Source organism: Pholcus phalangioides, unplaced genomic scaffold (assembly GCF_987345545.1).
Source record: "Pholcus phalangioides strain wild (caught in Gottingen) unplaced genomic scaffold, Ppha-v1.0 ptg000011l_1, whole genome shotgun sequence".
Lineage (NCBI taxonomy): Eukaryota > Metazoa > Arthropoda > Arachnida > Araneae > Pholcidae > Pholcus > Pholcus phalangioides.
Window position 1 is genome coordinate 16,391,350 of NW_028301604.1, and position 239,876 is coordinate 16,631,225.

Below are 239,876 nucleotides of genomic sequence, written 5' to 3' on the forward strand. Positions count from 1 at the left end.
CCCCCTCAATATCGAATCACACCTAACTAACCTTAACTATGGAATCACAGTTAACTGCCCGTCGCTATGTTATCACACCGAACTCGCCTTCATTATGGAATCACACCTAACTGCCCTTCACTATAGGCTCACACCTAACTCGCCTTCATTATGGAATCACACCGATCTCCCCTTCATTATGGAATCACACCTAACTCCCCTTCATTATGGAATCACACCCAACTCCCCTTCAATATCGAATCACACCTAACTAACCTTAACTATGGAATCACGGTTAACTGCCCTTCGCTATGGCACACCGAACTCGCCTTCATTATGGAATCACACCTAACTGCCCTTCACTATAGGCTCACACCTAACTCGATTTCATTATGGAATCACACCTAACCTCCCTTCATTATGGAATCACACCTAACTCCCCTTCATTATGGAATCACACCCAACTCCCCTTCAATATGGAATCACACCTAACTGCCCTTCACTCTGGAATGACAGCTAACTACCCTTCACTATGGAATCACACATAATATCCCTTCACTATGGAATCACACCTAACTCGCCTTCATTATGGAATCCCACCTAACTCCCCTCCAATATGGAATCACTTCTAACTCCTCTTCATTATGGAATCACTTCTAACTCCTCTTCATTATGGAATCACTTCTAACTCGATTTCATTATGGAATCACACCTAACCTAACTTCATTATGGAATCACAATCAACTCCCCTTCAATTTGGAATCACACCTAACTAATCTTAACTATGGAATCACAGTAAACTGCCCTTAACTATGGAATGACACCTAACTGCCCTTCACTATGGAATCACACCTAACTCACCTTCATTATGGAATCACTTTTAACTCCCCTTCATTATGGAATCACACCTAACTCCCCTCCAATATGGAATCACTTCTAACTCCTCTTCATTATGTAATCACTTCTAACTCGATTTCATTATGGAATCACTTCTAACTCGATTTCATTATGGAATCACTTCTAACTCGATTTCATTATGGAATCACTTCTAACTCGACTTCATTATGGAATCACACCTAACCTCCCTTCATTATGGAATCACGCCTAACTCCCCTTCATTATGGAATCACACCCAACTCCCCTTCAATATGGAATCACACCTAACTAACCTTAACTATGGAATCACACATAATTGCCCTTCACTATGGAATCACACCTAACTCGCCTTCATTATGCAAGCACTTTCAACTCCCCTTCATTATGGAATCACTCCTAACTCGAATTCATTATGGAATCACTTCTAACTCGATTTCATTATGGAATCACACCTAACCTCCCTTCATTATGGAATCACTCCTAACTCCCCTTCATTATGGAATCACACCCAACTCCCCTTGAATATGGAATCACACCTAACTAACCTTAACTATGGAATCACAGTTAACTGCCCTTCGCTATGGAATCACACGGAACTCGCCTTCATTATGGAATCACACCTAACTGCCCTTCACTATAGGCTCACACCTAACTCGCCTTCATTATGGAATCACACCGATCTCCCCTTCATTATGGAATCACACCTAACTCCCCTTCATTATGGAATCACACCCAACTCCTCTTCAATATCGAATCACACCTCACTAACCTTAACTATGGAATCACAGTTAACTGCCCTTCGCTATGGAATCACACCGAACTCGCCTTCATTATGGAATCACACCTAACTGCCCTTCACTATAGGCTCACACCTAACTCGATTTCATTATGGAATCACACCTAACCTCCCTTTATTATGGAATCACACCTAACTCCCCTTCATTATGGAATCACACCCAACTCTCCTTCAATATGGAATCACACCTAACTGCCCTTCACTCTGGAATGACAGCTAACTACCCTTCACTATGGAATCACACATAATATCCCTTCACTATGGAATCACACCTAACTCGCCTTCATTATGGAATCCCACCTAACTCCCCTCCAATATGGAATCACTTCTAACTCCTCTTCATTATGGAATCACTTCTAACTCGATTTCATTATGGAATCCCACCTAACTGCCCTTAACTATGGAATGACAGCTAACTAACCTTCACTATGGAATCACACATAATTGCCCTTCACTATGGAATCACACATAATTGGCCTTCATTATGGAATCCCACCTAACTCCCCTCCAATATGGAATCACTTCTAACTCCTCTTCATTATGGAATCACTTCTAACTCGATTTCATTATGGAATCACACCTAACCTCCCTTTATTATGGAATCAGTCCTAACTCCCCTTCATTATGGAATCACACCCAACTCCCCTTCAATATCGAATCACACCTAACTAACCTTAACTGTGGAATCACAGTTAACTGCCCTTCGCTATGGAATCACACCGAACTCGCCTTCATTATGGAATCACACCTAACTGCCCTTCACTATAGGCTCACACCTAACTCGCCTTCATTATGGAATCACACCGATCTCCCCTTCATTATGGAATCACACCTAACTCCCTTTCATTATGGAATCACACCCAACTCCCCTTCAATATCGAATCACACCTAACTAACCTTAACTATGGAATCACGGTTAACTGCCCTTCGCTATGGAATCACACCGAACTCGCCTTCATTATGGAATCACACCTAACTGCCCTTCACTATAGGCTCACACCTAACTCGATTTCATTATGGAATCACACCTAACCTCCCTTCATTATGGAATCACACCTAACTCCCCTTCATTATGGAATCACACCCAACTCCCCTTCAATATGGAATCACACCTAACTGCCCTTCACTCTGGAATTACAGCTAACTACCCTTCACTATGGAATCACACATAATATCCCTTCACTATGGAATCACACCTAACTCGCCTTCACTATGGAATCCCACCTAACTCCCCTCCAATATGGAATCACTTCTAACTCCTCTTCATTATGGAATCACTTCTAACTCGATTTCATTATGGAATCACACCTAACCTCCCTTCATTATGGAATCACTCCTAACTCCCCTTCATTATGGAATCACAATCAACTCCCCTTCAATATGGAAAAACACCTAACTAATCTTAAATATGGAATCACACCTAACTCGCCGTCATTATGGAATCACGCCTTACTCCCTTTCATTATGGAATCACACCTTACTCGCCTTCATTATGGAATCGCACCTAACTCAACTTCAATATCGAATCACTTTTATGTCACCTCTATATTGGAATCAGTCGTATCTGTCCACTTTTATGGAATCCCACATAACTCCTTTTCATTATGGAATCACGCCTAACTCACAGTGATCATGGAACCACTTCTAACTTCTCTTCATTATGGAATCACTTCTAACTCGCCTTTATTATAGAATCACACCTAACTTACCTTCATTATGGAATCACACCTAACTCGCCTTCATTATGGAATCACACCTAACCTCCCTTCATTATGGAATCACACCTAACTCCCCTTCAATATGGAATCACACCCAACTCCCCTTCAATATGGAATCACACCTAACTGCCCTTCACTATGGAATGACAGCTAACTACCCTTCACCATGGAATCACACATAATATCCCTTCACTATGGAATCACACCTAACTCGCCTTCATTATGGAATCCCACCTAACTCCCCTCCAATATGGAATCACTTCTAACTCCTCTTCATTATGGAATCACTTCTAACTCGATTTCATTATGGAATCACACCTAACCTCCCTTCATTATGGAATCACTCCTAACTCCCCTTCATTATGGAATCACAATCAACTCCCCTTCAATTTGGAATCACACCTAACTAATCTTAACTATGGAATCACAGTTAACTGCCCTTAACTATGGAATGACACCTAACTGCCCTTCACTATAGAATCACGCCTAACTCACCTTCATTATGGAATCACTTTTAACTCCCCTTCATTATGGAATCGCACCTAACTCCCCTCCAATATGGAATCACTTCTAACTCCTCTTCATTATGTAATCACTTCTAACTCGATTTCATTATGGAATCACTTCTAACTCGATTTCATTATGGAATCACACCTAACCCCCCTTCATTATGGAATCACGCCTAACTCCCCTTCAATATGGAATCACACCTAACTAACCTTCACTATGGAATCACACATAAATGCCCTTCACTATGGAATCACACATAATTGCCCTTCACTATGGAATCACACATAATTGGCCTTCATTATGGAATCCCACCTAACTCCCCTCCAATATGGAATCACTTCTAACTCCTCTTCATTATGGAATCACTTCTAACTCCTCTTCATTATGGAATCACTTCTAACTCGATTTCATTATTGAATCTCACCTAACCTCCCTTTATTATGGAATCAGTCCTAACTCCCCTTCATTATGGAATCACACCCAACTCCCCTTCAATATCGAATCACACCTAACTAACCTTAACTATGGAATCACAGTTAACTGCCCTTCGCTATGGAATCACACCGAACTCGCCTTCATTATGGAATCACACCTAACTGCCCTTCACTATAGGCTCACACCTAACTCGCCTTCATTATGGAATCACACCGATCTCCCCTTCATTATGGAATCACACCGATCTCCCCTTCATTATGGAATCACACCTAACTCCCCTTCATTATGGAATCACACCCAACTCCCCTTCAATATCGAATCACACCTAACTAACCTTAACTATGGAATCACGGTTAACTGCCCTTCGCTATGGAATCACACCTAACTCGCCTTCATTATGGAATCACACCGATCTCCCCTTCATTATGGAATCACACCTAACTCCCCTTCATTATGGAATCACACCCAACTCCCCTTCAATATCGAATCACACCTAACTAACCTTAACTATAGGCTCACACCTAACTCGATTTCATTATGGAATCACACCTAGCCTCCCTTCATTATGGAATCACACCTAACTCCCCTTCATTATGGAATCACACCCAACTCCCCTTCAATATGGAATCACACCTAACTGCCCTTCACTCTGGAATGACAGCTAACTACCCTTCACTATGGAATCACACATAATATCCCTTCACTATGGAATCACACCTAACTCGCCTTCATTATGGAATCCCACCTAACTCCCCTCCAATATGGAATCACTTCTAACTCCTCTTCATTATGGAATCACTTCTAACTCGATTTCATTATGGAATCACACCTAACCTCCCTTCATTATGGAATCACTCCTAACTCCCCTTCATTATGGAATCACAATCAACTCCCCTTCAATTTGGAATCACACTTAACTAATCTTAACTATGGAATCATAGTTAACTGCCCTTAACTATGGAATGACACCTAACTGCCCTTCACTATGGAATCACACCTAACTCACCTTCATTATGGAATCACTTTTAACTCCCCTTCATTATGGAATCACTTTTAACTCCCCTTCATTATGGAATCACACCTAACTCCCCTCCAATATGGAATCACTTCTAACTCCTCTTCATTATGTAATCACTTCTAACTCGATTTCATTATGGAATCACACCTAACCTCTCTTCATTATGGAATCACACCTAGCTCCCTTTCATTATGGAATTACACCCAACTCCCCTTCAATATGGAATCACACCTAACTAACCTTAAATATGGAATCACACCTAACTCGCCGTCATTATGGAATCACGCCTTACTCCCTTTCATTATGGAATCACACCTTACTCGCCTTCATTATGGAATCGCACTTAACTCACCTTCAATATCGAATCACTTTTATGTCACCTCCATATTGGAATCAGTCGTATCTGTCCACTTTTATGGAATCACACATAACTCCTTTTCATTATGGAATCACGCCTAACTCACAGTGATCATGGAACCACTTCTAACTCCTCTTCATTATGGAATCACTTCTAACTCGCCTTTATTATGGAATCACTTCTAACTCGCCTTTATTATGGAATCACACCTAACTCCCCTTCATTATGGAATCCCACCTAACTGCCCTTAACTATGGAATGACAGCTAACTAACCTTCACTATGGAATCACACATAATTGCCCTTCACTATGGAATCACACATAATTGGCCTTCATTATGGAATCCCACCTAACTCCCCTCCAATATGGAATCACTTCTAACTCCTCTTCATTATGGAATCACTTCTAACTTGATTTCATTATGGAATCACACCTAACCTCCCTTTATTATGGAATCAGTCCTAACTCCCCTTCATTATGGAATCACACCCAACTCCCCTTCAATATCGAATCACACCTAACTAACCTTAACTATGGAATCACAGTTAACTGCCCTTCGCTATGGAATCACACCGAACTCCCCTTCATTATGGAATCACACCTAACTGCCCTTCACTATAGGCGCACACCTAACTCGCCTTCATTATGGAATCACACCGATCTCCCCTTCATTATGGAATCACACCCAACTCCCCTTCAATATCGAATCACACCTAACTAACATTAACTATGGAATCACGGTTAACTGCCCTTCGCTATGGAATCACACCGAACTCGCCTTCATTATGGAATCACACCTAACTGCCCTTCACTATAGGCTCACACTTAACTCGATTTCATTATGGAATCACACCTAACCTCCCTTCATTATGGAATCACACCTAACTCCCCTTCATTATGGAATCACACCCAACTCCCCTTCAATATGGAATCACACCTAACTGCCCTTCACTCTGGAATGACAGCTAACTACCCTTCACTATGGAATCACACATAATATCCCTTCACTATGGAATCACACCTAACTCGCCTTCATTGTGGAATCCCACCTAACTCGCCTTCATTGTGGAATCCCACCTAACTCCCCTCCAATATGGAATCACTTCTAACTCCTCTTCATTATGGAATCACTTCTAACTCGATTTCATTATGGAATCACACCTAACCTCCCTTCATTATGGAATCAGTCCTAACTCCCCTTCATTATGGAATCACACCCAACTCCCCTTCAATATCGAATCACACCTAACTAACCTTAACTATGGAATCACAATTAACTGCCCTTCGCTATGGAATCACACCGAACTCGCCTTCATTATGGAATCACACCTAACTGCCCTTCACTATAGGCTCACACCTAACTCGATTTCATTATGGAATCACACCTAACCTCCCTTCATTATGGAATCACACCCAACTCCCCTTCAATATGGAATCACACCTAACTGCCCTTCACTATGGAATGACAGCTAACTACCCTTCACTATGGAATCACACATAATATCCCTTCACTATGGAATCACACATAATATCCCTTCACTATGGAATCACACCTAACTCGCGTTCATTATGGAATCCCACCTAACTCCCCTCCAATATGGAATCACTTCTAACTCCTCTTCATTATGGAATCACTTCTAACTCGATTTCATTATGGAATCACTTCTAACTCGATTTCATTATGGAATCACACCTAACCTCCCTTCATTATGGAATCACGCCTAACTCCCCTTCATTATGGAATCACACCCAACTCCCCTTCAATATGGAATCACACCTAACTAACCTTAACTATGGAATCACACCTAACTGTCCTTCACTATGGAATGACAGATAACTAACCTTCACTATGGAATCACACATAATTGCCTTTCACTATGGAATCACACATAATTGGCCTTCATTATGGAATCCCACCTAACTCCCCTCCAATATGGAATCACTTCTAACTCCTCTTCATTATGGAATCACTTCGAACACGATTTCATTATGGAATCACACCTAACCTCCCTTCATTATGGAATCACTCCTAACTCCCCTTCATTATGGAATCACAATCAACTCCCCTTCAATATGGAATCACACCCAGCTCCCCTTCAATATCGAATCACACCTAACTAACCTTAACTATGGAATCAGTTAACTGCCCTTCGCTATGGAATCTGTTAACTGCCCTTCGCTATGGAATCTGTTAACTGCCCTTCGCTATGGAATCACACCGAACTCGCCTTCATTATGGAATCACACCTAACTGCCCTTAACTATAGGCTCACACCTAACTCGCCTTCATTATGGAATTACACCGATCTCCCCTTCATTATGGAATCACACCTAACTCCCCTTCATTATGGAATCACACCCAACTCCCCTTCAATATCGAATCACACCTAACTAACCTTAACTATGGAATCACGGTTAACTGCCCTTCGCTATGGAATCACACCGAACTCGCCTTCATTATGGAATCACACTGAACTCGCCTTCATTATGGAATCACACCTAACTGCCCTTCACTATAGGCTCACACCTAACTCGATTTCATTATGGAATCACACCTAACCTCCCTTCACTATGGAATCACACATAATATCCCTTCACTAAGGAATCACACCTAACTCGCCTTCATTATGGAATCCCACCTAACTCCCCTCCAATATGGAATCACTTCTAACTCCTCTTCATTATGGAATCACTTCCAACTCGATTTCATTATGGAATCACAACTAACCTCCCTTCATTATGGAATCACTCCTAACTCCCCTTCATTATGGAATCACAATCACCTCCCCTTCAATTTGGAATCACACCTAACTAATCTTAACTATGGAATCACAGTTAACTGCCCTTAACTATGGAATCACACCTAACTGCCCTTCACTATGGAATCACACCTAACTCGCCTTCATTATGGAAGCACTTTTAACTCCCCTTCATTATGGAATCACACCGATCTCCCCTTCATTATGGAATCCCACCTAACTCCCCTGCAATATGGAATCACTTTTAACTCCTCTTCATTATGGAATCACTTCTAACTCGATTTCATTATGGAATCACTTCTAACTCGATTTCATTATGGAATCACACCTAACCTCCCTTCATTATGGAATCACGCCTAACTCCCCTTCATTATGGAATCACTTCTAACTCCTCTTCATTATGGAATCACTTCGAACACGATTTCATTATGGAATCACACCTAACCTCCCTTCATTATGGAATCACTCCTAACTCCCCTTCATTATGGAATCACAATCAACTCCCCTTCAATATGGAATCACACCCAGCTCCCCTTCAATATCGAATCACACCTAACTAACCTTAACTATGGAATCAGTTAACTGCCCTTCGCTATGGAATCTGTTAACTGCCCTTCGCTATGGAATCTGTTAACTGCCCTTCGCTATGGAATCACACCGAACTCGCCTTCATTATGGAATCACACCTAACTGCCCTTAACTATAGGCTCACACCTAACTCGCCTTCATTATGGAATTACACCGATCTCCCCTTCATTATGGAATCACACCTAACTCCCCTTCATTATGGAATCACACCCAACTCCCCTTCAATATCGAATCACACCTAACTAACCTTAACTATGGAATCACGGTTAACTGCCCTTCGCTATGGAATCACACCGAACTCGCCTTCATTATGGAATCACACTGAACTCGCCTTAATTATGGAATCACACCTAACTGCCCTTCACTATAGGCTCACACCTAACTCGATTTCATTATGGAATCACACCTAACCTCCCTTCACTATGGAATCACACATAATATCCCTTCACTAAGGAATCACACCTAACTCGCCTTCATTATGGAATCCCACCTAACTCCCCTCCAATATGGAATCACTTCTAACTCCTCTTCATTATGGAATCACTTCCAACTCGATTTCATTATGGAATCACAACTAACCTCCCTTCATTATGGAATCACTCCTAACTCCCCTTCATTATGGAATCACAATCACCTCCCCTTCAATTTGGAATCACACCTAACTAATCTTAACTATGGAATCACAGTTAACTGCCCTTAACTATGGAATCACACCTAACTGCCCTTCACTATGGAATCACACCTAACTCGCCTTCATTATGGAAGCACTTTTAACTCCCCTTCATTATGGAATCACACCGATCTCCCCTTCATTATGGAATCCCACCTAACTCCCCTGCAATATGGAATCACTTTTAACTCCTCTTCATTATGGAATCACTTCTAACTCGATTTCATTATGGAATCACACCTAACCTCCCTTCATTATGGAATCAGTCCTAACTCCCCTTCATTATGGAATCACACCCAACTCCCCTTCAATATCGAATCACACCTAACTAACCTTAACTATGGAATCACAGTTAACTGCCCTTCGCTATATAATCACACTGAACTCGCCTTCATTATGGAATCACACTGAACTCGCCTTCATTATGGAATCACACCTAACTGCCCTTCACTATAGGCTCACACCTAACTCGCCTTCATTATGGAATCACACCGATCTCCCCTTCATTATGGAATCACACCTAACTCCCCTTCATTATGGAATCACACCCAACTCCCCTTCAATATCGAATCACACCTAACTAACCTTAACTATGGAATCACAGTTAACTGCCCTTCGCTATGGAATCACACCTAACTGCCCTTCACTATAGGCTCACACCTAACTCGATTTCATTATGGAATCACACCTAACCTCCCTTCATTATGGAATCACACCCAACTCCCCTTCAATATGGAATCACACCTAACTGCCCTTCACTATGGAATGACAGCTAACTACCCTTCACTATGGAATCACACATAATATCCCTTCACTATGGAATCACACCTATTTCGCCTTCATTATGAAATCCCACCTAACTCCCCTCCAATATGGAATCACTTCTAACTCCTCTTCATTATGGAATCACTTCTAACTCGATTTCATTATGGAATCACTTCTAACTCGATTTCATTATAGAATCACTTCTAACTCGATTTCATTATGGAATCACTTCTAACTCGATTTCATTATGGAATCACACCTAACCTCCCTTCATTATGGAATCACGCCTAACTCCCCTTCATTATGGAATCACACACAACTCCCCTTCAATATGGAGTCACACCTAACTAACCTTAACTATGGAATCACACCTAACTGTCCTTCACTATGGAATGACAGATAACTAACCTTCACTATGGAATCACACATAATTGCCCTTCACTATGGAATCACACATAATTGGCCTTCATTATGGAATCCCACCTAACTCCCCTCCAATATGCAATCACTTCTAACTCCTCTTCATTATGGAATCACTTCTAACTCGATTTCATTATGGAATCACACCTAACCTCCCTTTATTATGGAATCAGTCCTAACTCCCCTTCATTATGGAATCACACCCAACTCCCCTTCAATATCGAATCACACCTAACTAACCTTAACTATGGAATCACAGTTAACTGCCCTTCGCTATGGAATCACACCGAACTCGCCTTCATTATGGAATCACACCTAACTGCCCTTCACTATAGGCTCACACCTAACTCGCCTTCATTATGGAATCACACCGATCTCCCCTTCATTATGGAATCACACCTAACTCCCCTTCATTATGGAATCACACCCAACTCCCCTTCAATATCGAATCACACCTAACTAACCTTAACTATGGAATCACGGTTAACTGCCCTTCGCTATGGAATCACACCGAACTCGCCTTCATTATGGAATCACACCTAACTGCCCTTCACTATAGGCTCACACCTAACTCGATTTCATTATGGAATCACACCTAACCTCCCTTCATTATGGAATCACACCTAACTCCCCTTCATTATGGAATCACACCCAACTCCCCTTCAATTCGGAATCACACCTAACTGCCCTTCACTCTGGAATGACAGCTAACTACCCTTTACTATGGAATCACACATAATATCCCTTCACTATGGAATCACACCTAACTCGCCTTCATTATGGAATCCCACCTAACTCCCCTCCAATATGGAATCACTTCTAACTCCTCTTCATTATGGAATCACTTCTAACTCGATTTCATTATGGAATCACACCTAACCTAACTTCATTATGGAATCACAATCAACTCCCCTTCAATTTGGAATCACACCTAACTAATCTTAACTATGGAATCACAGTTAACTGCCCTTAACTATGGAATGACACCTAACTGCCCTTCACTATGGAATCACACCTAACTCACCTTCATTATGGAATCACTTTTAACTCCTCTTCATTATGTAATCACTTCTAACTCGATTTCATTATGGAATCACTTCTAACTCGATTTCATTATGGAATCACTTCTAACTCGATTTCATTATGGAATCACACCTAACCTCCCTTCATTATGGAATCACGCCTAACTCCCCTTCAATATGGAATCACACCTAACTAACCTTAACTATGGAATCACACCTAACTGTCCTTCACTATGGAATCACACATAATTGGCCTTCATTATGGAATCCCACCTAACTCCCCTCCAATATGGAATCACTTCTAACTCCTCTTCATTATGGAATCACTTCTAACTCGATTTCATTATGGAATCACACCTAACCTCCCTTTATTATGGAATCAGTCCTAACACCCCTTCATTATGGAATCACACCCAACTCCCCTTCAATATCGAATCACACCTAACTAACCTTAACTATGGAATCACAGTTAACTGCCCTTCAATATGGAATCACACCGAACTCGCCTTCATTATGGAATCACACCTAACTGCCCTTCACTATAGGCTCACACCTAACTCGCCTTCATTATGGAATCACACCGATCTCCCCTTCATTATGGAATCACACCTAACTACCCTTCATTATGGAATCACACCCAACTCCTCTTCAATATCGAATCACACCTAACTAACCTTAACTATGGAATCACGGTTAACTGCCCTTCGCTATGGAATCACACCGAACTCGCCTTCATTATGGAATCACACCTAACTGCCCTTCACTATAGGCTCACACCTAACTCGATTTCATTATGGAATCACACCTAACCTCCCTTCATTATGGAATCACACCTAACTCCCCTTCATTATGGAATCACACCCAACTCCCCTTCAATATGGAATCACACCTAACTGCCCTTCACTCTGGAATGACAGCTAACTACCCTTCACTATGGAATCACATATAATATCCCTTCACTATGGAATCACACCTAACTCGCCTTCATTATGGAATCCCACCTAACTCCCCTCCAATATGGAATCACTTCTAACTCCTCTTCATTATGGAATCACTTCTAACTCGATTTCATTATGGAATCCCACCTAACTGCCCTTAACTATGGAATGACAGCTAACTAACCTTCACTATGGAATCACACATAATTGCCCTTCACTATGGAATCACACATAATTGCCCTTCACTATGGAATCACACATAATTGAGCTTCACTATGGAATCACACATAATTGCCCTTCACTATGGAATCACACCGATCTCCCCTTCATTATGGAATCCCACCTAACTCCCCTCCAATATGGAATCACTCCTAACTCGATTTCATTATGGAATCACTTCTAACTCGATTTCATTATGGAATCACACCTAACTCCCCTTCTTTATGGAATCACACCCAACTCCCCTTCAATATGGAATCATACCTAACTAACCTTAACTATGGAATCACAGTTAACTGCCCTTCGCTATGGAATCACACCGAACTCGCCTTCATTATGGAATCACACCTAACTGCCCTTCACTATAGGCTCACACCTAACTCGATTTCATTATGGAATCACACCTAACCTCCCTTCATTATGGAATCACACCTAACTCCCCTTCATTATGGAATCACACCCAACTCCCCTTCAATATGGAATCACACCTAACTGCCCTTCACTCTGGAATGACAGCTAACTACCCTTAACTATGGAATCACACATAATATCCCTTCACTATGGAATCACACCTAACTCGCCTTCATTATGGAATCCCACCTAACTCCCCTCCAATATGGAATCACTTCTAACTCCTCTTCATTATGGAATCACTTCTAACTCGATTTCATTATGGAATCACACCTAACCTAACTTCATTATGGAATCACAATCAACTCCCCTTCAATTTGGAATCACACCTAACTAATCTTAACTATGGAATCACAGTTAACTGCCCTTAACTATGGAATGACACCTAACTGCCCTTCACTATGGAATCACACCTAACTCACCTTCATTATGGAATCACTTTTAACTCCTCTTCATTATGTAATCACTTCTAACTCGATTTCATTATGGAATCACTTCTAACTCGATTTCATTATGGAATCACTTCTAACTCGATTTCATTATGGAATCACACCTAACCTCCCTTCATTATGGAATCACGCCTAACTCCCCTTCAATATGGAATCACACCTAACTAACCTTAACTATGGAATCACACCTAACTGTCCTTCACTATGGAATCACACATAATTGGCCTTCATTATGGAATCCCACCTAACTCCCCTCCAATATGGAATCACTTCTAACTCGATTTCATTATGGAATCACACCTAACCTCCCTTTATTATGGAATCAGTCCTAACACCCCTTCATTATGGAATCACACCCAACTCCCCTTCAATATCGAATCACACCTAACTAACCTTAACTATGGAATCACAGTTAACTGCAATTCGCTATGGAATCACACCGAACTCGCCTTCATTATGGAATCACACCTAACTGCCCTTCACTATAGGCTCACACCTAACTCGCCTTCATTATGGAATCACACCGATCTCCCCTTCATTATGGAATCACACCTAACTCCCCTTCATTATGGAATCACACCCAACTCCTCTTCAATATCGAATCACACCTAACTAACCTTAACTATGGAATCACGGTTAACTGCCCTTCGCTATGGAATCACACCGAACTCGCCTTCATTATGGAATCACACCTAACTGCCCTTCACTATAGGCTCACACCTAACTCGATTTCATTATGGAATCACACCTAACCTCCCTTCATTATGGAATCACACCTAACTCCCCTTCATTATGGAATCACACCCAACTCCCCTTCAATATGGAATCACACCTAACTGCCCTTCACTCTGGAATGACAGCTAACTACCCTTCACTATGGAATCACACCTAACTGCCCTTCACTCTGGAATGACAGCTAACTACCCTTCACTATGGAATCACACATAATATCCCTTCACTATGGAATCACACCTAACTCGCCTTCATTATGGAATCCCACCTAACTCCCCTCCAATATGGAATCACTTCTAACTGCTCTTCATTATGGAATCACTTCTAACTCCTCTTCATTATGGAATCACTTCTAACTCGATTTCATTATGGAATCACACCTAACCTCCTTTTATTATGGAATCAGTCCTAACTCCCCTTCATTATGGAATCACACCCAACTCCCCTTCAATATCGAATCACACCTAACTAACCTTAACTATGGAATCACAGTTAACTGCCCTTCGCTATGGAATCACACCGAACTCGCCTTCATTATGGAATCACACCGAACTCGCCTTCATTATGGAATCACACCTAACTGCCCTTCACTATAGGCTCACACCTAACTGCCCTTCACTATAGGCTCACACCTAACTCGATTTCATTATGGAATCACACCTAACTCCCCTTCATTATGGAATCACACCCAACTCCACTTCAATATTAAATCACACCTAACTGCCCTTCACTCTGGAATGACAGCTAACTACCCTTCACTATGGAATCATACATAATATCCCTTCACTATGGAATCACTTCTAACTCGATTTCATTATGGAATCACACCTAACCTCCCTTCATTATGGAATCACACCTTACTCCCCTTCATTATGGAATCCCACCTAACTGCCCTTCACTATGGAATCACACATAATTGCCCTTCACTATAGAATCACACCTAACTCGCCTTCATTATGGAAGCACTTTTAACTCCCCTTCATTATGGAAGCACTTTTAACTCCCCTTCATTATGGAAGCACTTTTAACTCCCCTTCATTATGGAATCACACCGATCTCCCCTTCATTATGGAATCCCACCCAACTCCCCTTCAATATCGAATCACACCTAACTAACCTTAACTTTGGAATCACAGTTAACTGCCCTTCGCTATGGAATCACACCGAACTCGCCTTCATTATGGAATCACACCTAACTGCCCTTCACTATAGGCTCACACCTAACTCGATTTCATTATGGAATCACACCTAACCTCCCTTCATTATGGAATCACACCCAACTCCCCTTCAATATGGAATCACACCTAACTGCCCTTCACTATGGAATGACAGCTGACTACCCTTCACTATGGAATCACACATAATATCCCTTCACTATGGAATCACACCTAACTCGCCTTCAATATGGAATCCCACCTAACTCCCCTCCAATATGGAATCACTTCTAACTCGATTTCATTATGGAATCACTTCTAACTCGATTTCATAATTGAATCACTTCTAACTCGATTTCATTATGGAATCACTTCTAACTCGATTTCATTATGGAATCACACCTAACCTCCCTTCATTATGGAATCACGCCTAACTCCCCTTCATTATGGAATCACACCCAACTCCTCTTCAATATGGAATCACACCTAACTAACCTTAACTATGGAATCACACCTAACTGTCCTTCACTATGGAATGACAGATAACTAACCTTCACTATGGAATCACACATAATTGCCCTTCACTATGGAATCACACATAATTGGCCTTCATTATGGAATCCCACCTAACTCCCCTCCAATATGGAATCACTTCTAACTGCTCTTCATTATGGAATCACTTCTATCTCCTCATCATTATGGAATCACTTCTAACTCGATTTCATTATGGAATCACACCTAACCTCCCTTCATTATGGAATCACTCCTAACTCCCCTTCATTATGGAATCACAATCAACTCCCCTTCAATATGGAATCACACCTAACTAATCTTAACTATGGAATCACAGTTAACTGCCCTTAACTATGGAATGACACCTAACTGCCCTTCACTATGGAATCACACCTAACTCACCTTCATTATGGAATCACACCTAACTCCCCTCCAATATGGAATAACTTCTAACTCCTCTTCATTATGTAATCACTTCTAACTCGATTTCATTATGGAATCACACCTAACCACTCTTAATTATGGAATCACACCTAGCTCCCCTTCATTATGGAATCACACCCAACTCCCCTTCAATATGGAATCACACCTAACTAACCTTAAATATGGAATCACACCTAACTAACCTTAAATATGGAATCACACCTAGCTCGCCGTCATTATGGAATCACGCCTAACTCCCCTTCATTATGGAATCACACCCAACTCCCCTTCAATATCGAATCACACCTAACTAACCTTAACTATGGAATCACGGTTAACTGCCCTTCGCTATGGAATCACACCGAACTCGCCTTCATTATGGAATCACACCTAACTGCCCTTCACTATAGGCTCACACCTAACTCGATTTCATTATGGAATCACACCTAACCTCCCTTCATTATGGAATCACACCTAACTCCCCTTCATTATGGAATCACACCCAACTCCCCTTCAATTCGGAATCACACCTAACTGCCCTTCACTCTGGAATGACAGCTAACTACCCTTTACTATGGAATCACACATAATATCCCTTCACTATGGAATCACACCTAACTCGCCTTCATTATGGAATCCCACCTAACTCCCCTCCAATATGGAATCACTTCTAACTCCTCTTCATTATGGAATCACTTCTAACTCGATTTCATTATGGAATCACACCTAACCTAACTTCATTATGGAATCACAATCAACTCCCCTTCAATTTGGAATCACACCTAACTAATCTTAACTATGGAATCACAGTTAACTGCCCTTAACTATGGAATGACACCTAACTGCCCTTCACTATGGAATCACACCTAACTCACCTTCATTATGGAATCACTTTTAACTCCTCTTCATTATGTAATCACTTCTAACTCGATTTCATTATGGAATCACTTCTAACTCGATTTCATTATGGAATCACTTCTAACTCGATTTCATTATGGAATCACACCTAACCTCCCTTCATTATGGAATCACGCCTAACTCCCCTTCAATATGGAATCACACCTAACTAACCTTAACTATGGAATCACACCTAACTGTCCTTCACTATGGAATCACACATAATTGGCCTTCATTATGGAATCCCACCTAACTCCCCTCCAATATGGAATCACTTCTAACTCCTCTTCATTATGGAATCACTTCTAACTCGATTTCATTATGGAATCACACCTAACCTCCCTTTATTATGGAATCAGTCCTAACACCCCTTCATTATGGAATCACACCCAACTCCCCTTCAATATCGAATCACACCTAACTAACCTTAACTATGGAATCACAGTTAACTGCCCTTCAATATGGAATCACACCGAACTCGCCTTCATTATGGAATCACACCTAACTGCCCTTCACTATAGGCTCACACCTAACTCGCCTTCATTATGGAATCACACCGATCTCCCCTTCATTATGGAATCACACCTAACTACCCTTCATTATGGAATCACACCCAACTCCTCTTCAATATCGAATCACACCTAACTAACCTTAACTATGGAATCACGGTTAACTGCCCTTCGCTATGGAATCACACCGAACTCGCCTTCATTATGGAATCACACCTAACTGCCCTTCACTATAGGCTCACACCTAACTCGATTTCATTATGGAATCACACCTAACCTCCCTTCATTATGGAATCACACCTAACTCCCCTTCATTATGGAATCACACCCAACTCCCCTTCAATATGGAATCACACCTAACTGCCCTTCACTCTGGAATGACAGCTAACTACCCTTCACTATGGAATCACATATAATATCCCTTCACTATGGAATCACACCTAACTCGCCTTCATTATGGAATCCCACCTAACTCCCCTCCAATATGGAATCACTTCTAACTCCTCTTCATTATGGAATCACTTCTAACTCGATTTCATTATGGAATCCCACCTAACTGCCCTTAACTATGGAATGACAGCTAACTAACCTTCACTATGGAATCACACATAATTGCCCTTCACTATGGAATCACACATAATTGCCCTTCACTATGGAATCACACATAATTGAGCTTCACTATGGAATCACACATAATTGCCCTTCACTATGGAATCACACCGATCTCCCCTTCATTATGGAATCCCACCTAACTCCCCTCCAATATGGAATCACTCCTAACTCGATTTCATTATGGAATCACTTCTAACTCGATTTCATTATGGAATCACACCTAACTCCCCTTCTTTATGGAATCACACCCAACTCCCCTTCAATATGGAATCATACCTAACTAACCTTAACTATGGAATCACAGTTAACTGCCCTTCGCTATGGAATCACACCGAACTCGCCTTCATTATGGAATCACACCTAACTCGCCTTCATTATGGAATCACACCTAACTGCCCTTCACTATAGGCTCACACCTAACTCGCCTCCATTATGGAATCACACCGATCTCCCCTTCATTATGGAATCACGCCTAACTCCCCTTCATTAAGGAATCACACCCAACTCCCCTTCAATATGGAATCACACCTAACTAACCTTAACTATGGAATCACACCTAACTACCCTTCACTATGGAATCACACATAATTGCCCTTCACTATGGAATCACACCTAACTCGCCTTCATTATGGAAGCACTTTTAACTCCCCTTCATTATGGAATCACACCGATCTCCCCTTCATTATGGAATCCCACCTAACGCCCCTGCAATATGGAATCACTTTTAACTCCTCTTCATTATGGAATCACTTCTAACTCGATTTCATTATGGAATCACTTCTAACTCGATTTCATTATGGAATCACACCTAACTCCCCTTCAATATCGAATCACACCTAACTAACATTAACTATGGAATCACAGTTAACTGCCCTTCGCTATGGAATCACACCGAACTCGCCTTCATTATGGAATCACACCTAACTGCCCTTCACTATAGGCTCACACCTAACTCGATTTCATTATGGAATCACACCTAACCTCCCTTCATTATGGAATCACACCCAACTCCCCTTCAATATGGAATCACACCTAACTGCCCTTCACTATGGAATGACAGCTAACTACCCTTCACTATGGAATCACACATAATATCCCTTCACTATGGAATCACACCTAACTCGCCTTCATTATGGAATCCCACCTAACTCCCCTCCAATATGGAATCACTTCTAACTCGATTTCATTATGGAATCACTTCTAACTCGATTTCATTATGGAATCACACCTAACCTCCCTTCATTATGGAATCACGCCTAACTCCCCTTCATTATGGAATCACACCCAACTCCCCTTCAATATGGAATCACACCTAACTAACCTTAACTATGGAATCACGGTTAACTGCCCTTCGCTATGGAATCACACCGAACTCGCCTTCATTATGGAATCACACCTAACTGCCCTTCACTATAGGCTCACACCTAACTCGCCTTCATTATGGAATCACACCGATCTCCCCTTCATTATGGAATCACACCTAACTCCCCTTCATTATGGAATCACACCCAACTCCCCTTCAATATCGAATCACACCTAACTAACCTTAACAATGGAATCACGGTTAACTGCCCTTCGCTATGGAATCACACCGAACTCGCCTTCATTATGGAATCACACCTAACTGCCCTTCACTATAGGCTCACACCTAACTCGATTTCATTATGGAATCACACCTAACCTCCCTTCATTATGGAATCACACCTAACTCCCCTTCATTATGGAATCACACCCAACTCCCCTTCAATATGGAATCACACCTAACTGCCCTTCACTCTGGAATGACAGCTAACTACCCTTAACTATGGAATCACACATAATATCCCTTCACTATGGAATCACACCTAACTCGCCTTCATTATGGAATCCCACCTAACTCCCCTCCAATATGGAATCACTTCTAACTCCTCTTCATTATGGAATCACTTCTAACTCGATTTCATTATGGAATCACACCTAACCTAACTTCATTATGGAATCACAATCAACTCCCCTTCAATTTGGAATCACACCTAACTAATCTTAACTATGGAATCACAGTTAACTGCCCTTAACTATGGAATGACACCTAACTGCCCTTCACTATGGAATCACACCTAACTCACCTTCATTATGGAATCACTTTTAACTCCTCTTCATTATGTAATCACTTCTAACTCGATTTCATTATGGAATCACTTCTAACTCGATTTCATTATGGAATCACACCTAACCTCCCTTCATTATGGAATCACGCCTAACTCCCCTTCAATATGGAATCACACCTAACTAACCTTAACTATGGAATCACACCTAACTGTCCTTCACTATGGAATCACACATAATTGGCCTTCATTATGGAATCCCACCTAACTCCCCTCCAATATGGAATCACTTCTAACTCGATTTCATTATGGAATCACACCTAACCTCCCTTTATTATGGAATCAGTCCTAACACCCCTTCATTATGGAATCACACCCAACTCCCCTTCAATATCGAATCACACCTAACTAACCTTAACTATGGAATCACAGTTAACTGCAATTCGCTATGGAATCACACCGAACTCGCCTTCATTATGGAATCACACCTAACTGCCCTTCACTATAGGCTCACACCTAACTCGCCTTCATTATGGAATCACACCGATCTCCCCTTCATTATGGAATCACACCTAACTCCCCTTCATTATGGAATCACACCCAACTCCTCTTCAATATCGAATCACACCTAACTAACCTTAACTATGGAATCACGGTTAACTGCCCTTCGCTATGGAATCACACCGAACTCGCCTTCATTATGGAATCACACCTAACTGCCCTTCACTATAGGCTCACACCTAACTCGATTTCATTATGGAATCACACCTAACCTCCCTTCATTATGGAATCACACCTAACTCCCCTTCATTATGGAATCACACCCAACTCCCCTTCAATATGGAATCACACCTAACTGCCCTTCACTCTGGAATGACAGCTAACTACCCTTCACTATGGAATCACACCTAACTGCCCTTCACTCTGGAATGACAGCTAACTACCCTTCACTATGGAATCACACATAATATCCCTTCACTATGGAATCACACCTAACTCGCCTTCATTATGGAATCCCACCTAACTCCCCTCCAATATGGAATCACTTCTAACTGCTCTTCATTATGGAATCACTTCTAACTCCTCTTCATTATGGAATCACTTCTAACTCGATTTCATTATGGAATCACACCTAACCTCCTTTTATTATGGAATCAGTCCTAACTCCCCTTCATTATGGAATCACACCCAACTCCCCTTCAATATCGAATCACACCTAACTAACCTTAACTATGGAATCACAGTTAACTGCCCTTCGCTATGGAATCACACCGAACTCGCCTTCATTATGGAATCACACCGAACTCGCCTTCATTATGGAATCACACCTAACTGCCCTTCACTATAGGCTCACACCTAACTGCCCTTCACTATAGGCTCACACCTAACTCGATTTCATTATGGAATCACACCTAACTCCCCTTCATTATGGAATCACACCCAACTCCACTTCAATATTAAATCACACCTAACTGCCCTTCACTCTGGAATGACAGCTAACTACCCTTCACTATGGAATCATACATAATATCCCTTCACTATGGAATCACTTCTAACTCGATTTCATTATGGAATCACACCTAACCTCCCTTCATTATGGAATCACACCTTACTCCCCTTCATTATGGAATCCCACCTAACTGCCCTTCACTATGGAATCACACATAATTGCCCTTCACTATAGAATCACACCTAACTCGCCTTCATTATGGAAGCACTTTTAACTCCCCTTCATTATGGAAGCACTTTTAACTCCCCTTCATTATGGAATCACACCGATCTCCCCTTCATTATGGAATCCCACCCAACTCCCCTTCAATATCGAATCACACCTAACTAACCTTAACTTTGGAATCACAGTTAACTGCCCTTCGCTATGGAATCACACCGAACTCGCCTTCATTATGGAATCACACCGAACTCGCCTTCATTATGGAATCACACCTAACTGCCCTTCACTATAGGCTCACACCTAACTCGATTTCATTATGGAATCACACCTAACCTCCCTTCATTATGGAATCACACCCAACTCCCCTTCAATATGGAATCACACCTAACTGCCCTTCACTATGGAATCACACATAATATCCCTTCACTATGGAATCACACCTAACTCGCCTTCAATATGGAATCCCACCTAACTCCCCTCCAATATGGAATCACTTCTAACTCGATTTCATTATGGAATCACTTCTAACTCGATTTCATAATTGAATCACTTCTAACTCGATTTCATTATGGAATCACTTCTAACTCGATTTCATTATGGAATCACACCTAACCTCCCTTCATTATGGAATCACGCCTAACTCCCCTTCATTATGGAATCACACCCAACTCCTCTTCAATATGGAATCACACCTAACTAACCTTAACTATGGAATCACACCTAACTGTCCTTCACTATGGAATGACAGATAACTAACCTTCACTATGGAATCACACATAATTGCCCTTCACTATGGAATCACACATAATTGGCCTTCATTATGGAATCCCACCTAACTCCCCTCCAATATGGAATCACTTCTAACTGCTCTTCATTATGGAATCACTTCTATCTCCTCTTCATTATGGAATCACTTCTAACTCGATTTCATTATGGAATCACACCTAACCTCCCTTCATTATGGAATCACTCCTAACTCCCCTTCATTATGGAATCACAATCAACTCCCCTTCAATATGGAATCACACCTAACTAATCTTAACTATGGAATCACAGTTAACTGCCCTTAACTATGGAATGACACCTAACTGCCCTTCACTATGGAATCACACCTAACTCACCTTCATTATGGAATCACACCTAACTCCCCTCCAATATGGAATAACTTCTAACTCCTCTTCATTATGTAATCACTTCTAACTCGATTTCATTATGGAATCACACCTAACCACTCTTCATTATGGAATCACACCTAGCTCCCCTTCATTATGGAATCACACCCAACTCCCCTTCAATATGGAATCACACCTAACTAACCTTAAATATGGAATCACACCTAACTAACCTTAAATATGGAATCACACCTAGCTCGCCGTCATTATGGAATCACGCCTTACTCCCTTTCATTATGGAATCACACCTTACTCGCCTTCATTATGGAATCGCACCTAACTCACCTTCAAAATCGAATCACTTTTATGTCACCGCCATATTGGAATCAGTCGTATCTGTAAACTTTTATGGAATCACACATAACTCCTTTTCATTATGGAATCACGCCTAACTCACAGTGATCATGGAACCACGTCTAACTCACAGTGATCATGGAACCACTTCTAACTCCTCTTCATTATGGAATCACTTCTAACTCGCCTTCATTATGGAATCACTTCTAACTCGCCTTTATTATGGAATCACACCTAACTTCCCTTCATTATGGAATCACACCTTACTCCCCTTCATTATGGAATCCCACCTAACTGCCCTGAACTATGGAATGACAGCTAACTAACCTTCACTATGGAATCACACATAATTGCCCTTCACTATGGAATCACACCTAACTCGCCTTTATTATGGAAGCACTTTTAACTCGCCTTCATTATGGAATCACACCGATCTCCCCTTCATTATGGAATCCCACCTAACTCCCCTCCAATATGGAATCACTCCTAACTCGATTTCATTATGGAATCACACCTAACCTCCCTTCATTATGGAATCAATCCTAACTCCCGTTCTTTATGGAATCACACCCAACTCCCATTCAATATGGAATCACACCTAACTAACCTTAACTATGGAATCACAGTTAACTGCCCTTCGCTATGGAATCACACCGAACTCGCCTTCATTATGGAATCACACCTAACTCGCCTTCATTATGGAATCACACCTAACTGCCCTTCACTATAGGCTCACACCTAACTCGCCTCCATTATGGAATCACACCGATCTCCCCTTCATTATGGAATCACACCTAACTAACCTTAACTATGGAATCACACATAATTGCCCTTCACTATGGAATCACACCTAACTCGCCTTCATTATGGAAGCACTTTTAACTCCTTTTCATTATGGAATCACACCGATCTCCCCTTCATTATGGAATCCCACCTAACTCCCCTGCAATATGGAATCACTTTTAACTCCTCTTCATTATGGAATCACTTCTAACTCGATTTCATTATGGAATCACACCTAACCTCCCTTCATTATGGAATCAGTCCTAACTCCCCTTCATTATGGAATCACACCCAACTCCCCTTCAATATCGAATCACACCTAACTAACCTTAACTATGGAATCACAGTTAACTGCCCTTCGCTATGGAATCACACCGAACTCGCCTTCATTATGGAATCACACCTAACTGCCCTTCACTATGGAATCACACATAATATCCCTTCACTATGGAATCACACCTAACTCGCCTTCATTATGGAATCCCACCTAACTCCCCTCCAATATGGAATCACTTCTAACTCCTCTTCATTATGGAATCACTTCTAACTCGATTTCATTATGGAATCACTTCTAACTCGATTTCATTATGGAATCACTTCTAACTCGATTTCATTATGGAATCACACCTAACCTCCCTTCATTATGCAATCACGCCTAACACCCCTTCATTATGGAATCACAACCAACTCCCCTTCAATATGGAATCACACCTAACTAACCTTAACTATGGAATCACACCTAACTGTCCTTCACTATGGAATGACAGATAACTAAACTTCACTATGGAATCACACATAATTGCCCTTCATTATGGAATCCCACCTAACTCCCCTCCAATATGGAATCACTTCTAACTCCTCTTCATTATGGAATCACTTCTAACTCGATTTCATTATGGAATCACACCTAACCTCCCTTTATTATGGAATCAGTCCTAACTCCCCTTCATTATGGAATCACACCCGACTCCCCCTCAATATCGAATCACACCTAACTAACCTTAACTATGGAATCACAGTTAACTGCCCTTCGCTATGGAATCACACCGAACTCGCCTTCATTATGGAATCACACCTAACTGCCCTTCACTATAGGCTCACACCTAACTCGCCTTCATTATGGAATCACACCGATCTCCCCTTCATTATGGAATCACACCTAACTCCCCTTCATTATGGAATCACACCCAACTCCCCTTCAATATCGAATCACACCTAACTAACCTTAACTATGGAATCACGGTTAACTGCCCTTCGCTCTGGCACACCGAACTCGCCTTCATTATGGAATCACACCTAACTGCCCTTCACTATAGACTCACACCTAACTCGATTTCATTATGGAATCACACCTAACCTCCCTTCATTATGGAATCACACCTAACTCCCCTTCATTATGGAATCACACCCAACTCCCCTTCAATATGGAATCACTTCTAACCCCTCTTCATTATGGAATCACTTCTAACTCCTCTTCATTATGGAATCACTTCTAACTCGATTTCATTATGGAATCACACCTAACCTAACTTCATTATGGAATCACAATCAACTCCCCTTCAATTTGGAATCACACCTAACTAATCTTAACTATGGAATCACAGTTAACTGCCCTTAACTATGGAATGACACCTAACTGCCCTTCACTATGGAATCACACCTAACTCACCTTCATTATGGAATCACTTTTAACTCCCCTTCATTATGGAATCACACCTAACTCCCCTCCAATATGGAATCACTTCTAACTCCTCTTCATTATGTAATCACTTCTAACTCGATTTCATTATGGAATCACTTCTAACTCGATTTCATTATGGAATCACTTCTAACTCGATTTCATTATGGAATCACTTCTAACTCGATTTCATTATGGAATCACACCTAACCTCCCTTCATTATGGAATCACGCCTAACTCCCCTTCATTATGGAATCACACCCAACTCCCCTTCAATATGGAATCACACCTAACTAACCTTAACTATGGAATCACACATAATTGCCCTTCACTATGGAATCACACCTAACTCGCCTTCATTATGGAAGCACTTTCAACTCCCCTTCATTATGGAATCACTCCTAACTCGATTTCATTATGGAATCACTTCTAACTCGATTTCATTATGGAATCACACCTAACCTCCCTTCATTATGGAATCACTCCTAACTCCCCTTCATTATGAAATCACACCCAACTCCCCTTGAATATGGAATCACACCTAACTAACCTTAACTATGGAATCACAGTTAACTGCCCTTCGCTATGGAATCACACCGAACTCGCCTTCATTATGGAATCACACCTAACTGCCCTTCACTATAGGCTCACACCTAACTCGCCTTCATTATGGAATCACACCGATCTCCCCTTCATTATGGAATCACACCTAACTCCCCTCCAATATGGAATCACTTCTAACTCCTCTTCATTATGGAATCACTTCTAACTCGATTTCATTATGGAATCACACCTAACCTCCCTTTATTATGGAATCAGTCCTAACTCCCCTTCATTATGGAATCACACCCAACTCCCCTTCAATATCGAATCACACCTAACTAACCTTAACTATGGAATCACAGTTAACTGCCCTTCGCTATGGAATCACACCGAACTCGCCTTCATTATGGAATCACACCTAACTGCCCTTCACTATAGGCTCACACCTAACTCGCCTTCATTATGGAATCACACCGATCTCCCCTTCATTATGGAATCACACCTAACTCCCTTTCATTATGGAATCACACCCAACTCCCCTTCAATATGGAATCACACCTAACTAACCTTAAATATGGAATCACACCTAACTAACCTTAAATATGGAATCACACCTAGCTCGCCGTCATTATGGAATCACGCCTTACTCCCTTTCATTATGGAATCACACCTTACTCGCCTTCATTATGGAATCGCACCTAACTCACCTTCAAAATCGAATCACTTTTATGTCACCGCCATATTGGAATCAGTCGTATCTGTAAACTTTTATGGAATCACACATAACTCCTTTTCATTATGGAATCACGCCTAACTCACAGTGATCATGGAACCACGTCTAACTCACAGTGATCATGGAACCACTTCTAACTCCTCTTCATTATGGAATCACTTCTAACTCGCCTTCATTATGGAATCACTTCTAACTCGCCTTTATTATGGAATCACACCTAACTTCCCTTCATTATGGAATCACACCTTACTCCCCTTCATTATGGAATCCCACCTAACTGCCCTGAACTATGGAATGACAGCTAACTAACCTTCACTATGGAATCACACATAATTGCCCTTCACTATGGAATCACACCTAACTCGCCTTTATTATGGAAGCACTTTTAACTCGCCTTCATTATGGAATCACACCGATCTCCCCTTCATTATGGAATCCCACCTAACTCCCCTCCAATATGGAATCACTCCTAACTCGATTTCATTATGGAATCACACCTAACCTCCCTTCATTATGGAATCACTCCTAACTCCCGTTCTTTATGGAATCACACCCAACTCCCATTCAATATGGAATCACACCTAACTAACCTTAACTATGGAATCACAGTTAACTGCCCTTCGCTATGGAATCACACCGAACTCGCCTTCATTATGGAATCACACCTAACTCGCCTTCATTATGGAATCACACCTAACTGCCCTTCACTATAGGCTCACACCTAACTCGCCTCCATTATGGAATCACACCGATCTCCCCTTCATTATGGAATCACACCTAACTAACCTTAACTATGGAATCACACATAATTGCCCTTCACTATGGAATCACACCTAACTCGCCTTCATTATGGAAGCACTTTTAACTCCTTTTCATTATGGAATCACACCGATCTCCCCTTCATTATGGAATCCCACCTAACTCCCCTGCAATATGGAATCACTTTTAACTCCTCTTCATTATGGAATCACTTCTAACTCGATTTCATTATGGAATCACACCTAACCTCCCTTCATTATGGAATCAGTCCTAACTCCCCTTCATTATGGAATCACACCCAACTCCCCTTCAATATCGAATCACACCTAACTAACCTTAACTATGGAATCACAGTTAACTGCCCTTCGCTATGGAATCACACCGAACTCGCCTTCATTATGGAATCACACCTAACTGCCCTTCACTATGGAATCACACATAATATCCCTTCACTATGGAATCACACCTAACTCGCCTTCATTATGGAATCCCACCTAACTCCCCTCCAATATGGAATCACTTCTAACTCCTCTTCATTATGGAATCACTTCTAACTCGATTTCATTATGGAATCACTTCTAACTCGATTTCATTATGGAATCACTTCTAACTCGATTTCATTATGGAATCACACCTAACCTCCCTTCATTATGCAATCACGCCTAACACCCCTTCATTATGGAATCACAACCAACTCCCCTTCAATATGGAATCACACCTAACTAACCTTAACTATGGAATCACACCTAACTGTCCTTCACTATGGAATGACAGATAACTAAACTTCACTATGGAATCACACATAATTGCCCTTCATTATGGAATCCCACCTAACTCCCCTCCAATATGGAATCACTTCTAACTCCTCTTCATTATGGAATCACTTCTAACTCGATTTCATTATGGAATCACACCTAACCTCCCTTTATTATGGAATCAGTCCTAACTCCCCTTCATTATGGAATCACACCCGACTCCCCCTCAATATCGAATCACACCTAACTAACCTTAACTATGGAATCACAGTTAACTGCCCTTCGCTATGGAATCACACCGAACTCGCCTTCATTATGGAATCACACCTAACTGCCCTTCACTATAGGCTCACACCTAACTCGCCTTCATTATGGAATCACACCGATCTCCCCTTCATTATGGAATCACACCTAACTCCCCTTCATTATGGAATCACACCCAACTCCCCTTCAATATCGAATCACACCTAACTAACCTTAACTATGGAATCACGGTTAACTGCCCTTCGCTCTGGCACACCGAACTCGCCTTCATTATGGAATCACACCTAACTGCCCTTCACTATAGACTCACACCTAACTCGATTTCATTATGGAATCACACCTAACCTCCCTTCATTATGGAATCACACCTAACTCCCCTTCATTATGGAATCACACCCAACTCCCCTTCAATATGGAATCACTTCTAACCCCTCTTCATTATGGAATCACTTCTAACTCCTCTTCATTATGGAATCACTTCTAACTCGATTTCATTATGGAATCACACCTAACCTAACTTCATTATGGAATCACAATCAACTCCCCTTCAATTTGGAATCACACCTAACTAATCTTAACTATGGAATCACAGTTAACTGCCCTTAACTATGGAATGACACCTAACTGCCCTTCACTATGGAATCACACCTAACTCACCTTCATTATGGAATCACTTTTAACTCCCCTTCATTATGGAATCACACCTAACTCCCCTCCAATATGGAATCACTTCTAACTCCTCTTCATTATGTAATCACTTCTAACTCGATTTCATTATGGAATCACTTCTAACTCGATTTCATTATGGAATCACTTCTAACTCGATTTCATTATGGAATCACTTCTAACTCGATTTCATTATGGAATCACACCTAACCTCCCTTCATTATGGAATCACGCCTAACTCCCCTTCATTATGGAATCACACCCAACTCCCCTTCAATATGGAATCACACCTAACTAACCTTAACTATGGAATCACACATAATTGCCCTTCACTATGGAATCACACCTAACTCGCCTTCATTATGGAAGCACTTTCAACTCCCCTTCATTATGGAATCACTCCTAACTCGATTTCATTATGGAATCACTTCTAACTCGATTTCATTATGGAATCACACCTAACCTCCCTTCATTATGGAATCACTCCTAACTCCCCTTCATTATGAAATCACACCCAACTCCCCTTGAATATGGAATCACACCTAACTAACCTTAACTATGGAATCACAGTTAACTGCCCTTCGCTATGGAATCACACCGAACTCGCCTTCATTATGGAATCACACCTAACTGCCCTTCACTATAGGCTCACACCTAACTCGCCTTCATTATGGAATCACACCGATCTCCCCTTCATTATGGAATCACACCTAACTCCCCTCCAATATGGAATCACTTCTAACTCCTCTTCATTATGGAATCACTTCTAACTCGATTTCATTATGGAATCACACCTAACCTCCCTTTATTATGGAATCAGTCCTAACTCCCCTTCATTATGGAATCACACCCAACTCCCCTTCAATATCGAATCACACCTAACTAACCTTAACTATGGAATCACAGTTAACTGCCCTTCGCTATGGAATCACACCGAACTCGCCTTCATTATGGAATCACACCTAACTGCCCTTCACTATAGGCTCACACCTAACTCGCCTTCATTATGGAATCACACCGATCTCCCCTTCATTATGGAATCACACCTAACTCCCTTTCATTATGGAATCACACCCAACTCCCCTTCAATATCGAATCACACCTAACTAACCTTAACTATGGAATCACGGTTAACTGCCCTTCGCTATGGAATCACACCGAACTCGCCTTCATTATGGAATCACACCTAACTGCCCTTCACTATAGGCTCACACCTAACTCGATTTCATTATGGAATCACACCTAACCTCCCTTCATTATGGAATCACACCTAACTCCCCTTCATTATGGAATCACACCCAACTCCCCTTCAATATGGAATCACACCTAACTGCCCTTCACTCTGGAATGACAGCTAACTACCCTTCACTATGGAATCACACATAATATCCCTTCACTATGGAATCACACCTAACTCGCCTTCATTATGGAATCCCACCTAACTCCCCTCCAATATGGAATCACTTCTAACTCCTCTTCATTATGGAATCACTTCTAACTCGATTTCATTATGGAATCACACCTAACCTCCCTTCATTATGGAATCACTCCTAACTCCCCTTCATTATGGAATCACAATCAACTCCCCTTCAATTTGGAAAAACACCTAACTAATCTTAAATATGGAATCACACCTAACTCGCCGTCATTATGGAATCACGCCTTACTCCCTTTCATTATGGAATCACACCTTACTCGCCTTCATTATGGAATCGCACCTAACTCAACTTCAATATCGAATCACTTTTATGTCACCTCCATATTGGAATCAGTCGTATCTGTCCACTTTTATGGAATCCCACATAACTCCTTTTCATTATGGAATCACGCCTAACTCACAGTGATCATGGAACCACTTCTAACTCCTCTTCATTATGGAATCACTTCTAACTCGCCTTTATTATGGAATCACACCTAACTTACCTTCATTATGGAATCACATCTAACTCGCCTTCATTATGGAATCACACCTAACCTCCCTTCATTATGGAATCACACCTATCTCACCTTCATTATGGAATCACACCCAACTCCCCTTCAATATGGAATCACACCTAACTGCCCTTCACTATGGAATGACAGCTAACTACCCTTCACCATGGAATCACACATAATATCCCTTCACTATGGAATCACACCTAACTCGCCTTCATTATGGAATCCCACCTAACTCCCCTCCAATATGGAATCACTTCTAACTCCTCTTCATTATGGAATCACTTCTAACTCGATTTCATTATGGAATCACTTCTAACTCGATTTCATTATGGAATCACACCTAACCCCCCTTCATTATGGAATCACGCCTAACTCCCCTTCAATATGGAATCACACCTAACTAACCTTAACTATGGAATCACACCTAACTGTCCTTCACTATGGAATGACAGATAACTAACCTTCACTATGGAATCACACATAATTGCCCTTCACTATGGAATCACACATAATTGCCCTTCACTATGGAATCACACATAATTGGCCTTCATTATGGAATCCCACCTAACTCCCCTCCAATATGGAATCACTTCTAACTCCTCTTCATTATGGAATCACTTCTAACTCCTCTTCATTATGGAATCACTTCTAACTCGATTTCATTATTGAATCTCACCTAACCTCCCTTTATTATGGAATCAGTCCTAACTCCCCTTCATTATGGAATCACACCCAACTCCCCTTCAATATCGAATCACACCTAACTAACCTTAACTATGGAATCACAGTTAACTGCCCTTCGCTATGGAATCACACCGAACTCGCCTTCATTATGGAATCACACCTAACTGCCCTTCACTATAGGCTCACACCTAACTCGCCTTCATTATGGAATCACACCGATCTCCCCTTCATTATGGAATCACACCTAACTCCCCTTCATTATGGAATCACACCCAACTCCCCTTCAATATCGAATCACACCTAACTAACCTTAACTATGGAATCACGGTTAACTGCCCTTCGCTATGGAATCACACCGAACTCGCCTTCATTATGGAATCACACCTAACTGCCCTTCACTATAGGCTCACACCTAACTCGATTTCATTATGGAATCACACCTAGCCTCCCTTCATTATGGAATCACACCTAACTCCCCTTCATTATGGAATCACACCCAACTCCCCTTCAATATGGAATCACACCTAACTGCCCTTCACTCTGGAATGACAGCTAACTACCCTTCACTATGGAATCACACATAATATCCCTTCACTATGGAATCACACCTAACTCGCCTTCATTATGGAATCCCACCTAACTCCCCTCCAATATGGAATCACTTCTAACTCCCCTTCATTATGGAATCACAATCAACTCCCCTTCAATTTGGAATCACACCTAACTAATCTTAACTATGGAATCATAGTTAACTGCCCTTAACTATGGAATGACACCTAACTGCCCTTCACTATGGAATGACACCTAACTGCCCTTCACTATGGAATCACACCTAACTCACCTTCATTATGGAATCACTTTTAACTCCCCTTCATTATGGAATCACTTCTAACTCGAATTCATTATGGAATCACACCTAACCTCTCTTCATTATGGAATCACACCTAGCTCCCCTTCATTATGGAATCACACCCAACTCCCCTTCAATATGGAATCACACCTAACTAACCTTAAATATGGAATCACACCTAACTCGCCGTCATTATGGAATCACGCCTTACTCCCTTTCATTATGGAATCACACCTTACTCGCCTTCATTATGGAATCGCACTTAACTCACCTTCAATATCGAATCACTTTTATGTCACCTCCATATTGGAATCAGTCGTATCTGTCCACTTTTATGGAATCACACATAACTCCTTTTCATTATGGAATCACGCCTAACTCACAGTGATCATGGAACCACTTTTAACTCCTCTTCATTATGGAATCACTTCTATCTCGCCTTTATTATGGAATCACTTCTAACTCGCCTTTATTATGGAATCACACCTAACTTCCCTTCATTATGGAATCACACCTAACTCGCCTTCATTATGGAATCACACCTTACTCCCCTTCATTATGGAATCCCACCTAACTGCCCTTAACTATGGAATGACAGCTAACTAACCTTCACTATGGAATCACACATAATTGCCCTTCACTATGGAATCACACATAATTGGCCTTCATTATGGAATCCCACCTAACTCCCCTCCAATATGGAATCACTTCTAACTCCTCTTCATTATGGAATCACTTCTAACTTGATTTCATTATGGAATCACACCTAACCTCCCTTTATTATGGAATCAGTCCTAACTCCCCTTCATTATGGAATCACACCCGACTCCCCTTCAATATCGAATCACACCTAACTAACCTTAACTATGGAATCACAGTTAACTGCCCTTCGCTATGGAATCACACCGAACTCGCCTTCATTATGGAATCACACCTAACTGCCCTTCACTATAGGCTCACACTTAACTCGATTTCATTATGGAATCACACCTAACCTCCCTTCATTATGGAATCACACCTAACTCCCCTTCATTATGGAATCACACCCAACTCCCCTTCAATATGGAATCACACCTAACTGCCCTTCACTCTGGAATGACAGCTAACTACCCTTCACTATGGAATCACACATAATATCCCTTCACTATGGAATCACACCTAACTCGCCTTCATTGTGGAATCCCACCTAACTCGCCTTCATTGTGGAATCCCACCTAACTCCCCTCCAATATGGAATCACTTCTAACTCCTCTTCATTATGGAATCACTTCTAACTCGATTTCATTATGGAATCACACCTAACCTCCCTTCATTATGGAATCAGTCCTAACTCCCCTTCATTATGGAATCACACCCAACTCCCCTTCAATATCGAATCACACCTAACTAACCTTAACTATGGAATCACAGTTAACTGCCCTTCGCTATGGAATCACACCGAACTCGCCTTCATTATGGAATCACACCTAACTGTCCTTCACTATAGGCTCACACCTAACTCGATTTCATTATGGAATCACACCTAACCTCCCTTCATTATGGAATCACACCCAACTCCCCTTCAATATGGAATCACACCTAACTGCCCTTCACTATGGAATGACAGCTAACTACCCTTCACTATGGAATCACACATAATATCCCTTCACTATGGAATCACACCTAACTCGCGTTCATTATGGAATCCCACCTAACTCCCCTCCAATATGGAATCACTTCTAACTCCTCTTCATTATGGAATCACTTCTAACTCGATTTCATTATGGAATCACTTCTAACTCGATTTCATTATGGAATCACACCTAACCTCCCTTCATTATGGAATCATGCCTAACTCCCCTTCATTATGGAATCACACCCAACTCCCCTTCAATATGGAATCACACCTAACTAACCTTAACTATGGAATCACACCTAACTGTCCTTCACTATGGAATGACAGATAACTAACCTTCACTATGGAATCACACATAATTGCCTTTCACTATGGAATCACACATAATTGGCCTTCATTATGGAATCCCACCTAACTCCCCTCCAATATGGAATCACTTCTAACTCCTCTTCATTATGGAATCACTTCGAACACGATTTCATTATGGAATCACACCTAACCTCCCTTCATTATGGAATCACTCCTAACTCCCCTTCATTATGGAATCACAATCAACTCCCCTTCAATATGGAATCACACCCAACTCCCCTTCAATATCGAATCACACCTAACTAACCTTAACTATGGAATCAGTTAACTGCCCTTCGCTATGGAATCAGTTAACTGCCCTTCGCTATGGAATCAAACCGAACTCGCCTTCATTATGGAATCACACCTAACTGCCCTTAACTATAGGCTCACACCTAACTCGCCTTCATTATGGAATTACACCGATCTCCCCTTCATTATGGAATCACACCTAACTCCCCTTCATTATGGAATCACACCCAACTCCCCTTCAATATCGAATCACACCTAACTAACCTTAACTATGGAATCACGGTTAACTGCCCTTCGCTATGGAATCACACCGAACTCGCCTTCATTATGGAATCACACCTAACTGCCCTTCACTATAGGCTCACACCTAACTCGATTTCATTATGGAATCACACCTAACTCCCCTTCATTATGGAATCACACCCAACTCCCCTTCAATATGGAATCACACCTAACTGCCCTTCACTCTGGAATGACAGCTAACTACCCTTCACTATGGAATCACACATAATATCCCTTCACTATGGAATCACACATAATATCCCTTCACTATGGAATCACACCTAACTCGCCTTCATTATGGAATCCCACCTAACTCCCCTCCAATATGGAATCACTTCTAACTCCTCTTCATTATGGAATCACTTCTAACTCGATTTCATTATGGAATCACACCTAACCTCCCTTCATTATGGAATCACTCCTAACTCCCCTTCATTATGGAATCACAATCACCTCCCCTTCAATTTGGAATCACACCTAACTAATCTTAACTATGGAATCACAGTTAACTGCCCTTAACTATGGAATCACACCTAACTGCCCTTCACTATGGAATCACACCTAACTCGCCTTCATTATGGAAGCACTTTTAACTCCCCTTCATTATGGAATCACACCGATTTCCCATCATTATGGAATCCCACCTAACTCCCCTGCAATATGGAATCACTTTTAACTCCTCTTCATTATGGAATCACTTTTAACTCCTCTTCATTATGGAATCACTTCTAACTCGATTTCATTATGGAATCACACCTAACCTCCCTTCATTATGGAATCACACCCAACTCCCCTTCAATATCGAATCACACCTAACTAACCTTAACTATGGAATCACAGTTAACTGCCCTTCGCTATATAATCACACTGAACTCGCCTTCATTATGGAATCACACTGAACTCGCCTTCATTATGGAATCACACCTAACTGCCCTTCACTATAGGCTCACACCTAACTCGCCTTCATTATGGAATCACACCGATCTCCCCTTCATTATGGAATCAGTCCTAACTCCCCTTCATTATGGAATCACACCCAACTCCCCTTCAATATCGAATCACACCTAACTAACCTTAACTATGGAATCACAGTTAACTGCCCTTCGCTATGGAATCACACCTAACTGCCCTTCACTATAGGCTCACACCTAACTCGATTTCATTATGGAATCACACCTAACCTCCCTTCATTATGGAATCACACCCAACTCCCCTTCAATATGGAATCACACCTAACTGCCCTTCACTATGGAATGACAGCTAACTACCCTTCACTATGGAATCACACATAATATCCCTTCACTATGGAATCACACCTATTTCGCCTTCATTATGGAATCCCACTTAACTCCCCTCCAATATGGAATCACTTCTAACTCCTCTTCATTATGGAATCACTTCTAACTCGATTTCATTATGGAATCACTTCTAACTCGATTTCATTATAGAATCACTTCTAACTCGATTTCATTATGGAATCACTTCTAACTCGATTTCATTATGGAATCACACCTAACCTCCCTTCATTATGGAATCACGCCTAACTCCCCTTCATTATGGAATCACACCTAACTAACCTTAACTATGGAATCACACCTAACTGTCCTTCACTATGGAATGACAGATAACTAACCTTCACTATGGAATCACACATAATTGCCCTTCACTATGGAATCACACATAATTGGCCTTCATTATGGAATCCCACCTAACTCCCCTCCAATATGGAATCACTTCTAACTCCTCTTCATTATGGAATCACTTCTAACTCGATTTCATTATGGAATCACACCTAACCTCCCTTTATTATGGAATCACACCCAACTCCCCTTCAATATCGAATCACACCTAACTAACCTTAACTATGGAATCACAGTTAACTGCCCTTCGCTATGGAATCACACCGAACTCGCCTTCATTATGGAATCACACCTAACTGCCCTTCACTATAGGCTCACACCTAACTCGCCTTTATTATGGAATCACACCGATCTCCCCTTCATTATGGAATCACACCTAACTCCCCTTCATTATGGAATCACACCCAACTCCCCTTCAATATCGAATCACACCTAACTAACCTTAACTATGGAATCACGGTTAACTGCCCTTCGCTATGGAATCACACCGAACTCGCCTTCATTATGGAATCACACCTAACTGCCCTTCACTATAGGCTCACACCTAACTCGATTTCATTATGGAATCACACCTAACCTCCCTTCATTATGGAATCACACCTAACTCCCCTTCATTATGGAATCACACCCAACTCCCCTTCAATATGGAATCACACCTAACTGCCCTTCACTCTGGAATGACAGCTAACTACCCTTCACTATGGAATCACACATAATATTCCTTCACTATGGAATCACACCTAACTCGCCTTCATTATGGAATCCCACCTAACTCCCCTCCAATATGGAATCACTTCTAACTCCTCTTCATTATGGAATCACTTCGAACACGATTTCATTATGGAATCACACCTAACCTCCCTTCATTATGGAATCACTCCTAACTCCCCTTCATTATGGAATCACAATCAACTCCCCTTCAATATGGAATCACACCTAACTAATCTTAACTATGGAATCACAGTTAACTGCCCTTAACAACGGAATGACACCTAACTACCCTTCACTATGGAATCACACCTAACTGCCCTTCACTATGGAATCACACCTAACTCACCTTCATTATGGAATCACTTTTAACTCCCCTTCATTATGGAATCACACCTAACTCCCCTCCAATATGGAATCACTTCTAACTCCTCTTCATTATGTAATCACTTCTAACTCCTCTTCATTATGTAATCACTTCTAACTCGATTTCATTATGGAATCACACCTAACCTCTCTTCATTATGGAATCACACCTAGCTCCCCTTCATTATGGAATCACACCCAACTCCCCTTCAATATGGAATCACACCTAACTAATCTTAAATATGGAATCACACCTAACTCGCCGTCATTATGGAATCACGCCTTACTCCCTTTCATTATGGAATCACACCTTACTCGCCTTCATTATGGAATCGCACCTAACTCACCTTCAATATCGCATCACTTTTATGTCACCTCCATATTGGAATCAGTCGTATCTGTCCACTTTTATGGAATCACACATAACTCCTTTTCATTATGGAATCACGCCTAACTCACAGTGATCATGGAACCACGTCTAACTCACAGTGATCATGGAACCACTTCTAACTCCTCTTCATTATGGAATCACTTCTAACTCGCCTTTATTATGGAATCACTTCTAACTCGCCTTTATTATGGAATCACACCTAACTTCCCTTCATTATGGAATCACACCTAACTCGCCTTCATTATGGAATCACACCTTACTCCCCTTCATTATGGAATCCCACCTAACTGCCCTTAACTATGGAATGACAGCTAACTAACCTTCACTATGGAATCACACATAATTGCCCTTCACTATGGAATCACACATAATTGCCCTTCACTATGGAATCACACATAATTGCCCTTCACTATGGAATCACGCCTAACTCCCCTTCATTATGGAATCACACCCAACTCCCCTTCAATATGGAATCACACCTAACTAACCTTAACTATGGAATCACACCTAACTGCCCTTCACTATGGAATGACAGCTAACTACCCTTCACTATGGAATCACACATAATTGCCCTTCACTATGGAATCACACCTAACTCGCCTTCATTATGGAAGAACTTTTAACTCCCCTTCATTATGGAATCACACCGATCTCCCCTTCATTATGGAATCCCACCTAACTCCCCTGCAATATGGAATCACTTCTAACTCCTCTTCATTATGGAATCACTTCTAACTCGATTTCATTATGGAATCACACCTAACCTCCCTTCATTATGGAATCACACCCAACTCCCCTTCATTATGGAATCACACCCAACTCCCCTTCAATATGGAATCACACCTAACTAACCTTAACTATGGAATCACACCTAACTGCCCTTCACTATGGAATGACAGCTAACTACCCTTCACTATGGAATCACACATAATATCCCTTCACTATGGAGTCACACCTAACTCGCCTTCATTATGGAAGCACTTTTAACTCCTTCATTATGGAATCACACCGATCTCCCCTTCATTATGGAATCCTACCTAACTCCCCTCCAATATGGAATCACTTCTAATTCCTCTTCATTATGGAATCACTTCTAACTCGATTTCATTATGGAATTACACCTAACCTCCCTTCATTATGGAATCACACCCAACTCCCCTTCAATATGGAATCACACCTAACTAACCTTAACTATGGAATCACAGTTAACTGCCCTTCGCTATGGAATCACACCGAACTCACCTTCATTATGGAATCACACCGAACTCACCTTCATTATGGAATCACACCTATCTCGCCTTCGTTATGGAATCACACCTAACTGCCCTTCACTATAGGCTCACACCTAACTCGCCTTCATTATGGAATCACACCGATCTCCCCTTCATTATGGAATCACACCTAACCTCCCTTCATTATGGAATAACGCCTATTTCACCTTCATTATGGAAACACACCCAACTCCCCTTCAATATGGAATCACACCTAACTAACCTTAACTATGGAATCACACCTAACTGCCCTTCACTATGGAATGACAGCTAACTACCCTTCACTATGGAATCACACATAATTGCCCTTCACTATGGAATCACACCTAACTCGCCTTCATTATGGAAGCACTTTTAACTCCTTCATTATGGAATCACACCGATCTCCCCTTCATTATGGAATCCTACCTAACTCCCCTCCAATATGGAATCACTTCTAATTCCTCTTCATTATGGAATCACTTCTAACTCGATTTCATTATGGAATTACACCTAACCTCCCTTCATTATGGAATCACTCCTAACTCCCCTTCATTATGGAATCACACCCAACTCCCCTTCAATATGGAATCACACCTAACTAACCTTAACTATGGAATCACAGTTAACTGCCCTTCGCTATGGAATCACACCGAACTCACCTTCATTATGGAATCACACCGAACTCACCTTCATTATGGAATCACACCTATCTCGCCTTCGTTATGGAATCACACCTAACTCGCCTTCATTATGGAATCACACCGATCTCCCCTTCATTATGGAATCACACCTAACCTCCCTTCATTATGGAATAACGCCTATTTCACCTTCATTATGGAATCACACCCAACTCCCCTTCAATATGGAATCACACCTAACTAACCTTAACTATGGAATCACACCTAACTGCCCTTCACTATGGAATGACAGCTAACTACCCTTCACTATGGAGTCACACCTAACTCGCCTTCATTATGGAAGCACTTTTAACTCCTTCATTATGGAATCACACCGATCTCCCCTTCATTATGGAATCCTACCTAACTCCCCTCCAATATGGAATCACTTCTAATTCCTCTTCATTATGGAATCACTTCTAACTCGATTTCATTATGGAATTACACCTAACCTCCCTTCATTATGGAATCACTCCTAACTCCCCTTCATTATAGAATCACACCCAACTCCCCTTCAATATGGAATCACACCTAACTAACCTTAACTATGGAATCACAGTTAACTGCCCTTCGCTATGGAATCACACCGAACTCACCTTCATTATGGAATCACACCGAACTCACCTTCATTATGGAATCACACCTATCTCGCCTTCGTTATGGAATCACACCTATCTCGCCTTCGTTATGGAATCACACCTAACTGCCCTTCACTATAGGCTCACACCTAACTCGCCTTCATTATGGAATCACACCGATCTCCCCTTCATTATGGAATCACACCTAACCTCCCTTCATTATGGAATAACGCCTATTTCACCTTCATTATGGAATCACACCCAACTCCCCTTCAATATGGAATCACACCTAACTAACCTTAACTATGGAATCACACCTAACTGCCCTTCACTATGGAATGACAGCTAACTACCCTTCACTATGGAATCACACATAATTGCCCTTGACTATGGAATTTAAAAAGCTTTTGTTTTTTTTTCTATCATTATGACTCCTGCTATGGCCCTCACAAGGTTGGGGTTGCCAGGTCTATAGCCCCGTAACTCGAGACAATTATCATATTTTTTTGTTTTTTCATGCTATAAAATTAGTATAGAAGGGTCAGTGAAAAGTCTGGCTTTGGGCAGGCCAAAGATCTCAGCCTAAGAGGCCCTGTCCTAGATGTGGGGCCTTTCATATCTATCTCCGGCTATGAGAACCAACAGATCCATAATCTGGGAATGTAACAGGATCTATATTTCTGGAGAAACTAGGATGGCCATATCACCTCTTATAACCAAAAAATTATACAGATATAACCTTGGAGACCACAATGCGTACTGCAAACGCTGATACTCATAAACAAAAATATGAGAGAATGACATTGACAAACATTTTAATGATTCCAATAATGTATATATTTACATCACATGATGACAATAAATGTCAATACCTATAAATTACAAAAAAATTTATTACAAAAATACTTTGAGAATAATAAAATAAATTCAATAATTTTAAAATATTTTGTCTTCTCTAGTTTGAAAATCGAAATAAATCAACTAAAATAAACAGTTGGTTTCAATGTGAAACTATTCAACCAAAAAATGTTCCTTTGGCCATTTGCTTTTACCAACAACAGGAAAAGGTAATTCTCCTAACGTGTTCCATATCCTATATTCATCTGACTGTTGGGAAAAACCTAAAAAGAGAAGAATTGAGTTTTTAGTTTATGATAATTATGTGTGTGTGAGAGAGAGAGAATAGGATTTTTCTTACAAATATCAGTCACATGGACTTAAAGAGCTTGAGGTGGGGAAGCACAATGACCATGATGTCAAAATGTATATGTAGGTATACAAATAAATATATTAGTTGAGTTGCACCTAGTCATTGTCCTTAGTGTGGGGGGGGGGGGCTTTCTATCTTCCCCCATGATTACAGCTGAGTAATGTTTTAGGATAGGTAGTAATGCAGAGGGTGCATAACTACCAGCACAAACCACATTTTACAGGCAAACTGCTGATCCTAGAGGCATACTTCCAATTAGAAAAAGTATCCATATAATGTGTAGAACTCAGATGCATCATTCATGTTGCAAGGGATTGTATAGTGATTAAAATAAAACAGTTAGCTTTTTATACAGACACACCTTGTGCTCAAAACCTAATGAAAAATTGTTGCCGTCTCTTCCAATGCCGAAAAAACATCATGTTCATTTTACCCCATTTATCCTGTTTTTTGAAACTTCCTGTTTTGTTAATTCAAATATCTGAGTGAATATTGCACTTAGAAACATGGATTTTTTTTTTTTTTTTGCATCAGGAGAAACAGCTTAAAAATTTTCTAATTGGGTTTTTGAGCACAGGGTGTCCGTATAAAAAGGTTTTTTTTAAATTTTAATAACTATACAATCCCTTGCAACATGAATGATGCATTTGAGTTTTAGATGTTATTTGGATGCTTTTTCTAATTGGAAGTATGCCTCTAGGGTCAACAGTTCACCAGTAATTTATGGTGCATGTTAGTAGCTACACTGCTCAAAACAATTAGGGGAGCACATGGTTTTAACAAAATTACGCAAAGATGTATACCGATAAGTAACATAAAATGAATCATCCATAATTTAAAGCCTAGCAGGAAACGGAAGAAGAAAACTTCATATGCAAATCAAAGTTCATGACGTCAAAAACCAGAAAAAGGAGATAAGGGCAGAAATCGGGATGTTGCAGAAACGTCTGTTTTACTGCCGTAACTGTGAAATTCGATTGCGCAGTATTTTTTTTTGAGACAAGGTGACTTGAGGATGTCTCAACAACGTGATTTACCGGAATCCATGGCATGGAGTGTTATAGGCAAACTGGAATCCGGCCAAACACAACGTAGTGTCGCGGACGCTATTGGAGTCGCCAGAAGTATTGTTGCAAGGCTGTGGAATCGATTCCAAGAAACAGGAAATGTTAGACGTCGGCCAGGGCAAGGTCGGCCACGTGCCACTACAGCAACTGATGACCGGTATGTACGGTTAACAGCCCGTCGAAACAGAACAGGGAATGCTACGCAGCTGCAAAGACGGTTGCTCTTGGCAACAGGACGAAGGGTGTCCAGCCAAACAGTACGTAATCGGCTTCATGAGGGAGGGCTCTATGCACGTAGGCCAATGGTCTGCATTCCGTTGACCCCACGCCACCGTGCGGCCCGAAGAAGATGGGCTGCTGAACATCGAGATTGGGAGTAACATGATTGGAGCCAAGTGCTGTTTACAGATGAGTCCCGATTCAGTCTGGAGTGTGACACCTGACGTGTTCTGGTATCGAGGGATAGGGGCACTCGAAATAACCCCGCATTCGTTCGTGAAAGGTCACAATACAGACGAGCTGGTTGGATGGTATGGGGTGGAATCAGCATAGGCGGACGTACGGACCTGCACATCATTCGGAATGGCACTTTGACAGCCCGAAGGTATGCAGACGAGATACTGCGACCTCATGTCATCCCTTACGCTGGAGCCATTGGAGATTCCTTTGTTTTCCAGGATGATAATGCCCGACCGCATAGAGCTCGTCTGGTGGAGAACATGCTTGAAGCTGAAACAATACAGCGTATGGAATGGCCAGCGTGCTCTCCTGACCTGAATCCAATCAACATGCTCGGACGACGCATTGCTGCGCGACCAAGGCCGCCTGTTACTGTCCGAGACTTGCAGATTGCACTTCTTGAGGAGTGGAACAGCATTCCCCAAAGTCTGATCGATAACCTCATCACATCCATGGCAAACAGGTGTGCAGCAGTCTTAGCTGTTTGAGGAGACCACACGCCCTATTAAAACTCATGCATCATGTCTAAACAGTACTTTTTTTTATCGTTTACATGTAACCAAATTGTTGCCCTAAATCATCTTTTCATGTTTTTTCCATATTTTCAAAGAATTAAAGCTTAATTCCAAATTTTTTTACGTCTTTTTTCTGTATTGCGCATTGATACGCGTGTACTATCCATTGTATGCCAATACGTGGCTGTCTCGCACGGTTTTTTTCACTTTTTTGCTTGCTCCCCTAATTGTTTTGAGCAGTGTATATGCGCCCTGTATAAGTAAACTAATTTTTTCAGTGTATTTTTTTTCTTTTTGTGCATTGTTTGTTCACAATAATAATATACTACACGTACACGCACATTCCCGCATGTACCGATTCATTGGGGGGGTTTTGCGGGGGGGGGGGGGGTTGCATGTGTAGTGTAGCAGTAGTAGGTAGGGGCTCAGGGATCCATGATGTTCTTAAGTCAGCCACCTCGTTGGGCAATTTGCCTGTTGTGGCGTTGTATTTGTATTTGTATTTATTTGTATATAGATAAATAATAATAATTGTAAGAATATTTGTTATTATTTTACAGTATTGTAAATTATTTTTTCTTGATCATTGCTGTTGATTGCTCATACTGAAACTATTCATCTTTTATACAATTAATTTTGAGTTGAAAACTGTGATTGCTCCTTCCATAATTAAAGCAATTTTTCAAATATGCAAAATACATTGACAATAAGGAAATTCCTATCTTTTTTTCAGACAAAAGGAAGCATAGAAAGGGAGAGACACCTTTCAAAATCTTTGCTTTATGAGCACTTGTAATTGTTCCAGACTTTGGACCAAGAGCAGAATGACTTAAACCACTGTCAATGTGCCTAAAGTTCACCTATATAAAGCAAAAAGAAAAAAAAAGATAAATAAAACCATAATGTGAAATAAGATAAAAGACAGGAGCTCAAAAAATAGCACCTCAAATGGCAGTTTATTTAGATGACTACTCTTATACATTCAGATGTTTTAATCAACATAATATTATTGGTAATGCATTATATCATGTGTGAATGACTAAAGTTTTATGCTAACGAATTTACTTCTACAAAGTTCATTAGATTACTTCGAAATTTTAATACAGCAATACTTCAAAGTTACCTGATACGTAAGACTGACAATAACCCCTATAAATTGAATTTGCATAAGTTTGGGTAGATAAAAATTTTGTATACAAATACATGGTTGATTAAGACAAAAATTTGAGATAAACACCTTTCTTTTGGTAAAAATTGCAATCAAAACTGCTTTTATTTCCCCAGCCTATACTGTAGCCCCCCTGCAAAATTATTGCAGTTTGGATGCAAATGGTATTATGATTGACTCAAACATGCCACCTTATTATCACTTAATAATCCTTACTATCTCTGTAATGGTATCATGATTATGCTTGAATCTGACGAATGCACATTTTTTACAGAAGATAATGTAACCCTGAGTTCACATAAGTCTGGATAGCGTAAGTGGGTATATTACCATGTCTTATAAACAAAAAAAAATGTTTTTCAAAAAGGAAGGTTGCAGAAAATGGCTACAAAAAGTTTTATAATGCAGATAAATATACAGGAAAGTTAAATGCATGTTGAGTCAATTGGACACAAAACTTATCTATGCTAAACGTTGTTTCAAGCTGAAATTTTTAGATGGAAGCTCAGAATTGGTGAATTCTATTATCTTTAAAAACCATCACATGTTGAGTTAAATTTATAAACACACAAATCATCTTGCATTGAAGCAAATTTAAACAATGTGTAAATCAAATTACAAATACTAGTGAAAGAGAAATTTTCATAGAAAAATTATGAAAACCAGGATCAAAGTACAAAATCAACAGTTGGTGAGAAAAATTACCAGTTCTTTATTCATAGTAGAAGGGAACATAGAGAGAGTATTTACTCTGATATGTATTCAAACTCTTAGTATTATAATATGTAAAAAGATGCAAAATAATACAAAAAATACTTAAACATATGTACATTGTAAATTAGAATCAGATTGAAACAAAATAATGAAAATATTTGATTCGTATATATTTCAATTCAAAACAAGCACACACAAGCACATTCACACATTCTATTTACCTATCTGTATTACACAAAAACCCTTAATGTTTTTAAAATATGAATATTAGGAAAAAGTAAAATACAAGTAAGGGGAAAAAACAATCATCTTGAGTTCATATTAGTAGTTAATATCAAGTACACTGCTCAAAACAATTAGGGGCAAGCAAAAAAGTGAAGAAAACCGTGCGAGACAGCCACGTATTGGCATACAATGGATAGTACACGCGTATCAATGCGCAATACAGAAAAAAGGCGTAAAAAAATTTGGAATTAAGCTTTAATTCTTTGAAAATATGGAAAAAACATGAAAAGACGATTTAGGGCAACAATTTGGTTACATGTAAACTATAAAAAAAAGTACTGTTTAGACATGATTCTTGAGTTTTAATAGGGCGTGTGGTCTCCTCGAACAGCTAAGACTGCGGCACACCTGTTTGCCATGGATGTGATGAGGTTATCGATCAGACTTTGGGGAATACTGTTCCACTCCTCAAGAAGTGCAATCTGCAAGTCTCGGACAGTAACAGGCGGCCTTGGTCGCGCAGCAATGCGTCGTCCGAGCATGTTGATTGGATTCAGGTCAGGAGAGCACGCTGGCCATTCCATACGCTGTATTGTTTCAGCTTCAAGCATGTTCTCCACCAGACGAGCTCTATGCGGTCGGGCATTATCATCCTGGAAAACAAAGGAATCTCCAATGGCTCCAGCGTAAGGGATGACATGAGGTCGCAGTATCTCGTCTGCATACCTTCGGGCCGTCAAAGTGCCATTCCGAATGATGTGCAGGTCCGTACGTCCGCCTATGCTGATTCCACCCCATACCATCCAACCAGCTCGTCTGTATTGTGACCTTTCACGAACGAATGCGGGGTTATTTCGAGTGCCCCTATCCCTCGATACCAGAACACGTCAGGTGTCACACTCCAGACTGAATCGGGACTCATCTGTAAACAGCACTTGGCTCCAATCATGTTACTCCCAATCTCGATGTTCAGCAGCCCATCTTCTTCGGGCCGCACGGTGGCGTGGGGTCAACGGAATGCAGACCATTGGCCTACGTGCATAGAGCCCTCCCTCATGAAGCCGATTACGTACTGTTTGGCTGGACACCCTTCGTCCTGTTGCCAAGAGCAACCGTCTTTGCAGCTGCGTAGCATTCCCTGTTCTGTTTCGACGGGCTGTTAACCGTACATACCGGTCATCAGTTGCTGTAGTGGCACGTGGCCGACCTTGCCCTGGCCGACGTCTAACATTTCCTGTTTCTTGGAATCGATTCCACAGCCTTGCAACAATACTTCTGGCGACTCCAATAGCATCCGCGACACTACGTTGTGTTTGGCCGGATTCCAGTTTGCCTATAACACTCCATGCCATGGATTCCGGTAAATCACGTTGTTGAGACATCCTCAAGTCACCTTGTCTCAAAAAAAAATACTGCGCAATCGAATTTCACAGTTACGGCAGTAAAACAGACGTTTCTGCAACATCCCGATTTCTGCCCTTATCTCCTTTTTCTGGTTTTTGACGTCATGAACTTTGATTTGCATATGAAGTTTTCTTCTTCCGTTTCCTGCTAGGCTTTAAATTATGGATGATTCATTTTATGTTACTTATCGGTATACATCTTTGCGTAATTTTGTTAAAACCATGTGCTCCCCTAATTGTTTTGAGCAGTGTAGATTCAAAAATAAAAATTTATTAAATTTCAAACAATTTCAAATCTTACTTTAATATAGCTATTCCTATCACAACAAAACTGGTCATTATGCTCTGGAAAAGGAGAGTTAGCTAAATCCACTTTAGCCGTAAGAAAAGCATCCATAGCCTTTGTCAAAAACTTTCCTCCTGGGAAACATAAATTAAAAGAATCCACAATAATACATCAAATACCCATTAGAGAGTGACTCAAAACTTATGAGAGCTATTCAATAAAGAATGAGAATGATTTTATTTATCAAAATATTGCCTCAAAAATACCTAAACGGGAAACACATATATTAGTAGAGTTAACTTCCATCCTTTCATCTAATTAATATAAGCATGACATCATCATTTCAGAGTGAAAACCAGCAACACATACCAAAGATTATCATTCTTATTTCACGTCCAATCAAAATGAGTGTGATTTGCAATGACCAAATGATTTAAAATCTATAAAATTTTGTTTTTCCAGTAAATGACAACAGAAATACAGAAATATAATCATTTTGTCAATGATCATTTTTGCTGCACCACTGTCATTTTCTGTACATTGGTATGACAAAAAAAAATCAATCATCATATTTCTTTTGTATGCATAATATTATATATAATAATGTTACAGAAATATATGAAATGATAAAGAAAATGTAAGATATAATGATATATTGCTTGGCGCAAAAACTTTACAATACTTGAGAAATTTCCAGAAGGGTGAAAATAAACTGAAAAGAAAGCGGTGCCATGAGTTTTTAATTGTTGTTACAGAAACCATGAATAACACAATTATGATGCGTCATTCATGTTATTATTTTTTATAAAGACCCTTCATCTAACAGTTCAAGAACTGTCTTGCACTCCAAATATTTCAGTAAGTAGTGTGTTCACAAGTATCAAACTTATGAGGCATCTTCATCCTGACAATGCTTGACCTCAGTTGGAAAATGTTTTGGCACAGTTTTGTGAGACAAAAATAGCATTAAATTTGTTCACCTTGTAGCTCTAATTAAAGTCATGACTGCTAGAAAGATTTTTTTTTATTCTAAAGCCATAATGAAAGAAGAAACGCTTACAAAAAAGTACAAAAACAAAAATTGTGATTACTTTGAAAAGAATCATTGAAGTGAAGATCTAGACTAAAAACCTTTTTGTGGAAAAAAACATTAGTTTAATTCTTCATTGAACAGCCTATGTATACTTCATTTTCAAGAAAGTAAATTATCATAGAAATACTAACCGATGTTCCATTTTAATGAATGTTTGTTATCAGAAACAGAAAGATAACCTTGTGATGTTTTGCACTCAAATGACTGTATTGGACCTCTGTAAAAGTCATATTGAAATATATATTGAATGAGAAAACTCGATTTAAAAAAACAAATATTGAACCAGTCAAACATAGCAGATATACAGGGTGCATAGGTAACAGGGTGTATGGCATTTTACTGGTGAACCATTGATCCAAGAGACATACTTCCAATTAGAAAAAGTATTCAAATAACTTGTAGTACTCAGATATTTCACTCATGTTGCAAGAGGTTGTATAGTAATTATAATAAAAAAAAAATTTATACAGTCCCTGTATGTTTAAAAACCCAATAAAAAAGTTGCTGCTCTGTCTCTTCTGGTGCCAACTAAAAAAAATCATGTTTCTATGTGCAATATTCACTGAGATATTCAAATTTGAAAAATAAGGTAAAGTTAGAAAAAAAAAACCCCGCATTAAATGCAGATAAACAATTTTACCCGAATTTTAAATCAAGCGTTTTAACTCTCTCTCTCTCTCTCTGCTGCAATCAATTACACTCAAGCGAATTGATGGATCAGGTATACTCACGTAATTGGGATGGATTCTCAAAAAACAAATTATAAAGTTGCTTTAAAGGTGAAGGCAAGGGCGGAGATCCGGGGGGGGGGGGCATGGGGCATTGCCCCTCCAGCATCAAAGGTGGAGTTGACTGAACTAATATATATGTGTATTCATAAATGTCTTGTGACCCGCCCCTAGAGGCATACTCGTATAATGTATATGGGTATATATATGAATTGACATCATCATCGTGCCCTCCCGCAGCAATAATGACTGTGCCCCCAGACTTTCCAGTCTATTTCCGCCTATGGGCAAAACGTTTAGTGTCACATTGGTGTAAAGAAGTGAGCTTCCACATTCACCACTTTTATTTAAAATATGTCAGCAGTGAAAGTGTAATATTACTGCATGAGTAATGTAACAAACAATATGAACAAAAATGAGTCATGATAAAGCAATACCTATTGAAAAAAGGAATCACCACATCAAAGAAACTGAAAGAGTTTTTAAAATGCTCATTCAGTTGCAGCTTTATATACAGTTCAATCAAGGTAGTTCCCTAAAAAACACAATAAATAAATATAAGTTATACATATGTATATAATACTTGTCTTGCAAAATAACATAGAAACCCGTAAATGCTAAGGTGAAAATTAATGGTCGCCACTCAACACGTGATAACTAAACATTTGTGAGGTTGGAGACAGACTTTTTGTTCTAGTCGCCACCAATTTTCCAAAGTCACAAAAAAAAAAAACCCATCAAATAAGAAGAAATAATTTCATGGGTCATACTACTTAACAGTGAAATTTTTTTTTTGGAGAATATGGCCATGGAAAATAAACATGTGTTCGTATGGCTCAAAAATCAGACACTGTCATGTTCTCTTAGTCAAACAAATTGTTGAAACAATATAAGACAGTGAGATGAAAGAAACATGCCAATTATTTGATCTCCCTAAAGAAAGATTACATTCCGAGTGGGAAATGCTCAGAAACATAACGCACACAAATTTTAAACCACCAATATCTTAGGAATCACTGTTGGAGACTATGACTTTTCCAAAGTTCACCAAGTTTGAGAGTTAATGAAAATGATATTGCAAATTCTATTGACGATTCCACCAAGCAAGGCCGAGGTATAAAGAGTATGGAGCAAAGTAAAAATAACCATCAACGATAGTTCAAACTCAATGAAAAAAGATGCACTAGGAAATAGGGGTTTCATAAATAAATGCTAAAATACCATTAGAGAATTTAAATCCTGAAGTAAGCATTCTATTATGGTGGCAGGATTTCATTTGAAGAAGGCATCCATACCTTAAAGATTTGACTGTGATATATTTCAGCTAATGTGTATATACTTACACATACTTATAAATGTAAGATAAAAAATAGATGAGTGAAAGTTTTTATTTGTACTTTGTTTGACTTGTTTAATATGAAAGGAATATCTGTGTGGGGTTCAGCCAACACTAAAATTACTGTTTTTTTTACTTGCGTTCATGAGTAATCACTGTATTTAGCAGGTCTAATCACTACTGGCCAGTAAGGAAATTTCTTAATTTTCACCTCTACCATATACCAATTTTCAGCATTTTTGATTTAAAAAAACACCTTTATTACAATGTTACCTTCATCCTGAATAATCCTGTGATTGGCGTTTCTGATACAGGCACACTAGCGGTATAAAGGCACAGAGTAAGCTCATTCAGTGAAGGTGTGAACCAGATTCTTTTCACAAAACCATCTACATTAAAACATGTTTACTTTATGAATATTTCACAAAAAAATTGGGAAAATTCTCAAAGTTTAATCATTCTCAGAGAATCAAAAATGAGTACCTGCACTCCTAGTAAAGGTATGAACAGATGGATGTATGAAAAAGGAGTCAATACATAGCCCTTTCTGTAAACTACCTTGTTCAAATGATACACTAATCTCATTTGCAGCATTAAGGGAATCAATTTTCATAGTGACACCACCACTTAGCTCTTGAGTTCCTCCATCCAATTTAGCATGCTATAAGAAAAACATAGATAATTTGAGAAAAGTTTCAAATTGTTTACCTAATTAAAGTCTTTGTTCACATTCTTTGCAACTTTCATTGAATAATAATAGTCAAAACAGGATCTAGCTTTGTCCTTAGGGAATATTGCCTCCACATGCAATTGAGAGTGTAAAACCTAGAAACCCATGATTATCTCTCAAACTTCCTATTTTTCTTGACAGATGTGGATGGCTTTTCTGCTTGAAAGCTGTTTTAACATGAGCTTTTGTAGCACCTTCTGCAATTTTTTACTTTTAACATATTATTGTAATGAGCCTTTCAGCTGAAATGAAAAGCAATTTTATTTGTATAGTGAGCCAATAACGTGTTAAGGGGAAATAAACTGAATTTTCTTTTTTCAAATGCTGCATATTTTTTGAGGTATTTTAATATATTATGTCTTACTTGTGACAAATTTTTTTTCTTATGAAGAATTTCATTCTTTCTCACTTGGGACATGGCATTTAACAAAATTTTTAAATTTTTGCATTGTTTATCTTTTTTGACATTACTAAGCCATATCAACATAGATAAGGTGTCTATGACAAGAAAAAGAATGACAGTACTACGGAGTGTCCCAAAAAACCACTATTTATTAGAAATTTAAATCTGCGCTCGAGTAAAATAAACATAATAAATGTAAAAAAATCGACATATACAACACTGAAATGTGCAATGCCCATGTAATGTGAATGGCTTAATTGGCATACCAATCTGAATTCAGCAATAGTGTCAAAAAGCACATACAAGAGTTTACATAAACATGGCACTTTCACTGGAACAGTGTTATTACATTATCAAAGTTTATTTTTCAAATAAAAAATCTTATAAAGCAGTGAGAAGACTGTTTTCTATGAATTTTAGTGAAAAGCGCATGCTAGCTGACTCAAAAATTAATCGAATAGTCCAACTGATATGATTGATTCAGTTAGTGCAGCCATGCTGGAACAAGTCTTTGTGAACATGATGAAGAATGTTGATGTGTGCCTAGAAGTTTGGGGAAGGCACTCTTCACATTTATAATAGTTTAGAACCAAATGAATATCTTATTTGAATTTGTAATTTTTTTTTTTAATTTACTAGCATTTTTTTTGGAACACCCTGTACATAAGGTCCATATGATCCAAAAATACAAAGGGTCAAAGTTGACCCCTTTTTTGTAAGGGCCCGTAAGTTCAAATTCTTTGAATGGGTTTTTGTATGTTTATATGAACAAGTTTTCAAATATAAAGCTATCCAAAAAACACATTAGTTAATATCTGGGGGCCTTTGTATAATAGTAAGGGGCAGCTACAACAATGAAAAACTAAATCTACATTCAATTACATCAATTATTCATGCTGCATTTTTTAGAGTAAGTATGGAAATTGAGAAAGGCCGCTATAATACCAGCCTGGTGGGTAAGGCCAGAACATTACTTTGCCTGAGAAGTAGAGTGTGACTTGATGCTTGTGCTTTGCTTTATCATAATTAAATTTTTAAGATCAATAATTGAATGACCGAATAAATGAAAAATAAAAATATAAAATAATATAACAGAAATCATTATACCTGTGCTGATCTGACACATTCAGTCATTGTCATTATGATTGAGGAAGTAGTTATGTTTGAGAGAGGCTTCCAACCATTTTGCTTCATATGAATTCAAAAGGAAAACAAAGTAAATGCATCCATAATTTAAAAATCCATAAAATATAATTTTTGAACCCATAAAATAAGAAAGAAAAATTTATACTAATAACATGCACACAGCTATATGCATACATTCATATAGATAATTATTATGCATTAAAAAATGCAATGTCTTCAGTCACTCATAACTTTCTAAGTTTAGTACATATCTACTCTTATGAATTTCTACATTTAGGCATGTACCTTTTTCGTAGGAGTGTTTTGTAATTCAAAAGTGAATGGTGCACCAAATGGCATATTGATAGATAAATAATGATCCAACTCATTAATCTTGTCAGGAAGCTAAAGAAACAGAGACAGATGAAAAAAAAAAGTATAAATATTTTTTGTATTGAAAATTTCTAATTGCAATTACACAGTGGAACACCATTTATACAATTCTTGTTTATACAACTTCCACATTCATACAAGGACATTTCATATTTATTTTGGCTTGGGACAAAGTAATTCCTATGCAATTTAATGTTAAAACAATAATAGTGTTAAAATATTTCATTTATACATTGGGCAACTTTAATTACACAATGTTTTCAACTCAACTAGAACCTCAGATTTTGGTAAAAATATTATTTCTGACAATCAAATTTTAATTTTTTTCGTAGGTGGCATGAACACATCACTTAAATCACGTTTTAAGAACACTGTCACCCAAAAGCTACAGTTTTCAACAGTTAAGATACATATTCAGATTCTAAAATTAGTTGTTTGTTGTCTCTTTTTCAGAAAAATGGATATCTGGCCAACCCTAAACAAAATGACTTTAATGCTTTGAAGGCGACCTACTATGTCTTCCTTTTAAGTTTATAACAGTAAAGTAAATGTTGAAAAAAAGCTTACTTTTTGAAAATCATCTTTAATATTGCACATACAAAATAATGGTAAAGCAAAGAGAAATGAGGAATGATGTACTCCAAGATAAATGTCAAGATATGACTAAAGATAAATAAATGTATCAACTGTGCCTCACTTGGCATATTCATATACTAGTGTATGTGCATGTATAAAACTAAAGAAGGAAAACATTTTTTTAACTACCTTATCATTTCTTGGCTCAGGGCTAAAAAACCGTGATATACCAAGTAGTACAGAAAATCCCATGGAAGCACTGGAACTGAAAAAACTTTGAATATTATAAACTGCTGAAAATATGAAAATATATATACAAGTCAACCAGGTTGTTGACATCAATATTTTATAGCTTTATAGATCTCACTTATACACTACTGGAAATTAAAAATGCAACACCTTGAATGTGTTGTGCTGAAGTTTGATATTCTTACCAGAGATAGTGAACATGTAAATGAAAAAATTATCACAAGATCAAAAGCAAATATGCTTTATTTCATGTTTTACAGAGGGCTCATTCCTAACCAAATCGATCAAAAAAATTGAAAGTCAGTTGCATATAGCCAGCTCAAATTTTCTTCAAATTCGGTACATGTACAAGTATGAAAATATCCAAATTTCAGATGACATATTCCACATATTTGTGAAGCTAGATGAATTTAAATTCTGTGACAAAACAAAACCATTGAAAAAAATGGTGGCTCATTATGGAATGAGCTCTCTGTAAAACATGAAATAAATACAAAGCCACAACAGGCAAAATGCCCAACGAGGTGGCTGAGGAAAAGATGTCCATAACAAATATGGATGTCATATTTTTCTAAAATACAACAACCCAATTGAAAATGTAATTATAAAAACTAAAGACTATATATATATATATATATATATATATATATATATATATATATATATATATATATATATATATATATATATATATATATATATATATATATACACACACACACACACACACGATAAAATATAATACAATGCCAATAAAAGATATTTATGATTGTCTTAAAAGCATATTCACTTTTAATTTTGTGATCACTCATACATATAATTCCATGGAATAACAGATAAGAAAAATATTTTTCGATCATAATATAATTTTCTGGGATTCAAATAATTTTGAAATGAATGTAAGAATAAACTTCTCATACTTATGCAGAATATGCTTGTTTTTTTCCTTGTTTGTTTTTTTACCACCAGCCAGGCAGCAGAAAAAAAGAGAATTCTAATGGGAAAGTATAAATAAATATTTGCACACACACACACACAATACAAGAATAAAATTACAAAAAATAAATTGACATGGAATCATTCAAGCTGTAGCCAATTGCCAAAGTCTGGGCACATCAAGAACTGACCATTGTTCGAATTCTGGTCAATGTGTGAATGGCCAGCTACTTCACAAAAAAGTGCCCATACTTTGGATCCAAATTTCTTATCCACATACAGTTGAGACAAAAGTTAAAAATCTTTTAGCATGCAATAAAAAAACAAAAGATTTATCTCTCTTTTGGAACAATACATAGCTGAGCTGAACAACTGCAAGCTCCATACAGATGTGTATTTTTACTTAAAAATTATTTCTTTTCATTACATTTTGTAATTGTCAGAAGATATAAAGAAAGAGATTGGCATACAAAAATACAGTTGAGGGTCTAAGAAAACTTAGCTGATTGTGACACCATTCTATTTTGTGAATAATAATATAAATTAATATATTGAGCAAGTAAAAACAAAATTCTATATAAGGTGCATTTGGATTTTTTGAAAGATTTCAAAGTAAAAAATCTTTATTGATAATGCTCTACTTTTTTTTCCATAAAATCCATAGGAGATAAAAACATACATTTTCAAAACTGCTAAAACTCGAGCTTATCTTCCAGTATATACAACACATATGCTTTTTAACCAACAAAACAGTAAAAAACTATAATTTAAAAGTTATTTCATTTAGTAGTCATTCAATAGCCTATGTTCCAGAATTTTCTAGAATACATATTTGGTACAATACTATGATGACTCAAAGGAAACTAACTGCAATTAAATGAATTTTTTTTTACAGTTGATCCAAATTTCATGATACTAACCTGTTTCATCAGCAACAATGGCTCAAGTTCCCTATCTTTTATTTTCAGGGAAATTATGGGCATAGATAAAATCCCAGATGCTGAATCTCTATGACTTAGAAACTGAGAAAAAAACAGGTAAAATTAAACTACTACCACGAAAAAAAGCTCATAAAAAAATAAATTTAATTTATGCGCAGAGAAGATGTATGTCATTTATGTTGCAAGGGTTTTTGTATAGTTATTAAAATAAAAATGTTTTAACTTTTTACATGGACACCCTGTTCTAAAAAAACAAATTAGAAAGTTGTTGCCCTGTCTTTCCGAAGGCCAAAAAAACTATTCCCCATTTCCAAGTGCAATATGCGCTGCAATATTTGAATTTAAAAAATCTGAGAAAAGTTGGCAAACAGCATAAACTAATGGACAATGCTTCTTTCCCTCATTTGTGTTATTTTTTTTTCTAACTTTTCTCCAATTTTTGAATTCAAATATCTCAATGAATATTGCACTTGAAAACAAATTTTTTTTTTTTGTTGGCCTCAGGAAATACAGGGCAAGATCATTTTAATTGGGTTTTTAAAGTTCACATTTTTATTTTAATCACTATACAACCCCTTGCAACATGAATGACATATCTGAAGCCTACACATTATTTGGATACATTTTCTAACTGGAAGTATGCCTCTAGGATCAATTGTCACAAGGGGAATTATGGAATCACCCTATATAAATTAATGGACACTTCCTGTTAGTGGACAGAAATTTTGGTCCCATTGGTGTGATTGCGCATTGCGTAATGCCACTAGAGGGCGTTGAACTTCGTTCTCCTTGGAGTATAAAACAGGTAAGCAGAGCTTGCTGGAGTGTATTTAATCGTTTGCAAAGGAAATGCTGAGGTAGACATGCAGTTACGCCGCCATCGAAGACCATATGAGCAGTTGTCAGAGTTCGATAGGGGAAGAATCATCGGGATGATGGAAGCTGGGTGGTCATCTCGGCGAGTAGCTCGTCAACTAGGCCGTTCTTATTTTACTGTGAGGAGGTGTTGGGACCAGTGGACAGAAGAGACGTCATTTACACTGCGACCAGGTTCAGGACGCCCTCGACAGACCAGTCATCGAGAAGACCGTCACATCATCCGAAACGCACGCGTAGAGCCATCTGCCTCATTGGTCGCTATCCAGACACAGGCAGCAGCTTCACTATGGGCCCCTGTGTCTTCCCGAACCATCACAAGGCGCCTGGCTGAAGGACATCTGGTATCACGGCGCCCATTACGTGTGCTGCCAATGACACCCACCCACCAACGCCTCCGTTTGGAGTGGTGTCGAGCAGGACAGGATTGGACTGCAACGGAATGGAACCAGGTCGTCTTCAGCGACAAATCGAGATTCAACTTGAGCAGTGATGACAATCGTGTTCGTGTGTGGAGGCCCCGTGGTGAACGCTTCAATCCTGCCTTCGCTTTACAGCGACACACTACTCCCACAGCTGGTGTCATGGTATGGGGTGCCATTGCTTACGATACACGGTCACTCCTAATATTGATCCATGGCACAATGACAGCCCAGCGGTACGTCCATAACATCCTTCAGCCACATGTGTTGCCACTCATTGCAGGGCTCCCAGGAGCCATTTTTCAACAAGACAATGTTAGGCCACACACAGCAAGGATGTCACAAGACTGCCTCTGCCACATTACCACCCTTCCCTGGCCTGCTCTATCCCCAGATTTGTCACCAATCGAGCATATCTGGGATCATTTGGGACGGCAAGTTAGACACCCTACGAGGTTGGTCGAACTAGAGGCGCATTTACAGCAACTGTGGAACGAGATGTCTCAGGACATCATACGGAACTTGTATGCCTCAATGCCCGCTCGTACCGCATCGTGCATTTGCGCTAGAGGGGGTCCAACAGAGTACTAAAACTTCTGTTCATCTGTACTTTTTTCTGCAATAAATGATCCTTTTTCTTGGATTTTCTAATCACTTACTCATATCAATGTAGTACTTACATGTGTAAAATTTCGTTTCATTTTGACGACTTCTTCTGGGTGCGCAAATTTTTATGGCAATGAGTGTATAAATGTGCTATATGGGAATATAAGTTTGAACCAAAATTTTCTGGAATTGTGAACAGCCTTTTATTGTACAGCAGCAATAAAAGTTGTTCACAAGACCTTTCACACATTTTTCATAAACATTATGAATGATATCAAAAATTTATTCAAAAACTACTATTAAGGACAATACAGATAATTTATAATGGATATTCTGTTGAGTTCTTTCAGTTCAATGAAAAACATTTTAGACACATTGTGTTTATGAATGGTGCTTAATTTCTAGAGCCAAATATTGGTGATGTGATTGAGTAAGTTGATAAAGTTATTTTCTTTTGTATAAATTGTGTCATAATTTAATCTTACTTCATCAGAACCCGCAGCTAAGCCAAGATGGTTCAAAAGACTTCGTAAGAATTCTTCTTCTGAAGGAAGATCAACATAGCTGTTGCCTTGCTCATATCTTGATCTTTGTTCTATAGTCAAAAATTTTCTACAGATAATAAGGTAAAAATCAGTTAAATGGCATAATTTAAGAAAGTTGGGAAAACAATGTCATTAAAAATACACTGTAAAATGCAGAAACATGAAATAGAAGAATTTAATAATAATGGATTAAAAATGAAAGTTTGAAGAGTACATGCATTAGATGGAAGAGTAGATCAACATCCCCCTGAATATATTAAGAAGTTATCAATGAATAAGGCAACTACAAGAAAAATACAAAAACTCCTAGTGCATTTTGGAACATAATGAGCATTGTCTTCAAAGGCAAAAACATCTAACCATTAATCACGCTGACCAAGGATCTCACTTGGGTTGGATACTAAATCTTAACACTCAGTTGCTCAGTGGAAAAAAGTATGTCAGTTCACTTCAAACATTGTGGTCAGAATGAAGCTGAGAGCCTCCGTAAAGACTACTGCAGCATCCTGATTAGACGCTTGCGAAATGGAGCTAAGTCTATGGAGCAATGGCATATTTGAATTTTCTTAGAATTCTTGCTCATAATGAATCTAAACCATGTTGTTGCAATCAGTGGTGTCAATTTATTATTGTTTACTAATAAATTTTTGAAGGCCCGAATACATGTGCCTTAGTGGAAATCTAAATCAACTGTGGACTTTGCGAAAAACTCTCCGCTTCCTGAAATTTAATTCTATGGCCATCTTGCCAACAGTGAGCAGTATTATTATGAGTGAGTATTAATGTCACGACAGTAATTTCCAGATTTCTTGGGAATTTTTCTCAGGATTTTGGGAACGGGAAAACATTCATTCTTCACATACACTACACATCCCCCCCCGCCCCCAATGCAAAAAAGGGACCCATGATAGAGACCAAAAAAAACAAAGGATTGTCAAAGTACCCATGAACAATGTCAAAAAATTCTTAGAACTGGTAACAGAAGGCCAATTGTAAAAACCAGTCGTGGTGAAGGAACGAAAATCGTAGTCGACTTAAGCGGAGTTAAGCCAAACATGTGTCGAGTTAGAGAGGTTTCCCTACATTGAAACTAGTATTGTGCCAACCAAGGGAATAATAGATGTTGAGTTATCCACGTGTCGAGTTACCGAGAATCTACTGTATTAGTAAATGACAATAAATCGACACCACTGATCGCAACATCATGGCTTAGATGCATTACAAGTGGGAATTCTAAGAAAATGCGAATAGACCATCTGTAGTTCCATTTCGCAAACTTCCAATCAGGATGCTGCATTAGTCTTCATGGAGGCTCTCAGCTTCGTTCTGACCACAACGTTTGAAGTGAACAGACATACTTTTATCCACTGAGCAACGAGAGTTAAGATTATGTATCCAACCCAAAAGGGATCCTCTGTCAGAGTGATTAATGGTTAAATATTTTTTGTCTGAAGACACTCATTGTGTGTTGAAATGCAATAAGAGTTTTTGTATTTTTCTCGTAGTTGCCTTATTCATTGGCAACTTCTTAATACATTCATTAGATCCATAAAATTCAAGTTTTGAAAATACACATTTGTTTACAAAAAATAAAAACATCCCAGAAACTTATGAGTGAAGATCCTTAAATTCTCAAATTGAAAAGCCTAATTTAACTGGAGGAAAGAGGTGGCTTCCACCCCTCCCATGCCATTACTAATAAATCATAAACAAAAGACAAAAAAGTGGTACTGCATATAGTTGTGCCTAAATTTTACTTTTCTGTCCTGTATTCATATCCTATTCTGATCCATAATGATTGCCATATAACGGGTGGGGTGCTCAACCTCCAACCCGTAGGCATCTACACATTGATGAAAAACACTGGTAAATTTAATTCCATAATATATGGTGCATACTTTATGCATACTTATAGTCCAGCAACAAAATCAATAATGCATTACATAATATCTATACATTTTATCTTTAACCGCACATCCTAAAGTGTATTTTGAAATAATGAAATACTTTTTCAAAATTATTTCATGGACTGAATAAAAGTCTAGAAGGGCTTTGTGTCTTTTGTGTTCCTATATTTCATTGCATATATTTTTTTATTGCGGTACATATAGTTTAATATTGTACCATACTTCTTGGAATAATCACCACATGAACGTATGCGTCGCTGTATCAGGGAAAAAAACCCATTAATATATGACATTTTGTTTATGAACTTAACATAAGGCCTGTGTCCGCTGCACATTTCTGACCTAAAATTTATTAATGCTTATTTTCAATTTCGGAAATACTTGCTAAATGCTCAGTAATGCTTATCAAATGCTTGCCAATTTTAAAAATGCTACTCTGTTAATTGAGACTTGAATATCATGTGATGCAGTAGGCATGGCCCCCATATCCTGGAGCAGGGCCCTAGACTGCGATATTTTGCGGGCAACTAGATCAGACTTTCACAGGCCCCCTTATGATGAATTTATAACGTGAAAAAACAAAAAATGATGAGAATCGTCCTGGAGCCCTGTCAGACACACCCTTGTGGGGAGCCATGACAGTAGGCTAATCTCTTGGATATTGTGTTTTTTGGTAACAACAGATATTCACTTTAAAAAAACACTTTAAACAGCTCTCTTTAAAATTTCCCTTTTGGCACATGGTGCCAATTATCTCCAATATACAGAAATAGTTCAAATCGCAAATGTAAACTGTTCACCTGTGGTATTTGCTACTCATATGAAAAGCAAGTAAGACAGTACAATATAAAGATTTCAGAGAAAAACAATTTAATTGTTGTCCCTGTATTAAGACCAGGATGTGAGCCAACTTCATATGGTTTTATATCCAAAATGAAACTAAAATACAAAATAAACATTCTTATTTTTACTTTATTTCTTAAATGAGCACAATTTATCGATGTATCATATAAAAAAATATGCGTCTTATATGCACCTTATCGAATACAAGTATTACAGAGGATTCCAAATTACCTAAGACTGAATTGTGGCGATTGTTCATAAATTATCAATAAAGAAAACTCTAACAAAATACAAAACGTATGAACTTATCAGAAATGAGTAGCTATATATTTGATATTTACTTACTTTGTTTTCATCAGGAAAGTATAAAACATAGTTTTCAAAACTTTTTGTTCCATCGCCCCCTTCTTCAGAAATTTTTTCTCTTATCGCCCCAACTCAAGTAAACTCGTAGGATCTTATGTTAAACTAGTAGCTTTCATCGCCCCTATGGACCATTCCATTGCCCACTAGGTGGCGATATTGCCCACTTTGGAAAACACTGGTGTAAAATGAAGAGGAGTTTTTTCCGTTCTGTTGGTAAACCTGCGTTTATAACCGAATGTAGTTCAGAAATACAGTATACAATTCATAAAAATATGGGTTCTGCCAACCTCCACATCTGTTCCCTTTTTTTTAGGAACTCGTCACATGAGCAGAGGTCCTTAAAGGGTCAGTAAACGGAATCGCGTGACCCCGCCTACCATTCTGTATCATGATTTCTTTATATTCCAATTAGTGACTGCAACAGTTGTTGTTCTGGATTGACCACCTTCATCTCATTTCGGTTCCCAAACAAGTTTTAAAAAATTTTATTGTAATCCAATTCATCCATTTAATTTATATCCACTTAACACTTTTCTATCCCCCCAGATGGTCAACCATAGACCAAAGACTCTCACCAAAGCCCCGACCGGCGCAATAAAAGCATCTTTGTTGCAGAAGATTCTTTCTTATATGACAGACATTGTTAAAATTAGAGGACATTTCCACCTTCCTCATATTCAGAAAACCTGCCTGTAGAATGTTCTGTCTTTTTACTTTCAAAGAGAGCCAAAATTGAGCTTTTGAAATGTTCTTTGTTTAAATATATAAACAATATGGTTTAATAGTTATATATTATTTACGATATAAATGACACATGGCACTCCTACACGTTTACGAAACGTGAATTTAAAAAAAAAATGTTTTTTCTCTTCCCTCCTTTCTATACTCCAAAATTTGCCGGCCCTCCGAATTTGCCACCCCGGGCTATAGCCTGCTTAGCCCCCTCTAAATACACTACTGGCCACAAACCACGTTGAGAGGGTGAAAATCACAAAAACTCATGCAGGCTCCGATTGACGTCAGCGGCCACCACTTCCAATAACTCTTGTAATAGTTAATCAAATAAATATTTTGTAGTTATTATTGTATTTTTTGTAGTTCTAGCGTGATGTCAGAATCTGCATGTGTTTTTTGCAATTTTAACCCTCTCAACGTGGTTTGCGACACCATGTTCTATTGCAATTTTTGTTCAGAACACCCTGTATATAGCCATGTATCACACATTGGCAATCAAAAAAATGGATTTTGTGTAGGGATGACATGAATAGTGATTTGGCTGAATAACTGAATACCAAATATTTGGCAGCCAAATATCAATTTCTTTAAAATTCATCACAATTATAAATAAAATTGGTGTTTTTAATTGAAAATAAAGTTATTGGTAATTTCAAATGGTTGTTATTGAATTTTAATTATACAATTTATTATTTAAGTAATTATTAAAAAACTAGTAATTGAAAGATTTTTATAGCCATGATATTGACAATCAAATTTAATGATGATAGTATTTTAATATTATTTACAGAATCAATTTCTTTTTCAACACTTGTTACAATTTTACATCTAATTAAGAAAATGTCAAGCATTATTTACTCTCAATTAGTAATGCATCATAAAATTTACAATTTATTTTCTTATTTTTAGATGTTCTTTGTCCCTTTTACTTCTTTCAGCCAGGGTCATCTTCAAGAGCATCCTGGGCCCCGGGCCAAGTGACTGCCCAGAAAATTCTCAAAAAATTCAACTACTTCTCATATTGCTAAGGCTCCTCTTCTCTTGATGCTCCGGGCCCATGCGTTAAGACGGCACTGCTTTCAGTAGCTCAATATATATCTTGCCTAGGTACATCCTTCAGTTTTTGAACTTATGTAATTCATGCTCACTTCCACCTTATTGCAGTAGGGTTCTATTTTAAGTTTCATGTTTTCCTTATCCTAGAAATTTAACCTGACAACCTCTTTGACAGAAAGGGATATACACCACACAATAAAATAATTGGTATAATTGGTAATATAATTGGTAAATTTTTAATTTATGGGAAAAATTCTAATTAATATAATTTTAAAAATTAGTTTGTTGCACTTAGATTTACACAGATATTTGGCTGAATACCTAAGCATTATTCAGCCAAACTGAATATTCAGCAAAAAGGACCGAATCAACCAAATACCAAATAGCAGCCAAATATCCGTTCTATCTCTAATTTTGTGCCTACTGGACCGTCTTACATCAGCACATCAAACTGGCTGGCTTAAGCCTGAATCATTTTTGAAAATCTGACTTTGGCCAAACCTCTCTGCCATTTCGCAAATCAGCCACACATCAGGCTTTGGCAGAGTCTGTTTTGGAACATTTTATCCCCAGTTAGAAGAAAGGAGAGAAGAAATAGGTAAATGTGCCACTAAGTTCAATGTACATTATGTCTTGACTACACAGATTATCTCCTTCCCTATAATCTCAATCTTGTATACATCTTTCCTTAGGAAAATCGCTAGGAAAAAAATCCATTCTCATTGGAAATGCTAAAATTTGAATATAATGCTGGAAAAATATGAAAATAAGACCTTAAAATGACCAAAAATTCATCAAAATGCTCTGTCTAGTAAAAATAGTGAAATATGCAAAATCACAAAAAATATACAGTCATAGAAATTCTAGCCCTATTCAAAGATCAACCTATCAAAGATCCTTCAAAACTAACCACAAATAAATTTAGTCCGCACCTGAAATACAACACTTTTCTTGATCTCTCTGGCAACAATTTGATTACCCACACAGCTCTCACTCCAAGCATCAGGGCTACTTGAGTAACTGATCAGTTGAAAAAGATACCTTTAAAATTGTGGTAGATAACAAATTTAGCATTAAAAAATGACACCGGTTGTTATATCTCAGTGAGCCTGGTTAAAAACACCGCTCAGTATCATTGACAAAATTTTTAATAAAAATTATTAAAAAAAAAATTCAGTGGAACACAAATTAACACAAATTAATTTTACACAAATGTCAAAGTAAAGCCAAGTTTTGGTTTCAGCGAACCAAACTATAAATAATAATACGAACGGCTTTGATCACTAAAGATAACCAGTGGGAGTAAAAAGTAACATCACGCTTCCCTATGTATTATGCGTGACCATAAAACCCCGGTTTTATGGGATATTCCCGTATTTTGACAGCTTTTAACCCTTAAAGTGGCAATCCCGAGATATCTCGGGTTCTTGAAACCCTCGGAAACGGCAATCCCGAGATATCTAGGGTTTTTAAAACTCTCTAAAACGGCAATTCCGAAATATCTCGCGAGTTCTTAAAACTCTCAGAATGTCAACCCCGAACTCAGATACCGTTGTAGCCTATCGCTGTTTCCTTCTCCTGATAACATGTATTCCTCCCCCCTCCGTCCTATTAATCAACTGCAAGTGGGCGGAGTCAGCTATACGATTATGCTTACAGCACAGGGCTGGATCTATGGAGGACAAAGCCGCTTGGAAATTACTCTTAATGCCGCTTTGATGGAGGTGATCACCCTTACAAGGGAAATGCGATAATTCATGAAATTTTCAGAACTTTTATATGATAATATTGCAACAACGAATTAAACAACAAATTCAAGAAAACTTTGACTAAAGAACGGGTAACACTGGGACACAAAAAGTCGGGATGGAGAAAAAAAACAGAAAAACGAGACTGTCACAGAAAATACGGGACAAAATGTGGGAAGTACGTACAGTCACCCCCACGTTGATACTTATTTTTTTAGGGTATTGGAAAAAAAAATATATATATATATATATATATATTCTTGAAAATAGGGAGCAATTTCTAGAAGATTTAGCGATTTCCACTGTGGCAGTTATAATGCTGATCAGGAAAATTATAAAAACCGCTTTAAGGGCTAAAAAAATTTCCCATTTTTCTACTCTGACCACATTTCCTACAGAAAAAATGGTAAATTGGGATCCCAAATACGGGAAATCGCCAATTGTCGCCAAAAATAAGCAAAGTTGCCAATTACTGCTGAGATTGCCAAAAAATCACCAATGGCGGGGAATGTGCACACACACAAATCACAGTAGACTTAAATGAATTTTACGAAAACAAACGTTACAAAAACATGGCAAATAAGTGAAATGAATATTCATATTAAAAGCAGTAATTATCATTAAAAAGTTTGGAAAATAATTTTTATTCTTGAGAGATTTCTGTAAAAAATAAAAATTCAAGTAGGCTTATATAGGGTGCTTGCAGTGAGGAAAGCTGCAATGTTTCCACTCAATACATCACGCTAGTAATGCGTGCTATATGGAATGCAATATATAGTTGTGTCAATACAAGATTCATTGAGACACTGGTTATTTGTGGAGATGAAGATTACAAGGACGAAAATTTTCATCACTGCCCCCACGGGGACTCGAACCCCGGTCTCTCACTTGCCGGACGAGTGCTGTACCATCTAAGCTATGGAAGCAGATACTGTTTCAACCTTTGAGTGTATATATATGTTGAAAGGCACCGTACATGGACGGCATCAACAATCAACTAATAGCTCTCGGCAAGCGAGAGACCGGGGTTCGAGTCCCAGTGGGGGCAGTGATGAATTTTCTTCCTTGTAATCTTCATCTCCACAAATAACCAGTCTCAGTGAATCTTGTATTGATAAGTGGAGAGGACATTTCTATATGCATAAGGCCATCTCGTTGGCCTATGTCATTCACGAGCTATCGTTGACGCCGTCCATGTACGACGTCTTTCAGCATATATATATATATATACGCTCCAAGGTTGAAACGTTCTATCTACTTCCATAGCTTAGATGGTAAAGCACTCGTCCGAAAAGCGAGAGACCGGGGTTTGAGTCTCCGTGGGGGCTTTGATGAATTTTCTTCCTTGTAATCTTCATCTCCACAAATAACCAGCCTTTCGATGAATCTTGTATTGACAAGTGGAGAGGACATTTCTATATATATAGTTGTGTCTCTGGTACAGTGGAACCTCCCTTAACGGACACTTTTCTGATCTCCAGTCCCGTGGAGAAGGGTTTTAATACATTTTACTCCCCGTTAGCGGACACTCGATCGCGGACAGTAAAATCAGACGAACTCTGATTTTTTTTAAAAACTCTAATTTGTGAATTTTTGTTCATAAATCGGGTTTTTATGTTTTGTTCATAAATTTATCATATTCAAAGGTGATTATGTATAATCAAAAGCTCGTATTGGTAAATATGATAATCCGTCAATTAATGACTTGATAACTAAACATAACTGTGGTCCAGGATGATGATTCTGAATGGTAACGTTGACGTTGGTTTTGATTGCATATGTTGATACGTGTGAAGAAAGCCAACAGTGGTAAGGGGCCGTTCAAGTATTACGTAAGCAAATTTTTAGCCATTTTTGACCCCCTCCACCCCCTTGTCAGCAAAAGTCAGCAAAACTTTGACCCCCCCCCCCTCCCCCGTCAGTAAAATTTCGTCATCAGCTCTGCCCCTCTGAATCCTAACGCATATTGGTGGGATCAGAGACGTACACCGCCCACGATCAAAATTTTATTTTTTTTAATGCAAAAATATTTATATGTTATAATCAATTTCTGTTAATTTTAATGTTATTTTGAAGGCTGTGAACTCAAAATTTATCTTTAATAAATTCGTTGCGACCCACCCTCTAAGAGCCATATAATGATAAATCGTATAAAGGGCCTTGGCTCGCTGACCAAATATGGCCCTTGAGGTTATCTGATGCGGCCTGCCCTCCTTAAACCTAATTTTGTAAAAATGAATTAAGCGGCACATTTACAGATCGCTTAAGTGTCCCGTGGTACAATTCCCAATTCCAGAACATTTAAGCGGCCCGGGGCACATTATCAGATCACTTAAATGACCCGGGACACAGTTGCAGAACACTTAAGCGATCCGTGACGCATTTAGAGATCCCTTAAGTGACATGTGACGTAGTTTTAGAGCACTTAAGTCATGGGCGGAGATACGGGGGGGGGGCGTGGGGGGGGCATTGCCCCCGCAGCGTCAAAGGTGAAGTCGACTGATCTAACGTATAAATGTATATATGAATTGACATCATCATCATCATCGTGCCCCTCAGCAATAATGACCGTGTCCCCCCCCCAGACTTCCAAGTCTATCTCCGCCTATGACTTAAGTGGCCCCCAGTGCGGTTCTACATCACTCAAGTTACAAGTACAAGTACAACGCCACAACAGGCAAATTGCCCAACGAGGTGGCTGACTTAAGACCCTCATAGATCCCCGAGCCATTCCCCCCCCCCCCGGAAAGTGAAAGGACGTGGGTTCGATTCTCCGCAGGGGCAGTTGAATTTTCTCTCTTTCCGAAATATATCTTCGCAACAGCCAGTTGTTAAAACCTTCGTATATACACTCATGTCCATAAATTAAGGATAATTCAGAATCACACGGAAATCGAAATCTAAAGTAAAAATTTCACCTGTAGAATTATCACACACATCTGCAAGAATGATATGCAAATTTCAGGAAGCCACCAGATGATGTCGATAGTCCTTCACAATGACGAGAGTGTAAGAGGGGGGTATATAAGGAATGGTGGCAAAGAAGTAAAATTGTTCACAAGAGTTCTGTAAGGCGCTCAGTGCCATAAGCGAATAGTTATGACACAGAGGACGCATGTGGATGATTTTTTACGTGGTAGAATTATCAGCCGCCTGGAATGTGGGCGTACTCAGATGGAAATATCCGAGGTACTTGGAATTGCCCAAAGTGTCATCTCTAGGCTTTGGCAACGATTCCAAGATAACGGAAATGTCAGTAGACGTTACACTACAGGTCACCCCCGAGTTACAACGCCGAATGAAGACCGGTATTTGGCAGTAACTGCCAAAAGAAGCAGACGGAGCACAGCATCCGACCTGTCTCGTCAGCTATCTGCAGCCACGGGTACCGCAGTTTCAAGGCAAACCGTGTACAGACGTTTGGGAGATATTGATCTATATGCTCGCAGGCCTGTCAGATGTGTTCCGCTCACGGCAGCTCACTGTCGGCAGCGATTAGCCTGGAATAGAGAACATGCAATGTGGACATCGTCACAGTGGGATTGTGTGATGTTTTCCGACGAGTCCAGGTTTAGCTTGCAGTCTGATTCACGTCGGACTTTCATATGGAGAATGCCAGGTACCCGTTACCACCAAGACAACATCATTGAACGACACCGTTACGGTGGTGCAGCATTGCTCGTTTGGGGTGGAATTATACCGGGTTCCAGAACAGATCTGCATGTTCAAACCGGAACCATGAAAGCCCAAATTTATCGGGACATCATTCTGGAACAGCATGTACGTTTGTTTAGGGGTGCCATGGGTGCAGAATTTGTGTTTATGGATGACAACGCTCGTCCTCACCGAGCAAACATCGTAAACGAATGCCTTGAATCTGAGGATATAACCCGTATGGAATGGCCAGCATTCTCACCTGACTTGAATCCGATAGAGCATGTGTGGGACATGCTTGGCCGACGAGTTGCAGCCCGTCAACCCCCTCCTACATGTGTACTGGAACTTCGGAGAGCATTGCTTGGTGAGTGGAGTGATCTTCCCCAAGGTCAGATCGATAATTTGATACTCAGCATGCCTAGGCGTTGTACGGACTGTATTTCATCGCATGGGAGACATACAATGTATTAACCATCATACCAACCATGTAATAGTAAGTTTTTGTAAAGGAGATATTTTTTACAATTGCTCCAGGAAGCAAAAATCGTAGTTTTTATGAATGGTATCATACATACACCATCGTTTTTGTTCTTTATCTTTTGTTTAATAAATGGACTTTATGAATAAGTAACGTTTGTTTTGTTTCTGAACCTTTATTTGCCGGAGCTGGCATTATCCTCAATTTATGGGCATGAGTGTAATTACGGATCACTTGAGTGATGCGTGGCATAGTGCCAGAGCACTTAAGCGGCCCGCACACATTTCCAGAGCATTTGGATCCGTGAAACATTTAGAGATCATTAAAGTGGCTCTGTAGGGTACTTTCAATAGGAGGGAATGTTACTTCAAGTGCCCACAAATTATCGAAAGGTTTTCTCGTTTTTGGAGCACCGAGCAAGATGCCATTAAATATATTTCATATTTTCATAAAGGGTGGTTGATAACGTAAGCATTGTCCAAACCCCCTTCCCCCTTGTCATCAAAAGTTAGCAAATGGGAAACCCCTCTCCCCCCCCCCCCCCATCGATAATGACGTAATACTTGAACGGCCCCTAACCGATAATGTTGTTATGAACGTTTATTTCTTCTTCGCACTTATTTTAATTTAATTTAATTTTTATTGCAAAATATGTGCAGTGCATGTACGGGAAAAAATAATTAATTGGTTTAATGAAGAGAAGAAAGATTATAAATTTTTACATATTTATCAGACTTTATTTGGAAATTATGCATTATCATCAGTAAGAGTGATAAATGTAGTGAAATTTAATGAAACTTTCTTTATCGAGACGATTGATGATTATGCATCACCACCGGTGTATCATTTTTACACACAGTAACATATAGGAACCAATTAAGACCAAAGCCAAACGTCGTATAAATGTGAAAGTCGTATAAACGAGGTTCCACTGTATATCGAACCTCCCCAATAGCGGACACTCCCCGTTAGCGCACAAATGTTTTGGTCCCATGGGTGCACCAGAGACACCGACATGAAGAAAACATTGAAGATGAGGCTGAAAAGTTGCTGGTTGTCCTGTATATACGGGACTGAAGTGCGTACACCGGAAAAGGAAGATGCATTGCATTGTTTTTTCAGAAATTATTGGAGGGGGATGCTCAGCCCCCTTACAAAATTTATTGGGCGGGAGGCTCAAATGACCTCAGTCCCTATCTGTGGATAACGCCCTTGTTCGTTATGCAAAAGAACCCGGGTTCGATTCCCTACAGGAGACAACTGACTTTTCTTTCCAAAGGTTCGAATCGAAAAAACCAATCAGAAAAATCTATTCTCGAGTAGACTTCGTTGAATATACGAGAAAAAGAACGAGACATATTCATAAAAATGTTGGGATGGCCAAATTACGAGAAAATACGGTAATGTTCCGGAAAATATTTATTATGTGGTTACCCTAAAAGTTTCTTAACAAAGATTACTATGTACTCTGTTCTGTAATCTTCATCGAAATCGTGTAGATGAAGATAATTTTCTCAATTTATAAATTACTTTTTTTTTTGAAGGTAATTATGAGTATAAATACAATTTATCCCTTACGATGAAATGTTGGAAATATCGTCATCTGTTGCTAAAATACTGCATAATCGTTCAGTACAACTTGCAATGAAACATAACATTAAAGTGCTATCCACTTTTAAGGAAGTAGAAGGCACCCTAGTACTACACAAAAGGGATGTACTAGAGCAGCGATTCTCAACATTTTTTGACTCGCGAAGCCCTTTCTGGTACATAATTTCTATGGCTGAGTCTAGTCCTATTTCTTATTCATTCATCAAAGTTACTGATTTATTTTTATTATTTAAAAATATTTATAATTATTTTTTTTTTCTTTCAAATTGATTGCTTTTCTTTATTTTCCTCGAGCGGTCGTGGAGCCCCTCGGGAGTGCAAACGGAGCGCTGGTTGAGAAACGCTGTAGTTCTGCGTAGTTCTATCTAAGACGCCTTCATATGAGGCGTGTATTAAGGAGTTCTAGTTCTGTGTATGTGGGGGGAATATTGTCGACGTCACGCACACGCACACAATGCAGAGTAGACCCTATAGGTGTGCGTAAGTGTCGATCTCCGCATACTGTGGATATACGTAGTATACTCTATTGCACAATTTAAAAAAAATTGTATCGGTTTTGTTTTGTAATAAAGCAAAAACGCCTTCAACTACGAAAATATTCATAAGTATTCTAAACAATGTAATGAATTAGTGAAAATTATGCGTCCCGTGCGAAGGGCACACAATTATTTTCGCAACTGGCCCCGCGTCTATATGGTAGTCCGACGAGCAAGCAGAACGATGGAAGATTTTTTAATTTGGGAAAAAACACACACACACGCTCTCTCTCTCTCTCTCGATTTTTTTTCGCAACCGAAGAGTTCATCTGAGCATGTTTCTTTAGTCTAGTCAAAAATGAATATATCTATCTTTAAAGCCAAAAAATAGTTCGTATTATTGGCGTGGTGGTTATCATTAGCTATTAGTTATTACGCGTTATTGAAGCATTATGTTTTAGGCCGGGATCACACTAGACTAAAATTTCGATAAAAGTCCTTTTATAAAACTTAGAAAAAATAGCCAATAATCATATCAATTACATTCATTCCGATATAACCAATGCGCTTATTGGTGGCATTTTTCAAGTTTTAGAAAAGAGCCTTTATCAAACTTTTATAATGTAATCCCGGCCTTAAACCGACATTACACTATAAAAGCCGCTTGACAGTTATTCTTAATGCATTCTTAAAAAAGTTACTCTTAAAAAATCCAGATCGTCTCAGGATGATGGAATACGCTGCTACGCTCATCAAGTTATCATCCCTGGATGATGGGAGTAATCTGAGGATTAAAGCTTACGGATTCCCCCGGAAATCTCCTCAGGTATTCCTGGACCCACCAGATAGAAAACACTGGATCACCACTAGTGTGTTGAGGTGCGGATGAGGAAGATCAGAAGATCATCTTCCCCCAAGAGCCGGAGAATGGGGGAAAAAATCTTTGTCCCGTTTTACGGGACAATCCTACGGACACAATAATTGTATGGCGACTCATCACCCTGAATCTGTGCCCGGTGTGATTGAGACACCTGAAACGAAACAAACTGTTCAGCATGGCCTTCACATCCTGTAGCAGGACCCTAGGCCTTGCAGTATATATTGAAACTCCGCAACGAAATTTGTAGGAGTAAAATAGAATTTTGATGCGTGAATTGCCTCTAGATGCGTATTGGCGAACATTGATTGAAAGGTGCTGCATAAGCTAAATTCTATAATAAAAAGTGTTATTAAAATTTTTTAGGGTTATTATTTTATTATGTCATTAATACATGACTTCAAAATTTTGCAAATTTTGACTCAACTAATTTCTTCCACTTAATATACAATATACCGATATACGATGTTGATTGTGAAAAAAAGGTAGAAGTAAACAAATAGAGAGAGTCTTTCCAACCTTAATACAGCTGAACACGCAAAGTTCTGAACTGACTCTTCGAGCATATCAGATTTCTTTTTGAGATTAAAACTATGTCGTTTATTTATTGTTTAAAAAAAGTTTCAATATATATCAGCGCATTTCGTGTTTAGCATTGCGTGATTTCTCATTTGTTCTTTGCTTATGCATCCATAACCATTTCAAGTATTTCAAAAAATTGGGTGATCCACACAGGGCCTTAGAATCCACACAGATCCACACTTAGGAATTTCGCGGCCCAGTGCAAAAAAATTTTTGTGGCCCCTCCAAAAAGATTTTATGCAGTCGCTCCCGAATCAAACACTGGGATTCCCAAAAATAAAAATTCTGAAACACTTGGAACTGTATTTGAAAATGTAGATTAATTTGAAATTACTACAGTATATTCCGCTCAACGTTCCCACTTAGAAAGTTCTCGTTTAGTTTTAGTACGACTTATTTTCGTTATTCTAACTTTTACTCACACTTATCGAAATTTTCCGTTTAAAGCGTTTTCCTGCCTACAACGTTTTTTTATGACGAGTTTTTGGAAAACGCTATAAGTAGGACTCGTTGTATGTGATCTATTCAATGTTATTACTTGTTTAAAACCAAGAGTTTCTTGCCACAAATAAAATCCAAGTTTGCAATCTCTATTTGAATATTCAAATTCAAAATACGCCCTGGTATAGGTTGTCGAATATTAACAACACCAGCTGCAATCAGCCTAAACCTTAGCTATAATTTATTTGATAGTAGGCAAACAAATTGTTTTGTCAGAGAATGAACTACCAAACAACGTACCCTACATCCTAAATTTTCAGACCTTTGTGCTCTTAAATGTTTTTATGCGTGAATTCTCTGTTCATGAAACAAAATATCTCTATTGCCGGTACTGTACTGAATGAGTAATCAGATTGAGGAGAAGACGTCTTCCTTTTTTTTGGAAGTTCAGTAGTAAAAATTGTCAAAATTTAGAATTTATACATTGCATATCCATCTTCCGGAATATATGACAAAATGATTCAGATGGTGGTGTTTGAAAATTTCGAAGAAGTTCTCAAGCCTCCCTAGCGAAACACCATAACAGATCAGAGGTTCCCAGGAAGGCATGCAATTAACACTCCGAAGGGCAGTGGAAGTTGCCTCACTCCGGGGCAGTCATCATCTAGAAATGTCCATGCTACAGGCTACTGTCAATAGTAGAAGCACCGCCGGATCACTTTGTGCGCACTATTAGTATCTCCCTCCAGACCAGATGGTAACTTAAACGAAAGGGACGGTTTTCAAGGGGAAAAAATTACTAGATTTCTTTTGTGATATCCCTTTTCGATTGATGCCTAAGCATGTGTTTTTCTTGGTTTGTAATATAGCCCTGTTATTCTTTAATGGGAGAAAGAAAGACTCAACTTTTTCAGTGGTAAAGAATGTGACCCCCACCTGCAGGGCCGCAACTAGATACTTTGTCATCCGGGGAAAGCCGGCATTTTGGCACCCCTTGTAATGTAGAAGTAGTAGTTAAAAGGTGAATTTTCGGCGTTATTAAAAAAATTAAGTGAAGTTAAAAAATAATCTATCGAGATTTTTTTTTTTCGAGCTAACATACTTTATCATTAGGTTTATATTCGAAAGACAAGAAATTTTCTAAAGTTCAAGGTTGGATTGGGGAACGAAAATATTTAGTCCTTTAAGCCAGTGGTTCTCAACCTTTTCAAGCCCGCGGCCCGGTTTCATTCATTTTTGTGAGTCGAAGGCCCGGTCAAACACACGACCAACGGAAAATGAATGAGGAAAAATGAAACGGCTAATCACTCGCGACCCGGTATGAATGATATCAGGGCCCGGCAGTTGAGAAACACTGATTAAGCGGCATTGACGAGACATCTCACCTCTTTAAAAAGCCTCTTATTTTAGCAATCAAGCAAGGATATTTTACAAAGTTGATTTCTCTCAATGGAACACTTTTCTCTAAAGCCCTTCGTTTTCACCAGCTAAAAATCGGAATAAAGCCTACTAAATTAAACAGATATGGCATCTTAAAGGGAATTAAGTTATTTCTGCTGTGTAGGTTGAGCTGTGCTCACCCCGTTTTGTATTAAGCTACATCCACACTCATAGGCAGCATCGCACGACTGTTTATAGACAAATCCCAGATTTTATCTGTAGACAGTCGCGAACAAATCGCAAAACGGTCTTTCGACTTCATCACGCGTCTCCACGCCTACAGTTAGTCCACAAAACATCATGAACAGTGAGATTGCTCTGCTCCTGCAGTAATTATTTTATTTTGCTAAATAAACAAAAATAAAAGTAAATCTAAAACGTCGGTGGACGTGGAATGACCATCACAACAGATTGTCTTAAATGTGGAATCAGTTTTCTTAAAAGATTAAAGGAGATTAGATTAACAGGAAAAACTGTTATGGTTTTTTCGAAATTTCACTTCACTAACTTTGAGAAGTTTCTATAACAGATAATATTATATTTTTTGGTACGATTTTAATAGTCAGCCGCTGTGGTATCCCATAAAACAAGATGCATTATGAAAATCTGTCAACATAGCAAATATGGCATAACTCGTCTGAAGTTTTCCATCCGAGATGATTAACCATAAACCTGCAATTCTGTTGAGAAGTTTCAGAACACCCGATTTAATGCACGATTGTTTATAAACAAGTGTTGCGCGATTTTGTGTGGACGTACACAAAATCGTGTCCCTTAAGGGAAAGTGCCCATATACCGTCCCCTTTAAGCAAAATCGTTAATTCTGTTTAGAGTTAAAAATAATTTAAAAACGGATTTAAGTAACTCACCTCCATTGTACTAAATAAATTTTTTCTAACCAAAAAAATAAATAAAACAACGCAAATTTTGGATTTCCATCGAAGGTGTTCTAACTCCGTCCCCCCTTTCCAGTTATTATCTACACATTTATTTTTATTGAAAACTTGATTAAAAACAGTTTAAGATCTCTTATAATAAACTTATTGAGATGAAAACATTTTTATACATAAGTTAAATAAGTTCACACATGAGTGAATAAAAATTACATCTAAATTATTTAGTCATTCAAACAGAAATCACAAAGTTTTTGATTTTTTTTTTGACAATGAATACATCTCGTGGCACCATCCATTGAAGCATTTCGAACACTAACAGTTTTAATAAATCTGGTCATATTTCTTTGGGGTTTTTTGAGAGGTTTTTGTTGATGTTCCAGGCTGATATTCATCTTCAATGATGAGACTTTTCTTGGCCTTTGATTAGAATTGTTTCTCCTTTTTTTTTTTACGTTTCACCATTTTTTTTCTTTTCCATTCAGGATTTTAGAGATGTTTCATGCGGACTTCCTGTCACCAAGAAACCAAGATTAAGGTACCGGCTCTGGATGTTAAGGCTAGATGAATGGAACTTTCTTGATGTTTCTTGGATCATACATCAATCGAAATGAGTCTAAGCAGTCAGGAAAAAATATGTATCACAAGAAAAGTACATTTTGAGTATCCTAAATCCATCCCGCGGGATGGATTTAGGAATTCAACTATAGCAAAAATTGTGACTGCTCTTGACTAAACGACTATAGCTGCACGATTATGATGATTGCAGCAGAATATTCAAATAGCTACTTAGCAATTCAAATTATAGATAGATTATAGATGATAGCAATTATAGATGATAGCAATTCAAATATATACTTATCAATCGCTAAGGGCCGTATTCACCGACATGGTTTAAACTGTAGTCACAATTTTGGATAGATCAACATAAATTGGTTAAAACCCTGAATTTAACCAATCCGTGTCGATCTCAAAAAATTGTGACTGTAGCTTAAACCATGTCGGTGAATACCGCCCTAAGTGATAGAAAAATTTTCCGTAAGGCGTAAATACAGCTGTTAACGTTGATTTCGCATAGTAATATGTTGTAACAAAAACTATTTTTGAAAAATTAAAGCGTAAATGAAGAGAGCAAAGAAACTTGTCACTGCAAGTAGTCAACCGAATAGTTCTGAAGAGTTAGTTTCCTGGCACTCTCGCAAAATAGCAGCGCTGTGCACTTTCCTCTACATTTAAAAACATGGAATTTTTTGTGAACGTTTTGAGAGCAGAGCATTATTGAAAGTTTTTCAACAGGGCCTGCATAAAGTTTTTTCAACGTATCAAATTCCTCAAAAAATTAACGTGCAGTTGTGATTTTACGATCATTATTTAAAAACATTTTGTAATTAAAATTATCAACGGCTGTAGAAATATCTCTGGACAAACAATTTAAGACAGTCAATTCGTGAACGGAGAATTTTTTTTTTTTCACTTTACACAGTATGAATTTTTTATTGAAGTTTTCTTTTGGGTAGGATTTCATTAATTTTCTCGACATTAACGGTCTCAGTGTAACTCGTTCTTGTTGCATGACTGAAAAAAAAATTGCATTTTTTTTATAATGAAAAACACACACAAGGTCAGTAATGATGATTTTCTGATGGTTAGAGAAAAAGCAAACCTTCTCTCTCCTTTTTCTCAAATGCCGATCATCAAATGAAGATTCTCGTCTGTACCTTCCGGCCAATGATTTACCGTCGTTCAGTGAAATTTCTAGAAGGAAATTCCTGACGGAGAAATTAACAATATAGTATTTAACAGTGTTATCTTCACCTTCCGCTGATTTATATCGGTTTGTTGGCGGGATTTTTGGCGAGTAGATTTGTTGCTTTCAAGATCAACGAGTTTTTAAATGCTTGCCTCATATGAAAAAGGCTGCCCAACAAGTTTATAAAGCCATTTAGTTGATCACTTCTAGCAACAAGCGTCCTTGGACTTGGTAATCTTACGGTCAGCGGCGAGTGACTAAACTGAGAAGGTAACTTTCACTTTTGTTAGTATTGTGGTGATGAGAAGAAAACTTTAATGGACGCGCGTGTTTGATGATAATGTAAAAATTTTTGTTAATGATTGATCCTTTCAATATATAATAATATATCACTATATAAGGATGGAGTTAACTCGCATAGAAATTATACATGATTTTTTCTCCTTTTGTGAAATGAATCTTACTGGATTGAAAGAAATGTATGTCCGCACACTTCTATACCTGCAGTAGATGGCTCCAAATTCGAAAAACTTGCGGTGTTAACAGGGCCGCAACTAAGGGGAAGCAAGTGAGTCTGGTGCCCTGGGTGTAGGACAAAAAAGGGAGCAAATTTAACCCTTTAACCTCTCTTTCAGCATTACAAGGGGGCGCCTAAATGCGTACGTGCCCCGGCTGACCAAGTATCTAGTAGCTGCCCTGTGTATTAGTTTTTGTAACCTTTTTTTCTAATTTTTGCTGAATAATATGAGTAGAATATGCACAAAAGTATCCACGACTTGTATGTATTTTTTACGTATGAAACACTGTGTATAATGAGCTTCTCAGTGATATAGCAGTACTAGTGACAACTTTTGAGTTACCTTTTTGAAGAAATAAGCTTAACAATTTGTATAATAAGTAATCAAAGTCCACAAATTGCCCAACGAAGTGGCTAAAAAAATTCCCATAAAAATATAGATGTTAAATTACATAAAAAAAAAAAAAAAAAAAAAAATGCACAAACATAAAAGCAATTTTTACGAAATAAAACTAATAACTGAAAAATGTATAACACACTGCCCATAAGAAATTATGGTTGTCTTCATTTAAGTATGGATAGCTTCTCAATTTAACTATGTATTAAATTACGATTTATATTTGGAGCACCAAAATCCTAATATGAAACGTGTGCGGTGAACATTTGATAAATTGCTTTCGGGGCAATCGCTGCAAGTTGATAAAAACTATCATTTTGATCTAGTAAGACATGGTAACTAATATAATGATTTTTTAAGATGTGCCTACGAGCGCTGTCTAGGTAGGATCAATATGACGTTGATTTGAAATCCCGCAATACGTTGTTGTCAATTGGAGGATAAATAATTAATAACCCTTTAGGATTTCTTCCGCTCCGCTTAAAGTCTCTGTAAAACGCCGCATCTTTTTTAATAAAGTAGGCTTTATCCCAATTTTCAGCAGGTGCAAACTAAGGGGTATAGAGAAGTGTTCCATTGAGAAATCAACTTTTTACAAAATGTCTGGATTTGTCAATGCTAAAATACGAGGCTTTTGAAGAGGCGAGATATTTCGCCAATGCCACTTAAAGGGTTAAGAGGCAATTTTCGAGATAGATTTTCTATAAAACTGCGTTTTAAATTTTGTTTTCACGAGCGATAGGTTGAAAATGTAATTGTCTATTTGGGAGAGATACTTTAGAATAGTAGAGATACTTAGATAGAATAATGCAGGGCCGTAGTGTGCCTTTTCGGGTCCCCGGGCCAGACTTTTCCTTGAGACAATTCTTGAAAGAGTTGTCATTATGCAAAATAAGTGAATTTTTTGTGGTCCTTATTTTGCTCGGGGCCCTTGGGCAGTGCTCCTGTTGCCCCAGACTAGTTACGGCCCTAGAATAATGTAAAATAATATGTAATGTTCGAGAATTCAATTTTGAAAGTTTCTCAACTTCTTTTTTTCCTCTCAATGTTGTGTTTGCCATTATTTGAGGCGTAAAGTCTCATTGTACTGCTCATAAGCGGATACAGCCCCATCTCGAATAGGGGGGAAATTTCCACCTTCGCCCTCCCGCTAATGCCAATAATAAAAAAAATACACTGGAGGGGGGGGCGTTTTTGCCCCCCTCTGTATCCACCTATGGTACTGCTCAACTCTACAGTGCTTAAATAATTGAAGGTCGCTTGCTTTTCGAAAAAATAATTGGATTATATAGAAGCGGATCTCTTACCGTGTTTAGGAAAACAAAGCTTTACCATTTTTGAAAAAGTAACATTATCTCCAAAAAAATGTGTTCCCGTATTTTTTTATAAAAATCAATTCTTGAACATCTGCAAAAAATTCCTTAGGGGAAAAGTCAACAGGAAACATTTAAAAAACTTTCTTGTTTGTATGACGTAGTTTTTTTTTTTGTCTTTTTATCAATAAATTTTCCGCATAAAAACGATAACTCTTGTCTCGAACACGTGCTCAAAAAATACGATGTTGCCTAGCTAATTGAAGTTTTATCAAATAATCTAAAATCTTATTACTGTTGCGCAATCTCAAGGTAAAGGAAAATTTTCCATGAAATTATAAATATAATGGGTACATGATAATTTCATTCTGTTCCGAAATTACGCGATTCAATTTTTAATGATTTTATTTAAAGAAAAATCCTTGTAAAGGTAAAATAACTTTTCTCCATTATCTCATGAGTCGCCACGATTCACATCAGGAAACCATATAAATATTTATAATCTTATTTAAAATCATCTGCGAATAATTAGTTGGATAATTTACTCCAACAATGCTACTCAAATACAAGAATGCGTTGTATAGTAACTATATTGATCTCGAAACTCTTGTGAAGCTTCAGTTAAATTGATTCATGCTTAAAATTTAAGGTGGTCATACATTTCTTTCGGTTATTAGAGTAGCGAAAAATGCTTTTCTTTTGGATCTGTTTATAAGTATATAGCATACTTAATCCATAGTAACGTAAGCTCAGTCGACATCTTGCCATTGGACTCCATGGGGTATACCTTTCTAACAAAAGCGAATTGCTTTTAAACAAAACTTGCATCTCGCCAATGTTGGTGAGAGGGTTATCTAAGAGCCTTTAGTTTTAACAGTGACAAGAGTGCTGCAAGAGCCCAGATACTTGTGTTGCATCGAGAAGAGAGAATCAGCTTTACAATTTTCCTTCCCCCCCACCTCCCATTTTCACCTGTTGAAAATCGGAAAGCCTGTTTCATAAAAACGTATGGTATTTTTACAATAGATTGTGATCTGTTATGCGGGTTGAAGGGTTAAGCTGTATTTTGGTTTTGAAGGCTAGCTATAGTTTCACTTCATTATTCGAGAATATAATATTGAGAAGGTGTGTGTGTATCTATCTATAAAAAAACAAATCTGTGGGGGGTTATCAGCAAGGTAATTTTCCAATGCTTAGTAGGGCTAATTAGACCGGGACTTAGATTTTAAGCCAATTCTAAACCATTGTTCGCGTACTAACCCGATCTACCGTATTTTCCTGCGTATAATCCGCATGCGAAATTTGAAGAAAGAAAACATCCACGGCAGCCTATTACCCGCAGTATTTAAAAAAAGTAAAAACCCTGTTTTTTTCAGTAATTTAATCCATTGGTACACAAATTAATGAAATTTATTTACGATGCAATAGTATTATTTACACACGAAGAAAAATTTACAGTTCAATCAAAAACCTTCAAATTCAGACTCGTCAGGCTAACATTTTTTGCAGATTGTCCGTAGCGGTAGATAATCCGCATTTTTAAATGTTTTACCACTTTTTTAACAGATAATCCGCGGATTATGCGAAGGAAAATAGGGTGGTCCAGCCTCCCCGATCGCACCGTCGCCACAGTGGTGGTCGGCTGAAGTTGGTTTTCTGTGGTTACCAACTTCGAGGTGCGAGCTAATCTCCCCGTAAAAAGTCTCGCCACAGAGAGCAACAGGACTACAACACAATTATTCAATCATTACACTTCTCTCATAGTTAGAGAAATTGATGGCAGATGGAAGCACTAAACACAACAAGCATTACACGGAAAGAAACTTTACGTCAGGTTCACTACACTACACACACATTCCAACATGTGCCAATTCGTTAGAAATTCCGCAGAGGAATATGGACGAGGTGTATGAGTGGTGTGGGCGCGGTAACCCAGGTCGATAAGATACTCGCCTAAAGTACCAAAGGATATTTAGGTGTCGCGAGTTCGATACCCGGTTCGTCCTTGTCAGAAAACTTTCCTGACACGGGTACAACAGAAACGATGACATGACCACAGAAAAAATTGCTACCGCAGGGAGGAGTCCCCCCCCCCCCATCGAGGGATTAGCGCACCGACCTTTCGATGAGTATAAAAAAAAAAAGCCTGCCGTTCGGAACCGGCAATAGATTGTAGGTCCCGGTCTAATTAGCCCTCGTGTTCAGAAAATGACCGTGGTGCAACAAAAATTATCAAATGATCATGAGTGGTGTAGTAGTAGTCTTCCCCGATCGAGAGGTTGGTGCGCTAACCACACGGACGTCAAGCGACGTTATATATAATTGGGAAGCTGATAATTCCGTCACGAATGTAGTTATTCAAGGATCATAATGCTTTTGTCAATGATCAGTGATACGATTTCCAGAGATAGCAAGCACATATTTGGACAAGTTTCTATCGGATTTTAATGCATTTTAACCCTATAATGGTACCTATACGCAAAGGCGCAGACATGAGGAAAACATTGGGGGGGGGGGGTACTAAAAGTTACTGGTTTTCCCGTATACACGGAACTCTAACACGTACGAATGAGAGAAGGTGCGTTGAATTGGTTTTTCAGAAATGATTGGGGGGACTCGGCCACCTTACAAAGGTGATTGGGGAGGGGGCTCAAATAACCTCAGCCCCTAGGTTCCGGTGCCTATGCCTATACATCTAAGAGACGTAGTTACGTATAAGTATTATTAAGCATAGGTTTTTAGGTACCATTGTAGGGTTAAAATTTTTCCATCTTTATTTTTTTAATTCTTCACAAAATTTTAAATTGCTTCATAAATGTTTTTAGTTTGAATGCTTTTTCATTTATCAAGGTTCATAAAAAAAAGTTCTGTCAGTCGGATAAATATTATCGGAAGTACCATTTCCAAATTAATATCGCTAATTATGTAAGAGTTTTATCAGACTATTATTGCCTGTTTAATAAACAAAAGTGGCTTAATCTAATCCAAAAATTACTCTTACGGTTAGTTTTATAACCTTTGGTAAAACATAATATTTTCGACCATTCTGAGTGTCTTCCCGAATCAAGTAGACTCGCATTCACTGTATTCTTGCAACCTTAAAGTTTATTCTTTTAAATAGCTTTTTGCTTTCTCAATCGACTCTTCACTTTATTGCGTTTGCAACATATTTTGATCAAAATCGAAAGATTGGACCCATGCAAAAAGTTCAAAAACAGAATTTCATGTTGGGAAATATTAATCTGAGTACATTATTCTTCTGAGTTGAAGTGTTTCAGAAATGCGAGCATAGGCACTGGAACCTGGGGCTGTGATTATTTGAGCTCTCCTATATTTTTTGGGGGCTCCCGAGCTCCCTTCCAATAATTGAAAACATAATGCAACGCATCCCTTTCGTATATGGGCTTGATCCTTCTCCAATGTTTTCTTCATGTCACGCCTCTACTTATTTTTTCTGTGCTTGAGCTTTAGGCCTGCGATACACATGTTACTTAGACAGATTCGTCGTAGCAGATGTAGTTAGGATGTGCATTGTCTACCACAAAAAAAAAAGTACATAGCTCAATTAATTGATATTGAATGATGCGTGGTAATTGTGTGTCTCGATTTATGTTCAAAAAATTTTCTATTTCTTCAACGAATGTTGAAATTTTGAACAGATTTTTTTTTTACCGTTAAATGAAAAGATCTCCGATTGCTAGATTTGTCACAATGACACTATCACAGATGTTGTCCTGTGGCATATGGAATGTCTGGATCTACAAGCAGAACAGTGTTTCTTACACGTCACATTCCTCTACGGTAGTGTTTCCCAAAGTGGGCAATATCGCTCACTGGTAGCATAGGCGGAGAAAGTCTAGGGGGCACGATGATGTCAATTCATATATGCATATATACATTAGATCAGTTGACTTCACCTTTTCACGCTGGGGGGCAATGCCCATGCCTGGTGGGCGATGGAATGGTCCGGGGAGCGATAGAAGCTACGGATAGAACTACGTATATATGCATAGGATCCTATGGATTCACTTGAGTAGGGGGCGATGAGAGGAAAATTACTGACGAAGGAGGCGATGGAACAAGAAGTTTAGGAAACTATGCTGTTCTATGGGGAATGTGTCTTTTCTTTCCTAATCATCTTCGCTTGGTATCCAGTCATTATAATTCGTATAAATAACGGAGATGTTCATCGTTTCGATGTCAGTGTTTCTTGGTCTTTTTGACCCTGCCCCGGCTTTTTGGACTATTTTCTTCTTGCTACCCCGTCTTATACAAAGCCCGCACTCTAGGAGCGAGACATTTCTATTTATTGAATAGATTTGAGTAAATTTTTAGTCTTTTTTTAATAAATGAGATCGATATTCGGATCCTTGGATTCGGTGAGCTTCCCTCTTGGGGAAGTTCTACGCAAGCTCGTCAAGACATCATGGGGGGGGGGGGGGAGCAACAAAGGGATGCTATAGGGCCCTTACCAAGCTGGAAGTAACAGATTACAAGTGAACTCTTTGAAAAGCATAGTATCAGATCTCGCCGTTTAGGTCCCCCTATGGACATGGGCTTATGCCTGGTTACGAGCCATGTGTTTAGATGCACCTGGTTCTAAGAGCAGTTCTACTGGATTCTGAAAGCAGCGAGAATTTTCCCACCATATTTCACTTAAATCTAACGTGTTCTAATTCATGACTATCTGTAGGGTGATATAGGTATGGCAGGATGAGATATTGATGCAATGTGTGTGGTCGATAGATATCGCAAAGCGTATGATGGAAACGCAATTAAATATTCATATTTTCTGTGTACAATATTGATAAGCTTCAGATAAAACTACTTTAGAGATTCATTTTGAATCTCGACTTTCCATAGAAACCTGTTATAACTGGAATTCATCACCGATGCTCAAAAGTTAATCAAAACCTATAAGGCAAGTTTTTCATATTCACTTGAACGAGCTTGTCAATTTGTCGTTTTTTAAATAATTATGGGTTGGATATTGCCTAATGAGCTAATTGTTTTATTTTTCATTTCAGATTTTAACATGCATGAAGCGTTGAGAGTGATCGGCTATGTGTTATTGGTTCTGTATCATTGGATTGAAGGGATGATTTTCAGTATCATACCAAGAAGTTTTCGTTTCAAAGACGTATCTGGAGAAATAACTCTTATAACCGGAGCGGGAAGTGGAATCGGTCGACTGATGGCACTGAGATTCGCAAATAAAGGTGCCGTCCTTGTCTTATGGGATATCAATGCCGAAGGAAATGCCGAGACAGCAGAAATGATTCGCAAGCAAGGAGGCCAAGCAACAGCTTACCAAGTAGATATTTCTGACAAAGAGTCCGTTTACAAAACTGCCGCGAAAGTCAAAGACGAAGTCGGTATTGTAACAATACTTGTAAATAATGCTGGAATAGTTATTGGTAAGAGTTTATTGGACTTGCCGGACGCTTCGATAGAAAAAACCTTCACAGTCAATGCCATATGCCATTTTTGGGTGAGTGAAAAAAATATTTTCTATAAGAAATACGTATTAAAAAAAAATTCGTTATTTGATTTCGACTTGAAACAAATTCGTTAAAAAATGCATAATCCATATTTTTTTTTTGAATTTTCAATATATTTGAACTGATCTAAATATAGAATCGCATACAACGGAATCGAAACTAAAAAGCAATCGGCAGAACCACAAGATTTCTAAAATTTCTACCATCGTGGCAACTTTAGGAACTCTATCTTGAAGACCGGGCTCGATACCACCCAAAATTGCCGTTACGCTACTCGGAATAAAGAGCAAACGGGACTTTTATATCTTCAATACAATTTTATCTACAAAATATCTCACTGAGACAGATATCCGCACGCTGTTCTCGTGCACATTTGAATTAGAGAAGGATGGGGCACATATTTTGAAACTTAACCCCTTGAACTGAAATGACGAGTCCAGCTTGCCATGAAATTCTGTCTTAGCAGTGCTGCTTGAAAATAAATTGCAGTTCAAGGGGTTAACATTCAATAAATATAACAAAACTTCACTAGTTCCTTTACGATAGATTACATTAGATTTACTTCTACCTCAAAGCGGAATAGAATACATTAATTTTAAAAAAAATTAAAATATAGAAAGTTACTTTCTAATTCGTTTCTTTCCTCCAATCCGTTACAAGTAATATTTTCTCCAGGTTTGAAATCGTAAGTATTCCGTATTTTCCTGCGTTTAATCCGCTGATTGTACGATAAAAACATTGGAATTTCTTGGTACGGGCTAATGTCGCTACTTATCTACAGATTTTTTTAAGAAGTCTGAATAGAAATGGACATTTTTAAAAAAATTCAAACTAATTTTTTGAAGATGGCGTATAAATGAGTAAAATTCTGCACTTTTTTTATTATAAACATGACAAATAACCCCTTTTTATAAATATTTTTTCAAAGTAGCGAAAGTCCTGCTGTGTCACACGCAGGAAATTGCGGTACATTTTAAATTCATATTTATATTGAATATTAAAACTTTATCTCGGACCAAATAAAAATCTGAATTCGAAACAAAGGTAAGTTATCGTTATGGCATACTTTCAACTTGCATTAACGGAAAATAGAACCAGTTTCAACAAGGGTGATACACAATGCTGTGATAATGTTCCACCATTATCACAGCATTGTCACAATTGTTTCAATTATCACATTCTTTCAATTAATTTCACATAACGATAACAATGCAAACTTTGATCTACATCTGAAACGCGCGTTATAAAACAATCAAGTTCATGACCTGAATTTCGTGAAAGCGATAAACTTTCGTTTTCGAGGTGTTTAATGAATGGTGTATTGCACCGAAGTTTCACAGCAGGGTCGGGTGGTCAATTGACCATGGAATATAATTAGATTAATACTCATTGTCGACTCTAATAGATTGCGGTTTTACCTATAACAGAATAAAGCATGTTATAATAATAAACATAATATATTTGAATGAACACATCTTGCCAGATAGCTCTATCAGATTTGTCATTCACGTTCCCTAGCACGTGTTTCACTTTTTGTTTTGGTCCACCGGGGAAAGAAAACCAGGAAACCCTTCCTTCCATTGGCCTATTTTTCCTATTCGATCAATAACGTGAATTTGAATAAGACCGCGCGTATTTCTTGCAAGAAAAACTGTTCTACGTTTACAAGTTTTTGCGCCGAAGTGATCGTTGGTTATTCTAAAATAAAATTTGTAAATTAAGCTAATTTCAATACAATTTCTCTAATTCCAGTATTGGTACGTTCCTATTATGTTCTTGGAAAATAATCGCTTTGAATATAACTTGCGTATCTGACAGCGTAAAGAACTAATCATTTTAGCAGTTAAACCGATGTCTTTATGTGACTGGAAACTTCCTTTATAACCTTGAGATAATCTTATCCGTATGCAGCTGAATGGGATCAAGTTTCTGATGACTTGTTCTGAAATTCAAGTGATGAAATCTGTATAAACTACACTAGAGTACTGAGCTAACTCTAACTTTAATCGTTATAAATTATTTTATACATATTTTTTCGTTAAATATACCGAATGAAATCAAGATGCTCACAATAAAGCTGAAAGACCACCGATGAAGATTTTGTAGAAATAACTAGTGCAGCTGAGAAAATTGGAGAGGAATAAACTAGAATGCAAGAGATTGAAATTTCTTTTTTACATATTTCGAAAGAATACATCGATACAAATACAACACAAAACTGTTTTTCGATTGAATTTTGGGTTTGAAGCCTCATACCTACATTTTCAAACCATCTTTTGAAACGACTTGTTATTTTCTGTTTTATCAGGAAATTATGATGCTTTTGGTCTTAAAACTCGATGGGGGGGAAAAACTCCAACAAATCGCACAAACCAATAAAAACCAAACGCGACAGTGAAAAGATGGTCAGTTTTAAGCTAGAGCGCATAATTCTCTGGAGGCTGCCAAATGTATTTTGCTTGCCACGTGATGCAATATGGCAAGTGCCGATTAGGGAATGAAAGTTGTCTATTATCTGGGATAGTTTTTTCAAATTTCCAGTGCACTCGCTCGCATACAGTGATGGCATGTGACGTATGACACCACTAGTCACTCGTGGGAAATTTCCCATAGCTTTAAAACATCAAACAAAAGAAAAATTTGAAAGGGAAAACATTACAGCGTAATATAACTTACATGGTTTAAATGTACGCAGTCGCTGACCAAAGGCGGGAGAAAAAATTGCTGGAATTGCATTGTTTCTTTATTCATCCAAATGGTCTGAATTTTTTTTGAATGATAAGATTCCGTTAAAACAGAAAAAACAGAACATCTTTACGAGTATCGGTAACAAGAAAATATTACTTTACTTTTAAAAATCCTGGAAAGCCTTTGTGTTCCGCGACGTTAAATTCTGCAGAACCTCTAGAAAGTTCCGTGAAAGATTTTTCATGAGTTCCTCGGAACACCAGTTAGAAACCCATGGTTAGGGGTGGAACTAGAGGGAGGGAGGGAGGGGGGGGGTGAAAACTGACCCTGAATTTTTAAGTTGGCGGCCGGCTTATGTGAAACAATGAATACTGATAAAATTATCGAATTTTAAAGTTGCGGGGGCTGCAAAACTGTTTGTCCCGGCGTGAAAAATCCTAGTTGTGGCACTGCCAGGGATTAGACGCGGGTTAATTGAATGCGAATACAGTAATATGGATTAGGCAACGCCCCTTTAGCTTATAAAGGTTTTTTATCTAAAATGTAAGGATTTTAATTAGTGAAAGTTTCTCAACGCTAATCGATTGTGAAATATTGATATTAAATGCTGTTTGTCGCCTTAAATATTTTAGTGTATAACACCAACACAGTCATATAACTTTCAATTTTAGAAACTTTACGCTGGGACCTAAACTATACATCCTGCAAATTTTAATGCATCGGTGACCGTGTGAATTTAACATCTTCACTCATAGGGTACCCTTACACTTAGATATTGTTCGAAGATTTAAAACATTAAATTGGACTCTTCTATGTTTTTTGTACCCTTTACAATTTTATGGAGATGATTCCTCCAGCTTTATTCATATCAAATGACTTCGCAAATATCTAGTAAAATGTAAACGTGACTGCATTTTTGTGTGTTCGGTTTTGTAGATCGCCAAAGCTTTCTTACCAGACATGATAGCCAGAGACAAAGGACATTTAGTTACTATTTCAAGCTTAGCCGGACTCGGAGGACTGCCCAAGTTGACAGACTACTGTGCTTCAAAATTTGCAGCTGTTGGATTTCTTGAGTCTCTAGCATTGGAATTATATTCAGAAGGAAAGCGAAATATCCATACCACCACAGTCTGCCCATTCTTCATTAACACTGGAATGTTTGCTGGGGCAAAAACAAAGTGAGTGAAGGCTTGTTAGGTCAAAAATGCAGTTTAATGATGAAATCGCATATTCAATTAGTTCATTTAAATAAACAATTTAAACATGAGTTATATTGAGCTAGAGGTGGTAGAACTTTTTTTTTAAATATAACTGCATTACAATTTTACTTTTCAGTTAATTACGTTCCCATTCAATTCTATGATTTGCAAACATAATTAAATTAGTAATTTGCAAACATCATTCTAGATTATTTGGTATGTTGGGACCAGAACATGTGGCAGATGAAGTACTAACAGCTGTCTTATGCAACCAAAATCTTGTACTGATTCCTAGGCTGTTTTATTCACTGTATACACTTAAAACGTAAGTAAATAAATTTTATAGACATTCTATTACCTTTTTAAATAGTTTGTTTTTCTGAAAATCTGACTGGCCTAAACTTTAGCGTCAATTGCTTACAAGTCAATTTTCTGTTATGTGGTCTGTAACGTATTCAGTCTAATTTAATTATATGCATACGCTTCATTTTGAAAAAGAGCATATATTTACCGCAATCGGGCGGCCGCACAGGGCGTCCCTCAGAGGGGCGTGGAATCCAGGATAACATTTGCACGTGTCGGAGTATTACCGTACATCTTATTTCAAAATTAGTATTTTGATCACGTTGCTACATAATGTTTTTTAATACATTTGTGTTTTTGGAAAAATTTCGACTTGTGAAGAAATTCTTTGCTCTCTATATCTCTCTCTGTTCCGGGAGCCTCCCAAATGCCAATGTTCTGGCCCCGGAAATAGTTCCCTTCCGAAAACGCTCGTACACTCAGAACCCGTTCCAATATGCGCATCCCCTCGCTACGCTTGGAACGTGTGACGCACGCACTCGTTGGCGTGCTGCTGAGTCTGATTTTAGTGTCCCACGAGCACTATTCTTCGTATTAGGTAGGGGTTTGTTGTGCAACTTGTTGTGAGTGTAGACATACCTTTTTATGGTGAAGATGTTTCATAACAATCAACATTATTTCGGTGATTCACTCTAAAGCCGGATTTTCCTAGGAGTAGAACTTTTTCGCCGTGTGCAGCGTGAAAACCTGCTCCTAGGAAAACCCGGCTTAAGGAAGAATTTGTTGCGCTTTTTAAAGCAAGGTGGGTTCGGGTGCTCTTGCTAGCGCAGTGAACGGCATCATGATGGAAGCAATCGAGTTGTTTTCATTTTTCTAGAGAAGATTGCCTGTCCATATTCATTAAGTGGAAGGCCTAGACCTTGTAGCCATTACAGAATCTTAGGCAAACGATGGGATGAATCATTTGTACACATCTCGGGATACGATACTTTTTCAAAAATAGATCTGATAGGAAAGCGGGTGGAGTCAGAGGCGGCTCGAGCTTACCTGCCGCCCATGAAGATTCTTGAGGGAAGCTGACAGGGCTATACCATAGGGAACCCTTTAAAAAAAACCCACGCAATTTTTTTTTTTAACCTAGCGGAATAAGTGACCATACGTCCCGCTTTTAAAATATACCGTTTTCCGATCTAATCATTTCACCATTCTTAAATTATGGCAGGTAACTGAGAATTCACATTACAGCTCTTGTTCAAGAGTCATCATTGCTCCGTCAGACCAGACACGACCCAGGCTCTGTCCCGCCCGGGATATAAGCCTTTTACCCGTGTGGGTTGATACTGGCAAGAGTCATTATTACTGGCACCTATCCTGTAAAGAAGTAGTATAACGAGCCGACTTTTATTTAAAAATATTTTTTAAATAAGTTTATGGTTGCGCCAGGTATCGGACAAGTAATGAACCTAAGTCTTAATTTAATTTGCCTGCATTTGACCGTTTCAGAAAAATTATTCAGGGCATGAAAACGCACACTTGCCCCTTGTGATAAGTTCTTGATTCTGATATTACTGTCCCAAGCTCTGTTTTCTTCGTTTTCTCAACATCTTTGTCGGCAAGGTGTGGTTCAAAACACTGTCATGTGCAGAGGAGTATTACAGAGGAACTTGGTGGGCTATAGCCCAGGACGGCAAATTTGAGAAATGAGTGGTGAAAAAAATTAGTATAATGGGAGAAGGGCGCCAAAATTTGCAAAACTATAAAACCTTTGCTCAGAGAGTGAGGAATTAGGTCGGTGAGTGACCAAACGAGTGACGTAGAGCTTGCGAGTCCGTGAATGACAAAAAACCAGCGTACAAGCATGAGTGACCGAAAGAACAAGGGGCCAGGTAGGTCGGTGAGTGACAAATAGTGACAGAGCAAGATACCAGGCCAAGAGTAGGCTGACCATATTTTCTCGAAAAATACGGGACACTGGGATTCCGAATACGGGAAAATACGGGATATCGCCAAAACCAAACAGTTGCCAAATATTGTTGAAATTACGGAAAAATCACAATGGCGGGAAATGATGCATTACTGCAAATTGCAGTGGATTAAAATGTATTCCACGAAAAAAAAAAGTTGTCAAAGGCAAATATGGGAGATTAATATTCCCATATATAGCTGTAATTGTTGAAAAATAATTTGAATCTTTGACTTCAATAAGGAATAAAAATTCAAGTAGGCTTCGTGTGAAATACGGGAAAAACCGGGACACTTTTGCCAGAAAGTCGGGACTGTCCCGGGAAATGCGGGACGTATGGTCACCCTAGCCAAGAGGGAAACGGTGACGAAAAAAGTAACCGAGAAATATGGGTCCATAACTGAGTGGGCTATAGCAATACCTTCTAAGGCAGGTGGTGTTGGCTCTAGCAACACCACCTATAGAACAAAGCTTGTGACGTCAACGAAGGCCATTTTTTCTATTGCCATTGGATATACTGAAAAAAAGGAAGATATCGCACATGCGTCGGCCTGCTATATCCAATGGCAATAGGTGAAATGGCCTTGTTCTGTAGGTTTCGGCTATAGCCCATAAAATTTAAGAAATAACTTGTCAAGAAAATTAGACTGGGATGGGAGGAGGGCGGCAAAACTTATAGCCCAACAGTCAGCTAAACCATGAAATCCTCCCTTACAACCTGCCGCAGGGATGCACCGCACTCCTTGCATCCTCGCTTAAGCCACCCCTGGGTGGAGTCTTGATCTAAGTGAAATCATGTTTGAGGCTAGAAAATGTAACGTACAGAGAAGTGATATTGAAACTATATTGCAGAGGTCTTCAACTTTTTCCCACTCGCGATTATTGCCTTTACCCGTCCTCAGAAGAGCACCCTTACGGCAATTTTAACATACGAATGCATGAAATTAGGATGATTTCAATCCTTGAATGCAATTTTTACAAGGCGTTTTAATTGGAAAGTTCTCGCAAGCACGAAATTGAATATGAGCATCGAGCACTCTGGTACATCAGGGAGCACTGTGGGGCTCCCCAGCAATGGGTTGAGGATACTTGCTATATGGATTGAGCTTGAAAACAAAAAGCTCCATAAGCTTACTATAGGAGTTTGTTATAACCCACCTAATCGGGATCCAAACTACATTTTCAAGCCTCATGAAGAAATTTTGTACGTGAGTAAATATAAGAGGGTAGTAATATTAGGTTCTCTCCCACAATCGATGACAGAATAATTAAAATCCCTTATCTGCTAGAGATCAATGAGATTTTCTTTTAAGTTGGTGCTCGATAATTTCTTGTATCGGCAAGTGACAGAAGCTACTGGGGCACTTTGATTCTCATTAGTTCTTGTTCAATATGTTTCGGTTGGAGTACTAGTGATCATCGGGTTATTAACTATTTTTGTTGCTTTTTCGTGGATAAACAAACAATAAAAGAATGGTTCCTTGTTTTCGGCGAACTAACTTTGAAAATTAACCCTAACCTTTCCTTCAGAATTTCGAAGACCGGGTAGATATCAGTGGGTGTGGTAAGTCAGTTTGAAGAATTCGGAACAAAACTGTTTTGCATGTCACATCCTTTTTTTTATAAAAAGCGGATTTGTTCATAGTACCCCCTCTGGATCACAGATAACATGCGTAATCTTGAAAAGAGAAGAGCATTCAGAGAATACAAAAGTGGAAGAGGGGCGACTTGTCATTTACTGAAAGACTGTCATCGAAGAGGGTGATTAGGGAAAGCAAAAAGGAAGTTGAATCTCTCTAGGCTAGAAGACAACATTGGTGCTGAGACAATCATTTTTCAGGTATGTCATGACAGTTGCTTTCCCCCCCCCCCAATAGAAAGGGTGTAGAGTAAAGAGCAATGTAGGCATGTGTAGTGCTTTCAATTTTTTTCTCGTCAGTTTTAACAGAGAAAGTGATATCCAAAGTATGATGTGTCGTGAGGTGATAAAGCCCTCAACGATATTCAGGTGGAAGATGTGGAAGTACAAAAACTTCTAAAAAATGTATGTGCTAGCACAAAGGACCAGATAATATTTATCCTAGAGTCCTTAGGAAATGTGCAAATGAACTGTTGGGGGCCAGTAGCACAGATTTACAGAATTGGTATTGCTGAGGGTATCGTTCCAGGGGATTGGAAGCTTGCTAATGTGGTTGCGATATTTCTGCTTCTATGATAACGTGACTAAAGCTTTGGGTATGGTAAAAAATGTCGATGTTTTTATCTTGATTTCCAGAAGTCATTCGATTGGGTTTAACATGGTAAACTCTTGAAACGTTTGCATGGGATTGGTGGAACTTGAATTTCATAGAATCGTGGTTGAGAGATTGGTCACAATGGGGAATTTTCTGATTGGACAGGTGTGAAGAGTGGAATTTCTTCTCAAGGAAATGTTCTTGTCCCCCATATTTTTTACTTTTCATAGACAAACTCGATCAGGGTATCGATGGGATTGTTAAAAAATTCGCAGATGATGTGAAGTTAATGGAGGGTAGTTGGGAATCGGTGATTGAGTTGGACTGGAGCAATTCTCTCAGGATTGTGGCATGGGTTAATGAATGGAGCATGACGTTTAGCGTTGACAAGTGCATGGTCACTCATTTTGGTTCGTAACTTTGATAGATGTAACTAGGGTCAGATTTTTTTTTTTTCGAGAATTCTCATTGACTAGCGTCTTAGGTTTTCTGAACATTGTTCAGCGGTGGTCAAAAAAGAGAATAGAACGCTGTTTCATTTTCAAAAAGGTCCATCGTGAAGCTTTATCCTATATACGGAAGTTGGTTTTTTCCCCCTCCTTTATATACTCTATCTTTTTACTATATGCATGTAAGAGCGAAAGAACACATAGGGCGAGGGTGGAAAGAGGACTAATAAAGCTCTTTATATATGTTATACTTTAATACATATTTTTCTTTCTACCTTCCTTTTTCTAACGTGCGGTTAGATTAGGAAAAGGATACCAGATTTATCACAGATTCGTCAAATATAATCTCTATTTCTTGCCAAAAGCTTGTACATGAAGTGGTCAACATAGGGCCACCTCTATCCTACCCAAAACTTTCTCTCCAGAAACAATTTTGGAGCTTGAAGCTTTATCACCGATGTGGTGCTGTAACAAGCTACTAATTGGTATCTCTAGTATCAGCCCCAGACGCTGAGAGCAGCTCTGGGACAGTGCTTCATTTACTTGCACATTAAAGTCTTCCCCCCCCCCCCCACACACAGTTTAGGTAAAATATATATTGAAACTAGTTTTAATTGATTAGCAGCAGAGATAATCCAAATAAATCTCATTTACTAATATCATGTATACCTTGTAATGTTAAAGCGAATTAAGAAAAAAATCTTATTTGATATACGTTCCAAGGTTGGTCATGGTCGAGTAGTGTTTCAGCTCCATCATTGCACTTTGCGCAATTAACAAAGAGGTTCATCGTTTCGTTCCATATCGCCATCTGGGGGCTAATTCGTTACAAGCTGTTGCTGAGTGAGGAGGCTGTCTATTGCAGTCCTGTTCAGCCCAAAAAGAACACTGTTCTTAGGAAAGAAAAATGTCTGTCCCCTCTCTAGCCAAATGGTAGAGCTTTCGCCTGGAAAGTGCGAGGTTTGGTGGTTCGATTACCCACAAAGAAATGTGACTTTTCTTTCCAATTATGTTCGCTTGGTATCCAGTCATCTACTTCCAATAAGTTTCCTACCTTATCTCCACAATCTGGTCCGTCGAGTCAAATCTCCCAACTTTTCATCTTAACTCCTAGTTTCAAAAACCTTGCTGCTCGACTCCAAGAAAAGCCTTCACTAAAATTCTCTTTTGGGGAGACTTGGAATGCCACCCTCTCTCTGTAACTTCTTGACCAATCGAGAAGAGCACGCAGACAATGGTGAAGGAATGTCTGTGGGCCTTCAAAGACATGGACCCGGAAGAAGAGTAGACATCTCTGGGAAAGTTTTCGAATTTAGAATAGAGAAAAGACGCTTGTTCAAACTCTAGGAAGAAATTTGAAAGTTTGCTGAAACAGGTGATAGAATAAGAGTCTGTGAAAAGAACAAGTGGTTTCAGCTGACAGAGGAATGGGGCCGAAGAAAGCAAGTAAATTCAAAGGTTGACAATGAAGAAAGCCCTAGCTTAACAAACTTGAAAACTGGTTTGCAATTGGTGCGATTTGATAACTCATTATTTTCCACAATTTTTGTAAAGCAATGAAAACTATTTCTTGCTGTTGTAAAAACTTCTTGCATGAATTTTTCCAAAAATTCAGTTTTTTATACAAAAAAAATGTACTGTGAATAATATATATATACGAACTAGGGTAGAGATATACTAGTGAAAGGTTATCAACTTTTCTTGCGAAAATGTTAATGTATTAAAATAGTAAGCATATGATTGAAATTTTATAGGCTGCTTCCGACAAAGTCGCTTCTAACACTGCATGAAGCATTTGGCGTCCCATCATCGATGACTAAATTCCAAGGCAGGAAACTAAAAGCAACGTGAATTTCATTTGGAACAAGACATGCTTTTTGTAATCTGTTCAAGAACAGCTAAAAGCATATTCAAAAAAGTTGTATGTATGTAAATATTCTGTATGTATAACTGACAAATCATACAGCTTTCAACTTTTATCTCAATGATTATTTTACATCGCTCAACTTGTTCATAGGTTTATCAATACATTTAAAGACTTATTCATTTGATGTAATGCATTTATTAGACTGGACTTTGTCTTCGAGAATACATTTTTACTGAGCGTTCATTGATATTTTTTTTATTACCATTGTACTAATCAAGTGTTGAACTTGACAAACTTGAACATTGACATTTTATGTAGAGAAATGTTTTAATAAATACTGTACAAAAAAAGTAATTTTGTTATTTGCAGAATTGATTTTTCATGCCAAATGGTAAAAGAAAAATCTGCTTAGTTTTATGGAAATGCAAAATTTGAACTACTTTCGGAAACAAAGTTATTTTTTTATTCCAACTAAGCAGCCTATTTTCCCACCCCTCAATGTTTCTTCGTGTCATTACCATTAACTTTGTTCAACTCGGGGCTTCGAAATAAACACCTACAGAACAAGGCCTCCGCACGAAGCTTGTGACGTCACTGAAGGCCATATCTTCTGTTGCCATTGGATATACGACAAAAAAAAAGTAGATATCGCATGAGTGCGCGCGTCTGCCTTCTATATCCAATGGCAATAAGTAAAATGGCCTTAAGTGACGTCACAAGCTTTGTGCAGATACCTTGTTCTGTAGGTGGTGTTGGTTGATCCACATTTTCGCTTTTGAGTGAAATGACATTAGGCATTGCTATAGCATTTATACTTAAAATAATAAACGCTAGATTAAAATTTTGATTTGTTAAAAAACGTTGGGTATATTAAGTAAATGGTTCGTCATAAATAAACATTGAATTATAATTCTGTCTGGAAGTGGTTTTAATTCTGCAGTCAGTCTTTATTTCATTGATCTCGTTTCCTATTGGCCAAGAGTAGTGGCTGCATCCTGGTCTCACTATGTTCTTAGCCTAAAAACATAGTGAGATGAGTATCTAGGCAAAATGGCTCCTTTTTTAAAAAAAGGTACCACAGACAGGAGCAGCCTCAAATTTTCTGGTATGACCTTTATCGGTTGCAGTTTTCCCATAATCTCCCACATACATTGAATATAATGGTAACCGATACCATAACTTTCGTCCCCAGAGCGGCCACAAACTCTGTGGAAATTCCCAATGTTTCTCTTCATATCCACAATTCATGTTATACCACTTGGTGATAGAGCAATGGGCAAAATTTGCCTAGGCTTTTCTCTTACGGGACACCAAAGGATGAGTGCAACAATTCAGTTTTTACACAAGTCTGCATACTTCATATTTTTTAGGTAGCATGTAAAACTTATTTAACTTCATGAACTTTTTATAAAATTTTATATTTTGTGCCACTATTTTATTCAGGGCACTTGAAACATTGAAGGGGAGAAATGTTCCCTAATTTTTTATAAGCAGATCTTCAAAACCTTTTTTCTCAGATGCACATTCATGGCTGCAACTAGAAAAAAAAAAAAAAAATTGCTCTTGCCCAAGACCAGTATCTATTTTGGCATGCACCCCCCACCATAACTTAATGAGAAAAGAGTAACTCTGCACCCTTCTTGGCTGAGAGTACCAGGCCCAGCTGCCCTGTCTAAATTGGAGCTCTCAGACCTGCCAACTTTTGGAATCTGGAGATTTTCCAGTGGGGGGGGGGGAAGAAAGAGAGTGACCATGCACCCCCAGACCTGATCAAAAAAATTTTTGGGAAAAGTTATTTAAATCAATAAAAGGAAAGTAACCCCCTTTCTTCCAGGTGGGTTCCTGAGCAGAATATAACAATGCACGAAATTTACATCTCTTCTAAAAAGCAACTTTTGATATGAAATATGAACAGAAACCAATGGAATTGATCAATTCCCAATAAGAGGCATTGTATTCTATGCTATTATGAACAGACATGGGGGGGGGGGTTGAGCTCCCTCCCAAATGCTATGAATAACAAAGAAATATTAGAAGAATGGCTCAGTACACTGCGCTATTGTGACGGGATGAAGATAAACATATACCCTGTATCTAGTGCTATGGCAAACGAGAAATTAGCATGAGCTGGCGAACTTGTTTCGGAAACATTACACATAAAACCTCAATTTTCCAGTTTTTAAGGCCGTTGCAAAACGAGCATGAGTATCTGTATGCCAAAGTTGACGGAATGTACAAATTGTCAGATAAACGCTACTTTTTTACAGATGAACCATTCCCATAATGGGGGGTGGGAAAACATCTATCATTTGCTGCGAGATTCTCGGACAACTCCCACTGTAGAAATATTTCTCTAGTTCATTCTTCATTCCTTCCCCCAAGCGTACGACAAAAATTACAAACGTGCAGCTGTTTGTAATTTTTTTTAATCTAAAATCGAGAGGAAACCCCAATTTTTGGCAAAAATCTGGAGGAAGAGAAAAATCCGGAGAGTTGGCAGGTCTGAGCTATGTATTCATTTCACAAATGATTAAAAAAACAGTCAACACAATATTAATACAAAAATATTTATTTGAATATGTTATGAATTCACTTGAGCTTTAAACTCCTCTGTTTGGAAAATCTTTAACTTTATAAATTCTCACCAACCAATGTTCAGTAGTGTATGCTTCTTCCAAAACATCTAGCTCAAAATCTTTGTTCCCTATTTCTGCATTTCTTACTCTATCATAGCCCGGTGGTTTTCCTAAAAATGTAGGGAATGCATATCATTAAATAAATCGATTTTAAAATAACTTCCTCTATAAATGAATGCCACTGTTACAGTAAATTGAAGTCAAAAATTACAATAAAAAAAATTATTTTAACGTTAACAGCACTGTTAAAAACGTATAAAAACATTGTGATTTTTCCTTTACCTTGAAACAGTTGCAAAATAAAAAAGGAGTTTGGATGACAAAGCAGGGGACTGCAAAAAAAAACTTAAAAATAAAGGCTTCATTGAATAACTCTATGTCAACATCTTTACTGGTGATGATATATTGTGATCATCTTTGAAACATCTATAATAGAAGAGATATGCATAACTATACATATGCCTTCCTTCAAATTAGGAAGAGTTCCAGGATTCTCCTTGTACACTGATGATTTTCTAAAAGATCCATAGCCAGAAATTCACCAGTGTTGTGTCAGAAGTCTGAGCTTTCCAAGCAAACAAAATGCTGGGATATACTTGTCACTGAAGTGTTGTACATAGTAACAAATGTTTGACAAGCGTGTTAACATACAGCGGAGCTCCATCTCACAACCACGTTAGAGATTTAGGAAATTTTTCTGCTAAAACTCCTGTATTGAAAGTTGCCCATTAAATAAATAGTTTTATATATTCCTACCTCTATGATACGAACTGCAAAGATGTCCACAATATCTTACTTGCAATAAAATGTCATCGCACACGTTGAAAACGCGTCCTGCAAATGCAAAACCATTGAACACACTATCGATTGATATTAAGCCATCTGTACAACCGCCATGAAGCACTGGGAGCCATATTAATAGTGGGCTCGAAAGAGCCGAACAACGTTGAATGGAGCGAGGTGTAAGTGAACGAGCAGTCTGTTCCATCGGTTCAACGATCGGCGGCAACTGTCGAAATTGGCAGTTTGCTGTCGGAATCCACACGCATCGCCAGATGGATGTGCATCAGAAGAAAACACTGTCTAAATAGAATGTGCACGAATGAGCCCATTTTTTTACTGATTGCATTATCGCACGCAGACAAAACATATCGACGCAGGTAATATAAAAAAAAAATTAGAAGCATTTTTTTACATACGAGAGCCGAAAGCATCGTGTAAGGCAGCAGTTCTCAACAAGTGCTCCTTGTGCACTCTCCAGGGGCTCGAGGAAAATAAAAAACCAGTAAAATTAAAAAAAAAATAATTATAAATGGTAAAAATAAATCAGTAACTTTGATGAATAATTAAAAAATTGGCCTATGTGGCTCTACCATAGAATTTTTTTACTTAAAAGGGCTCTGCGAGTCAAAAAAGGTTGAGAACCGCTGGTGTAAGGGGTACAAACATAGTCCAGCCGATTTTCCAATTCTGGCAGTCAATGCCCCATTCACCCGCACAGTAGGTGGCTAACAGGATTCCAGCCCGGAGACCCGAGATAATTCTCAATTTTTTTTTCACACTATTAAATTCACTATACGGAAGCCAGTGAAAAATCAGGCCTGAGCCTGCCGAAGATCTGAACTTTAGGGTCCTACTGCAGGATGTGGGGCCACTAGACCAGTGGTTTCAACCTTCAGAATTCTGTGGCACGGTTGATTTCTTTCTTTTGATTGGAATGCCCGGCCATACACACTATCAATCGGAAATAAATGGGTAAAAATGAAACAATAAACCACTCACAGCCCAGTTTGGCCCCACTAGACCAACCAAGGGCCCTTCCGAAGGACAGCTTTGACATATTCCTTTTCCTATTCCCATTTTTCGAAGTCTGATATTAGACGCTTGTTATTTGCTCCATTGTCATGCTTTGCAAGTCGATCGTGTCATGCGATCATTGTCAAGATCGACATGATTAAAAAATAAACTTTCTTCTTTCACAGGGGAAAAAAATTTGTGTCCTTTCACCTGCCCCCCCTCCCCAAGGATGGGGCGAACAGAGCTGAGAGCCCGGGACAATCACTATCATTGCTTTTTCCTGCTATAAAGTCACAACAGACCCCCACCCCGTGAAAACTCTGGCTTGGAACCTGCCAAAGATCCAACAGCCTATGGGAGCTGCTCCACAATGTTGAGGGTCATGATGTCTTTCCTAAGAAAAACCAATATTGTTCCCAAGAGGACTTCCTATTGCTGTGGTCAACCCCTCCTCTAACAATTATCACATGATCCTGAGAGCACTACTTTACGGGAATATTACAGATGTTGAAAGGTCCAGACAAACAAAGAAAAAAATATATTTTTTGTTCATCCAGGGTAACAAATTTTTTGCCCCATCCATATAATGCCTGCCCAATGTAGAGTAGCTACACATTGACATTGTTCTTTTCTGCCCACCCATCCATCCCTCCAGGACAAAAAAGAGAAAAGAAACCTGAGAGAGAAGAAAAAAAATATTGAATGCCACAGCTTCTCTAAAGCCTAAATTTTAGGGAAAAAGATCACTGGACAATCAAGAAAATTTGTGACCTTCACTCAAATTTTGGGACTTTTTCAGGACTTCCGCCGACATTTTTCTCATTCCGTGATGGTGACACCTTGAATCATATGCACATAGAACAAAAAAAGCTACAAAAAGTCCTTCTGCACTTGGCATATGCAAAATCCTTAATAAATTTGTCAAACTGTACCATATTTCGAACACTACTCTGCATTGAGCAGACAGAGAACTCAACTCAGTCTTTCATGGGTTATTGCTGTTCTCAAATAATTCTTTATCCCAACAAATTTGAGATGAAGTGAGACATAACCTGAGCTTAGTAAAGGCTCCAAACTGGATGATTTCCTCTTTGAAAGTTGGTCGTAAACGCCATTTTTATTCAATCTCAGCACAAACACAAATTGAATATAAGGATTTCAAATGTTTAATTATGTTTAAATAATTATCTTTAATATAGGGTGGGCAAAAAGTCAGTATAAACTTTAAAAATTCATAAAAAACCGGAAAAATAACCGAAACCATTGCTGGGTCATGAGAATTTTTTTAAGACAGGAAAAAATAAATAACTAAAAAAAAAAAGCCGATAGTTGGCACTGACGTACACAAGTCAAAAGAAAGATATGCAAATAACGAACAGAATGCCTCCAAATCGTTTATTACAGCACTGTGTTCTACATCACCACCACCACAGGGGATAACACATTGCAGGCAAGTCACAAATTCAGCAACGGCAGAGTGCAGCAGGTCCACATACATGGTTTACAATGGTGAACTGGTTGTGGATTAAGAGTGCAAGTTGTTATAACTGTCACATTTGCATATTTTCACCGAAGTCGCTCATACCAACGCCACCTATCGGCTGCTCTTTTAGTTTTTTTCTTGCCTTAAAAAAATCTAGTGACCTAGTTATGCTAACCCTGCAAACCGTTTTTTATTTCGGTTATTTTTCCGGTTTTTATTCATTTTTAAACTTTATACAGACTTTTTGCCCACCCTGTACATTTTAAAATACCTTAAAAATTAATATTATGGCACAACATGAATGCATCTCAAGTATTAAATTATTGTGGGTCTATTAATTTTAATTTGAAATATGTTCGTGTTTTGATGTCAAGACAAATGTTACTGAAATCACTGGGTAATAATCTGGGTAAGCAATGATTAATTTCTCAGCATCAGATAGATTGCATAAATCCACTGTGACTTTGAATCTGTCAATATACTAACTGATATGCTACCTTGAATTTTTTTAAGGAAACAGACAATTGATCTAATACATATATGCTCAACCCATGTCTCGCAGCCCAAAAACATGGTCCTCAGATTCATCTAATGTGGCCCAAGACCTCAAACCTAATTCTGTAAAAATGTATTGAGCTGCACATTTACAGATGAACTAAGTGACTTGTGGCTCAGTACCAGATCACTTAAGTAGCTTTCAGCACATTTTTAGACCATTTAAGCAATTCATGGCACAGGCCAGGGTTCTTCAACCTTTCAGACATTATGGGCAAAATTCAAACTTCCAATGATGCCTGAAAGCAACTTCAAGTCATTATATTCAGAATTGCACGGTAGAATCCATATTCAGTTGTACAGTAGTGTCTTAACTGATTGCCCCACACAATCTGAGTATAAACAAGCGCCCAAAATAATTGAAGATTTTTATTTATTCTGACACCATTTCTTCCCTCAATTCTGAAATTGTGTGTCACTAATTCTGAAATTATCTGTCAATTTTAAATTTATCTCTGTCACCAATTCTGAAATTATTCCTGTCACAATTACTGAAATTCTTTCTTTTATCAATTCTAAAGTAATTTTTTACAAAATTTAATCATCTTTCAATGTTTCTTAGCTATTTCCTAAAAATGGTTGCCATGGCAGAAAGCTTCCAGGGCTATATTTGGCTCGCTGGCCATGCATTGAAGACCCATTATTTAAGCAATCTGCTGTACATTTATAGATCACGTGACCTGTGGTGCTGTTCCAGATCACTTAAATTGCCAGGGATACATTTTGAAATCAATGAAGTGGCCTACGCTCTCCTAAAAGTTAAGCACCCTTGACCACATGATATTAAATGTATTTATCACATGAAGAAAGGACAACTTCCTGAGAGTCAGATTTTGAATTTTTTGCCACAAAATTTCCTGGCATCCAGTTTAAACTCTTCATGCCCATTACAAAGTGACTTCACTTTGTAATGGGCTTTGTAACAGGCATGAAACTTTTCTAGAGAGAGAGAATCAATCAGATCCATTACTTTCTTAAAGTCAACTTCAACTACCTATAAAACTTTATTTGTACTGTTGAATTAAGTTGTGTAAGTTTGTAGTTTTTGAATAAGGTGGCTCTCTCTGCAAAGGAAGCCCATAGCAGGGTTGGTAAAAAAACCAAAAAACCAGTTTTTTTTGGTTTAAATAGCATTAACATATAAAAAAAAATATTTCTGAAAAATCATTCAAACTTATGTAACTAATTAAAATAAAATGTTTATTAATGTAATTAACACAATTCTCATATTAATTAATCTATAAATATTTCTCATATTTCAACAAAAACCAACTTTTGCAATTTAATTATTTTTTACCCAATGAATTACTTTGCGTTTAAGAATTTTCAATGTTACTATTAACCATATAATATAAAGGGGTGTTTCCTTCAGTTACTTTCAGTATACTTAATTAGGAAGCTATTTTAGAAAAACTGTGATAAAAATTAGGTGAACATAATGTATTTAATGAAGCATAAATAATGCCGATTAAATAGCAATGATTTACGATATACAGGGTGTGATTATAACAAGTTCTGATTTAAAACACTGTAGAACGACTATTGTCAGAATGACTTGAAAATTTACAGGAATATTCCTGAAGCAATGAAATTTTATATGGCAAAGAGGAAAAAATACTTAAAAATGGAAAATTAACGACACTGTACTCATACAACTCAATTTGCTTGCAGAATGGGAATGATGGCCATTCAGGGCACAATGATAACTTAATAAGCATTGCACGATTTTATAATTCATGGAACATCACAAAAATGAGTTGAACAAATAATTACAACTTACTCAAGAAATTTTAAATATATTTTCCACCGTAAAATGGCAATGAGGTGAAAGCAAAAAAATGCTTGTTCAACAATAGATCAGACTGTCATGGTAATGATGTGGATATGATTGCAATTCATCAAAGTTTGCAATCAAACCTCTGTTCATAACATTTTGAAGTACTCCCCCCCCCCCCCCGAAGCAAAGTCGTGTCTCCAGTGATGTACATGGTAGCATGCTTGCCCAGTATGCAAGAGGGCTTGGATATGGTCATGGTAATGATGTGGATATGATTGCAATTCATCAAAGTTTGCAATCAAACCTCTGTTCATAACATTTTGAAGTACTCCCCCCCCCCCCTGAAGCAAAGTCGTGTCTCCAGTGATGTACATGGTAGCATGCTTGCCCAGTATGCAAGAGGGCTTGGATACTAAGTCCCGGTGGAAATAAGATGACTTTTCGAGTTCACCTCAGCACAATATCCAGAAAATATGTTTCCTAGATATATTTTACCAGGAGTACAAGTATGAAATTCGGATTTTTCTTCTAAAAAAAAAACACGTTAAATTCGGAAGAATGATAAAAAGTGCTTTATTCAAAGTATGCTCTATTGCTTGTTATACATTTCCCCCATCTTTCCTGAAATTTGTGAATACCACGCCAGTAAAAATCTACCCTTTTTGCTGCGAACCATTCATCGAGCTATTTTTTCACATCTTCGTACGAACCAAAGCGTTGCTCAGAAAGTGCGTGACCCATCAATGCAAACAAGTGGTTAATCGGAAGGAGCCAAGTCTGGTGAGTAAGCCGCATAGGGTAGAACTTCCAGCTGAGTGCTTCCAACGTGCCGCGAACCGCTTTTGCTGTATGTGATGGAGCATTGCACATTGACCATTGAACATTGTCAAGGAGCATTTCACGTTGTCATGGGGCATTACGATTGGAAACAGCTTGTTGACTAACGCCCAATTGCTCTGCGAGTTGTTTTTGTGTCTGTGTAGTATCATCTTCGTCCAACAATGCTTCCAATTCCACATCTTCTTTTTTTTTTTGGCGGTTTTCCATGTTCCCTGTCTGCAACATCGAAGTTGCCACTTTTGAAAAACCGAAACCATCATTCACACGTATCTTGCGATGGAGCATGTTCACCATAAGCTTCTTGAAGTAATCGGTATGATTCAGCAGCAGTTTTCTTCAAATGAAAACAAAAAAATTAATGATGTCTGCGAATGCTCTTTGTTCAGTATAACTTTCGACATATTGAACACAACAATACAACACTATGCACACACTTTTCCAATTTATCACTCGTGCGCATATGACACTTGTTGATGACACAACAAAATTGCGCAGTGTCAAATCTTTATAGCACAAACTGCATTGGTGCATCATCTCTTTTCTGAAATCCGCATTTCATACTTGTACACCTGGTAAACTTCATTTGCATAATCTGAAGTATTGTAGCATTTTGTAGGCTTGTTTATAAGGAAAGTTATATTATGACACTGTGACACATGTGCACACACAAATATATATACCTTAAAAAACATGCAATAATGTAAATGATTTTCTCAAAGCATTTTCTGCCTTTTTAAATGTCTTGAGTGGCAACGGTTATCCATCTTCCTTTATGGGTTTCAAACTTCACCCACGTTTTTCAACATGTTAGTTGACACCATGCGGCTCATAATTTGTGACATTACTATTAAAAAGTTGAATTTCAGGTAGGGTTTTTATTTTTGCATTTTTATTTTCTTTCTCAACTTTTAAACACACTTTTGTGGGAGGTGTCTATTTAATATTGTGCTACTAATGTATTTTTCATGTTTTTACAGTTTTTTCAATTTTTGTATTTTCTCATATATGCTTTTTGACTTCTCAAGCCTGTTTTTCGCAAACATGTAAGGAGAACTGATGGTAAATTTATGCCTATTCTTGGCTTTTACCATCATTACAAACATTTATGCTGTTTGGAACAATGTGGGGGGTTCCCCCTTGAGAACGACCTCCTCATTGTTCCATTTATTTTTGTATTTTTTCATCTTTTCATTTTTCTTCTAATTTTATCATTTCTAGTAATGTGTATACAGCTGCCTTTGGCACTATACTCTGGCATTTTAAATGCTTTAATTTTGAATTTTTAATACATTTGGTTCTTAATTCAGTATCTTTGTTAGAATGTATGTTACTGCCAAAGCCTGAAGTGACCAGCCTAGTTGACCCAGCCAATGTCTGACATTCGGATTTAGCCAGCCCCTATATATCGATCCCTATTATTCGGGGTCATTGCCGCATAAGCATATTTTTTTGTGATAATTATGGCCATTTATAATTAATCATAGCTATTATGGTTAGCTATGGTAACTCTACTATCAAAGGAATCTGAATATCAGTATTTTACCATTACATATATAGAAATGTATAGGGATCGAAATATAAGGGCCAGCAAAAGCTCAAATTTCGGACATTGTCCAGGTCAACTGGGCTGGCCACTTCATGAAGTGGCCAACTTTGACAGTAACATATATACAGTAAAACCTTGATAAGTTGTCACCTCAAGTTATTGAAAAATTATGACGGCTTAAGTGGAGTTCCGTCAGTTTTAATGTGCAATGTTATGAAAATCGTATATATTCAAAGTAATATGACATTTATTAAAGTATGAATCAAAATAACAATATTAATAAAATTTATAGATTGCAAAAGAAAAAAATAGCAATTTTTTATCTTTTTTATCTCTTATTACTTAAATTATTGTGGTAATAATATTGTGGTATAATTGTACACTTTGATTTATACTAGTAATTTTTAATTTAGACTAACAGAGCAACTGTTAGAATATAGGTAGCTTTTCTTCACAACAGAACTCTCTATTGCACATTAATTTTACATATACATCAAATTTAATTTTAGCATTTGAATTCTTCATCAGTAGTTCATGATGCAACTACAAAATGATGCAACTACATGATGCAACTACAAAGTAATCTCGAACACTTGACTTGGAGGAAGGGGCCCTGGGCAGCTAAAAGTAAACAGAAGACCTCAACTTGGAAAAGAATGTCTAATTTTTTTCAACAAAGATATTTTGTTTAAATTTCAAACCCTAAATTAGTAGAGCCCATGCTTTCTATGATTATTTATTATCTGTGCCCGTTGCACTTTGACTTTAACTTGATTAATTTGATTCTTCGATTTACATAATTTTTGATTTCCTTACACTCACTACATGTAATCTTTGACATATCAATAAATTTTTGTTTTGTCGGAGATGCCCCCCCCCCCGGGGGGTCGAAGGGCTTACGTTGCTTCTTGCGACAGAGCTTGGGTGTCTCGCGGTTTGTCCAGTTTCCCCAATGGAGCCCAGGCAGAAATGAGATCTAGCTTGAACAGTCCCCAACTTTCCAAAAACCTTAGTCGGCAAATGAACTTCCCCAGCGTAACTTTCGTTACTTAAACTGTTTCGTCTGGGTATGTAGGATTTTATGGTGACTTTTAAGCATATGGTAATGCTGTTAACAAGCTCTTTTTTTAATGGGAGCCATAAAAATAGTCTGTTCCTCTTTCTCAAACTTTTTCATAATGCCGACTTAACCAAAATTAGCGACGAGTAAACAAGGGTTTAATAACATTGTGATCTATGAGAGCTGGAAGGGTCTGAAGAAAAATGACGACTTAACGAGGTTTTACTGTTTATATACATACAATGAAAAATACTATGTAATGATAATAGCTGATATAACAATATTAATCTCTGTTCCCAATGCACTTTTTATATTGTGTGTGTGTTAATGTATTTAAACTATAATAGTAATTTCTTATAGTGATATGCTTCTCCTGTCCCTTGAGTATCGTTATATAAGTTTCACTGCATATACAGCATGTTGACAAAGGTTGGTGATGACTCTAGTAGCTGTGGCACATACTTTGAGAACCACTGCATTAGAGAAAAAGATACTTTTTTTTTTTGCTGTAATTGCCCATGACTAGAATAAAGATTTTTTTTCATCATACAGTGTATAAAAAACTGATAGCTTCAGAAACAAAATTTCCTCATCCCTCCTCATGATGCAAGTAAGGTTGCCATATTTTGCAACTTTTTGAATGAGATGAAGTACTGAGTAGGTAGATTGCAAATCCTGGGTTCAACAGTAAAAATTGATAGTCTAGGACGTGTGCAAACACCCCTCTCATTTTGGCAGTAGAGTTCTGGGACAGCCTGTATAGTCAAACTCAAACCTATTTAATGAGATTGATGTATAAAACATGTGCATACAAACATTTTTTTGTAAAAACTATAATTTTTATACTTACCAGCTTCAGTATACACAGAACCAAATCTATAGTAACACATTTTGTACATTAAGCAATTCAGCAATACAGGGGAACCTTCTCTGTCTATTCGAAACTCTCCAGAAGAGGTATAATAATCATTTTCTTTGATATGTTTCCCACGATCAGTGCTTCCACCTATTCTCACCATCCATAAAAATTTGTTGATGTCTATAAGGAAGAAATATAATTTTCTCTGTATTTAAAACTCAATATATAATTTGTGTTACATTTAATTCATCAAATTCACATGTAATACAACTAAAGGTATAAATATAAATAAAGTACAGCCTGCTTTTGTTTCTATAGAAAAAAAATAATTTTGTAAATGTATATGGAATATCACCACACTTCATGAATCGGTAGTGAAATATTAAAAAAAAACAATTTTTAAAATATACAAACAATTTTTGTTCACAATAAAATTTTGATCCAAAAAAATATTCCATAATAATAGTCACAAAAGTATAAGTTTGGGCATGTGATCATTTTTGTAGCATCACGGTCATTTTCTGTGCACAAGGATTAAATACAGACTGTGTATGCAGTTTATAAAATATAAGTATCATTTTCCTCTGTACATATGACATTCTTTGTACGACAAAACCACATAATCTAAATTTGTAAAAAGGTTATGCATGTTTAATGAATCTAATAGATGTGATAGGATGACTAGTGAAAATGTGATAGGATGACTAGTGAAAATGTGATAGGATGACTAGTGAACTATGTCTTCAGACATGCCAACATTGGCACTAAGCCTCTCAGTAGTGATGAATGTTGGGCTACAGCACGGGAGGGATGGGGGTGTGCCTCCTACCTCTCCGAAAATAATAAAACAATTATAGCACAATTTAAAAAAATCAAGCAAAAAATTTTTTTTTCTCAAAGAAATTCTAAATTTGAGAAGTTCATTTAAATACAGCAACCTATATGCACTGGAACCTAGGGGTTCAAGCAGTGTAATTCCCGATGCTGCCAAGGCCCTCAGCAATTTTTTTTTATTAAACAAACAGCACAAATGGACAAAACAGACAAAAAAAAAGAAATTTAAACAAACACTTTTCGACCCAAAGGGATATAAATAACCTTCCATGGGTCGTATTGATACATTACATAGAGAATTTCTGGGCAACATACAAAGGTATATTTTACTACAAGTGCTGCAGAGGTAAGTCACACCAAATATATTACTTTAAGATGTTATACTATAGTCTGATGTGTTAAAATACATATATTTTCTTATAATAAATACATCAAAAATTTTTACTCTTTTTAATTTGCAATTTCATTAACCATAGAACGAAACGAACCTCTCAATATCTGCTATTTCCAGTGTACGATCTTTTATAAGCCTTTTTAAACATATAAAATGATTGCTGTTGTCTAATAATATCATCAAATTCTCTACATATTCTTGGAGCAAGAAAACATATTGATTTTTTGAAAATTGTTTTTTAGGTAATGATATACGATATAAATATTGTGATCTCATAATGTTTCTTTGTATATTCACTCTGGGATACCAATCAGGATTCTTATGGATGAATACTAAAACTTTATACAGATAAAGTTGACGTATATTAAATTGAATTAATGATACTTTATTATGTGAAGAACTGTTGGTTTGTATAATGTCACGTCGCAAACAATCATAAAGATTATCTATAGTATATATTGAATTTTTATATGTTCCTCCCCCCAAACTTGCAGTCCATGTAAAATATGTGGGAACACCCATGCAAAAAAAAAAAACCACTTCTTTCAAACTTTGGTGTGAGATGATAGCCTTTAATTTATACGTCATTGCTGTAATTGCTCATAATTTATTAACAACTTGATCAGTATGATCTTTCCATTTTAGGTTAGATGCAATAATGATTCCAAGATATTTATAATGCTGTACTCTTTCAATGTATGAACAGTTACATATAGTATTTGAAGGAAAGTCGTTACATTCATGAAATTTCATTAAATCTGCCTGTGTGCTTGAGTTAGTTAAATTGAAAAGAATCCATTTAAAATACATATATTTATTAAAATACATAGTTTTGTTAGCATTTAGCCTAAGTCGAAGGTTTCGAATTCTTTTATTTATTGTATAGATATCTTTTTCCAAATTTTTTATCAGTTCTTCAGTTGTTTCAGCAGAAGAAACCAGAACTGTATCATCTGCGAATGAAACAAGTTGACCAGAAATATTGATATTATGAATTTCATTAATGTAAATAGAAAACAGTATTGGGCCCAGGACCGATCCCTGAGGTACGCCTGTATCTATTGCCCTTACCTGACTTATCGCATTGCCTACTTTAACGGTCTGTCTCCTATTTGTTATAAAAGATCTGAACCAATCGAGTGGGAGCCCTCTTACTTCAATATTTTTTAGTTTTTTCCAATAAGATATCCCAGTTTACTGTATTAAACGCCTTACTGATATCTATAAATACAGCTGCTACTTTTTTGTTTTGATTTATTTTATTTTGTATATAATCCATTAATTTAATCATAGCTATTTCAGTATTCCTTTTTTCCCTGAAACCAAATTGATGATGTGAGTAGTAAGCCATGGAATATAAATAACTATTGAGTTGTTGTTTTACCCATTTCTCTAATAATTTCGACATAATAGGTAAAATTGAAATTGGTCTGTAATTGTTCATGTCATCTTTGTTACCTTTCTTGTATACAGGCGTAACAATCGACTTTTTTTTTTCATTATAAAATATTCCAGTATCTAGAGATTTATTAATCAAATGGGTTATTAGTGATGGGTGGTGACGATAGATAATTTTAATCATTCTTGGTGTCAGACCATCAGTTTCTGCCGGGTTATTAATATTAATTGAGTTATTTAGGCTTTCAGTTTGTGGCAAGTCAATTTCGTGAAAAACAATTGAATTGAGTTGAGAACTTTCATTATTTACAAAGTCATTAATTTGATTGTTTACTTCAGTATCCTTCACTTGATGTATGAAATTATCATTAAAATCGTTAGCTAGTTTGTTTTGATCATCGCAATTGGGTAATTTCATAATTTTTTTGTTTACAAAATAGTTTATAAATTTCCATTGTCTTCTATTATTTGATCCTAAATTGATAAACTTTTTCCTAAAATAATCATCTTTGTTTTTTGATTGCTTTCTTTAAATTAATATATTATTTGAATTTGATTTCATAATCATGTCTGAATGGATTTTTACGATGCATCATATATAGTTTTTCCTTAATATTTATCATTTTAATTAGGTTATCTGTAATCCATTCATTAAGCTTTGCCCTATTTCCATCTTTAACATAATTTTTTTTTATAAATAAGTTTGAATTCACTCTAAGGATGTCAATAAAACGTATATAAGCCTGATTTGTATCGTTTTCATCTATAACCTGCGTGAAATCAACACCCCAACAAATCGTTCAAATAATTCATAATTTATCCAAGTTTTTTCTATATAATTTGAGTTATCATTATTATATGGTGAACATTTTTTATGTAACCAATTAGTAGATGATGATTAGTAATTCCTGCATAATATACCCCATTTTACACTGAAAATTATTTTTTAGCGAACGATAAACATGGTCAACATCAGTTGAATCAGTAAATCAGATTCTTGTAACATTTTTCAAATGAAGAAAAACCATTTAAACAGAATAAATTCAAATATTCATTAATATTTATGTCATTATCATTGAATAGGTTTACATTCATGTCACCCATAATTACCGTATCAGTGTTTTTAAATTTGTTCAAATATATTCTAAGTTCATCATTAAATTGTTCAATGATATAATTATGAGATCTATAAAATAGTGAAAAAATAATATTTAAATCACAAATTTTTTGTGTTAAAATTTCTGCTCTCTGAAATTGAATTGACTTTTATACCTTCTCTAATGTATATGTAAACCCCTCCTGATTCGTTATATTCACGACAATTATAAAAACCTTGATAACCTGGGATTTTATACATACTCACTTCACATTCCTTAATCCAGATTTCAGTTAGACATATCACATCAAAATTTTCATTAGTATATTTTAAAAATACCATAAAATTATCAAAATTTTTCCTCATACTTCTAACATTACAAACAATATATTTCAGTGTCGTATTACAAACTGTTTTTCATCGGTATTTAGAAATTCTTTTATAGAATTAGGTGAATTCAAGACAGGCACTCTATCATTGTTCCTTTCTATATAGTTTTCAGACATTAAGTCAAACATTGTTTAAAAGTATTTCTTCTAGTTCTTTGGTGTTTCTTATCCTTAGTACAGTGGATGTCTCCGTCTGTCTTAAAAACACCTTCCCATTTTTAGTCCAGGCAAACTGGTAGTTTTGTTCATACTTGAATTTCCTAACAGCATAAAACAGTTGTGTCGAGTCAAATGTTTGTTGATGTAAATTCTCTGAGAAGTAAAATTCTTATTGTCAGTATCTAAGGATGGGTGCTTTTTAACAGCATCAATCCAAGTCGTCTTTGATGATTCCTCCTTGAATCTGAAAATAATTGGATTAGGTTCCCCCTTTGTGAATGATGGTACCCTATGTTTTTCCTCAATTTCGGTATCTTGGGTGATGTTGAGCACATCCTTTATGTTATTCAACATTTCAACTAAGTTTTCATTTTTCTCTTCAGGAATACCATTTATTTCTATGTTATTTGCTTTACTCCTATATTCCATGTCTGAAAGTGATTCTTTTAGTTCAAAAATATCTCTATGCAGTTGAATATTCTCATTCTCTAATTGCAAGTTTTCATCTTGCAAATTGGCTATCTCATTGGATAAATTTTGCACCTTGTTGTCAACCTTTTTTAATAATTCCATATGAAACTCTAAGCTTTTAGTAATGTCGCCTATATCTTTTTTGTATTCCTTCAAGGTATCCTGAATTGAAGACAAGTTATTTTGGATCATTGCTTTCATCTCTTGCTTGAATTGATCCAAAACGTGTTTAACGTTTTGATGAGTACCCTCAGACCCCTCACTGGACTCAACACAATTTTTGCATACATAATTTTTTTTCGACTCTTTGTTCATTTTACGGAAAGCAGCTTTAGTTTTTCCTATGCAGGTTGGATGGAATAATTTTGAACAGCACTTGCATTTCAGCACCTCATTAATATCATATATCGTGGCAGAGCAAACGTTGCAGTTCATTTTGCAATATTTTTTTTTCAAGTGTTATTATTTTTTTTAAATATAAATGGCGATGTAATCATTTGACATTTAACTTTAGGGTTAAATCCAATTTTATTTATTTCCTTTGCATTTTAATTAACACAGCTAATTGTACAAACGATGTTAATTTTCAATTATCGACATAGTTAAATATATTCTGCATCACTCACTATTCAGTAATCGAAGAATCGAATAGAAAACAAATTTTTTTTTCAGCAACTTTACACGGGCGTGTTTGTAAACCATGGTTCGTACTCTTCCAACGAAAAAAAATTCAAGGACTATTCAAGCACTTTTCAAGGAAAAACTTAAAAATTCAAGGACTTTTTTTTACAAAAGCATATTTTTAACATGAATAGGCGCATATTTAATTTTGATTAAAACTTTCAGAGATTACATTTCTACCTACTTTATTTCACATCATCTGTAATGAATAAAGGAGGCCACATACACATATATATCATACAAAACATATGACACATTGAATAACACAGTTCGTGCCTGTCAATTTCCTCATTGAAACGTTGTCGTCTCTAAATATTGCACTTAATTTCCTTTTAAAGACTAAAAAAAAGAACTCTTCTAAAGATAGAAAAAGATTAAATTATTTCTTTCATTAATTCTGAATTTATTTATTTCATTAATGCTGGAATAATTTCTTTCAACAATTCTGGAATAATTTTTCATAACTTTTGGAATAATTGCTTTCATCAATTCTGGATTTGTTTCTTTCGCTAATGCTGAATTCTTTTATTGATTCTTAAATTATTTCATTAATTCTGGAATTATTGCTTTATTAATTTTGGAATTATCTCTCATTAATTTTGGAATTATATTTCATTAATTCTTTCATTAATTCTGTAATTCTTTCTTTCATTAATTCTGTAATTCTTTCTTTCATTAATTCTGTAATTCTTTCTTTCATTAATTCTGTAATTCTTTCTTTCATTAATTCTGTAATTTTTTCTTTCATTAATTCTGGAACTATCTCTTTCATTAATTTTGGAATCATATCATCGATACTGAAATTATTTCTTTCATTTATTGTTTTAAACTCCTTTAAACAACTATGGATGCCATTAGAAAATAACGGAGATGCGCCGACATTCAACGCGTCACGTGATCTTCCAAGTAATTATATAGACCACTGACGTCATACCAGCGCCGGTACTAGAACGCGGGAGGGGGAGGGGCAAGTGCCCCGGGTGGCAATTTTTAGGTGAACACCGTTATAAAATGATCGAATTCCGAATTGGTGGGGGCGGCAAGACAATACAAAAATATAAGCTCAATAGATTTCAGCGCCGATTCCCCCATTGAAGTATAGCTTGCATTTGGCGACATTTTTGTCCGGCACACTCAGCAACCAATCTTGATAGAAGGGATTTTTCAACCACACAAGTAATTAAAAGTACACACACTTGTTACTCATTTTTTGTTTTCTTTCTTTAAAGAACCTCATACAACCTTAGACAGCATGGGCGGAGATACGGTGGGGGGGGGATGTGAAGTTGACTGATCTAATGTATATATGCATATATGAATTGACATCATCATCGTGTCCCCCCCCCAGACTTCCAAGTCAATCTCCGCCTATAGTTGACAGTAATCAGAGGAAGCTTCGCTCACTTACGGACCGAAAGGCTGAAATTATTTCGGCAAAAATTATGACACTTTTTTATTAAGATATCCAGAAAATCCTCCAGAAAAAAATACCTAGTACAAAAGTTTAATGACTTCCAACGACTCCAAATACGTCTACATACGATCACAGGATACATGCTACCATAAAGCCAGGTTTTCCTAGAAGTGGGTTGTTGCAATACCTTCTAGAGCAGAAGGACTTGTACTCTAGAAATAGGTATTGGTTGGTTGTCGGGAGCCAGAGCGTGCCGACTGAGCTGAAGAAAAAAAACAACGATCGGAAGTTCATTTTGAACTCTAGCTTTTATTCCATAAAAGTTGCAAGGAAAAAAAACAAGATCATTTACGATCATAAAAGAAATAAATAAATAAAACGGCCGACAAATAACAACCGGCAATCTCGGAGAAAAAAAAACAATCCCGACATAGACGCGGGAAAAAAACCAGCCTACAGTACAAAGCCGAGCTCCCGTGAGGGTGAGAGCATGCCGCCAGCGATTTACATATTGCGTCGGGCCGAGCGGTTCCACGTGCACAGAGAATAAAAAGGGAAAAAACATTCCAACATAGGTTTTTAGCACCGCATGAACTGAACTGTATCATTTCGCGTCGACAGAAACGTTTTACATAATCACACTATGCGTTTGTGTATTCTTACCGTGGCGCATCAGCTCACGGCCCTGCTATCAGCTACTCTGTCATCTGCATGCTCCGGTTTGAAGGGAAGCATCGAGCTCGATGAAGGGAAGTGAAAGAAAACAAAAATGAAGAGAAGATCGGTAAAACGAGTGGCGCACAAAGTTTTTGACTCCTCCAGAAATAGTCGGCCAATCACGCCCGACGTAAAACACTGCCGTGTGAGGCTTGTTGCGCATTCTAGGAAAACAGTCGAACTTGTTTTCTTATTATTGGTGAGTGGACGGCGTGTCACGCTGGGCGATTCACTTTGCATGCGGCACAAAAAACCTGCTCCTACGAAACCCGGCTTTATAATAATGGGGAAAAACGTGCTTTAAATCCAATTATCCAGGGTTATTGACTACTAAGGCTTTTTCCCTGTGCTTTGCACTTTTCAAGGACGTCACTTACGAAGTAAAAAAAAAAAGTGGCAAAAACTATTTCGGAAAACATAAATTTTTCAAGGACTCTCACAGAATTCTTAAAAAAAATTCTTTTTCAAGGACTCTTATTTATTTTCAAGGACTTTCAAGGCCTTGAAAATGAACTTTTTTTTTTCAAGGACTTTTCAAGGTCCGTACGAACCATGTAAACAACAGTGACCTGGTTGCCACTAGTATGAACATTCAATGCAACCAATTCCTGCATATGCCCTCATGAAAAACTAATATTAACACGCTATTGATCCCTATTAAACTGGGTCCACACTGCAACATTTCGTTGTGACACATAGCAATACTGAGCTCAAAACAAAGCAGAAGAGCCTAAAATAATGTTGAACAGAGTAAGGTGTGAGTGATCAAGCAATTCATTAAATATGAAGCACATGCTAGTACCAGATCATCACACCAGACACAATGTCTTAGAAGAAGAAACTGCTGTCGAAATAGAATGCATACGAATGAGCCAATTTCTTTGAGATAGGTCTACACCGGCTGTGCTATGTAACACCATACTGTGCAAAAAATGATAGCGACTACAATAAACAAAAAAATATGGTAAAACTGTAGATAACTCTAAATTTTCTCACTCATCTAATTACATTTAGATACAAAACTACATTTACCACATGTAGGGAACAACCATAGGCCCCTCTGGAGGCTGGATTCCATAAATATAGGCCTATTCCTTATACTTTCCAGATTTTTCAAAGTATGACATTAGATGCTTGTTATTTACATTGTCATCATGCTCTAGTGTCTGCCTGGATCACAAACTTGTCATGCATTCCTTTAAATTCCGCCCAAATGTTGCATTACAACACTTTCAATGACAAACAATACGTCAACTCAATCAGACTCTATTCTAGTCCAATGTTTGTCTTTTCTCGAACTCTCTCATTCTGTCACATGCAGGGTTCAGATTTAATTTTCAGATTAAGATTAATTTTCAGATTACCAAATCCATGCGAGCGATGCTACAGATAAAAGCTTGTGGTCCATAAAAATGGTTGGACCATAGTTGAGAGCAAAGTACAATTTCCTAATATTTTTCCTATAATTATTTTTGCAACAGTAAAAATGTTTATTAAAAAAATGTAACTACTAAATTACCTGTAATACAGCACATCAATAGCGCAGAACAGCTTGTTGTATTAACTTGTAGCCGAGAAAGTTTGCAGCTGACAAGATAACGTGAAAAACATAACCCCCAACTAACAGCTGATTCATGGGAAAGTATCAGAGAAAGGGTGTCCTAACCATATCTCCATATTACACTATGTTCTTTGCTTTAGTAATTAAGTAGTTCACTAGATGTTGTTAGCATGTCGATTATCGATGTTTTAGTGAGCACGGGTGTTTGGACCACATAGTTGTGTGAAATTATGATATCATATAAACCTCATTAAAACACCATTACGGAACAGAGTGGATGTATAAAATACAAATAGCAGTGTTTCTGTTAATGGTCCCAGCAGGTAACAATTCAATTTTGAAAATGCCTTCGAATTGTGATACAAATAGCAGTGTTTCTGTTAATGGTCCCAGCAGGTAACAATTCAATTTTGAAAATGCCTTCGAATTGTGGGTAGCAAAAAATGTCAGTGAATTCTTGAGAATTAAAATATTTTTTGTACTGGAATTTACATTTTATATTAAACGGTTTTTATTTGTACATGATTTGCATTTTGATTTATTTTTCCCATCTTGAACTTGATATACATTGTTTTGGAATCTGCATTTTGTGACACGTTAATTTGGCTAAGGTTCTCTCTCTTCCATGTGATTAGCCAAATTGCTAAAATTGATAGAAAGTCGGGGAAACCCTGGTCTCATGCATATAGTATTTTGTCATTACACTATGGTTAGTGGTAAAGATTGGTGCGATTTCAAAAACAATAAGTAAAATGCTCCAAGAAATTCAGATAAAGATCTGAATTTCTTTTCCAAAAATAAAAGATAAAAATTTAAAGAAAAAATTATTTTAAGAAATGAGTATTGAGAGTATTTCCCGTAGCTACCTAGCTGAGTGTGGCCATCAGCAGAAACTACAAACAATTTGTAGTAGTTGAAAACTCTCAAATACTTCAGAAATGACTTATCTGTATAAAAAATAAGAATTTGTAAATTTTTAGAGTTCAATTGATATCAGGGTTCCCCCTGACTTTTCATAAATTGTAGCAATTTGGCTAATCAGATGGAAAAGTTGTAGCCAAATTGACGCGTCATAAAATGCAGATTCCAAAACAAATTACCATATTTTAATGTGTTTAAGAGACCACCTGATTTCTTTAAGCTTAAAATTTGGGAAAAAAGTTGAAAAGATATATCTATAATACATGCTACCTATGAAACCCCCTCTTATTTTTTGAGACTCGATTTTTGACAAAAAGGGGTTCTTTATACACGTTAAAAAATATGGTATATCAAGTTCAAGATAGAAAAATAAATCAAAATGCAAATCTCATACAAATAAAAATTGTTTAGTTGTCAAGAATTCTGCGAGACTTTTTCGCTGCCCACAATTCAAAAGCTGTCTCAAAATGGAATTGTTCCCTGCTTGGACCATTCACACAAACAGAAATGCTGTTATGTGTATTTTTAACATCCATTCGGTTTCACAAAGGTGTTTTGATAAGGTTCATAATGCTGAACCCTCTTTCACAGTCTACTGTGTGAAGTGGTAAAATTGCAGCGAAATGCACCATATTACACAAAACAGGATACATTCGCTACAACTCATTCTTGTGAATGAAATCTACAACACCCTCTAAACTCATTTCTCTACAGCGGGTGCTCAGCAAACTTTTCAGTAGTTTCCATTCTGCTAACGTCTCGGTTAAACAGTTTGATTCTTCCAAACACAGGAGATCAAAAATTATTTTAATTTCTTCTTTACCATAACTTTCGAAAGTTGGATCAGTTGGCAATGGAAGGTTTTGTGGTATGAATATACCAAAAAGTTCCAACTTGTCACAGTCCTGGAAACGTTCTTTCAGGTTTTCCAGAAGATTTGTGATGTAACTTTCTTTTACTTTTTCGAACACATCACATTCTTTTGCGCTGTATGATTCTCATACACAAAATCAATCACTTCTTCAGGTAACATCGTTCAAGCTTTTGATGGTGGTGTCAATTTGGCATTTGATGAAATTAAAATCAATATTTTGCTTCTGAAATGCTAAACATAATTTGTTTAGTATGAACAACACATCAGACATAAAAGCAGTCACAGCAACGAATCTGAAACTTGTGACTGCTTTCAGTAGACCTTGCCCAACAGCACTGGCATCTTCTATCAACACAGAAACTAGTGCCGACCAGTTCTTTCTTACAGATTCAACAGACTGATACAAAGATAACCACCTTGTTGCTGATACTTGAGTGAATTTATTTTTTTCAGTATCCAGGATTTCATACACTGCATCAAGTATCCTGGTACGTTTAGGTGACTAAAGTATTTGTGTATGCGATTCAAAATATCTTGATACTTCAATAAATAGCTAATTCTGACAGCTGCTAGCCTATGTGCAATGCAGTGAACTGCGACACAATGTTTGACATCATTTTTTTATTGGGCGGTGAATCCACATCTGACACCTGTCATTATATTAGCACCATCTGTAGCTACCCCACAAATTTTTTTCTTCGGCAGACCAACTTCTTCTAAGGGATTGCAAAACTCTTTGTACAAGTCATTTGCTGTGCATCCAGGAAGCTCAATTAATTTCAAAAAAGAAGTGGTCAAATTTTGTTTCCCATTACTTTCACTTATGTATTTGGCATATACAATCATACACTGTATTACAGATACATCTGTGCTTTCATCCACCATAATTGAGTACCAAGGGCTTCGTTTTATTTTGGACACTACATCATTTTGAATTGACTCTGAAATGGCACACTGCATATCAATGGTACTTTTATGATTTTCATAATGTGTGTGCTTATCAACATTTAAATTTCCTAAATCATGCACACCCAAATCAATGCACAAGTTTTTTAAGGAAGAAAATTTGCACATTGGTAAATTTTCTTTCATTTGGAAGTAGACAATGTTCATTGCTGAAATGATGGCCTTTTCCTCCTTGGAGTAAACAGCAGCAACTGATTTATTCCATTCCATTTTATCACTGGAATTTTGAGAGGCGATAGAAAACTTATGATCTTTAGTTAAAGCAATCTTTTTTCCTTGAAATTTTACAAAATTAAATAAGAATGATTGAGTGAAACACGTGGAATGATGGGTATCGAAAACAACAAACGAAAAAGGTATGAGGGCCTACATCCACTCTCCCTTATCATAGGCGGGAAAGTCTGGGGGGCACGATGATGCCAATTCATATATACATTGGATTAGTCGACTCCACTTTTGATGCTGGGGGCGGGAGAGAATGCCCCCCCCATGCTTATCATTAGAGTGTGTTCCCTCCCCCAGTGGCGAGAAAACCAAGTCAAGATCAAAGATTAATGCATTGTTGAAAGAGGGTACGAATCAAATCAACACCTCCTATAGATAAGAGGTATAACCCCCTATAGATCTTATCTATGGTGGTGTTGATGAAAGGCGAGTGTTGGGGGGAAGGACTATCTTGGAGTGAAAGGTTCAAACAATAGGATGTTTTTTGGTATGTAGGCTCTTGGAAGTACGGCCAACTGGTTGCGGTCCCCGACAAAGTTGATTGTCCGTGTCAACACCCCACCCTCTTCCGGAACCTTTCAAGCGGCTTTGTCCGGTACCGTACCTAAAGTCCATGAACACTGTTCGCGATTGGCTGACAAAAATTTCAATTCCACATTTTTGCACACGCGTCAAAGGGCCGATTCGACCATCAAGAGGTTGAATGAACACTCCCGATTTGGCGAATTCAATCTTTTGTTCATTCGCCAAATGAAACATTTTGTCACGATGGCGATCGGCAGCGCGAACCCTGATTGATATAATTTGATGCCCATTTTAACTTTGTTCAGCTGGAGTGCATAAAGATAATGTACCACTTGATATGACTTCCATTGCTCAACAATTCAAAATCTGGAAAATATTTATCACCAAGTAAATAGAAAAATATCAAAAATTAAAATTCTAGTAGGTTAATGAAAGATTGCCTTGATACCATTCCAATGATTGGCAAAAAATGGGAGCTTATAGTTACTAATGGCACGAATTATTTTCTTAAATCAAGATTTAAGCATGGTCAAGAAATTCTACAGTGATGCTGAATCCATAACAGTGGAATAATTGGAGTAGCTAAGATAGATTATTAATCTTATGTGAATATTCTCTCTCATTGAAGCTTTTTATTAGAAGTATTTTTTATATCTTTAATTCATTTTTAATGAATTGTATAATAGAACACTTTTTTGCTCTCTTTTACCGATGACTTCTTATCGTGAAGTGTGACAAGTTGAGAATGGTCCCAAATTTAGAGCGAGATTTATTGCAAGATCAAAGAAGTAAACGCAAGATGGCCATTGGTCGAGTAGATGTCCTAACACCAAAGAAATTGAAAAACAATGAACAAAGGAAAATAAAAATGGTATCCCATATTTGAAGTCATCTTAAGAAGAAATGGCGGAAACTAGTTCATCAACCACTGAAAACAATCTATATCCAACGATTCTGAGGAAAGTGATCTATAAGAGCCAAAACACAGTTTACTGTTGAAATTAGCATTTCCATTAACCAGTACCTGAAGCTGGTCCATCAATCTGTGCCATAGCAAGTACTTCATTTGCTTTTGAAGTTCTACCATCTTTTGGAAGATAAAATTCCTAGGACAAAATGTGCGAGGAATATATTTTGATGGTGGAAAAGACAAAACCTTAGCTAATGTCAAAGAAGGTGATTCTTTCCATAGAAGAACCATATATCTGAAGAACACAACTATATTGCAGGAACCCGGGTCAATTTATCTTGGCCACATAACTCCAAGAAGCAGTAGAGCAAGGGATATAAAATCATCAATCCTAGACTTTTTGAAACAAGATTTTGATACGAAAGAATTGACGGCAATCGGATGCAACAAAACTGTTACCAATACTAGTTATAAAAATGGTGTTATCAAATTGATAGAGAAAGAAATAGGCCATCACTTGCAATGTCTTGTCTTTTTAACTTTAAAGAGTTACCTCTAAGGCATCTTGTGAAGCATCTAGATCAGATTCCCAACGTGGGCATTAATGCCCCCTGGGGGCGATGGAATGTTCCATGGGGCGGTAGAAGCTACGGATATAACATGGGATCCTATGAGTTAGATTGTGTTGGGGGCGATGGGAGAAAAACTTCTACGTCCACCCAGAGAATTTATTGCTCTCACATTACTCTCAAATGAGAATCTCATTTACAAAGAACTGGGAATCAAGAAAATTCTAAAAATTAGAAATGAAGGATTATCAGAAGCAGAAATCTGTACATTCCATGTTACGAAAATAAACTTTTCTGCTAAGCACTATTCGGAACTATGTGCATGGGATCAAATGCGAGCGACTGAACCACCTATTATAAACAAAATCAGGAAATGGACCCACAAAAATGATCCGAACCTGCTTTTCCATCTATACCGAATTTTTTGTGTCACACAAGCAGTTGAACGGTACATACGACTCATAACTGAAGCATCTCTTGCTGTATCAATATCCAAGAGTCGTGAAGGCTTCATTCGAGTCAGAATAAAATCAAGGAGTACTCTCCCATCGTTTGAAAAAACAGCGGACTATTTTGCAAAAAAGTGAAATGTAATAACAGTGTGATAACAGAGGAAGCAATAGAGGCATTCTCCTGACACCTATATCGTCAAATGGTTTTTTTTTCTTTTTTAAATTTGGAACATTTTTATAGTTTTGTCTCTCCCCCCCCCCAAAAAGGGTTCATTTTCATCTCCCTCTATCAATCACTATATTCGGAGAGCTTGAAAAATTCTTGTTTCAACTGCCATGACAGCTGCAAATAAGCAAATATGTTTGTCAGTTATAACTTATATATGGAACTCTTAACTTAAGTATTTCTCTGGGTTTATATATATATCAAGTTTTGCCTCATGTACTGAATAACTTTTAAATTAAGTGTTTTTCTTTTTTTAGAGAATGCTTTTTAAAAATCAACTTCGTTTATGTTTGGAAAGGTTTTTTTTAATGTGCACTTAGAACGACCTTTAGGATCTGTGAGGAACCTCAAGATATTAAAATATTTTTCTAGATTTTGGTATAACTTCTTAAAACCTTGAAAGGCATCTTTTGGATACTAAGGCAACATCAATTTCCAAAAAAAGTGAAAAAACACCCTTTTTCGTTCCACTCTACTGGGCAGTCAGAGACTAGCTTCCCTGACCACTCGACTGCCATGTGGCTAGGTGTTAATTGCTATTTTCAGCGGCTTTCAAAGTAAATAATTTTTTGTAATGTTAATTTTGCCTTTGGTTTAAATCAAAAAGTTTTTTACCATGAAAGAAGTCATATTTTAAGTTATTGAATGTGATTTGAAGAAACTGATTAACGATGTTTTTAAAATATGTTTGAATGCTTAAAAATTGAATAAAGTATAGAAGCGGCACACAACACAAGAGTCAGAATGTTTAAAAAAAATGTGTGATGTTTATTTTAATAAATTTAATGTTTGTGACAGTGCCTATGAAATAGTGATAACCAAATTACGATTTGTAGTCATTTTATATATTTCAGACATACCAACATTGGCTTAAAGCTTGTCAGTAGTGATGGATGTTTAGTTTTGCTATCCCCCAGGACAACATAATATTTCATAATACAATAAAAAATAATCACTCAGAAATTATTTTTTTTTAAATTTTAATTCAAATTTCATTAAATACAGCACCTCAGTGGCACTGGAACCTAGAGGGCTCAGGCCACATGCACCCCCCTCCCAAAACAACGTTCTGAGGTTGAAGAGTCCCTTAATAATACATGAATATTCAATGCAATCCCAAACTGCACATGCACTTGTTGGCCATATATACGGGTGTATAGCAACCTTGGACCTCCTCTCCAGTTTCTTCGTATCAGAGCTCCTATGGCACCTACAACGGAAAATTCTTTCCGACACAAGTTCCCCGAACTCGCCCATGCACTATGCAAATGAACCAGGGTCCAGACCCTTCAAAAACCCGTTTTTATCCCACAGCGTGAGGCAGTTTTGATGGAAAACCGGTTTGTGTGTGTTTGGACATAGAGCCAAAGCCTCCTTTTACTACATCTAGGAGGCTTTGGTAGAGCCAATGCCTTCTATAGCAGAAAACCTTCGTGTGAAGCTTTGACATCACTGAAGTCGTTCATTTCACCTGCAGCCATTTGATAAAGCACAACGACGTATGCGAAATCTTTACTTTTTTTTGCAGTATATGCAATGACTATAGGTGAAATAGGCAACTTCAGTGACGTCACGAGAGCTTCGTACGGAGGCTTTCTGCTATAGAAAGTGTTGGTAGAGCGACGGGTTTAGACACAATTTTACAGATTGCCTTCTGCATACAGACAAAACCAATCAGCTCCGAGTTTGTCTTCTCTCGAACTCTCTCACATGTGTATACAAATTCATCATTACAGTAAAAGATTGATGCAATTTTATAAAAATAATAAAAATAAGTAAAACATCACAAGAAATTGAAAGACCCGATTTTTTTAAAACCGACTTCCATAGTATTGAGAGCGTCTCCCGCAGTTCCGTAGTTCATTGTGGCCGTCTGCAGGAGCTACGAACAATCCATAGCAGTTGGCAACTCTGTATATATATTTTATAAAAAAAAATTTGATTCTCTTGACCAAAATATGTTGTACAACTACAAGACATGGAGTTGCTCTAAGCATTGACAAGGGGTTAAGAAACATTCGCTCACTGCTGGACAACATTTTCCATTTGCCTATATTCTGTATTTTTAAGAATTTGCACTACAAAAGATTGTACTTGCACAATTGGTCATACAAAACAGTTACTTTGATTTATAATTTACATTATAAATTTGTATTAATATTGACTTACCATCTGATGAATAACCTGTGAGGCCACCAAAAATGACTAAAACATAATTGACGTCAAGCTCTCTCATTATTTCATAAGCTTTCTCTTCTGAAGAAGCCATTGCTTGCCCAACTCTTGATATATGTGTGTTATTCCAAGTATTGTTATCAACTAGTATAGTTCTGTTTGCCATTGCTGTTATTTGATACCCATAATCCCACCAAGACATAACTTTTGCATCCTTTGAAGGAATAAAAATTCATATAATCATTATAATGTATGAAACAAACAACAGGCACACTGCTGAACGCCAGAACTCTGCCACCGGACTTATCCTGTTGCAGAGATCTCTTCCAGCCCAGCTTCATGGTCTGAAATACTTCATTATTGAGCCAAAGAAAAAAAATGCAAACATATATATACAAAAATATGCAAACATACAAAAGTATAACAATATATTTCCCTGGGTACTGTAGTGATTAACAGATTTTTGCTGTGATAACAGATGAGATGGGGTTGGAAGTTGTTGGAGAATGTTCCAGGTTTTTGTTAAAAGAATGAATGTGCTATTTTATTAGAAGTAATTAGAGGGCCCCATGTCATCTGTCATCTTACATGCCTCACATACACAAAAAATACATAGTAATATTCATTTCATAAATACAAAATGGCCACCAGAGTGAGTCGTATCACTTAACATCTTGTAGATGAGCAAATGAGATTGGTTGGTGTAGTTAATTTTTAGACTATAGTCTGTTTCAGGTTAACTTTGCAGTGAAGAGAAAGGTAGAGAGAGTATTCCTTCGCCGCAAAATATAGTTCTCATATATCGGAGGTTTAAGATGAACCTTTATACAGAATATTTCAATTTTTTATATGATTTTGAAAAAATACTGAAAAAACATCGCTTTGAACCGATGTTTACTTGTTTAAAATTTTTAAATTATAAAAAATATTAGTTACCATTATCAAAAATCTATAGCAACGGCGACGACACTCTGGCGCGATATCCTAGAAATTTTCCCCGCCAATATCACTCGTGTTTTTTCCATTACACAATTGTATACTGTATATATATATTTTTTTTTCGTTATTTGGTTTAATTTTCCATAACGATACAATTTTTCATTGCATTTTGCAGTTATAGGCTTACATAAAAACAAATATTCAGTTTTATTTTCTCCCAAAAATAGGCTCAGTGAGTTCAGATATTCACTCATAGATTACAAGAAGTGTTTTTCTTCCACGAGAGCACGATATTGTTATGAGAGGCCCTCTATGGGTACAGAAGTTTTGGTTTTATGTCCTTTTTTTTAATTATTTATTTTTTGCCATGTTTATGGGATAGTTTTAGTTTCCGATCACAGAGAGTGTTGACAGAGTCGCGACTTCCACTCACACGAACGGACGCGATCTTCCACCCAACTGTTTCTCTCGATGCCCCTTGTCTTTAGTGTCTCTTCAGATAAAAATAAATGAGAGAGACAGGGTCCACAGTGGTTTGGGCTTTCATCTTTTATGTGACAGTTGTGTCTTTATTTTCACCAGAGATAGCCACGCACCACATCAACCGTAACAAAAGACTAAAGCTGTCGTGAAAACAAGTGGCATCAACGTATACCGTTCGGGGAAGGGACGATTCGGTCGAGCGACGAAAATTTCGGCAAGAAAAGTGAGTAAAAAAATTCTAAACTTTTCCATATCATTATTATTATTTGGTGCTATTCCTGCATTTACACGTGAAAACAGAGTTAATCTGCTTCTTATTTTTTTTTTTTTGATTGGCTTCAAATATTTTATTTAACATTAATTTTTTCCATATGAATTGAAGAAAAAATTAAAAATCCCCAAGTTTTTGAGAGCCATGGTTAATATACAGTATTTTAACTATAGTCGTTGCTTTCATAATATTGTTTGAATTTTTTTTTGTAAATAAATTTCAGCTGAGGTAAGGGAAATATTGCAGAAACATATGACTGTTTTTTGAAATTTTTAGTGTTACTTACGGCACATCAATAAAGAGTAAGCGACACGCTGATAGAAGATAATTATTTTTTCTAAATTTTAAAACACTTTCTAATCAAAAAACAAAACAAATGATTTCAAAAAACCTCACTTTAATTTCTGCAAGTATCGGCAATGGTTTTCTTTTAATTATATAATTATTACTAATTTAACTGTGCAATTACGTTACACGTAAAAAATATTTTTCTCAGTGAGATTGGCGAGAATCGGCCATACCTTACAGAGGCCGCGCACCAATACATTGGTTAAGAGGCTTTCATTCCCATAGCAACGAGTGATGCGGTTCCCTCGTAGCTTCCTCTTCACTGCAAAGTTAACCTGAAACGGACTATAGAAGAAAGCAACTGTTTGATTTGGTTGAGTTCACTTGCTGTGGAGGATGAGATGAAAGTATAGAAAATATAAATATATTGTCTAGGGGGGAGGGAATATATACAATTATGGACTAACCAAAAAAAAAAAGAAAAAGAAATGCTATCTCGCTTAGCACCTTAATTTGGTGAGCATTATACAACAATATGAGTACACACGTGTGTTATGTACATGAAATGCATGAAGAATTGAAAGGACATGAAAAAAATAAAAAATAATACATACAAAAGTTTCATGTTGTGATTATTGTGAAACCATGTGTCCTCCTGCCTAGCACCTCCGCTAGGAGAGCTGAATCAAGATCACAAATGGTTATCACATTTACAACGTTGTTACAGGAATATAATAATTCTTGTTCGAGTTCCATTAGTAGACTAATTTCTTGTTCATGTGGTGGTAATGTTTCTTTACTGTTTTGTTACTTTTAAATGTCTATTTCTATTATTATTTTTCTTTATTTTTGCAACACAAAATTTAGAACATTATTTTATAAATCAGATGGGCAGATATTTTGTTTTTTTAGCGTGTATGTATCTTGACGAGTCTTGTAATTCTTGAAGTCAAGTTTCTTTTTTTTTCTTTAAGATTTGGATGAGCCATTGTTTTCTGGGGTTTTTGAAATATTTGTATACATGTAGATGTTTTTTGTGAATTTACACTCTATAGCATAGTGAACTACTTCAATTCACACCAACTCCGGCCACATCGCTGTACACAATTTACTGCTATTTACAAATTGGATTGGAAATGAAGGCACCATCTATCAGTGGTCGCCTAAAAAATTCATTAGGAAAAACATCTATATTCTTCCCCTGGTTTGAACCTAGGTTCTGACGACAACTTTCACGGGGGTAGACAAGCAGCTTATCTCCACACCACTTTGGTGCTTAGTGAACTGGAGTGCCTACCATGCCGAAGGAGCATTTGTCTGTTCTGTGACATTTCTGCTCATGTAGATATTTAGGGAATGGGCCATGTCCTGTTATAAAGATAGCAATTTCCCCATTCCACTTTAATGTGTTATATGTGACTCAAGGGACTATTTCTCATGCACTTTCCTAGCTGTTGTTCTTGGTCCTAAAGTTGCAGTCATTTCTGGAGGGTTGCTTGTTTGAGTTGTCCCTTCAGAAGTGTTAGTAGAAATGGATTATCAATTTTATTGTAAAAGTAGATCCCAGCTTTTGCAAGAGAGTCTGCTCTCGTTTCCAATGTTACCTACATGGGCTTTGGTCCAACCTAGGTGAATTTTTGGGTTATCTATCAAACGCCAACTCAATACACGTACAATTGTTTCTATTAGTTGCCTTTGTCACTAGCTGGAATACATTAATTGACCCTATCACAAAGGCAAAAACATCATCAGCGAATGTCTGGATATAGACATCTTCCGAAAAGGGGTTTTTAGGGCTTGATTGTCCACAAGATTCCACAAAGCTACGCAAACCCTGTGGACAGCCAATATCCTGTTTTCTAACCGCCAGGCCTTCCAGTAGTGGTCAAGACATGTCTATTTTTTAGGAGGTCCAAAAAAAACATTAATGTTACTAGGGAGGGGAGCTTTGGACAGTTCTTGGTTAATTAAGGAATGGACAAGTATTAGGTTGAGGGCATCATCTATAGCAGTGGTTCTCAACCTTTTTTGACTCGCGGGAGCCCTTTTTAGTAAAGAAATTCTATGGCACAGCCCCGTAGGCCCATTTCTTAATTATTCACCAAAGTTACTGATTTATTTTTACTATTTAAAAATATTAATAATTATTTTTTTATTTTACTGTTTTTTTTATTTTTCTCAAGTGGCCGCGGAGCCCCTGGAGAGTTCACAAGGAGCACTCTCCAGTGCTCGAATTGCGGTTGAGAACCGCTGATCTATAGAATTATCTGACCTAAAGTCGAATTAAAGGTTATAGTTTTGGGATTCCAAGTGGAAGTCAAAAGTTTTTCCAGACATTTAGCTCCTACCAGCAAAAAGGTTTTCGGACATTAAGTCGATTGCATCTGGCTTTTGAAAGGGAATCACTTGCCCTATATAAGGATGTTGGGGAATATTTTTAGTTTGAGGCATTTGTCAAAATGCGTGAGGAAAAGAGTTGGGTGTTTTTGGTGTAAATGTTTGATTATCAGGCCATCAATACTATCAGGACCAGGGGCTTTATACGTAGAGTTAAGTTTTATAATCCTATCCCCCTTGACCAGACTGAACGGAGGGTCATTGTAATTTGACAATGTTGTAGTGTCCACGCTCTGTGCGGAGGACATGTTAGGTGGTGTGGGAAAGAATTTTTCCAGAGTTATGTTAAGCAAAATATTTTTGGGTTCCTTGCACATCTTCTCCAAGAAGTTTGAAAAACTGGGAGGGGATGGTACTTTTGGATTTTGCTGTTTTACATTGTTTACCATAAAAATTAAAAGCTCAGAAAAACTCAAATAGGAATTGAAGCAAAGAATGAAATACTAGCTATCCAGCCGGTGGGGAGGGAATGTCTTAATAAAGAAAACATGGTGCTGGAAAAAATACACAAAAATGTGGCTACAAAAAATGCAAAATGGCGAGAAATATACAAAAATATGCATACAAAAGGATAAAAATTAAATATAATCAAACAATGACCCCCATCGAAATGGCATGTACTAAAAAATTAATAAAGAGTTTTGGCTAAGTGATACAGAAAAACATGTACAGTGAAACCTGTATGAAACGGAACATGAACATATTAAAATAATATTCCATTTTAGACAGTTTCCTGTTTTATAAAGGTGCAAATAAAAGCACTAATCATTGAACAGACTATATTTTGAGTCCATTTAAAACAGGTTTCCATCTCATACAGTGCCCGTCGTAGACAGGTTTCACTGTATAAACACTAATCTGGAAATATACCCGGATCTGAAGTAGGGGAGTCCAGGACTTTTGTCATTCATTTAATTTCTCAGAGTAATGATGGTACCCACTTTGTGCATCTAGTTAACACTAGGTTTACCGGGCAGGTCATTTTGACCCATTTTGATATGATAAGAGATAGGTATGTAAGAAATGTCTGTAAACCTAGTGGTAAGGGGATTCTTCTTCCTAGTGTTCATCTGCTACAATTTCGTAAAGTTTTAGAAAGATTTTTCTGAATTTTAACTGACTTAGTAATTTTTTTGCTGTGTCTCGATTTTTGTTTCATTTCAATGGTATGCCTTTATTAATCTATTTTGATGAGTATGTCTATTATAAGTAATGTACAAGCTATTATTTTACATAGCTGCAAACTTCTGTGTTAACAAAAAATCCATTGCCTGATTAAGTTTTTTAGATGTGTGGATCTGGGGCTGGATGTCCCAGACAAAACAGGGTTAGTTGTCTCATGTGACAACTCACCCCTAAGGTAACTAGTGTTAGTTTACTCTAACTATACACTGTTTAGTTGATTTCTTTCAATATGTATGAAAGATGAAAGAATATAGTACTATAGTGAATTCATCAACTTTATTTCAATGTAGCCTGCGAAATCCCAATTTCGAATATTCTGATATATGCTCTCAGTGTTGATTCCAGGAATGAGTCTGGGAGCACGGGAAACAAGTTTTTTTTTAAAGCCCCTTGAAGTTATTTAAAATGTTGATACGTGTATTAATAAAAATTCTCAATAATCTGGAGGCTCTTTATTAACTCTGTGCAGTATGGGATATGTTGTATCCACCTCCCCCTTTTTGTTACGATGCCACTGTGTACAAGTGGCACACTTGTCACAATAGCCAAAATTACTGTTCAAAAACAGCCGTAGTTAAAATTCAGCAAATTGTAGTTACATTATCAACATTCATAATTTTCCAAGCAAGAGAAGTGGGATACATACAAAATATCTATATAAACCTATTTTGTATACATACCAAACAGGGCCCGGATTGAATGATAAGCTACTTAAAAAGTTTGGTAAAGCTGTAAAAATGCCCAAAATGGGCAAAAAAACTGTCGGGCAACGATTCTTTGGCCTCACCAATCACTTTCGGCATGTTTACTTTGGTTTCCTAGCAATGTGTTTCAGACATGGATATGCCTTTACAATGGTTTGTCACTGCTTTAATGCTGCCAGTATTATGTATAATAATTCATTCCTTTATAATGATGCCACTTTTTCAATCTTCCTGGTAATTGAAGAAAACCTGGACAACGCCGGATATTATAGCTAGTTGACAAAAAATACAGTTGAACAAGAAAATTTATCAATTTTATAAAGCTTATTTAGTTCTACCAATTACAATGTTTTATAATGAGTGAATACCTAATTAATATTGTGTGACAAAGTACCCCATGGTCTGTGTCAACCTGTTCCGTATATGAGGTTGGTTGTGACACTTGACAAGAAATTTTGAAAAATTTATATTTCATAGAAAGTGATTTTTTTATCCGCAAAAGGGCTAATTGTTCAAACTTGATGTAGATACATCAAAAACCATTTGGATTGATTTGAATTACATACCCAAAATTAACTGAAATGTAAAAAGTGTGACCACATCCCCGGTCTCCCCTACTTCTACATTGATTAATTAAAATAGACTAATGCACAAAGTATTTTGTGGATATAAAAAAAAGTATTCACAAAAATTTTGGTAAGGTGGTCTCATACAGCTCTGGCCCTGTGGTGCTAATGTCGATGCCTTGCACTAACCTTATGAACTTCAGTTGGCTGAATGCTGTTTCTTCAGCCTGCTTGCTTCTACTTGCTTCAAGTCAGCGGGGCACGAACAGAGAACGCTTGAATCAGCAATCCATAGCTGTTATTTAATTATCACATGGTTAATTGTTTATGCTAGGCATGCATGATGCCAATGAAAATCAAAGATGACACCGGCTACTAGGGCAGAATCTAGACATTTTTCAAGTGTAAGCGAATTATATTTTGGCGCCCTCACCCACTTCAATGATAATAAAAGTGTAGGAAATTGTTAATGAACAAATATTCTGCAAAAAGAATCATAACAATTACAATTTCCTTCAATATCTGTATATATATGTTCCTCAAAAATATTAATGGCCGATGGCAAAAATTTGACTATCAATGAATACAGAACGAAGTTATAATTTCAATAATTAATTATGTGAGCACTTTTTATCAAATACACACACTACTAACAAGGAAGGTCTCTTGACTGTTATTCACTGAATTTAATGGAAATTAATAAGGTGAATGTATATCAAATAAGTAAGGTATATCAAATACATTTTATTTTGGTAATTACAACTGAAACAAACTTCTTGTTTCTGTTGTTACTCCAACATTCATGTTATAAAGGCACTTTTCTGGAAATCTCATGTTTTCCAGTATGGCAAAATCCCTTATTATTGTATCCGTATACATTTCGTTGAAAATGTCATTTTTAATGGACATCAAGGCATCCATTCAATCATTCTTGGCTTATAGTTTATCTTACTTTATTAATTTTAACTTTAGAAAACTATGTTTACCACTGGCCACTGATATTGGAAGAGAGAGCAGTATTCTGAAGCTTACAGAAACGTTCAGAAATAAATCCACAGTCATTTTTTACGCTGAAAGATAAGGCTTTGGCTGGAGAGGCACCGGAGGTCAACGTAGTGCAAATATTTGGAGTTCGTTGAACGGAATAATTTCCATCAATGTCACATTCCTCTTCATCACTCAACACAATTTCAAGATTCAAACATGCTTTCTTCAAATCCTCTTTATCCCATGTTCGCAGATTGTCTATTTGATATAGAAATTCAAAACTTTTGCTGTGGTGTTCCATAAAAAAGCTGAAACCTTTCTTTCAATGATACAATCACTTTGTCAAGCACAACATAAAAACTGTTTACTTAGAAAGATCTTTTCCCAGCCCCCAATAGGTTCATCTTCAATTTCATACAAGAGAATTGATTTTTTATGTTCCTTGAGAACATACACTTCTTTGCCTGCAAGCACTGTTGTGTCTGTAATAACACCATTAACTCCATCATCAGACCCCATGTTTTCAAGAAACCCTTGGACACTGATGAGATTAATTGAACTTTGCAGATCACAGATGACTTTATGTAACATTTTACTAACCCTGTTTATTTTAAACAGTACAGTATCTCATTCCAGGTGACTAAACAGCAAAGGAACTTGAAACTGCAGTTTCTGAGCAATTCCCAAAGCAATTTTTTTGCCAAAAGCATCAATTTTTTTTTTCTTGGGAGGCGTCATAACAGCATGATAATTTTGCTCAGGATAGTGAGGCTTGACTGACTTTCATCAACTATATTTTTACCTCTATTGCTGGAAATCTACTGAAGAATTCCTCATATATACAGGGTGGTAACTATCGACTGCCCAATAATTACACACATGATTTCTTGTGAAAAACTGATATGGAAAAGTGTTTGCAGTTTTTGATTTGACCCATAATTAATGCTTTAAAAATTGATGTCACTTCAAAATCCTGCCAAATTCACCGAACGTTTAACTTGGCATTTTTTTAAAACAACAAAAATATAACCCTAAGAAATCGGAAAAGTAAACCAATTTCTTTTCCCTTTTTTGTTATGTGTGCACTTTTCAATTTTTTACATGGTTGTCAATTATTATGATTTTCTAAGATATCAGAGTTTTTGAGTTCATCCGTAAGATTAAAAAAAATTACTCCTATCCCAAAATTTTGAAATTTTGGTCAAATGTGTTACTTGCCCTGTATTAGTAAAATGAACCATAGATTTAGAATTAGAACTCAACAAGTATTTTTTAAAACAAATATTCAATTGTCAGATTTTTGAAATTTATACATTTTTTAAAACTTTAAAGTTCATAAAATTCTAACGGATGATCAGATATGGAAGTTTGATGTTCATCTTACTTAAACATGCTGTATAAATATTTCTACAAAGTTTCAGAATTTTCTGTGTAATAGGTTTTTTCCATATCTTAAACAGATGTGCTCAAAAACTAATTTGTGAAAATCACGTTCAAAGCATTTTTTCTTGTTCATGTTTACACTATAATTCATTAATTTTAAATTTTACTTTGAAAAAAAATTAACCCAATTGACATGAAAGTTTTTGCATTTGATTTTCACAATTGAATGAAATATTTTTTAAAGTCATGTTTGAAAAAATCTATTTCAGGGGCCATGACGACACACCCCTTAAATGAATAAATTATCTCCAACAATTTTGAGATGAGATTTTTTTCCCAGTTCCAATTCAGAAGTTTTGGAAGATTTACATGTTGCAACACAGCTTTTGATTGTAATTCTGCAACACAATAAACTGAGTAACACAACAAACATAATAAATGAAATCGATTAGTTACAAATAGCCACGAAAATTAGAGTTTATAATTTTTATGGCATCTCATTTATGTTATGAATGTGCGTATGAAACACTAAGGTAACTCAATACCATATTTGGAACAACAGACAGTAAAGACATGGCTTTCATTTTGAAAGTTGAGAGCTGGGGGAGGAATAAGCATGGTTTTTCGGGAAAAATTAAGAAACAAAATACATATATAAGAGCATCTCAAAGGGGTGGCGAATTTAGTAGTGCCTAGGGCGGTGACATCCTGATGTCTGTCACTGTTAAGAGGGGCCCGGGCAACTGTGCCCCTTTATAAATATGCCTCCTTTCCTGACATGATAAACACAATTATTTTTAATTGCTCATTTGTTTTGGCACAGTTTGACCTAATTGGTCCTTGCATCACAAAAATCAAAATCCAATCCCATACATGTGCCCTAGAATAAACTTTCATCAGAAAAAAATGACCAAGTTCTGAGCGAATCATGCAGGTTGGAATGAAAAAATTTCAAAGTAGTCCTTGTGAAAATGTGAAGTAAAAATTTATTAATATTTCAGCACGATAAAAACCAATTGCAGTCAAAAGGAAATGAAAAATCTTCATTGCAACATGCAGAAATAGGTATGAAAATGTGGCTTGATGAATAATCAATAGAAAATATCCGAGAAACCACTAATTATTTTGAATATGTCCAATTCATAAAATGACTAGTTTGATTGAAAGTTTCTGATCAAACCGCTGTTGTTATTTTACTGTTTTTACAAGTCACCTTCGTTAAGCTACAATTTTTGCAATTTTCGTTGAAGTTATTTTACACGGGACTGTTTCAATGAAATTTTAAAATAACTCTAAAAATATTGCAGTTTCATTGATCAATCTGATTAAAATGACCGCATATAAAAAGTATAGCGTAATGTACACAATGCACTGTATGCACCTTCCGTTGAAAAATTTGACTCAATAGTGAAAGAGAACAAATTACCACATTTTGGCAAAAAAGTATTGATTTGGTTAAAAAACATTTCAAGTAGGGCTTGAAAGTTTTTTCTCATTTGGCTAACACTTTACAAATATGGTGATAAATTTGTCAATATAGTGGATGAAACTAACACATAAGCTACATGTAACAAGGTTACACTATCACACTACATAAAAAAAATAGTGCTAATCGTGAAAGAAGGCTGAACTTGGCTTCTAATGGGATTGAATATTTCAGTTCATTTTTAGGAAGTGGCAACCCGCTGTTAGCGGCATGTTAGCGGCAGAGAAAGATGGCACGCACACAAAAATTCAAAGCATCATACAGGGTGATCAGCGAATAAGCCCTTATTTCAAAATTAAATATTTCTACAACAAAGATCAATAGAATTATGCGGTAAACGGTACGTTTATTAGCAAAACTGTAAGAATGTTGTACAGAAATTTCGAAAATTTAGGTTTTTTTTTAATTTTTTAAAATTAAAAAAAAAAAAACTGGAGATTTTGGGGTTCTGAAAATCCTCATTTGTGTGAAGAGAAACCACTGCATTCGCCTAAAGTTACTGCATGGGCTGCGGTATGCGCCAGAGGCATTATCTGCCCCTTCTTCGTGCGAGAAACGATTACTACTGAACGTTACATTACAATTTTGGAACAATTTGTCAGCACACATGGCACATACTGCAGCCCATGCAGAAACTTTAGGCGAATGCAGTGGTTTCTCTTCACACAAATGAGGATTTTCGGAACCCAAAAATCTCCAGTTTTTTTTTTTTTTTTAAATTTTAAAAAATTAAAAAAAAAAAACTAAATTTTCGAAATTTCTGTACAACATTCTAACAGTTTTGCTAATAAACGTATCGTTTACCACATAATTCTATTGATCTTTGTTGTAGAGTTATTTAATTTTGAAATAAGGGCTTATTCGCTGATCACCCTGTAACTCATCATTCATCAGATCCTAAAAGGGAAAACTTTTTGATGTTAGTTTTTCACAAGGAATTGCTAGGTAATTATTGGATAGTTACCACCCTGTTCATATGAATACATATGTTTCACCACACCACTCTTTTGCCAATAGTGTATTTAGAGTAATTTTTTGGCATCGATCTGTATCCATCTTTCTTTCACTGAGTCTTTCACTCATCCATCGTTCTTTTTCCTGTACATTCCTAAAAAACCCTGTCTAGACGCCATAGAAATGTAATGCCTCCTGGAGTAACAATACACCTGAAGGATACAAAAAATTATTAGAGAGTAAACTGCACGTGTTCATGAATGTTTCTTTCAAAGATGACAGCAGTATCAATAGCCTAAAAATGTACTTGGTATGCCTTAAAAAAGCAGACACCCGAAAACTATTTTTGGTTAAAATAATTGTGCTCAGCTAGCAATAATCGGCTCGTTTGCTACGGGATCCTGGGAAGGTGGTAGCAAGATTCCTGGAAAATAGTCGGGTGCATTTCAGGTGCGAGTTCCTGGGAGAGAAACCCTAGCGAGGAGCAAATGTTGCTGTGGCGATAGCGCCAGTCCACGGACGAGTCTATTTTTGTGAGAAAAGTGGTGTCTGTTCAATGTTCTATCTCTCTCAGCTCAGTTCATTACGTCTGACGCCAAATGTTATATCGCCATCATAAATTCGCAAAGATTCAACCTTGTTATCCTTATTGCTGTATTGAGTAGTAATATTTTCTCTCAAAATATTCACCTTTGAAACAAAACTGAAAAAAATTGCCCACCTTCAGTTGGTGCCCCCCTGCGAATGTGTAGTTCGCAGGATTCAAGATCTGGCTCTGCCTGCTACAATGCTGCGCTACCACAAGAAAAGTTGGTTAAAGTAAAAAGGGGAATTTCTTCCCCAGGGATGAAGAAGATACATGCAACTAACACTGTGACGGTTTGCATGTCGGTGGTAGCAAATTGTCATGTGGGCTTCCTCTATGAAAATCAGCTGTGTTTTTAAACAACGGGCACACAATTCAGAATAAAGAAATTAAATTTTGATAATACTAAACACATAATCAATTATTTTTTCCCACATACATTGCTCATTTGCTTTTAATAGCTAGTCATTAAAGAAGCACAAAACTCATGATGGCAAATTGAAAATTAATCTTTTTTTTTTCAATCCCTCAAGCCCAGAGGAGATTTAAAAGAACCCTATCTGATAGGAAATTTAAATAGAATCATCAGTTCTTGCAGTAAAAAATATAACTTTTAAACTAATCATCAAATTAATTTGAAATTTTTTATGTTTATAAAATAATATTTATAACTCAGCCTTGTGACTGTAACAAAGAACTACTAATTCAATTATACAGGGCGCTTTAGGATAATGGTATTTTATCCACCAGGATAAAATACGCTCTTTACAATAATATATCTAATCCCCCACATGTTAGGCAGCAAACATTCATCACTCACAATAAAATATGATAAATGAAAATAATATAATAGTTATCACTAGCTGTTACTCGTCTCTTCACTCGCCTGGATTTGATAATCTGAAAATTGCTCGGCGATGATTTCTCCCATATAACATTTGAACCCCACCAGGGGGAGGTCATGAGGGGTTCAAATGTTAACCCCTCCCAGGATTTTCAGAAATACAGTCTTGGTGAGTCTATATTATGAAATATAATACTGAGCAAATTTAATATTTATAGCTTCAGCCATTATTGCCCATATAACTTTTGAACCAAACCTCCCTCCACTTTAAAGGTTGAAATTTGAAAAATATTTTTTAGTGAGTCCATATATATTACAAAATAAAAATACTGAAAATATATTAATAGCATCAGCAGTTTCAGCTAGACACAATTTCTCTATATATAATCTTTAAACCCCTTTATGAACCCTCCCACCTTAGGGGGGTCAAATTTCAAAAATAACCCTTCCTACTGAGTCTTTATGATTAAATATGAAATTCGGTCAGTAGTTTCATTTTGAGTTTCAGCAGTTTCGGCTAGGTGTGATTTCCCATATACCCTTATGACTCACATTTTGAAAAACCCCTTCTTAGTGAGTCCTTAAATCATAAAATGAAATTACTAAATTTCATATCTATAGCTTCAGCGGCTTTCGGCTCAGCAATGATGAATCAGTCAGTCAGGACGTTATTTTTCATATACAGATTGTACACACACAAAGCCACATAATTCCTCTTTCAAATGATACCAAACATGCAGAGATTGTGATATAATGTAATAAATTAAAAAATCAAGATATGCAGTTGTCCGCCATGACGTAGTCACTACATCGCTCGACGTTGAAAGGTTAAACTGATTTTGCACCAAAATCCAGATTTCTATTTTAAAAAAAAAACAAGATGAAAAGAAAAACTAATATAAAAATATATAATCTAAAAATATCTTCAGCAAAATGTTTTATTTACCTCAGGCGTATTGTGTCTTAACCAGTAATATGCTTCTCTGAAATCATCAAATATTATTCTAGAACCATCATGACTACGTGCAGAAAGTACAATAGATGGAGATGAATATGCCTCTGATGTGACCCATATACAATGAAATGTGTAGGCTGTTAGAAACACCACTACCATTATGATAAAAAATAATGCAACCTAAATAAATTAAAAAATATGGAAATTTACATTAGCATTTGAGGTCATTGAATATATTGGACACAAAACTTGATCCACAAACTATTTTAGCAACATATAGCCTACTCGTAACAGTCAACCCTTAGTTTATGAACTTAATTTGTTCCAGAAGTCTATTCATAAAAAAATTGAATTGTTCACAAACCAAAATAATTTTTCCAATAAGAATCCATGTAAAATGAATTAATACATTTCCAGGACCCCAAAGATTTCTAGTGCAAACTTTTAGAACAGTTCCTGTGCCTAACGTAAAGCCAATGGTAATCATTAAACCAACACTGAAAAAATTACCATAATTTGAAAGAGATAAATATAAACAGAATGAAAATGATGCTAGGGCAAAGTCTGGTTTCGTGAATATCTATAATTTCGGTGTCAAAGCCCTCAAAAGCTCTGCTTGCAACACTATCTGGCCATAAAATTATGCTCCAAGCCAAATTAAATGGTTATCTGTAAGACAATTTCTGCCAAGATTTGTAAATGAGAACTATGCATCATAGGATGATGAAATAATATTACCAGAAGTTGGGTCTAGGTCAATTCGTCGCGATCAACTTGTCGCGCGACAATTCGTTGCAATCAATTTGTCGCAGCGTCAATTCGTCGTGCTACAAATTTGTCGCAGAATCAGTTCGTCGTGGTACAAATTTGTCGCAGAGTCAGTTCGTCGCGGTGCAAATTTGTTGCAGACTCATTTCGTCGCGGTACAAATTTGTCGCAGAGTCAGTTCGTCGCGGTACAAATTTGTCGCAGAATCAGTTCGTCGCGGTACAAATTTGTCGCAGAATCAGTTCGTCGCGGTACAAATTTGTCGCAGAGTCAGTACGCCGATCAAATAAATTTTCAAAATTCAGTTTTCATGGTATTCATGCCACACTTCCCGCTTTCTGGCGGGATCTCCATTTCTCGCAGCGAGGGGCATTGGGCGAACACACCAAGAGGATAAATTACGATAAAATAAATTTTAAAAATTAAATTTTCACCGTATAAGCCGTACTTCCGCTTTCTGGCGGGATCTCCATTTCTCGCAACGAGGGGTGTTGCGGGAACACACCAAGATGATAAATTAGGATCAATGCCCATCCCAAAGCACAATTTGCCTAAGGGGTCATTCAAGTATTACGTCAGGATCGGGGAGGGAGTTTCGGATTTGTTGACTTTTGATGGCGGAGGGGGGGGGGGGTTGAAGGTCGCTTATGTCATCAACCACCCCTTTTTGAAGATATGGAATATTCTAAGCTGCTGTTGAAATTTTGCTGACAAGGGAGGGGATGGGGGTCAGTGTTTTGCTGATTTTTGCTGACAAGGGGGAGGGGGTCAAAAATGGCTGAAAATCTGCTTATGTAATACTTGAATGGCCCTAATTCACTATTGAATATGTATCTGCCATGTAGAGAATACATCTTTGAGGAATTTTTTACCGACAATATATCTAAGGCTAGCATTACACTATGAAAGTGTTCTAAAAGTCCTTTTATAAAACTTGAAAAATTCAACCAATAAGATTATCGGTTGCATTTGCTCGAATGTAACCTATGAACTCTATTGGTTGGATTTTTTGAGTTGAGCAACTTATCCGGTGCAAATTAAATTTTGAAAATGTATGTGATCGCAATTTATCATCTCGGTGTGCGCCCCAACTCCCCTTGCTACGAGTAATGGAAATCTCGAGAGAAAGCGACAAGTGTGGCTTATCCGGTGAAAATGAAATATTAATTAAATTAAATTATTAATTATTTCAGGTTCTTGTGGAGATACTGTAGTGGTTAATGTTGGTGGGAGTCTCGATTCCACATGGGACAGATACAAGTTTACACTTAAAGAGAGCCTCCGCTGCACTGTAATTTGGGGAATATCATAAACACCGACATTTTTTTTACAGAATTTTAAAATTTTATCATAGAAAAAATGATTTTTTTAACATTTACAATAATTGAATAATAAAACATTAATATCAATTGTAATTTTAATTTCGATGTAATTTCGATGATTTTTTTCGAAATGACAAAAAAAAAAATTTAATAAACTGTGTGCATTTCTTGATGGAAAAAAAACTTTTCTTCATGTTTATTTTTTCACGTATGAGACAAAAAACCTACATACAGATTGCGTGACGAGTTGACTCTGCGATAAATTGACGTCCCGACGAATTGGTTACACGACAAATTGTCACTGCGACGAATTGGCACTGCGACAACTTGATGCGCGACGAGTTGAGCGCGGCAAGTTGAGTGCGACAAATTGACCGGCTACGCCAGAAGTTACTGACTGTTAGTTCTCTCACAGATATTATTGCAAAACAAACACCTTTAAAAAAGTTCCTCTCTTCAGAACTTCATAGAGTTCGAAATAACCTGCTGATCCATGGGCTGGATAAGAAAGTAATATTTGGTGGTGGGAACTTTATTCTGATGAAATATAATTGTTCAACTAAATTCTGTCAAAAAAAATTCCTCTCAAACTTATGAAATATGCATCCTTCAGGATTTAGCTCAGTTTGCATGTTTATAAACAAAAACTGATTTGGTTTGCAAACTGAATTGTTCGAAAACCGAGACATTTAAAAACCAAGAGTTCGCTGTTTTCATTCTTTGCCAAGCGAGTGAAAATATTTAAATACATTACTCTTTGATTCAGTGATTCTTAAACAGGAAACACCAAGATATTTTGGGGGATAATATCTTATTGACTGTGAGTAATGAAAGCATGATTCCCAATCAGTGTCAGCAATGAGCGGGCACTGAGATTGGGCAGAGGTTCTTCCAGAGATGTTTAAAATTCCAATCTCATTCGCAAGGGCACCATGAAAAAAAATTGGGAATACCTGCTCTAATTGATAAAACATTTTGTATCACCTTTCTTTTAATCCAAATGAAAATTTTTCTGAATTTCATTTTATTCACTTTCAAATTAATCAGCATAAAATAAAGCATGGGCTGCAAATAAAAAGATCCTTAACAGAACATATATGCAAAAGAAAAGATAAGATTAAAAATGAAGTTCCAACAGCCAGCAGAATTCTATGGCTTCGTGGTACAGAAGCTAGTACCCAGACTTGTTTAGCTAGGTATTCAAAATGTTTTAAATGGATACTAACCAGGGTATCTTTACTTTTCAGATATGAATATAAAAAATTATACAATAAAAAAAAATTATTCTCATGAAAAATTCAAATGTCACAAATATCAGCCCATATAGATCTTGAAAAAAACATCATTATCCACACTTTTCTTTCACAATTGAATGTGTTAGATGGAAAAGTTTTGAGAGAGAAAAAAAAAATTTTACTAGAAAGATGATAAAACATATTTCATAATGCAAGTTGTGTTTTATGCAAAACTTACAGTGGATAATTAAAGCATCATAATAAAAAAGTAAGAATATCATGAAAAAAATACCTCATTTTTCTTGAAATAATTAGTTTCAAAACGTTTGGATTTTCTATCCATCTGTGAAGAATCTAAGTGTTTGCAATATGCTGTAAGCATAGATGACACACCAACTCCGGAGAGAATGCACATAACTGGAGCTAACACAAGCATCAAACGTACCATAACCCCCTAAATTATATGCAAAAAAAACTCAATTTATGCCGATACAAATCACTGAATTAACATCACAACTAGAAATACAAATACGCCACAAAAGGCAAAATGTCCAACGAGGTGGCTGAGAAAAAGATGCCCACAATAACTATGGATGTCATATATTTAAAAAATACAGCAACCCAATAAAAAATGCAATTACAAACAATATATATACACGATGAAATATTATACAATGTGCCCATAAGAATACTTATGGTTATCTTATTCTGAGTACGGATAACTTCTCGATTTACCCCAACATGTTTACTGTATTTCTTTTTAAACGTGTCAATTGTGCCACAATTTACTACCTCCGGGGGGTATATATATAAGGGGCCATTCAAGTATTACGTAAGCAGATTTTTAGCCATTTTTGAGCCCTCCCCCTCCCCCTTGTCAGCAAAATTCCGTCAGCAGCTTAGAATATTTCATATCTTCAAAAAGGGTGATAGATGACGTAAGCAACCTTCAAACCCCCTCCCACCTTGTCATCAAAAATCAGCAAATCCGAAACCTCCCTCCTCCCTCGATGCTGACATAATACTTGAATGACCCCTAAGCTATTCCATTTATTAACAACCCTATTAGAGAAAAATTCCCTGTGACACCATAACCTCGCATTGTCCCTTATCAATCGATACTGGTGGTGTCCTCTTGTAAAATATGATAAAATAGAATGTTTTATTTCTACCAATAAAACTAATTCCTTCAGGAAAATTACTTCAATCATGATAAAATCAACTATTTTTATTAGAAAAAGCACTGCATGCAGTTGAAGTGCTGCAACAGAAGTGCTGCAACTATTTTTTTATAATGAAAATTCAAGTTCAGTGCATACAAAAATCAAGGAATTGGAATCCCCACCTCCTAAAAAAAAAGACTGATAAAACACAGACTCAAATCTATCTGTTGGGTGCAAGGGAGTTGAGAATTTTTGTTAACAATACTAATTAAATCACACAAAAATTATACATATACTTACAGCAAAGTAAATACTTGTAACACCATACAAAATAATAAAGACATTTGCATCTGTCAGTTTGGAAAAACAAAAATACAATCCAACTGAAATGAAAAAAAAATTCAATTATATATCTAAAAGACACTTCTTTATGAAATGACAGTTTAATATGGAGAAGCAAATCTAAATAATGTAAAAAATATATATATTAAATGGCATTCAAACATAACTTTTCAAATTTAAAAACATGAGAAGTTAATTATTAAATTGTCCCAATGCATTTAGTACACCAAATTCTGATTAAAAAAATGTTATTAACTACAGATTTGAAAATTAAACTTTATAAAAGTACCCTTTTATGCTATAGGTTTGAAGATATGCAAAGTTTAGAACTACAAAAGTCTAATCCCGATTCAATGCGCTATATGTTCCACAGAATTCTGGTGATATAAGTTTGACATTACATTGGATCACTGTCAACTTGTCATAATCCCTTTGTATGGTAAATTAATTCAGAGAAATTTTCTGGTGCTAACAGATTTAGCGTTAATTCGAAGAACAGTACCACAGGGTGTGGCTGCACTTATTTTAAATATTTGAATTGAGCGATTTGCATAATAGTCAAAATGGGTAACTTCAACAATTTAAACCAGGAGTTTACAAGTACCTCCAACCATTATCCGGGGCGCAGCAGAGAGGCAGCTCTGGCAAAGGTTTTCCGAAGAGATTTGTTGTTAAACAGCTCTGGGGAGCTGCGGATAAGTGTTGAATAGAAAAAAAGGTTCTGTGGGTGAGAAGAAGTTTCAGAACCACTGATTTAAACTTTAACCAGTGAAATAAACCTACAACACTATTGCATACCTGGAAACATGAAAACAAGAAGTTGTAAGTCAAAATAAAAACTTGACCATGATGTCGGCTGATGTTCAGAAACAGAAGCTATTATAGGAATATTGTTTTTAGCATATGAGGGATCAAGTAATGAATAAAATCTTCCAGTCCAAGGTGAAATCTCTAAAACCAGAGTTAAAGAAATTTGATTGAAAAATTTGGTAATCAAATGTAAGAAACATTATGTAAATACATCATGGGAGAATAATGTAAATTGAAACTGATGGGGGGGGGGGGGGGGGGTTTAGTGTAGTGAACGAGTTAAGAATCGCTGACAACCATACTTCTAATTTTTGATTGGAGATTAGAAATGTCTCATGTATAATATTCTAGGGTATCAATACACAGAAATTATAGCTTATTCTTGGTTTTCATATATATGTCACATGCGAAACCAACATGCCATGAACAATCAACAAGAAAAGGATACTTCCAGTTATAGTTAGAACAAGTCCAGCTGTAGCAACTACAACGGCACATATTCCAATCACAGCGTAAAAAAGAGACTCAAAATGCTCATATGTTAAACGGGATTTAACATAATCAATGAATGCATATATTTGACACAATCCAAAAACCCCAAGAGCCTGCAATAAAGAGTCACATATGAATTATTATAACCAACATCAGAGGTTCAGAAGTAACAATGCCCTATTCACTTCTACTCAGGAACGAGTTCTGTAACACAAAGTGCGGAACCAAACAAAATTCCTGTGCATTGATTAAATTCTCAAAATAAATAAAATGGATGCACTTTGTCCTGAGCAAGTTTTTGTGTGTGGACCATTCACAATCTAGTAAGTCTAAACCTGGTAGCAAAAATAAATCAATACATTATGGATGGTATGCAATGATATGACAGTTTCTACCCCTTTCATCGCCCACTACTCTGAAAAAAAAGCCAAGTTGGTTTATCATTGAAATAAAAAAAGGCCATCGTGTAAATTAGAATTAAATTTAAAAGTCAGGATTGGTCTGTTTTCCCCATTGGCCGAAGACAGAATTGGACGACACCTGAGAAAATTTGGTATCAAGACCATCTTCAAGCCAACCAAAAAGCTGAGTAAATGCCTCAGGTCGCCCAAAGATCAACAGGACGGGTTAAAAACAGCTGGAGTTTACCATATCCCGTGCAGTTGTGGAGAAGTGTACATAGGCACCACAAAAAGATCGATATCGACCAGATTAATTGAGCACAAACGATATTGTAGACTGGGTCAGGTTGACAAGTCAGTCATAGCAGAGCATGCCCTGACCAAAGATCACCAAATTCTCTTTGCGAACACCCAAGTGCTATCCAATGAAGTGAGATATTTTCCACATATTTTTAGAGAAGCGATCAAAATTCAAAAACACAAGAACTGCTTCAACAGAAAGGAAGAGAGAATGAAGATCAACAGTGCTTGGTTTCCCATTTTAAAAATGACGAGGTTGAAATCCAAGCATTATCAAGAGCCCTTAGGAACAACTTCGGCCAATGGGGAAAACAGACTGCCTCAACAGACCAATCCCAACGAGGCAGTGTGACTCAAGCAGGGAGAAGGCGTAAGTAGTAGGCTTTTGTCCGCGTTATGCAATTCTTGAATATGTTTGCCACTCGCGCAAACGAAACGTCGGAAGACAAAAATTGTACTTCAAGCGGCCATAGGAGCAGGACAAGAAAACGGCTTAATCAAGTTTACAGTTGTTAAATAAGGGATTTATTCATTCAGCAAGTCATTCATAGGAGTCAGTACCTTATGTGTACCTGTCAAAAACCTCAAATATTGCTTTTCAATATAAAAATTCCCATTGGAAATGCACACGTTAATTGCATGTAATGTTTAAAGTGACTATGTTATAGAAAGAATAAATATTTAATATGATTCTAAAATAATTTTCTACTCTACAGAATTATTTTGGACAAAATTATATATGGGTTTTTTTTTCTTATAAAATATACAATTTGAATAAAGCATACCATAAACACTGAAGGGAAAACTATGGAATGATTTGACATTCTCTGATTCAAGATGGTTCTTGACCTTCCAAAATTTCTCCAACTGCTTATATATGTGCTTTGATATAAACCATCTGCTGTACTCTTTTTACAACAGATAAGTGTTTAAAAAAGTTCATTACATCATATATGTAATGTTGATTTCTGTTATTAAATTATCTAGATAATCACTGAGATACTCTTATTGTGCATTATACTCTTAGTGTTAGTTATACTCTTATTGTGCATTCTCCATCTTGAAATATATCTAGCGATCAAAATACTAAATTGTAGAACTAAAATGTCATTTAATTTGGCAATGCTAGCTTGTACATGAAGCTTAAGAAACTCCTGTAACTTATCCTTAGTCAAACTCATTTCTTACTTCTGCACTATGATATGGTATATTTATTAGCATTTATAATGCAATGGTTTTCCAATTGAAGCTGTATTTAATTTTAAATGTGTAAAACAAATGCTTTGGGTATCAAGTCCTGTCGGCTCTGCTTTGGTTGAAAATACTCTTTAAAACTCTATGAATGTGAAACTCTGTGAACACCCCGAGCTCTAAGGAATTTTTAGATGAAAATAAATTAGTTTAATTAATGTATTAAAGAATAAATAAGTGTATTAACAGATTCTGTGTGAGAATTTTTACATGGAATAAAATTTTGGGCAGATCAGAAAATTTAAAATATCAAAATAGATTCTCAGTAATTATAATTCCAAATATAAAACCCTTTAATCTACATAAAAGTAAGTGTTTTTTTATTTAGCATATATATCAGGTTAAAAAAACTATTTGACAACATTGACAAGTTTTTTACTGTTTTAATACTGATTTATAGTTTCTGAAGTCTAAAACCTAACTCTGTGATGCCCCTATCATACATATTTTTAATAAGCAGCACCATTCTACTTAGCAAACTGAACACAAGTTAAGATAAGCTTAGATAAATAAACCATAAAATTATATTTTATATGTTCTAGACTCTTATGTTGAAAAACTCAAAATTGCAAATTATAATTAATATTTTGTTTTAATTATTGTAATAAATTAGTGTTTAAAAATAAAACATTGTAATATACAAAAAAGTGAGTTTTTCATTATGTTATATACCTATTGTGTTCAAAACATTATCAAAAAGCATTCATTTAGGTTTTTGATGGTTTAAACCAGTTTTTGACAGTTTAAACCTGTTTTTGATGCTTGTCATGTCAAAAACCCAACCCTGACACTAAAGCTGAAAAATCGCTAAAAAATTCATATGCACTGCTATATGAGGGATTCACACAACCATAGTATACCAAGTCCATTTATCTTTATTATGGATGATAATAACTTAGTCTTCGATAGATAATTCCGTTCAAGTGATGTAAAGGAATTATATATGTCAAAGTTCAGTTAAAACTATCATTTTTTAGCGCCCTGCTTTTACAAAAACTTTAGGGTGTTGTTATCCATAATAAAGATAAATGAAATTGGTCTACTATAGCTGTGAGCACCTCATTATAAAATCTAGGATCATTATCAATTAAAAACATATCACACTGAGTTCAATTGTAATTCTGAGTTCAATGAAAGATAACTCACAGCCATGTGTTCACTTGACTGCACAGGTTGAAAACCAACAAATGATATTTGCATAGACAGCAAAGTTCCAAGACAATATAGCTGAAATCAAACAATTTAAAATCTATCAATACAACGAAACATCTATGGTGATTGAATTCACTGAAATTTTTTATTAATTTTCATAAAAAGTGCATTAACTAAAAAATATGTTTAGTTCAAATAGACGAAATGAACATTAAGACATTCACTTCCATCAGATTTCTTGCTGTTGAAACATTTTTTGCTCCTGGCAATTTCAGAAATAAAAAAAATCAGCATTGAAAGGAAATACAAGTAAAAACAGTAAGCTAACATGCGCGTAATCTATAATTGAAGTTGGCATGTTCTGATCTGTTTATAACTTAACTAATCACAAAATTATAAAACTTAAGGAATATTATAATGCAGAGAGTTTTCACTAGTGGAATGGCCTAGAAGGTCATCTAGACTATGTAGATTTGATAAGAAAAGTGGTCTAAGGTAAATAAGTCAAATTGAACTGAATGGTTTTAGTGTTGTCCATCTTTTTTAAGATATTTTTTTACATTTTCCTGTTCAATGTCAGCAAGGTCGTTTTTGACAAATGAAGCACTTCCATTTCTAGCTTTTGCAGAGCTTTATAAACATTGAATATGCCTCTGCATGTCCAAAAAATGCAGAAGACAATTAAATGCTATTGAGTAGCATCAGAATCAAAAACCTACAATAGACCTATGTATCCAACTGCTTTGTAATGCAAACTGTTGTTTCACCTGTGCATAAAATGTACACCATAATTTTGAATGACGAATGTTAGTTACTGTAAAATGTACTAAATACAAAATTTTTTCCATCCAGACCGAAGTTTTTAATGACTACTCAATACATGGACACAAAATGAGTTTATGAACCCTTAAACTAAGCAAAAAAAATTAATGAACCAAATTGTCCACATACACCCCCAAACAACCTGAAAAAAAAATTATAGAAATAGCCAAATCATTAATTGCAATCTACTACATTTGAATTACTTGGCAATATTTCTATGATTTCCTCTTCATTTAAAAAAGTTACACGAGTTTTGTTGACAAAATTTGGTAAGAAAAGTAAGACATTTTACTGAAAAGTAGGACAAAAATAGAGAAACCCTGCATTTTTAATAAAAACCCCTTCATGTGCTGACAGTGTTAAACAAAAAAAAAAAAAACAAAAAAAACAATTTTATGACCGAAATTCGCTGAGTTACGAAACACTGAATTTTGTGAACTTTAGAGACATTCCTGATCAGAAAATGCATCTCACACACATATTACAGCTAAGATTACAAAAATTGTGAGGGTCATTTGAAAATCTATATCTAACAATGACTATAAATCTAACATTCATAAATTTATATCTATATAAACCATCTTTATATTTCATTGAATAAAATAACATGGGGAAGTTATTAGGATGCTCCTGAGGAATTGATCACAAATTATTAGACTCAATTAATTAACCCTAGATAACTAGCCATTCATCCCACAGACTACTGAGTAACACTGATTTAAGTTTAGTTATCTGGGGTTAAATAATTTTGTGTTTCTCCGTAAGAGAGAGAAAGGTGTTTCAAATTCAATTAGTTAAGTTGGTCAGTTTTTATTGATTTTTTTTTTTTTTTTTTAACATGTCAATTCATGAAGAATTTTTTTTAGTAAATACAGTAGAGCCTCAATGAACTGGAGTAATAAGTTCAGAGTCACCTCAAATAATGAGATCCTTGGTTAATAGAGATGATCCCTGAAAATATTAAAAACAAATGTCTGTGTTCATCAGGTAAATTTACTTTCAAACAAATAAAAATCAAACTAATACATAATGGTAAATGTAAGGATTATGCAAAAAATATTTTCAAATCACCAGGTTGACTAGTTTTCTTTAACCATAATGTACTGTCCTGTCCCAGTGAAAAATAACATGACCTATTAATGTTGATCTGACCATGCGCCCCAGTTAATAAAGACTGCCGCTGTGGTGGTTGAGTGGTCATAATGACGGACTCGAACCCCACCATCACCATAGTGATGGTCAGCTGAAGTTGGTTTCCTGTGGTTCCCAACTTCGAGGTGCAAATGCGAGCAGATCTCCCATTAAAAAGTCTCGCCACAGAGAGCAACAGGCCTACAACAATTAATTATTCAATCATTACACTTCACTCATATTTAGAAAAACTGGTGGCAGATGGCAGCACTACACATAACAAGCATTACACGTAAACAAACTTTACGTCAGGTTTCACTACACATACACACACATTCCCGCATGTACCAATTCGTTAGAGGTTCCGCAGAGGAATATGAATGAGGTACATGTGTGGTTTAGTAGTAGTAGTTAATAAAGACTGACTTAGAATTACCACAAGGGCTGACGAAAATTTAACGACTGAAAATTTAAATTTTGTAACACTATTTTTTTTACTTGAAAAATAGTCTCTAGGATATAATAGAGGAAAACATGAATTTTCTTTTAATTGAAACTTTTCTCTAAGAATAAAGGTTAAAGAATTAGTTACTAGGGCAATGATGGAAAGTGGACACCCTGTACATCAACAGACATTCAACAAAATCTTTTCCTACACCAGCAGTTCTTAGCCAGAGGTCCACAGACACCCCCCCCCTTCCCCTAGATGTCCTTGGAGAGGTTTTGGAGTTCATGAGCTAGGACAAGCTAACAATTAACATGTTTTTACATTATGTGCTGAAATTATATTCTGTGGAGGGGTCTGTGTGGCCTTTATCTTACTGGTAAAGGGAATTCCTAACTGTCTTATTAGCACAAGGGGGTCTGTGGAACACGAAAGGTTAAGAACCCCTGTTCACATTAAATGTTTTTCTCTATGAGGTACTTCTGTAGGAGAGCTACAGGAAACATAAATTAACTTTTGTGGAACTATATATATCATTTGATCATTTTTGTCGCACCACGGTCATTTTCTGTACACGAGGGCTAATTAGACCGGCACCTACAATTTATTGCCAATTCCGAATGGCAGGCTTGTTTTTTATACTCGTCGAGGGGTTGGTGCACTAACCCCTCTATGGGGGACTCCTTGCAGTAGCAATTTCTTTTTTCCCTGCAGTCTTGTTGCCGTTTTTGTTGTACCCCTGTGTCAGGAAAGTATTCTGACAAGGATGAACCGGGTATCAAACTCGCGACACCTCTAAACATCCTTTGGTACTTTAGGCGAGCATCTTATCGACCTGGGCTACTGCGCCCGGAACTATATGTAGAGTAGCTTATCTTCTAGAAAGTACAGTATAATTAGGCTTTACAAAATATAAATATATTCAATTATTTACATTTAAATCATTACTCACCATGCTGTAAGCTACATAAATTCTATGAGAGAATCTTCCAGTTAGCATTAGTGCCAAAACGTGCAATGGTATCAAATTTATAAGAAAAACATAACCTCCCCATGATGAAACCTAAAATATAAAATAGTGAAGCAATTTCAGAAAACGGAAAAAAAAATTTTTTTCAAAATATCAGTAAAGCTAGCTTTATCAAATCTCAGACTTAATAAAACTGTTTTTCTCCACAAAATAAAATAACATCCAATAGTCATCACTTGCTGGGGGAAAAGGCTACAATATATATTGTATGCCCATACTGAGTTGGCCTCTGACCTTGACGAGTGAAAGGAGGGTTTATTTTCCAAAGGGGAAAGGGAAAAACTCTCTAATATAGTGCAAAAGACGCAAACGGAAAATACCAACCTGCTCCTTTTCCCTGTAATCTTTTTACCGAAAGATAAATGGAATCTCCCATCATGACATAGCCAGAGGCCAACTCAGCGTGGGTGTACAATATTTTCTTCGTTTTAATTTTAACTAATTCCTCGTACACTGCTAATATGTATATATTTCAAAGGCTTTGAAAAACTTTCTTGGATTACAAATACTGTAATGTCATTATACCACGGGTGTCTATGAAGACATGGAAATCACACATATACTGCTAATAATAATTCTAATTTAGCAAGTGTATTAAAGTGGGTCCCTTCACTTTTCTTCTTAAAGAACACTATAGCTTTGGCTTAATTTAATGGCAAATCCCAAAATATTATTATTTGGGATTTGTCATTACATCACTAGATTATAAACTTACTAGATTATTACTAACTTACCAATGTTAGAAATGTCATAAATCAAAATTATTTTTCAAATTTTAAAATATTTTTAAAAAAAATTTGAAAATTACCCCAAGAAATTCTACAATTAAAAAAATAAGGCCTTATTGCTAATAAGGAGAACTTTATGATTTGAATAGACTTTTTAAAATATTCTATGAAGGCCTCAGAAAACCCTAGTGAACTGAGTCAACAAGATACTCGGATGTTAATGAAAAAAATTGGTATTACAAAAATTGGAAAAAATAACTAAGGGTATTTTTATACTTTAAATTTTTAAACCTTGTCATATATACAGGGTGATTATAAAAAAACTATCCCGACATATGGGCCCCTAACTATACCATTCACAGAAACTGAATGAAATTTTGGCATAAGGTATTTTGATGTATGCGCTCAAGAATGATATGGAAAACAACAGTGTCACTCTAACAGTTACGGTTACAGTGAGAAAATTTGGAAAATATCAAATGGCAACACCAAGTTTTTTGTATTGGAATGTGATCTCCATTGTGAAAAACCCTAAATAGCGTTTGAACGGCAACTGTAGCATGGAAATCACCGGCGGTAGATAGGCTAAAAGTGAGGACAACCAATAAGGACAGAGAAGCAGCATAAAATAAAGCATTTTATTGTGTTTCACAAATTTTCCACATGACCTTGTAGAGGACTAATCAGGCTGGGATCTCAGCCGAAGAAACGGTGTGACGGATGAAATGAACATTAATACTCTGGTGCACGGCAAAGTCCTTTTTACTTTTACCTTGCCTAGCTCCAGGGGATTTTCGTGCTACAGGTGCCATTCCAACGCTACTTAAGTGTTTTTCAGTATGGAGATCGCATTCCAATACAAAAAACTTGGTGCTGCCATTTGATATTTTCGAAATTTTCTCACTGTAGCCGTAACTGTTAGAGTGACACTGTTGTTTTCCATATTCTTGAGCGCATACCTCAAAATACCTTATGCCAAAATTTCATTCAGTTTCTGTGAATGGTATGATAGTTAGGGGCCCACATGTCGGGATAGTTTTTTTATAATCACCCCGTAAATGAATTTATATTGAAATTTTATAATCATTAAAAATTATTACCATATAAAAATAAGCAACAGCACACATTGCAGACCAATATATAGCACCAGTTTTTACAGCTTTTATCCACATGTAATATGTCAGCAACATACAAAATATTGCTATGCCTTCATTATCATATGAACCTGCCACAGATCTTGAGATATATCCCGGTACAATTGAAATCATTACAGCAGCAACTAAACCAGCACCAGGATCCTATAAAATATGATTAAAAATGTAGGGTCCACGTAAATTTAATCTAAAAAGTTTAAAATCAACTTATAAACATTTACAGAAACTCTGAAAAATGGCAACATTGTAAAAATATAAAAACAAGAAACATAAAGAAGCTTCTGCAAGACATTGCTATCACAAAAGGTGAGGGTGCCGAGGTCTTAGCTTCTTTCCTTTAGGAAAGTTCCCTTTCCCTTTGTCTAATTTACGTTAGTAAAACAAATAGTTTGTTACTAAAGTATAATGCATGTAATAAAGAAAATTTCTCTCCTGGGTTTATATATACACAGTATAAAGTATAGTGTATTTATGACATGAATGTCGCTCTCCGCTTGTTAATACAAGATATACGGAAGACTGGATGTTGTGAAGATATTTATTATTTCAGATGTTTATTTTTTAAGGAAGGAAAAAACTCATCTCTGCCTCCACCGGGAGTCGAACCCGGGTCCCTCGATTGCCGGACGAGTGCTCTGACCACTAAGCTACAGAGGAGATAGAGATTTTCCTTCGCTAGAGCGTATATATGCCGAACGGAACCGTGCGATGGACGGTGAAACCGATCAGCTAATAGCTCATTGACGACGAGCCACCAGAGGGCTATATATATGACATGAATGTCGCTCTCCGCTTGTTAATACAAGAGTTTTTTCCTTCCTTAAAAAATAAACATCTGAAATAATAAATATCTTCACAACATCCAGTCTTCCGTATATCTTGTATTAACAAGCGGAGAGCGACATTCATGTCATATATATAGCCCTCTGGTGGCTCGTCGTCAATGAGCTATTAGCTGATCGGTTTCACCGTCCATCGCACGGTTCCGTTCGGCATATATACGCTCTAGCGAAGGAAAATCTCTATCTCCTCTGTAGCTTAGTGGTCAGAGCACTCGTCCGGCAATCGAGGGACCCGGGTTCGACTCCCGGTGGAGGCAGAGATGAGTTTTTTCCTTCCTTAAAAAATAAACATCTGAAATAATAAATATCTTCACAACATCCAGTCTTCCGTATATCTTGTATTAACAAGCGGAGAGCGACATTCATGTCATATATATAGCCCTCTGGTGGCTCGTCGTCAATGAGCTATTAGCTGATCGGTTTCACCGTCCATCGCACGGTTCCGTTCGGCATATATACGCTCTAGCGAAGGAAAATCTCTATCTCCTCTGTAGCTTAGTGGTCAGAGCACTCGTCCGGCAATCGAGGGACCCGGGTTCGACTCCCGGTGGAGGCAGAGATGAGTTTTTTCCTTCCTTAAAAAAAAAAAAAAAAAATAAACATCTGAAATAATAAATATCTTCACAACATCCAGTCTTCCGTATATCTTGTATAGTGTATTTATTGTATACACTTTATGTGAAAGAGATGGAGTAGGAAGGAATCTCTTCTTTTGATTGAATTTCAATATAGTACCATGCTGTGTACCAAGAAGGATAAAATATTTCTACAACTATGGCTAGCTGAAATTAACCTGCTTTAAAAATTGTTGAACCAGTTTCAACTACTAGTTGATTTCAAGGAATATTAGACACTTAGTTAATATTTATTTATTGCTTTTGCAATGCAACTAATTTTTTTTATTATTAAATTTTATAACCTATCAATAGCATATCATGGCTATAAAAAAATATTTAAAAAATTATATATATGACCATGTACAGTTGAACATAGACTAAACCGGTGATTCCCAATGTGGGGCCCACACCCCAAACGGGATAATCTAATTTTTAAGGGTGGACAATTTTAGAATGAGTATTTCTATTCAGGCTTATATAGAAAAATAGGAAATTTCAGAATTTTTCCATTTTTGTATCAATTCAATTTTTTTTTAAAGTAATATTTCTTGACTTTTTTCATTACTGATTTTCAGTGGTTTTTTGGAAGGGATTTTGACCAGGGGTTCTAAATGTTTTGTGTTTAACAAATAATTCATGCCAGTAAGATGAAGTCCACGGACCGTGTCAATAAAATGAAAAAAAATTAAGGCCACAGACCCCCTTTAAAAAATAATATTCTGTACATACCAATGTAAATCTGAGTTAATTAAGAGTATCCATATATTTCAGGCTGTTATGCTGTTTTTGAGGCTTTTGTACTGTGGTGGACATCATCAGTGCAGGTTCCAGCAAGTAAAGAGACAAAACAACCTTTTTGAAATACATTTACTGGCGACTGGTGCTTTGGCTAAAGTGGCCATGGAATCTGTATCGTCATTGTGATGTGGAGCAAGTGGCGTATCGACGACATAGATAGTCTGCAATCTTCTGAAGACACAGTTTCGTCTTCTTACTCGCTGTCACCTGCAACAATAATGTCCACCACAATAGTGCATCGAACGTCCTGCTTACCAAATGTTCAAACACAGTATAACCCAAAAAGTATGGATATATACTCTATTCAATGAGTTGATTGTTTTCCCATCAAAGTCCACGGACCCGCTAAAGTCTCTCCAAGGATCCCTGTTAAGAACTACTGCTTTCAACTAAGTAAATGACTTTTTTGGCTCCCTCAACGCGAATAGGAGTTCACTTTTTGAATAAAAATAATGAAAAGTAACAGGGAAAGAGAAAGGGTAGGGGAGTTTCCGTTTAGCAAAATTTAAAAGGACGCAAAGCAAAAAAAAAAAAAAATTAAAAAACCGAACTTTGTGAAAGAACTATGAAGTTTCACAGGGAGGGGAGTATCCCTCTAGACCACTTCAGTGGAGCATGGCCTAAAAAAGGTTGGGAATCACTGGATTAGACACTCAAAATTCAAATATTTGGGTGGGGGGAAAGGTTACCTTTAGTTCCTTTATAAGCAGATAAGTGATGTGACTGTAGTTAAACTTCAGAACAAAGACAAGGAGACACATATTTTGCATTTCCATTTGTCATATTTATGAATCATTTTCACTTAGGAATTGCCAGTTGATCTCTTGGGAGATTGACCACTTAGTTAATTTTTGTTTATTGCATTTTCTATATCATTAATTTTTGGATTTTTTAATTTTTTAACCCAACAATAGCATATCATGGTTGTAAAATAATTTTCATTTAATATAACCTAGCAGTTAAACATAGACTAAGCTGAAAGGATGAAACTAAAAAATGAAATGCTATAGACACACAAATATTTAAAAAAAACCCCAAAGAGTGGGGTTACCTTCAGTTCCTTCGTAAGCAGATAAGTGATGACCGTAGTTAAACTTGAGAACAAGGGTGCCAAGAAGACACATACATTTCGAATATCTATTGTCACATTTATGAAGCGTAATACATGGTATATTGTAGCTGATGTTATCATTAAACCTATAAAAAAATCAGTTATATAAAATATTTTTAGAATTCAAAAACTGTAATCAACATTGTATATTTGTATTCAAATCTCATTATGTATAATACAATACCACAGAAACTATTGCATTTCAATAATACAACAGAACAGCAATCAAGCAAATTAGTGAAGATTAAGGAGATCTGAATAATCAAAAATCATGATAAATTACAAAAAATTATTGCAATTAAAGATTCACATTTCAAAGATAAAAAAATTTAAGTAATTTTACTGAATTTATAAATGTTGCAATCGAGGTATATTTTAATTGTAACCATGTTTTGAAATCAAGGTTTATTATGATATTAATATCCATTGGTGGGAGTGGGTTAAAAAAAAACTGAACAAATTTTACATGCCTAATAATTCATACAATCACTATTTTAAAAGATGACTAGGTTAAAAGATATCTAAAAAATTGCATTAATCTAATGCAAAGGTTTCCAACATTTTTGTTCATAGGGAACCCTCCCTTTATGCTTATGAGACTGTTCCATGGAACCAAAACAAACACATGAATGTTTCTATAATACATTTGATATTTTATTGCACTTTTTACCAATGAAAAGTTGAACAGCTTTTGATACTATAAAACCCAGAAACGTGATCTGATGACCTCATCAAGATTGCACAATACTTATTTAATCTTTTTTTGTGTGTCTTGGTAAAAGCCCGGAGACTGGTAAATTCTAAGTTTTATCAGCAAAATCTAGTATTTACCAAAACAAGCAGGTAAAGGCCCAAAATAGAAATGTCGAGCATATAATGGTTATAAGCATTATTATTAAAAAATTTAATTTTTGGAACACAAAGGCTCTACCATCCTCAGAATTTATAAATAATTGCAGTGAACCACCTTGCTATAACCATATTCAATATAATAAATCTCTCTATAATGATGTTTTTTAAATCTTGTTTAGGATTGTTTATAGTCCAATATTAGATTCCTCTTGATACAAAACGATATCATTTACTACTATAAATCCATCTATACCGATACTTTTTAAAAAGATTTTGAAGCTGCTACAACAGCATTCTTTTATACCTCACTCAAAATCACCTTCAATATAGGCTGCATGCACAGTAAAACCCCTCTTAACAGTCACCCCCAGATGCAGTAAACCCTCTTTTGCAGCAAAATAATAATTTCCCATTGTATAACAAGAGTATGCATTTCAAACCCTTGATTAACACAGTCACCCCTCTTTTACAGATTTTTTTTTGTCCCATGGGTGTCCATAAAAGAAAGATTTCACTGCACGATCAAATTTGTCATCTATTTTTGTTCTTCAGAGGATGTCTAATAACACTGGTATTTTCCATCACCTGATCACAGAAAGTATTAATATACCTATGTGTTCCTAATTTCTGTGTAATATGAAAAGTGCAATGTGATAAACTCCCTATAACGATGCAAAATATCTCCCTTTTATTGACCATCTATCCAGTGGTTCTCTAACTTTTGTCACCCAAATTTTGCCCAATTCATGATTTGTATGCAGCTCCTGAGAATAGTTCAATAGATATTTTCACCTTTAGATATTTCAAAGCTCAACAATAGTACGACTAGAATTTTGAACTACCTAGAATGACAGTACAGGTCAAAATGACCGCTGTAGGAAAAAAAATCAATATAAATTATTTTTATTTACCGAAACCTCAACAGTATCTATTCAGTCTGACATATTTTTGCAATAAATCCTTGTTTGCATCAATTTTTTATATATTTTTTTGCAATTTTAAACAAAAGGACTAGTTATGACAAAGACTAATCCTGTGTTTTGTTACTTTAAAAAGAGGTTTGACTATGATGTTTTTAGCTCTGCTAATACACAGCTTCATTTTCACTTGGCAGTCCACTTACAAAGTTTGAAGCATAATAAGCTTCAGAAATTTGTGAAGACATTGCATGTGAGGTAGAGTAATAAAATTTCATAATTTCTGGCAGAAATGTCCTTTGTCCCTGATTTATAGTTAGTATGTGCATGGTACTCAATACCTAGATTTCCTCTGCTTATCAACTGTTGAATTATTTCTTTGCTCCGTTGAAAGCATGATATGTGGTAAAATAATGATTCCCCATATCATCCAGCACGGATTCTAGGCTTGGTTCTTTTGTGGGGCCCCAGGGTCTCTCTATATTGAATTTAAATTGTGGAGAAACAAAAAATGACAAAAACCGTCTCGACCCTGTCCATGGGTAAAATCGTGAAAAATTAAGATTCTTTTCATCATGCGACATTATACCAGTAAATGCAATGCAGAAAAAACATGAAGATCTGAGTAGAAAAATTTCATTTTGCAGGAATGCTAAATGAATTGAATACTGGGCGAGTTCAAAAGCGTACCTTTGAAAGATATAAAATGGGTACTGGAGAAAAGCAAACACTATCATAGAACATCTGTTCCCTCATTATTAATGTTCGTGTAATACTGTCCATTTCAGCATGTTTTGTAATCACATTAGTTAAATATCTCTATAGTGGTCAAAATGACTGCTACCGCCTTTCTAGGTAGAAAATTTTATCACTACACTATGAACCCTAAAACATTTATATTTCAGGAATTTAAGAGCCTTAACAAGATGAGAAAAGTCATGAAATTTCAACAACCTCAGATAAACCGTTTGGTATAATTTCATGTCAAAGTAGCTTTGCAGTCAACATGACTGCTTTCACTGTCTAGTGCTATTAATAGGCACAAAAATAAATATCTTCAGCTTGCAGTGACAAAGGTTGGTGCCGCTCCCCAGAAGCCACGACACACACACTTCGAGAAACACTGATCTAATCAATTATAATTTTTTATGGCAAATAAATGCTTATAATTTTCTGATAATACCAGGATATCAACCTCGAGTAGCTCTTGAGCCATGGGACCCTTGTGCGGCTGCGTGGGGTGTCAAATCAGAGTTGAAAGGACGAAAAAACTTTGTCGACAAAAAAACATAATCAAGGGTGCCAAAAATAGTCTAGCAGAAAATAGGGAATCTAGGTACCAGAAATAGGGTCTCAAAAAGGTAGATTTTTTCTCAAGTCGCCTCTGTCAGCAATGCCAATCTAAGGTCTCTATGTTGAGATTGTTGCTTATGCAGTCAAATGGCTCATAATTTATCTTATGAACAATAAATGAAACCTTTTAAGACATTACTGGAAGAAGAATCCACTATTGATGAAATGGATGAAAACATTTCTGACAATGAACCTATTAGAGATCACTATCATCAGAGGTTGAAAGACGATACGATTCTCATTGGAAATTTATTTTTAATACTTTTGTGAACATGAAAGCATTAATTGTTTTTACAGCCTCTGCATTCATTAATATTTCAAACTAATTAATGATTCTCTGCATATAGCTCAAGAAAAATTAAACTGGCCTCAGAAGCCCGGGCGAGTGCTGGTGTTCATCAGGTTGGTCGTGGGTTAAGTAGTGTCATGATCGCAATTCCCCCCCCCCCACTTTAAAGTATTCAATTCGAAGTTAACATGTTCCTACATTCCTTCCCATGCTGAGAAACTTTGCAGCACATTCATTTCATTTACATCAGATATAAGCTGCTGGGGTCCAACAACATTGATGTCAATATGTGAAAGCATAATCATGTCATAAAGCCGCTCCAGCCGTAATATGCCTTGTTTTTCAAAATATCTCTTGCATCAGAAAGACACCTACATTATAACCTTATGAGTTACGACTGCTGAGATATAGTTTTTAATAGTTTGAATGACTCGCCAAAGAGCCGGATAAATGTAACTATTTTTCACAATTTGTCCAGCCAATCAAATTGGTTGTTCGCAGGAACAAAGGAACCAAAATCAAATGTTTTAACTTTCTCCACAGCCTTGTGAGAGAGAGAGAACTCACTCACTGGAGCTCCAGGAGTACAGTTTGACAATGGTGTAGTTTTAAGTGCTAAGAGTGTTCTAGTGCAATTTGGGATTCTTTTGTGGCAATTTGTTTTTAATTTTTTAGATTTTTGGAAATGAGGGGCCTTGGAAACTTTGGTGTTACATCATGAAGCACTCTCAGGACGTGGGCACCATTGGCACTTGATATGGATTAAAGGAGACCATGGTGATGAGTGGCTAAATATTTTTATTATTAATAAATTGATTGCATGTGAGTGCATGACATACAATGTTGACATAAAATATAAAATATAGATGAGAATTAATTATGTTTGTTCATGGAAAAATTACCTTTGATTGATTGATCGTTAATGGACATGTTTAAATAAAATAATTAATGCGGCACAATATAGATTGAGTATTTATTAATCAATGTTTTCTTTTATACTTATTATCTCCACGACCATGGCCTCGTAAAAGTAGTGATAATAAATTGATAACAGACCAACAAAAATGTATGCTGGTTCCATCACAGGTAAAACAAAATGGGCTTTCACCATTTAGTTTTGCAATGGGTTTAATAAAACCCCAAAAAATGAGAACATCTGTGAACATTTTCAAACTTTGTCAGTTTTTGCTTCAGTACTACTTTTACCATATCATATATATTAGAGACAATTTTAATGTCTAACTGGAACCATACATATTATACAAATTCTTTACTTTCTTGCACAGTGACCTTGTTCTTTAACTTAATACTCTACCATTCGGCCCTGAACAGATTGTATAATCCTTTAGTCTATTATGTAAACAGTAATATGTACTTGTATTTTGCATTTGTATTTTGTGTATATATATGCATATATTTTTTCTTTTGTGCTTATTGTTTGTTATGTTGCATATGTGTGTGTAAATAAATTGCAAATTTCCAAACTTTGTAAGATCATAAAGTGTGTGTATGATTACAAATAAGTAATAAGAGAGAAGTTAAATAGATTTCCACAATACAAACCAAAGTCAAAAGCCCTTACCTGGATATATAGTTCCACCGATGATACGACCAAGAGGATACCAAGCCCTATCATCAAACCAATTATGGAAATTATAGAATCTGTTTTCTGCTAGGTAACGTGTTGTGCGGTAATTGAAGTATGGATCAAACTCATGAATGACGCTTTCAAACCGCAAAACAGAGAACAATCTACATGAAAAGGCTACAAAACAAACACTTGTGAATATCTAAGAAATATAAAAATATAAAGCTACAATATTGTTTCATCAGTCACTGAACGAAAAATAATGAGCTAAAATATAAGTTTCTCTATCTGAATAAATACCAATCTACAAATGAAATCTAATACAAAAATCCATTTTTCCGAAGACTTAATTACCTAGCACCCCTTCCATTACACTAGCATGCAAAATTAGAGGATAGATGACAAATATTCATTTATATCTGAAGAAGTGTTCAACAAAAAGTATTTACTGATTTTTTTCTTAAACTTGTATTATTTTTATTTTTACTTATGCTAGTATAAATATTTATTTTATTCATTTATAGTTTAGGTTTAATGTTTGTTACATCTGACAATGTCACTAATAATATCTTGCTGGTTATCCAATGATTGTAATTTATTCAACATACAACTGGCTGTGTGAGCATCATAGAATCTGTTACTCTACTGTATATGTGTCTTTCACAGTATCACTTCAAAAAAGATGCATATAAAAAAAACTTAGTTTTAAATACTAAACAACCTATAATATCTTATGCCATGTCAGAGATACCAATGACGTGCTATAGCTCGTCAACTACCTGGAATTTTGAAATAGGACTCATAAAAATTTGGTTCACAAGTCCTGCAGGATGCGTTCTTTTAGTTCTAAAAATATATATATAGAAAGAAACCTCCCCAACTTCTTTTTCCTCTTTCTACCACCTATCATAATCGCACGACATTGAAAACCAGTTTTACTACTTTGAAGTATAGATGAAGCATTTTACTGTATTGTCTTGACATAATCTGCAGGTTGTTGAAAAATAAAATGAGATCAGTTGTGTCCTTGAATAAGGGGCTGTATAACAAATTTTCCAATTTCAGAGAGTGTTTCCTCTGCGGGTTACTTAACAGAAATTACAGTACTTTCGCGACTATCTACCCACATTCAAAGACAGTCCATACTGCATAAATTTGAGTCGTTCATACAAGATTGTGAATGCATATTTTTTGAAACATCGTAAATGTTTGGAACATCTGTTCAAATTGTTAAAAAATTTCTGACATCGTTGGAGAGGGGGACAGAATCTGTAAAAACTTTATATTGAATATTCACAGTTTTGACATCTAGTCGCTATGTGGTCGTTCCCGTTTCGCGTCGTGAAAATCAGGTGAGTGCACTGCTTGCCAATATGCATTTAGATGCGTGATTCACACATTAAAATTCAATTTTACCCCTCCAAATTTTGTTGAGGAGTGAAAATACTCCTTCAAATTTTAGGTAATTTTTTTAATATAGTTATTTCTCACTCGTAAATTAAAAAAAATACCCCTTAAAATTTTTGAGAGGAGTGGAATTGCTCATCAAGATTATTTCTTGGAGGGGGCACAAAGATTTCTTCTGCAAAAATTTTGGGTCACAAATTCTCAACAAGAATTTTAAATTAACAGATAGTATAAGAATGTTTTTTTTTTTTTAAATATCTTTATTTTCTGCAAAAATATTTTTAATTTTTGATATCTGTGTGGGGGGAGCACAGGCCCCCATGCCCTCCTCGGATTTTGTTTTCAGCAAAAATCTGAGTTTGCAACCTGCAATTGCTTAGTGGTAATCAGCTAAATACAATTTTCTAAAGTTTTCCAACTTTGAGTAGGCTATCCCTTTGAAAAAAAGAAAAAGCTCTGTTGCCACGACAAGACCTACAAGACAAATATATATGCATTACGTTTCAAATCCACACATTAGCAATTTGGAGGATAGATGGCACCCTATTAAGCACAAAACATGCCAAACATTGGACACACACAAGCACACTGTTAAGTTTCAACAACATAAATCTGACATAGCTCCCCATATTCAGGTGTAAAAGTATGTGGCAGTTAAATGGTGGTAGATCAGAGTTGTGGACCATTCAGAGAGGGAAAAGAAAATAGTTCTGCCAAGAAATCGCTTCACAAGAATTTATATGATGGAAATCAGAAGATAAACTTCAGAATCTCATTAGCTCTTTCAATAATATCTTTTGATTGAATTGCGAAATTTTTCCGAATTGGAAAATCAACCACAACAGAATTTATACATTGATTTTTATCAATAAATATATAAATGTGCCCAATTTAATTATATCTGTTTTAGATTTATTACATGTGCTAAATTTTATTAATATGTTGCATTTTCAGTGTTTATGAGTTTCTTTGCAAGCTTTCTCTACTAGTAGACAATGAAAGTAAAAGAACCTAGTTATAATGAACCTTTGGATTGAACATCTTTTTAGAAACTAATTATTTGATTCACAGGGATAGCAGTGAATGATGTGCATGTGTGGGGGGGAGGGGGGACCATACTCTAACTTTTTTCAAGAGGGACCCAGATAAATCAGAATACAGAGGTGCATGACGGACGCATTTTCGATCTGCTCCGAAGCTATATTGAAAATTTTTAGTTTCAATTATTTAATTTTTATCTGAATTTATGTGTACGTGCATTTATGTTTTAAATTAATTCTTGTGCTTCTACTGGTGATCCAATGGCCAAATCGACAAAAAATAATAGGAAAAATGACTAAAATTGATGAGATCTTCCGCCCACTTAACCAACTCTACAGATCTCCAACAGATGATCCAGCTGGTCTATGGTCTACTGGCGAATGGATCATCTAAGCACCCATGACACAATTCACCCACTGATGGTTCCTGCAATGATGACTTTGAATGCACCGAGCTCAGTGATCGGGAATTGCTTGAAGAACTGAGAGCCCTTGTGGTAAATAATTCATCAATACTATTCAGATTTGCAGACCGCCAGATTTCCGATTCTATTGATAAGTTATCAAAAATAACAAGTGATCTTGATGTGGCAAGTCAAGAGAGGGATGACCTGCACACGAAAAATGCTGAAATGAGAGTAGAAATTAAGGAACTCAATCGTAAACTCGTCCGGATGGAGGATTATAGCAGACAAAATAATCTTGTGCTTTTAAATGATGATCCTGAAAGTGTTCTAATTGATGTAGCACATCCACTTAAAAAATGCAATGATAACTCAAGTCAACAAACACGATTCGACTGTGAATTTGATTGTGAAATTTGTTAGTAGATCTCAAAGAGACCATATTTTAGACATCTACAAGTCTGTCGGAAAAACATGTGCTGCCAATCTCAACGGAATTATCATCAAGGAAGATTTTTCACCATCCACCAGAAAGATCAGGTTTCTTCTGTACCCATTGATGACTAAAAGCATAAATGAAAGCAAACATGTAAGGCTTATCCAAAATCGACTATATATAAATGACTTAATGTTCACAGCTGATCAAAATACTAGTGAAGTTTTTGAAGTTTCAAACCCACTATCTGGAAAGTGATTGGCCAGCGATCTACGCTACACTCAAGCGGGCAAGCGATTTTTTGCTTCTGAAACTCAATGTGTGAATTTACCATTAAATACTTATAATATTTGTAATAATAATGATCCACATATTGATGGCATAATCTCATTGAACGAAACGCTGAAATCAAATATTGATACACATATACAGAATTTCAGTGAAAGTTTCAATAACTTTTCAGATTTCGATACATTTGATGAGATCACAATGTTTATACTATTGATCGATACCCCATAAATGAAGCTTCTTGAGAGAGAGACAGAGTTCACCTTCTGATAAAAACTGTGATTATACTTTTTTGGGGCACAATGGGGCAAGTGGGATTGACCTTGTTTATATCTCTCAAAGGGTCACTGAGGATTTCAGTCGATTTTGAAATTTTAAATGAATCAGGATCTGACCATTTACCCGTGCAATTAAAATTCATGCTTGCAAATGATTCCATAATCGATAACTCTTGTGAAACATATTTTAGGGTATATTGGAGAGACGAAGTGTGCCTTTGCCTCTACCCTGGATGCTGCTTTAGCTGGCCAAGCAATTGAGGTGACACATTTCATACATTCTATGACCTCATCTGCCAGGAGTCTAAATATGATATCAGAATCGAGGGGAGGTCCAAAACACTCGGGTGTCATAGAAGATAGGCCCCCAAAAAACCCCTGGTTTGACTCTGTGAAGATGTGCATCTGAAAAGAAAAAGTATGCATGCAAAGCCTTAAGGGCCCATAAATCCATCAGCCAAGAAAATACAACTAATTGTCGTTCGGCGTTAAAGCAATATAAGAAGTTGTGTAAGGTCAAACAAAGACAGGATTTTAAAAATCTAAATAGAGAATTATCCATTTCGAAAAACTCAAGAACATTTTGGATGACATTTAACAAACTCTGTCATAAACAGTTGAACCCCAATGTTATCACTCGGTCGATTTGGTTTGCACACTTCAAACGTCATTTTGAAATGAGTAATGACAGTATTCATATTCCTCCATTAAATGTGAATTTTATTTCTGCATCTGTTGACCCAGTTCTTGACCCTCAATTCACAATAGATGAGCTCAATTCTGCTATAAAAACTAAAGAACAGCAAGACCCATGGATCCGACCTTATAGTGAATGAATTTTTTCATGCAATGAATGCTCGTTGTTGAAAAATATTGCTTCGCACGTTTAACACAACCTTATCTAACTGTAATATTCCTGATTCTTGCGCAGAAGTCTTAATATGCCCTATTCATACAAAAGGGAAACACCAGTTGCCCAGAAAATTATCATGCGATATCATTAATTTAAACATATTTGAAATTGTTTATATCACTTCTATCACATCGTCTGAATTGCTGGCTTGAGGAGAGGAAAATCCTTCCTCCTGAACAAGGCGGGTTCAGGAGTGGATATTTGTGCATTGGTCAGATTTTCATTCTGAACAAAATTGTCCAGGGCAGGCTATCGCAACAATCTAGATCTCTATATGCACTCTTCGTTGATTTTAAGAGCGCATTCCATGGGGTGAACTACGATATATTATGGCAAACACTTGGAAATATTGGCACAAGCCCAAAATTCATAGATATAATAAAGAATATTTATCAGAGAGCAACAGCAAGAATAAGGACTGAAAGTGGTTTAATGGATAAAATTTCAATTAAAAGGGGCATTTTACAGGGAGAAATCTTAAGTCCAGCACTTTTAGCCTTTATTTGATCGAGCTGATAAATAGATTTAATTCTTCAAATATTCCTTCATTAAAAGTCATCTAACAAATCATTGCACTGCCTTCTATACATGGATGATGCTGTCATTTTGGGCAATTCACCGCTTAACCTCCAAAAAAAAAATAGATATCCTTCAAAACTTCTGCCAGGAGTATCAACTCAATGTCAATATTTGAAAAACCAAAATTCTGGTTTTTCGAAAATCCTCCTATACAAAAGAGTTTAAATGGATGCTAAATGATCAACCCATAAATACAGTCAATATATACACATATTTGGGAGTCCTGTTTTCCGCTTTGGGTGTTTTTCTGAAGGCCAAACTCTTTTTCCACTCAAAGTGCAAACATTCTATAGGATCCCTTTGGCCTGCACTTGTAAAAGGTAAAACTTCTACTGCCTCGACAGCATTAAAATTATTTAATAGTCTTATAGCACCAGTTTTCTTATATGGATCTGAGATCTGGTCTCCAAACTACTGTCATGACTTGGAAAATACTTTTAGCTTATACATAAGAAAAATGTTCTGTTTGTCTAGATACACACCTAACTACATGATCCGTGCAGAATTTGGACACCCTCAAATCTGAATAGTTTTTAAAAAAAAAAAATGTTGCAATTCTATTTACACACATTAAAATTAAACAACTATAGACTGACAAAACAAAGCCTGCTGCAACTGTATAACAGAGCTCAAATTAAATGGGACAAGAAATACAACAGGTTAGTTTTTATTTGGGAAATTTTTGAGGAATCTGGTTTGCCATTTCTCTGTCATACCTTGGATGCCGAGTGTGTTAAGATATATATGCCCTGCATCATAGATATGTTGATTGCTCAATCCATTCAGAAAGATATGTTAAGAGTTCAACTCATTTCCAGCAATATAAATTTCTAAAATTTTAATTTTATTTTGAAGATTACTTTAAACAGTAACATTGAAATTACATTTAAAAGAATATTTTTACAGTTGCGAACTCAAGCTGATACTCTATTTGTCAATGGCAAAACTCTCAAGATTACCCCTGAGGCCAACTGCACATATTGTAGTTATAGAGAATATGAAACATGGAACCATGTATTTTTTCGCTGCCCGTATTATCTAGTATTATCTAGGTATAAGAATATTTAAGGATCATGTTCATAGTTTGGCATTAACTCTGGTACAAAATCTATTTTTCATGTATACAAATTTATTTCAAAAGTTATTTATTATAGAGAACTTTGTGATTTTTGAGGAAAAGATGTAACAAGTTGATTTTGAATCTGCAATCGGATATTTGAGATCATCGCAAGGAATTGTACAGAGATGAATTTGCACACGTGAATGCATGTGTATACATTTGTATGTTGTAATATAATTGTGTATACTCTATCTCTGCAAATAGTCGGAAATGTGTCTTTCTATATATTCTATATATTTTATTATTTTAATATTACCTTAGCACTTGGCAAATTATTCTAACATTACCGTATTTTACTCATTATTTTTGAATGTATTGGCACATTTTTTTGCCACCTTGATTATGGCTCATGAGCTAAATCAATAAAATTTGAAATTAGAGTACAGCAAAATTTTAGAAATTTATCAACTTGACAAAATTTGTAGTTTTGTATTTAAGGGAATTATATTTTTAGGGACATTAATAGAATATATACATAAATATATATATATAAATAATGTCACTTTTTAATGTAATATAATCTCAAGTGTTATATTTACTTTCTATCGAGACGTAATGGTATTAATAAATACATAAAAATATATATATTGTGATTATAACTAATTAGAGGGTGCTTTGTTCGAATTCTTTTTTCTTTCTCTGCTTGTCGTGTTATCTTGCTTTAAGCGTCTGTATATATATACACACTAAGTATTTTTATGAACTGTATTTTTACTAATGATGTTCTTAATAGAGATATATATATGTATATTAGTGTGAGAAAAGAAATGCAATTTCAAATTTATAGTTTCATTAATTTTTATTTTGTGAAGGGTCTCTGTTTTGCAGATTCAGAACTTTGTGAAGGGTCCATTTTTCAGATTTAGAACTTAATCCATTTGTGCCCACGAGTATTCTTTTTTCCAAAAAAAATTGCAATACATGTTTTCTTGTTACGCTGTATTCAAATGAGTACAGTGAGTACAAAATGAGCAATAAAGAGTCTGGAAAGCGAATCTGAATTTTAACTGGACAGATCCCACCCAGAGTTCTAAAAAAATATTAAGATGATAAAATCTATGAAACATGTTTTCTGAAGTTGCAGAAGCAAATAACAATTATCGAAACTTCAACATATTTAAAATTATTTTTGTAACTACAGTCGATTCCTGTTTTAACGAATACTGCTATAGCGGAAAAAAATCTCATTTTAACAGAAACTTTTCTAATTCCCCCAGATAAGTTTAAGTAAGAACAATGTAAAAATCTGGAATTCCTTTATAACAAAATTTCATCATTACTAAGTGATTCTGGTCTCTTGGAGTTCGTTGTAACAGGATTTGACTGTATATATTAACTTCAAGAAAAGTTGGTTTTAAACGTTCTTTCCAAAATGAGATTTGGTTAAAATTATAATTTTTTTCAGTGTTTCCCAAAGGGGCGATGAAACAATCCGGGCGGGGGGGGGGGGCAATAGAAGCTACAGGTACAATATAGAATCCTGTGGGTTGGTTCAAGTTGAGGAATGGGTGAGAAAAAATTCCTGAAGGGGGTGGTAGGAAAAAAGTTAGGAAAAAAACTCAGATTTTTATATATATATATATATATATATATATATAACTTTTAAAAACTAGAAAGTATACAATTCAAACTGGTGGGTGTAAAATTTCCATGATTGTCCAACTTACACAGAACAGCAGCCATTGAAAGAATCAGCATTTTCAATAGTGTATCTTGCTTCTCTGGAGACATTCGAATCCACCATCCTGATCTTTTATATGTTATGCCGGTATATAAGGATGTCATATTTCTAGTGGGAAAAAAATAAAATCTTGATAAAATTTTCAATAGCTCATTTTCTTTATTGCTGTATAACTCTAATTGTAATTTTATCATGAGGTAGATTGAATTATTGATTTTTAAATTATTCATCTATATAAAGAATTATTCATCTAAGCAACAGAGCCCGGATATAATTTGAGTCCCAGTAAACGAAATTAAATTTTCTTCATCCGAGGTGGATAACAACATTCACTTTGTCCTTACATCATGAAATAAAACTGACAGAATTTCATAATTATAGCTTCAGCAGTTTTGGCTTTTTTTTCTATGTTATTCACGATTTATTCTATGTTACCTTTGAAACTCCTTATGAACCCCTTAGTGGTTGAATTTAAAAAAAAACCTTAGTACGTCTTTACAACATGAAATAAAACTACTGACAAAATTTCATATTTATAGCTTCAGTGATTTCGGCTTGGCAATAATGAATCAGTCAGGACATGTTATTTTATATACAGTCGATCCCGCTTATAACATTCCCATTTAGAACATTTTCCAGCTTAGTATGACATATTTTCGTGGTGCAAAATCTAAGTACATTCCAATCCCGTTTTAATGAATAATGTTATAGCAAAAATCTCATTCTAACGAACACTTTTCTGTGCCCAGCGTAAGTTTTCATAGGAGCAATGCAAAAACCTAGAATTCCTTTATAACAAAATTTCGATATAACGAAGTGATTCTCCAGTCTCTTGGAGTTTGTTATAACAGGAGATTCAACTGCATATAATTCCCATTAATATTTAATGTTTAAAGTGTTTTCCCGCTTACATTTTTTAATAAAAACTTTTTGAAAAATGTTATAAGTGGGATCCACTGTATATTAATTATTTATATTCAAGAGTGAACACTCATCACAAAATAAAAGTGAAATTGCATCCATGGTCATAGCTATAGCAATTTGACTATGTTCTCTTTTGTCTGATTCGCTTATAGATATGTTAGCGATTGGAAACATTTTCTGCATTGTTGTATTGTTGAACTAGGTGTTATTTTACATATTCTGTTCACATTCGTATTTCACAGCATCAATTTTTTTTCATCGTTAGAACAGATAGAATCCGCCGTCTCTCTCAATCTTGGCAACTTTTTTGCGACGATGTCACCAAGACAGGCATAATGGCACTAGGTTGTCGATCATTCTTCTAGAATGTATGTTTTGAATGTTCTCTCTCTTTCCAAATGACATCACCCCATAGATGTCATCAGCTATGCTTTGCTTTTGTTTTCCATGGTGTTTTGAATGATTTGAAAAACCGTTGAGCTGAAATTTTTTTTTCTTTGTTCCGCGTGTATATACAACTTGGTTTTCACATTGAAGTACGTGCATTGGATTATTTATTAGATATCATATCTGAAGTTGTTTCTATGTTGTACCTTTAATTTTTATTATTATTAGAGAGACTTTTATGCCCGGATTAGCTTATTACTTAAACCGAGTCCAGGTTTTATTTTTTATACAGATAATATTTATGCTGTGATCAGTTTATTTTTTTATACAGAGAATATTTAAAATAATAAACCGATCACAGCATAAATAGAGTTCAGGTATTACTCTATTTAAGAGAATATTTATTATTTATGCAACAGGAAGGACCATTCTGCCCACTGTTAATTCAAAAGAGTGGGTTTTTTTATTCAGTTTAAAGTTTTCATTTTTTAATCTCGATACCTTATGTTTAGTCCAGAAAGTGATATTTTTCATTACTATTACAGTGAAACCTAAGAATGACACTGTATGAGACAGAAACTTGTCTTCAACGGAACAAATATATAATATTGTGAATAATTAATGCTTTCTCAATCATAGGACACCTTTTTAAGATGGAAATGTCTAACGTGGAAACGGGAGGCATATTTAATGTATTTGTAGATACAAAACCTGCTAAAATGGAAAGAAGTTTTGGCCAAGTGCAAGTTTTTGTCCTTTGGATAGGAGGAAAGTTAAGTCATTCTGATACCCCTTTTGTTAGGTGAACTCTTTCACTTCTTGGAAAAACAATGAATGCTTATAATCTAATGGAATTGGTTCTAGAAGTCAGGCTTGAAAAGCAGATTTACTATTCAAAATTTAGTAAAAGCTTGTTTAGCACTTCATTTATGATGGAAATGGTGACTTTTGTTAGAAAACACTTATATTTCTTAGAAAAAGTTTAATACTTTCAGGAGAGTAATATGCAAGGGAGACTGAATTATTGTTTGCAATTTAGTGATACCATGTTTTGGCTGCTGCAGGATTTTCTTTCAGTGTAGCAGAGTTTAAGCTGGATAAAAACCTTTCGCAAAAAAGCAAAAATTAGGGGAAAAGCTTTAGCAAAATGCTACAATGCTATGTAATGATTGATGGTTGGATGTTTTACTCATTTCGTACCTCCTGTAAGCATTTTTGCGAGTGGCTACTACTTCTTTTGCATTCTACGATTTTCTTGCGCATTTTGCGAAAAATGCGACCGTAGCTTAAACCCTGCAGTGTAGAGATGGCCACCAGTAACAAGAAATGCATATTGAATTTGAACACAAAAATAGAGTTCGTAGAGGAGTAAAAAAGAAAAATTTAAGTATTACATAAGCAGATTTTCAGCCATTTTTGACCCCCTTTCCCCCCCCCCTTGTCAGCAAAATTTCGTCAGCAGCTTAGAATATTTCATATCTTCAAAAAGGGGTGATTGATGACGTAAGCAACCTTCAAACACCCCCCCCCCCTCCATCATCAAAAGTCAGCAAATCCGAAACCCCCTTGATGCTGACGTGAGACTTGAATGACCCTATGCAGAATCTTTCGCAAAAGTTATATTGGTTGTTGATCTGTCATTTCCTTTATTTTAAAAAGTATATATACAGGTTTCACTGTACTCAATGTCCCGTTTATTATGTTCTCTTTACTGGCAATTTTTTTTCTAGAGTCCATAGCGTCAGTTATGGCCTTGGCAATTTTTTTTCTGCCGCGTTTGGCCGGAAAAAGAATCACCAAGATTGATGGTGGATTATATATGCTATAGCTTTTCTTTTTCTGGTAAATTTTTTTTCCCATTTTTATTTTTTTTTAATTGGGTAGTACAAGTTTATTGTCTGTTCAATTTTGTGGATACAAAGCACGTGTTAATACCGGTTGGATTATTCCAGAATGTAACCAGGATTATCTACTACTATGTGGATGTCTGTTGAATTGTTCTGGAATGTAACCAGGATTATGTACTGCAATGGAAAAAAAACGAAAAAGTGAGTGGTGAAAAAGTTTTTCCCTCTACGTTACAATTCGGGCAGGACCGTCATTTCAACTTTTCCCGGGGGGTGGTACAAAGAAAATATAATCAATGTGTATATGTATATATAGAAGTTGGGAACCACAGGAAGAAGCCAACTTTAGCTGACCCCCAATTCCCGCCATTTGGGTTCAAACACAGGTCCTTGTGATGCGAGTTTGTCACTATGACCTTACAACCGCACAGCAGCTTTAATTTTAGAATGTTTAAAAACATGTAGATTGGCCATATCTAATGAACCTAAGTATTAGTGTGGTCAGGTAAATGATGTAGCACATGACTATCTAGTGAAACCTAATATTGGAATAGTCAGTTAAAATATTAGATGACTGTCCGTAGTGAGCCTTAGCTTTAGCGTGGTCAGTTCTAAATAATATTCCAGTTAAATACATTTGCTCAAATTCAGGTTTGAAATGCTCATTTCAACAAAATATGCCACTTGACTTTATCTTGGTCATCTTCAGTTTCAGTGCGGTAAGTTCAATTAAATTTTCACATGTTGACTAATCACTTTTAATGAGCCTGAGCATCAGTGTGATTGGTTCATAAGTATATAGTTAACTATATCTAGTCGATTCAAGGCAAACGCGGATCCAGAGGGGGACGATCGCCTCTCCCAACAGCCGAATAATACTGGGAAATTTCGGCTGTCCTGTAAAATAATATAGGATGAGCCACTTCTCCAACACATCGCCGTAGATTGCCTGCCTCTGCTCCATTTGCAGCTGATGTCTGCCTTAGTTGCATTCGAGGCAAAAGATGTCTACCTTAGTTTCATTCATAAATGAAGATCTGTTCTCGCTGAAGATTTGCAGCTAAAGATGCCTGCCTCCACTTCATTTGCAGATGAAAATCTGAAGGCTTCATTCATAGCTGAAGATGTCTACACTTCATTCCTAGCTGAAGATGTCTACACTTCATTCCTAGCTGAAGATGTCTACACTTCATTCCTAGCTGAAGATGTCTACACTTCATTCCTAGCTGAAGATGTCTACACTTCATTCCTAGCTGAAGATGTCTACACTTCATTCGCAGCTTAAGTTGCCTGGCTGCTTCATTTGCAGCTGAAGTTGTCAACCTTCGCTCTATCGGAATCTGGAGATACCTTCATTTGCAGCTGAAGTTGTCAACCTTCGCTCTATCGGAATCTAGAGATACCTTCATTTGCAGCTGAAGTTGTCAACCTTCGCTCGATCGGAATCTGGAGATACCTCCATTTGCAGCTGAAGATACCTGCCTCTGCTCCATTCGTAGTTGAAGTCCAAGCTCAGATGCAGATCTGGGAGGGGAGGTGGTAGTAACAACCACCCCTCCTAAAAGCCAAATAATATAGGGAAATTTGTCTGTCCCATAAAATATGTGAAGATCAAACTTACAGTTCGCCCCTTCTGCCACATCGTCCTGGATTCACGCCTGATTCTAGGTTTGAAATGGTCAATTCAAAACAAATTATGCCAGTTAACTGTATCTAGTGAGCCTCAGCTTTGTTGTGGTACATAAAAAAAAAAACAATTCAAGCAGTGTGGCCGGTTTAACTTATGCCAGTTGAAAGTGTGTTGTGATATTCATCTTTAGGGGTAGTGGATTCAAGGAAAAACCTTGGAATGTTCAGTAACCACTTTATGTGAGATCAAATTCATGAAAAACAAGTTATGTATTCCTATTTTCTGCAATATTCTCGTATTTTCAACACTAGAATAAATTAGGGATTTTTGTTGTTTTTTTAATTAAAAATCTGATGAAAAATCTCTCTCACCCGAGCTAATATTCCTGAAACTTTAACAACTATTTCGTTCCCGACCACATCGAATACTTTCCAAATGGAACCGAATACCGGCGTCTACTGGAAATGAAAATCACACGTTGTCGTCGACCAGTGTTGCCATTTGCAAAAATACACCTTTGTAAGCGATATACTATAAGGTTCAAAAAGTTCCGAGACTTGTTTTATTACGGAAGAATGAATGCAGATAGAACCAGTGTTCCTTTCGAAGTAACTACCATGTGCAATTACGCATTTTTGTTCATACAGAGATGTAGATGTAAATGCGAATTGCAAGTTTTTTTTGTCACACCCTCCAGTGCCTTCATCGATGCCCCTTAAGCAAATTTTTTATCCGAAGAAAAAGTTACATGGGGCAAGATCACACAGGGCAATAAGCTGATTGCGGAAGTATCCAAATGTGATGTTTTGACAGGAAATCTAACATCGGGCGGGACCTGTGAGCCGACGCATTGTCGTGATGGAACACCCATGCCTTGGCTTTCCAAAGATATGGTCGCTTGCGTCTCATCGAATCGTGCAGACGTTCAAGGACTCGTAGGTCTCTCTTCTGGTGTTAGATTATCTGTCAAAACATCACATTAGGATACTTTCACAATCAAGCTTATTTCCCTGATCTTGCCCCATGTGACTTTTTCCTCGTATAAAGAATTTGCTTAAGGGGCAACGATTCTCTAGTTCCGGAGAAGTGCAGCGACAAAAGCACTGGAGGGTATAACAAAAAAAGGCTTTCAATCCGCATTTCCATCTTTGTATAAACACTGGCAAAAATTCATAATTACACATGGTAGTTACTTCGAAGAAAACATCAAATAAACAGGTTCTATCTGCATTCATTCTTCCGTAATAAAATAAGTCTCTGAACTTTTTGAACAAAGTAGGAGGCTGACCATATTTTCTAATATACTATCATATAAAAATATGGTCATGGATATGGTAAATGAGTTAAAATATTTCCCGTATATGTCAATATTTTTCTCGATAATATATGGTCAGCGTAGACATACCCTTCCTTGAATCCTACTGGTAGGGTTGGTTTTGTTTATGTTTGTATTTCTCTTATGGTTCTGCACGCACGTGCCGTAGATGAGGGGTGTGCTTACTTTCATTTTATTTAGCGTTCACTATGCTAGGGAAGCATGTAAAGTCGAATTGAAGCAATTATGTATTTGAACAAAGTTTATTTCTCACTCAAATCTACGTTACGATTTTGCCATCACATTTAGATAATTGAAATGTCATGAGTGATACTTTTTTCCCTTAAAGTTACATTAGAAGTTGATCTATATGTTCTGGTGAATGCGATAAATCGGTAATTGTGCATAATCACCAATCGTATAGGCAAGTTTGATAAATGTAATTAGGCACTTTCTTTTATCAGTCTTGTAATGTTGGCTTTTCCACATTTATCAACCTGCAAACATAGCCAACATTACCAATGGAACTCATCTAGACTGAATTTTATACATAATGTTTGGTAAATTTAAGTAACTCATTAAAGATTTATTATATTTACCCTAGGAGATAGGGATTATACATAATCACCGCCAAATGTGATAAATTCACAATATTTGAGGAATATTGAAAAAACTTATCAAAATGGTTGGTGATTATGCATAATAACTGTGGACTTATAACATTTCCTTTAACAGATATATGATGTGTGTTTATATTATTTTTTCAGAACTGTATATCAGTTTTCTATGTGTACCAGTGGTTTGGCAGCAACCAAAAAAGTTACAATATTCCCTGATGGAGGGTGTTTTATATAGAGATGTAAAATTCACAAAAATAATCTTTAGGAAAATATTCTCATCGAAGAGAATATTCTCTGAAAGGACTACTATTGTAAATAACTTGAGAATTATTATTCTTGATGAGAATATTCTCCTGTTATTTATAATATAAATATATATAATATCCTTGAAAATTATTCTTTGGAAGGACTATTTTTACAAATTACTAGGGAATATTCTTATCGAAAATAATAAGAATTCTGAAGTTATTTATAATAGTCCTTCCAAAGAATATTCTCCTTGATGAGGATATTCTTCAGTTATTTATAATAGTAGTCCTTCCAGAGAGTATTCTCAAGAATATTTGTAATAATATGCATTATAATAAATAATCTCTATAAATAACTTGAGAATAATTCTTATTCTATGATAAGAATATTCTCTGGTAATTTATAATAGTAGTCCGAGAGAGAATATTTTGTCCCCCGTCTCTCTTCCCGTCAAGAAGACAGGGAATATTGAAGTTAGCAGCCCACAATATTAAGGTTTGAAAGCAAGAAAATGAAACCATCATGGCTGAATTGCACAACTCGCAAAGAAATGTGAGTGATATAGAATTTAAGCGTATGTACATTGAAAAAAACAATAAAAAGTAGAAATATTTTTTGCATCCACATTTCACCAATGATCAAGTTATTAGACGCATGTTTCCCAAATTCCTGATGCCTAAATCTATGTTATTTTGGTTACAAGGATACGTCCAGGATGTGCTGAGGGACTAACAAAAAAAAACTGAGGCTCTAGATATCCTGTGTATATATATGCCTATTCAAGGGCGCATGGGGGGGGGGGGCAATTAGTGGATTGTATATCATGAATTATTGGGAGCATGCTTAAATTTTCCATAAATTTTATCCAGATTCCTGCACCTATGAGAGAGGTATATTGTCAAATAATTGAAACAGCAGATGAACTAAAAGACAGTACAAGATATACAGAAGCCTGGATGTTGTGAAGATATTTATTATTTCAGATGTTAATTTTTTTTTTTTAAGGAAGGAAAAATATAATTATAATAAGTCATATATAAAAGACAGTATCCCGCTACACATATGTGGACATCAGGGGTGATTACTTAGTTAACATTTGCCACATGCATGTGAAAGTAATATGATTTTTATCATTCTGTTTGTTTCCTGTACATTTAGTCATAAAAGCACTTTCTATCATATGATTTCCTATTTTTTTAAATGGCAGAATTGATTTTAGTGTTGGTTCAACTATTTATTGCAGCTATGGAATGCTTCAAACAAAAGAACTTATTAGAATTAAGTTTAAAAGTTTTTGGGGTTTTCGGCCAACGCTAAGTATGGTTTTGTTTTTCAACATTTCATTTGCACGAGTGACAAACATTTTCAAGAATTACATAATGGCGAGCAAAAGGCTTGTTTGTTTCGAAGTTTATTCAAAAGAATTTATTTTATGCCCATCTTGTATAAAATCTATCTAGAATTTGGAATATGTTTCTGATGCTAAAACTGATTTTACTCTTGGTGTGTGTTCATAATAAAGTATCAAATTTAAAATCTGCAACATTTATTATTGTTTTGATTATAGATTTCTATGAAATCTAGCCATGGGCAAAGATATACTTTCAAGGGATGATTCTTTGAGCATTCTCGTGCCTGAAAATTCCAGCGGCACTGTGTCAGAAGCCTGTAATGCTATGAAAATGAGTATGAACAAAATAGTTTCAATGAACTCAAGATGGATAAGCCTATTTTAAATTAAAAATGAATGTTTTTTTAATTGTGAAAATATAAAAATTTAATGTGACAGATCAGGGTCAGATTAAAATCCATGCATTAGCAATTAAATATTTGAAATATTATATAAATGTCATTTTTATAATCAGTTTAATTTTTTTTCAAATTTCATTCTAGAATTCATCAGGAATATGTATTTTATTCTCCTTTCCCAACTCATTCTGATTTGTTCCTTAAGTTGTATTTCATTATTCATTCCGATAGTACGGTTTTATATCCAGGAAAAGTAAGTTTTGTTTAAAATGAATTTTTTTTTTTATAAAATGTTTCATGTTTGCAATAAATATTTTTGTAAATGATGTTCAAGAATGTGTGTGTGCGTGAGAGAGAGAGAGAAGAAGTGCAAACAAATTGTTTTGTTGGAACTAGAGAGAGCTTTAATAGGTTTGAGAGAAAAGATTTTTTCTGTACAAAATTGCTTCCATCAACTACTGGGGTGGAGGGGAACTGATAGTCATTTCCTGCTTTCTGTCAGTGACTCACAGAAGTTCATTTTACATGTCTAATAAATCACCAGAAATTATTGTACAGTAATACTTCAGTTTTTGTTGATTTTTTTCGTTAAAAAAATGATCTCGGTTTTCATTGATTGCCTCAGATTTCGTCAGTGTGCTCACGTGACCTTTTTGTTAATTTTTGTTCTGTTCAGTGTTGCGTTATTTTTCATTATTTGAACATCAAACAATGATGTGTGTCTAGCCAAACAATTCCATTGGACTAAATAAAGCTTCCAGAGACAGCAGCCCATCAAAGAAGAAGGCTGTAACTTGTTTAATGATAATGTCTTGCCTCATTTTAGGCAAATCTTAGAGGCAGCAGAAACAGACCCCTTTGGACAGCTTTCTTGTGCGACATGGGTCCACTGACTCTGAAGCTGGTCCTAGTGCCAAAAGACCAAGAAGAGAAGTGACCCCAGATAGTGTCTTGATACCTAAGGTCTTTATGGAGGGGGATTCCCATTCCAAACAATATCTGCACCTCTCCTTCCCCCATCCTTGCAGTCTTCTGAACACCAAGGAGAGTCTTCAGAAAGGTATAAAAATGTAAATGTCATATTAAATGTTCATTTATTCTTTACATTAATCTTTTATATTAATTTCTTATTGTTTTTAGTATTAAATACTATTTATTCTCTATAAAATGTGTTTTGTGGTATCATTTTGGAGTTTCTAGAATGGATTAATTGGATTTACATTAATTCATTCACATTAATTCATTCTAGAATTAATGTTATGTACATTGATTCATATGGAAATAATTATGTAGGTTTTCATCAGTTTCGGATTTTTCAGATTGTTTTTGAATGGATTATTGACAAAAACTGAGGTATCACTGTATTTGAATGATATAGGCCTAGTGTTTGTATGCATGGCACTTGAATGTATCGTCATGAAATAAAGGGTTAAAATTCAGCTGTTGATTAAATAGTTTTAGTGTAAAAATTTAAGGATATTTTTTGCAACTTTGTGAAGTATGTGACTTAGTTTATTCTCCCTTTAAAATATCTAGAGGAAAGAATATTGGGTAATAAAATTTGATCTTTTCATTATGGTTTTCCCCATATTCTAAGTTGAATATTTTCAAACTACTATGTACTAAAAACTTATTTTCTATGTGCATAGAATCTCTTGTACTTTTTTTAAATTGTGCAATCTTTCAAGTTTTTTTATGAGATTTTATTTGATTTTTTTCACAAGTTCTTAAAAGAAGATTATTTGAATTTTTCATGTACATATTCAGATGCTTAAGATTTGGATAGTGTGGGTTCTGCTCTTTTTTGAAAATTTAATTGCTAAAGAGAAAAAATGCTTTATCTCTCTCACAGAACTTTTGTAATTTCTTGTTTTTCTTTTCATTCTATTTTTTTACAATGGTCTATGCTCTTTACAGTTATTGGTTGTTGATGTTAGCATACTTTTCATATGGATTTGCATTGATTTATCTGTATATTAGATGGAAAGAATATCCTATTAATTCTATGCTTTTGGCTTTACTTGTAAGTAAATTTTATTCATTTCATTTAATAAGTATAGCTGTTTCTTTGACTGTTATATTAAAATGAAATTGAAATAGGCCTACATTGTAGTTTGTCACCACATTCCACTAGCTCCATATGGGTGCAGCTTATCACTATATTCCAAGATCTCTGTATGGCTGCAGCATAGAAAAAGTTAATGAATAGGGGAAGATGGGGCACAGTGGACCACCCCTTAAAAATTTATTTATTTTTAATTTTTTGATCCTAATATTTTTATTTATGTTAGACAATTAAGTAATGAAGATTTACAACCAAAAAAGTATATAGTCAAAACATGCATTAGCCATTTTGCAGAAGTGTGCTGTTTTTAACTGCGTAAAGTAAAATATTGCTTCATCGATATTTGTGATTTCTTGACTACAAAAACAGGATGAATGCAAGAAAAAGTACCCTGGTTATGCTGAAGCATAAACCAGGGTTATTTAATCCTCTTGAAACTAAGGAACAAAAATGCAAATGGAAGTCGCATAATTTTAGAATGACCTTTTCTCGTACGCATTTCAATGTTCTCTTGTTGAGCTTCAATTTTCCATACTTTACATCTCGTTGATAGTTTTCTTGAATGATTCAAACTAAAATTCATTTCATTTAACACAGCACTAATTTCTAGTACATCAATTTACACTTCAAACCTGTATTTCTGTTGAAAATATCTATTTTTATAGCATGGTCACACATTTTTTGGTTTACAAAATATTTTTTCATACAAACACTATTGAGATTAATGCTTTGAGAAAATTTATAGGTAAATATGAGTAATAGAGAGACATTCATGATTTTTTTTTCAGATACATTAGTTCATAAATTTCAGAGAAAAAATAAATAAAAACTTCAAAAGCGGTCCACTGTGTCCCACCTTCCTTTATAATATGATGATCACTTTTCTTTTTTAAATCTATGAAGAGGCTTTTAAATTTGAATCACGTCAATTAGAAAATTAGAAAGAATTTGATAAATCGTGCAGTGAAATCTTAACAGTTATTCAAAGGAAGGCAAAATATCTATTTAATCTGTGTTATGACTGCAGATATCTAATGTGTATTTTAAAGGAAGGCATCTATATATATAATTATCAATCAGTGAGGCTTTTTGAATAGACATCATAATCAGCATCACTTTGAGAAACAGGCACAGGATGATCCCCATAGAAATCAATGTTAAAATTGCAGATTTTATTGTAGAAATGCGGAAATTTAGTGGGAATTCCCACCACATCAATAATTTTAAAAATTGAATTGAATTCTCTATTTTAGAAATATTGAGTTCGCTTAGAGATACAAAGCCCAGAAAATTAAATGTAAAATAATTAACCAGACTTACTTTTGAGTTGGGTATTCGTGCTGTAACAATGATTTCAATTTTTTATTTATATCTTCTCAAGCACAAAAATGAAAATTAATGTCTCCACATTGTCTTATAATATCTAACTGTGCAAATCCATATGGTTTAGGATGTTTTGAAATTAATTATGGGCCCATAAATTACATTGAAGAAATTCCACAGCTTTAATGAAATATTTTTTGAAGCAAAAACAGGCAGATCAATAGCTTGAACTTCAAGAAAACTTTCAAAATATCTAGCGCCCATCAAAAATAAAAAAAATTCTTTTCTATGTTTCTTTAATTTAGTCTGCAGTTTGTATATCCCTCAAAGAAAGACGGAAATATCACACGTGATCCATAAAAAGGGTCATTTAAAAACCCTTTAATACAGCGGTTCCAATATTTATTTTTCAGTTCATGGCACCCTTTGTATATCAAAATTTCTTCCGTGATTCTCCTCATAAGCGCAAAGGAATATCTAACTTTTGTCAGTTGCAGAACGGTTAGATTGGTCTAGTAAATGACAATAATTTGCATTCCCAAAAAGTTTATACAGAATATAAGAAAAGATACATGTTTGAATATATAAACTACCATATCATTAAATTAGTAAATCCACTTAGTGGAGCATGTGTGTGCATGATTATTTATTTTATCATTTAAAATTCATTATTGTTTTACCAGGATTGGCAGGTTTTTGACAGCTTAAACCATCACATCAAAAACCTTAAATATTTCTTTTCAATATAAAACTTCCCATTGAAAATATACACACATTGATTGCATGTAATTTTGAAAGTCATTATGTTGTATAAAGAATAAATACTTAATATGATTGTAAAATAATTTTCTGCTCTCTACAGAATTATTTTGGACAATACATGTGTATTTTTCTTGTAAAATATATAATTTGAATAGGCATAACATAAAAGCTGAAGGAAAAACTATGGAACTATTTGATATTCTTCAATTCGAGATGATTCTCTATCTTCAAAAATTTCTTCAACTGCTTATATATGTGTATTGATATAAACCATCTGCTGTATTCTTTTCATTACAGATAGGCGTTTAAAAAGTTATTTTACACCATATATGTAATGTTGATTTCTGTTATTAAATTTCTAGATAATCACTGATTTAAAATGATACCCTTATTGTACATAACATTAGAATATAGCTAGCAATAAGAATACTAAATTGTAGGACTAAAATGTCCTTTAATTTAGCAGTGCTGTTGCATATGATGCTTAAGAAAAGCTCCTATAACTTATTCTAAGTGCAAAAGTAAGAATTACAATATTGACAATAAGTTTTTGATTGTTTTAATATTGAGTAAGTTTCTGAAGTCAAAAACCTAATCCTGAGATCTCCTATCACATATACTTGTATTTTGAATAAACAGAGCTCTATTTTGCTCAGTAAATTGAACACAGGTAATCAGTAGTTTAGATAAAATTGACCATACAATTATATATTATCTGTTCCAGACTCTGTCGAAAAATTCAAAATTGCAAATTATAATTAGTATTGTGGTTTAATTATTTTAATAAATTAGTGTTTAAAAATAAAACATAATATACAAAAAAGTAAGTTTCTCATCGTGTGCAACCTATTGTGTCAAAATATTATCCAAAAGCATTCATTTAGGCTTTTGATGGTTTTCGACAGTTTAAAAACCGGTTTTTGACATCAAAAATCCAACCTGGTTTTTACCACAGTAATTTATCATATTTTAAAATTTTCCAAATACTAAAACTTCATTTACTTACTACATTTTGCTACAACTTTCAAAATTTTTCCTTTATGTTGTTCTTTACGACAGTATTTGATAACCAATAATATATATATATATTCAATTCTTCACTTTGTTATTGAAATAAAATCTCTAATTTTTTTTATTTCCTTAATAATATGTGAGTTTATTGTGAATGAATTTCTCAGTGCTTTCTCATACATGATTCCACTCTCCACTTCATTTGAATTTTTCTTTCCAAAAATTAGCATTCTCTATATAACGTCCTTTATTCTGTATATCTTGCATTTCTCAATGTTGTCTTCAATTTTGTTTTCAGACTTGCACTGAAGCTTATGCAGTTGCTATATCTGGTGAGTATTATTATTACAGTGTGTGAATATCTTTAATCAGGATTCCCAATCTTTTTTATACCATGTGTTATTTGTCTGATTGTTCCGGAAAGTGAAATAAATCATTTGCATAACTAGTATGTGTGCACCCACCTTTCAATTTGCCTTGTATGTTAGGCAGCAATTTCATTGAACAATCTCTATTTTGTAAAAATTGTTTTCTGTTTTTATATCTACCTATACTTAGAAAAGTTAAAAAAATGTTATCCAATAGCCATTTTGAGAAGGTAATGCACAGCTATTGCTTCCTTGTGATTAAATAGTATTTTAAACAACCAAAAGACAATGGATTTTGATTAAATGGTTTCAATAAATTTGCAGACTTTCATCAGTAATACAAGAACATAAAATTACGAAGCTTCAATTTCTGATCTATAGTTTTTAGTTTACATGTTTTGAATTTTAAAAAGAATATAATATTCTGTTGGAGGGGGTTGCTAAAAATATTGAATTTTTTCCAGAATATGTTTTATATCACAATTTATTGGGTTTTTTGTTATACAATATTTATGCGCATTTTATCTTCTAAAAATTTTTAGGAGCTTATTATGACCAGCCTGCATTGTTATATGCATTTGTTTTAACTACATGCTCTGTATTAGCTTGGATAGCTGTTACATTTCAGTACAAACGACAATTTAATTTTCAGATTGTTGGGTGAGTAATAATAGATTGTTTGGTGAGTAAAATTGATTTTTATTATTACAAATCCATGTAAAATGTCATCCAACAACATTTTTTATTGTTGAATGTTATGAACAAATCATTTTTATTATTGAATATCTATTTTCCTTGAAATTGTTTTTCGTGAGGTGAAATAATTCATATAGAGTAATTTTTTTACTAAAGGAAAAGTCCAGTTTTTTTTATTATTGAAATTAAATTTTGTTACTACTTAAAAGTTCTTCAGTGAAAATGAATGTGATATGAAATGACGAAAAATATAAAATTTCATTATTCTGTATACCATAGTTTTCAGAATAAGCACTTTCATGGATGTATTTGCAGCAGCCCGAAAAAACCCCCACAAAATGTGTTTAAATACACAAGTATCCCTTGCTTTACACATTTTTGTTATAACTCAATTTTTAATTTTTTAATCTTTACCCCCGGTATGGCAAATCACATTCGCCGGGTTGGGGTAAGTAACTCATAACTCAATTTTGAAAAATTACAGCCTGTGAAATTTGGTGTGGAGTTTTATTTTTCAATTCTAAAAATGACTTTGCAAATCATGACAGAGTTAAAATGGCAAAATCGGTTGGATTTGAGAATGTAGGTGAGAAAAATGTATATGAAATGCTTAAATCAAATTAGCCAGAGCTCACACGAGGGAATATTTTTTGACAATACATTTGACAATGTCATCAGAATTGTTATAAAAGAAAATTATCTTAATGAAACAATAATTGTCTCATATGTGAGGAGTATTAAGCCTTTAAGTGACATTGACAAGATATCTTGTCTCCTTGAAAGCCTCTTATTAGCATTGGCAAGTCTAGATATTTTGTAAAGTTGATTTCTCAATGGAACACTTTTCCCTATACCCTTTAGTTTGCATCTGCTGAAAATCGGTAGAAAACCTACTTCACCAAATAAGATATGACATTTGGAAGGAGGTTAGTGATTTCTACTGTGCTGGGGAAAGGGTTAAGATTTCTCCGGCTTGCTAAAAGTATTTTTATAGAGACACAAATAATGCAGTGTATCAGTTGAATCTTGACTGTTCCATTAAAAAAATTATCAGTCAATCTCATCTCAGGCTCTTCGAGAGAGCAAAAATCCACATTCACCAGAACCATTTCAGCCATCATTGGACAGTCAAAAATAAAGAAAGTGTTAATAAAATTCATTCTTAAGCAAATTAACGGGATTTATTTGAAGTTTGAGTAATTCAATTAATTATAAAAACTAATTTTTTTGTGCTCGAAGTTGTTTAATTTTTTAAAATTGTTCTGAATAAACTCTCCTTATTGTACTCATGTTAAATTCAACTCACTTTGTGATTTCGTCTTATGCAGTTACAGTTGCGTTCATAAAAAGTCTGATGACATTTTTGCTCAAATATTTTAATGCATAGGTACAATCGGTATATAAAGCATATACATTTGATTCTTACCTGCTAATAAAATACACATCTGAGAAAATAGACCCACAATTGAATCATATACTTTGTTTATAACAAAAATACTCAAACTTATGAGATAATTCTTGTGAATCGTCCAATTTTTTTTCATCAAACCATCAAAAATCCTCATAATAAATAACATATTTTTTCAGTATTTGGTAGGGTACCTCATGGCTTTAACCAGTCAACTGTCCAATTAATTTCTCCGAGCGTTACTCGCAGTGCCCATTTTTTTTTTTTTTTTTTTGAAGATGCGGGCGCTTTTTCCCTTTTTTTTCCTTTTCTTGGAAATTTGAAATATTAAAATATTTTTATAGCATTTTTTTTTATAGCTTGAATATGTCGAGACGTAATATGACACCCCAAAAGTTGGGGGGGGGGGGGTCATAATGTCCTGTGACTAAAAGAAATGCTGTTGATGGATTTATGTGGAACCATAGTAGTTGAACCTTTGCTAAAAGATATATGAGTAATAAAATAGATTCATCTTCGCAAGGGAATCGAAAATATAAAAAAAGTGATGGGGATGCAGCTTTGCAAAACATGACAAAGATAATAGTAATAAGAATCTCAGACCTTGAAATATAATTGTTCAACTCCATCTAGTGATGAGATAATAAAGTAGAAGGATGGCAGCACATGTATGACAAATTATTTCGTCATATCTATGTGAAAAAACTGAAAAGTCTGTATGTCGGCAAATGCCATCGTAGGCACCCCCATTACGTATGGCAGCGACGGCAAATGCTGACGTAACCACTTGACTGGTTAATTATTGCACTGCATCTGCGGGGCATTGAGTCCACCAAATCCGTCAAATTTTTGATAGGTATTTTTTACATTCTTGCTGCAAAAGCTGAAATTTTCCGCTCCACCTAGAAAATTTTATAGCTTTACAGTGACGTTTAAGCACCTGCCATAGGTTCTCTATTGGATTTAGATCAGGTAACATCAATGGCCATTTTAGAATTCTAATTTTTTTGGCAGTAAACCATGACTTACAGACTTGGCTGGGTGCTTCGAATCATTGTCTTGTTGAAAAATCCATCCTCGAAGCATTTGAGTTCTGCTGTAGGGTAACGTGCTGGCCTTTAGAATATCCAAATATTGTTTTTTGACCATGATGCCTGTTATTCGCACCAAAGGACCAGCACTGGATGATCCAAAGAAGCCCTCACACCAGGATGTTACCACCACTGTGTTTACCTGGAAGAAACTGATATCTCCTGTTGAATCACTGGTTTACTGGCTGCCTAATATATCGTTCACTCTATTCAAACATTTGGAACTTGGACTCATCACTCCAAACAACCTTTGCCTATTGTTTAAGAGTCCACCTTTCATGCTTCCGAGCAAAATCAAGTCGGGGCCTTTCTATTCTTAATGAAAATCAAAGGATTCTTTGTGGGTCTTCGACCAAAAAGATGAGCTTCATAAAGAGGTGACTTGATTGCAGAGACAAACTCCATAAACTGGCTTAGAATGCTTGGTTTATCTCCACCGCACTCTTTATCAGATTCTTTATCGAATGTTGTTTCATCAAGTGATCGATTCTGGAACAAGATTTTCTTGGGCGACCAGAACCTGGCTTTATGTTTACCTTACCATGCACTTGAAACAAACCGCTTCAAAACATCACATATTGTCGATTTTAAAACACTTGGAAGTTTAGAAATAGAAATGTAGCTTCGTCCATCTTGGATAAGTTTCACGATCTGTTTTGCTTCCAGAGAAATTTGTTTTTTATGAAGCATTTCCCTCAGCTTCAAAGGTGCAAGAAAAATGATTTGAAATTTAAAAAATGAAAAATAGCTCCAGCAACAAGAAAAATTCACACTGTCAGACTTTTTTGAGCCTTGAGTGAATTCCTTTCAGGGAGCAGTATATTATATACTGTTTCTCTTCCTATAAAATTAACTCAGTTGTAAGAGTTACGTAGGTAGACATCATACAACATAATTATGATTTGCATTTCATTTAGAGGGGAAAAACTGATTGATATTTTTAACACAACTATTTTGCTGCATAGGCGGAGATAGACTTGAAAGTCTGGGGGTATGATGATTGACTCCACCTTTGTGCTGGGGGCATCCCCCACCCCTCTATCTCCGCCCATGTTTTGCTGAACTAATTAAACACATAAAGCAAGGGGAACTTATATTTGTAAAGTGCCACATCACATATTTTCTTGGACAAAGTTTAACTTTCATATTGTTACTATTTTCTTGTATTGTACAAATAAATATTTGTCAAAAAAATTTTTTGTTAAATGCTGAGAACCAATTCTGAATAGTTAAAATCGAATTACATCAGTTGTGTGGTATTTGAATGTTGTACAATATTGTACTTTTAGAAACAAAAACTCGAGTATCATTGTATATATAGTAAGCCTCTAAAATCATGTTTTTAGAAAAGTAACTGTTGCTGCAGATAGGTCAAAAAATACAATATTTAAAGATATTGGTAACAATAAATACTGTCCATCAGCAGGATAATAGTAAACTACTCTTTATTTTGTACTGGTAATAAATTTCATTATTATTTATTAAATTTTGAATTATTTAGCAATTCAAAAATTGCAACTGCTTTATTTTTTGTCTTCTTTCATGTAATAATTTTCATGATGGCACACATTTTTAAGAGGATAACACCTTTTAAGAGGCAGCAGTTTAAAATATATGTGTTACTTATATGTTCCTGTATTATACAGGGCAGTCCAGAAGTCTGGGCCTGTTTTGAAAAAAATATTTAAAAAAAGCTCTTATATATAAAGATGGAGACAAACAGCTTAAAGCATTCAAAAGAGAAGGTTTCAAAGTTTTATTTTCCTTACAGTAATATTGTAAGGTATTTACAGTACTACACAAAATTTCTACATGTGCACTTTTTGTGATGCAAACGATGTTGCCTATATAGCATTTCTTGCCATGAGAATGGAAGTGGAAATAAAATTTATGGAAGTAAAAATAAATTTTAAAATCTTTCTTTTCAAATGCTTTAAGCTGTTTGTCTCCATCTTTAACCACTTTTTAAAAATATTTTTTCAAAACAGGTTCAGACTTCTAGACTTTCCTGTATTTTTTATTGAATAGTCTGTGCTTTTTCAATCGGTATCTGTATGTCATTATCTTTCAAATTTACAGGATATTCATTTGCATCTACATACCAATGTTGGCAAAACTTTTACAGGTGATATAATTTTTACGTAACTTGTTTATGAAACTCTATTATTTATTTTATTTTTTATTCAAATAGTAAAATTAGAGTATTGATGTCATAAGATAAGTGATCGATGTCACAAATAGTCATTATAATATTAAAGAGACAGTGTCAAAAAAATGTGTGAACATCTCCATACATAATGAGTAAAAGAAGTGACGTTAATCAGCTTCATTTGCTATTAAAAATAATGCATTTAAGTTAATGAAAGTTTCTCATTTCTAATTTAACTCGATTAAAAAGAACCCCCACCAATTATCATATTTATTTATTTTTTAAATTTTTATCAGCTTTTTTAATAACTGTCCAACAAACTTTGAAATTTATGTCCATATAGGTCTTTTCTATGAGTTCATATGATGAGATGGTAGTGGCTGCTGGAATAGGAATATTAATTTGCTGGTATACCCTATTTGATACAAACAGAATTATACACAAAACAAAAAAAAATGAACTTCTCATTGCAGCTATTTATCTTCATACAGATATTGTAAGGTATCCCTTTCAGTTTCTGTGTTCTTTTTTCATGTGAGAAGTTATTTATATTTCATAGCATGAGCTAATTTTATCATGATCTCAATAAATTTTTTTTCCATGCTTTGTGGTTCTGATTTTTTATTATGACACACAATTGATATTACCAGTTTGTACTTTCTATATCTTTACATCTTCGTCTTAATGGGGAAAAATTCATCTCCACTACAAAAAATGCATGGTAGTTTCATTTACGTGATTATGTGAACCCCAGGTTCACTAGCAGTAGTTACAAATTACTAAGTGCATTTTAAGACATTTTTCCCCCTCTATATAAAATAAATCTTAAAACACTGAATCTTATACACTGCAAATGAGGTACTATATTTGTAAATGAAATATAGCACACATATTCTGCTGAGCATTTGGCTTTTCTATTATAAATTTTAATAATTATTTTAAGACTTGAACACTCAAGATTTATTTGATTGAAAAAATTTCATGAAATTTTAGTTTTGTTTTTTTAAAGATTGGTAATTCAGTAGTTGAATTTATATGTTGCAGTTAATGTCCTTCATATAGGCTGGATTCTTTGCGAAGTGGAGAGCATCTGAAGTCTGGGCAATGGATGAAATAATCAGCCACTTTGTTGTGTCTAGACCTAACATAATTATAAGATTGAATTTGTGATGAATGCTTTTCATGGAAAAGTCATGGTTCTGAAATTGTCTAAAGTACTAAGTATATTGATAAATATACAGAGGGATTCAAAATTCAACGTACAAACTTTCAGGGGAGGTAGAAAACACAAAAAAAAAAAATTACATAGGAATGTATGGCCGAAACCCCAACCCGATCAGCGGGAGGATAAACGAAGATGCAGAAATGACAAGCCAATAATGGTTGGAAGAAGTCTTTATTTGGCGATACTTTACACGAGCACAGTACATGTACACATTAAGTTTCACAATAAGAGCTCAAGGTCCATACCATGACGTTTTCAGCTGCGACAGGGATTCTTGCAATGAAGTCAGAGTCAGTGGGCGTCTCGTAGACCATGGCTTTCAACCCCAAAGCAGAATATGCAGAAATCTGCGACGTACCTTGCAGAACAAGTGGCACTGCAGAACAATCTGGAAGAATTTTAAGTAAAGTGGGGAGAAAACACTGATGGAAATTTTTACTTCAGATCATTTCTAGTAAGCTGAGGGCTCGTTGCAGAACAATGCAAAATATTCTGCTTTGGGGGCTTTCAGGGTCCTCCACATACTGTCCTCATGTAAAGTATCACTAAATAAAGAGTTTTTCCACCCATTGGTTTGTCATTTCTGCATCTTTAACTTCCAGCTGATCAGGTTGCGGTTTCCGGTCACGATTCTGTTTTGTTTTTGTGTTTTCTACCTCCCTTAAAAGTTTGTACTTTGAGTTTTGACTCACCCTGTATGGAGTATGTATGCTATCTAAATTCTTTTTTGAATCACAGATGTGTAAGGAGACCTCCCCAGAGATGTCACTGACGCACTATAGTGCTTTAAATACCCGGAATTTTGGAAAATGACACATAAAAATTTGGCCGACACGCGTCCCGTAGGACATGTTCTTTCCTAGTTCCAAGAAGAAAAAAAGAAGAGAGAAAATAATCTCCCAACTTTTTCCCCACCGTTTATCATGATCGCGCGGACTTGAAAAGGTTGTTTTACTACTTTGAAGTACAAATAAAGCATTTTACTTTATTGTATTGATATACATCAGAGGTCTTCAACCTTTTTCCAGTCACGAGGACTGGCTGTACCCGTCATCAAAAGAAGAGCACCATTACAACAAGTTTACATACAAATGCATGATATCAGGATGATATCAATCCTTTAATGCAATTTTTACAAGGTGTTTTAATTGGAATATTGATCAAGTGCTTGCGAGCACGAAATCGGTCACAAGCATCGAGCATTCTGGGTACTTCAGGGAGCACCGTGATGCTCGCGAGTAATGGGTTGAAGATGCCTGATATAAATGCTGTTGGTTGAAGAATAAGATGACGATATCTGGTTGCGTCCCTGAATGAGGGGCCGTATACTGAATTATCAAATTTTGGAGTTTCTATTTCCCTGCCGGTTTTCTCCTTTCCATTTACATACCGGAAATTACGGTACTTTCGCGGCTATTTACCGGCATTCAAAGACGGCGTCTGTACAGCGTAAATTCGCTTTGTTCCTACTAGATTGGTAATAAACATTTTTTTTTAAATTGTAAAGGATTTTTTTTGGAATGACCGTTCAAATTGTAAATAAAATTGTTTTCCGAGATCGTAGAGAAAAAAAAAACTCTACCTACTAAATTTGTAAAAACTCTACTTTGAATATCCATAGTTTTGTCATCTAGTTGCTATACTGTAATCACCGTTTCGCATTGCGAAAATCACGGGTGTGTACGCAGAATCAGCTTTTGGGGGCGGCACAAGGATTTCTTCCATAGAAATTGTGGGTCACTAGCACTCAAAAAGAATTTTAAATTAACAGATAGTATAAGAATGTATTTTCCCCCCAATATTTTAAGTTTTCTACAGAAATATTTTTAATATTTTATCATCTTGGGGGGGAGAGTGCATGGGCTCCCATACCCCCTTAGATTTCGCCGCCTGTGAAAATCCCGATTTGGAACCCATGATTCCCCAGTGGTAATCGCCTAAAAATACAATTTTCTAAGGTTGAGTTGGCTATTCCTTTAAAAAAGATCTAGTTGTGCTACGATGATTAGATAGACCTACAACACAAATATGTGTCATTAAATTTAAAATCCACGCATTACCAATTTGGAGGATAGATGCAGGGCGGCAACTGGGAGAACTTTAGAAGCGTCTCTAGACTAAATCATCCGTCTATCATGTATCTGCATGCGTGTGAGGTTGCTTTGAATTTTTGTTGGCATCTGATGACTTGATTAGCGCCAACATTTTTCAGTAGATTATGAATTGATGTATTTAATTACGACTAAATCCGGTATCTGTGGTTGGTGCAGTGGGCAGAGCACGGGACTCCCATAACGGAGGATGGTGGTTTGATACCTTCTCAGACTTCTGAATTTTTTTTTTACCCTTCAACTTTCGTTTCTTGTGATGATCTTAACCACTTCGCTTACAAGCGCTTGGCAACAAATCCGTTTCCCGAGCACGACCCGACCCAACTCACACGGGTAAAAAACTTACATCCCAGAAGGAACAGAGCCTGGGTTGCGCCTGGTTTGACGGAGCAACAAATCTGGATGATTCCTATTTGTGGAATCGGCGATAAATATGGTAACCTTTTCCTAACCTAACCGCATGTTAGAAGATGATGGAATAGAAAGGAAAAAGGAAGAAAAACAAGAAAGAATAACATAGTAGAAAGATACACATCACACGTGGAAAAAAATAAAAAAATTATAGGGTTGCAACAACAACAAAGCTTCGCGATGATGAAAGAAAACAGAGAACTTGTTTGAATTTATTCCACTGACGTTTGGACGCAATATTACGTCCTTGATCGTCTAAAGTTGTTAAATTTATTTTTCTTTTCATAGTAATTTTTTTTAAAGCGTTGCAAAGTTAAATACGGTTAATTCTTACTGCTAGTATGTAACCAAGTTTAGATTCATTTGTCTCAAAGGTAGGAAGGACTTATGAATGTCAATCCAAAGGTTGATGGTTTGAACCCCGCTCTCTCTCTCTCTCTCTCTCGTAATGACATTTTTTTTCCCTCTATTCGAAAATTCTGAAAAGAATTACAAGCCGTTTTCAATATATTCATTTTTTTTCATTTCATTACCAATTGCGAGGTGGAGGGGGCTGTTGTCCCCCAAACCGCAAACGTGGCGGTACGAGAGCTCCCTGTAGGAGACCCATTTCTTGGTTCATAATGAAGATAAAGAAAACGAAATATAAAATTTTTTCCGCTGTATTTATTATATGTCAGTATGATTATTTGCGCGAGGGTCATGACAAATTAAAAGCGAAATCGTTAATCTCTATTGAATTCTTAGCTTCAGATCGGAAAAAAACCCTTCTAACCTAGCATTTCATGATAAGTCGTCATTTCATTTGATGAAATTACCTCTTAAAATTTGCACTTGAGCATTGTGTCAGATGATTTACTGTTGCGAGATTCTCGTGAAAATTTTAGGTGGGAACAAAAACAGAAAAATTTTGAGTATTCTCGCAGGGCACACAGCTTCATTTCAGATACTGACGCGATGGTGATAGGATGGGTAATTATATCCAAGGATGATATCACTTTCTACTATTCATACGAAGGTTTTTAACAGCTGGCTGAAGCGAAGATGAATTTAGGAGAGAAAAAAATTCAACTGCCCTCGCGGAGAATCGAACCCATGTCCTCTCATTTGCCGGGTGAGCGCGCTAGACTACAAAGGCAATGAATCTCCTTTCCTGAGTTCGATATCTTGGGCTGAGAAAAAGCCATCTATCTCTCTAAACCGTCCCACCTGGGGGCCAATTCCTGAAGTTAAGAGAGGCTACTAATGTCTCTACATCAGTGCCTCCCGCCACAGTGCGTGAAATAAGGAAGGCATGGTCGTGTCTCCAGTGGTGTAGATGGTAGCATGCTTACCCGGTATGCAAGAGGGCCTGGGTTCGAGTACCGACGGAGACAGGATGACTTTTCTTTCCGAGTTCGCCTCAGCATAATATACAGAAAATAAAATGTTTCCTTGATACCCTGGAATATGTTTGGAAGACTTCACAATTCGAAAAAGGAAATGAGTATTACAAACAAAAAAATATTGAAAATGTTCAATTTTTATTAAAATTCTATTAAAGCGAAAAACAGCTTTTAGACCATCTGGTTGACAACAGGGTTGAAGAAAGTAGTTTCTGGTTGAATTGTTATTTGTATAAAAACTATTAATTACATAAATATAAAGGAATGAAAAAATGAACAGAATTTTGCAAATATATCAGTGGGTGGAGGGAAGGTGGTAATAACATGCCTTTTATGTATCCAAAATATAGAAAGTTGAAAGTAAATAGCCTTAACTTTGCCTCTTTCAACAGCATGATGTGAACATGGTTTTGTAACATTAAATCATATAAACCCCAAAAAAAAGGGGGGGGGGCCGCAACCTGGTGATGGCCATCTGGACTGGACACCCTAATAAGATTTTCATGCGAAGGTCCTCCTTTCACTGTCACTGATGAAGGCATTCACTGTGATATGGATTTTGAACTGGCTGTTAAGATGTGGAAACAAAAGAAAAATTTTTTAAAAATGGCTTTCAATACAAAAGCCATAATGAACAAAAGAGATAATGACGGGACTGGAGAATACATCTAGCTAACAACGGGGAAATTTCAGGCATATCGAAATAGATAGCGGAGGAAGGTGTCAAAAAACGACAGAGGCGAATAGAAAAGAAAGTGTCCTGCAGATAAATATACTGAACCTCTCTATTAGACACCCCGAATTTTTTCTCCCTACTAAGCGTGTTCCTTTAAAATTTCCGAAGATGTTCGGCATTTTCTTCAAGCTAGCTGCGGTTGCCTAAGGGCTATTCAAGTATTATGTCAGCATCGATGGGGGAGGGGTTCTGACTTTTATGACAGGGGGAGAACGGGAGTTTTGGATGATGTTTACGTCATCAACTACCCTTTATAAAAATATGAAATATTCTTAATAGCATCTTACTCGGTGCGCCAAAAACGAGTAAAACCTTTCGCTAGTTTGTGGGCACCTGAAATAACATTCTCCCTATTAATTAGTCCCACACAGCGACTTTAGTGATCTCTAAATGTTTCGCGGATCCAAGTGATTTGGAAATGTGTCGCGGGCCGCTTAAATGCTCTGGACCTGTGACGCGAGTCATACAAGTGATCCGTGATTATGTCGCGGATCACTTAAGTAATCTGGGAATGTGCCGCGGGTAACTTGAGTGATGTAGAACCGCACTAGAGGCCGCACCAGTGCTCTAAAGCTGTGCTACATGTCACTCAAGAGATCTCTAAATGTGCCGCGGATCGCTTAATTTTTCTGGAACAGTGTCGCGGGTTGCTTAAGTGATCTGTAAATGTGCCGAATGAATGAACGCCAGAATGGCTAAAAATTTGATAACGTAATACTTGAACGCAGGGCCGCAACTAGATGCTTGGTCACCCGGGGCAAGCGTGCATTTTGACGCCCCCTTGTAATGTTAAAGGAGAGGTTTCAAAATGAAATTTGCGCCTCCTCGGGTCTAGCGCCCGAGGCACGAGACCCGCCTGCTCCCCCCCCTAGTTACGGCCCTGCTTGAACGACCCCTAAAGAATTTTGGGGTTTGTGCCCGAACTAAGACAGTTTTTTTATTACCTATTTCCCTACCCATCGTGATGACAATTGTGGAACGTGGGGTTAACCACGGCCCAGCTTGCTCCAGGATAGAAGCGCCGACATGCAGAAAACATTGGAAGGGGCTGAAAGTTGCTGTTCGTCCCGTATATACGGGACTTAAACGCGTACGCGGGAAATGGAAAATGCATTGCATTGTTTTTTCAGAAATTGTTGGGGCCCCCTTACAAAATATATTGGGGTAGGTCTCAAATGACATTAGCCCCTAGGTTCTGGTGCCTATGCCCCAGGATAATATGAAAAAGACAATTCGAAAAACAGATCTTGAGGAAAAAAAACCTCAACACACATCAATTTTGAGAATGCCATTGTTTGCTCACCAACAGCTAATGCATGTACTAAAGTGGGTAAGGGCAATACCTTCTAAAGCAGAAAGCCTGACCCCGAGATTCGTGACGTCATCGCTTAAGCGGAGTGCCGTCAGTTTTAATGTGCAATGTTGTGGAAAATCGTATAAATTTAAAGTAATATGAAATTTATTAAAGTATGAATCAAAATAATATTAATAAAATTTACAGATTACGAAAGAAAAAATAATAGCAGTTTTTTATCTTTATCTCTTATTACTTAAATTATTGTGGTAAAATATACTGTACACTTTGATTTATACTAGCAATTTTTAATTTAGATTAACAGAGCAACTGTTAGAATAGGTAGCTTTTCTTCATAATAGAAACTTTCTATTGCACATTAATTTTACATATACATCAAATTTAATTTTAGTGTTTTAATTCTTCACCAGTAGTTCATGATACAACTACAAAGTAATCTCGAACAGTTTTGACTTGGTGGAGGGGCCCTGGGCAGGGAAAAGTAAACAGAAGACCTCAACACTTGGGAAAGAATGACCTGTTTTTTTCAACAAAGATATTTTGTTTAAATTTCAAGCCCTAAATTAGTAGAGTCCATGCTTTCTATGATTATTTATTACCCGTAGCCGCGCTTTGCACTTTGACTTTAACTTAATTTGATTCTTCGATTTACATAATTTTTGATCTTGCACTATATGTAATCTTTGACGTATCAATAAATTTTGGTTTTGCCGGAGATGCCCTGGTCTCCCCCCCCCCCGGGGGAGGGGGGCGAAGTGCTTATGTTGCTTCTTGCGACAGAGCCTGGGTGTCTTGCAGTTTCTCCAGTAGAGCCCATGCAGAAATGACATCTAGCTTGAACGGTCCCCAAAAACCTAAGTCAGCAAATGAACTTCCCCAGCGTAACTTTCGTTACTTAAACTGTTCCGTTTGGGTATATAGGATTTTATGGTGACTTTTAAGCATATGGCAATGTTGTTAATAAGCTCTTTTTTTTAATGGGAGCCATAAAAATAGTCTGTTCCACTTTCTCAAATTTTTTCATAGTGACGACTTAACCGAAATTAGCGACGAGTAAACGAGGGTTTAATAACATTGTTGTCTATGAGAGCTGGAAGGGCCTGAAAAAAAATGACGACTTAACCGGAGTGACGACTTATCAGGGTAACGAGGTTTTACTGTATTTAACCCACGTGTTGCTATATTTTTTCTCAATGTTATAGAAAAAATACTTGCTCTAGAAGGTGTTGGTAAGGGGGAGGGGTGTTACCTCTCCCATTCGAAATGAAGAAAATGGGATGCAAACAACACACTGTTGATTCTTTGGAAAAAAACCTAAGGGTAGAGCTTAACACAGCTATGGAACCTTCAGAAATGCCAATAAATGTAACAAAAGACGAGATTCTTGGTCAAAGAAAACCTCTCTTAATGATCCAGGACAAGCAGCAAAGTTATCCATCGGAATGTAGGAACAATTTATTATAAGAGAAGGGAGACGGGGATTGCTATTTGTTTGTCGTTGTTGGTGTTCTTTTTTAGCGGCTCGGTTTTTTTGTGTAGAAAAATTATTGTGGTCGTTTGTTTGGTCAATATAGTGGTGCCATCTGTTGTGCAAATTGGCGTTACCAAGGGCGCATGTGCAGGCGTCCACCTTTCTCAGTTTTCGAATTTGGTAACCCTACGCTCAGAGTCTGACTTGAGAGGGAGGGGGGGGGGGGTGCGAAAGGTGCGGTCGCACCGATCGGAAATTTTTCCAAACGAAACCCTTTCCTTTCTCAGCAGATGTGTGTTATGGAAATTTTTGATTAAAACATAATTTTTTCCTATTAAACTATTATATTGATTGTGAAAGGAGACTTTCAGTTTAAAAAACCTTATAATATCATTTTTAGTGTTTTTCTTTCTTTTCTTTCAAACCGAGCACAACTCAGGTCTATCACCAGCTATGGGTGATTTACTACCTAGTGAGTTGTGCCGGAAGTGTAACTGTGTGTGTACCTAACAGTCTGAGTGCGTATGTAGTGTTGTGTTTGATTTTTCAGTGCTGCCTTCTATATTTCAGAAGTGAAGTGTTATGATTGAATTACATTTGTACTGTTTGTAGGCCTGTTACTCTCTGTGGCGAGACTTTTTAAAGGGGGAGATCGGCTCGCATTTGCAACTCGAAGATGGGAACCACAAGAAACCAACTTCAGCCGGCCACCATTGCGGCGACGGTGGGGTTCGAACCCGGATCCTTGCGATGGGAGTCCGCAACTATGACCACTCGACCACCAACAGCCAGGGCCGTCTTAAGAGTATCATGGGCCCCCGGGCCAAATGATTTTTCCGAAGCCCTACCAAGCAAATTCTCGAAAATCTCAACCAGATCTCATTTTTGTGAGGCCCCTTTTTTCTTGAGACCCCGGGCCCATGCCTTAAGACGGTGGCCATTTTTAGTGTTATTAGGTATGGCATTAGCTTATTTTAAAGAGGAAAAGAGTATGCACGTGTGGGGTCACATTCTTTACCCCTGAAAAAAAGTCTGCCATTAAAGAATAACGGGGCTATATTAACCAAGGAAAAAAAAAAAACATGCTTAGGGCATTTAACGAAAAGGGGCACCACAAAAGAAATCTAGTAATTTTTTTTTCCACTTGAAAATCTCCCCTCTCGTTGGAGTTACCATCTGGTCTGTAGTATGGACATCTCTAGATGATGACTGCCCCGGAGCGAGACAACTTTGACTGTCCTCCGGAGTGATAATTGCATACCTTTCTCGGAACCTCTGAACTGCCGTATCACGATGTTTCCCTAAGGAGGCTTGAGAACTCTTCAGAAATTTCCAGCCATAAACACCCCATCTGAATAATTCTCTCATATATTCCGGAAAATGGATATACTATGTATAGATTCTAAATTTTGACAATTTTTACTACTTTACCTCCGAAAAAAAGTAAAGATTTTTCCCCTCTGATTTTTTTTCTCAATCTAATTATTCACCTAGTACAGTACCAACATTGGAGATATTTTGTTTCATGAATAGAGGAGAGAGTTCATACCACGAGGTACCGGAGTGCATAATAGCGACTAGCAACGAAAGCAATTGTATTGTTTGTTCTACACCGCACATACTCGAGGAGCGAGACAAAGAAGAGAAAGAGGCTACTCAACGAGGTGCGAGAGTCGAACAAACATGTTTATTTTCACCTTGATCTGCTGATTTTCGCTATCTGCTGATTGGTTCGCTCTCCCTTTTTTCCTTCCCTCTTCTGCGTAGGGGTCATCATCATCATCACACCATTACATTTCGTAAATCCCCTCCGGCCATTTTCTATATCCTCCTCTTCTTCTACTATGTGCGGACATCCCTTCCTCCACCCCTATGCCTTTTATTTCTTCCTAATCGCAACTCTCGTACCGCTTAACCTATTCGCTCCACCATAACTGCAGCCAAGATAGGTAACTTGGCGTTGCCATGAGTTCACTTTACTTTGACCGGATGGTGTTAGCATATTGCCCCCACATCCTGCAGCAGGGCCCTCAGGCTGGGATATTTGGCGGGCTTCCTTGTCAGGTGTTTCACAGGCCCTAAAGTAGTGGATTTATTGCATGAAAAAACAAAAAAGTGATAAGAATCGTCCCGGGCATTCGGCTGGAGCCCTGTCGGTCCCACCCTCGTGGGTGCTATGGGTGTTAGACGTGGTGTTTCAGATGAACGCGGCCCTATGCTCAGGGCCGTCTTAACAGCCTCATTGGCCCCCGGGCCAAGTGATTTTTCTGAGGCCCTACCTGACCAATTCTCAAAAAATTCAACTACTTCTCATTCTTCTGAGGCCCCTCTTCTCCTGAGGCCCCCGGGCCGTCCCCGGGTGGGCCCATGCGTTAAGACAGCACTGCCTACGCTACAAAAAAGCAGAGGGAAATTATAAATTTTTGCTTCTCCGCATGCTTTGCATTATACGTTCCGCTCAGGCATGGGACTGCATTGTGTATGTACAGCTACAGACAGATGATCGTTCCAATAGGTCATCAGTTGCCGTCATGACTGTTGTTGCCCTTCCTGCCCCCCCCCCTCTGTATTATGGGCTTGAAATCAATTTCACTCGGATAATAATGCAGTTATTGTAAACTATAATTAAAACAGTAGACGGATTGAGTACAATCAATTTTTAAGCTAATTTTTGGACCCTTAGTACCTAAGTTTTTAGTTATTTTCCCTTCTTTCCATATATAGTAAATGCGTTTTTTTAGTGCCTATTTCGACCATTTTCAGTGCCTAAACTTATATATTCATTACGATCTCAATTATCAACGCATTCCTGAAATAATAAAAAATAAGTGTAATTAAATTTTTTTAAAACAATTTTTTCCCCTATAAGAATTATGTTCGTAACTCGAACAGTTGGGAAGCGCCTCCATAAAATTTCTTTGGAGGAGGCCGCAAAATTCCTAAGCCCGGCTCTACCTACACTCTGCAATTCATACGTAGGTTATTAATAGTTGCCATCTGGTGGCAGTGTCAGCAATTGTAAGCTTTAGCCTGAGTTATGTCAGGCCGTCCATTTACGGTCCTGCTCTGTTCACACAAGTTCTAAGGAAAGATTGAAATTCGATGTCTTTGTGTAGTCTAGTGGGCTCACCCGGCAAGTGAGAGGATGTGGGTTCGATTTCCCGCAAGGGCAGTTTAAATTTTTTTCCTGAATTCAGGGGCGGAGCGAGCTTACCCACCGTCCGGGTGCAAAGACTCATGTGCCGCCCCTAAAGACGACCATGAATAAGCTATAGCCTACGAGACCCTGGGATAAACCTATTTTGTTTTTAGAAGAAAGCCGCACACCATTCTTCGCCGAGAAAATGTGCGTCACCATACGCCCCGTTTTTAAAGTAAATGTTTCGTTTTTATAATGAAGTCGTCTTTTTTTTTTTACTTTTCTTTTTCTTCACTATTATACCATTCTTGATTATGCCAGATAATTCAATCCACAAAACAACACTTATTGATGAGCCATCGTTATTTACACTTATTCTGTAAAGATGACGATCTTGAAAGAGACGATTTTTATTAAGAAATTTTTATTCCAAATTGTTTCGGGTGTTTCGCGGACCGAGCAAGTGCAGTGCCGTCTCAACGCACGGGGCCTCAGAAAATCAATTGGCCCGGGGCCCATGATGTTCTTTAGATAGCCCTGGGCAGGTGAGAAGCCGAATTATTTCCTTTGCGTTAATTTGACTGTTCCGGAAAAAGTACTGTTTGAGAGCACCAAAATGCACACTTGCCCCTTGTTATGGAGTACATTTTTGTATCTGGTATTACCGTCCCAGGCCCAGTCTTTTTCGCTCAAGTTTGCTCAGCACCTCCGTTGTTAATGTATGGCTCAAAAGCGTGATATATCATGTGAATTTTTACTGTTGGAATTTTTTTTTAATTTTGTGTCCAATGAAAGCCCAAGCTGTCGCCCCCTGCAACCTGCCACCCGAATGCACAGCACCACTTGCACCCTCGCTTAAGCCGCCCCTGCTAAATTCATCTTCGCATCAGCTAGCTGTTAAAAATCTTCGTATACTTGAATGGAGTTAGAGCCGTATGCATCTAGCACACGGTGCATCCTTAGAATATGGACTATGTCCTCGTTCAGTTGGTCAGTGTACGGGGCTGCGGAGTGTAATGGGTGAGCCGCACAGCCCTTGTACGAGGAACGTTATCGATTGATCCATTTGGGGTGCATCATTTGCCTACTCAATCACCGGACCTATCATGCCTTGAAAAATTCTTTTGTGAGCATCTCAAAATAATAGTGTATGACACTCCTGTTGGCACCACTGAGGAATTGGTTGCACGCATTGCAGCTGCTGCTGGAGAAGTCCGAGACATGCCGCGATCTTCCAGAATGCAGTATTCAGAATTTCATGCGTCAGTGATATGAAGCATGCATTACAGCTCATGGACGACACTTGAATCTCCTTCTTTGACTTCTCTTATTCTTGTTAATGTACATTTATCATTAAAATGCATCACCTACACGGTGTCCTTTCACTGCATGCGTTATTTCCGACCCTGCATCGCCATGTGATTCCAAGTCGTCTGAGTACACCCTACTCCTCCTACAACTTTGTAACCCTGGTATTGAGACACCTGTGTGTGTATGTTTTATTTCATTTTAAAAATTTATTCTTCAAAAATAATGTGCATGTTTATGCACAGTCTTCATTTATTTTTCTGTCCAAATGAAAAGTTTCATCCTGGATCCAAAATTTCTGTGTATATTCACAAATATGATATTTTTTTTCTCAGGGATATGCGTACTTTTATTAAATAAAATACATTCATATAATGTATTTTATTAAATAAAAATTGTCTAATCAGTATAAAGTTCCATTAATAATTAAACTTTATTCACTCTCAGATTTCATATAGCATAATCATCTAGTCTAGAAATACATGCTTAAAATCACTCTGAAAATGTAACGGCATGTCGTTTTTTTACCACATTACCTTTTCATCTTTACACAGTCCTGAAAACGTAAGAAAGAATGCATTTTGAATGCATATTACCACTTAACAGCGCAATATTTTTCAACGGTAAATGTCTCTTTTTTTTCGATTTTCAGAAATTGTAAGAAAAATGTGTGAAAGGACGCTAATTTGGCTTAAATTTGAATATTTATCTAGAGGTATAAAAATTATTTAATTATTGCTCTAAGGGGTGGAAAAGTACACTATGGATAAACTGTTTGAGCCAGTATATATTTTTATATTTTTGCCGTTTTATATTCCTTGAATTTTACTCTTGCAATTTTAAATACGATACATAGTAAATAATTTCTCAAATTGTTGAACTGGTATCAGAATGAAAAGTGAAATAGGTTTGTATAACTGCATGATGAGATGTGTTTGATTAGTTCAGTCATTTTTTTTAATGTTGCTATATGAAATATAAAGGAAGACGGAACTCAAACGACCCCAAAAACAAGTTTAAAGATACAATTGAAAACAATTTTTTTTCTTGAAAGACCTGAGTATAAGATTTATTGAAAAAACAAGTTTTTCATAAATTTTTCTTTGAAAAAATTTCTTTAATCTAGTATACGATTAATGTCTATGAACAAACAGCATGGAATATATCATATCTTCTTGATGTTTTCACAAGTCCGTTCGTAGTTTACTAAACCATCTTGATTATTTTCTTTATGCAATAAATGCATATAAAACCTAATAATCAAAATCCACTTAGTAAATTGATGCATGAGGTAGGTAATGCTTCCTTCCTCTCCCTTTGTTGTCACTTGATATGATTTGGGCTTTTGAAAGAGAAGCCATAATAACATTTGATTTGATTTATAATCATTCTCAGCGGTTAAATAAATTCGTTGTCGAAATTAATCTGTAGTGAGCACAAGCCACTGTAAAATCAGGTTTGGATATTTCGATGTTCAGAGATTATTATCTATGTTTTTCTTTTTAACTCAACTGTGATATCGCCGTTTGAGTTATAGTAATGACAAGGAAGACTAGAAATACTAACAGTGTTGTTAATATTTTCCATTTCGTGGGTGTAATAAACAGCACTTTTTTGCTTGTAAAATATATAACAGACAAATCCTATCGTTCCAAGAAGCAGCAGGCTCACAACAGTAGTCGTTATCGCCACGTTCGATGAAGGCACAAAAACGCGAGGTTGAAACGATAAATTTTCGCATTGCTTCAAATCATTCTTTTTCAGCGAGTGAAGATATCGTCCGTCTAATCGTGGAGGTGTAGCACAGCGCATACAAGAATAACTTTCGTATTTGATATCGCAAATATTTCCATAAAGAGGTGATTTCCTCATCCACATTAACAAATGTAGCACATTGCAGCGATCACATGCCCACGGGTTTGAGTGAAATCGCAATATCGATAGAGAAGTTGCATTTTCAATAAGTTCCAAAGATGAAGCATCAATTTCTTCCATCTTGTTGTGGGACAAATCAAGTTCTTCTATGGATGTCATGGAACTAATAGCGAGAAAAGTAATGTTAGAAATTAAATTATGGGACAGATCGAGTATTCTAAGATCCCCATTATTCAAAAATGAATCATTAGGTAGTTCAGTGATACCGATTCCTGAAAGGGAAAGCTTTCTCAATCTGTGGATGCTGTTTATAGACGATGAAAGTTCATCGGGATCTACAGGATTAAAACTCAGATCCAGACTCTCTAACGAATTGGCAATGGGATAGAATACGTTATTGTCTAAGGTCCGTATGTGATTACGTGAAAGATCTAGCTGTTGTATTGTGAGATTGCAGAAGGCGCAGGGGTGTATCTCTGATATTTTATTATTAGACAATCCTAAGTAGCGTAGGTGATGCCCATCGAAGGTCTTATCAGCGATGGAGCCCAAGTTGTTTCCATCCAAATGTAAGTACTTGAGCTTTCGAAGATGTCGAAATTCCTCTGGTGAAAAAGAAGAGAAAGAATTGTTCACGAGATCCAGTTCTTCCAGATTCGATAACTGTTGATAGATGAGGGAATGTAGTTTTGTCAAGTGACAGCCTTTCAAGTGAATTTTTTTCAAGGGTCTTATATCTTTCAAATTTTCAGGGTCGATGTCCGTAAGAGGATTTTCACTCAAGTCAAGTTCTTCCAGTTTCACTAGCATGTAGAAAAACCGTGGCACCAAACTCCGAAGCTTATTTTTAGAAAGATAAAGTTTTGCTAGATTCGGTAATAATCTAAAAGGCGCTGAAGGTGCTGCAGAGATGCAGTTATAACTCAAATCTAAAATTTCCAGTTTCTGAAGTCCGTTGAAATCCATATCAGTAATGAAACAGATGTTGTTGTGACTCAAATCTAGAATACGCAATCGGCTTCCTGGCCAAAAAGAGCTATGGCCTATTGCCGGTAAGTTGGAAAACGTGATACGCACTTCTTCAAGTTCATAAAATTCCAAGAAAATTCTGCCGATGGAAAGTTCATTTTTATTTTTCTCCGGTGCTGTGATTATCAAAATCTGAGCATTTTTATCCATGTGAGTTGTAGGAATTTCGGTCAAGTTACCTTTGTCACAACGTACCCTTTTATATCCGTTTTCATCGATGTCGCATAGACAAGGCTTGGGGCATTTCCCAAAAGCAGCACATGAGAGAAGTAAAACGATTGTTAGCGCAGTATAAATAGCATTTTTCAATTCTAGATTTCTCATGCTGCAAGTACTCTTGAGCTGTAAAGAATAATAAAAATATTTTAGTCTCGATAAACGTTATTTTGAAATCGAAATATTTCAATTTTACATACGTACAAGAAATACAGGCAATAAAATTCTACAATATCTTCACTAAAATTTAAAAAAATAGTTTCTTATCGGTTTATTGAAAGTAGTTTTCATGAGAATTGTAATGGAAAAATGGAAATTACTCTCATGTTTACAAGTCAAGATTGATTCCAATCTTTTTAAAAACGCTACGCGTCAGCTATTTTTTTTCTCCGAACATTCCAGTCGCAAGTTAATTTCTTTTCACCATTGAACCATTATATCGGCAGAGAAAAACATGAATCAAATAATACATAAAGTGTACTATTTTGGAAATCTCTTAATTTGTCCTTCGGGAATCTACATATTGAGATTACAGTGTATGTGAGCGCGTATTTTTTAAAGAACGATCTGTGTCAAGAGTTAAACCATCAATCAGTTTCATTCTTAATAATATCAGAATGATTAATTTTTAGTAATTTTCGTATGTTATTCTTCCTTGATGTCTTAAAATCATTTTGGAGAGCGTTTTTTTTCCTACCGACCCACCCACACCCAATGGATGTTCAATTTGAAACCACCACGCCCAAACTTTTACTTGAATTAAGTTGAGTACATTAGGGCATGCTGTAGCAGCATGGTAGAGTCTCCCCCCCCCCCCACTCCACTCCAATTGGTATCATAACATCATAACTTTAAGTGGGAACTATTCTAATAAAAGATGTAACACAGTACACTTTTTTTATTAGCGCAAAAAACTAGTTTACTTTCGTTTTGAAGAAAGTACGAAAAAATAATGAAAAATTTAACATCATTCTTAGTTGTTTGAAGTTTTATCATGAGTGACTTGTTGCTGCTAAGCATTTTAGCTCATATGATTTTATTAATTTTGATAAACGAGTGAACTATAATTCTCTGTCAGTAGGGGGAATAATAGTCTTATGAAGAAAAAGATATATCCATTAACCCTCTCTGGTTCACCCTCATAAAAACGTATTGAATGCTTTTTAATATAAAAACGGATGTAAATTAGTATTCTTCGTATATTTTTAATCGAAACAATACATCAATTTAATAAATTAGCATGGATTTTTTTAATTAACTAAAATGATTTAATGAGGGTAAAAATACACAGTTTGGTTTGATTCTGTTGTTATGTAGATAAAATCTTGCTTAGCGAAATTGAATAATGTGTGGCTTGAATTTTATTTCCAGTCCCTTTAATTTTTAGTGCGATTTTATAAATCATTGAACACATAAAGTTCCAGCAGTTCACAAATAATGACACCAACAAGAAATCAACTCTTTCTAGATAAAAACAATATTGTACTTATATACGAAATATCCGTATATTTTGCACTAAAATGACACTGAACGATACTTGCACATCTTCTAATTACCAAAAACAACAAAAAATTGATGATTACTAAAAAAAGGAAAGAAATTGGTATAATGGGTTTTATTTCACCATATATTTGTCATGTATATTGAAAAATACGCAGGCCATCGAGGGTGATAATATTTTCCCATTCCCACGTAATTTTCTTGGCAATAAGGAGAGACAATGAATTTTTTTTATTATAATGTTTTGATGAATATCAGGGCCGCTGTGGTGGTCGAGTGGTCATAGTGGCGGACTCGCATCGTGGGGACCCGGGTTCGAGCCCCACCGTGGTGGTCGGCTGAAGTTGGTTTTCTGTGGTTCCCAACTTCAAGGCGCAAATCCGAGCCAATCTCCTCATTAAAAAAAGTCCACAGAGAGCAACAGGCCTTCAAACAGTACAAGTATTCAACCACTTCACTTCTGAAATATAGATGGCAGCACTGAAAAATCAGAATTGTGTTCGGTTTAAAAGAAAGATGAACATCAGGAGTACGTGTGTCATTCCACTTGACATCAAACTGTTAGCAACATTTTATACTTCTACGTGATACTAAATTTTTTTAGCCATTTTGTTAATGTTTAAGTTAATACCCTACTTGAGTTTTGATTCTGTGTGTGTGTGTGCTAATGTTTAGAAAATTAATTATCTATATACAAAAAAATTTTCTACTTCAAACATGAAAGACTTTTTGACAAGCATATCAACCAAGTTTCCCAAAACGTGTCGATTTTTGTCATTTTTAGCATTTACGCATTGGAATTTCGAAGAGAAAATCAAAAATATTGTACAATTTTCTTTTTTTTCATTATACAGTGCACCGCAAAAGTGTAGACAAGAAGTTTAGAAGTTTACCAAATTCGCTCTTATAAATTTAAGAAAAACCGAAATTTATTGAATAATTAAGGTTTTATAAAATTATTCTCTCTCTCTCTCTCTAAAAGTATTATTCGAACATTTCAATACCAAAGCAACGCTGTAATTCGTGATAAAAATAAGTTTTTACAAAAAGGTTGAAATTCGTGTTTGCAAAAAAGTTAAGACATAATAAAAAATTCTTATGATGCATTGTCGAAATATATAAATTCTACACCAATAGCGTCACTAGTGTACAGTATTTATGTTCTCCACGCTACATAGCATCAGTTTGAGATGCCGCGAGCAGTTCTGAAAAAGTAAAAAATCTTGAAGTTGAAATCGGAAGGGTAGAATTTCGGAAATTGCAGCTCTCTTACTACGTTCTAAAATGTCTATCTACCGAGTATTACCTGGAGGTGGTATAAATCGATCAGGAAGTCAATACGTTGCAGACAAAAGAGATGAAAGAAAAATCCATAGACTGGCATATACGCAAAGGATGACTGCGCAGAAATTTGAAAGTTCGTCTGGACTGTCAATGTGAATGGATAGGATACGTACAAGCATAGGCGTACGCAGGATTTTCTCCGGAGGGGAGGGATGTCTCAATTTTTTTTCTTCTTCTGAGGGGGGTTTACGTTTTCCCTACAAAATAACACCAATATCGGTCGGGGGTTATGACCCCAGTAACCCCCCCCCCCTCCCGTTTGCGTACACCAATTTGTACACATATACGAGAAACAGTTACGTTAGTATTTCGAAAAATTATGAAAGAAAATAGCTTTTGCGCTCACAGGGTTTCAACTTGAGCACAAAACGCATAGATTACAGTGGGCTCGCAAGTGTGTGCCATATTGGCCAAAATGGTATTCAGTTATTTTCAGCCATGAGAAGAAGTGGCACCCAGATGGATCAGATAGGTGTAGTATTTGCACGATTTTTGCGCAAAGAGCCACGGACTAATTGTAGTCATAGACAAGGATTGATTACCACCCTTAATTACATGTCGTAAATTTATTTGTTAATGATTTGCTCTATTTTAACAATGGTCGAGATCACACTTCATATTGAGAGCATTGTCTAATTATGGCCATGCAACAGCATTAATTTTAATCTCTCGTTCAACAAGTTTTGAAAACATAAATAAAAATAAATATTGGAGGCCAGAATAACTATAAACCTTTACGCCCGAGTGGCATGGTGGTAAGATGCTGTCACGATCCCGGGTTCGAATCCGAGGGAGGATATAGTTAAGATATTTTCCCTAACGAGCTTGAGGCGACCACAAGAAGACAACGCCTTCATTTCAAACCCATCTCATTAATGGCAGTAAATTGCATAGCGATATGGCCAGAGTTAGCATTTGGTGAAGTAGTAGTAGTAGTCATAGACAACGGCCGCTGTGCGGTCGTGTGGGCATCGTGCTGGACTCTCGTCCTGAGGATCCAGGTTCGAACCCCGTTGACACCACAGTGGTGGTCGGATGAAGTTGGTTCTCTCCGGTTGTCCAGCTTCGAAGTGCGAATGCAAGCCAGTTTCTCAGAAAAAGTCTCTCCGCAGAGAACAGGCAGATCTACAACACGATTAAGACATAACATGAAAATACAAGCATTTACATCTTAACTTTAGAAAATGGAAGACATGGCAGCATGAACACTAAAACAAGCGCAACTCAACAACATATATACGTTAGAACCACACATACACTCTGAACACACATTCCGGCATGTGCCGATTCGTTAGAAATTCCACAGAGGAATGTGTACGAGGTGCATGTACGGTTAAGTAGTAGTCAGAGAAGGTAGCCGTTGTGGTGGTCGAATGGTTATAGTGACGGACTCGCATCATGAGGACCTGCGTTCAAACCCCACCGTTGCCACAGTGGTGATCGGCTGAAGTTGGTTTTCTATGGTTTCCGACTTCGAATGCGAGCTGATCTCCCTGTTAAAAAGTCTCACCCACACAGAGCAACAGGCCTACAACGGTAAAATCTTCAATCATTACACTTCACTCATAGTTAGAAAAATTGATGACAGGTGGCAGCACTACACATAACAAACATTACACAGAACAGAAACAAAGTTTACGTTAGATTCATAACACGAACATGCACATACCAACATGTACCAATTTGTTAGAAGTTCCTCAGAGGAATGTGGACGAGGTGCATATATGTGTTTAAGTAGTCATAGACAAGGTGGTGGTTCACTGATTGTTTCGGCTGCATTCTGCTGCAATAAGCACGTATCAGTAGACCTGAGGTATAAATTTGGTGGCCTGTCACCAAAATGTTCAGCATCATATATAGACCCCCAGAGCAGAGATCTTCAACCTTTTTCCAGTCTCGAGCACTGCCTGTACCCACCATCAAAAGAAGAGCACCCTTACGGCAAGTTTAACATACGAATGCATGAAATGACAATGATTTTACATCTTGAAGGCAATTCCTCCACGGTGTTAAATTGGAATGTTGATCAATCGCTCGCGAGTACGAAATCGGACACAAGCATTGACACTCTGGGTACTTCGGGGAGCACCATGGTGCTCGCGAGCAACGGGTTGAAGATGTCTCCCCTAGAGCATGATCTGGTTAATCTCTAGCTAGTCTCCTGTGGAAGTTTCAGCATGATAATGTTGACATATCGTAGTCGTAGGCAGATCGTTTTATCAGGTTTATCTTTATCTATTTAAAGCCATCTTTGGGGCATTTTATTGCGAGTTTTATGAAAATAATTGATAGTATTCATCTGTAACAGATCTTAGAGATTCATTGATAGTTATTGGGATAATTTTGAGCCACAAGCAATACAAGACTTGATTTCTTCGATTCCTCCATTAACGGACTTATTAAGGAAAAGGTAGACATCCGAATAGATGTTAGATAATTTTTATTTTGCTGAAAATTTGACTTCGTCTAAAGTTTTGCATCAATTGTTTGTATGCCACTTTTGTTTATTTTGTCATTATGTTGTCTATAAAGTGCATAGTCTAATTTTTTTTACTTTGAAAAAAATACATGTTCACCATTATAAGTGATAATTAATTTGTGATTTTGAAATTAGTTAGTGTTCAGATACTGTGTGATCTCAACTAGTGTCCAAACTTTTGCGGTGTACTGTAGAAAATCAACCTTTACTTCATTATAAAGTTGTTGTCTAGACTGAAAAAAAAATCATGATACTGTATTATGAAAACTGTGTAATTTGGCTTTATATGATGTAAGTTGCAGCTTAGGACACAAAGGAGCTCTAGTTGTTAGTATCAAAAAGCTCGGAAAATAACAAACGAAGGATAACAAGGAAAACGCCATTTTCCTTTTTTTCCTATTTTCTCACGATGTATGAACTAAAATATAGTTCGAAGAAAGGAAGATGCGATTTTTTTGTTCTCTTTTCTAGCCATAAAAGATGCGGCCTCGCATGATTTATGATTCATAATGTCAAGGCAGGAAACCATCATATTCAACTTCTTCAACTATCGCAACTTTGATAAAGTTCTTTCCTTTCTAAATCTGGGGGGAATAGAAGGAAAAAAAAAATGCTACTTCTTTTTCTTTGTGTTTCTTTCTGGGAACAAGGCCAGGATTATATATAAAAGTTTGATAAGAGATCTTTTAAAAAACTTGAAAAATTCAACCAATAAGGTTATCTGTTACATTCGAACAAATGCAATCGGTAACTTTGTTACATTTTCAAGTTTTATAATACGACTTTAATCAAACTTTCATAGCGTAATCCCGGCGTAAGGAGAAAAGAGCCAACCCAATAGAAGAATTCAAATAAAAAACGAAGTTGTATTAACAATATTTCGACGAAAAGTACGAAATTCTCAGCTTTTTCCCCTCCAATTTAACTTTTTGATTGAAAAGCACAGTAGCCCATCGTTACAACGCGCATTTTGATATTTCGCGCCTTTTATTAGAACCACTGTGGAAAATTTAGCTAACATTAATACTAGATCAAGTCATCGGTTAAATCGCGTCCCGACATGCGCATGGGGGGGGGGGGAGTTATCGTGTATTCAAATCAAAATATATAAGATTTTACGAAATTTTTTGAAAAGATAATTAAAATGCTAGAAACAAAATAAAAGATAGATGTGCTATAAAACAAATTTTGTTCCTTACTGCCTGAGGAACGTAACTCCACTTTTTGCGTTTTTCAGTATCTAAATTACTGTAATTACTGTATCACTGTAATTAGTTTTAAAATCATTAAATTGAGGTTTCTCTTTTTTTATCTGTGCCATGAAGTATTTCACCGAATTCTTCGTATTTCTTGCTATGGAAAGAAAATGTTAAAGAAAAAGGTGTTTTTATACATTATTTTGTACGATAATTTTTTTAAAACATCAAAAAAGGTTATTTTTTACTAATGTACATCTAACTTTTCAACTTGTTTCGTTGCCTCCTATTATTTGGAGCCCTATGCAATTGCACAGGTCGCACTGTCCTAGAACAGCCACTGCTATTAGAAAGGCAATTGTTTTTCACTTTTTTTGCATTCAAGAGAGAAAAAATACATGTACTAATCTTGATTTAATTGCAGATCCATCGTTGAAGTAAACGCGAGTAGAAACATTGATTGCCAGTAATAGAATAAAATGTTAAGTAGCATCTAAGAGCTGCGGCACCAAAAGAGATTGCCGGCGGGTTTAAATCTTGGTGCAGTTAGGACCGAAATCGGGTGGAAGCTGGTGGATTTGGTGCCCTGGGTGCTGGACCTGGGGAGATTTCACCCTTTTACAGCTCATTCAGCATTATACGGAGGGTGTCAAAATGTGTGCTCGCTCCAGCTGACCAAGTATCTATTTGCTGCGCCAAGACTAGGCAATATATTGAAGGAATCTCCTAATATCTACTCTAAGGTTTGGACTACTGGAAAAAATGAATGAAACACAATTACATTTTTTTCGAGTGAATTCAAACTTTTGTGGAGATACAATACTATTATTCAGTCGATAAGTGCCATATAATATGTATTTAAGACAAATCATTTACTTCAACATCAACAATATAGCAAATAAACAGACAAGATAATAACGGCAGAATGTGCGACAGGTGAAAGAATTTTTTGTCTTCTCATTCTAGGTTGGAATTATGGCGAGGTACCAGATTGATCTAAAAAGGAATCATAGGTCGGTTGATCGGTGATGGTAACTAGGGGCGTAGCTGCTTTTTGCGCCGCACAGCAACCTTCTACAAGCGGGAGAGGATCAAGACGAAAAGAATTGTCTCGGGGGGAAGATGAAGATTTTTGGGAGGAGAAGTGCACTGGACACCAGACACATGCACGCGACTCCTTTCTCAAATGAATTAAACCCAAGAACAAGAGACACGTAAAAAAAAAAGAAAAGAGGAGGAAGTCTCACGTCATTTATACGTCCTTCCCATCTTGTTTGCTTGCATGTAATTTGATGGACATGCGACAGGCTCCCGTAACGCGTTCCTTGATGTAACTGCGCATATAAGCCAAAGTTTATCGGATAAAATTTCCTTTTTTTTTTTCATTTAAATTTTGTTAAAAAATTTTAACATATATATATACAAATATATACAAATACAAACATATGTTACACGACACAAAACACACACACATATAATACATACACTATGTAGCCCCAAGGGACTATGAAGTCCGTCCAGCAGGCCTATATGATTTTAATCACATGATTTTGTCCCTCAGCAACAGCTCTTTCCTTCATTAGATGTATTTTAGTATATAATTAATATGAATTGGTGCAATAATTTATTTCAAAGTACTGCATTAATATCTGTGTTTTTGATCATAATAAAGACATTGTAATCTGTATTTTTATTACTATTTGTGTAATTACTAGAGTAGATGAAGTTCATTATTTTCGGTGCGGTGTAACAAAAACTTTTTTGAATTTTTGCTTAATAATACATCAGAATCACTGCAGATTTCTTTTAAGTTATTATGAATGGTAACACTTCAATCGTTTGATTTTTAGCTCTATGTTTCATTCTGATTACGTGGGAGATTTATGGTTTTGCCACCTCCTCCCGACCTCCCGTTACAGTCTAGTTTTCTTTCCCACCATTACTCAAATTTTAAGATCTTTCGAACTTACCGCCATGAACTTACAGCTGGCTTGGTTCCTCAGTAAATGTCTCTATATAGTTCCAGTCACCAAAACCCATTCTTCAACGGCTCAACATGAATAAATAAAGCGGTTGATAACTCATGAAAACAATATTCAAAATGACCAATAGAATAATTTTGTCAATATATATTTCGTTCTTTGTCATCTTAGTTCAATCCGTGTCACAGACGTATTATTATCTTTAGTCTGTGGTTCGTGACCATCAGAGATATACGTAGGGAGGGGCACAGGGGGCTTGTGACCCCCCCCCCAAACGATAAAAAATGAAAAATAATTTTTAAATATCTTTATAAAATAATAAACCATATATATTGCATTTAAAAATATGGAGTTTTTTGCAAAAAAATGACTTTTCGGAACCTGATCTGCATGTCAATAATTGGAGGTTTTGGCACACGGAGGCTGTTATTTAAGTTATTTCTTTTTATCTATACGACTCCACAAAAAAACTACAATATTTTAAGAAACCGCATGTTATTTGAAAATTTTTTGTAATTAGAAGTATACTTCTAAAACCAGCGATTGCAAAGATATAAAATGAGATATATAAGAGAGGTCAAACAATTGTAAACATTCTGTAGAAGGCTCCCTCAAAAGTCTAGTCAGAGGCCAATTAAAAATCCCAATCTGGGGGCCCTGCTGTATAAATTTGGGGGGAGGGGGCATGGCTATAGTTTCTAAATCACTGTCAGGGGCCATTCGAGTATTTTCAAAAATGTCTCAGTACATTTTTAGCCATTTTTGACTTCCCCCCCCCCACCCCCCGTGAGCAAAATTTTGTCAACGCCGCCCCTACCTCCTAACACATATTGGCTCGCCCCCTCAGACGATCAAAAATTTATTTTTGATGTAAAAAGATATTTAAAAAAATAATATAGGAAGAAAAAATACCTTTATCTGCAAATCAATTTCTGTTAATTTCAGTGCTATTTGATTCATTACAACCCGCCCCCTAACCCTTTTGTGCCCCCCTCCAAAGGTGGATCCTGCGTGCGCCTATGATTGGATTGCCCTTCGAGAATATACAGAGGGAGTGAGAGACTACCACCCCCTAACACTGGTGTAGTGAACTTTGCTATGTATTCACAGGGATTATTTTTCACATGATTATACTGAACACACTATATTTTTATCCTGTTTTTAAGTTTATTAATTACTGGTTTAAGTTGAGAATTATTTAAAGAAGTGGTAATTGCCGTTGTGCTAGTTGGTGAGAAGTACCAACCATTGAGCTCTCGTCGTCTTCATCATGGTTTCTCTGAATTCTAGACATGTTAATCTGGAATTAAGAGAAACCATGTTGATCTTGATAATGGCAAGATGGTCACTTAAAAACAACCATTTGAGTAATTTGAGGTAATTCCTTTCTATTTAGGTATGGATGTGATTAATGGAATTATTGCGGATGTGTCTGATCTTGACGAGCCAATGATTGCCAATTTTTTTCCCAGTGCAAGGTGAGTCCACACCAGGAGTGATCAAGTATTTCAGGGAAATAGTAAATAAATTACACAAAATCGTTGGCTTCTTTTTTAATATCCCACCTACGCACAAACCAGTTGCGGTCACTGCTTTCCATGATACAAGAAAATTGTTTTTACGAGTAGTAGTTTCTCTCTTTGCTTGTCCCGTAAGTCATCGCGGCTTGTTTTCTCGTCCACATCATACAGGGGCATAGACGGTACAGAGGTGGGACGATGGATGATAATCTACGGTGAACCACATCCCCCGGTTAGAAGAACATGCATCCGCTTAAGTACGGGAGTCTAGCAAATCACTCAAAGATAACTTATGTGACGCTCTGAGTGGACACAAAACAGTTTAGCTACCCCCCCCCCCTATAAGTTCGACAAGATGTGGGGGGGGGGAGCAGGTCCGTAGAGGTCCGAGAGTTCTACTGGAGAAGGAGGTCTATAGAGGACTTAATAAAGGGGAATGTCAGCTCAAGTGCCCAAAAACTAGGGAAAGGTTTTTCTCGTTTTTGGCATTCCCAGTAAAGATGTTATTAGGGATATCTCACATTTTTATAAAGAGTGGTTGGTGACGTAACATCATTCAAATTCCCCCCCCTCTCCTTGTCATCAAAAGTCAGCAAATCTTACCCCCTCCCCCCCCCATCGATGCTGTTGTAATACTTGAATAGCCCCCTTACGAAGATTGCTGATTCTTTTTTTTTTTCGCTAAGAACGTCAAAATCTTTAGGACTGACCCAGCTCAATCAACACCAGTAACTAGTACACGGATGAACTGCAGGAGATTGTTGGTTTCTAGGAGTAAATGAACCGAGAAATATAGCCAATGCTAAGGCTCTGGCACGATGTGGTAATGTGTGCCCTATCCTATAATACGTGAAATCGGCTCCAAAAAAAATTTCTCAAGCTCGCCGACAAATCTGCATGGAGCTTGTGATGAATTTCTTAGGGAAGATAATTTTTACTACATTCCTCAATCTCGTGTGCATTTTATTAATGTGCTTTCCAAGCAAAAATAAAACAACTGCAGTAAATTGTTTCAAAGTTTTCAAATTATTTTTGTTGTGGTGATTTCGCGATGCTGCAACATGATCATGATATATGTATTTCTATCTTGCCGGAATTGCATTTTGCCTTCACATTCTTAAAAATCATATTATATACACACCATCTTTGTTTTTTTCTATCCTCAAACGACGAACGCAAAAGTAAAAAGTGTTAATTTTCTACGAGATCACAATTTTTAGTTCTATAATTATTTTTTTATCTTATAATTACTTTTATATAGCGCCGTAATGGTATTTATATTTTAGACTTTAAAATTTTTTTTATTTCATTTTTATACATGAAAAGTACTGAAGTTAATTATTATTATTTTTTTCAATTTCGTACTTCATTTTTTTTGTACATATATGTAAGTGAAACGCAGTCCATTAAACGTCTTTTAACGCAATATGGCGTATTATATTCATTTCCTAGGGCATAAACTTTATTATTATTATTTTTTCAGAAATATAAGACTAGAAGGTGCTCATTAACTGAAGCAAGAAATCTTTTCTTTTCCCGGGATAAATAATATTTATGGAATTCTCGTGTAATGTGTATGATATGGGAGTTTCTGTTTGCTTCTTTCATGTAATTCATCAATGTAATTACTCGTGTTCCCTGTTATCAAGATACTCTTTTACTTTTTTGGGTTGGCTCTTGACAAGATGTGAAAAATTTGGTTTAGACACTGCAAATTTTAATGGTCCTAAGCTTTCGACGTACCAGTGGTGTAAAAAAAAATTAAGCCCAGCCGCAAGAAACAAAAATCAAAAACAAATTGAAGTATATATGATGAACTAAGTCTTTTTTTATACTGTTATAGTAAAGACGTTCTAATAATAAGGTGCTCTTTCAAAATAAATTAGAACACTTTATATTAAAAAAAAATTCTATAAAAATATGAAAACTTTTTTTCTCAAATAATATTATGAAAATTCTGCGTCTTCGTTGTGCGAGCGCTGTATTTCAACATAATTAGTGGAATAGCTCGAAAAAGTCATAAATATGGGATCAGAACGAATTTATATATATATAAAGTATATATAATACAAATTAAGTCAAGAACGAAATAAATAATAACTGAAAGACGTATGGGTACAGAATAATGTTTATAAATTCTTCACAATATTAATTGCTTTTAATAATATCCCGTCTTATCCGAGGATGATGCCACTCTCCATACAAAGGTTCTTAGCAGTTGACTGATGCGAAGATATATTTAGGACAGAGAGTAAATTCTACTGCCCTTGCGGGGAATCGAACCCACGATCTCTTACGTAAAAACGGGGGGTTGTTTCCTCTCTCTCTTGTCAGGAGAGCGGTCTAGACCAGTGTTTCTTAACCTTTTTTTTGCCTGTGGCCCCCTTTGAACCATATTTTTTTCTCGTGGCTCCCCTGTCTTACCCAGAGTTTTCAACTCTCATCTAGAAGCAAGACCCTTTATACGTATTGAAATGATTTTTTTCAGTGAATTTATACTGAACGAAAATTTTGCAAATAAGATTGGCCTCGAGACCACCAGCCTCGAATTTATTGATCTCCCTACTAGTCCGAGATCTATCAGGACCGTCTCAATATCATGGGCCCCCCCTCCTTAGGCAAAGTGATGCTATGGTAGTCCAATACTTTAGCTGGAAATAAACAGCCTACATATTTCCTATTTATTTTCAAAATTAATTGTACTATACAAAATATCATAAGGTGGGGTCACTTATGGGCATGAGGCCCCTCACAAGAGTGGGACTGACAGAGCTACAGCCCGGGGCCTAATATGGTTTTCATCATTTTTTTTTCATACAATAAATTTCATATCTGAAAAATTTAGCCGGGGACTTGAGAAAAACCCCATCCTAGGGAACTTGTTGCAAAATGTAGGTGGTGAGGCCTGGGTGGGTCCATGCCCTAAAGAAGGCCCTGGTTTTATGAGTGGTTTTGTTGGATTCTCTCTCTCACTGTAAGTGTTAGTCACTAATATAAAATCGTTATTTCTTCACACCTTAATTTTTCTTCTCAGCTCTCCAAACCACCTGTCATGGCCCCTTTCTCCATTTTCTTCCGTGGCCCCCTTGAAGTATCCCAGTACCACAAGGGGGCCATATGGCCTCCTGTTGAGAACCACTGGTCTAGACAACTGAACTACAAAGGCAACGAGCGTCTCAATCTTTCCTTGGAGTTCGTGTGCACTGAATGGGACCATACAAAGACGGTCGGACCTAATTCAGGCCAAAAGATTTCTCTCTTTTTAAATACATCTTCGCATCAGTTAGTTGTTAAAAACCTTAGTATCCGTCTTGTAAGTAAAATATATTTAGTTATATATAGGCAGATAAATTATGAAAAAGTCTCTAATAAAGAGCACGTAAATCCTCATAGTAGTTCTATTTCTTTAACAGCAACTATAGTCGAACGCAGGTATAACGACATTAAAGATTTTTACAGACTCTGCAAAATTTTGTCGTTATAACTATAACCGAAGTGTTTTTATAATCGAGGTCGACGTTTTAAATGCTTTTTTTTGACAGAAAATATAATCAGATGCAATCAAATACCATAAATTAAGTTTTTATTTTATTGTGATTAGGGTAACTGTATCTGATTGAGAATAATATGTGAAATCAGTATCACAAATACGAAACATTTATGAGCCATAAATATTTGAGATCGATTCATAAACACGTGATTAAAAAAAATATATATTATTCAATTTTTTAAATTTAAAATCCAATCCAAAATTTAATTTTAAATAAGCTGGAGTCAATTAATTCATGAACTGAACAATTTTCTGTTTGAATTAATTTTTATTCAATTACATTGATGTCATGCTATTTTATCATGCACACAAGGTGTTGGCAATACCTTTGTTTTCTTAATTTTCAAAAATGTACAAAAAAGAGTATATATATATTTATATACATATATAATATAGCACATACAATCGAGGAAATGCGTACCAAATTTGAAATAAATCAGTGGGTAACTAATAATTTTAATGATATTTCTACTACAGCATAGTTTTTGAAGGATTTTGATCATGTTAAAAGATATGAGACCCCACCCCCTAAAAATTAATTTTGATCTATTTGCAAGTTTATAATATTAATTTGCATAATAAAGAGAAAAGACACTTTTTACTTTGTTGAATAACTAATACTCTCTTTGTTGAATAAAATATGGTTTTCATGGAAGAGTCAATTATAACAATATAGTACTTATTCGATGCTAATAATGATAATAATAAAAAGATAGATAAGTTTTTCTCATATAATGATGTAGGTAAATTGTTAAAGCTAAAGTTATCAATTATAAACACTCAAGATGAAGATATAAACGTGAAACTGATTGGGGGAGAAATAAAAGCCATCCTAACCCTTGGAAAAATGTCCCGAAGTGAAAGGTTCTCTTCTTATTCAATTTGATGCATCATTTTTGAGTCACAGAATGACGTGCAACCAACAAGGGCGTGTCTGTTTCCGAGAAATGGATATAATTCGTCTGCTCCGAGAAAAACATGCCATCTTCTGAATTAACCATTAATGAAAGAAATTTCATTAAGCTTTATATTTCCATTACCTGTCTACTGAATCAGAGGAAGAAAAAAAATCGTACAGATTTCGCATTTTGCAAAAGGAGGAAAACGATAAATTAATGTTCTAGAAAAAAATATCCTTTTTATCGTCTCGCATAATTTTTTTTGTCCCCCCCCCCCCCAGTGTAACAAAATATTACCGCAAAAAATCGCGATATTTCTTTTTTTGTTCAGGATCGATTCCATCTGCTTTTAGAAATTTTGTATTCGCTTAATTGTTTTCTCGGTGGAAAAGAAAGGTAGATAAAACAAATATCAGACGGCTTAAGAATCGACACTAATTGCTTGGCTGTGTTTCGTGTGGCAGAAGACAGTTTGCACGAATAGCAGGCGGCTGCCAACAAATTCTGATGGATTCCCCCTCACCGAATTCCCGAGATAATGGCTTAGAAAACACGGTAAGAGAAATCAAAGTTATCGGCTGGCAATCTCCCCCCATGCTCCCCCCGGCAAGTACAACACAAGTACAGCCGAGAGCTCTCGCGGTTATTGCCCTGTTTCAAAGCAGGAGGACGTTTGGGGAGTTGGTCATCCCTTTGTATATAATATGTCATCACAGTCTACAAAATGATTTTTCATCTTCGCTATGGACATCGAAAACCCTTCGACGGCAGGGTGGTAATCATTCTAATACATTTCTAGATAACGATATTTTTGTCTAATTTGTCTTTTCTTTACTATTCTTTTACATTTTTAGTTTTGATAAAAGAGCTATACTCTATTTATATAAGTATAAACACGTGGTAAAAACAGAACTTTTGAAAGTGCGTACAGTCCGGGAGAATCGATCGAAAAGTTATATTGAGCGAGTTGAGACAATCAATTAAGTGAATATATGGAGAAAAAAAACTAGAAAATAAACGGAGTTTACTCTTTGGTGAAAATGTTTTTCCATCGGACACGTACTAGTCACGACGGATATCCTATTTTATTACTCATAAAGTTGAAGGCAAAAAAGAAATTGATAGAGCATTGTGAAACTGTTACGGCCTTGATTGAGAGGATTATAAAAAGAAGTGGGAAACCGTACCGGCCACTCTACTCTGATCGTTAAAAGTTGTTCGGTACACTTATTTTGAGCCCTTCGCTTTAATTGCTTGGTCAAAACCTTTTATACCTTCTAGAAAAATTATAACAGTGTCTGCCGTGATTCTTGTGGTATTACCAAATGTTCTGTGAAAATGCCGTTCATTTGGGAGTTGGGTTGATGCGATGCTTTTCCGAAAATTTCACATGTTTTGTATATAGAATTACCATATACGTAATATTAAATATACCAAAAAAAAACTATTCTTTTTTAAAAATTATAAAACGATATTTTTTTCCGATGGTTTACTATTAGAACAAGATTTAGCTGCTATATGGAAAGTACAGGGTGGTTCTTATAGAACCGACCCCATGAATTCGCTAAGAATTCGGTAGTGAATGCATGTAAACAGCTAATCGTTGAGATATACACTTAGTGACCAAAAAAATTAGGAACATCCCGCTACTCCCCGCTAATACCGTGTGGGACTTCCTCTGGCTTTGATGACAGGAGATATTCTTCTAGGCATGGACTGAAGGGGACGATATCATCAATCACACTTCCTTTAATTTCGAATAAGGAATAAATTTGATTATTAATTTTTCGCGATATGTATATGCTTTTACATTGGTTTGCTTTATTTTGGTTATATTTGATATCCATATTTTATGGGCATCTTTTTTTGTCACCTCGTGGGCCATTTTGCTTATTGTGGCATTTGCATTTTTATAAATTTCTGGTAATAATCAACATCAGTTCAAGATAATTTGAAGATAAATGTTCCCACACATCACCAGCTTTTTTTTTAATTTTACTTTAAGAATATTTATTTTCCTTCCCACTGAATAAAAAAAGTTTTATTTTGAACTACAATAAATATTCTTGATATTGAATTTTTTATTCGTATTATATTTAATTTATCTTATAATATAAATATATATTAAATATACAGGGTAGAAAGATACAAGCTGCAAGTCCTAGTGTGGCCTCTATCTCATCAACCGTTCGTCGTAGAGCTACGGTTCTATTTTAAAAAATGCTCAAAATGTGTTCAGAAATCACACGGTACCAAATTCGAGAGTGGAAATACGGTGTGTCACAAAATAAAAAATATAAATTTTTATACGTTCCATCCCGTTCTCTAATTTTCAATTAGAAAGTTGTTGCCTTGTCTTTCCTAAGACGAACAAAAAAAATTCTCGGTTTCCAAGTGCAATATTTGCCGAGATATTTGAATTAAAAAATTACAGAAAAGTTAAGAAAGAAAAGCATAAATGAGGAAAAGGAGCGTTGTTCGTTAGTTTATGCTGTTCTTTCCCAACTTTTTTCTGTTTTTTTAATTCAAATATCTCAGCGAATATTGTACTGGCCTCAGGAGAGACAGAGCAACAACTTTCTAATTAGAAGTTAGAGAAGAAGGGAGATGTATAATAATTTAGGTTTTTTATTTTATAACACATTGCGTTTTCACTCTCAAAACTTTTAGAGTGATTTCTGAGCACATTTTGAGCATTTTTTAAACTAGAAACATAGCTCTACGACGAGCGGTCAATAAGATAAAGGCCGCATTAGGTCTTACAGGATAGTCCCCTGTAGTCCTAAGGACTTACAGGACTTACACCCTGTATAATAATTATACACATACAAAAAGAATACTAATGATAATTGTAATAGTAGTAATAATAAGAGGATAATTCCCCTAATGTAGTACAGGGTGGTGTATTACAGTACAAAGAGAATAATAATAGTAATGTATACAAAGAGAATATTATTCTGTTTTTATCAAAGATCTTTATTAAAAATAAAAATCGTTACAATTATGCAAAATCATAAAATTACTTCGTTATAGTTTACAAAAAATACAGAATAAGATCTCTTAGCCTTGAGTAAATAATAAATTATTTTTAAAACAACTGATACGGAAACTGAATATAGGATTTTCTATGAATCCAATACATATTTTTCTCAGTGTGGTGAAAGGACTAATAAAAATTTTTTTGCAGATTTTTCAATATTGACCTGGTATTTTTTGGATAAATACTTAAATAATGTGTCTTAGAGGAGAATACAGGAGATTGATCTTTGCCGTTTTATTAGGCGGCACTCTCGTCACTGACGACTACTTTCTTTGCAATACTACTATCAATGTAAAAAAGCCGAATTACCCCACGAGTATTCAGATAGGAAATATTTTGGGCATACGTTTATATAACTTTAACTCTCTCTCTCTTTGAGACATTTTTGAAATTCTACTGTGTCTATAAGTATTTTAAAAATACACCATCAAAGCAAAGAGTATCGTGTGCTTTCTGATTTTTTATTTCATTCATAGAAACATATATTACATATAGCTGCCAAATTATTGTTTTTTTTTTTTTTTTGCTTTGTTTTGCTCTCACAGAGAATTGTAATTATATTTTGGAAAATCAACTTGACTTAAGTTTGAAGCAGTTCGAATAAAAAAACCTGAATTATCATAAACAAAGTAAGTACAAAGGCAAAATCAGCATTTATTAACCTTTTTTCTATATTAAATGATATATGATCGTCTCCTTGATTTTTTTACCACCAGTTTTTTATTTACTTTATTTGCACGAAAAAAACATTAATTGAAAAAATTGCGTTCTTCAATCAGGGTAATATTTGTCGGCACAAGTATATAAAAAAAGATTTCGAAACACTAAACAAAAAAGAAACTGAAAAAAGTTTCGAAAATATGTTCAGAGAACATTAAATTAATTTTCTCCGTAAAAAACGGAATTGGTGCACTGATGATCTCCGTTGCTGCTCTTTTATTTTTAGCATCCCTTTGCAAAAAGCCGGAAAAAAAACGAAATATCCTCTTCTCATCTATTCACACACATCTACAGAATAAACTATGACTAAGATAAAGTATAATAAAAATAAAAGGAAATTAAATTTAATAAATTATATTTATTTTTAACAAATTTCAAACTAAAATAAATGCAAACTGATTGAATATAAAAATAATATTATTATATAATCAACCATTTTTTATCTTTTATTCTGATAAGAGAACAAACTGAGGTACATCGAGACCAACTTTACATGAACTCATTTCGTACTAATATTTCGAGTTTATCCCCAATTTTAACATCCCACCTGAATACTTGAATTATCGTGTAATACAGTTTAATAATAATAATAAACATGAATCGATAATAGCACATGTTAAAATTCGTAAAAAATTTTTTTTTTAAGTCAATAATTAGAAAATTAATACAGGGTGTGTGGACGAGAAGTCCTGAAAACACATTTTGAGAATTAATAATAAATCAACCAATTGACTTAAAAAAAGTGCGGTTTAAACTAAAATAATTATTTGACCTAGAGTATTTTTTTAATAAACTAAAAAGTTAAAATTTCCCTCACAGGTGGCATTATAAAACAAAAAAACCACATAAAATGCAACAGAAACTAACTAACAGAAACATAATTAAAATGACAATAATTGTCATAATTAAAAAACATTTTAATTATGACAATTTGCGTTACATAAAACTATCACATTTCAATATGAGAGCTCGGCTACATCTAAACGGGTGAAAAGGTGCTCATGTTGAAATGTGATATTTTATGTAACGGAAATTGTCATAAACACATTAATCATCGTGTTGAATTTTATGTGCTACGTCAAGTTCCTCGTTTTACAATGCCACCCGTGAGTGATATTTGAACTTTTTGTTAATTTATCAAAAAAAAAAACCTCTGGCTCATGATAAGTATTTTAGTGCAAACCGCACCTTTTTATGTTAATTGGTTTATTTGTTGTTAATTTTTAAAACGCGTCTAAGACATCTCATCCAACCTGTAAATCTTATTGTTAAGAAAGTATATTTAAATGTTAGTTGCTCTGTGAAAATAGGTTTTTTAAAATTTCAGTTGTTTTTTAAAAAAAAAATTGTGATGTATATTGAGATGTCGAAATTTTTTATTTAAGTAAATAAATAATAATAATAATTCTTTTCCTGAAAAAAAAAATGAAATGTTATAGATGAAACGATGGCCAATTTTCTATATGACCATCACTCGCCTTGTCCTCTCTCTCAATCTCTTAACAGATGGCAGAATTCTCAAGGAACTGGATTTATTTTGTTGCTATATACTTGCATATAGAGTTACAGAACTTTTTGTCTTGTTCTTTCCTCTCAATCATATAATGAAAAGCCTTGTACCCTTTGCAAACATGAAGGAGAAATAATCGAACAACATCAACTGTTTACGTTGAGAGAGAAAGAAACCCTAAACCTGAGAATCACACAATTCTTGTCGTCAAAGTATTTTCATCTAATGATAATCAATCAATAAACGCGCGTATTAAACATTTCATTAGCATTCTTGTTCAGCAATTCAATAAATAGAAAACTATTTACGGAGAATTAGCCTAACTATCTAAAAATGAAAATTAAACTAATAGTTTCACAAAAGATTTTTATGGGACAATTTTTCTATAAACAATAAATTCCAACTTGAATCAGAAAGAAAAAATTAAAGGGAAAAGTTTTCGTTGACGTATAAACTATAGAATAAATCTATTTAAACTTATGAAATTTAAATTCATTCTTTTTTCCATGTACGTGCTATTATTCGTTTTTGTTACTATATTATAAGGAGTATCAGAACTTTCTTCCATTACCGAACCAAAATATCGGTTTTGAATGGCATCCAAATTGATATCTGAATTTTTTTTCATCCTTTCCTTTTCTGAAACCAACTTTTTCCCCTACTCGTAAGAGAAAAGATTTAAGATTTAACAGATTTTTAAGCCAAATGCATTACCCAATTAATGACCCAAGATTTGATTAAATTAAGTTTCGCGCTGTGATGCTTTAGAAAATATCTTTATAATGACTACTTTATTTTAATCTCGCCTGTGTGGGGATCCGTTGCGTGTTCATAAAGATTCTGTGAAGTAACGGATAGGATAGTTTAATGTTTGAATAACTCATATGAATTCAGTAGAAACGTCCATATTTTCAGGAAAAAATTAGTTTTCTCGTTTTTTTAAACTTTTTTTAATAACCCTTCTTTTCTTCCTTTTTTCTAATTTATCTCGATAGTTTTTTCACCAAGAAAAGTTAATTAATTTTGAAAGTCATATCAATATAATTAGAAATATTATAACCTGTTCTTATGGACTGGTATTCGAGGGAAAAAGATCGAATTAAAACTCATTAATGAGTAATAGGTATTTACGGTCTTGTAAAAATTGTGATGGAAACGGAGAGATGTGTGTAAGCTCGTATTTAGCTTGTCCAAAAACTTCGGAAAAGTTTTATATTTTTCGTATATGTATAAGCACTATTATAACTCATCGATAAAGTAACGTTTTTGATCGATACTTTAGTCATCCAGAAAAAAAAATGGAGCTTTTTTTAAAAAAAATTTTAAAGCATAAACGCTAATGTTTGGAGACTTTGATACTTGAAAAAAGACCAGCATATTGAAATGGCTTCACTCATTTCTGGCGATGATATAATTAACATTTTTAAATGGTTTATAACTAACTTCCAAATCATTATACCAAAATCGAATTTATAGAATTGTAGTTTTTTTTTTTCTTTTATCGAATCTTGCAGTATTTTTTATGTATGAAATATCCAAATCATGAAATGGTTTCTGAGTATGTTCGTCGTTGAGCGCGCATTAACGCGAAGCTGGAGTCGAAATTTCGCGCTTTCTTATGCGTATCCATTTAAAACGCGAAGCACGCAATCGCTCGCCAACAAAAACTATATATCCAATTGTTTTTCCCCAAGTGGAGCACAAACTGAGAATACTGAGTCGGGGTAGGCTCCTTGGTTCCGCATCATCCAACTTCAGAAACTTTGTCAGACGGCAACAACGAAATCGATAAGTCAAAAAACTTTGGTCCCTCCCACAACAAAGTTCTGCGAACAAATCTAGCTCTTACCATGCGCTATAGGGATTGACGGTATAAATATACACACATACTTACATAAACTTAATGGTATTTTTGAGTAGAGGCGAAAACATATTTTTATGTACATATGAAAGTTATTATCTGCTAACGAACTCGACTTTTCAAGTGAAAAAATGTCGCGTTAGCTTGAGTAATTTTCAGTCGTGATAAATATGATGTGTTAATAAAATTGAAACATACCAACAAATTTTGATTTTATACATAATAGTTATATATTTTTGTCTTTTGTTATAAAAATCTAGGTAATATGTCTTATATATTTCATGATGGATAATGATCATCTGACTGAATATAAGTATCATTTCTCCCCGATTTCGAAACATATTTTAAATCAATATGTTTTCAATCAAATTTAATTTGACATTATAATATTACTAGAGGCGTATTTACATTTATATGTATGCTATATTGTTATGTTTTGTTTGTCAAGATATAGCATGGACAACATTAGAAAAAGTGGCAAAAAATAAATTGGGCAACTTACTGGTAAACCACACATATAAATCTAACTCTGAATATTATTATTGACATTATTAAAGAAATTAGATTATGAAACACCAATTGTGTGTGTGTGCGTGTGAACTAATTTGCATACTCAAGTTGTTGAAATGGAAATTCAAAAAGTAAAAAAACTTCATACTCACCTATATTAAAAATCCAGAAACTTTTTGTTTTTCGTTATAAATTATTGAAACGGGTTTTTTCAGTTAGTAATAGTTCATCTATTTTAATAGATTGTGCTTCAGAAATAAATACGAAAGTTTTGTTTTTCTTCCCTCAGTTACAATTGTTTCTCCACAATAATACTTTTGAACACGGAATATTTAAAGCATATTTCCGGAAACTCTTTTGGGAAAAATGCATTTTTGGTCAAACTTTTCTTTCGTCTTCTTCGTGAAGCTTCTTCGCACAATACAGATAGAACCATAACTTTTGAAAGTTTTTCGGACCAAACAAATATTCGCATTTGATAGGGACGGAGTTTTTGTATAACACGTAAAAGATATATAATTAATTAATTTTTTTTAAAGAATATAATTTTTTTTATTAAAGGAAATTCAGTCGCGTTCAGACAGAGGATCCTTGTATGAATAGAAGCAGGTGAAGTGAGCATCTGGCAGATCTCCAAATGCCGGTACTTTTTAAATTCTGAGTGGGTGTTTTACGCCTTGTCAAGGCAACGCCCGCCGATCAGATTGATACCCCATAGCAAATCGGACTGGACGAGAGCTTTCGTCCTCCTAGGAGAATTCGCATGCGCAAATACATTCTCATCTCACTCACAACTTTTGCGGATTCATTTTCTCTCTTTTTTGTTATTTCATCTTTTAGCACACAACAAAAACCTTTTTTTTATGAACTAAAAACTTTTTTATCATTTTGTTAGCGATTCATATTTTGAGGCAATTATTTTTAGACCGGTTTACAAAAAACATAAGTGGTTTTACTCATAATACGGTAAAAAATAAAAAAAACGCAGTGAAGTTTCTGAAATATTTTGATAACATTTAGAGAAACAGGCGAACTTGTCCAATTCGAATTTTAGGAATTCTCCTCGAGTTTCCTATTCAATTTAATGTTTTGATATTACCTGTTTAATTCGATTTTCCCCACTAATATTTTGGATAATTCCAGGATCCCACTTTTCGATAAAATGTGCTACTTTTATCCTACTTTCTAGGTTTTGTCCTACTTTTTCCACTTTGTTTACGAAATCCTGTCAACAAAATTCATGTAACTGTTTTTAAAGGAATAGGGAATCATACACACACACACACACACACACAACACACATCAAAATATTGCCAAATAACGCAAATGTAGCAGATTGCTATTAATTGTTCTGCTAAAGCAGATATTGCATCGTTTTTTCAGGTTATTTGGGGAAAGGGTGTATGTGAGGCTATATGTGGTTTATTAATTCTTGTTTTGCTTAGTTTGAGGGTTCAAAAACTCATTTTGTGTCAATGTTTTGAGTGATCATTAAAAACTTCTATCTGGATAGAAAAAATAATTTTTTATTTAATATTTCATGGTCTTGGACTATTTATTGTACAATAACTAACATTCATCATTCAAAATTATGGTGCACATTTTGTGTATAAGTGAAACAACAGTTTGCATAGCAAAGCAGTTAGATATATAGGTTTATTCTAGGTTTGGTGATTCTGATGCTACTTAATAGCATTCGATTGTCTTCTGCATTTTTAGGACATGCAGAGGCATAAATAATGTTTACAAATCTCCGTAAAGAGCTAGAAATAAAAATACTGCATGTGTTAAAAACGATGAAAACTACAGCATACATTCAAATAGTTTTGATAGTGTATGTCGCTATGATGATTGTCTGTGCAATGAACTGAAAGTTTTAAGGTACACTAAATATTCTTTGAAATATATCAAACTTCGTGAAACAATAATTGAATGTTGACAAAAAATTCAATATTTTATTTTTGAACAGATGTAAAATATTAAACACGTATTAAGCACAGCTAATATTTTCTGTTGAAAAATTTCATGTTGCATAATTTTTAAAAAATTAGGTTTTTCCATTGCAAGTAACAAAAAAAACGAATTTTTAAGAAATGTTTGAAAATTGTTCTTTTCCTTTAAAACAATTTTCTTAGATGGTTTAATTCAGCTATACCTTTGTTTTTACTTGTTGCATGTATAAGAATGAAACAGTTTTCAATTCTGTGAATGAAATTCTTTCAAATAGATTAATAAAACGAACTTCACAAAGGTTTATAACAGCTGGCTGTGCGAAGATATATTTTCGGAAAGAGAGAAAATTGAACTGCCCCCCTGTGGGGAATCGAACGCCCTAGATCATTACGCTACATAGATAACGCATACCTCCATCCATGGAGCTCGTATGCACTGAACGGGACCGTACATGGACGGTCAGACCTAACACAGCCCAAAGCTCACAATTGCAGACACTGCCACCAGATGGCGACTTATCCGAGGATATAGGTCCGACCGTCCATGTACGGTCCCGTTCAGTGCACACGAGCTCCATGGAAAGATAGAGGTATTCGTTTCCTCTGTAGTCTAGGGCAGCCAAAGCGTATTAAAGACGTATTAAAGCGTATTAAAGCGTATTATTGATACGCTTTGAGGGCAGCGGTTCTCAACGTTTTTGACTCGCGGAGCCCTTTTTAGTAAAAAAATTCTATGGCGGAGCCCCGTAGGCCCATTTCTTAATTATTTATCAAAGTTACTGATTTATTTTTACTGTTTAAAAATTTTTATAATTATCATTTTTTAATTTTACAGTTTTTTTATTTTCCTCAAGCGGCCGAGGAGCACCTGTTGAGAACCGCTGGTCAAGGGCATTCACCCGGAAAATTAATAGGACGTGGATTCGATTCCCCGCAGGGGTGGTTGAATTTTCTCTCTTTTCAAAAATATATCTTCGCGCAGCCAGCGGTTAAAAACCTTTGTATGGATAGCGGAGAGTGACATCATCCTCGGATAAAACAAATTTTCACAAAATTCATCATTTGAAGGTAGCCAGTCACCTTAAATTCTCAGTAAAAAGTATTTTTTACGAAGTTTGCTGAAATTTTAAAACCATGCGACTAAAAATATTTTAGTTCAGTAAGATTTCTAGAGTATAATTATATACATACATACATACATACATACATACACATATATATATATATATATATATATATATATATATATATATATATATAAAAAAGTTCGTTCATTAAATAAATTAAAGGTTTTTCTCATTACGATTTTTCACTTAACTTTCACTAATTTTAGTAGCCAATAAGATTCGTTAATATTGTCACGTTTATGATTAATTTCATGTCCATTTAACTTTCAATCAGCAATATTTCAACGAATATTTGCACTTAGACATGGAATTTTTTTTTGGAGGAGAAGGGGTACTCAGAAGAGACAGGGCAGCAACTTTCTAATTGGAAATGGGCGGACGGAACCGTTTAAAAAAATTAAATTTTGTCTCAAATACAAGGGCCACAACAGGAAAAGTGCCCAATGAGGTGGCTGAAAAAAAATTACAGACATTTACTTCTTTATATCTGTGCAACTGGCCCCAACAGCTCATCAGCACATTCCCTAAGGACCCTAGGATAAATCTCGGTGTATATACGACCCCTACTAAAATGAATGACTTATCTGACTAAAATGGGCACGATACTTTTTCTAGATGAAAGTATGTCAAAATTAAAAAAGGGTGAACAGTGTAAGGATATGACTTTATATCCGGTATGTACAAAAACATGAATAAATTAACTTAGAAGCTTAAAGTTATATGATTTGATATTAGTTTTTCGTTTTTCACACCTGAAATACCGGTCTCGGACACCGGACATGAAAATAGTGATGGAGATACATGCAAATAGTGATGGAGATACATGACAGTAGTAATTGAACATTAATCAATGATATTTAGATAATAATCAGTCAACAGAAAAGTTCCTAGATTTTATCTGATATGAACTTCATGTTAGAGGTGTACGCAAGAGGAAGCTACGTATTTCACTTCCACCACAGCAACCAAAACCCAAAGAAAAGAATTTTTTTAAATAAAAAATACTGGAAGGAAATATTTGTTCATATATGCTTATGCTTACATGCTGTGAATGTATGTTTTAATAAATTTCTTTCAAATAAAAAATTTTCAATTCGTTTTTTCACTGAAGCCTATTTGAATTTGTAATTTTTACTAAAATCGTGAATGAAGATAATTTTTCTAACTTGTAAATTATATTATGATAGTTATTGTTTTTGAAGGTTAGTAACGAAACATTTCTCTGGAAAGTTTCCCTGTGCCCTTCCCCCAAATGTCGGTTTTGCGTCCGCCACCGTTAATAACTATTAAATGACAGTTTAGTTTGACGGAAAATCATATTGCCATAAATTTTCAAGAGCAGCAGTTTCTCAACCCTTTATTTGGCAATGTTGCTCTCAGGAAACGGTTTTTTATATTTTTTAAGTAAACGCATTTTATATTTTGAGCTCCTTTCGGCATTGATGTCTCTAAGCAATTTCGATTTTTATGAGCTGTTCATGAAGTTTCTATATTACCAGTCTAGTTTTTATGATTGCATTTTTAATTTGGTTGCAGTATTTTAGAAATACATGATAGCCATATTTGTTACGGGCATCTTTTTTTCAGCCACTTGGGCATTTGCTTGTTGTGGCCTTGTATTTGTATAATGGTTCAAAGGTACACGTCTCCTATTTCTTGACCAGCCAAGCAAGAATGATTTCTAATTCATTTTGGAGGGAAATACCATGCGTGGAGAAGATGCGTAGAAAAAGTAACTTGGCAAACAATAAATGACATTTTTAAACTATTCAAATCTATGTAAATTATCTAAATACAGTGTGTTCCTTGAAGCGCAACATCCCATATTTTTTTAAATATTGACAATAATGTTTTTTTTTTTGTCATGCAATAGTATTCAGGGTATCTCATTTGCTTACTGCTTTCCAGTTAAAGGATTAAAATACGATTAGGTTTTTTTCTCTATAGAAGATAGATTCGGTTGCTCAGTTTTGTTTTCAACAAATAACTTTTAGTACGCAGATTCATTTTTCTTCTTTTTTTACTGAACAATGACACAAAACAACTTCAGTGTTTTGAGAAAAAAAAATCTTTAAAAAATTAGGAAAACTAATATGGTAATGAATTTTGGCTATCGTGTGTGTTGGAGTGGATTCGTCTAAGATGGCAACCTTTGTTTAAAATTCATTCCCAATGCACGCCACCTCAATTTATCGCACAATTTCAAAAAATGTAATACTTATGTCATGTGCCCTTAATTGCATTTACAAAGTTTAACAATACAGTAGTTCTGCAGTAAAAGTATTGTCACTAAAATTTTTAATATTAAAGCGCTGGAAAATTTCGTTATAATTCATTTATGAGTATCATTACCTCACGTCATGCAATATTGCCCTAACAAAGAAGTAATGCTACGCAAATGGATGTTCTCTGACATGTTTTTGCGCAAAAAATATATGTTAAAATATAAATTTTTTGGTTAAATTTTATTTGACAAAGAGTTCAACGATTTCATAGACTGATTTAGAGTAAATGTCAATGTTAATTTAATTTATTTTATAATTTCCCTTAAAAGCGAATATCTCCCCTAGTTTCGAATCTAGATTCATCATTTATCATCCCACGGTCAAAGCGAGTAAACATATGTTTACTTGTGTACATATATGTTTACTTAATATGTTTACTTGCGTACATGTACCTGGTAAACCGTTGATCCTAGAGGCATACTTCCAATTAGAAAAACTGTTTACCCGAATTTAACGCTGGTTTTTTTTTTTTTCCAACTTTCCTCCGATTTTCAAATTCGAATATCTCAGCGAATATTGCATGAAATTATTATAATATTGTTGAGAAATTTTATAATACCGTAATACATACAAACGTGAAGAAAGGGATCAGAACAGAGGAAGAAAAAGAAAATGAAGCAGAAATTGTGCAAGTAGCACCTGTGCTGAAAGAAGTCTACAAGCCTATAAGATGTGTGAAAAAAGGGAAATGCCCAGGCAAAAATGGGATTTCTATAGACATTATTAAAGGAGCAGACATTGTTAAAGGAGCAGGAGAAGGATTTGCCAGTATGCTAGCTGCTTTGTTCACAAAATCGGATGTGCCAGAAGATTGGAATAACGCAATGATGGTTCTTCTTTACAAAAAAGGGCGAAAAAAGAGGATATCAAGAATTTTCGACCAATCAATCTCCTAATAGTAATTTACAAAATCTTCGACAAAGTGCTGGTATGCAGGCTTGAATTCACATTGGACAAAGCCCAACCAAAAAAACAAGCAGGTTTTAGAAGTGGATTTAGTGATTAATGGATCACATCCAAACAATTTCTATGAGCTCCATAGAGAGAGAAACAAGGAATACGAATTATATATACCATTGTGTATGGCCTTCATTGATTTTGAGAAAGCGTTTGACTTTGTCTTCACATCTGCTGCTGTTAAAACTCTAGATGCAATTGAGGTAGAGAAGACTTACATCAATATCATTAAGAAAATATGACAAAGCAACTGCAATCATTTGTTTGGATAAAGGAAAAACAAAGATTAAACTTGAAAAGAGAGTCAGACCGGGTGTTACTATCTCACCAAAGCTCTTTACCACTGTTTTAGAATTTCTCAGAAAACTGGATTAGGATGAGAAAGGAATTAACATAAATGGAGAATTTCTCAATCACATTTGCGTTTTGCCGACGGCTATCAGCAGTAATCCAAACGAACTAGAAGAAATGATACAAGAACTGGCGAAGGCAAGTATTCTTTTAAGGTGTGTTAGAAAACGGATCTACAAAAGACTAAAGTTATGTTCAACTCTTTTGCTGTGAAGATCTTGCTGAACAACACAGAGGTAGAAGAAGTAGAAAGATATTGAAAAGATATGTATACCTGGGACAAGAAATTACACCATGGACCACGGAATCATTAATGAAATAAACAGAATAACCAGGATCGGATGGCGTACTTTTGGCAAAAACTGTGTAATTCTGAAGAGCCACATGCCTGAAAAGGAAAGTATTTAACCAGTGTGTGCTACTAGCACTGACTTAAGGGCGGTATTCACCGACATGGTTTAAGCTATAGTCACAATTTTTTGATAAGAGATCGACACGGATTGGTTAAATTCAAGGTTTTAACCAATCTATGTTGATCTCTTATCCAAAAATTGTAACTACAGGTTTAACCCATGTCGGTGAATACGGCCCTTATGGAGTTGAATCATGGACACTCACAAACGAGACGATATAAAGGCTGAAGACAACACAAAGGGGATTGGAAAGATGCATGCTAAGCATCACAAGGAGAGACAGGAAATGAATCACTTCGATGAGAAGCCACACAAAGGTATATGATATAAGGGAAAGAATTAAGCGTTTAAAATGGAAATGGTCTGCGCATATTGCAAAAAGACAGGAGAAACAGATGGACCACAAGTATTCTGGATTGGTTCCCCCGTGGTGTTAAACGTCCGAGAAGGACGTTGTGATCCATCTTGCGTTTGGACGCAAAATGGATCACAACGATCGACGAGATTCGAAAAGTAGCTGGAGACAACTGGATGACAAAAGCATCACACAGAGTAAAATGAAAAAATTTAGAGACCTTCATCCAGTAGTGGATAGAAAATGGTTGATGATGATACATATATTATGTACACGTACCTTTTAAAGCAGTGGTTCTCAACCTTTGAAATCCCGCGGCCCGGTTAATTTTTTTTTCGTGATTGGAAGACCCGACCATACACACGACTAATGGGAAGTAAATGGGTAAAAAAATGAAACAATAAACCACTCACGGCCGGGTTTGACCGATATGAGGGCCCGGTACAGGGCCGCGGCCCAGCGGTTGAGAAACACTGTTTTAAAGAGCTCTTAGTCCTAGAGCTCTTAGGGCCAGTTCGTAAGATTGGAAATTTGAAAACTGAAACTTATTTTCTGTTCTTAACTAAGAACTAAAGCTATGGTACATTCCAGGCTCATTTTAGTAGCGACTTCTAATGGTCATAAGCAGTAAACGTAGGCATAAGCGTAATTTTCGCCGGGGGAGGGGTACCAATTTCTTTCTCAAAAATTTCACTTTTACCCTCCCCCCAAAAAAGCCACTATAATCCTATCCCCATTATACACCAGTGGTCGTGAGTCAGTGATGGTGAATAGGGTTGCTGTGAATTGTAGGGGTGGATCGTAAACAAGTGAAAACTGAGATACGAAATTTGATCGTTTTGGACTTGTGAATTTCTACTGGATCACAGTTATTATAAGTGACACTATATTTGAGGAAATTTCTATTATACATTTTTTTTTCAACAGAACATATAGTGATGGTATGGATGCACATACAGGGCCGGACTTAAGCAGGTGCGAAGGGTGCGGCTGCACCGGGCCGCTAAATTTTTAGGGCCTCAAAAGGGGATCAAAATGTTTTGATTACATTTTGACTTCAACTTCTTAGCAAAGAAATAGCTTAAAATTCAATCCAAGAAAGATTGATAACTGATCACGCCCAGAGCTGTTGTGCAAGGCAACTTCCTCTCTTCACCACCTAGAAGGCTAGTCAAAGATAGAGAACCACTAAGGTTGAGGGCCTGGGTAGATAATCGGTCTTCTAGCCCTAAGAGCCCCAAATCTTCATGTGCCTGGGGGCGCACTTGCAATTTTTTCACTGGGAAGCGGACACTTTTGTACATATTTATTGCCAAATGTCATTTTTGTATGACTACGAAGGAGTTTTACAGTCGTTCTCGGACACTGGAAAATCCCTGTTCAGAGGGGCCGCAATTTTTTTTTTTGCACCCGGCCGCAAAATACTTAAGCCCGTCCCTGTGCACATATGTGTTTGATAATGTACTATATCACTATGCGATTTTCTCCCCTCCCCAAAAAAAGGGGGGAGGGGAGAAAATCCCCTCATTTATGGGGGAGGGTAAACCCCCACATAAATGGGGGTGAAATGCTTTTTCCCTTCATTTGTGTTGTTTTATCCCAACATTTCTCCGCTTTTGAATTCAAATATCTCAGTGAATATTGCACTTAGAAACGTGGCTCATTTTTTTCTTTGCCTCAGGAGAGACAAGGCAACAACATTTTAAATTTGTTTTTGCACACAGTGTGTGCGTATAAGTTAGCCTTTTTATTTTAATAACCATACAAACCCTTGCAATATGAATGACTTATCTGAGGTCCACACGTTATTTGGATACTTTTCCTAATTGGAAGTATGCCTCTAGGATTAATGGTTCGCCAGTAATTTGCGGTGCTGTTAGCTAGCACTTTGTATAGTTATCAATACTACGTTTGCTATGAAAAAGCATTTGAAACGTTCGATTAAAATTCGATTACACGGTCGATTAATTGATTGGAATTTTTTTATCAATATGATGAAACTTTTAATCGATTCCCAGCTTTAATATTCCCAGTTACACATGATACTTTTCATCTACCATTGTTTGTATTTTGAAGTTACATTTGATGTATACCGGATCTAAAAATTATTTTAAAATTCAGAAAATATACGAGAGTATCATATATCATAGGAAAGGAACAGTCTAATGTGGCGCTTGTAGTAATCGCAAAAAAATAATACCTAATTAATAAACAAAATTATAGAGCGTTAATTACATCGGTAAACTGAAAATGGACTGTGATTTAGACGTATATATATACGTTGTTGCACTTCCATAACTTCTTTGACGGAATGAAGTTTTATTTTTTTTACTTTTGTGAAAAAACTGACACGAAATTTGATCGTTTTCGATTTTTATGAATTTCCATTGGGTATAGGGTACTAGGCATTATCGGAAATGGCTATTTTTAGCAAGTTTCAACGTCATTTATTTTTCCTGCGTCACTGCCGGAAAAATGTGAATAATTATAATACTTGCATAATAATCAGTCACAATCAGGGGCCGTTTATGTATATTATCATTATATAGTGATGGCGGTCGTTTCTCGTTATCAGAAATATATTTGTTATGGTGAATTCAAAGAATCCCAGGTTTTACCACAGAGGGAAGTGATACAAGTATTAACAATGGTTTCGCTTTTTTGGACATTCAACGGTGTGCTAAAACTATTCATTTTTTTGTTAAACATCATCGATCTATATTTATTGTATGTCATCATACATTTATTAAACAATTATAATAGTCAATCATTCTATTAAATTTTAATCATTATATCAATTAACTCCAAAACCAACCCTATGGTCAGACATATTAACCACAGCAAAAAACATAATTT

At 36.2% G+C, this 239,876-nt stretch overlaps 5 protein-coding genes across 13 annotated transcripts; 2 read left to right on the forward strand and 3 right to left on the reverse strand.

Annotated features, from left to right (window-relative positions):
• Positions 1-42,555: 42,555 nt before the first annotated feature.
• LOC149080135 (AP-5 complex subunit mu-1-like) lies at positions 42,556-66,205 on the reverse strand. The gene is made up of 14 exons (XM_089239149.1): positions 65,603-66,205; positions 59,704-59,830; positions 57,294-57,395; positions 56,358-56,431; positions 55,378-55,453; positions 54,526-54,624; positions 54,202-54,282; positions 52,445-52,622; positions 52,235-52,350; positions 51,063-51,160; positions 50,029-50,114; positions 48,820-48,938; positions 45,772-45,868; positions 42,556-42,878 (listed from the first exon to the last, which is right to left on the reverse strand). Exons 1-14 carry the CDS (start codon positions 65,671-65,673, stop codon positions 42,769-42,771), a joined length of 1,434 nt encoding a protein of 477 aa, XP_089095275.1. The 5' UTR covers positions 65,674-66,205; the 3' UTR covers positions 42,556-42,768.
• A 12,565-nt stretch (positions 66,206-78,770) lies between these two features.
• Positions 78,771-97,967, forward strand: LOC149080136 (short-chain dehydrogenase/reductase family 16C member 6-like). 2 transcript variants are annotated; one of them, XM_089239150.1, is made up of 5 exons: positions 78,771-78,893; positions 85,878-86,341; positions 89,976-90,220; positions 90,450-90,566; positions 96,945-97,967. In XM_089239150.1, the coding sequence occupies exons 2-5, from the start codon at positions 85,886-85,888 to the stop codon at positions 97,039-97,041; spliced, it is 915 nt and encodes a 304-aa protein (XP_089095276.1). In that variant the 5' UTR covers positions 78,771-78,893; positions 85,878-85,885; the 3' UTR covers positions 97,042-97,967. The 2 variants fall into 2 exon arrangements, with proteins under 2 accessions (XP_089095276.1, XP_089095277.1); XM_089239151.1 differs by lacking the exon at positions 78,771-78,893 and adding an exon at positions 85,708-85,771.
• A 1,643-nt stretch (positions 97,968-99,610) lies between these two features.
• Stt3A (catalytic subunit 3A of the oligosaccharyltransferase complex) lies at positions 99,611-177,577 on the reverse strand. Its single transcript, XM_089239152.1, has 15 exons — positions 176,814-177,577; positions 171,641-171,762; positions 163,503-163,685; positions 158,450-158,595; positions 155,088-155,285; positions 153,182-153,292; positions 149,826-149,906; positions 146,684-146,840; positions 146,224-146,376; positions 145,384-145,466; positions 144,213-144,374; positions 140,587-140,775; positions 126,562-126,781; positions 109,602-109,790; positions 99,611-99,803 (listed from the first exon to the last, which is right to left on the reverse strand). The coding sequence occupies exons 2-15, from the start codon at positions 171,756-171,758 to the stop codon at positions 99,658-99,660; spliced, it is 2,136 nt and encodes a 711-aa protein (XP_089095278.1). The 5' UTR covers positions 171,759-171,762; positions 176,814-177,577; the 3' UTR covers positions 99,611-99,657.
• Positions 177,578-177,879: 302 nt separating this feature from the next.
• On the forward strand, positions 177,880-191,852 carry LOC149080138 (protein lifeguard 4-like). Of its 8 annotated transcripts, XM_089239161.1 has the most exons (9): positions 177,895-178,181; positions 180,194-180,312; positions 180,520-180,628; positions 181,202-181,445; positions 182,293-182,398; positions 185,835-185,868; positions 186,447-186,564; positions 191,179-191,224; positions 191,592-191,852. In XM_089239161.1, exons 4-9 carry the CDS (start codon positions 181,345-181,347, stop codon positions 191,784-191,786), a joined length of 600 nt encoding a protein of 199 aa, XP_089095287.1. In that variant the 5' UTR covers positions 177,895-178,181; positions 180,194-180,312; positions 180,520-180,628; positions 181,202-181,344; the 3' UTR covers positions 191,787-191,852. The 8 variants fall into 8 exon arrangements, with proteins under 8 accessions (XP_089095281.1, XP_089095280.1, XP_089095287.1 ...); XM_089239155.1 differs by lacking the exon at positions 181,202-181,445 and having other exon boundaries at positions 177,880-178,196; XM_089239154.1 differs by lacking the exon at positions 181,202-181,445 and having other exon boundaries at positions 177,885-178,181.
• A 13,658-nt stretch (positions 191,853-205,510) lies between these two features.
• LOC149080139 (uncharacterized) lies at positions 205,511-230,085 on the reverse strand. The gene is made up of 2 exons (XM_089238590.1): positions 229,733-230,085; positions 205,511-207,595 (listed from the first exon to the last, which is right to left on the reverse strand). The coding sequence occupies exon 2, from the start codon at positions 207,575-207,577 to the stop codon at positions 205,838-205,840; it is 1,740 nt and encodes a 579-aa protein (XP_089094716.1). The 5' UTR covers positions 207,578-207,595; positions 229,733-230,085; the 3' UTR covers positions 205,511-205,837.
• Between the last annotated feature and the right edge of the window lie 9,791 nt (positions 230,086-239,876).

Coding starts and splice junctions, on each gene's coding strand:
- LOC149080135 (XM_089239149.1), bottom strand. CDS start 65,673: ATGCTTGGAGTGAGAGCTGTGTGGGTAATCAAATTGTTGCCAGAGAGA. Junction 57,396..59,703: donor TAGCTGCGGGTTCTGATGAA/GTAAGATTAAAT, acceptor TTTTTTTCTCAG/TTTCTAAGTCATAGAGATTC. Junction 42,879..45,771: donor TAAAGCAAAGATTTTGAAAG/GTGTCTCTCCCT, acceptor TTCTCTTTTTAG/GTTTTTCCCAACAGTCAGAT.
- LOC149080136 (XM_089239150.1), top strand. CDS start 85,886: ATGCATGAAGCGTTGAGAGTGATCGGCTATGTGTTATTGGTTCTGTAT. Junction 86,342..89,975: donor ATGCCATATGCCATTTTTGG/GTGAGTGAAAAA, acceptor TCGGTTTTGTAG/ATCGCCAAAGCTTTCTTACC. Junction 90,567..96,944: donor TCACTGTATACACTTAAAAC/GTAAGTAAATAA, acceptor GAAATTTTATAG/GCTGCTTCCGACAAAGTCGC.
- Stt3A (XM_089239152.1), bottom strand. CDS start 171,758: ATGACATCCTTATATACCGGCATAACATATAAAAGATCAGGATGGTGG. Junction 145,467..146,223: donor TCTTGTTTTCATGTTTCCAG/GTATGCAATAGT, acceptor TTTTCATTTCAG/TTGGATTGTATTTTTGTTTT. Junction 99,804..109,601: donor TTCTGTGTATACTGAAGCTG/GTAAGTATAAAA, acceptor CTACATTTTTAG/GAAAACCACCGGGCTATGAT.
- LOC149080138 (XM_089239155.1), top strand. CDS start 180,213: ATGGGCAAAGATATACTTTCAAGGGATGATTCTTTGAGCATTCTCGTG. Junction 180,629..182,292: donor CGGTTTTATATCCAGGAAAA/GTAAGTTTTGTT, acceptor TGCTCTTTACAG/TTATTGGTTGTTGATGTTAG. Junction 186,565..191,178: donor TTTAATTTTCAGATTGTTGG/GTGAGTAATAAT, acceptor TCAAATTTACAG/GATATTCATTTGCATCTACA.
- LOC149080139 (XM_089238590.1), bottom strand. CDS start 207,577: ATGAGAAATCTAGAATTGAAAAATGCTATTTATACTGCGCTAACAATC.